This window comes from Eleginops maclovinus, chromosome 24 (genome assembly GCF_036324505.1).
Source record: "Eleginops maclovinus isolate JMC-PN-2008 ecotype Puerto Natales chromosome 24, JC_Emac_rtc_rv5, whole genome shotgun sequence".
NCBI lineage: Eukaryota > Metazoa > Chordata > Actinopteri > Perciformes > Eleginopidae > Eleginops > Eleginops maclovinus.
The window spans coordinates 8,345,545-8,633,902 of record NC_086372.1 but is presented as its reverse complement, the minus strand read 5'-3'; the positions used below and the strand labels follow the sequence as shown (position 1 = coordinate 8,633,902).

Sequence of the window (288,358 nt, the reverse complement as noted above, 5' to 3'; positions counted from 1 at the left end):
CCGCAGGTAATGGCTCATTTGCATATTTAAACATATCAGAAAACTGTAATATAAATTATGATAGTCTTGAGAAACCTTCTATTATTTAAAATCTCACTTATTTAACTGTAGTATCAAAATGTACGGAATTACAAATGTTTTATGTCTGTTGGATTCACCAGACGTTCCAGTGCATTTATAACCTGATTTGTTATTTAGCTGTCGGCAATATTTTCCTTATCATGGAGTGATTCAAAGAGGTATCGAACCTTCAGATTTCTGCACCTGGCTTCATCAGAACTAGGTGATATCTATTAGTCATATCTTTTCTCCAATTCATCTGTTGTGTTTGGTTTTTGAACAAGATTCTGGACATGTGTGATCTTCTCTGAGCTGAGCTACTTTACTCTTTGCTCCCTTTCCCTCTCCCTGACTTTCTTTTCGTCTCATCTATTTGCGTAGCAGAGTCGCTTTGAACCTCGAACGCGTCGGTAGGCTCTGCGGCTGTCACCTGCTAGTGTCACCGGCGAAGATGTGAAGCTGCTTTTCCTTGAAACGCCGTCACAGGGCCAGGACTCAATCATTGCATTTAAGCAAAACAAAGTGCGACAGCAGCAACTGCGAACGAGCCCAGAGAGAGAGAGGAGCGCCGGCGCTTTCGTCTGCAAATCATTTCACTAACACCTTTGAAGTGGTGACACGGCTCTGGAAAATGTAAAGAGGAGCTCCCGATTCACGGGATGAAAGTGGAGTCGGCTTTTTGTCAACTTTTGACCTCACACGGGCGGGATCACTCGGGGTTTGGGCCAGCTGCTGCTCCAGACGCTGCTGTTTGATAAACGACAGTGAGAGTTTTTTCCAGCGTTTATTGAGTTGAGCTGAGAAAAGGAATCTGAAATGAACTGAACTGAAAGAGAACTGAATCAGAAAAAATCCATTTACCCGAGAATGAGTTGTTCGTCTCTACTGGGTCGCAGGGGTTAGCAACCAGGCAAGGTTTGTCTTGCTTAAGGACACTTCAGTAAAGAGGATTATGGGTATATAGACCCATCTCATGCATGAAAGAGACTGTTATCCTCAGTGTGACCTTACTATCCATCCCAATAATTAAAAAGACGTAAATATGTGTTCCTTAAAAACACTTGACCTTGCCTGAGTGACCTCAACCTGGTTGACCCCTCCCAGCTGCCAGTCCTGGTCAGTATAGACTGCAGCTCATGTGAAGTAGGCTTTTATTGAATTGAGAGAGGTTAAGACATGCAAAAGGGCTCAGCTTCAGATCTTTGGCAGATGTTATCAACAAATCACAGCATCCTTCTACAAAGACAACCCCCGGTCCTTTTTTTGAATAACGCTAATGCAGGCTCCTGGTCTTAGCAACTTAACCACTCCTTAGCAGGAAAGAATCCATATTGCGTGACCTAACATCTGCTGTGTACTCAGCGTTGTTAAATGCGCGATGCCCTGTCTCATTTGTACGATCACTATGTCCGATTTAGAAACAGTGAGGCCCAAAAGTCCCATAATTTACAAACATTTAGCAGCAAATAAATCTGTATTTTTGCATCTTTTTCCATTTGTACTCTTTTTCTAGACGAGCGTGGGTGATGTAGGATATACAATTATTTGATTCTCTTTTTGGAGACTCATTTGGAGAGTTTTAAATGTACAATTAGCCTTTATTAGTAGTAGTAGTAGTCGAAGTATCACATTTTGTTGAAGATTTATGCTAACTTTGGTTGCATGTTGGCACACTCGACTGTTCTGGATCACAGTTGGCTGCACAATAAGGTATTTGGGTGGAATTTTGGGATGCATTTGGCTTAAAATCAACTCTATTTAGCAGCACTCGGTTCAGCTTAGGGCTATTGGCAGGACCTGGATGCACACTACTGTGCTTGGGCTGATTCCGGGGCGTTGGACACAAATAAGCTTGCATAGTCGTACTCTTTTATCTCTGTATTGCATTTAGGTCATTTTCTAGCTATCTACATTTCAGAATGTAGCTTTGCTAACATGCAAATAGGCCTTAAACTCGAAAAACACCATGCATTACCAGCAGCAGGATAGGGACTTCACATAAATCATCACTCCTCACCGACAAGAGTACATTTAGCATTTGCATTGATTCCCCGTGAGCATTGTTTTCCAACACACCAGCCTCCTCATTGAATTCAGCTTCCGAACCTGTGAATCTAGTGCTCGCTAAGCCCTTACACTGATCGCTGATGCGGTGGGCGTGCTGTCAATATTGGCCCATTCGCTGTGAGTGAGCAAATCTCCCCTTGACATGGCCAGCCATGCGAGTAATAGCTAGGATTAAGATAGGAAGGTACACACATGAATATACAAAACGCAGCATGGCGCGGGTGGATCTGAGGTGGCAGCCAGGGGAAATTACAAAGGCCTCAGATGTGCGGCGTGCATAGAAACAAGATTGACTGGGAGCTCGGACATGAAAAGACTCATTCATCGCCGGTGACCCTGATGACGAATGACGCTTTCACATTCAGAGCCATTATAAATCTATCAAGGTAATTTGGAGCGTTGTACAGATCGCTGTGAACAAAGGATAGAAAATCATGCTTGATTATATGTTTCTGTGACTCCATCAGAGTGCACCTGCACCTGCTTGATTCAGATAATGCAAATGTCAGCTTTTGCTGCAAACAAGGTCAGACGCCTCGCTATAACTAGCGTTGCCATAGCTCCCTGTAGTAGAAGTGTGTTATTCTTGAACTCACAGCTCCTGTTTATGCCAAGTCACCCCTTGATTCATACATTCTTCCATAGACATGCACAGATATGCAGACACCAACAGATGACCTAAATCCTGATTAGCACATTTAGCTTGTCCGAATCAGACTGGGTTTCACAGTGCGATAATTAAAGCAGGCTAATAGAAAAGTTAATTTGCTAAGGGGCGTGTTCTAAGGGGCTTTCCTTTCAACACTAGGAATCGCTGACTTTGAAGTATTACTTTTGAAGTTGTTTCACTTTGATACCACGCTGATCTACCGTGTGCACAAATCTCCTCTCCTCAAGTTTATCCCAACAGACTTTTTAAAACGTCACTAGTCTCTTCTACTTCACTTTCTCTTTGGCCAAAAAGCGAATATCAGACTCCTGCAGAAGAATAGCTCATCCACGTCCATACATTCCAAAAGGTCCTGCACTGAAAGCCATTCATTGGGAATTTTGGGTAACTTTTGTGTGATTGGGTCGGATGACGTTGCAATCAAGTGTGATTACTGCCAAACCCAGCCACATCAGGGGTTGAACCGCCCCAGAGTTTGGTTAAAACACCCTAAAAGTCGTCTTGTAAAAGCGCCATTAGTGGCTCCATTTCGCTCATCCTACCTTATCATTTTGTCCGTCATGGACTTAAAAACGTGAGTGAATCCGCTCACTAATTGGTAGCCTGACACTAGGCATTGTCCTTTGCCATAATGTGACAAGCTCTTACTAAACGTCCTTTCATTGGCCTTCAAGAGCGGGCCGAGGCCAGACAGATACGGAACTAAATGGAACAGCGGATCATCGTGCACATTTTCAGCCGACACTGATGTGACGTTACCTAACAGGCAGGAGGGGAGACAGAGGGGGGTAGGTGGGGGTTGGGGGAGACTCTGGAAACTGACAGGGATTAGGCCCTATTTGTTTCACTTTTTGCCTGCTCCTCCCTGCCTTCTTGCAGGAAAGAGTGTGTGCAAATGGGTATTTCCGTCTCCCACTCATCGCCGCCTAATTGGCACTTAACAGCTGCCCCTCATGGCCTCCTTGCTGGCTGTGTTTCCGCTCGTTCTTCCCAGCGTAGGAAGCAGCAGCGCCGCATCAAACATCACCCAGCTGAGAGGGCACTTTCTCCTGCACCCTTTACTCTCTCTCTCTCTCCCCCCCCCCCTTCCACATTCCCTTCCCTTGCAGCTATCTCGCACGGGAAGCAGTTTGCACCCCAGACAGCCCTAAGCGCTCATTATCGCTTTTTCTCAGTCGGCCTGTCGCTCTGAAATCCACCCCTCCTCGCCCCTTTTCGTCGCCCACCTCCACCTCAACCTCCATCTTCTCCCCCGGCGTTCACCCCCCCTATGGAAGAGCAGCGTGAGGCATAAAGACGTCAGGATATTGAAGATGTTCAGCATCCGGGCTCCGAGCCAAAAGACCCGGTGCATACGGCAGACATATGGCCACGTTTTTCTAAATCTTATCTTTATTTAACCAGGCCCATCAATCACCAGGAAATTCCCTTTTCCTCGCTGATGGCCGGGCAAAAGCCAGGCTCGAGGACAGATGTCGGAGGAACATTTGAGTATCCGTATTTCCTTTAAACATAAAGGTTATCATAATATTCCGCCGGGGGCATTTGAACTGGAAGTAAGTGCACCACATTTGCGTAACTGTTATGTTGAAACACATCCGAGCATGTGGATGTCATATTATGCCAAATGAGGCAAAATGAAGCAAAGCAAAGCCCTGACACTCAAGGCCCCTGTGTTGCAGAAATGTAATGGATAGAGAGGCGAGCTGGGGATTGTGTCGCTGCGAACATCAGGTGCTCCTTCCAATGCTTATTGACTTTTGCTAGCTTGATTATGTTATGTTAGAATCACACAGACTCGGAAACATGTTTTTGGGTATTTTTCAGCCCCAAAGCTGACATCACTTCCAGCTAACGTTCCAAAAAAAGCTGAGCAAAGTTACTTTAAAGTGAAAAAAAAAAATCCAATAAAATGCCGTTATGAAGTTTTAACCCTGCCAATGTCAGCTAGCCATATTAGCATTCCCACATGGGGGACGGCTGTGCGTTGGAATAGAAATGGGCTGGTTCAGTAAGCAGGGGGTGTGGAGGTCCCATTCGTCTTGTCCTGTTTAAATACACTGGTTAACTCCTGCCAACAGGGAAGCCATTCAGCAAAAGGCCAAGGGCATCTGTCATGTGTTCAGCACATTGATATTGTCCCCTTCCATCTCCCTCTCTCGTCCCCTCTTTCTCCCTATCATTTTCCCCTCTCTTTGTTTATCTCCCCACCACTACTCCTCTCTGTCTCCCTCTGCCTCTCTCCCCTACTACCTCCCCTCCTCTTCTGATGAAGGGAGTGAATATGCAGGGAACTGACATGATTAGCAGCCTCATATCCCCATGATGGATGGCGCCTGCTCCATTATTAATATAGTAAAAGCACCAACTGCCAGGTAAGAGCAATGTCAGCATCCACAATATAACGCTGTGTGCCCATGGATAATGGTGAGCACTTATTTTTTATCTATGATATGCATGGGCTTAGGCCGAGGAAGACGGAAAAGGGAGGAGGAGGAGGAGGAGGAGGAGGAGGAGGAGGAGGAGGAAGAGGAGGCGGGGGTACATAGCTGAAAACAAGGCTTTCAGTTTGGCTAATTCCCAGTGATGGCTGCAGGGGTGGTACACAGCAAAACAAACAATCCAATAAATTCTTTCAATGCAGGTCTGTGCTTTAAACAAGTGCAGTCCTGAACATCAGATCAAATAAAAAGGAAGATTAATTTCAACGGAAAGATTACAGAAGTACCCATAACTTTGCTACATATAAATCAAGTCCGAAATCAAGTTCCTAGAGGCCGTAATAATATTTACAATGGTATAGGTATACTTTACAGTCGATTCTTTATCTCTTACCGGAGTTTTCGGCTACATGGTGTGTAATTTATAGTTTTAGTTTGACATGTTTAACCCTGCCACAGCCATAAAAACTGCCAGTTACAATTGTAGGCTCTTCAGTTTTATTATACGCATGAAAGAGATATTACAGCCTCATATGGAGAGGATTTTACCACTTGGCGGGACTTTTTAAATGGCTAGACAAAAATTCCAGGGATTGTACTGGGGGTATTTGGAGTGTTTATCTTGATATTGCTCAAATCTGGATACTGTTTTCCCACCATGTATGCCTTACTTTAGGTACTGCTTCTGACGTAAAGTCGGCCAGCAGTGCCTTACAGACAGCATATCTCACCCTCATAGGTTTTCAGGTGTACTCGAGGTGGTGGTGTGCAAATCACAGCAACTCTGCATTTAACCCATCCTAGTACTAGGAGCAATGGGGAGGGACCTTGCTCAAGGGCACCACAGCAGGGCCTAGGAGGTGAACTGGGACCTCTCCAAGTAGCAGTCCACTTTCCATATTTCAAGTCTGTTCGGGGACTTGAACCGGCGACCCTACCATTCCCAGTCCAAGCCCCTACTGACTGACTGCTGGACAACTGTAATGTAAACAGGAATAATGAATAGAACATTAATAGATCTTTGTTTTGTTTTTTAGAGTTTTCGATGTTATCCCAAAACTCAGGACTTTTACCCAAGAGACCGAGGTTGCTCTCAGTTTGAAGCCAACAATGTCTGTGTGTTTACAACACTATTCTTCACTTCGACTTCATAACGTTAGTGAAGTTTTCCAGATGTTTCCATAACCTCTTATCTGTCTGCCTTCTTCTGTGGATTTCTCTGACGCCCGGCGCTCTATTTTTTGACCCCTTTTCTTCTTTCCCTTGATTGTCCTTAGCAACGGTCATTACTTTTGCTTTGCAGTACGTTATCGAGTATTAACAAACTCTGAAATGTCCAAATTGACCAATCAGAATCGAGTATTCAACTAAGCTGTGTAATTTCTATTGGTAATGCACATTCACTCATCGAATAACATCCAAAGAAGTGTGCCCTGTTGTTTCGTAGTGATGTTAACCAGTTCAGACACAATTTCATTGTTAGATCTATTTGTTTTAAGGGTTTTCTGTGGCACGACTAGTCCAAAGAGCCACATAAAGTATGCATTCAAATAACAGGATTTATCTGTTTAATATTTTACACTCCAGTCAGCCGTGTGGGAATCGACTAAACAGGACAAAGAAGTGCCAGACAGTTGTTTGCTTTTTGTTGATTTATAGTCAGCTGACCGACCTCAACCATTTCTCTGTCATGTGTCGTCCTTCTGTCGTTCTGTATCCTTCCATTCATGAGTATAGTACAGCAACATGGGGATGGATGGAGCACTAGAAAGAGGGACGACTTTAAGAGCAAAGGAAAAGGGGGGAAAAGGGTCAAAGAGAGGGAGAAGAAGGAAAGAGAGACGGAGTGAGTTGTGTCAAATGGATAAATGTCCGCGAGAGCTCCATCGTACGTCTGAGCTCGGCTCCCCCTCCCAAAATGCCATGTGTAAATCGCGTAGCCGGCGCCCTCGGCCAGCCTTCCCCTAGCACTGTAATGAGATTACAGACCTCTACAACACTCTGTGTGTGTGCGAGTGTGTGTGTGAGACAGAGAGAATACTATTGAGCCTGCGTGGAAGTGAACAATGTACTAAAGGCTTACACGGCGGCAGGCGAATAAGCGGCATTACTCACACCACCAAACAAGACGTATCGAGGAAGATTTTGCTACTTATCTATCATTCCACACACACACACACACACACACACACACACACACACACACACACACACACACACACACACACACACACACACACACACACACACACACTCAGGGGGTCTTTTCTTTACCTCTTCCTTAACTTGCTCTGCGCTCCTGAGGCACATTTTTATTATAAATGTGTGTGAGTATAATACCCTGTGCCACATGATAAGACATGTTATTTGACCTTTAACCTCTATGTTGAGGTTTATTTTGTAGTATAGTGCTAATACGATATAACAAATATAAAATAAACACCAATAATCTTTAGTATAGGTACAAACAATATTAAATAATACACTCAAAACACATCCCCATCAGAAACACTGCAGCTGCATATTATAGGAGATCAAAACATTGTTAAGTTTACTCATTATTTAAACGTTTCGCCCCTATACAACGGAATGTCATCTACAGTCTAAAGCATCTAATTTTAATAACTGTTTTCACCAGAAAGCACCCTATTAACACTGCTTCCAGCTCCTGTTAGTGAGCACATGATGTTTACTCCACGGCTTCTCCTCTCAGACTAGCCTTTCAGACCTTCTTCCAAATCTAATATACCCATCCATAAATAGCTCACCTATCGAGCACATATTTGGCTTGAGTGACGTGGCAACGTAGCCAATCCTGCACGCTAAATCTGCCTAACCCCGCCTCTCCGTGCTCCACCACGACTCAAACAACTCCTCCACCTCCCATTTGCCTTACATGGACACGCAGGGGAGTTGATTGACAAACTAAACGACGCCCCTTCGTTTACCAAGCCCCTCCCCTTGCTCTGGCTCCCTATCAGTGTCTAGTTTGGCAACACGGATACGCATGGAGCCTCCATCACCCCCCCTGTCTCTTTTACGCACCGAGTCCGATGATGCGCGCAGGTACATGGACCCTAACCGCCACGTTTCCAGCGACACTCACCGATTAATCTCCTCTTACATGGACTAATATGAAAGAAGTGGATGCAGAGGTCTGACACATCCGAGAAAGGAGGCACGTTTCTTGTGGAGCATTCTGGTTTTCCATCCCCGAGCATCAGCATGGATGTCTTAGCGAACCACAGTATCTTTCAGGAACTTCAGATCGTGCACGACACCGGCTACTTCTCCGCCATGCCTTCGCTGGAGGAGAACTGGCAGCAGGTACGTGTCAACTTTCGATCCTCTAGCCGGTGTTCACATCCTCTATCACCGGGCTCGCTGACATGCGCTCGATATGCAACTTTTCCCCTAAAAGCAGCGTGCATGTGTGAGATGAAATGTCCCCATCACTCATATACAGTATGTGATAATTCTCCCAGAGATGGAAAAGTGGATAAGATGCGAACGCACCCCGGCGCGTAATAAAGCTGTCAAATGCGATTTGGGAAGATGAAGACCCGAATCCCATAATAGGGACTGAATTGTTCGTGAATAATACATCTGCATCCCTCAGATTACTGAGTTGTGAACCCCCTCTTTGCATGGAGAGAGTAGTCCCCTCACTTATTCATTATAGATACCCTAACATGTCTGGCTTTGAAGCATCTTTAAATGCAGTGGTGGCGAAAACGTGTGAAGGCAGTGCAGGAAAAAGAGTAACTGTCCCTTGCATGTACGTGTGCACATTTTTTTTTCAAACCCCATCTCCACAAACACTTTCTCCTTCCAAGTTCAGAGGGCTGAATTTGGAGAGATAAGCATGCGGCCACATGGTGATGGATGCGTGGGGAGGCGTACCAGCACTTTACAAGGCCATTTTTGCCCTTAAACCCCCCCACTTTTGTGTTAAAAACAGCCCAAAATTCCATGATGGGAAGTTTATTATCATACCTATGTGTGTATTCAGACAGTATAAGTGTTAAAAATGTCATTTATACTTATAGATAGGCTTTCTTTTTGCATTTCCTGCGTAAAAATCCTAAAATCTGCACTTTTTCAAAAGTATTCTACATTTCTCAGCTTTTTCTTCAACCTTATACAATATTAATTAATTACATGCTTAAATATGAGCAGCAAATTTGCTTATATAACAATAAATGTCACATCTAAGTTATAATAATGGCCATGCAGCAGCAGTGCCCACCTGCATTGCTGCTGCTGCTGCTGCTGCTGCTGCTGCTGCTGCTGCTGCTGCTGCTGCTGCTGCTGCTGCTGCTGCTGCTGCTGGTGATGATGCTTTCCATGCTGCACTTGACTGACCGAGCAAAATGAAAAAAAAAAAATCATTGCATGGAAATTTGATGCCGGTATTGTTCATGCAATAGGAGCTGGAGCTTTTCCCCACTTCTCTGCTGCACGCCTATAAGGAAGGAAGGGAGGGGGAAGTGACAGGGGGTGGGGGGGAAGAAGGAGAGGGAGAGAGAGAAACCGGTGCGTGACCGCGGATCCATTCGTTGTGGCCAAGCAGCCTAATTGGCATCCTACTGTTAGCATCTTTTTATAACAAGTCTCCAACTCCCAGCTTCACTGTCAGTGGATTCTGAATTGTATGGGGCCATGTGTGCAGTCCTCTCCCTTTTTCTCACCCACAGCCTGCATATCAAAAAATCGATCGCTAATGCAAATGGAAGAGAGACAGCTGCGTGTGTAGGCAGGGGAAACTGTGAGGAGTGGAAATGTCTCTCCCTGGCCATGTCTGCAGCTTATTCTCCACTCAGACAACGTCCATTTTGGAATTCGGCAAGTTTCACAGTCATTATCTGTAGGAAATTGAATTTATTTTATTTAAACTAAGCATTCATCTACTCCTTTTTAGAAGCTGTGGTCTGCTTTCAGCATGGTTGGTCAAAAATGTCACTTTTTCATGTGATTTCGGAGATAAACTCTTCTCTTGAAAATGGCTTTAGTGTGGGATTGACTTTAAAATGTCACAGCTAGATAGCAGCTATAATCCTGCATCACACCTACCTAAATGTGCAGCATAAATATGTTTCCTCATCATGATCCTGATTTCAAAGTAGTACTACAATTAAAGAAAAACACAAAAAAGGGGAGGGGTTGTATCTGTCCTCGAGTTTAAGTAACAGTTTTTCTCCAATTTGCAGGCTTTCACTCGAACCCCTTGTGCCTCAATATGAATAATTGGAGTAAATATCAGAGTTTTTGGGAAGACAGCCCATATTTGGGCTAAGAAGATTGCACGGTGTCCTTGTGAGCACGAGGATTACGACTCGCCCCACACTTTGAAACCCCCTCTCCCCCCGCGCAGCAGAGAGATGTTCTTGGCAGAGCAGTCCCTGCGTTCATTGTCGCCACACCAAGATGCCAGCGAGCCCTCCTGAATACATGAATTATGAGTTGTGGCTAGCCTTAAAAGCTCCATGCGGCTCGAGCAATCCCCCTCTGTATTCCAGGCACAATTTAGAATTTGATGCTTTTATGGCGCCTGATGCTGAGATAGGAGGCCGTTGTAGTCAGACCCTAAATGGCTCCCTGAGATGCGATGGCAAGAATGATGACTGTGTCCCCTGTTGGTGTCTGTGAGGCAGGATTCAGGCGCTTATAGGGGGATGGGGAGCAGAAAAAAACAAGGAAAGTGTTTTGGAGGTCTGCAGATGGTACATTTGAGGCTGCTTTTTGTTCCATTATTGAACCAAATAGAGCCAATCTCAACTGTGCTGTGTCGCTTCCAAATCCCAGTACAGTTGGTTGTTCAGAGTTGGAACAAACAGCAGGGCTGAGCTGGATTTGGAACAAGCAGAACTTTATACGTGGCACCAAAGAAAAGTGTTATAGCCGTTTATCTCGGCTTCCAGTAACGTCCTTTGTGATATATTGAGAATTCAGGTGTTGAAATATGAATAGCAAAACATCTGGATTGAAATTCATTTCTTCCAACCTGCTTGACATCTCATCTGAAGCACTTGACCCTGATGGATAGGACGTAACGGGACACTGCAAATGGCTGTCTGTCATTGACCTCAGGACACACTCCATACTCTCCCAACACATATATTATCCCTGAGGTGCTCGACACACACATGTACACTGAGTGCCTGATGCCTACCCAAGCGGAAACTCTGTCTGTACGTCGCCACGGTGCATTATGGGCCTCCTTACCGACTGCACGTGACTTTCTGAATGTGGAAAGGAGCGGGACCTGACATGCATCCACTCATAACACGCACATTTCCCAGGCAAGGCCGCACCAGCCTCAGCGTCTGGGGGTGGCGAAAAAACGTAGAGGTGGAGGAAGTTGCAGAGCACGCACATTCTCCCCGCTGCAGGGTTTCGCATTTCACAGACCGGTGGGCTCGAAAACCTCCCCAGGAGCGCACTTGGGAAGACAGTCAGAGAAGAAGAGAGGAGTCCTTAGGAACTGGGGGTGAAGAAGTAGGGTTGGGGGGAAAATGTAGTAAAGAAGGCCAGGGAGATGACCCCTGTCTCGGCCTCCAGAGAGATCACAAAGGAGATGTGCAACCAAACATTAAATATCCATACGCTGTCGTGTGCACATCTGCGTACATGCACGCCGGCGCGTATGTGTCTCAGCAGTTATGTAATCCTCAGTAGACCACAGCTGCTTTCTCACACACAGCAAGCATGCTGGGGAGTGCAGCCAAGCGGCCCCCTCCTTCCTGTCTGCGTCTTCCTCCATTCTCTTTACCCCCCTCCTATAGAATAAGCAGTGTATGGATTTTTGGAATCTGCCTCTGCAGGGCTGTTGTGTAAACACCCCCCCCCCCCACACACACACACGCACACACACACACACACACACACACACACACACACACACACACACACTCCATGTAACAATTATCCCTAAGTCACTTTCTTTGCTTCAAAGAGCATTAATAATTAGCCAGTTCAGAATCAGGTATTTCCTGTCCATATAGGAAGCTAAAATGAACCAAACACACCCTCCATCTTCTCTGTGACCTTTTACTCGCTGCTGTTTGATGTAATTTTATGCAAATTCAAATTAAATCAATCCTGTAACGGGCACAGTTCAGTATTCTGCGGGGCAGGAGGAGGAAGGACAAACTGGGATTTAATCAGATTTGTCTCAAAAGAGCTCCTGGTGGTGTCTTCAGTCTGTGCCTCTGGCTTTATTAAAAATGTCAACTGGAAGTAGGAGACTCCTGAAATCAAGTTTGGACGCTCTCCAAAGAAGAAACGTAGTTAATTCCCTTTTAGTTTAACTGACGTGTGGTCTAGTTTGTGTTTTTCGGCTTGTGTTTCTGCAGTTAATTCCTCCCAGTATTCCAGCCAACCCCGTGACGCTCAGATGTCCAATTTGAAATTGATTTTGCATTTGCAGCGTTGTTTTGCTCACATCCCAGTCAGAAGATCTCGACCGTGGACACCGCGTACTGTACAATCTATTTCACACGGCTAAGCATGAAAGGGCTCCTTTGTAGCATCTCTGCTGGACGCTTCTGAGTGTTCTCAGGCACAAGGTTATTACTTTAGGCACCGATTCAGAGAGAAGATAGTCGGCCTGTTGGAGTACAGGCTGTAATAAAAGGAGCTATGAGTTCATCTAATTGGTATAAACAAATAAATGAGGTGGAACGCCAAAAAAACAATTTGGCTCTTGAGCAGCAGCCGTTATGCTAACAAGACAGGGCTGGCTGTTTTCTAGGAAGTGTAGACACTGCTTGTATTTATTCAGAACATCCTCTTATCTGAGTTAAATGCATGCAGCCTAAGAATTCTTTTGCAGGATTCTCCGCCATGCACCCGTGGCCTCACACAGGTTTGTTGTGTAATGGGATGTGCGAGCGACCCCCTGACCCAGTAACATCCATCCTGCAATAAAGCGCTTACTGAACTCTGCCACCCCTGTCTCATCACTCAGGCGTCTGAGAGGCGATCGCCATTGATGGGTGCCTTCCATTGCTTTATGGGCGTTGATGAAAAGGTTGGAAGCGCTGATGAAAGAGAGGACGCGTCCATTTGTCTGATGCTCCGGTGACTGGCATCAGAGGGAGAGGAGGTGGTGGAGAAGGAAAAAAAAAAAGGCAGTGAGAGAGGGAGCGTGGTGTTGAACAAGCACATCTTTATGTATGGCTTCCGTCTGCAAAACGCTCTGCCACCCCAGGTTTGATTAACAGTGAGAAGAGGAGCCAGTCATTTTTTTCCGCCTCACACCAGCACACATGGCTTGGCAATGACTTTCACATCATTTGAGGCGAAATCGGGAAGCCGTTACAGCACCTTACAGTGATCCGACATGCTTCGCTGCTGCCATCCGGCTTGCCATCCGCAGGCAGAGAAGAGAAAGGAAGAGAAGTCTCGGGTGCTCGTTTTATGCCAGGAACCACCAGCAACTCTTTCTCTCTCTCTTTTTTTTTCTTCTTAAATCTCATGACACTCTCTGTTCTGTGTCTCTTCCTTCAATTCTGAGAAGTCACAGCTGCCTTGTTTGATTTGCCCTGCTCTAACCCCCTATTTAAAGTCGGCTTCTTCTGCAAAAAAGTTGGAGAGTTATGCAATCCATATTTGGCACAATGCTGAATAAAGGCTCATTCAAACAGAGCCTGTCATAAATAAATGGCACCAAGGCATCAACTCATGAAAAATATTCTAAGAAGAGCCATACTGATATCAGCTCTGCGTGATACTCATCTCAGAACATGCTAAGTGTAAGACTTTCGATCACGTAAAAAATAGTATTAAAGGGGCCCTTTAATGCTTTGATGGGTTTTCCATTTCCTGCAGTGTGTTCTACGTTGATGGATGAATACTTTTCTCCAAGTGTGATGATTTTACAAAGTGCCAATTCAGTAATTCAATGTGTTATTATTGGCTTTCTCAAAGAGCGAGCGTCGGCCACTTAGCCGTAGTGTCCATTTAGCCGGTGGCACCATTGACACTGCTTGTTGTAATGGCTGATCAGAGTGACACTTTGATGATATGTATTGAACATAGGTTAATATCCATGAATCACTACAAGTATGATAAGGCTTCAGATGATAGCTGGTTGCCGTGGTTACCTCCTATCTTGTGTTTAATCTTCCATACTGCTCACATATTTGGAAACCATTGGCTTTGAAACTTCCACACCATGTCCAGGCATTTTATTGCCATCGCTGGCTGTGACATACCAAGCGGCACATCTTAGTGCCTACCTGTTGCTAGGCAGCCTTGGCAAAGAGGAAGACCAGCTTTGGCCTATTTGTTTGTTTAGCTGTCATTCTGGGAGGCTAATCCCACCCCGAGGGACTCATATCCATCCAGAAACCAGAGATCCAGCCATGTGGACCATCCCTCTCCAAAGATTGAGCTAGGGGAAAGGGGGGAGAAAGAGATGGAAGGTGGGGAGAGAGACAAGGGCAATTTGCCCTGAGTAAACACCGCTGCTTGTTGTTGTCAACCGAAGCCAGTCATCAATCACGGCCCTAAGCTCTTGGTAGTGACAGCCGCAAGGACGCGCCACGCTCTGAAACCGGTCGGATAGTTTATAAAGCAAGTCAGTCATTGGTCAAGATCACAGCTCCCCAATGCAGGCCTTGGTCTTCTGGGAGCGCGTGCTTTTGTAAAAGTATTTTAGGACAATGTTATCTTTGCTTGAGATTCCATTCAGGGTGTCTACAACATTGTCAGTTGGCTCAGAGCGAGGGGTATGAGTTCAAACTGTATTATGTGAGCGACACCAAGTTTGTGTGGTTTTGGAAGTGGCCATGCAGTCACATGGGCACGTGCTTTGCATGCCAGATGCAACACTCAGCTGCAGTTGTCCAACATGCAAATCAAGTGGTGTTTTTCCACCTGCTATTGCTCGCTGCCTCAAAGGAGTCTGACCAAACGGACAATGTGTCAGGACCTTTTTCCCCTTTCAGTGTCTCCTCCCTATCTCTAAAAATGACTTCATTACCCTTTCCTACCTGAACCCTAATCCATTCACTCTTTGAGTTTCTGACTACTTCTTCTTTAGGTCTCTGTGCCTGCAACAGCCACTGCCATAGGATTTATGTTTCAGGTAATGTCATATTAGAAAAACGCCTGGAGCAGGAAGGAGATTTGGTAGGTATGTCCAGTTTGACCCAATGATGAATGGATTTGGCTAAACATAAAACTGGACTTGACTGGTTAGCAGAGGGGCTCATAAAAGTTGTACATAAAAATAAAAAAAGCTTGATTTCATAGTACATGTATTAGAGGTCAGGGGTGAGGACATTGAAGGGCGGTTGAAAGTGGGTGAAGGGTGTGTTCCATTGTCAGCAGTGGATGTTAAATGTACTGGAAGATTAAACTAGGCCCCAAATTACCCTAAAGACACTGGTGTCTCCGGCCAACTGGGCACGTCATGTAGTTTCAGTCATTCCAAGGTCCTGCGGGGGCTGAGTTGTCTGAATAAGATACGGCTTGTATCTTCAAAACCAGGGGGATTCAGCTTGAATTGGTATTAGCCTATATGTCAAAAGCCTGAAAGCGCAATTTTTCACGAAGAAAAATATTATTTTGACGTGCAGCCTTGGTAAGATAAAGGGCTATACAAGTGTCAAAGTAGACAGAAGAAGAGAGAGGGTTGGATGATTTTGCACCCTGCTTAACTCTCGGAACAACCTGGGAAGTGCCCTTCTGTGATTTAATGAGACCTATGGGAAGAGCCATTCATCAGCGTGACAGCGTACCTCTGTTTCCCATTGTTCTGTTCTGGTATGTGAGGGCAGCAGTGTGTGTTTTACCCTTAATGATGGGCTGGCAACCCTTTGATTAGATGGATCTCCCCCGGTGCTAATTAAGATTTGGGCTGCCAAACGACATTGGCGTTTATGCCTTCCTCCCTCTATCGCTCTCCTTGTATGGGCAGTACTTGCATGTGAGTAAGTGTGTGTGAGATGTTTACAGTGTTGGTGTTCTTTCGAGGCCTAAGTGGGAGGTTTGGTGTAATTTTGTGGGCTAACATAATTGCAGGCCCTAAGCAAAAACATCAGGCCATTTCAAGGAACCAGCGATGCAAAAATAGTTTGTTTTGGTTCCTGAAAAGTGTTTTTTCTGGAGGTAAACATTGGTCTTTGGGCATAAAGTGTCCTGAACAAGCTTTTTTTTAATCCAGGAAATAGCTCATAAACAAGTGCAGAATCAAGCACATATACTTATTTCCATATAAATCTGTTCAACCAAACCTGATTCTTGGAAGATACCTCAAACATGTGCTTAGTATTGGAAACGCTATTACTAAAATAGACACTTGTATTCGTCTTTAGATACCAACGTCGTCTCTATTTTTGCATGTTTCTGCTCATTCTTAGCCAAATGTGTGTAAATGTGGATAGATAGAAGATAGAATCGGAGGATGAAACCCCTTTTTATTAGTCACATACATGCACACAGCAGAGCACATACAGTGAAATTAGTCCTCTGCATTTAACGAATCCTAGTACTAGGAGCAGTGGGCAGCTATTGTGCAGCGCCCGGGGAGCAATGGGGATGTCCAGTGCCTTGCTCAAACAGAGCAGGGCATAGGAGGTGAACTGGGACCTCTCTAAGTAGCAGTCCACTTTCCATTTTTCAAGTCTGTTCGGGGACTTGAACCGGCGACCCTACGATTCCCAGTCCAAGCCCCTACTTACTGAGCCACTGCTGAACGTATGTGGTGGATTCCTTGCAATAAATGATCTTATTCAATGCTAAATCAATAAACATCATACCATCCATATGGGAATATGTGCTACAAATACCAGTTTGTGACTTAAAACATCTAAGAACCCCCGCTGTAGATGTTTTCCCCATCTTTTAACTAAACTGATGGTGTCACATAAATGTTTCACTACCCAATTCCCCCTTGTGTATTTTCAGAGAATTTGATAACTTATGCTAACAAGAACGCAGGCATCCCAGACCCTCCCTTCCTTTTTAATCACCCCCTCCTCTCCTCTCTGCGAGTATCTGCGTGGCTAGACAGCACATCCTCCTGCTCTCCAGTTTATTGCTATGTGTTATCCCGTCTTTTTGCCCCAGATATTATTTCATTGTAAAATGCGTCCAATTAGTAAAGCCAGTCGCCGGTGGCTGTGGTCTGGCTCTGTCTTTCGTTCCGGCGGGGAAAGTTATTTGGGTCGGCTGCTATTTTCAGCCTGTGATGTTGCCAGGAATACTTCAGGGAACAGCCACTGTTTTATAAGAGAGCACATCAATAATTTTCATTGGTGTATGTGTGTGTGTGTGTGTGTAAGCAAAAGAAGAGACGGAGAGAGCCTCACAGACGGAGTGTATTGGGTTTATGTGTTTGTACCTGCATCAGAAAGTAAAGTGGCTGTTGTCTCTTGAACCCTCAGCTGATGTTCACTCGTTCTCACGCTGGACATGTTCCATTGAAACTGTCACGACCCACCCGTTCATTTGAAATTAATTTGCCAGGCGTTGACCTTTAACCCCGCAGTCTTAACACAGCTTTTATTCGGGGCTTTACATTTGAATGGTCGGCTTGTGAGCCACACACACACACTCTCACACACACGCGCCGTCAGGCTAAAGGCCAAAGTCAATGAGTTCCTAACACCTTTCCCCGTGCGTCTAACTGCTCTCTCCCCTCTCCGCTGGGCAGAGGCACATTGTCAGGATGAAATTGGGATGAAAAGTCCTGCGCTGACGCTTCCCGCGCAGAGGGGTGAACAGGTTCAGCCTGCCGCGCTGCCCCCGCCCATCCCCATCAACACTCTCTCTCTCTCTCTCCTCAATCTCTGGGAGGAGAGCCCACAGCAGCGAGAGGAGACGTCTTTCAATATTTTAAGCGGCTCGGGCTAATCTTGGTCGCTCAGGTTTGTTTTGAAAGCGCTGCCGTGGAAATAAAGACACACCGACAGTTCCCCCACCTCTTGTTTTCCGCACGGCCTTGGGTGCACATAGACCTATACACGTTCTTGCGTAACCACGCAAACAATCCCTAGCTAATCCAACTTGGCCTTGCGTGGATGTGCCACTGACCTGCTTTTTTTTTTTTGCTGCTTGTTCCCGAACAAACAGCCGTAACTAACCCTGTGGTTTGATGCTGGAATAAAGAGCCTGAAACTGTGGCCCTGACAAACACTCAACACCTGCATGGCTAAAGCAGAGGGTGGCTTGCTTTCTAGTTGTACAGAAGCTTGTAAGAAAGAACCATTTTGGCTCTTATCAGTGCACACACGGCGCCACAGTTGCACTTAACGCTTTGCGGACGTGATCGGGGTGCCGAGCGGGCCCTCTCCGACTGCCACTGTATGAGGAGGAAGCAGAGTTTTACCGCTTCACTGTCCCCTTTATCTCCCCTCTCCCCTCTGTTATTTTCGGCCCGCCTCCCCTCTCTCTTTCTCCTCTCGCCACTCTTTTGTTTCTCCATGCCTTTTCCAGCCAAGGCCCCCATTCTCTCGCCCCGTCATTGTGTGCGGTAATGAAGATTAGCCAGCCTGCCGCACACAATGGGGTCCCCACATCCGGAGCGCAGACTCCCCAAACCCTGCTGCAAGCTGCTAACGTCGGGCGTAAAACCACTGTTGTTGCCGAACCCCCGCACCCCTCCCTCTATATCACTCATATACACACACTGGCTCCTTCACACACACACACACACGTGCAAACATGTCCGATATGCACTCGTGCACTCTGCCGTGTTGAAAGCAAATGGCTGAAATGTCTTCTGATTAGATTAGGGTGCTTTTGACAGCTGAGTGGGAGCGCTTGGCGACTCATTCACCGATAAACAGCAGCTCACCCAAATCCAGTTAAAGAGAGACAGAGTTCCCCTCCCTGGCGAGTGCAACACGGCTACACTCGTTGGGATTATACCCCCCCCCCCCACCCCCAATCCTCCATACCCCTGCTATTCTGCTCTCCGCTCTGATTTCATCCTCCTCTCCATCTTCTCCAGTCTCAAGATGCTTCTTCTCTTCTGTTCCCTTTCTATCCTATTTCACCCTCACCTCTCCGATCCCCGACTTAATACCAGAACAAAGACGTGTTCCACACTTTGTCACAAGCTATTTAGATGGAACCGCAGAGGTCTTTATATGCCGTGCACTTGTTGTACCCTGAGCCTAAGACCTCTTAATAATGTCTGTATCGCGCTCAAGGTCGGCAGATCTTCAGTCTGTTTGCTTGTCAGGCTACTTTCAGCACTTAGAGGATACATGTGTGGCTTTGTCAGCGTGGAAGGATGGATTATTATTCAGTGTGGCACCAAAAAAGAAGAAAAGCTGAAGGAGAAAGAAGCAGTATTTCCACTCATTTGAGAAGCCAGAATTAGTGATTTTGGGCTCTTCATTTTTGGTCAATTAATATATCTTTATACCCGTTTGTTCGTTTTGTAGTATTTGGTCTTATTTACAGTACCATGTTTAATAAAGCTTCTCTTGATTGACCGATGGAGACCCTAACCCTAACTAGATTGTACTTTTAATTCCTTTAGGTTATTTGAAACATTTGACTGGCATTGTCACTTCTGATTACCCAACACATACAGTCAATAACAATTTTGTCAGTCAGTTTGTTTACACAGCACCTGGTCTCCAACACTCTCTTTAAATGTCATTTGACATAGGCCTCTCCATATTAAGGTCCATGTTGCGCAATGGGAAGACAGGGGCGAGGTCCCTGGTGTCGGGGATGATGCGGATGTGTGGTTTCTGTTGCGTCTGCTCGGAGAAAGCAATGGGAAATGTCTTTCTGCTCCATTAAGCAGGGGTCACAGGTTTGTGCGCTCTGAGTGCTCCATCACTGTTGCTTTCCTGCTAGATGAAAGGTGCTTTGAAGATCCCCCATCACGCACAAACACACATACACGTGTCGCGTAAATCGCCAGATGCAGAGGGCTTAGCGGGAGATGTCTTACCTCAGAAAGAGCAAAAATGATACTCGTAGGAAAATCAGGTGCATGTCCGAGCGAGCGTTACTCTGAAGACAGAACCTTAAATTAAAGTGTCAGGTTAAGTGCGTGAATTGAAATCTAGCCAATTGAAATTGCTGCCTGAAAACCCTTTAAATTGTCTTTTAGCGCATCCATCCACACCAAAATTGACTGTGTGCAAAGGAGGTGTCAGGTTTACAACCATATGTGCATTATTCCCTCAAACTCCGTCAGCAAATTGTGATTTAACAACTGGCGGTGTCTGTTATCAGCCCGCAGCCCGCACTGTGTAAAAGCGCCTCAAGGTGCTGCGTTGCCAAGCTTTGACGAAGAGGCTGACGGCGGCCCTGATTATTACTGTGAGGCTAATGTCGCCTGATAAGGCCGTGTGTGTAATTAAGCTGTTTCCGCGCTGCGTTATCTGCAGCTAGGTGAGGCTCGGCTGCCTCGAGAGATGGAGCTGTTAGTCAGTGAGGGGAAGGAGGAGGTTTCCTGTCTCCTGTCTGTGGTGTTTCAATCTTCCACTATCTATAAAGTACATGTTTTGCTTATGCACCTGTAAGTGTGGAAGATGCTTCTACTTTAGCCCCTTTCGAAACGTCTAGTCCTTATATTTTGCATATAGAGACCTGTTTCTCCATCCCTCACCTGTCCCTCTATCTTAGATAAATTAGCACCCCTCTAGCTCTATCTCTTTGTGTCTCCGCTCCCTCCATGTCTCCTTTTCTTCGTTGTTCCGGAGCCCCGTTGGGGAATCAGGAGCTCTAAGATCCCTCTAGCCAAATACCGCACCCCCTGCCGATTTTTCCGTTGAGAATAAGGGTGAAGCGAGAGCACTCTGCTATTCAGATCAGCGTCGAGAAGAATGAAGCGTTATTACCCCACCCTTCCCTTCCGACTGGCCCCGAAGGCAAGTTCCCCGCGCAACTGGGATCCACCGGTGAAGCCATGCTGCTCTCCAAGGAGTCTGGGGTCGGAGCTCTTAGTGAGTTTGAGTAAAAACCCTTAAGGGCAGCTTAGAGGAGAGGGGTGCTTTCTGAGAGGGGGGCTGTTGTATAAGTATTGCTCAGTGAAGCTATAGATTACCGTCCCTGTCAGCTGCGACGGCCACCGCTGATGAGCTCCTGCGCGGTATCATTTCGTATCGATTAGGCACTGCGACGCAAACACACAAAGGCTGCTGGCGAGATGGCCACTGCCTCGGGCTACTGGTCATTTAGCTGTCACCTCAAAGTGATGGCTCGGCCTGGCTCACCAAATCAATGGGAGACATAGGCCCTATAACACCCCATGGCAGGAAAAGACACACACATGTGCATAGACACACTCGCGTGTAGGCACATGCACACTCGGTGACAGCGAATTAAGTGCCTGCCCAAACTTTTCCTTCGATAAAAGTGCCAAGGGAGGAGCTGAATTACAAATAGTGATGGCCGTAAGCAAAGTCAGTACAGGCAAAGAGTGAGTTCTAAAACTGGAATCAAAAGAGTGAGATGAGAGGTGATGAGACAATTTGGTGACCTGGTTCAATGAAGGTTAGATTCCCCATTGATCGCATTCTTTAAAGCAGTCAGCATGAGACTGGATATGGTTATACATATCTTTTCCAGTTCTCTCCCTCCCACTTTAGAAGCATATACAGCTCCGGAAAAAAATCAAGACACCACTCCAAATGTTACTTAAATCTTTATCTCTACAGTACCAGAGAAATGGTGTCAGTAGTTTATAGAATACTCAAAGACATACCTATAAATAGTAAAAACAGAGAACTAATAATCCTGCAGTGGTCTCTTAACTTTTTCCAGAGCTGTATGTGCATATGACATGTGTGTGTTTTATATAGAGAAAAGCAGGAAACAAGGAAAGGGAAAAACAAGTGCATGACGATATGTCTTGATTTCCGAAATGCTAATAGAAAAAGTCGGTCAAAATAAAAGTTACAGAGTACTGACTTCAAAATAAAAGTTACAGAGTACTGACTTCAAAATAAAAGGTACAGAGTACTGACTTCAAAATAAAAGTTACAGAGTACTGACTTCAAAATAAAAGTTACAGAGTACTGACTTCAAAATAAAAGTGGCCTTATGCAAAATCAAGTTCCTTCAATGACTCAGTCAGTAAAAACATGTTTAAATATTAAGTAATAATTCAAATGCACGACCCGTGAAATAAAAACTACCACCTGCAAATTTTGTTTGGAAGAAAAATAGAAATGTTTAAGTCAAACTTAATAAAAAAAGAATACATTTTCAAAGAACACCCCGGAGTGCTCCGAATACTTTACTAGAATGAACATGCTGATGTGGAAATGCATTAGAGGGTTTAATCAAACAGTTTGGTTATGTTAGAGAATATATGATTGGCATAGCCTAAAAGCATTCTGATATTACTTATGAGCCATGTCACCGAGCGCTAGGTGCAGCCTTATGTTAAAGATAAAGCTCTGATTCATTTCTCAGAAGGATTTTAATCAAAGCAGCGATATTGCATTCACACCCAGTGAATCACACAAAGGCCTTCTCATTTTCTGTGACCAATGACATTGTGCGGTTTAAATGAAATCATGCAGCGAGCAATAAACAGTTGAATGTGAAACAACAGAAGGAGAGAAGCGAAGCTGCGGAGAAGCCGCTGTTAATTTATCCGTGAGGTGACTGTTGCTTACTTTTCAAAATGAATAATCAAACCCCTGCTAGATATAGACATGGCCGAACCAAGCAATCAAAATGTCATGTTGTTGCTGAAAACAAATCTTTTTGCAATTTGTGCAAAGTGATGACGGCAATCAAAAGCTCATTCTGTAAAAACACTGTTTTGTGGCCAAAGCATCAAGTCAACAACAAACTATCACCAGGAAATACAATATTAGGAAGGTGCAGAGACATAGTCTCTGTAACCCCCGCGACCCTGACGGAAAAGCGGGAGAAGATGGATGGATGGATGGATGGATGGATGGATGGACATTGTCTAGTCTGCAAAAGAAATATGAATCTGCAGCCAGTTAGCTTAGCTTAGCACGAAGAATGAAAACGTTGCATGGCACTATAATGAATAAAATCTCAATTCCCTGCAAAGAAGGTGCTGGAGGGAATCATTGGTCATCTTTGAGAAGATTTGAGAGCATCCCCCCGCCTTCCAAACAATAGTGCTGCATCACCCCCTCCAGCTCAGGCCCCCCCCCCCCCACACACACACACACACACCCCCACACACACACACTCCTGCCCTTTTCAACCCTGCTAGCATCAGCGCTGGATATTATTCATAGCACCTTGTCTCTATCACGGCATCTAAAAACTAAACACGATTATCCTAAAATTAATGAGCCGTATCCACCCCATTACATCTATCTGTTAAGTGGTGTTTTGGGCCTTCCTTTAGGGCATTATGCATGCTCTTCTGTTCATATTTATAACCCAGGCTTTTTATTAGCGACGTAGCGGGGTGCTAACAGTTGGGAGGCATCCTCCGCTTTGATGCTGATGGCAGGCGGTTCTGCGTAGGCCAAATGTGAAGGGGAAGAGAGGGGATCAGCTGCCAGGCCAAGGGCCCTGTGGAAGAGGGGAGGAGAGGGTGAGGAGGAGAGAGAAATTAGAAGTTAGTGAATCAGGACTTGCCTCTGCGAGAAGTGCGTCTCGTGATCAGCGTATTTTTGTCACACCTGCTGTATTTTAAGCCTTGCTAACCTGAGGTGTTTTATGCATGTGTTATTCAGAGTTTGTGTGTGTGACAAACATAATTGAGTGACTTTTACTTCCTTCTTATTGGCTTTTGTTTCAGCATGTTTTGTTGAATTATTTATAGAACAATTGAAGCGTAAAGAGGACAATGTGTACTGTTAGGGACATGACTTTAACCCGTAACCCTAACATGTGTTTTTCCTATCTGTGTGAATACACTAGTGCGTCTGTGTGCTCACATAGACTTTTTTCACAAATAGGATTTATGTTTATTTATGAGGTCAAACAGTAGGTAGAGAGAACCCCAAACTGTGCCAAACAACGCTGAATTTTTGCCCTTTTCCAAATGTTTTAGTGACAAAGAGGTCATTTTCATCATTAACCTATCCGTTCTGACTGACAGCTCCATGTCCTTGTTGCAAAGCTTCTAACAGCATGTCTTTTTAACATCCTTGAAGGCTAACAGTCACTGAAGCCACAGCTGAAAATCGTCGTGCTAATTAGCAGTGCAATTAAGTGCTGCTGTGCTCAACTCATTATCCTTTCCTGGAAATGACATTGGTAATGGCAAGAAAAAAGGAACAAATGCTAAAGTAAGTTAAGACTTACCTCAACCATATTGAAAATTGACACATTGAGATTTAGTCATTTGTTAATTTTGGTCAAATAAATCTGGCAATTTGAAGATGAGTAAATGTACTATTTTGGTGCAAGCTAAAAGGTACAGAACATCTAGCAGGCTCTCACTTATCTTAATCTTAGTGACAACATCACCTTGCAGCAGCGTCGCTGTTTTGGATTTAATGCCTGAACGCTCCAACTTCAATCAGTGTCAACATTGACCTTAGTTAGGCGCCGTCTTTCCCCGCGCAGCCAGTCAGAAGAGACACTACCTGAACGTGATTTGTGATGAAATAGCCCGTTGTGATGGATCTTGATTGGTCTTTTCATGGAAAACATTTTGACAAAGGCACGGGTGTAAATAACATTATAATGATATGTGCTTTTAGTGTAAGGATCCTAGTTCAGTGAAAACAAATGAAGGAAGGAATTGTCTTTATTTATATAGCACAGAAAATGAGTCTCTTATCTATTATCTCAAGATGATATAAAAGCATTAAGAACAGACAGCTTGACAATACACTTAATATCATATTGAATAGAACACAATGTCAAAAATATGTGCTTTTTAAGAGCAGCCGGAGGATCTAAGGGTTCGTGAAGGATCATGAAATAATAGGAGGTCTTGAGTAGGAAATCATTTAGAACACATTCTTAAAAATGAAGAGCCAGTCAAGGTTGTGTTAAACGTGACCTATATCATCTTATTTTAGTTGTTGTTAAAACCCTGAAGCGTTTAACAACCTTTTTTTTTTTCTTGGTCAAGGCCTCACCTTTCCTTGAGCAAGTGGTAAAAGGAAGTTTTGATTAAAACTAGGTCAGAAGCTAAAATAATGTTTGGAACTCACTCATGTCATGGTCCTTAGTCAGTGGTCATTAAATTGCAGTGAGGTAACCTGTTTGAGAACAGTCTGGAAGTTGCTGATGAGGAAATACTTAACAAGACGTGAATTAGTCACCCCACTTCTTCGCACCACCTACCCGATTCCTCCTGTTTAAGCTAGAGGTGGGGCCGCTGGATCAGCCTTTGGATTGTCTCAGCTTATCCTGGCTCGCATGAGGGAATCATCCCCAAAGCCCTTTAGGAAACCAACCTTGGCTTTATGCAGCGCCAATTGATGTTGGCCGTCCAGATCGGCGTTTGTCCAAACCGAGCCATGAGCGCTCTTCTATCTTGGCCATGCTTTTGGCTCCTGATTCCTTATGCCTACACACACACACACACTCAGCAAATAGACGCTGCTGCAGTCGGTGTGTAGGTGTTCCGCCAAACATGCGAACACAAGAGCAGCATAATTACGCACGGGGTAGCATAATTATGCTTCTCACACAGCAAACTAGCATAAATTACAGACAGTACATACACCCACACCGTTCCACACACAAGAGCGCTGATCAACTGCATGACCTTCTCTCTTACAATGTTAATGTCACCACCTGGGGGAGGAGGGAGAAGGGGAAGAAGGGCTTTGATGGAATGATGGGTGGAAAGAAGGATTGGAAGAATTGGCGATCCGCTTAAGCCTGCCGTACCTGCACCCCCTCCCACCTGCAGCCTCTTTATCCCTCTTACCTTGTCAGACATCATGTATGCGTATAAGTACAGTATGCACACTCCCCCTTACGCTGTCACAGCCGTCAGCCCAGCACATCCTCGGGTCGTAACCCATGATTCATTGCGCATGAACCTCTTTTCTGCGTGGCCTGTGGCTTGCCCGCTGACAGGATCCTGTTATGCCAAATGTCACACTTCCAAAAAGGGATTCGCCCCCCACGGAGAAAATGAAGTCAACACATTCCTCGCCTACTTCGCCTCGTCCCTCTATCACTCTCCTCCTCCTCCCCACTCTCACTTATCCGTTTCTATCCTCTTTTCCGCTCTCTTGAACTATCTGTACCTCGCACTCACCTTGGTTTGCAGTCCTCAGCGTTTTGCTGAATAAAGTCCCCTCTAACGGGCTGGTTTTAGCGGATAATTAGCCCTCACCTTGGGAAAAGAGGGACGACAAAGAGAAGAAAAGGAAGGAGAAAAAGGAAGATTTGGGGGAATCGATAGGGGGGGAGGCCGAGGTAGAAGTGTGATGGAAAGACTGAGTGAGAAGGGGGGTTGAAAGATAGTGCTGCCCTATACATTTACCCCTAGCAGCCGCATGCTATCCCCCTTCATCATGTCTCAATGCCTTCAATCTTTAATTGAAAAGAAGAATAAAGGAAAGAGAACATCCCATTTCATTCACGACTCACCGGCCTCAGCCATCAGGGCCTCACACAGTGCATGAAAATAAGTTTAAAGCCATCACAGGAAAAGAATAAATAGGAACATGTTAGCGTGCAGTGGAGGAAGGAAGCATTATCTCCACTAGATGTTGAATCAAGCAGCTTTTTAATTTGATGTCAGTATATGCAAATACTGCACACAGTCAGAAAACAACTCCAGATCCCTTTTTGTTCCTGGAAGAAGACGACTCAGAGGAGAAATTAAACTCCCTTAGCAACAGACACCCACCCCCTCTCCCCTCCTAAAAAGAAAAAACGTGAAGTTTTATTTTTAGAAGGTGCAAACAAGGAAGCGAAGGGGGGGTGTAAGATTGTAAATGTCTCTGATGTGTTCAGTCTGCACAGCCTTATTCCTGATAATGGAACTAGCTACTCGGTCTGTCAGTGCCTATTTACACACAAATGAAGTGGCAAGTAACACGCGCCCAGTGGAGCTGCTAGCCTCCATCTCGGCTGTCAAAATGTGTTAGTGGCTACAAGCGCAACACAACGATCCCGGGATCAAACTGGTGGCGTCCATTCAAACATAATGACTTCATCGTTGGACACGAGGCGTCTCTTCCCCCTCGCCGGCTCTCCTCTCAGAGCCTTGCCAGCTTGTTGTGAAGTAATAGACTTCTCGGGATGCCAGTTCGCACAAATCGGGGATGTAGCCTTTTATTTGCCCTCCGAGGGGAGAGGTGTTTGGAGTAATAGGGATGAAGCAGACCATAACTACAGCTGAATAAATCTTCCTATCTTGGCTCAGTGGAAGCCGCTGCACACATGGCTTGTCAAAGCTCTATAAAATGTTGTTTGATAGGAGTTCTGTTCAGTTTAGGACTTCTCCGCCTGCTATCCACTCGGCTCGCTTTCGTTCCGCGCTACAGCGGTTGCAATCAATCAGTGTGTAATCAGCCGTCGAGCTGTGGCTGCCAGGTAATCCTGGCTGTCTTGGTGGCTATCTGTGCGTGTGCGCATGTGACAGCTGGCAGAGCTGCTAAGTTGCCTGTCTGGGTGAGTGGATGGCACCATGCAGATTTCCTCTCCGTGCTGTGTGAAAGCCGTATCGGACGATCTCATGGCTGTTGAAATTGTCAAGTGGGATTTGAGAGTGGGCAATTTCAGTGCAGATGCAGGAGCTTACCTGAATTGGGTCTAATTGGAGTCTTTTTTCTGTCTTGTAGACCTGCCTAGAATTGGAGCGTTATCTTCAGACGGAGCCCAAACGTCTGTCAGAACTCTTCGACCAAGACCTGGACGGCCTACTTACTCCTGCCTACCTGAAGGAGGACGGCGAGGAAGAGCTGACGGAAGCTCTGCTACCAAACCTGCCCAGCCTTCCAGAGCCCCCGAGCCCCCCTCCGGTCATCCTCTGCCCAACGCGGAAGAATCTCCCCTCCACCGGTGCAATGAAAAGAGACCCCAAACCTAAGGGCCAAGGCCTGGAAAACGTAGAAGCGATGGAAGGGGTCCACCAGGCGCAGCTGAGCGCGGTCACCTCCCTGACGCCCCCGTCGTCACCAGAACTGGGCCGACACCTCTTCAAACCCAACCAGACTCTGACAGCCTCCGCCGACGGGACGCTGACCCTTAAGCTAGTTGCCAGGAAGGTGGGGCTCAGCGCGGCTCGGCTGGTGGCGGCGCACTCGCTCCCGGTTCGGATGAAGGACGAAGAGGAGGGGGCGGCGTGCGTTATCGGGGTGGGGGAGCTACCAGAGAACAAGAAGAGGATCCATCGCTGTCAGTTCAACGGCTGCAGGAAGGTGTACACCAAGAGCTCCCACCTAAAGGCCCACCAGAGGACACACACAGGTGAGTCTTTTTTCAGACTCTGCACTATTCAATTTCACGCTGTTAGAGATGGAATATTAAGCAGCTTTTTAGGGTTTTGTCCACACAATTGTTTGATCATTAAATTAATAAAAATGTTTCAGCTTGCTTGCTCAGCACAAGGGAGCAAAATGCACTTTTCAGCACGGACTCTTTAATGTGAATTTAGATTCAGGACTGCTGCGATATAATTATTCGCAATTGCCCACACAGCTCACATTAATACACAACATTATGTGTGTGCTTATAGGAGTCGTTCACACACACAAGGTTTCCTAATCTCGTGCGTATGAACATATTCGTGCTTTTTTTCAGCTATATTATCAGTAAGTGGCCCTGTGAGACTTTCAGCCAGGCCGCTCTGAGGACACCTCTCCTACCAGAGCTGGCCACTTGATACACCTGCAGGTGATAAAATTGATTGACACTCATTGTTGGTGACAGGCTAAAAAGGCTCAATCCTGAAGCTAAATGACTGCTGCACACTGGAGGAGACACGGCCGGAGAGTGTGCACTGAAAATAGAAACTGAAAGAGCAGTCTATCAGTTTAAATGTGCCGTGGTGTTTCCATTAAATCAGAAATGCATGTATATTATGTTGGGAAAAGGCATTTTATTTTGATGACACATTTAAACACATTTTATGGATAATTGTTTTGGTTTCTGAAGGGAAACACACTTTAGGAATTGTTTTAATACGGTTTCTAAGGACTATGTGAGCACAATTGAGGAAAATCCCCCTGCTTCACATTCTTGGAACAAGTACAAAACCACATAAAGTGATAAAAATGTAAAGAAAAAAACAGCAAAGTAATCACAGCGAAGGCTTAAGGCTTAGTCCCCTTGTTGCCCTATGAAAATATCACCATGTACGATAAAAATGTGATGATTTAAGAAAACCCATATCTCTTATCCCGCTGTTTCTACCTAAAACCAGGACGGGTCCTTCCTGTCAAGGTTCTTCTCGAGACGGAAGGGGGGGAGGGTTCAGTAGCTATAACTCCTTGGCTCTTCCATCTCAATCCCAAACCACTCAGACCCCTGTCGAGGAGCTGTCCTCCGTCTGAGTAACTGCGCAGTGATGGATGGATTGACCTGGATAGGCTTCCATTTCCCCGGTTTATTTCAGGCGCTCCCGTCCTCTGTGCGTTCTGTACTGTAAGTCTAGGTCAGTGGTTCTCCTTCTGAGGTTGAGTATAATGGTGTCTTCTGAGGCAGGTCACGAGGGGGGCCATCTGTGTCCTTACTCCAACAATTAGAGGAAAAGGGAAAACAGTTATAGCTGTTTGGCGTGTGTTTGCCATATTCATTTGCAGGGTTAGGTTCAGCAGCCTTTGGGTTTCATCACACCTAACACATGGGAAGTGTTTGTTTGCATTCCAGAGTGATTGTGTGGAAAGGTTAGCAGATCCAAATCTGTTGGAAATAATTGGGCTACCAATGATACTCAGGTATTCTAGCTTGAGTGCGAATAGATCATTTTTAAAAGAAATTAGAATCATTTTTTATTCCTTTTTTTGTGTTTTAAATAAAAGTACTTATTTATTTTATATTTTTATTTGGTTGATTAAATGATCTTACGTTTTAAGTATCATTAAATGCAAGACTTTGTAACAGAGTAGTTCTACCCTTTAACTTAAGTGAAGGTTCTGAATACTTCCTCCGACTCTGGTACCTACCTCGTTGAGTATGACAGCTGATTTGTTTGGTTGTCAATCGCTCAAGCCCGGAGAAGCAAATTAAATGCATGGTGGCCTGCAGTCTTTGCTAATATATAGCTGTGTCTTTATGTGTTTTAACCCGTGGAGGTACAGCAAACAGCGTCCATCAGGCGAAATGAAATTACAAGGACTCTAATTAAATTTCCTCGCTACCCTCCATGTAAATCCCTACACTTAATGGTTGACGGATCACCAAGGCTGTCCAATTCAGAAGCCACACACAGACACACACACACACGACTCGTTTACAAGCTCTGGCTCCCAGCCAACTTGTCAACAACTATATGTTGAGAAGGAAGCAAACACGCTGTATGTGTGATCTCACCCGCGGTGATGCACACTACAGGTTTAGGCGTGAGTCCGACCGGAACAAAGGGCACAGACACGCGATCATTGATTTCCCCGGTGGTGCTCGTCTACAACGCCCCAGCGGAAACTCCATGCCAACTGGGCAAACCCTGGGAGACAGGAGCTACTGATGCTGTCCATTGGCAATGTCAATACAAGCCAAGGGATAAGGGATCAAACAAGTTAATCAGTTATTCTGACCTCTCAATATTTGAATTGCACATTTACCCCACCAACAGGGTTTGTAGAAAAGGGTCATTAGAGAGGTTTTCGGGGGTTTCCCTTTCCTGTAGTGTATTCAATAGGTGTTTGTGCGTGTGTTACGCAGACGCAAAGTCTAAAATCCTGGGGCAGGACATCTCTAAGCGGTTGACAAATCACAACAGAGCCGACCAGCTAACACATCAAAGCAGGCTGGGCTCTGGTTTCAGACAGAGGGTGGAAAGAGGTGCTGCAGCACAGGCAGAATGAGAAAAATGAAGAGCTTTTTGAACCTTAAAGCATGGAGACAGGTCCCAGTAGAGGCACCACATACAAGTGATACCCTGAAAATGAGATTAATATGTCATCTTTAAGCCATTGAGTTGAGATTCCCTTTCACACATGTAGCACACAACAGGAGATGGTCCGTGTCAAACGGGTTCTCACTTGGTTTTCGGCGCCTGGGGGGAGCGTGCAGGGGGCGGGACATGATGTGGATTACACCAACCTTGTCGGAGTGGCGGTGTCTTTTGTTTTGTTCATTTGCTTTCCTTTTTCTTTTGTTGCAGGTCTGGAGGTTGTGACTCCTGCTGTTTGTAGGGTTTGTTAATATAGTTTGACATCTACGAAAACAGTGGTTGTGTTCATATTGGAAAACAGGAAGTACATTTATTTAATTCCAAAGTTTAGATTTGAAAATATTAACAATTTCTGCTTGTACATTTAATTCATTGTCTCTGATTTATAAACTAATAAACCTCTGCACTTTAATTCCACTGGCCATTCAGAACACATTGAACCTTTTTGGATCAAAATATCACCTTTACTGTAAGTTAATGTGACATCTTTCTTCCTCTATTCAGTAAATTGTTTAAAAATGTATATGATTACGATTTAATGACACACACTGTTTCATATAGTACCCAAAGGGCTCAGTTACTAGAGGAACCCCTCCCCCCCCCCCGATTGATCTTTCAGGTGCTTTGGATAAAAGCAACCACGCAAAGAACATCTGTCTTGTTATTCACACCAGGAAAGTGGAATGATAAAAGGGGGGGGGGGGGGGGGGGAAATGTCGACACGAGATGTCACAAAGAAAAACACAAAGGCAAAGAAAAGGCAGTAGAAGAGGAGATAGTGAGTGAAACAAAGAGTAGATGATGACAGGAAGGGGGGAGGTACAGTAGCGCGACCCTCTCCAGCAGAAAGACAGCGGAGCCACAGGCTCCCCCATTCTCTGAGCCATTATCCTGACAAGTTTAAAGATGTCATTACTCAAATCCTCTTTTTCTTAGTTGTTATTTCCATAAATTACCCACGGAGAAAAGGCTACGATTTAATCTGGAATTAGACGGGCTGAGTTGAAATGACAGTGCCCTGTAGAGCTTTTTGTGAATAGGCTTATGGCAGATAAGGAATGGTACAATTAGATTTTGGGCAGAGTGAGGAAAGGAGTAAAACTGTTCTCTCTATCCCTCTGTTCCTCTCTTTCGCACTTTCTAATCTTCCGCACTCTGTGTATCAGTCTTCTCGGAACATGTCTGTCTCTGTATACGCTTCTGCCTCCCACTCTTATTTCGCTGCTTCGCCCTTTTGCCACTTTCTGCTTCTCTTTTTTTGCAGCCAGGCCAGCCATTTGAGGAAGACATTTGACTAAAGATGCAGCAAAAAGGCAGAAATTGATGTAAAAGAAAAAAGGCCAGATATGTTCATAGCAAACAACCTTTCATCCAACCATGGAAGGACATGCAGTTTGTAGCCTCTTAAATCTGAAGATTTCCTGCATCTGTTTTATATCTTGGTCTCTGAGAACTTAATTAAAGACTTCATTTGATTTTTAAGAACATGACTCATTCTTAATAACAAAAATCATTAGCTCTATATCTTACTGCAATATGATATCCAGGTGTCTATGCACTTAAGGTGAAGAATTTTCGATGATTCTACAAAATTAAAGGTAGAAAAAATGACAACCTTTGCCCGTGTAATACAAAAAGGTTACCAATTCAACCCACATCTAAATATTCTGTGTTCTGTTGATGGCTCTGCTTATTACTGGGTCTTATTCACCTTTAAATAAAATCCATGCCTCGCTCCAAAATGTCTCCATCCATCCCATCTCTTTTACGTTTTTCTGTATCCCACCCCGCCCCCCTTAGTTTTGGGCAGGAGCCTGTAAAGCTTTCTCCGGGAGCCCCCGCTAATGACCTCTGAGGCCCCGCTGCCCTGCTACAGCTCCGGCTAATGGAGGGAATGCAATTAACTTCAACACTGGCACCTGAGAGGCTGGACTGAGGGTGTGTGCGCGTGTGTGTGTGAGAGCATTCGGAAGTAACAGATTACACATAATGGGATTACAGTGACTCAGGAAACACCCAGTTATCAGATTACGGAAGAGAAATATTGCTTATTTGATTAGTTGAAGAAAAAAGCCCTAAAAGGAAAAAGGATGTTTGCTTTGAATGAGATGATTGGGATTTTATGAAATAATAAACAAAGCTTTTTCACAACAGCATCCAACCACAATCCTGATGCTTTATATGAGGAGACATAATCCCCTTAGCTCCATAATCTACATCGTATGTTTTACTGGCAAAGTAATCCAAAAGTAACAGAGCATAATCAGATTATGTTGCAGAGTTGGGGCTAATCCAGTGGATTAGCATACTGATTGGCATTTTGACCTGCCAATCAAAGTCTATGTCACATTTAAAGTCCATTTCCAGCGAGTGTGTAAATGTGTGTTTGAGAACACCTGCTCATTGCCTGTTTGTACGAGGGCATCTTAAGGGAAAGGAGCGATGAGGAGGAGGAGGAGGAGGAGGAGGAGGAAGAGAGGGGGGGCTCTGTTGCTAAGCAACGTGGGCAGCGTATCGTTGGAGGAGTCGGTAGCTGAGTGGTTATGTACTGCTGCAGGCTCTGGTCTCTTAGTGCCCCCCCCCCCTTCCCTCTCCTCCTCCTGCACCTCCACCACCACTACTACCACCACCACCACCACCATCACCCCGCTCCTCCCTCCCCCATCTTGCCCTGTACAGCTCCACGGTTGTCGTCGCTAGGCAACTGCCTCCGTGCTCTGCCAGCGTGCTTGGTAATTGGCCGGTGGCATGGCGGCGTGCCGTTGCCAGATCCAGCCAGCTGCACTGACTACTGCCTCCTCATGTTTCAGCACTCCCCCCCCCCCCCCCCCCCACCACCACCTTCTCTCACACACACACATGCATACACCCAGCCCCCCTCGCTCCCGTTGCCAGGCAACACATTCAGGCATCCCTGCCTCTCGGGAATTTCATTGGCCGGAGCGGGATGGCCCAGGCCTGCTGCTTCGGGTGCTTCTGGGAAGTGAGGCAGTGTGGAGGTGGCCACAATGGGGACATGCGTGGATGGATACGGCTAATTCCTGGGTCTCTAAACCTAAACGTGCTTACATTCAGCATTCAGTGCTTAACAAATGAGTTTAGTGACAACATTTTTGTCTCTTTTTGTTTCAAATTGACATAGCATGTGTTAGGTAAGGGGGAAAAAAGTCATAATGTTCACAATGGATTGAGTGTTATCAATCTGTATTCATCGGGGCGGTTTTTTTGGCATTTCATAACTGCTAATGGAGGCTATCCCTTTCACACTTGTTCATTTATCACCTCGGCACGGCCTTAACCTATGCACCTCTGTTTCTCACCATCGAACTGTACATGATTCCTGTTAATAGCCCGCTCTCTGGCTCTGATACAAAGTGCTTGAGTGGGTCATAGTTCAGCATTTTAGTACAGCACACAAAGAATGTACCTTTAATTGGAACAAAGGCATACAGTGCACATCATGGATTTTCTCCCTTCTGCCCTGTGAACAGACCGGTGAGTTTCCTGAACAGCTGGTGCAGATAATGACACTAAACAAACACCTGTCCCTCAATCTTGGATCCATTGATCGTATCCCTTTTTGATAATCACATTCAACAAATCAAGCCTTCGTTTTTGTGCCGAGGCCGCTCAAGCGAATCTGGTCAGTGTGTCAGTGTGTTCGCAGCCACCGGTCCAGATGGGATGTGACTGATGCAGGTGACATCTTTTGGACACAGCTGGCAGGATTGTGGCTTCCTTGCCATTACGCAGTGTGACTGGCCTAATTATCACCCCCCCCCCCCCCCTCCATCCACCTCCTCTTCCTATCTGCAGCCTCTTCTGCCTTAATCCACTTCTGCAGCACTTCTCTTCGACTCCTTCTCAATCTCACCCACCTTGCCTCTAATCCCCCCTCCTCCTTCATCCCCTCCATCTCTCCACTTCTTCTCTCGCTCCACTTGTCTCTAGCCTCTCCCTCTTCTGCGTGTTCAGCAAGATTGAAGACCAGTGGGAGCTTCTCCATCTCGTTTCTAAACGGCTCTCTTTCCAGCCTCTAAAAAAAGTAAAAGGGGTATCAGTGAAGCAGAATACAAACCCTAAAATATATTTTAAATACAATCTCTGGAAATGTATCACGTTGGAGGCATATTTGGAGGTGACCACAGCAGACAAACAGGCGTGTGATTGGTGGACCGGCGATGAAACAGGTGCTTATGCGTGTTTTTTCATCCCCCAGGTGAGAAGCCGTACAAGTGCTCGTGGGAGGGCTGCGAGTGGCGATTCGCCCGGAGCGACGAGCTGACGAGGCACTACCGCAAACACACCGGCGCCAAGCCTTTTAAGTGCAACCACTGTGACAGGTCTGTCAAAACACACCTCTCCCTCTTTTCCTCTCCCTTGTATGTTTTTCTTCCATTTCCCAACGCTTATTTTGAAGTACTTCCACTTGCACAGCAGGCTCCCATTGTGTTCTGTTCGGTTTAGCAGAGAGGCGCTACAAGAGGCCAATAACACACCCAAATGTGTTTGGTACTGACCCAGTTTAAAAGTGTGCTGGCAGGATTACTAATGTGTGCTCCTCAGCAACATACGCAAAACACAACCTGCTCAGTGTTTCAATGGGGAGGTTGCTTATTCTGCTCTATACCCACACTAGGCCCTGTGCAGCATATTAATAGTGCACCTACTCACATGATGCTACATGGCCTTGATTTGGAGGCTGCTTTCACACTGGGTCTGAGGTGTAAAATGGCTGTAGAACCCATTATCACACATCACCGGAATAGAATATTAATTTAATACCACTTTAAAATTGACCATAGTAGCATTTTAAATCAGCCACTATGACAGAGTTTTAGTTTTGGGTTGAAAATCACTGCAATGGACCATCATTAACCATTAACACCGCTTATAAAACATTGAGGTATTCCTTTTTTGAAAAGGCAACAGCAATGTGTTGGACATTTATTTTGGGGAATTAACAAAGCCACCCTTAGCCAATATCCATGTGTGTGTGTGTTGCTGTAAATAAAAACCCAAGGTTGGCAAAGTGATTGGAGAGACTATCCTGTAAGCCGGATGATTCCTGGTCTGATCCGCCAGATCAAGATGATATCAGACCATTTAATAGCCCTTATCAGTGGTGATCAGCGTCCTAGATGAGGGTTGGAAAGTGCCCGCTACACCTTGAGTAAGCTCAGAATGCAGCTATCTATCCACACGGTTTCTGAGGAAGAAGTAGTTATGATGGACGCTAAGTAGGAAGTCCATTGACGAAGTATGACTGACAAGGTCCTCTTAGGTTAGTTGAGATAAGTAAATGGATGAACAGGAGGCGGTAGTTGTTTCCCGTGTCCCAGGGTTTAGTTATTTAGCTAGCTTAGCCTGAGCAAAGTGTCCCGGTATACATTATATAGTTACGGTACGGTATGTTTTTCCTTGACCTCACCACGCAGTTATGGCGCTTAAACCACTATGTTAAGTAACATTGGCCGACTATTATGAACCAAAAACATGCTAACCGTGATGTTTTTGCGGCTGAACTTTAACTAAACTAAGACAAGATGCACCATTACGCCTGCAGCTGGGTGCAGTGGGCCTTTTCTGAGGCATTAAAGTGGTAGTCAAAGACTGCCAACGGACAATTAGCCCTATAACCGGAAATGTTTGCACTCTCTGCTTGGAAGTCTTTTTTTTTTTTTAAAGTCATTGTTAGACGGGGTGATGGACGCCACGTCTTGTTCCAACACTCCCAAAAGGATCACATTTCCTCCCCTAATCTTTAACTGGGGTGCAAAGGTGCACAGCTTTGTCACTTCGAAGAGTGGTTTGCGATTGCAATTTGCCCGAGACGTTGCATCTTAATTAGTCGCCCCGGCTCCTGTTTAATTATGAACCACAGCAAAATGTTAATTTGCCGAGCTCCGGTGGCAAAATCATCAAACATTCAGTGGCCATTATGAAAAGATCAGCCTGACTCAGACACAAAAATCTTTACTCCTATTTTAATTACAAACCCTTCTGTCTGTGATCGGGCCCACGCTGACACCTCTGGGGTCTCTGAGCAATATAGTCTGCGGGAGACACCGTAGTGTAAAAATGTGCAAGAGACTCCGGGGGTAAACAGGTCATTTTAAGCTAATACTTTGCTTAAATCTATAGTTTAATTATATAGAGTTTACATTAATACTTGACTTAATAAAACCAAAGTAGCTTTATTCACATGAAAACATGTTCTATATTCTTTAGAGACTCCTAATTTGGGGGAATGCCTCCTAACCCGAACACCACATAGTATTTTAATGTCTACGTGTGTGTGTGTGTGTGTGTGTGGAATATGTGACCTCTTGAATCATATATATAGCTTCATTCTTGAAGAACAAAAATAAATCACCTGAGGTACTTTGACTTAATCCGAATGGAAAAGTGTGTGTGTTGGACATCTGTGCATGTGTGTGTGTGTGTGTGTGTGTGTGTGTGTGTGTGTGTGTGTGTGTGTGTGTGTGTGTGTGTGTGTGTGTGTGTGTGTGTGTGTGTGTGTGTGTGTCCGTGAACAGAGGGCCAGGCAGTGTCAACTTAATCAGGTCTCAGCTGGACAGACTGTAAATACAGTATCCCTCCCTCCTTATCCCTTATTTCCCAACTCCTCCCCCTAACACAGCCCCCCCCCCCCCCCCCCCCTTGCAGGCTCATCCCTAATTTGAGCCCACCTCTGTCATGTGTGACATGCAGCCAACCCCTCCAGCCCTCTCTCACACACACACACACACACACACGCACCCTGCTGAGATGAAGAAAGAGGGGAAACAGGGGAGACAGGGAGAAGACGGGGTGGAAGATTGAGCACGGGGGGGTGAGTCGGGGGAGGAGGAGGAGACAGACCCACGGTGTGCCAGCTGGTGTCGTGCCCCCGAGTCGTGACTCATACTTTACCATCTGTCTCCGCCGAGCACACACACACACTCACACACACAAACACCCTGCATGTCTCCGGAGCCGTTCATTCATCTCTCATGTGTGTGTTAGCGTGCACACACACTCGGATACACTCGCAGGTGTGACAGAAAGACAGATGACTGGTGGCTCATCACAGTGTAACTCCCCCTCTTGGCCAAACACTGATTCATCTAGACATCTCAGACACTTGCCCCTGTCTCAGTGGGGAGAAACTGAAACTGGAGGACAAAAAAATCAACAGTTGCAGGAATGGGAACGAGAGCCCGACTCCCAAGCTGCCTATTTAAATGCTTTATTCTTCACTCATTAAAAATGTTATTTTATTTGAGGAGTCATTACCAAATTCCTAGCTTGAACATATTAACACATTTCCATGCAAAAAAAGCCTCAATTTTTTTTCATTTTGGCAACCAGGCACAATCCAGTTCCAAAGCATTTCCTGGCGTTCTCTCTGAAAATCCAGGAGAACATTAATACAAATGTGTCAAATTAGCAGCATTTCTGTACCGTCTTGTTTTTCTCCCAAACATTATTAAATGTAACCACTTTAATAAGCTCTAAAACAAGTCTCCATCTCAAATATGTCCTAACACACTAATCACCAGAACATTCGGCTCCCAATTACCAAACAGAAAGCAACACTTGCCTTCTGAATATCGCTCCTCTGGGGAATGGAGCTGTAGTTAGTTCAGCGAGCAGGCAGGAGGAATACCGTTGAGCAAGTTCCAGTTTAAAGCATGCATGGAATAGACTGAGCTTAAAGCAGGTATTATGTCAATGTGTGGCAACAGGTTGGAAAATAGTCAAAGAAAATGCCTAATGCAATTCCATTTACACTATTGCTATGCCCTAAAATTGTGCAAGCACATGAGTGCCTTTGATTCATGTAATTTAGCGAATGTTTGAGAGCACATGTTTAGTTTTTTCCTCCCCACCCCCCCCTCATCGCTGTTTCAACAGATCCATCTGCGGGCTCTCTACTTATTCATGGCACAGCTGAAGTCATTAGGAGTGCTGCTGAAAATGCTGATTATGAATTAGTTACACATATACTAATTGCGTGTGCATTAGTGGCTCGGCGCTCACTAGCTAACAGCAACATTTAGCTCCATCAACAAAACAAACTTCTTTGCCCCCGCGTCGGTAACAAGCTAACAAGCTGTTCTCTGTTTCCCCCCTCCCCCCTCTCTCTTTGGTTCGCAGGTGTTTCTCCCGGTCGGATCACTTGGCGCTACACATGAAGAGGCACATCTGAAGAATCCGAGAGAGGTCAGCGGGAGTGGAAGAGAAGGGAAGGGGGATGGAGTCGGAGTGGTAGAAGGAGAGGGAGCTTCATCTGCAGAGAAATAACACCATGGATGTAAGAGAGAGACAGCTCGAAAAACTCTAAATTTGGCCGGTCTGGACTGGATTGAAAAAGCACCGCGCGAGGACGCTAGCTACGGAAACACAGACAGGAAGCCGGACGCATCCCAAGTGTCAATCTGTGCTCTACCAGTTGGTCCATGATTCCACGGTGACACGCCGTAACCTCACAAATGTCTCCCGGTGTTGTCGCATGGACGATACAGACACTCCATCCCACCCTTCATATGTGTCTCAGAGGGGATGAATGGTGGACCGCGTGCCTGCAGTTGGCAGCTCTTTCGTCGTCCTTCGCAACCGTCCCTCGGCTTCCAAAATGTCAGCCCTGTTCACGCAGCAGAGCGCCACGTACCAGCGAGCTCACCAACGCCAAACTGGACCAGTTGTACAGTGATTTCAGCAGAACTGCTCTTTGTATATTCAAGATTTCCTTTTTCTTCAAAAGTACCTTGAGTTGAGAACAGTTGATTTCTGACAGTAAGCAAGCCGGATTCTGTCTTCAAACCTGCCACAGCCTTTACAAATCACCAAAGGGTTTATCATCCAATATAAAGTATAGATACTTTATCAATCTTCCAACTGGACCCATGTATAAACCCTTCTGGTTCTTTGGCATCAGAGTTTGAACGGAGTGTTCCATTGGATTGTTGCACTGAGGTGCTGTTAAGACTGATGGAGGTCATCCCGAGGACTGGCTTGCTCCACGAACATCGTCCGTTGAGGGTTAACACTGGATGAGGCTAACTAATCCACTCTGGGAAAGACTGTTCATCTCCTAGAATGTCATCAGGAACAGATCGTCTCAAGTGATGATAGACGCATCCATCAAAAGTGTTTTCCCTCTCCGTTATCTGACGAGTTGTGGTCAGGATCGGTTGCACAATTGACAAACTTTTTGTAAAAATGCCCCCACCAAACGCTGGCTGGCTTCCACATGCCGTGCAAGTGCGGACAGCCACATGCACAAGTCGAAGCAGCTAGCTGACTGCGATAGCACACTGAACAAGATGACCATGTATAATGAACGCTACACTGAAGAAAAGAGTATCCTATTTGTTCAAAAATGACATTAAAAAGACCATTTTGAAGGAAACATCGGAAAAGGAATCAGCCAAAACAGTGTCTACAGTAATGCCTGAAATGATCTCTTTGGCCTTTAAGAGTGATTGGCAGCTATAGTCACTGGGCTGAGGATTTTGTCCTGTTCACACCATCCATTCAGAACTCCTACAATTTCAGAGAAAGGCAGCATTCAACAGCTCTCCTAATCGGGCCCTATGCATTTCAAAGAACATTCCTGCAGACTTCCCGACCTCACATGCATGTCTGAACGCAGATTGCTGGACACGGAAGGACTGGTGGGACAAATTCAATCAATTGGGTGTCTCTTCTCGGAGCGAATCAATGTGAATGTATCTGTTGTAAGTCTGTACATGTTGCTAGGCCCATGAAAACACACGTGTGAGTTTGTAGTTTCACTGTAGAACTGAATGGCCTTGGAACAACTAGCTTGTCATTGCTGTTAGCTTTTTACTGGTCGTACTGGACCGGCGGGGAGTGTGGATTTCCAGTGGGTGGCAGGAATGGGTTAGGGGAGGAACACATCTGCTCCGTCAGCACATGATAACAGCCCCATCAGCTCATGAAGCTGCAGAGGAGTGGAACACACACACGAGACACATGCATACACTCCGAGCAAACCGGACTTACCATTTGGTGATCTGATTCTTGTCGAACAGAACAACAGAAAGAAAAAGCATTAAATCTTGCTTTTTGCTCTTGCCATCTTTAATCCACTAAGAGAAATACATTTTCAATGAGCATCGATTCAACTCAAGCGCACATAAAACAACCAGGCAGCTTGGACAAAAAGTAGATTGTCAGGATTCCTACGAACAGGATTTGGAACTACTATGTCAATGTGTTTATTCTTTATTTTACAAGACTTGTAATACTTTGAGGCAATGTGAGGCACACAGCAGCCTGCTTTTTTTGGCAGGGGAAGCAGTAAATTGATTTCACTCTGTATACCAGCGGCGCATTTCAATTTCGGGTATGAATGCAGCCCCGCTCAATCATATCTGCACATGATCTGTCCGCGGCTCTGGAAGTAGAAGCTGTGTGCTGCTTCTCAGAAATATTGAACTCCTTCTGTCTAAACGTGCAAATACACCAGGCTCACTTTTTATATTGAACATCTCGGTGACAGGCGTTTATTTGCAAAAATAACAACAACAGGGAGGGACCACAATAGGAACGCGTTTTTCTGCTGGTTTGTTTTCAAAAAACCACCCAAAAACTCTCAACCACCATTCAGGATGCAACACTTCCAACGCTACCATCCTTTGGTGGAATACAATCGTAGCAACGGACTGACATTTGGTTTGTAGAAAATGTAAAAATGTTCAGATGGGGAAAGTCGGATTTGTGGTTTTCCTGCTCTCACGATTAAATGAAGAAGAGCAGTTAACCTCGTGGGTTAAAATGGTCTCATCAATGGCAGCTCTACTTGTGTGTTTCAGTATTTCAATGGGGCACCCTGTTGTTGCGAATGTGTGGGAATGTGCAGATCTCAAGGGTTTTGTTTTTGTGTCGGTTCACGTCCTGTACCAATCACAGAAAGTAGAGACACTGAATGTGTTTCACATGGGAATATGTATAAAATACCGGACAATTTTACCCAATTTCAAAGACTGGAGGATTTCAAATGTGAATGTGTTTTCCGGAAAGGTTGTTTCATGTTGTCAGAGGAAGCGGTTCAGTTCTGTGTCATCTTAATGAATGATTGTCGATTCTGCCGTGCCTGTGTGTTCTTCGTCTGTTTGTATTTGCACTCTGAATTTTTTTTGGGGGGAAAAATCACTTTGCATATCTGATGTTTTCTGTCCGCTTGACACTTCACAAGATGACCCCCCCCCCCCACCCCACCCCCACCCCAAAGTCTGTATAGTAGCTGTTTTTTTAGCACAAATGTACACACTCACACACACATGCATGCAAACACTCCCTCAACAGGCAAAAACACACACACACACACACACACACACACACACACTCCGTTCTCCTTGTGTGTTTTCACAGTTTTTCCATGCCACCTTGTGGGAGTCAGAGATCCAACTGCAGCTTTTGCTCTCAGCAGAAGGGGGGAGGGTGGGGGGGGGGCACACATTACTATGTGTGACACCACCTCTGTTTCCACTAGGTCTGAATTTCAAATCAAACGCACCCCCTTTTTCTACCAGCATTCCCTCATCGCCCCCACTTCTCCCTCTTCCATTTTCTCAGATATGATCCCTTTCAACTCCTCTCCACTGTCCGACTCCCCCCTCCCGCTCCCTCCCTCTCCTCGCCCTCTCCTCCACCTTTTTCCTCCGTTGTCTTTCTCCTTTTCGTTCTTCGCTGTACAAAGTGTTTCAAATTTATCATTTGTATATTATGATGTATGGGTACGATAATGTTCTTTATTATGGAAAAATGAGAAAGATTTATTTTTGTTACTGGTTTGTTTCATAATTCCTTTTTTAAATTGGTATTGTAATATCTCTATGCAAGGAACTGTTCGGTGAATCGTTTTTATTTAAGAATGTAATTATGTGTAATAAATGGTAGAAGCAGTTGGAGTATTCACAGTCTGTTCTTCCAGCAACAATATGCACCTAATCGTCCATCTTCTCAGAGTGTGTTTCTTATCCACTCTCAATCACAGGGCTATTCAGTTTGCTAACAATGAGCGCCCGGAGTACATTCACTTTTTTTATACCCACTGACCAGACAACTTCACAAGCTTGGCTGCTTCAGGTTTGCTGCATTTTTCAGAGCTAAATCAGCAAGTGGGTTAAAGTGGGCAGGAAAATTAATTTATACACTCCTTTTTTCTGCAATTTGCAGCAACGCACCCCCGGATGGATAGAAAAAGCTTCTGATTTATCGTTCCTTTTGATCAGACGCAGGAAATGGGCCAGAATGCCTTCCTTTAGCCTGAATGCGCTCCCTCCGAGGGAGCTACCGCATGTTAATTACATCTGTTACCAACCAAGGTGATGACTTATCCGCTATTCCTGCCTTTTTGACCATGACTAGCTGATAAAAGGGTAATCGAATAACTAATGGCTAATTAGGGAGTAATTACTCCTTGGTAAATGGCCCTATGCAGTGTATTAATTCTCCTTGGGTCTGGCAGTGAGAAACTCCCATAAGGTTTTTTGTTTCATTTAATGCTCCCTAATTGAAATGGGCACCCTCATCAAGAAGCGTACGCGTATCTGTCGAACCTAATGTTCCTTTATCGGTAATTACAGACAGCCCCATATTATCTACCTAACTACACCTACTACGTCAATCCCACAGACGCGTTATGAAATTAGAAGCGATGGAGTCATTTTTCAATAAAGGTCGCACGTCCCATGAGCGCTTTCCGATCGTCATTTCCCTTTCCACGTGATGGAAATGAGGTTGTATGTGAGCTCACAGCAGCACCAAATGGTTTATTAATGTGTTTCAGCAGAGAAAGGACCACATTTTCCTCAACACACATTCAAAAAGGTTAATGCACTTATTCGAAAAGTATGTCTGCAGGCAATCCTTTTCTCTTTGGTTTGTATGAAACAGTTCCAGTACCAATAAGTCTAGTCTGAAGCCATCTCAGCATGGGGGAAATTAGCAATTTCATACGTTTGCAAAACAAAGAAGCTAGATGAGGAAAGAAACAGGATATGAAGGATTTAAATATAATAAATCTTAGAGCTCATTACAAAACATTGCGAGGTGAACCATCAGGCATGTCTCGTTTACAGCAATTCGGCGGGAAAAATACCATACAAAGAGCGGGAATAGCAGCAGGTTGTAAGAACGTTTTGTAAGTGTAAATGCAGTTTGATATAGATATAGATATATTGCAATGTTTTAAACAAAGGGCTGAATATTCTTCAATATTTCAGCAAAACTCTGAGTGGAATAAGTAGCTTGCCAAAAAAAATTGCATTATCCGAGTGAAGGATACATTACACTATAAAAATAGTGGCTTCTAATTCTAATTCAAAATGTGAATTTGTAGCAATTATGCCAATGTATTTTGATATTTGATGGCAAACTAAACAAATACGAGTCTTGCAGCTTAGAGTTGATCACTTTGAGGAAAGGAGAGACATGCTAATGCTAATGTTAATGCTAGCATGGCAACATATTGTCAATGTAACACATGCCTGAAACAACTTGAAATCCCCGGTGACAGTGTGAAAAATATCATGAAAACATGCAACCCTTCCACACACTTTCTTGTTTTCCACATCTGGTGAACATGATCATCGCACGGACAAACTGAGGGAAGAGGTGGATTTGTTACCCGGCTAATTACACCGGGGGAACCCAAGCAGAATAATCTGAATAACAGAAAAAACCGAGTTGATAAACACGACTGTTGCATGCTTGGTTACACGTGCTCAGTCACCCTGTCCTCCTCTCCGTTTATCTGCATCAAGCGATAGCATCAACGTAAATCGTGTAGGAAAAAAGGATTAAAACATCTCCTGAGGTTATCTTGTGTTATTCTAAACATGCATTGCCTTCAGCTCGAGCTGTTTATTCGAAGTACTTGACCTTAAAATATCTATACACTTTTTATTCCATGCATGGCCGCATCTCTCTTTATATGCACAGAAGTGGAAATAGAAATGGAAATGGGGAAGAATGGAACCTTGAAGATTATTTTGGCGCCTGAAATGCGTCAAATGAAGGCCCGGACAGCTGTCTATTGCTTTAATGGAAATCAAACATTTGAAAGCAAAATGTAAGAACTAAAATTAAGAACAAAGGACAGTTTTTTTTATCCCCAGAGTTTTCAAACACCTACTCTTATTGTTCAGCATCCTGCAGGCTGATCAGCTTGCCCTTGAAGCCCTACTGTCTCGGCTCAGCTATTCACCGTCGCAACACCTGAGCACATTTCAGAAATGTTGTCTTTGTTTCATACACAATGATTCTGACGCCATAGAAGGAAGGCATAAAAGGTATGACGGCGCTGAATCGAAGGGACTGTAATGAAAGAAAAAAGTCATTCTTCCTGCGGCGACGAAGTGATTCACTTAACCAGCGCAAACATAAGGCTCCTTTTTTCTTGTGGTTGTGCAACACAAGATTTAACCAAGGAGGCTGCCAATGCCTGTGGGTGTCTTGTAGGCATTTGGCAGCCATTTAGGGATGTTATTGTCACATCTGGCACTGTGGAGATGCCAGCATACTGGGATGCAGAGCTACAAGTCTCCCAATATCTTCCTACCAGGCTTATCTTCAGTGGAAGTCTCAAAATCTCCTGTTGCAGGAGAATAAAGCTTGTCCTACGAAAGGTCGCGAACCGTGGATTCTCTGGTTTCGTGCCACGAGCAGCCAAGTGCTTAGGTATTTCCAATTATAGGGAATATGTCGAGGTGGCCCTCGGTAATTAAAGCCTAATCATGCTACTGGATTCAGAGAAGCATCCTCATCAAGCTTTCATTAGTCTGCCTCCTTGTGATGCCCATCATCAACCCAGCCCCCTTTAGGATTGCTTAGATATGTTCCCAAACAGAAATCCTGTAATTCAGTGGTGTGTTCCATGAAGATACTTTTCATATTCAACACCAAAAAATAATTTAAAAAGACCTGTTTATTGTTGAGCTACTTCATTTCTAAAAAGAAGTCTTTTGAAAAGCCTATAAAAAAGGATTGTGGTAAATTAACAAATATTGTGCTTTATTTCTGGGTCTCTCTGGCCAAGCCTGTAATAAGAAAATGGGACTAAAACTAACCTCTGTCTGTTATTTTACAAAAGAAAGATGTAATTGTGGCTACTTCATTGTTTTAATCTCCTAAAGAAGCCTACTCTAGTAGCTGCATGTGAGCTCGATCCAGGAGTTGCCACTGATTTTAGCTCAAGAACAAAAAGTAGTTCCCCGTTCCAACTGGGGCGATGAATCTGTTCTTGTCTCCCTGCAGCTCCTGGATGCTCTTACTCTTTCGGAGCTGGGTTTGAGTGAGAGTACAGGCGGGGATCTTTGTGTTAGGGGGGCAGGCGAGCAGCTGGATAGGCTGGTGGTCTTGTGCTCTGACAAAGATCAACAGGAGCGCCGTGTGCGAGCACCTGGCTCTCCTATATTCTGCCTGTTTGACAGACAGCGCAGACACCTGGAAGCCCGGTGAGAGATGGCAGTGTAAAAGCCACTGCTGCTCTACAGGGCCATGCATTATGCAGGAAGCTTTCTCTCTCGCTCTCCCTCCCTCTGCCCCCTGCTCTGCAGTAAAAATAGATCAACAGACCTGAGCTCTTTTTTTTTTTATGCTTCTCACTTTCACTTGCATCTCACCAGGTGCAGCCGCTGTTGGCTCCTCGCTTGTGTTTGTGTACCTGATTTACACACAAGTGCGTTTGCATACACGCACACACTTTAGAGAGCATGTGCTGAAGCATGTGTGCGTGTCAACCAGGGTTAGAGTGTTTGCTGCTGTACTTGGATTTCTAATAAAAGGGGCACATTGTTGTTGCAGTCCTCTTATATCTGGGAAGGAGGGTATGATTTAATCACAGTGGGTCATTTTTGGCCTGAAGTTCATTTCAAAACCTGGAAATGAACTACACCAAAAGGCCAAATGATTGTGGACACAAGCATATCGCCATAACAATTAAAAAACTGCACAATTTGGTCAGAAATAGTGAAATAAATCGCACTAAATGTTATCGCAAATTGTTTAAATTTGCCAAAATATCGATGTGGCGTTAGTATCTCAATCATATTGTACTTTTCTGGTGAAACCCCTCTTTTAAGCAGCCATTTCGAAGTGTAAGTGTTCAGGCTTCAACATGGGGGTGTCATCTTTTCAAATATTTGTTCAGAGTTTGACCTGCGTTCACGGTGTCTACACATATCCGTCCACATTGACGAAACAACCACAAGAAAATCTGCCGAATACAGAATGTTTAGTACACTGTGTATAATGACACGTGTATGCCTAAAGGTCCCCTGTTGCGCAGTGAGAAGGCTCCCTGAAGACCATTGATCCGTGTGTGTGTGACCACCGAGGGCTCCGGCCCCTCCCTGATTGCCATTCCTCTGCTAATTAAACAGTCCTGCTTAACGAGTTCACGTCGGTAACAAGGTTGCAGGGAAAGGTCAACCTATCACGCTCGCTTTAAGTGGACACCGTCAATAACTGCGTTAGGGGGACAGGTACACACACACACACACACACACACACACACACACACACACACACACACACACACACACACACACACACACACACACACACACACACATTCATTTTGTCGTAAATGTCCAAGTTTTCTGTCTTTCATCTTGCCTTTTAGCAGCACTTCAAGGGTACTGGTGGTTTTGCATGTTTCAGCCCATTAAGTATAAATTTACATTACCCATAACCAAGCACATTTTTAGAATCCACTTGAATCATTAAACTACTTGCAAGGACCTGCTAGTGATGGACATAAATGTGAATATGTCCTTACTGAAAGTTAGTAGCAGGCATGAACGCTTTTGAAGTTAGCTGTCTAAATGCTTTTTGAATAGCACCTTTCAACAACATTTCCAACTCTAAGAAACCCAAGGAAAGAGAAACAAAATAAAAAGAGCAGAGAGGATTTCTCCCAAGGTCTCGTAGCTGACAGGATCAAACAGTGTCATGCTAATCGAATTGGTTTTAAATGGACACATACAGACCCTGTGCCTGATATGGAAGCACTGGCAGCTCTGGTGTGTGTTAATGGGCTGCTGACACAGGGGGGGGGGTTTGTCAGCCTGTCAACGGCAGCAAATAAGAGCGTGCTTTATTATTCTATCTGGCAATGATGACAGAAAGAAAGGACCGCCTACCTGATGTTTAACACAGGGAAATGTTGTGAGTTGGAGGCATTCGGTTCTAATTTGAGTTTTATCGTAGATGAACCAGATCTGTTGATTAAGGTTTTTCTTTCCAAATTGGTTAAAGAGTTTGAATGTTCGACTGAGGGATTGACCAATATTTTGAAAAAGCAAAAACAAAAGGCATACTCCTCTTTTGTCATTGGGAGAGGAGTTTAAACACGTGCTAATTTGAGTGGAGAAGGGTATGTGTGATCATCTGTTTGGCAGAATTGATATAGCACAGTCCAGAAATAAATCCTATGAATGTGGCTCATGTTTGCTCCTTCTTTCATATGAACCCTGCGTCCATAGGAGGAAAGTGCCTGTGCAGTAGTTTTCCAGGCGGCCTATAAATGTCCACAGACAAACCCCGAGCCAGACACACACACTCACGACCTATATATACTATCTGGCCTCCTCATCATTTATCTTACAGCGGCAGAATCAGGATAGATTGGTTCAATTAGACTGGCCTTTAATGTAATCTGTTTAATCCATTTCTATCATCAAAGCCAATACCTACCTCTCCCCTTGGAGAGCGGGATTAGAGTGTATCTCAGAGAGTGCATCTCGGCTATAAAAACCAGCCTCCGAGTCACTCACATCTCCTCCATATTTGTTCTTTACAACTGGCTATGGAGCAAAAAGCAGAGGGTCTCAAGTGAAGTTTTAATGGGTAAAGATTTAAGATCTTCATAACCTAGCAGAGATTGCAAAAGCTGTTTGGCACAATGCACAGTGCCACAATAAAAAAAAGGAGAGTGGATTTTTCCTTTCCCCTTTTCTACAAAGATTGCAGTATTGGACGGACAAACCCCAGGATTAGGCTGCATTAGCTATTTGTAATTCCCTCACTAAGTTTGTACAGTAATTACTGATTCCAAACCATCCATATACACGGTCTCCCCAGCTGCCTCCTTTTCTTTTTGCCCCCTGTTTCTGTGCATTGCATCCAACAGCTGCAATCTGCTTCTTACCTGCTGAGATTTTCGCAGGGAAGTGGGATTTTATTCTCAAATACCCATCTCTCCATCCCCTCTACCCAGCATGTGACTGCACACACTGCAATAGGAAGAAAGCACCTATTTACTACTGCAGGTGTATTTCAGGCTTCATCCCCTATTCCCCAATCCCAGGCTCAGTTCCATACAAATTCAACCACTTTGGAAAGTATTAAGATTCCCCTGCACCAGTTCAGATTTCCTCTCCTACAGTGTGGATTGCCTGTGTGATTGCTTTTCAGGAGATAACCCCACGCCGCATTAGGCTCGTCACAGCATTTTTGACTGTGTCAGAAAGTCCTGCAGATACCATGAGGCTGCTTTTCTGAACCCTTTGTTTTTTTTGGATGGCTTCTTTAGAACCATATTTGTTTTATCATGCTAGCAGTGGACCTTGTTGGAGTGCAGCTGCCAGTTTTGATTAAAGCAGATTGATTGGACGACACCAGGCAGGGCGGCACATAGCAACACGCTGGGGTTCATGGTTGGGGCTCTTGAGGTGTCCAAAAAAAAACCAAACCTGCCCCCTCTCCCCCGTTTGTTAACACAAACAATGCAAACCATATCTGACAATAGCTATTGATCAGGTTAGCGGGAAGGATCAATACTTGTTGATTGGGCAGAAAATACAAGCAGGCTATGTTTAGGTTATTCCAACTTCAATCATCTGTAAATATACTAATATATGATTTTACTTCAAAATGCTAGTTCCTCATACAAACAGACAGGTTTCTGGTTCATATAAACTGAACATTTACTCATTTAAAGCCTTTTTTGTCAGATTCTCAGCCACACATTTCTTTAGATACTTAATATTTTAGCCTCAAATATATAAATTATTAGTATGCTACAGCTCCAAGGCTGTGGGGGATGAGATAAAGGAATTAATTGTTATTATTGATGCAAATATGTACTGAGGAATCACAAGAGCTCAAGCACTCAGCAGCTCGTTCTTTATAGCATCATTTATGTGCATCTCCTGCCATCTGCTGCTTTTTGCAAGCACGTGCATGTGCAAAAAATTAGGAAGATCAGAATAAATGCAGGTCTTATAGCAATATATGGAAGAACTTGCAAGTTTTCAAGGGGTTGCACGTATCTCCTACACTTATTGTGCTATTTTTTAAATTCAATATAGCGAAATACTTTGTGTTTGCAGCACTTCGTTTATGCAGCGCTTTTAGTCGACGCTGCTCATGTTTCTAAATGCTACACATGTGTTGTCAAGTTGCTTTTATACATGTTTTGGCACATTTGGGGTTTTTATTTGCATCGTTTCTGAAGCTGCAGGTGCGTTTCTCCTAATGGAAGAGTTTTGGGCCGTTGTAGCGCCTTTGCACCTGTCAGCCACCGTACACCTCCATACCAGAACATGCTGCAGAATTGTTTCCAAGTATATAAAAGGTAGTGAAATATTAACCTCCAACTCGTGCTTCAGTGTAATCTTTAACGTCTAGCCTCGACCTCTCACCTTCTCTCCCCTGCAGCTGAATTTCGATCCCTTAATTCCCACCTAAATGAATATATCATTATCAGAAACTGCTGAAATGTGTCTTTGAATTGCTGTCAGAGTCCTGGGCATTAATCAGAAAAGCCAAACATTGCTTGACTAAGCTTTACCGTTGAAAGGTTTCACTGCTTTGATAATATAGCCACCATTAATTCCCCTGCCACTGACAGGCAAGAATAGCACAGCAAGCAAAATATATGGAGGGGAAGTGCTGAGCCATAACTTTTACATGGATAAAAAAAAGTATGACATTGTGTTTAATTACTATCACACTTTGGGAAGATTTAAACACAGTTCTGCTCTCTGTCCACAGAAAAAAATGGACCTGCGATTTGTCTTGTAGGGAGGACTGAGGTTTAACTCAAATAAACGTAGTGTTTCTAAAGTCCTGATTCATCCATTAATTCATCTGAAATCCTAGAAACAATCATTTATCCAAGTCATCATGAGTGTCCTTACCTTTACGGGGTTTTTTTTTATGTGTTCTTGGATTGTTTAGAGCTGTGAGAACAGATGGTAATTAACATGCATGGCCTCCAATTACCCTGAATCTGAAAGACCTTTATTATTTTCCCCTGCCAAACCTTGACACTACCATATTGCCGATGTGACCTCCAGATAAATTCTATTTTAATACCATTTTATTACGTATTAAAGTCAGCCTGCTGCTCTTTATGAGCAACCATCTACACACTCATGGGAATAATACAATTGCAAGATAAAAATGAAGTGCATCAGATTAATCTAGGCATAAAAAAATCACCTACAAAATCTGTTATCACATGCTACGCCTCACATCAGAGGTCCATATGTATTTACAAGCTTTAGACCCTATAAAACCCCCTCTGTGCGTTTACTCCTCCACACCACCAGCGCAGTCATAAGCAGGGTGATCAGCACCGGCACGGCGATGAACGGGGCGAGGATGCTGGTCGGAGGGTCGTGGAGGAGCCGGCCTGTCAGAGCGCAGTCATGGAAGTAGATCTGGTGAATCTGTATGAAGAAGCGGTCCACTATCTGATTGGGCCAGAAGCAGTCCATCTTCAAGGCCAACTGGTAGGTGCAGTTTGTAGTCCCCTCGTAGATCCTGCAGAGGGCGACCACATACAGTCACATCAATGATTATATCAAACATTTTATAACATCTCAAGGTTAGAAGCCACATTTCATGATGAACTTAGAAATAAACCTGAGGAAATCTTCACGTTGACACTGTCTTTCAAACGTCCTGCCAGAGTGTAACCAAAGTCAGGACCCCAGTTGGTAGGAAAAAAGGCAAAGGAGTGTATAGAATTACCAGTGGGCTCAACAAAGCTAAATATAACTGCCCGGTGGTCGCAGGCGGGGGAAATGGAGACGCATACCAACAGAGTAGCACCCTCTGTCCAGCATTGCACCATTCCAAGAGACATTCACTGTGATGGTCGCTGTGTTTAACTGCATAGATAGAGGCAGAGTTAACTGGAAAATAAAGTCAACTCAACTTTATTGTTTAAAAGGGCTTTTTCTATTAGAGGCAACGTGTTATTACATATCTGACTTCCCTGTATTAGTATTTGATGTATTTTCTGTACGGACACAACTCCATATTTCCATGCCTGTGGACCCCTAATTATTGGATTATAAATTCATCATTCAGTTAATGTGATTATTAAAGGTATTACATCTACATTTAGACACAAATAAAGAAGCTATTTTATTACAGTCTACATAATACTACAATTAAGACAATTTGGAAGGTCTTTGCTTGTTTACTTAACCCGACTTTATGCAAGTACTCTCTTAGTATCTCTCTGAGCAAAACAGTGCATGCAAAGTTCTATTTTGTGCCTATTTGAAATGTATTTGCTTTATAAAGAAAAGTATTGGAGTGAAGCTGCACATTCAGTATTTACACGCCCCATAGAGCTTCACTTGTAAGTGTGTGTTGAGAAGGGTCACTCGAGCCCTAGTAAAGAAAAGCTGTGATCACTTTAACAAAGCAAACATGAAATAACCCCCGTCTTGGAGTTGTTCCTCTCCACGGGGATCGTTTATTTTCTCTTGGAGAAAGAAGAACATGATCAGCAAAACAAGAGGAGTGTTCTGACTAAGAGGACATCTATAGATGACTGCGGCAGAGAATCTGAGGGTGTTTCCACTTGAAGATGGATCTCAGTAATAATAATAGTTTGAATTTATATAGCGCCTTTCTCGGTAGCCAAGGCCGCTTTCCATGTTGTGAGGACAGACAGAAAACAAACACACAAAGAAGAAAGTAGGGCACATAAAATAATAGAAAAATAAAGTAAATAAAATAGAAAACAGAAATGGCAGGTGTGGTCGAAGAACGGGGGACTAAGATGAGTTAGTGGTCAGAGGCTACGGTGAAGAGGAGAGTTTTTAATGAGGATTTGAAGATGTCCAGGGGGGCAGCATTGCGGATATCTGCAGGAAAGAGCGTTCCAGAGGGCGGGGGGCCGTAGCACTGAACGCCCTGTCACCAACGGTTCGGAGGCGAGTGCGGGGAATAGAGAGAAGGCCCGTGTCATGACCGCAGACTCCGTGAAGGGGTGTAGGGATGGAGGAGGTCTGATAGGTACTGTGGAGCGAGGCCGTGGAGAGACTTGTAGGCGAGGAGGAGGGTTTTGAAAGTGATCCGGGACTTGATTGGGAGCCAGTGAAGGTGGATGAGGGTGGGGGGTGATGTGCTGCCATGGCTTGGTGCGGATGAGAACTCTGGCGGCAGAGTTCTGGACATGCTGGAGCCTCTCCTGGGTTTTGCTGGGAACCCCGGAGAAGACCTCATTGCAGTTGTCCAATCGGGACGTGATGAATATAAACATGGCTGCATTAACACATTTGCAGATACATGGACTGATTACGCAAAGTATTGAGAAAAACAAAGCATCCCATGATAAGCGGGTATTTTAGCTTCACAAATGAGTGGTTCTTTTTAGAATAATTGTCATTAACCTTGACATAATATGCTGGAATGAACATGTCATGGCTTAAAATAAACACATTTAGCTACCATTAGCTAAAGAGGCTAGCTGGTGATAAAAGACGTTGAATTGACAAGGGGTGCATTTTATTGCTTATGAATTCATTTGACATTTATGTGTCTCTAAATTGGTCTGCATTCACACAAAGGCCACATTTTTGTGTTGCTAATTGATGTCCTTTATTTATTCGTTGCACAGGCAGCTCTCCAAAGGACCTCGACGATGGCGTCAAACATTGCTGCGAGGAGGCGCCGTTGCCAACTCTCTAGGTTCATGTGCAAGTCTTTTATGATGAGTTAGAACAGCGCACACGCACACGCACACACACACGCACACGCACACGCACACACACACACACACACACACACACACACACACACACACACACACACACACACACACACACACACACACACACACACACACACACACACACACACACACAGCACTATTACTAATTATGTGCTGGACCAAGAGAGGACAGCGAGCCAGGAGGGAAATCAAAGTTATGACAGTAGCTTCTCCTGTGGGCCTCGCAGCTAGCTTCACCCTCTCGTCTGACTCACCCTCTGACTGTCAGTGTTTGGAAAGAGACACGCAGACAATATCAGGTGCGACAGATAGAGTAAAAGGCCGAGAACCTATCGATGTGATGATGGTTGTAAACACAGGCTGGAGTATAGGACATAAAATGCACGTTTTCTCGTTCATATCAGTATGTAGTGTCTCTACTGGAACATGTCTCCATGCTTTAATGTTCAAAAAGCTCTTTACTGTTTCTCATACTGCCTGTGCTGCAAGCACCTCTTTTCACCCTCTGTCTGAAACCAGAGCCCAGTCTGCTCTGATTGGTTAGCTGGCTGGCTCTGTTGTGTTTGGTCAAAGGCTCTGAGATGTCCCGCCCTTTACCCAGTAACGTATTATGTGTCGGAGCGCTAGCCAATAGAATGCTTGCATATTGAGGAAATGTGTTCAGTATGCAGGCTCACTGGCTTTTAATGCAAGTATCACAAATCCAGCCATAGTATATTATATATATATATATATATATATATATATATTGTATGTGAAGCTAGTTTGCCTCAGTAACCCAGCCTACACCTTATGTATAGTTTTTGGTATTCATTGTTGATCTTATTGAAAGAGCTGTTTTTCTATCAAAATCCTCATTATTTTAGAGCGCCCTCAAGGAACAGAGGCGTTCGCACCAAATATTACTTATCCTCTTGTCATAATTAATTCCGTGGAGCAGGCATATCTGACTGAATTGTTTTTTTCCCTTTTTGTACTGAGGTGAACTCACTCCATGGTGTCCTTCCAGCTGCACCACAGCCCTCGGTCCAGCCCCACCATGTCCATTTCGAACTTAGTCAGGCAGAATTCGTTGATCACCATCTCGTAATGACGTATGCTGCACCCGGACACTGATGGCAGGACTAAAGCTAAAGCATAAAAGAGGAGGAGAGAGAAAAACCAAAATAAATGCATTAATAAATGAGATTGAATTTGGTACATGATGGATGATCATTTGTTTGGGCAACAACAAAGTCGTTTCCTGGCAATGGTTATTCCTATTGGACCATTTCTTCCCTATTAAGCAGTTGCTTCCACGAAGAAAATATTTTAATTTGTCGGCTGAGTCCCAGTCCAATTTGTTTATTTCAGAGATTTGTGTAAACTGGAGGCAGGCTGCTGCCTCCCGCAGGACTCGGGCCTGAATGTAACACTGAGCGGTACAGTAGGAGAGGGAACTTAAGCTGCCGAAAGAGACCCGTGCGGAACGAACAGGTTGTTGTCACGATGGGGAAACATGGTGGATCTCAGTCTGCGGCGGCCTGATAAGGACCGACTGTCTGCCCATTAGGTTTGTTCTTTCTCAGCTGGCTCTGGAGGCTTTGAAACACTCAAAGCGAGCCTGAATGTATTGACACGGGGATTTTGAAAGAGATGCTACTGAAAGAAGATTGTGGAAATTGGTCAGGATGCTAGTGCTCTGCACATTTTCACAGGGACAGAGGCAAAAACACAACATCTAAATGGTCATTTTGCAAAAATGAAGCGTCTGTTAAGTCTCTTTCGCACAAGCAATCCCTTAAATGTGCAGAACACAATCCTGCATGGTGTCATGTGTGATGGGAGAACGGATCCACCTTATTTCCTAGACTTAGTCACATTTCAGGTAATAGAAAGCAGTACTAATGTTAGCACGTAGATGGCTCCATACATCCATCCACCAAGAGACGCTTTCACAAGCCTTCAATGATGACACATTGTTTTATTTTTATACTCAAGGTGCCAAATGCTTATTAATTAAATGTTGAACAGTAACTACATTACAAGAAAATGGGCACTTCACCAACAAAAAGTGTGTGAGTTTTATCCTAGTAATTTGCCATGAGCTATGTGTGAGAGGATTTAGTTATGCCTGTCTGTTTGTTGGCAAGTGCTCATGAAAAAATCTGACAATCAAGTGTTCAAAGATGCCTCCTCACTTGGCATCTGCATTCATATTCCATTTCCCTGAACAATCAAGGCCAACCGATGCTGAGGCTGCTAACTGGAGCATTGCACTATATCGACCCACTGCCTACGGGTTTGTCCATATTTTAGGTGAAGGAACCACCCATCAGTGCAGAAGGATTTATGAATTCTGCCCGCCATTCTATGACTCAATATTTATGGATTTTTGGAAAATGATGCTCATGAATATGATGATCATCCATCCAGCTCAGATGTCACTCATGTGTGGCCAGCTGCTGCTCAGTGTGAGGAGAGAAACGACATACTACAGCACTCATTAGACACATTAGCAGGAGCTAAACTAGATTTTGAATCATTAAAATATTAATATTAGTGAATAAGCCTATATAGCAAACGCCAATAGACCAAAAGTGCAAGGGGCTCCCCTGGCCCCCTTAACGAAGGCAATGGCACCCAAAATGACACATACCAACAAAGAAGAGACTCAAAATGAACACAGAGAAAAATAAGAACGGCTACAAAGAGATACAAAACCACAATACAAACAGGCTAAACAACTTTAGAGAAAGACCAATATATACTTTATTCATCCCAAATAGGGAAAATTGCTTTGTCACAGCAGCAGTTTGACAGTCAATCGTTATATATATATATATATATATATATATATATTCTCATAAAAAAATATATCCAGAGGAGTATCTAACCACTACAAAATGTACAGAATAAATTTAAATCCTCCCTTATATATGAATCTACTTACATATAAACATAGTGTACTATATACATTAAACAAGGGTGTACAGTAGCTTGAGGTAGTGTAAGTAGGCTGCAATATGTAGGTGCAGGTAGGCAGTCTATGTTGTTCTCGCTTGCTGACCCCAGATCTGCTGTGGTGAGTCATTTCAACCTACATTTTACCCTTTGTTTGTAAGTTCACCTGCTGCTGTATTGCCTTGTGATGTTTGCTTATGTTTTGCATAAAAAGTTTTGCTTAGCTTTAGCATTTCCGTTTTGGTTAGCTTTAGCATTTAACGTTTTGGTTAGCTTTGAGCTCAAGCTTTTCTGTTTTGTTAGCTTTGAACTCTAGCTTTTCTGATGTGGTTAGCGTTTAGCTTTAGCTTTTCCGTTTTGGTTAGCTTTTAGCTTTAGCTTTTCTGTTTTGGTTAGCTTTTCTGTTTTGGTTAGCTTTTAGCTTTAGCTTTTCTGTTTTGGTTAGCTTTGAACTCTAGCTTTTCTGTTTTGGTTAGCTTTTAGCTTTTATGTTTTGCTTAGCTTTTAGCTTTAGCTTTTATGTTTTGGTTAGCTTTTAGCTTTAGCTTTTCTGTTTTGGTTAGCTTTTCTGTTTTGGTTAGCTTTTAGCTTTAGCTTTTCTGTTTTGGTTAGCTTTGAACTCTAGCTTTTCTGTTTTGGTTAGCTTTTAGCTTTAGCTTTTCTGTTTTGGTTCGCTTTTAGCTTTAGCTTTTCCGTTTTGGTTAGCTTTTCTGTTTTGGTTAGCTTTTAGCTTTAGCTTTTGTGTTTGGGTTCGCTTTTAGCTTTAGCTTTTCCGTTTTGGTTAGCTTTTCTGTTTTGGTTCGCTTTTAGCTTTAGCATTTCTGTTTTGGTTAGCTTTGAACTCTAGCTTTTCTGTTTTGGCTAGCTTTGAACTCTAGCTTTTCTGTTTTGGTTAGCTTGGAGCTATAGCTTTTCTGTTTTGGTTTGCTTTTATCTTTTCTGTTTTGGTTAGCTTTTAGCTTTAGCTTTTCTTTTGTGGTTAGCTTTTGCGATGCTGTTTTGCTTTGTTTAGTCTTTGCAGTACCTTTGATTTTGCTTTGTATTTTGCCCGATTCCTCATCACTGATTGGCTCTTTTTTCCACCCTAATTAACCAGATTAAGTTCACCTGAACACTCCCGATGTAAAGTCTGCACTCCATGGCTGCAGTTCTGGTAAGTTCTCACTCTTTAGTGTATATAGCCTTTACCCATATTGGGTTAATTGAGAATGTTAGGTATCTTTGTTTCTTTAATATAGACATATTTAATTAATTTGACATATTTGTGAGTTTCTAATCTAGAGGAAAAAAAAACCTTTACTATAACGATATGAAAGTCAAAGAGACTGGTCTAGGTTAAAGTTCTTTCTTTGGATCCCTATTGGATTCCACAAAGTAGTCATAGTTTTCCAATTTTAATCGATGTCAATAAAACAAAAGACATAACCGGCGAAACGTAAAGATGAGTAAATAAGAAATCACAGCACAAATAAATCAAAATAGCCTGTTTTAAAAAAAATACATTTTCATTTAAGTAATTAAAGAAAAAACATTCTTATTAAATGTTATAATTACTGCAGTAAAAATGATAATTAAACATTAATGCAGAATTCATTTTACATATTATATAAATATGTTAAATATATATATATATACATTATGATTAAGCAGCCAGTCATGCAAACATTAATTACACTAATCTGAGTTTTTCAATTTGAACTGTTTTAAATGATTTTAACTGTACTCTTTTATTGACTTGTTTGGTCCTTGTTCAAATAAATACATAAATTATGAATATAATTAAGGTAATATCAGTCAAACACATCTATGAAGAATTGTCATCATACCAGTAGTTAGAGGTGTGCACTGTGGCAACACCAGATGACCAGGTGAAGATTAGTGGTATGAATAAATGAAGAAGCTTTCCTTATACAATAACCAGAAAGTATTCCCCAGTTGGAATCAGATCAAACCAGTTTAATGTAACCCCCTTAAAAGTATGTTTTGGACCAAGAAAAGCTCACCTGCCATTAGCAACACAAGCCCCGCTCTCAGCAGTGACGCACTCTCCAGAGCCATGGCAAACCCAACACGTTTTACGCACACTGCTCACTCCCTGGAGGTCAAATGCACATATTGTTCCTCCTGTTTAGAGCCGAAAGCCACTGATTCGGGAACCACACAATGAAGTTACAGATAAATGACCCGCAGCCCCCTGTGCGCAGTCAACAAGAAGGCACCAACTGTGCGTAAAAGCCCCTTGACCTTCCCCGCTTCCCTCACCGCAGTCCTAATCATAGCAGCCCGGCGTGACATCTGATCCTTCTGTCCTGTTGCGTGGAGCTGCTCACAGGGGACAAAACAAAGTCAGACACTAAAACCAGAGCCATCTTTACATTTCAAATGTAGCCCTGATTTATGATCTGGTGTGTTAATATGAAAGCATGTGGGATCAGTAAGCAACATGAAATAAAGTTGAATGTGTTTTGTATGGAATGGTGTAGCCCCCCCAAAAAACAATCTTAAGAGTTTAAAGTGTGAAAGACACTATTAAGATAAGTAGTACTGTATTATAATATATTTAATGTTTCATGTGTATGTAGTTCACTGTTTATGTGTTGAGCAGGTAAGAGTATTGTAATGCATGCTGTACATTTTATCGTGTTAAGATACTGAAAATATATTGTTTTAAATTGTTTTATTTCCTAATGTTTATCTTGATTTTGTTTGTATCTTATTCTATTTTTAAGTTATTTTGGAGTACTTGTAGTTTGATGGTCAAAATACTGCTGTGACGAAACAATTCCCTAACTTTTATCTACTGATAGATTGAAGCTAATATTTATGTTGTTTTTATTAAATATATATTTTTAATGGGCTGCATAAACTATGGAGACACGGACGCCACGGACTCCTATGGACACACTTATTCTACTAATTCAATTTAATATATAAATACAGACAATTGATGAAACACAAAACAAATGGCATTAAGTGTTTGCTTTTTTGAAGTGTTGTATTCATTTCTGACCACCAGAGGGAGCCATTACTCAATGTTCTCAATGTATTGTGTATGTCAGTCTGAATCTGCAAAGTAACTACAGTTATTACATACAAAAACAGTACGATATAAAGTGCAATATTGGCTTTTAAAAGGTTTTTGGGTAGAAGTAAAACGTGGCAGGAAAGCGAAATACACATATCTTTGTATTAAGTACAGCATTTTTGTAAATATACTTAGTTGCATTCCACCTGGTTGAGATGAAAATGATTCAGTTTTTTTCAATCCGCCTCAAAAGCAGGCCTATAAATGTACATAAACTCCATTTATTATACAGAATAGCCCTTTAAATACACTATTACAATTTATAGCCTAATATGTGATTACTATTTTCTCTAAATTGCACTATTAGACGCCTGCTGTGAGCCAGTCATTAGACTCATTATCCGTTTTACTTAAATGCCCATGAGTACATTTTTCCCACTTGCTTTTTTTTTATATGTAATGGATTACTGTGTAGGAATCCACCATTGTCCTGCAGCCCTGTATTCACACAGGGCCCCATTACTGCGCACAGAGAGAGAATTCCCATTTCCTTGTCACTCGTATCAGTGTGGATCTCACGCCGCACAGTAATGTCCCTAATTGAATGTTTTATCTGCAGAGTTTTGTACAGGAACAGAGCGAATTGCATTAGTATTCTCCAGGCGGCTCGGCGCTGTGCTGCCACCCAGTGTGTGTCTGTGTGTGAGAGACTAATCCCATAGCTCAAATAAATACTTCCACTCATAATACACTGCAGACGGTTCATCTGTTATGTGTGTGTGTTTCTTTACTCAAGCGTAAGAAACCCAAGACTGTCTAATAGTGTTTCATATGTATTCTGTCTTATTATATGATCTCTATTTCTCCCAGCTCTATGGTGTTTCAATATGTATACTACTGTTCATGGTCTTTATACCCATGAATACATGTTTGCTTCTTTCAGTCATTTTTAAGTATACTTATATTAAACTACACTGCCATTTACTGTGTCTCTTGCTCTTTTGGTTGGATGCTAACTCCTTTTTCTTTTCCTAGGATTTGTACATGTGCAAAGACAATACATTCATTCTAATCCTACTCATTTTCTGTTGACACATTTCTGCTTCAAGTGTTTGCAAAAGGCATATTTCAATCAATTCTGTCAGTGCTGATTTTAAAACCTTCCAGTGTCTTGTATAGTGTACAAGAATGATTAGTAGGCGTAAAGGGGCAGTGCCTCCCCAGAATTAGTTTGACTTATTAGCTTGAATACACATGTTCGTTTAGAATGCCTTAAGTTAAATTTGCAGTCCAAAATTACATATTTGTTCACAAATGCTGCTTAAAACATTTAAACAGTGCCTAACAAAGCTAATGTTAACTTCAAAAACACACCTTTGATATTGTTTGAGTTAATCATCATGGACAACAAGTACAGTTTCAATATAACCAGGTTCAACCCTCATTTTTGCAATATGCCTTTGCCGTTTGTGCATCCTTAACATACTAAAAAAAAAGTGCATATCACAGTATGAGTTGTAGTCTTTTCTCCAAAGATGAATTTGCTAGGGATCAAACTCTTCACGCCGATGCTTCAGCTTTCGTTCTTTACCAAAAACCAATAAAGTATTTCACCCAAACTCAGCATATAAAGTTGACATCCTTTATCCATGGACACAGTCTGATTGTGGTGGAGATCAACTGGCGTTCTGGTCAATTTTCCATGTTTTGAGCACAGTATTTGTGAAAAATACAAGTCCATAAAGTGCAATGTCCAGAAACAGTCGAGCAATTCTCCATAGACTTCGCTAGATGGCAGCAGAGGACACTAAATGAAGCCTCTGTGGCACTTTGGGGATTTATGATGGATCATTTCCATCCTTGCTGCCTAAACTGTGGAGTAGTATGGTAATTGAGCCCGTTTAAGCCTGAGTTCTCCCTTTACATGGATCACAAATCAATATCTATTGGTCCTCGCTGATTTTTCCAGCAGTTTTCATACTTCCACACGAGCCCACTGGGTACACTGGCTTGTGAAATGAGCGTCCCTGAACATGGTATAGTGCCTGTTCTCTGCAGCATCAAACTTTATAGTCTGTGCCTTTCAGTGTGGTGGAGGCTTGAACTTTCTGTAAACTTACGTTCAATATATATCCACACAAATGAAGCAAAAGTAGTAGTACATAATCTGGAAAATCACTCTGTCATGGCAGGAAACAGGCTATAAAGCAACTATTTTATTAGATATTTAAATTATGGTCATTATATGGTAATAAAAAATCAATTTCCGCGTTTTGTCTACCCACAGGTTGCAATTTGGACATCAAACCTCCCCAGGGAAAACGGGAAAAGAGAAGCTGCTCCTGACAGGTGTATTGACAGCAACGATGGAGCCAAATAACCAATCAGGAGAGGTGATAAGTGAAGTGGGCGTATTTCCAAAAAAGAAAGACAAAACGCTCCTAATCTTTTAGATATCTGCTTTAATTGGCTGAAGAAGTTGTCGATCTCAATAAGGAGGCGTGTTTAGACCAACCACCCCCCCCACCCCACATCCCAGCAAACACTCCACCCTCCTCTCCCCCCCCACCCCACCCCCAGCCACCGGCGCTATGGCAGCGTGAGGAGTAAATGGCTCAGAGTATCCGCGGTGGAAAGCGACCTAAACACTGGACAGGGAACTGATAAACAAACAACAACAAATAACGCGGTGCGTAAAAGCTCTCCACGGCGGTGCTTCTGGGTGGAAACTGTGCCAAGAGCAGAGAAGACTGACGTGATTTTTTATTTTATTTTTTCTCTCTGTGTGAGCAAACAAACGAGGATATCTTAATTGGACATGTGAGTTACGGGAGTTAACAAGACAAGCAGCCCCCTTTTCGAAGATGAAGTTCCCCGCTTGCGTCCTCGTCACTTTGCTGGTGATCGGATCCGGTGCAGCACAGTCAGGTGAGTGCTTGGATGTGCGTCCCTGTACCTGGGTCTCCCAGGGAGGTCAGATCCCCCCCAAAACCCCTTGTTTTTCTTTCATACACCTGCACATTTTGGCTTGGTATGATGGCGGGATCACAGTTTGGTGAATGATAACGAGCGGACGTGTCGCCTCTGTTGATGCGAGCTTTGCATCACTGTCAAAAACTTACACAACTTCCTATCCTACAATGCTCATGTTGCTTTTGGGTGCTCGCGCTGAGACTCACCTGCAGTAAACTGACATTCAGCAGCCTGTGGGAGCGCGCCAAGCTCTGCGTAAAAATCTCTCCAAACTCCCTTCCTTTTAACACCCCTTATCTGATCAAAAAATAGTAATTTGAAGCAGAGTGCGTGGTGCTTTGAATGCTAACATATCGTTGTGTGGGATAATCTGATGTTTATGAATGAATGCGCCATCGTTTTAATCTAATTCCCATAAACGGACATTGATGCACCGCGGCTATTTGCGCTGATTTATATGAATTGAGCTCGTGGTAGCCCTGTCTGCCTTTGAATAATTTAGATGTAGCAGATACACTAAGGGCTATAGTGGGAAAACATCTCGCTTTCATCATAAGGACCCCCGTGGTGTCAATCCCCCGGACCAAAATCTCTTTAACGATCCTGCGATATTCTCATAAAGCCTCGTGTAATGCATCCATGGCATGCTTAAGTCAATTCATAGTGAGGTTAATGATATCTGTGTGGTGTTGTAATCCCTTCGGCACCCCTGTGGGATATTTGCTGAGAGCCTTCTGCTATATTTGCTGTGTGCAACACTATTTATCTGAGCAAATAATGAAACTTTTTTCCAGCATCAATAAGGGCTCTAATGTGCTCCAGTATTCTGTTTGAATTCGCAGAATCATGTCAGGCTGAGTTATATGTGGTGTTTGGTTTTTTTTGGGGGCAAGAATCTGCTTATTAAACTGATGAAAACAACTTTTGGAAAGGGGGGAAAAACACCCCAAGCAAACAGGAAGTGGAAACATAAGAGTGTTTTGATTTTAAAAGAGTGAATTTGGCTTTACTCCAACATCTCAAATGGGATGCTTTTCTTCCCCGTCCTCCAAGGACAGGTCGAGTTTTGGCTTGTGGTTCTCAACAAACACACACTCTGCTGTGGTGTGTGGGTGTGTGTGTGTGTGTGTGTGTGTGTGTGTGTGTGCTGTTTATTATTAACAACAGTGGATGGATGGGTGTCAGGCAAGGAAGAGAAGTGGCACCCTTTGCCTGGATTATTTATTCACTACGCATACACTCCCATCCCAGATATTTGTGATGCAAATTCAGCCTCGAGAATCTCAGCTATGCCTCTTGGGAAGTTCATTGTGTGTGTGTGGGTGTTTACTGAGCAGATATGTGTGTGCTATCTGTCCACTCTTTCACTTAATCTCCAGCTCCTTATTGTGGCTTTTAAAAATGCGTCCCCGGCTCCATACGTCAAGTCATATCAGGTTGTAGTAAGTCAAGGCTGGAGATGTTCACTTCAGCGGTGTTTAACATGGTGATTGAATCTGTCTGCTGCGAGACAAATGTCTGCAGCATTCCTGCCAGTCAGCCGGTCCGTGGAGCAGTAGAACCGTGCCTGTGTGCGTGTGTGTGTTTGCATGATGTACAGTGTGCGTGGAGGTGTTCACACCACAAGGAACTTGATTGATGTCTTGTCTGTTGCAGTGTGAGAGAATGGCCCTCTGTAAACTCACGGTTCAGCTTTTGTCACAAGTATGCCTCAATTCTTGAATGGGATTTTTTTTTTTCAAGGCAATTTGTTGAAGCCTCGGAACAATTGGCTTGTTGTTCACAACAGATTTGATTCTCATTTATCCAAGGAAGGGGTTTTGGCATGTGCGTGCAAATGAGTCATTGTCTACGGTTTGCACAAACAACTTCTGAAACGCTTCAGCAATCACATGGTACATCTGTCAGAGATGCATCTGACTATATCTCATACATTTCTGGGACGTAGAATAGTTTTGATGTGTGTTATCACAAGATGGAAAACATCGGATGTAATGTTGAACGAAAAATTGTGGCAGGAAGACAAACAAGAGGATGCAAATGTGTAGTTTTACCTAAACATTTTCTTGTTTAGTTTAGTTGTTGATTATTTGCGTAGCCGTCATATTGTGGCACGGATGTTGTGAACACTGCCCTTCTCCTAGTGACCTCTGACCTAGTGTTGAAAAGGGAATTTAAAAAGCTCAGTGTTATACTCAATAGCATTTAGTGTTGACATAAGAGTCGAACAAAACAAGGATTTATGGAACACTTCCAGGGTTAAGTGCTATGATGAAACTGACAAAATAAGCATGATAGATTTAGGATGTCCCCCGAAAGACTTCCTGTTTAAAATGAGCCAAAGCAATTGAGAAAAAAGCTTGTGTTTTATTCAGAATAAACACTGATCCAGAGTTCAGGATTGACCCAGCGATGCGTTCAAGGGTTCGATAATAGTTTCTCTGGAAGACTGATCAACTTTCTTCTCAATTTCGAGCTGGCTGTGCCGGTTTTGTTCAGCAAAATCTCATTAAAACTCTTAACAATGAAGCCAAATTGCTAATCATGACTTATTTGTTGTAATGACTTCTGTAGGACAGTGGATGTAGGGTTGCAACTAACTGATGTCCTCTCTTTTTCATCCAAATATTGTGGGTAAATGGTGAAACATGCTTTTCAAGGGAGAATGGGTCTAGTGAATGTTTGTCTTGAAGAAAATATCTATTTAATATCTGTTCACGGACAAATTGAGCAATAAACTCCTCTTTGAAGTGGTATTGGTTACAACTGTACATCCAATATTTGAGTTATCTATCGACTGCAAATGGCAGTTTTCAAAGGGCCCATTCCTCAGTCTTACATTCTTCAATTCTATGCTGTGAGATTCGTTTTGAAAGCTCTGAAACATTTCTCTGTCAAATTACTGCTGCCGAGGTCAAGAATACACTTTCTAGTCATTTCCCCTTCTTTGTGCTAGTGAAGGACTTTATCCATGTTTGATTAAATTCCAGCTTTTTCTTTGTGCAGCGTGTTTGGGAGTCCGCTGATATTGCTCCTGGGTCAAGGTGTGGAAGAACTCGGCAAAATGCCACGTCTAAACTGATTTCTTTGCCCAGCTTATACGGAGAGTCTTTAAATTGACCGGAGTTTTGAGTGGTGCTTTTCTGAAATACCAGACACCAGTTTTCACGCTGTCTTCTCCCTCAAACAAATGGCTGAAACATTTTAATCGCCCTGGCTCTCGCGTGTGTGTGTGACAAATGCTGCATTCACACGTGTGCCGTGTGTGTGTTTGGGTGACATTTAAAGACGTGCTCTCCTGCGAAATGGCTGGGGGGAGAAATGAGGGAAGGGGGGAATCTCGTGGAAGGGATCCCGCTGAATGCCAGTATCAAATTACCGGGCGTCCGTCAGCTGGCACGAGGAGCTGGCCGGTGCTTTGTAGAAGACTGGGACGGAAATGGGAATTTATTACAAGCTAATTAAGCTTTTTTTTTGATAGCATCAGTCTAGACCACAAGGCCTTTATTTGACAGCATGAGAGATGAGGGAGGTGAAGGAATTCAATCTAGCTGTAAATTAGTCAACAGTGCTATCATAACTCGATATCTGCCAGGCTTAACCCGTGCCAAGCTTTAGCTGTTAGTTAAACTCGCTGTCATTACGACGAGCGGAGACATGGATGCTTTGGTGTCTCCCATGAAACAGGGGGAATAGAATAGGCCTTTTGCACCAAAGTGTAATTTGTGCAAGGGAAGCCTTTCAAATGGGGGGGGCCTGAGACAGCAACCTCTCGTGGTAGCCTACTGAAGCAGCGTTCCGATTATGATCAGCCAGACAAAGATGATGCTGTTCCCTCGCGGATAAAAAAAGTCGTTCTCTTCCCAGGCATTCCGAAGCGTGTTTGCTGACATTTTGTTTCCCCGCCCGGCTGCACAGAGGGGCTTCTGTTCCTCCCGTTTGTGAACCACCCAAATATTGACATGCGGCATCACAACTGCACAGCATGGGAAGGAAAACATCCAAGGCGCGGGTGCAACATAGGCGGCTTTATTGGCCTCTGTAATCATCCCTTCGAAGTCGGTCTCTGTGTGTTTGGCAGGGAGGACTTTTTGAACCGCCCGTGCCTTTGCTTTCTAATGATGAGCAGGGTTGGCTTTGGTTGCATTCAGGCCGGTGCCAACTCCTGGTGCGAGTTAGATTGGCTCGTCGGACGCTGGAAGCCTGGCACGGATGCCCCCTTTTCAGGAGGTCTCACTCCCACGCAGAAAACTCCACCGCGCACAGGGGCGTACTGTAAACACCAAATCTACATGCTAGCTTCTTTTCTTTATTTCTTTCACACACTGGTGCAAGTTCAGGGTTGAAAAGCAGCGGAAGCTTTGAAGTGTGAGGCAGCTTCCTTATTGTTAGCTTAAAAGACTACTTTTAGTGGTTTCTCACACACAAAGGACAGGAAAGACAGAGGATTTCTTTCTCCTTCCTCCCTCTTCTGTTTCTTCTAGACCACTGGAGGGTTTGTTTGGCCCGCCACTTGTAATTCCACTCAGAGACAAATGCCTCCATCCTGCGTCTGAGGGGGCTTCCTTCACACACACACACACACACACACACACACACACACACACACACACACACACACACACACACACACACACACACACACACACACACACACACACACACACACACACACACACACACGGATCTGGCTGGTCAGCTCACACCACTTCAGAGTTTCTCTTTTGTTTAACTTGTGTTTCATTGCCTCCCTCATCACACATTCATCAAATCTCCTTCTCGCCACACCTTCTCCCTCCGGTTCTCCAACATTAACATCTCCATCATGTTTTCCCCCCCTCTTTTACCAGCTTTTTATTTCCTCCTCCTCTTTCCCTCACACACACTTTCCCCTCTGTCTTTCATTAGCCCTGTGTGCGCGGCTGTCACTGAGCACACAGGGACAATGGAAAACAGCTCATTTCCCCCCTTTTTAATCACGACACCCAATTTGTTTCATGGACAGAATGCTTTCTGCAGCTCCTTCGTAACCCAACTGTCATTTACATGCATACCCATACGTATATGTTTCCACGTGTGTGTGTGTGTGTGTTGCTGAGCTTTAAACCCTTTGGAAGGAGGTTTAGATGCTGAAGGTGTTTCAAGACTTTAGTTGTTTTTGCATTTTAGAGTAAGTGTTAAACTACATATATCTATATGGTCAATTTACAGACATATTTCAGTGATAACTCGATTGACTCGGCCTAATTGGGTAGTTTTATATCAACTAAAAGTTCAAATTTGTTGCACATCTGATGCAAAAATACTTAGATTAAATTACAAGATCTGGCAGTTTCAAGTCATAGATATTTCCAGCTGCACCTAAATACACCTGAAGTAAATTCAAGTTTAAATAATTAGCCAAAAAATGATGAAACAATCCATTATTTAGATTATGTAAATGAAAGGGACATTTGTAAAGGTGTATCTTTTTCTTATAAGTCAGATTCTTCATAAATCCCAGAAAAATGTTTGGTGGAAAACAGATACTATTTTGTTAGCGTTAGCTTATTTATGCACTAGTTGAAGCTTCACTCTAACTGTCATCACCTAAAGTGAATTGAATACCCCTAAATATAAATCATGGCTATTTCATTTTGGTTTTTATCGTCCAGAACGCTAGATCTAATGTTATTTGAATAAAACATATTACATTTTTGTGGTGTCATACTGGACAACGTGCTAGCGCTTACAGTAAGGAGCATGCTCGTTCTAGACATTTTGAATATCATACAACTTGAACCATTGAAATCCGCTCTTGTGACATGTAGCCATGCCAATGCTCCCAGCCACCTGAAACAGCATGATCCAACCATGGAATACATCACATAGGAAGTGGTTCTCCATGTGAGCTGATTCCAATCCCCAGTGATGTTGGACCATCCTGTCTTCTGTGGAGTCCTTGCATTGCACATGGTTATTTGATCCATTTTTAATAAGGGCTATGGTTTTGAGTCCAGCCTTGATCTGCCTTGTAAGACACAACTGCATGTGTGCACATTCCTCCATTTGTGTGTCTCTTCTCGTGTACACAAGGCTTTGAATTCACATTTGCAGTGCTGTGCTCGGGCACCAGGCCAACACAGGAAGTGGGACAGTGTTCAGCTTCCTTTGATTGGCAGCACTTCCTTGGCGAAGCAGGATCAAGTGCCATCGACTCCCGTCTTGCACAACCTTTTTTCTTCTTTAGTTCCTTTGCCTTCTTTCACTCGCTTCCCTTTGCTTTCTGTTCTGGCTCTCAGCGCAGCACTATGGAGGGAATTAGAATAACAATAGAATTTATTCCCCCCCCCTGTAACCTTGACAAAGTCTTAATGAAAGGAGAAATGATCACTGGTCTGTAATCCCTCATATGTGCGCGTTTTGATGCTGCACGTCACCCCCGACCTGTAGTCAACCTGCATACAGACACACACGTCTTCTCATTTTTGCACTTTAGCGTGGATAAAAACCTATTTTGGATCTTCATTAGTTTTCCCCTATGTGTGTGTGTGTGTGCCAATGTGTGTGTTTGTGTGTGCAGTCAAGCCCGCCCGGTGTATTGTGTGTCAGCTAATCCCTGTTAAGATATTCACGGCAGCTAATCTGTTTAATTACACTACAAATTAAGGATATTTACTGTTCCAAGACTTTTATGCGACACCCGCCTTAATCAGGGCCTTAATCTGTCTGGCACTGTGCGAGTGTGTGTTTCTCCCTGTGTGTGCATGACTGCGTGTGTGATTGATACTCTGTATGCTTAGGCATGTGCGCCTTTTGTGTATATCAGGCTATTTCTGCCAGTCTGTCGGTATTTCTTTGCTTTGATCCTCTTCTGAATATTTGCCCACGATAAAAAAAATAGGACATAATTGTATTTTTTCGGTTGTCAGAGATCGCTCTCAAGGATTTAATATCAGTGAGACGTTGCTACAGTATTTAAAGGAGGCAAACCCAGAGCATCACTCTGCCCGACTCAGACTCATGTTCGACTAATTCTACAAGATTAAAGCTGTGTTCCGACGCTGTGTTCTCCGCCAAGGCCAAAATAATGAGAGCAGACTGCAGCCAAGTGTGAAAGTTAAACATACAGTACAGCATGTATGTGGATCTAAATGAAATGCCAAACCTTGTAGAGGGAATCTTAAAACCAACAAAATAATAATTGTCTGTCTTTTTGCTAGCAGTGGTTTTCCTGCTGAATAATCTTAAAGATGACTCCTGATTATTCATAGTGCAAATGTGCAGTTTCACATAGTCTGAAAAGCTTTTAGATGGAATCGGAGGATGAAACCCTCTATTAGTCACATACATGCACACAGCAGAGCACACACAGTGAAATTAGTCCTCTGCATTTAACCCATCCTAGCACTAGGAGCAGTGGGCAGCTACCGTGCAGCGCCCGGGGAGCAATGGGGAGGGGGGATTGGAGGTGTCCGGTGCCTTGCTCAAGGACACCACAGCAGGGCCTAGGAGCTGAACTGGGACCTCTCCAAGTAGCAGTCGCTGCACTACTGGTTGTAGTGCTGGTTGTAGTGCAGCGACTGCTCCATATTTCAAGTCTGTTCGGGGACTTGAACCGGCGACCCTACGGTTCCCAGTCCAAGCCCCTACTGACTGAGCCACTTTTCAGAAGCATATTATTGGTTGACTTGGAGCAAGTTTTTTATACTGTTGTCCAACAAAAACATCAGGTTTTATTTAGTTAAATTCACACTTCCTGATTGTTTAAACTGGCCCTTTGTATGCTTTTTGGGGGTTTCCCTTTCCTGTAGTGTGTTTATATAGGTTTGTGTGCATGTAAATGGTCTGCAAAGGCTAAACATGTCACAGTAAAGGCACAAAATACAAAATCTGAACCTGAAAATGAGAACATGTCCTCTTTAAGTACATCCTGGAGTTTTACGTGTTTGTTCTGGCCCAAGATGACCAAACTTAAAATGCAAAGGCCAACTTTTTTGTTACTTTTTGATAAAACGTAAGTACGATTTAGGGTCAGAATGAGTTCAGGTCATGATTGGTGTTTTTTTATTTAGGTTGTCTTTTATTCTGACAGTTTTTGCCTCCCTATCTCCCATTCTCCTGTTTGCATTATCTTAGGAGAATGAATTTCTCAAAATTTGGCACAAACATCCACTTAGTGAACCTATAAGCAGTCAGTGGTAAAAGATCACTTTACAAATTACAAAAATGTTAAAGTAGTTCCCTTAGCCTGAAGCGCTTGTTTAGCACCATATCCTGGGGCAAACATAGCCTTAGAAGACAAGTCCTGGGGCGCTAATTCCTGTCACATGTTTGCATCCCTTTATATAAAGTATTTGCACATCCATGTATACTGTATGAGTTGTGTGTGTGTGTGTGTGTGTGTGTGTGTGTGTGTCCAGGGGGCACGTTGTCCTTTTTAAACGGCCCCTCCTGCGGCGGTGACCTGTAATAAATGAGTGGGCGAGAGAAAGTGGCAGCCGTGACAGCTGACTGGGGAGGGAGGGAATAGCGAGAGAGAGGAGGAGGAGGTAAAGGTGGAGGTGTGTGTATGTGTCGGGGAGACTGTGTGAGACAAAGCGGAGGTAAAAGAGATGGAAAGTCTCTAAGGGGAGATAAGGAGGGAGCATGAGAGGATGAGGGGAAGACAATGGAAATGGAGAGAAGGGCGATAGTAAAGGATTGTGGGTCAAACAATACCCCGACCAAAGGTGGAGACATCTCCCTTTCTCCACTTATTCTCCTTATCCTAATTACTCCCCCTTTTTTTCTGAAGTCACCTTGCAGCCCTGCAGAAATATGGCCGCTCCTTCGGCGGGTTTTAAAGGTACATAAAACTCAGGGAGGACAAAACCTTGGCAAGGCTTTGCAATAATTGTGTGAGAGTGTGAAGGTGAGTCACCTTCAGCGCCAAGAAAGATGAGAGAGCGCTGCAAAGAGTGCACTTATAGGGAATCTGTTTGTGCATTTCTGAGGGTTCCTGAGCCGGTTCATTAATTTGTCTGCAGCTGAGAGGCAAGAACACACACTCTGGGGCTCACACACACCTGAGTGTTCCCCCTGCGTCGTACCCTTTTTTTACCGGTTGCTCGCCGGCAAAATGGCTTTTGGCAAGGTGAGAGCGGGCTGATGGCGGGTCATTTGCAAGATGGGAGACAGTGTGACAGAGATGGAGAGAGAAAGCAAGAGAGGTGGTCTAATTTCAGAGGTGTGTGTGTGTGTGTGTGTGTGTGTGTGTGTGTGTGTGTGTGTGTGTGTGTGTGTGTGTGTGTGTGTGTGTGTGTGTGTGTGTGTGTGTGTGTGTGTGTGTGTGTGTGTGTGTGTGTGTGTGTGTGTGTGTGTGTGTGTGTGTGTGTGTGTGTGTGTGTGTGTGTGTGTGTGTGTGTGTGTGTGTGTGTGTGTGTGTGTGTCCAGCAGAGGTTAAGGTGGAGTGAAAAAGACAGCGTGTTGTCTCGGAGGAGCACAGCTATCACAGCCACTGAACGCTCCAATTAATCAGCCCGGGCCACACAGGCACTCACTGACTGTGTGTGTGTGTGTGTGTGTGTGTTTCAAGTATCTATTGTGTGATAGTGAAGTGTGGCAAAATCTATATTTGCATCAGTGGGACGCATCATCATCATCACACACAAACACACAGCCTTGTTTTGTGTTGTCTCCATGGATAATGCTAATGGAAAAACCTGAAGACAAGGTGGAGAACCAATACTGTATGTGGGTTTGTTTATTCTCAGCCATCATATATGACTCATTTGCATTGGCATTGCTATTTTGGCTTGCATCGCCAACTACATTATGCACATATCTATCTATTCACTGCCAAAACAAAACGTCCATTCATCAACATAATTCATTCATGTTCCTTAACTGAATGAATAACTTTCCATTATAGTTGATGATAGGGAGTTCAAAGGTCTTCAATTAATCAAGGGCTATGGTTAAGTTAGTACAACACCATCTGATTTAACATAATGGAATAATGTGATGCATGTTAACATCACAATGACCATCATGGTTACTGTGATTACCCATTGGTTAGCTAACATCAACGGAAAGTAGGAAAAAAAACGGTTTCATTGCAAAGAGGCCATGCATGTATTTGAAAATACTTTTCAGAGGTAAAAGATCAAGTAAGAGGGCATGTCATTTTCTCATAGACTTCTATACAAACTGAATTCTTTTACATATGACTTGTATAAATGGAGACCTTGCATGTGATAGACACAATTTGGTATCGGCACCAGGGCAAGAGGGAAATAATGATATCAAATTGTTTTAAAGGCAACACGTATCTCATAGACTTCTATACAATCAGAATTATTTGTACTGATTAAGATGGAAAAGGCAAGACTGTGATGGACAAGGCAACTTCCATTCAAATAAAACCAAATTGATACTTGAAATGTCTCAATGTTCCTCCCAGGTTCATTCCAAGTCCATTAAATTCCAGAGCGGCTGCATGCATTCACGTGTTTTCCTGCAGATAAGAGCTGTGAGAAAATCCTGAGCGGAGGCAGAGTATGAAAGGCGGACAGAGAGACATCTAGAAAGCCCGAGATAAATACAGAGACAGATAGAGTCGAAACACACCGTGTTCCAGGCGGCGCTTCACACGGTCACGCCGCTGCCCTCTGCGAGCCTGCGTGTTCCCTTTCAAAATGGAATTCTCAAAAGGCTTTCGCTCCCTTGAAATCATGTTTCAACCACGGGGCAGCGGGGCATACACACAGGTTCCCTCACAAAACTCATTGTTGTGGTCTATCATAGCTTTCTATGCCGGATTATAAACTGCTTTTAGAGGTTTTCCAGTCCAGGAAGCACCAAAAATCCAATTAAGTCAAACGTATCAGTCGATGATTGTGAAGCAGAGAGGTGTGTGTTTGTTTTTGAACATTTTGATCATTCCTACTTTAACTTAATATCATTTCCCTCTCTTTAGATGATGAGCGGCAGCAGTGTATATCAAAGCCAGTTCACTCATATTAAATGTCATGGTTTGACCGAGCTAGCGAGGAAGAGGAGGTGCAGAAACATTTCTTTTCAAGTGAAGATGAGAGTGAGGGAGAGTTGTTATGGTCCCTGACAGAGGATATGCAACATCGGGTTAAGCATCAGAGAAACTACACTGACATAGAACAGGGGAAGCGGACAGATATGGAGTTTGTCGTACATGGGAACATATTAGATTCACAGTCATATTTCATTTCCCTGCATAGAGCGAGGTTTCATTTCCTTCCCGGGACGCAGGTATATAGCTCCAGGGCATGTGACACGGAGGTACAGTAAGCGTGCGCACACACAAAGTGGGTGTCAAGATAACAAAAGAGGAGATCTCTACAACAAGAGAGCAAGCAATGCGTCTCCAGAGTGAATTACAAGAGAAAGGCAAGCAAACAAATGTAGAGAAAAGAAAGTCAGAGGTGAGATGAAGGGAAACAGTTGCAGCCCCGTGGGCTTCCCATATAGAAAAGAGGAGGAAGTGTGGCTATTTGCCTTTTCTTTTTCTCCTCTCACCATCTGCCCATCCAATTCTCTCATTTACTTAATTAGATCACCGCGTCTCAAGGCCGATGCTCCCAAATGGCATCAGCTGCTTATTAGCATGTGTGCAAATACCTCAGGCATTGGTGAATGCATCTGCAGGTGTGTACGTGCCCTAGAAAGGCTTCTGTTTGTTTTTGTGTGTGTGTGTGTGTGTGTGTGTGTGTGTGTGTGTGTGTGTTTGGAGGGCTCACCTAAGGCACGGCTGGTTCAGAGCACATGGAGCAGGTGATTGTAGCACCCTCTTCCATAAACAAAATCTGGCGTTGTAGTGAATGAAAATGAGCGGTGACCTGTGTTTTGCCTCAAAAGCACGCGATTAAAGCTTTTCCCTAAGTCTCCTCTTACAATTGACTGCTGTAATAGACTTTAAGCTCCCCTAATCTTTTGTTATTAATTAGCCAGAGCTACTCTAATCTCCACTGATTTAAAGTAAGAGTTGACTTTATGAACATGGAAATGCTTATGTTGACTTTTAATCCTCTTAGGGGACCAAAGGCTGCTGACAAAAGGGTACGTTTTGGTAGAGAAGTGCAGAAGTAAGGAAAATCATGTATGCCTCATATAGTAGAAGTCTCTAAAATATTCAGTCTTAGTTGAGCTCGTAACAGCCAATAGAAACACAACAAAAGTTACAGTCCACCAACTATTGTTTCATCACTTTTGCATAGTTGTTTACCGTCTATGAGTCTTGCTTTTATCAAAGGGAACTTCAGTAGTGTTGATGGAGTTAACTTTTAAAATGAGTTTCTTTCTCGTACTCGGAACCAGAAATCTCTACTTAACTTTAAGTTTATTTCCTCTCTAAATCCTGAAGGTTTTTACCAAGGGGGTTGCTTCATATATCATTCATAGCCTGATTTTTTTTATGACTTTGTATTTCAAAATAACATTCCTGTCTACAATATTTTGCGGTTTACTTCAGGATGGTAAAAAAAAAAGCTGTCCTAAATTCCGTCAGTAAAAACCTTTGACTGTAATACGTCTCAGCTTGATCCAGTGTTTGTTCTGGAAAAGTATGCAAATTGGCCTTCATTTAAAAGGATAATGCCTTGTTTGCATATTTAAACACATATTTTTAGAAAACATTGAATATGAAAAGGAATGACCTTAATGTAAGCTATCAACTGGGGGAGTTTCGTGTTGATATCCATTAGTCAAAGAGTTTAACCTATTGACCTCGGTGTCGCCCCCATTAGCTTTTTAAGTCTAAATTCCCATAATCACACATATTTAGCCTTTTATCGTCCCAAACTGTGTACAAGCGGTATCTTTAGACAGTACCACAGATGCTGATGTTGTACAATGACAGCGGGTGCAGAAGCCTTTACCGCTCGTTCTTTATTTCAGTCTGCTCTAATGCATTGAAGCTGTGCACTCAAGGTGACCCCCAATACCTACCTTTCAACCACAATGAACAAAAGCTACGACAGTTAAACTGAAATAGAATGGCAATGAAAATAAACCCGCATTGCAGGTTTTACAGACGTCTTTTTAATGCCGCTGTGGTTATGGAAGACCATCCATCATATCTGAGGCAGAGGACACGGACGGGCTGATATATGGTATTTATTAAAAGGCCAAATGCTGGCCAGATAAAATGCTCAACCCGACTGTTTGGGCTTTTATAGAAATGTGTTAGTGGGAGGAAAAAGGTAACGTTCTCATTACATTCGATGTAGTGATCAGTAATAAATGCTTCCAAGCCTAATTATTTAAATAATAAGGCCATGATTATTCGCATTGTGTGGCTCAAATAGCTTATTGTGCGCTGATTGCTGGTCACAGTTGGGATATTGTTCAATCAAAAATGAGGTTTAGATTGGGTTACATTCTACAGTTTCTCTAGTGCTGGGGCGGAAATCGCACAAATGGGCATCCACCAATCAAAGGGTTAGTGGTTCGATTCCCAATATCGATTGTTCATCAGCATCAGCTAAATGACGTGTAATGAATAATCAATTGTCGTTTTTTTGGGTGCATCTTTTGGTGTTTTATTGTCATGCTTTGGCACTTGAGGATGGACATACTGTGAGCTGTCACTCACTCTTCCTCTCCTTCCACCTGAATCCCGTTTCCTGACGGATTTTTATCTCCCGCATCCCGCCGTCTCATTTTCTCTCCCTGGGAGTTTTGACTGGCACGAGAGCGAGAGGAGAGGCGGAGGGAAAGTCAGCGATGCCGAAAGCTGACACGGCATTCTAAGTTTGTAACTGTGCTGTGTTGCTGTTTCGCACCCGGGCGCTTCCAGGCTGAACGCTCTTTGTTGTGTGACATCAAACATAAAAGAAACCACATTCACGCTCCTTCTTTCCCCCTCGTGAACAAGTTCAGCAGCTCCTTTAACCGTACTCGTGCCACAGGAGACCACGTACACACAAATGATAAAAAGGGATATAAAGTTTTCTGGGAAACCATTATGAGGGTGTTAAATTTGTCACCTAGGTCCGTTGTGACCTAACATTTGAACTTAATGAAGTTCTTTTATCCCCCGAGAGTTGCCAATGCTTAGTTTTCGACCTGCTGATTTAAATCCTTTAAAACAAAGGAGTTTTTCATCTGGAACAATGCGCTATCACCGTCCCGAAAGTAGATCTATAGAACTAAAGGAGGAGAGGAAGCGCTAACCAAGCTAGAAGGAGAGGGTGATGCAACGACCCGGTTTGATCAGTGGGAGGGCTGCGGTAATCGGCTATCTAGGGGCGGGGGGGGGCGGCGGGGGGTCCCTAGTTATCAAGACAGCTTTGGAGCCTCGCTGAGAATCTGGAGAATAAAGCGGGAGGATTGCACATGTGTGAGCGTGGAAACACACAGACACAGCGAAACTTTTCTTTCTTGTTCAAAAAGTAATAAATAATTTGACATGCTCACAGTTTTTTAACAATGGAAGCAAAGTACGTTTTTCATTGCTAAGATATAGTCTTCTGCTTCAACACTCACTGGAGTGTAAGCATGAGAGCAAACTTTATTAGTTTCCTTTAGAGCATCTGGCGACATAGAAGTGTTGAAGCATAAGGGCTCTTGTTCACTTTGTGTCGTATAAAGAGTGTTATTTATTAGGTGGATTAAACAATGTGAAAGGAGCAGAACACAACACTGTTGAGAGGATACTCTTGCAAATTCAGAGCAGTTCTATTGGATTGCTATGGTGACTGATAGTAGGAGCAAAACAACAACTTATATAAACAAAATATTCAATTTATTTCTGTAAAACTGGAAAGAAATGCAACAAACTAACTTTGCATTTTTACTCGAGAGATGTTTGCAGCCGGCTCGCCTTCCATCGATCAATTCAATCAACTTATTAACTTTAAATCAATACGATTTATTTTCTTTTGAGTCCATTCTCAACGGCCGTACATTAGCAGGCTTCAAGCTTTTCAGAGCTATCTTTGAAGAACTTTAGGAAGACTTTGAAAAGCGAAGACATTATATTGGATTAACTTTTCTTTAAATAATTAGCTTCTGATTATACGTTAGGCATGTGTGGGTGCATGTATCACAGAATGTCCGACATAGAGGAACAAATCAAAACTAATCATGGCATTAACTGTGTATAAACGCCATTGAGTGACGTGCCGCAGCTGAATTCATACCATCACAGAAAGTCCCGTTCAGTTGCTTCCGAGAGTACAACACCGATAAAAAGCTATACAGGCGCATAAAACACTTACTGCTCATTTGCCTGTGCTTGTATAATGAGCATCTGTGTTTTTATTTTAATCTGACGTTATTACCTTTAACAGCACACCTGTCTGTTCTGCGCCTCCGATGAAGTTTTTTTTTTTTTGGAAGCCCTTTTAAATACCAGCCGGCAACGGGCTCGGTGGGTAGTTAGCAAAGGGAGAGCCGACAAACACACACACACTAGAAAAGAAGCAAACATTCTGTTGGGAAAATAGTGCTGCTAATTAGTGGAATTAGCCACAGATCAAAAGGTTCAATTAAAAAGTGTTGTTGTAGCGTGGAGGCAGCGGGCCTCATTTGCATCACAGAACATGCTCAGTGAGGCCGATGCGGGCTGCTGGATGGATGGACAGACAGATGGGCTACACAATATGGCCTGCACCTCGAAGGAGTGCGATAAATACCTGAAATAGACATCAACATACAGCAACTTCCTGTTTACCACTGGGAAAATGGCAGTTTACCATAATTACTGAAGCAAACCATTGAAGTTTTTCTGAGAACTGCACCACCTTAGTAAGACTTCCTGCATGGTTGGATAACGCCAGGGTTAAGAGAAAGCTAAAGACTGTGTAGAAGAAATTTACATAGTAACTGTGATATAACCCATTGGATTCTGGACTACACATTTGAAGCTGAAACGGGTATACTGGTATAATTGCACTTGAAGAAGAAACTACAGAATCGTACAGCGCTGTGGTAGCAACATCTGTTAGGAACCATTTGTTTGAGGGCCAAGAGTTGGTCTTAAATAGACCAAGAAGCTTCTCTGTAAAGTATAACAATATTTATTTACATGACGTCACAGCAAGTCCACCAGGGAAACACAGCTGTGGTCCCGCCCCCCCCACGCCACTGATCCACAGACCACGATCAAGCAATTAGCTGTCTACCAGCAGCGTGGAGGAAAGGCCTCGATCTTCTGTTTACACCACGCATTTCTACTCTGGTGTTCCTTCCGGTCCCGTCTTCTCTCATTGGTTGGCAGCGGGGGCCGGATCCTGTTGGCCCCTTTTCGTCGCATGGGCATATCCCCGTCTCTTCTATTGGCTGACGTCGACGGAAGCGGGTCCATGGCACGTTCTGCTCGGCCCTGTTATGAAGTCACCGTCGCCATCTGTTGACGTAGTCATGACGCTTCCACCTATGATATTCTATTATACTATTCTTCTGAGGTTGATTGGTTATTAAACACGTAACAGTATTATGCAGCGTCAATGAATGAGAGGTAGAGGCGGAGTGTTTAGTATGTAACTCCACGCATCATTCTCCCTCTACTCTAATATTTCGTTGGACCGCCTTTAGCTTTGATTACGGCACGCATTCGCTGTGGCATCGTTCGCCAAGATCTTGTATTGTGGTCCTTTCGGGATCCCACCCCGGCTCTCTCTCCCACTTTCCTATCCGATTAAAGGCAAAAAGCCCCCAAAAAATATTTTAAAAAAGATCTCGTATTGATGACGGGAGATTCGGACCACTGCGCAAAGTCTTCTCCTGCACATCCCAAAGATTCTCAATCGGGTTCAGGTCTGGACTCCGTGGGGGCCAATCCATGTGTGAAAATGATGTCTCATGCTCCCTGAACCGCTACTTCAGAATTTGAGCCCGATGGATCCTGGCCTTGTCCTCTTGGAACATGCCCGCTCCATCATGGAAGAAGAAATCCATTGATGGAATAACTTGGTCTTTCAGTATATTCAGGGAGTCAGCTGACCTCATTCTTTGCTGAACCTAGACCAGACCAACTGCAGCAACCCCAGATCATAGCTCTGCCCCCACAGGCTGGGGACCTTTTTTTTTGCCGGGCAGTGTATATACAATATAATTTGCTACATGTTAATTGAGGCTAAAAACAATAACATCCGGTACTACCAGAAGTACAAATATCTGGTCCGTCGAGAAACAGTGAATTATATAATTTAATGTTCCATCACAATATATTGATTATTGTTAATCATAAGGGATCCTCAGCCCTAAGTATACCCAGATTGTTGTCTATTTTACTATAAATGCAACCATAAATAACAAAATGAACGAAGAAGACTTGAATCAAGCGATTGAGATCATAAAGTCCTCAGGAAAACGTTTATGGAAGCGATAAATGAAGTGATAAGTAGGCCCATTTTTTTCATAGACTTCTACAGAATTGGATTGGAAAAAAGAATTGTGTTGGAGTCGAGTTAAAGCCATTGCTGTTGTAATGTGGAAGACCTGGCGCTTTAAATTTACTCTGAACATACACGAGCATGCCAAGGATTCATGTGTGCACACACACGTCAGCTCACACACACACGTACCAGGAGATGAGAAATGACATTCATTTACCGGGCGTTGAGAAATTACATTAATTTGCACAAAGACTCCCAAATGGACACGCATACTCCCTTCCACAAATGGAACACGGGCATTTATTTGCTCTGATTCAGACACTCACACACACACACACCAGCTAATCAGAAGCATGTCATTCATTTGCACACAGACAGACTCTTTATTTGCCGTGCGGTTGTCCACAAAGTGCATGTCGCTGGCCTTTTGAGTTCTAGGCTTAATTAAGAGTATAATGAAGTGTGCGCCGTTATGGCTTTGCTCAGTGAGGTATGTCGTTGTGTGTGTGAATTTCTGTGTGTTTGCATGTGTGTACATCCCCGGAGCTGCTCTCTGCCACAGCTTGGACAAACACGGCCAATTCACAGCATTGCTAATTTACCATTTAAATACCACATGTTTGGCTCCTAATTAAATACAGCGCCGGCACAGGCAGCACCCACGCTTCCCCCCCCCTCTCTTTCTGCGTTTGTTCCAGGGAAAGGAATCGCATAGTCTAAATGTCATGCCATGTAAAATGAGATTTCCTGCTTTGTTTTTTATATTATTGTTTCCTTTTTTTTTAGCCTCTGGCTTAAAGTGGACTTTCTATTTCTGGTTCTCTTTCGGAAGTCACTTTCGTTGCTTTCTCTGACACCGTTTTATCAGTGAAGTGTGACTGTGTCTCTGACTAAGTCCCATATCTCCTCTATTTGTGTGAATATTATATGTTTGTTTTATAGTCTGTGCCTTGGAAACCCAGTCCTCCGTATAACCGTTTTTATGGTTCACTTAAATATTAGGGAAATAGTTAACTAAACCAAAATAAGCCATGTCGATGTCACAATTTATGTTGAATAAAAGTATCTTTATGTCTTCATGCATTAAGGGGCCCCACACTGCTCATTTTCAGGTTCATATTAATACGATTATCCCTACTGGGACATGTCTCCATGCTTTAATGTTCAAAAAGGTCTTTATGTTTCTCCTACTGCCTGTGCTGCAGCACCTCTTTTCACCCTCTGTCTGAAACCAGAGCCCAGTTTGCTCTGATTGGTTAGCTAAAAATGTGTGTAATTCTGGTGCCTGCACTCCTTTTCAAGCATTTACAGAATCAACCACTGCAGTAGTGTTTCTCTCCAGAGCTGTCTTCTTTTGTCAGTTTGAGGGTCCAGCCATGCTGTCCTCTGAGTGTGTGCAATTGAGTGTGTGTATTCCCATGCTGCCACTGTCTGCTACAGTGGCACTTTGCAGCTCCATGCTGTGTTAAATGGGAGTGTCCAGGCTGCTACCAGGCCTCATTCATCAGCCTCACACAGGAACAGACCTGGCTGCTGGGGAAACCACCTGGGACACACACTCGAGTACCTACAAACATTTAGCAAACAGTCACACCTTTTGACATAAAACACGTTGTCATTTTAGGATGTGCACTCATTGGGAGTTTAATAATGTCTTGACCTCCCATTGGCCGTTGTTGACCTGGACACCCTCCTCCTGAACCCTTCGCCCTCCTCTATGTCCCTATGGCCCTTTTTTCCGCCACTCCCAACCCCTCTTTGCTATTTTGCAATGAGTCTTTCACGCCTGACTCCATCTGCCGCTTGGCTGCCACTGTTGTACCCGTTCACACTGCGACTCCGGCTTGAGCCAAGCTCGCGTCGGGCCAACATTGGGCCGCGTCCAGCAGATTTCCTCCAGGAGTGACAGAAGACGGAAAAACGACTTTCTCTCTAAAGAAGTTCAGGGTTCCTAAGAGGCGAGTCAATGCCATCTGGGTGCTAAATGGTTTTAGCAGCACTCCTTTTGGTTCAGTTTTATTGTTTTAAGGCTAAGATCTTTGCTTTTGCATGTTCAAGGACCTGCCTTCAAAATGTTTCGTTGCCTTCTCGTAAAGCCACTTTTGCCATTTGGTGGAGCCTTTTATTCAAACCTTTCTAGTGCTGTGAGTGCATTCCTTGTTCCCTAAGTACCGCTGAATATCCTTTTTTTCTTCATTGCATTATTTAAATCAAGCACGTTGAGAGAACTGCGCATTTTGACAGGTTTTTTCATTCACAAGAAGTTCCTTTTAGAGTGTGATAATGTTTTTAGTTTCGACCTGCTTTGAAAGCACCAGTGGGAATACAGCATTTAACAATGTCATATTAAAACAACCTTAATTCTTTGGACTTTATTTCAAGTCATAAATTATAGGGAAAACAACAGCCTCAGAAACTGTGCCCAGTTTGTTCAGCTGTGGAAATGGGGTGCAGTTCTTGTTTGGTTAAGGTACGTTGATATGTCACTGTTCCCTTCAGTTTAACCACATCAGGTACTGTGGTCATTTCTTCCTGTTTGTTCATTACCTCCAGAGTTTGGTCTCCTTTTTTTTTTTACAAAATGGCTCCTTGACCCACACCAAGTCCTGGAAGGTCCTGAGAAAGAGTTTTATTTCCGCTCTCATCACTGCATCGAGTCTCTTCGCTCCCATGAACTGAGGGGAAGATTTACACAGCTCCTCTTGACCTTGAATTTCCTCTTTTATCCCAGTTTTATATTTCACACCGTGAGTGTTCTGTTCCTCTGAAGACCTACGCCTTTGTAGTCTGCAACTGCTTTTCCCTGAGAAGTAAAGGAAACACGGTTCAGAAGAGAAGTAGTCTTCCCAAATGAAATTCTACGGGACTTTTATCAAGGAGTTGAAAATGGCGGCGTGTGTCATCAATCCTGTGCGTTTTCACTGAGAGATAGGCAACGGATGAAGCAGTTCCACGGCAGCATGTTTTTCCCATCTCCCGGGTCTTTTCATGAAAGGAAGGGATCATGTCGGCGTGGTTAACTCGGTCACAGTTTGCTCTTTGTGTTAACCGCTGGATGCGCTGGTGTCATCCGTGTCATTTCTCTGTACAGAGCCCATACTGTTTTTCTAACGAGGTTAACCCCAATCTTGTGGGCTGCCGCGTCCGTATTGTACAGCAAATCAAAGCCTGCGTTGCCTTTGTAAAGCGTGTTTACTGTTACCATGTGACCTTTCACTCCTGCAAAGTAATACGTGCCGCCTGGCTCCCCTCGCTTCATTTTCACCCCGTGTGTACAGTGTGAATTAGTGAGAAAATACATGTTTGCTTCTTTTATGGTCAGGACAAAAAGACTTTGGATCTCTCTCCTGGGTTATCTTCTTTTCCTTTCGGCCCCTTCGCTAATCGGCCGACCATGCATCCCCCTTGAGGGGGCGGAGCAAGTGATTGACAGGGGTGATAATCAGTGTAATGGCAGCTTGTGTAGTCGTGGAGAGGTCAGCCGCCTGCCAAGGTGTTGAAAAGCCTGGAGGAAAAGGACGGAGATGGTGGGAGGCTATCAACACCGCCGCTGGTGTTTCTGTGTGTGTGCCGGATGGTTGAAAAGACACTGCTCAGCCTACTGTGTAACTGTGATCTTATTGTGTCCATTCAGCCTCCTCCGTAGTTGCGTCTGTCCCTCCTGTATTTCTCTCATTTCCGCTTCCCTCCCTCGTTTGTCTCACTTCTTATCCCCTGCTTTTCGCCCCTCGCATGCAGCCGTGGAGGTGTCATTAGCACCGTGTCCTAATTAGTCCAGTGCCAGCTAATTGTGCTACTGACGCCGTGTCTCTGGGGAGGCAGGCCTTGCTAATTTCAATAAGAGTAAACAAGCAAACAGCTCCCCACTGACGGCTATGGATTAATTAGAGACCATCCGCTGCATGTGCCCAACTGAAAGAAAAAGGAAGGAGTTCGGAAACGGCAGGATGAGCTGCAGACGTAGAACGTGAGGTGAAAGAAAGTTCGCTTTTCATTGTCGTCACTCCGAAGCTGGCGCTCATTTTGGGAAATTACCATCACTTTCATTTTGCACTGCCTTCTTTCCAAAGCGGGATCCTCTCAAGCGGCAGCTCCCCGTCGAGAAAAAACGCCCCGAATGTGTTGTTTTTCTCAAGTTTCATTTTAAAAGGTTGAAATGAAGCAAACAAGTCTGAATTTGTTTCCTTGAGAGAGACTTGATTTGTGTTTCCTCAGGGCCCAGATCACTTCTATGAAGGCAGTCGCTTCTGTACAGCCTATTTTTACGGCTTACAGAGCTGCCGTGTTTTGTGTTTTTGTATCATTTCGAGATGACTGAGCATGCTCACTTGTTCTCAGCATCAGTTTGCCTCATGTTCATGCAGTTACAGATTCACCTGGGAGCTCCTCCAGTACAAGTACAACTTTTTCTGCCTCTAGTCACTGAGCAGCTCTGCTCCAGTGGTTCTAGTACTGACAGTATCGGACAGTTTACTCCAGGACTTGGGTACAATACTGAAATACTTCTGCTACTTTTTCCTATTACCTCCAATACATTTCATAGGGAAATACTGCACTTTTCACCCAAAATATATTGGATAGTCACGAAGAACTATCTACTTTATTCATCCCTTGGTGAAATTCACAAGCTACAAAGCAGTACTTATGCCAATAAATACAAAATAAACCCTGTAATTCATGAGGTTGGCTTCAGATATGTGGACTCCAGTCACATGACAGGATTCATTTCACTGCATGGACTTTGAAACTTCTCACTTTCTCCTGCTTTTCGGACAGCCGATAAGCTAAAGCTAACGGCTAGCAGGTGCTGCGTTCACTTCCAGCCCCATGAGAAGCTCACGGCAGTCGTCGGTGAACAGATAAACTGTGATGTGTCGGCCTATCTGATTCTGGCTTCATTTTTGCTATCTGTGGAGCCTTCACATCACTGCTGCGGGCCGTATCGCACTCCTCCCTTCTCACCTAATTAATCACACTATTGAACTTAATGCCAGTCAACAAAAAACTGTCGGCAGAGAGAGTGAGGTGCCATCCTCTCTTTCTTCACCCTCTCCACTCCCCCCTTTCATTCCAGCTGGATTGTGACATGGAGACAGGTTAGTTTTTCATGCTCCAGATATTTCACCCAGTGTTTAATCGGGTTCACAGAGGGCCCCCTCTTTATCACCGCAAGCCTGTGTGTGTGCCATTAGGTCAGGCATTAACTATCGAGCACCACATCCGCTGGTGACGGAGCACGCTTGTAAATCTGGGGCTGCTGAAGGGTGTATCTCCTCCCTCAAGAGATGAATGGAGTAATGGGCCTTCATTACGGGCTTCATTGTCGACACTTAAGCGCACCCACTCGCACACGTACACTATTAAAATGTAAATATAGGCGCTCTTTTGGAAAAAAACAAATACAGATAAACTGTGAAAATGGCAAAAACACCATCCAACCCAGGTACAATCCCCCCCACACACACACATGGCACATATCATCTCACACTCTTTAATGACAGCACTTAGATATGCCTCACGGGAGTGGAGGAGTTTGCCGCTGACGTCGTGATAGATGGTTATTTTTCCGCAAAGACGTTAAATGTAACACTCTCACCTGGGCGTGTGTTTCAAGTTTTGTCATCTGAGCACGGGGATGGCAAGAGACAGAAAGAGAAAAGGGAGGGAGGGGGAGAGATGGGGATATGAGAAGGATTTATGGCTGTAATAATGGAATCTCAGTGGCTGGGGCCATTGACACTGAAGCATTTTCTCTCATCTTCTTCCCATTATTAGATAGAACAGGAGGGAGTAAGCACAGCGACATATGGGCGGGAAGGAATGGCAGGCTGTCGCGTTGGAGCGCATATCACATGGGGCGTTGATCGTTCTTCCTTTAAACCACAGGCATCCATGCACATCAGGCTTTATTAAGTGATATTGTGTCATACAATTTGATGGTTTGGCTTCAAAATCTTTTTATTTTGCTGTGTGTTCAGATGTCTAAGAGTCTACAGCCATGCTAGTACCTCAGTGAGCATGTAGTTAGTCGGTCAAGGTGCATACACATAACCCACAGTACCAGGCCATGGGACGTTTGCTTCATGTTCAAAAGCAGTATGAATCCAGTGTGGTCAAATTGTTTAGAAGTCTATGAAAAATGTCTAACTTTTGTTCATTATCTCAGTAAACATTTTCCTTATTGGATTATGTTCTTAATCCCTAGATTCACGACATCTTCAAAACCGTGTGGTGCCATTTATAGTCAGATTGTTGAGAAAGCAGAGACTTAATGCTAACCATAGCTCAAGTTATTTCTCCTACAACCTTGGTTCAGGTCGAGAACAGTCAGGTTTTGGAGGGCTGGTCAAGATGAACACATATCTTTATTTTTTACTAAAATAGATGCAGCCGCCATTGTGTGCTTGATATAAATGATCCCTTTCTCCACTCTTAGTGTCTGGATTTGACCCAATTAGTTAACCAGTTAGAGGCTTTTCTTTATCCCCTAAGGCCATTAAGTTACCCCATTTTGATTATCTGTGCTGTGGTAAACATTGGCAGAAACGTGCATCTTTTGAGTTCTTCTTATTATTCGTCCTTAAGGTCATCCATGCATTGAAGCTGCCTGCGAATGAATTCCAGCTTTAAATCCAGCGCGTCATGGTTCAGTCCTATACTATGAATGAAGTATGTCACGGTCTGCTCAATTAGGGGCAATATATTTGCTTTATTTAGAGGATGTCTTCTTTGACGCCAGAGCACTTGTGTAAAAAGTTAGCTTGTCCTTTATAAACCACTTTCAACTTGTTTATCTGAAACTTTCCTTGTGCTGTTTTATTGCTGCTTATCAGTTCCAAATAAGCTGGTTGAACAAAGGTTAATGTCTCCATTCATCCATCCATTCATCCATCCAATTCCAATAAACCCACATCTTCATTATGTCCCAGAAACCTCCTTCCAGCATGGCAGCGTGCCACCAACGCTGCTCATTGGCCGTCACCGGGAAAACAAACACCTGCCATTTTGTAATTAACACCTGCTGTGTGATAACAGACACCTGCTTTTGCCTGCATTGATTATTTCATGGTGACAGAATTGGATGTAATGAATGGCTAAACGCTTTCCTTCATTTTAATAATTTACATTGAAGCAGCGTCCTCCTCTTATTCGTGCTGCGGCTAAAGAAGAGCGCCATTAGCATACGCACAATTAGGTCTGTTATTGGAAAGGTAAAGGTCAGCTAACGAACTATCACTCACTTTGTGTTGTCTCGTTCAGCCAGAAATCCTGAATTATTAGTATTTTACTGAACTTCTACTATTATTCTTCCTTTTTTTCTTTCATATCACGCATTTTCTCATCATTTCCTCATTTCTAAAGTGCTTTGTATCACAGTGTAGTTGGAAGGCATGAACATATCAACAAAACGTTGACAAAGGGGGCACAAAAACCAATATCTGCCATTTAGGGTGCTTTTTCTTCCAATGTTGGCGAAATCCAATGACGTGTAGTTATAGGTTTTTGCCTCAGAACTATCAGCTGTTCTCAAGCTTTCAAATCATGTCTAACACCTAGTAATAGATGGTCAATTTCTTCTGAGCACTTTTAGGTCTTTTCCTTATTTTGGCGTTAAGTTGAGACGAGAGTTAGTTGATTTAAAGATGACATAAAGCTGAGGTTGACTGGGAAACCAGACATGTATATGGTCTGCCAAGCTTCAGTCTCATTTACATAAAATGTCAGCATTTATTATATCATTTTACAGCTTTTTTTAAGCTCCCTGCTGTGCTGTGATTCTTAGCTCCAAAACTGCAATGGTTTCCCCTGAATTGCCTTTGAAATGCTTTAGCGAGTTAACACCACACAGTGCATGAATAGAGTGTCACCATTTGCTACCACGCTATTCAACAAAGTGACAAAAAGGAGCAGGTTTTAGCTGAGTTACTCCAACTCAAAGGAGGCATTGAAAGTAAATGAATTCATCCACTCCTCGCCTGCTAATCTCTTCCCTCATTGGACTCTTATTTGCTTGAGAAGGACAGAATACAATTGAGAAAGACTTGGTGGAAATTTCTCAATGTGTAGTGATGCTAAAGGCCGCACAGCTCAGGGGAAATAACACGCATACCGTGGAGTGGAGGAGAAATGTAAGACTTTGGATTAAGTACGATTACATTTATGCTGTTGAAATTCAGGTCTACCAGTTATTGACCTCCACACTCAAGATCATAGCCGCGTTTCTCAAGCAAGGTTAAGCTGGAGTGATGCGGCGTTGACCTCATGTTCACCCGCGGTTGTTTTTCAAATAACAGACCAATTGAAATATATGCTAATCCTCGGCTGGTTTTTCGCTGCTATCCCAAAGCGCAGTGACACAATATTTCCATAGCCATTTGGACATGTTGAGGGATTAAGGAGGAGGGGTTAGGAGGGGGTCGGGGAACCCCAGGCAGCTCTACGCACACTATACATCAGCTGACAGTGAGCACGGTGAAGGGCATGTGTTTAAGCGTGATTGATGCTCTGTCAGTAATATGGAAGACAGTGGGAATCTAGATTAGGAAGAAAAGACCCATGGGACGGAAATGAGAGATGGGTGGGGGAGATGGATTGCTAGGGAAAGTGAAACAGAGGGGAGATGGTGTCTGTGAACGTCTGATAACCCATTTTCTCACTGAGACACTTTGAAGTCCAGTCCATCACCACGCCGGCCCGGAAACCAAGATATGCACGAGTTTTCCTTTGGCTCCCTGCCGTTTCCTCTTTAATCTCGGTGTCTTGTTTTGTAAAGAAGGCTTAATTTAAATCGGACACAGCAAAGGCGATACCCAAAGCCCCCTCTTTAATATCCACCAAGTGACTTTAGCAGAACATAATTCACGCTGTGTATGAAATTAAAGTGACACGGGGGCAAGCTGGCATGTTATCTTAATTTAAGATCTTTTGCTGCTAGGCTCATAAGATATCTCAAGCTAGGTGCTAATTATGGTAGCCAGGGCCTTCATCAAAGATCTCAAAAACAGGTGAGGCGTTAAGTGCCCCATCAACAAAGCCCCCAGCTGCAGTTCTCCCATGCTCTACTGAAAAGATGGCGAATGAAATGACTGCCAATGAATGTTTCCCTTCCATGCTACTGCAGTCGTTGGGTCACCCCACAAAAATGGTTCCTTATATTACTCAAAGTAGCAAAACTGTTAAGAAGAGTGGCAGAAAATGACATACTGAGCGTTAAATCACAATTTTCCCAGCATGCATCTGCTGATATAAAAGGCTCCTGGGATAAAAGTGGCCACCCCCCCCGTGCTGTTTGATTTCAGTGTAAAACACAGATTGTTTCCAGGAAGGACGGACAAAATAGACTATTTTTATGGAATGTGGTGAGCTGTGTTACCCAAAGACAGCGAGTGGCGTTTGGTGCTTTTGTGTGTGTTCGCCGTGTCTTATTCAGGCTGTCAGGGGCCAGGGGGATCGAGCTGAAAGCTGTCAGAGGGCTACAGGGGCCCCGAACGTGTAGACCATAGGGAAAAGTGACAGGGAAAGTGTTAAGATCGAAAGAAGTATTAAGGAAAGAAATAGTGCTTTGATAGATAGTGCTAGTGTTTGAATGACTGTTGTGTATTTGTCTGCGGAGACAGAGAGAAAGGTACCCAGGCAGCCCATCCATTGAGGGTCTAAGCACAGCCCTGACGGAGGGTAATGGCCCTTATTTTAATCCTCTAAAAGATGAGGGGTACAAGAGGTTCAAATGCACAGAGACGAGAGGGAGGACGAGACAAACAAAAAAAAGAGGCAGGGGAGGGATGGAGAGGCCACATCCCACGCCTCATTGAGTCCTCATTCGAAACGGCCGGCACTTCATTAAAAAACCAAGGAGCCTTCTACGGAAACACAAAAAAAGGAACGCCTGTTGTTCATACTCCATCAGGACACACAGAAGAACCCAGAGTGTGTGTTTGTTTTATCACAACCAAAGCGCGCCAGAGCGTAGCTTCGAGGGCTGCACATTTGTAATTTATGATAATTGTTTTCTCCAAAAGTGTAAATATATTACGGCGATTATTTCCGGGAGAGCACACACAAGTCGATATGACGTTTCATCAGATGAGGGCGGGAAAAAATGATCAAGCAAAATGCTTCTGACGCCCGGGGAGAAGGGCGGAATATGGTGTCAAAACACTTGTACTTTCACACATGAATGCGTGGAGATACTTGTGATAATAATTCAACAGAAAGTTTTTCTATTTTCTTTTAACTTCAACCTTTATTCATTCCAACCTTTCATCAAGTGCATTTACTCCAGTCATTAACATTCCCACCACGTCACATTCAAAGCAAGGGGCATGAATAAAAATGCCGTTAAAGAAAATGACCTTTTTAGGTTGTTTTTTTTTTTTGCAAGTATTGTCTTTTGGGTTCAACATTTGAAATCATTTATCATGAAGATGAGTTTCTGTTGTGGAAAGTCAAGCAGAAAACACATTCATACTGTCATTAACACTAGCCAATTTATAAGATGTCTTGTATCAAAAAGTAGTGCCAGCTCAGAAAACAAAACCCATTTTCTTAAGCTTAGCAACATAGTTTTCACAACCGGACTCGACTTTGAGTTGGGGAAGAACACATGATAAAAATGTAGAGTTTTTTTGTGGAGCGCTAGCAATCTGCTGCGTCACGTTTGATCATCAGCAGCGGCTTGATGAATTGTTTTATCATGGAGAAGAGCTTTGAAGCCAGCAGGTCAATGCTGTGGGGTTTTTTTTTTACACTGATAATTACTGCAGTAAATTACTTTGTTGGAGGAGTTCTGATTTATTAAGAAGCTGATTGGCTTTCAGACTGTTTTATAAGTGGGCAGAGTTTGGATAATTAGTCTACAGAAAGGTTTGGGATGCTGGCTAGTTGATGCTGAGTGCTAGCAGTTGGTCTTACAGTTCTGTCAATCAGCTGTCAGGTTATATACCTATGATGAATAAGGCTCAGATACATTTGCTCAACTGAATGAAGTTTCAATGTGCTTTGAAATAGATTTGAGAGATAAAATGGAGCATTTTCCTGATAACTAATATCGTCCAGATATATCAGCGCTTATTAAACCTTTGAATCACGTTATCATGCTGTCAGATAACTGCTAATACGGTGTGTTGGTAATGTGTTATGCCAAAAAGTGGACCATTTTGTAGGCTACGTGTGGAATTTGTTTGTATTTCTACGATTGCACAAGTAAAACCGCCCGTAGACATTGGATTGTTGTGGCTGTAATGCACCATAAAGGTTGCAAAGTGCCAATAAAAGAGGAGATAAAGAAGACAAGCTTACCGTATGTCAACAATGCACTTTTTAAAACATACAAAACCCCTTTTCTCCAGTGCCACTAGCTCCTTTACAATATCACATGGGAATGAATCCAAACGAACTACAACAGCTGACAAAGAAACACTTGCAAAATGAAAATGACTTTTACATCTTGACAAATCAATCACATCATTCTCCGATAGAGCTTATGTCATGTTGCCTTTCACCTATGTCCTTGTTCAGCTGCCAGCAACCTGAATAATGAACTTCCACTACCAGGCGTTTCTAAAACTGACCCCTCACTCCCGTGGGGTCAAGGTACGTTTGTTTTTCTCTCCAACACCCCTCTTTGTGGGGCCACAGTGGGCTCTTTTTTCTCAAACTCTCTATCTCTACGTCTCCATCCTCCACATATTGATCGCTGCATGACCCTTAACCCTGACTGTGAGTAATGGAATCCTCCCGTCTTGGACATAGGCCTCGGTAAAGGTCCTTGTAAGCGTACGGCACATGTTTGCGCGAACTCGCCGATCGATGCCTCGCTTGCTCCTGTGTCAGGGTGAGAAGACCCTTCATGTGATTTCTGTCAGAACGTTATCTCGATTTGTGAAATGTCCTCGAAATTCAGCAGAAACCAAACAATCCGGACTGCAGAACTTCTATATTTTTACCTTGCTTTTGAATATATACATCTCCTATTTTTATTCCCGGTGAAACATTTCAAGTTCTGTCTTGAATCGCCAAACTTTGTTCAAACAGGTATAGTACAAGGTGTAATCGCCTTGTAAAAATGATTTTTTAAATGTATTTTTAATGACTTTATTTCTAAATAACGAGCACTTGAGCAAGGTGGACACCTGCTCTTACAAAATGATTGCTGCCATGAAAGGAAAGCAGGAATCTTGATGTTGTGATTCATCTTAGATCTAGTCTTGCGCAACACTTCTTCAAGGAGTGACTCATATGTGCTTTGGAGATTCTGACAGATACATTTCGGGTTTCTTTCAAAAACGTTATTTCTCCCACAAAATCAGACTCTCACCATGGCGTATATTTCAGACATTGAGTGAGGGGGGGGGAAAGAATTAGGGTTGTTCCTGCAGAATCGCTGGACCGAAATGATATGACACACCACTCAAGAGTCTATCAAATTTCATTTTGACAGATGGGACCAGTGCGGCGAGGCACCGCCTGGTGATGGGAAAAGATTGTGGTAGAAAATAGGGCAGCGTGGTGTACGGAAAGTGTGCCGTGACCGTCTTCACAGCAATGTTTGTGGGGGTTACCAGAGGGACTGAGAGTGTGTTTGTGCGCTACAACTACAAGGTTACTGATATTTTTGGAAATAAGTAGGAGGGTGATGCCCTGGATAGATCACCCTGAACTGTACGCTTCAAAAAATGAACACTTTCTACATCTCTACTTTGGCAACAATACTATACATGACATAAATAAGGCAGGATCTTTTTTAGGTGTGTTTTTTTTGCAGTGTGGCTTCTGTTTAGGTTTTAATGTATGTGACCTTAACCGTCACACATGGAAAACATTCTTACACACACACACATAGCACTAATGCCAGGAATCCGGACTCCCCTAGAGATAGCTGAACCCCCTTTGCTATGTTGATGACACACACGCACACACACACACACACTGGGAGGAAGCACCCAGAATAGCTGCACTGCCACATGCATTGCATTCCATTATACCCAGCTTGGCTACCCAGTGGTCGCACACACATTGCTGCAGTCTTACACACGGACCCAGACATTACATGCTTATCTTTAAGCGCACACGCACAGATTATCACTCCCCCCTCTGCCAGAAACTCACTGCTGCCTCTTCTCCCCACTACACACTTCAGACTTTTCTCCCCCATTAGTCTGATTTGGAGCGTGTGCGCCTCGCCCCATCAATGAACAATATACGTTCAGCCTCAGAGAGCTCGTAGCTAATCCCTCAGCTGTTCGGAGTTGGCAGTGGACAGCCGAAACACTGGAATAGTCTGCGCCCCCGCCAATTGCAGCACAGATCAGATATCAATTTGTCAACAGAGCTGGCTGGTCAGCTGGCTGGTACAGAGCCTGGAGGCAGAGGTGAGTCAGCAACTAAGACAGCCAAGAGTAGAGAGCCAGACACCCAGGCAGAGTATTCAGCTGCGGAGTATAAACTTTGACTTTAGGAGAAAAGTTGAGAAAATGTCTGTTTCGAAGAAGAAGAAAACAAAGCCTTTCCCCTGTGAGATACGTTACATTATTTTCACTCTTTCCCGAATTCCTCTTACATACAAGTGGTGGTTTGATAAAGAGTTTAACTGCAATGATGTGGGTGTACTGTGTTGCTAAATTTTCTCTCCGCGTGTGATCCATTCAAGCCCCACGGGTGCAGTTCCACACAAATTCAGAATATCCCACGACAAAAAAACCATAATAATGCACTGCCATTGTTCTTCTTGTTTCCAGTATTTACTCTCACCTTCTTCTCCGAGCACATTGATCTTGAGAATTTGAGTGGGATGGCAGCTTTGGCGCATGCAGGGGGAACTTGGAGTGTTTTACCAGCTCAACTCTCGGCCCAAGTTTGTGAATGTTGCAATCCTTTGCAAGTCCTCTTGTTTTGAGGAACAGTCACGACCATGCCCAGAGACCCACTGGGCACTTTGTATTGCTGCGTCTCAATATTTCACTTCATGGTGAATTCATTTCCCCAAGGCAATGACGTAGGAGCTGATTGTTCAAGATGATGAAGCTAGTTCTAAGAATATTTGACCTCTACATTCTTACCTGGTGAGCAAATCTTGAAATTAGAGTGTTCCAGACACAACTTAAGCTAAATTACTGAGTAAGACACACCTTTTGACACCGTTAAAAAAAAGGTAATAGAGTTCATTTGCACTATTTTGCTGATTACCTAAGCATGGTTAGTGTTACATTCATATTTCTTCTTTGTGGTACTGGTTGAGTCCAGAGATGCAAAGTAATGTTTGAATATGTTATACACATTTTTGCATCAGATATCGTTTTTAGTTTTTTCTATATGTGCTTCTGGAAGCGTAATGCCTAAGTAGGGCCTTTACTTTTTGTGATGAAATACGATGGTTTTGCCATAAGCTAACATTCAAAATAAAAGATAAAGTAACAAACATTACAGCATGAAAGGCTGACCATATATTACATTTTAAAACGTTGCTTTTGGCTGTAAAGTTGCTAGCCAAGCAAATACACTGAGGTAGGTACTGTTAGTGTACAGGACTGTAAAATATGAGGCATGCTGTTCATACATTACCTAAAACCATTTTGGAACTTTAATGTATTTACACATTTCAATCATTGATTTGACATTAATTGCACTGGGTTAATCTACTGACATTTTAAATACGTCCAGCAGTGGCTCAGTAAGTACGGGCTTGGACTGGGAATCGTAGGGTCGCCGGTTCAAGTCCCCGAACAGACATGGAATATGGAAAGTGGACTGCTACTTGGAGAGGTCCTAGTTCACCTCCTAGGCCCTGCTGTGGTGCCCTTGAGCAAGGCACCGGACACTTCCAATCCCCCCTCTCCATTGCTCCCCGGGCGCTGCACGATAGCTGCCCACTGCTCCTAGTACTAGGATGGGTTAAATGCAGAGGACCAATTTCACTGTGTGTGCTCTGCTGTGTGCATGCATGTGACTAATAAAGAGGGTTTCATCCTCCGATTCTAACTAAATACATGCTATTACTTCGTTTAACCTGTAGGTGTTTTTTTTGTTGCTCATAGTGGCTTGGGGTCATTCGTTATTATTTCCCGAACAGTATAAGTACAATTGAGGAGATTCCAATGACTTTGAATTGCGTTAAAAAGTGTTACTTGTAAGACCTAGCAACTCGTTTTAGCATGCTAATATGTAGCCTACCTAGCAGGTTAGCAAGCTGGTGTTATCAGGCTCTGCTTTGATACGTTTAGTTGTAATTTTATTGGTGTTATGCGTTATCAACATTTGAGGTGCTGAAGTGAATGAAGAGGGACTACGCATTAGTGCAAAATGAAGTCATTACAGAAATTGGTCAAGACATACGAGTGGTATACAGTGTCACTAGCATTAGCATGGCTTATCTACTGTAATATGTAAGAGTGGATGAGCAAGCTGCTAATGCTAATTGTAAACCTTCATAAAGCTACAGGGAACTGTTATTGCACTGTAGTATTAATGGAGTTGTGTTATGGTTAGAATTGAAATTGGGATGATATAACAGGTTTAAAATACAGTAATTGGGGCATGATTGATGTGTAAAAGTATATATAACTCATGGTAATACTGACGTGATGTTTTGGGATTTTTAGTAATGTGTTTTGAGCCATTATGCCAAATGAAAATTAAGAAATGTGCTATTGTTCTCAGTTGTCCTCTGGTTGCCATTGCTTTCAGTTATCAAGCTAACACTGCTTTGTTCTTGCCCACAATCAGACACAAGATGCAGACTTTTGTGGGTGTGTGTCCACCCTTGTGTGTCCCTGAGAGTGGAGCGGCTGAGACTAACAGACAGACAGGTGAAGTGAACAGAACATTGTCAGTATTGTCCGAGTATTGTCAGTACTGGTTACATACTGGCTCGGTGCTGAATGTGACGCGAGTTGAATTTTGTGGGGTTTTTTTTTTAGCTGAGCTAGACCAGAGCATATTCTGTGAAGATGCAGCCCACATGTTCCCTGCAGCGACAGACCACAGTGAAGACCTCTGACCTGCTGAGTTTGGGGTAATAAGACTTAGTTCTATTCTAACTAGCCTTTTGTTGATAAGTTATGGCCCATTCTGTATAGTTTACAGTGATAGATGTGGTTATTTCTATGGGGGCTGTTTGCTTCTCAAGATGCTCGTAGCTCCGGCTACTTTCTTGTGGTGAGACATTTGTAACGACTCGAGCCAATCTGTCCTTACTCAAATCACATTTACTTTGACTTTTTATGCAGGGCATTTTCTGAGTTGGGAAGACATTTCTTTCATTTATTGCCGAAACAATAATCCAGGGCAAATGTCATATCCCACAAAGTTAAAGAAAAGTAGTTTTAGTATCTCCTAACGTTTTGGATTTGCTCCAATCAAGTTCCCTTGGTTTGGGCCAGTTGTCCTTCAGTAATCCTGCTGACAGATCAATCAGTATATTTAGCGATTTTCTCTGGCAAAATAGGACAAGGATTTAAATGAGTTGAATCTGAACCCCTCCAAATGCTGATAAACACAAAGCTGCATGCTAGTGGAACACTGGCTCATGTGAACATCTCTCCTCTGAGCCCCTGTTTCTGGACCCCGGCCACATCCTGCTGTTCTGGCCGCCGTCGGATCGTAAAGGCCTCGTTTTCCCCTCTCAGGGCACATAGCTGAATTAAAATCTATTATGAATTGTGACAGGGCCATTAAGAAGACGGATGGTCAGAGCCCTCCGTGGGTTTGGCTCGCTCTTTGTTCACCTCGGGGCCCTCCTTCACAACAAAAGCTTGGCCCCTGGCAGCCCCCGCTGGGCATGTGGCTCTGACCTGAGGCCATGTTTTAGGTTTTTTTTCGCGAGTGTGATGTGCATGCATACATAGTGAAATAGATTAATGGTAGACACATTCAAGCTTGAGCTAATTGAGTTTGCGGGCGGTGGAAAGCGATAGGATGGTGACCAGGTTAGGACTCCAACCGTCACAAGTCACCGCACCTTCACACACACACAAACACACTCTTGGGATCATGTTAGAGGACAAGAGGTGAGGGACAAAAGGAGGGTGGAGGCATGATGGATGACATGCAAGAGCATCAGGCAGCAGCTCACAGCTCAGTGGGAGGAATTTATAGATTGAACAGAACAGTAAGTACTCGTCTGTGTCATCTCCCGGAGTGTGTGAGTGTGTGTGTGTGTGTGTGTGTGCGTGTTTTTGCTCGCTGTAGACAGTTTCCCACTGAGAGGTCTGGTCGCCATGGATATGCATGAATGTTTGTTCTCGTTATTCAGCCGTGTGGAATACTTCTTTTCTTATGACATGTGACATACACTTCTCCAGTCGCTCTATTTGTAGCTGCTTGTTATTCCTCCCGGACTCAGGTGTGTTTTCGAGGAAACATGCTGTTCAAGGTTTCCTCATTGATTTCTGCTGCAGCCATGTTGACAACATTTGTATTATTATTTTGTGCAGTATCATCGGCCCTGGAACGACATAAGGGACTGAAAAATGCGAAAGGAAAGATCTTTGATTTCCCGGTGTCGAATAAAATTCCCATACAATGAGACCATGGTAATTCCATCCCAAATCATACATGGATTTGATATCAGTCCCATCATACTTATATCGACCAATTTAGCCAACCCCTGACACAATAAATATATTTACAGACGCTAGACAAAGGAATAGTGTTGGGATAAATCCCCCCCAAGCGCTCCTGCATAATGAAGAGGGGGAAAAGAAGGAGCTATTCTCATTCTCTCACGCACTAGGGTTTCAAGGAGCTCATGTGTGGCGGTCATCTATCACCCCTATTGACCAATTACTGTGCCAAGCCGGCCAGTTTCTAATGAGCTGCGAAAAACACAAAGGAATAAGAGTCGATATCAGGGAAATAAATTATTAATAGCTGTCTGCGATTTTTATTTGCAGTTGCACTTGGCAGGGGTTTAAAAGAGCCGGGGAAGTGATGCTCTGGCTTTTTCAATTATCTGATTTTTATGAACTCCAGTGTGTTCTGTTGCCACTTCTGGACGGGATGGATTATCCTCTATGCTTAACACTGTATATTTGATGGGGAGGTTTTTCTCTGCTTTTCTGTGTTTTGGCTTGTGTTTGTCCCAGAAGTGCTCATTCTGCAGAATGGCCTTCGGATAAAATATTTGATCATTCATCCAGTTCTTCTTCTCGAATGTAGAATCTTAACGCAAGATATAGTTACAACGTCTATAAGAGGATTTCAACTAATATGCTTTTCTATTATGGAATTATGTGCTGATAGTTTTCAGATATTTGTTTGTTCTATTGGATGAGTGAAAATAGCTTTCAAAGTTGTGGTAGAGAAACTCCCTCTAGAGGGAACACAGGGATTTTAGCCTTTGCAGACCATTTGCATGCACACTACAGCCACGGAAAAAAAATAAGAGACCACTTCAGCATTTTAAGTTTCTCTTGTTTTACACTGCCCGGCGATAAAAAAGGTCACAAGCCTGTGGGGGCAGTGCTATGATCTGGTGTTGCTGCAGTTGGTCTGGTCTAGGTTCAGCAATGTGCCCAAAGAATGAGGTCAGCTGACTCCCTGAATATACTGAAGGACCAGGTTATTCCATCAATGGATTTTTTCTTACCTGATGGCACGGGCATGTGTGTTCAGGGAGCATGAGATATAATTTTCACACATGGATTGGCCCCCACAGAGTCCAGACCTGAACCCGATTGAGAATCTTTGGGATGTGCTGGAGAAGACTTTGCACAGTGGTCCGAATCTCCCGTCATCAATACGAGATCTTGGCGAAGAATGAATGCAACTCTGGACAGAAACAAATGTTGTGACATTGCAGAAGCTCGTGGAAACGATTGCCACAGCGAATGCGTGCCGTAATCAAAGCTAAAGGCGGTCCAACGAAATATTAGTGTGTGATTTTAAAAAAACAAAGTGTATTCTAACTAGTAGCAATGTTTCTCTGTGTTGGAATTCAACACACACTGGAATGGCTGCCGTACATGTAGAGATAAAGATTTAAGAAAAAATTGGAGTGGTCTCTTCATTTTTTCCGCAGCTGTATATAAAACTAATAGGAAACCCCAAAAAGCATAATAGGGCCCCTTCAAAGTGTACTCATGTTGCCATAAATCAGTCAGAAGTTAAATCTGAATTATCTAAAGGACTTAAAATTCTTTAAGTATATTGACAATCCTACGTTGGGAAGTCTATTCAAACATCAACGATTCTATTAGCCACATTTGACTCCTGTTATCTTGCCATTTTCTCTCTGCAGCTTGTTTTTATTCCAGTGAACCTGTGCAATAATAAGTATGGCTCAGCAGAAAAAAAATAATGCAGCAACAACTATAACATTTAGATAAAAGAATGGCAAACAATATCCCCAAATGATCCTTATCGGATTGCTCACGCACACCGCAGGGATCGCTGCTGACGACCGCAACTCTTCTTTCTTCAATTGTTCCCCCGGGTTCAATTTGTACATTTCATTTTCTCTTTTTCTCTATCTTGAAGCACTTATCATCTTTACAGCATCGCGTTCTGCTGCTCAGTGGACTCTCCGTGGAATACACAGGCAATCACAGGCATGTATTCCTCTAATCGGGGATGTTTGAGGTGGTTTTCTCTAAGCTCTTGTATCTCCGTAAGTTCGCTTCCTAAAAGTGGATTACAGAACTCTTTCTGTGGTTTATTAATGCTTGAGCAGCGAGCCCTCCTGTAATAACATCTGCAGAAATTTAGCAGTGTTTATTATGCTGAAACTCAGAAGGGCCAGTGGAAATGGAAACGTGAGCTCCAATCTAGTGTCCGATGTCACAAATCATCGTCAAAACAATATTTTTCTTCCACCGGGCCCGCAGGCAGTCTGGTATAAATAACCCGTCCGTGAGCTATCTCCATTTAAGGTGGCTGGTTGAAAACTGTGGAAAAAGTAAGAGACAGATTATCATCCAAAGCGATGTGACCTCTGGCAGAGTGCCTCTCTCACTATCTAACTGCCTTTAACTTTATTTGGCTGTCGACTTGAAAGAGTCTTGCTGGGCTGGCTGCGACTGTGAACACACACAGACACACACAGACACACACACACACACACACACACACACACACACACACAGAGATATCCTCCCATATGGCATCATTTAAAACTCCTGGCAACTAATGCTTCTGTTTATCTGCACAACAAAGGACCGCCATGGACAAAAAAAACAACAAGGTTCCCGTTCAATGTAGCAAACATGCTAACAATTAATTCCATGGCTATTATTGCAGCGGTACGGGTCACTATAGGTCGCGTTAGGACTGGGCACTGGCTTATATTTAGCCCACATTGTGAACACTTGTCTCTGTCCAAAGCCTTGATAGAGAACCAACCGGCGCTCCCATTTGATGCGTGCATCGTGTTAGGTGCGTCAAGCTAATCCTCTGATAAGATATTACCGCTCCTGTTGTGAATTGTTGGGTTGGGTCTTGTGGATTGGTCTTGTAAAAAAGCCAACAAATAGTCTAGCTGCCGTTTTATATTGGCACAATCCTTGATCCCTGTCATTGAAAATACTTTGAATGGGGGCATCATATTCATATCGGCAGGGAGATATCACCTGAAGTTAAGTACAATTCATTTAAAATGTCAGGCAGAGGATCTTAAGATCTTAAATTGTGTACAATTATTTAAAGGGAGTCATTTCTGCTGCGGACCAAGGTACGATTCCGACATGCAGACCTTATTCCCCTCCCCGTTTCCAATGTATCTGTCATCTATCTACAATTAAGTACATTGTTTAAGTCATTTTGGAAGAGAGAAGTGTCATTATGTTAGGTTTGGAGTTTTGTTTTTTACCCATGCTGCCTCGCAGGTCTCTTATTAGCATGGTATGTGAAACAGCAGAGTAAAGACCTCGGCCTCGTTCTATGTATAGTGCGAGAGTGCATAACACCGTCCCTTTTTGGACTAAGTATTCCCTGCAATTCCTGTTATTCACGCTGCCTGCCAATGAGTCCACACTTCTGGGACGCGGCTCTGACCTGCCGAACAACAAACTGTGTTTGTGCGAGTGTGTGGGTGTGTGTGAGATTCTTGGGTGGTGAGGAGTCGAAGGCAGTCGTGGAGGAGGTAATGTTGACCGTGATGGTAATGACTGTGAGCAGAAAATAGCTCCATTCTTCGGGGCGGACGGATGAGTTATTGCACAAACTCCGAGGCACGTGTAGTGCTCCCAAACAAAACGATCAAACTCTAACACACACACACGCATGCTTGTTCCCTCTGTAATGGTGACCCGCTTTAGAGGTCAGCGGTGTTTGCACTCAGCTCTCCGGGCCCGGTCATAATAACGATGAAAAATGGCCTTTGCGGCACATGGCCTCTTCCCTTGGTGTGTGTGTGAGGGCAGTCCAGTATGTGTTCCATTTAACCGTCATCGTTTCCCTCTCCTCCCACTCCTCCCGTTTCCCGTTCTCCGCTTGCGTCCGAGCTCGAACTCTCTGAGGGAAAATGGGAAACAATCAACGGCAAATTGCCACGCTGCCTCTGCCCGCCGCACACAAGTGGAAGGGGAATGTGGCGCGCTCTCTCAGGGCGCTCGCTGGCGGTTAGCGAACACCTGATGGATGCCAGGCAGAAATGATACACGCTGATAGCACCGTGTCTGTTTCAGTCCCCGGAAAGATAGATGGAGATTGTATCACGAGTCGGAGGGCGGCGCCTTTTTGCATCTGTCAGCAATATGTATTCACGGAACCACTCACGATTGACTGTAACGCAGTTTAAAGTACTCCTGGAAATAGCCCGGGAAGACAAGCATTCACAACAATGCATGACTGCTGCCAACTCGCTTGAAGCAGCGGTGCAATGTGCAAAGCAGACACACTGTTGTTTTTCTATTTGCAACGTAATGGAGTGAGAAAATAACTCTGGCAAACCGGCTCCCCAGGTTAAGAGTGGTCCAGCATCAAATCTGTTAGCAGCAATGATGAGAATCAACATTGTTTGCAGGGCCAGGAGTTGCCACGTCAGCACCCACCTAATGGAGAGGTGCAGCACAAATTGACAGACTGACGGAGCAAAGGTTGACAAAGTCAGCTTACAGGTGTGTGTGTGTGTGTGTGTGAGCCGCAAAGAGCGATTGGGTTTTTCCTGCTGATTGGCAATTTAATGTCCAGTTTTGTCGAGCTCTGCTGTTCCACACCAGGTAGTTTTTTTCTGGAGTTCCAGGGCTAACGACTCTCACCGTCTGCCTGTTTCCCCATATTGCGTCCGATAAATCTGCTTGCCTGACAGGGCCATTGTAATGAGGTGATATGTGTGTGTGTGCTCATGCGTATTGGCTGTATTCACAGGTAAAGGCATGGCAGATTGTGTTTGACTTTCACGAGGGTATAAAACATGATCACATGTGACAGATTACAAACCTTTTCATTATTTCGCCTTCTGAGGAATTCAGCCTGCTTCTTTCCTTCTTAATTATACATCAATGAACTCTGTCCTTCTTCCTCTCTAACCGCTGACAGGTAGCACCTGTCCCGCTCACTATGGCCAGATGGACAATGCCCCAGTGCACCTGCCCCTCTTGGTGGCACTAAACCTGCTTTGAGCCAAGCCTCAGTGCTGGCACCTGAACATGCACACACAGTTGGAGCCCTTAGATACCCCTTCTCTCAACTTGGCATGACTTAGTCTGGCATATAGAGTATAGCATTTGCATTCATAAACACTAAATCAAGGGAAATGGCAACGGCTCGTCTTGTTCAACCAGAGGGGCAGACATATTAGCCGGAAACGTTGTATGATTGGTTTTCAATTTTCTTGCCTGAACATAGCATTTACAGATCAATAGAAGTCGGGAAACATTAACAATGTTGGCTTTGCAGTTTAAACCACAACAATTTCAGAAGATGTCGGAAATATAGCTTCACAAAAAAACATGTAATTCAATCGCCTCTTATAAAATGTGGTAAATTACGACATGGGAAATATGCTTATTTGCTCTAGAGTTATTGTGAAGTGTATTTACTCTGTCATTTGTGTAGAGGAAGGTGGCTGTAGCAATGCGTTTCAGACAGTATGCAGCCTGGGAGTCGAAATCCAGGGCAACAAAACCCTCCGCCACTGCTCTATATGTTAACAGCTGAAGGCCTCTCTCCCCTACATCGTGACAGCTGGACAGTAAAAGACAGTTAAGTAAGTCACTCAAACTGTGGAACAGTAAAAGTGTGTGTTGCGAGGGGGGTAGGGTACACTCAGAAATTGTCCCCACACAGACAGGTGGTGAGCAAAAACAGCAGCAGTAAAACAGAAATAAGAACTTTGCAGGAGTCGTTCCAATATCCCGGCGAGAGCAGGGGGCCCCTGGAGTAAAGGCAGTAACACCTGTGTTTACTGCGGCTTCAAATGGAGCCTGGGATAAAAAGAGAGAACAATATTAACAGAGAGGCAAACCTGGCACCAACCGGGCGGAAAGCTGGTCACACAAACTCCCCTGTTCCAGTGGGAGTGCGTTTGATTCGCCTCTCCCATCACCCCTCTGTAGACCAAGCCTTTGATACCCCTTCCCTGTTCCCTCTTGGGGGCTCCTGGGGGATCTGGCAGGGTCTATATGTGATGTGATGTGATGTGAGCTGCCTATCTATGGCCAAACTGCACCGACGGGGCCCTGACGCACATTGTAAAAGAAGGCTATAGGGAATTCATCTCGCAGCTCCATGTCAGTCAACTGAAGTTTTTTTCTCGAGAAAATTGGCATTTATTGAGATAAATATAACGCTTAATATCTTAACTATCGCCGCTCTGCACCTGCTGTCCCTTCACTTGTGACTCACACGACACTCAAAAATAGCCTCGATTAAACCAAGAAAATAAATCTTCAGTGCAGGCCCTTGAAAATATTTCAAATTAAAATGATGTTGCAAGTCCGAGTGAGTCACCCCCCCCCCCCTCCTCCTGTCCTCCCCTCATTCTCAGAAAGAGGTCATCAAGGTGTTGTGTATTCCAAAGCAGAAGAGGTGGGAAGCCTTGCACCTGCTCTCACATATTCTCAGTCCCGTTCCCGGTGTTATTTATTTGCTTTATTTATTATTCAGTATTATGTGAAAGCCCCCGCATTGCAACATCCGTGCCTGTTGTATCGCTGTATTAGTGGTGTTATTAAAGCATGGAGGTCACTTGATCAGGTTGTCCCAGACATGATCTAAATTTGCATTGTTCCAATATATCATTTCCTATTACTGTCTCTCAGGGAAACACACCTACACTCTTTGATGCTTCTATCCTTTTCTGCTCCCACTCTTAACCCCTTAACGCCTATTGTCGCGAATTCGCCTCAAACCGCTTCTATTAAAAATGCAGCCGAGATCGTGCATGTGTTCCCCCAATGCCGGTTCATGTCTCTTCGATACGGACCTAGGAACGTTTTGCAAGCACTAGTTTCTCGTAGGACCGGTCAAAGAGTGGGAACTTACACCCGGTCGACGAAGGCGGGCATATCCGGTTAGACGCTAACGAGTGGAGAAAGCAATACGAAATATACGGTCCTATTTGAGGTAAGTTATTGAAAAAAAAAATATTTTGCTGTTTATTGTTTGTTTGTGCAGCTAACGAAGCAGAATAGAATAGTTTTGACAGATATTTCTGAAGTTATTTGAAGTGATTCTGTGTGTCGCGAATTCGCTACATTCGGCCATATTGTCTACATTGGTTACAATGAGTACATGTTTTGTATTATGTAAATACAGATGTCTGCATTCAATAGTGACCTTTTATTTCTTTCATTTAGCTTGACCTCGAAGTATGGAAAGCTGTTTTCAAAGAACTTTTCTGTCTTACAACTGTACTCATAAATCATAAATAAAAATGTCTGCTCTTTTCAATAGTGACTTTTTTTTTTTACACCAGGTGATGAAAGCAGCAGCAGCAGCAGCAGTGATGACAGTGGCAGCACTGATGGAGACTCTGATGCGGTCCCTAGCACCAGTTCTGCAGCTACTGCTGCGAGAGCACCTACTACAACCTTAGCTGTTTTGTTCTTGTTATTGTTATTGTTTTCATTGTTATAATGAATGGTTAATGATGTCATGAGTTTTTGACAGCTGAGTTCATGAGTAAGACAGCTCGGCACATCCTTTGTTCTCTCTAAGTGTTTTCTCTTTCTCGTTCTCTCTCTCACACACACACACACACACACACACACACACACACACACACACACACACTCTCTCTCTATTACACACAGTTCTACATGCTGTTTTTTTATTGTTGTTTTGTTGTCATTGTCATGAGTTTTGCATGTCTGTTGACATATTGTCATGAAATTAATACTATTTTAATTTAAATTATATGTTGGCATCAATAAAATGAATTACATGCCTGAGATGGGAAATGTGTTTTAATTACTATTTGATCCATTAATGCCTGTTGTCGCTAATTTGCATCATACCCCAAATTACTATTTTATCCATTAATGCCTGTTGTCGCTAATTTGCATCATACCCAAAATTATATCTATTCTATGTGCTAAATTGAAATTAATAATCTCCACTTAATTTAGCATCTGCTTGAAAGCAAAAACACATAAAATAAATTTTTTAACATAATTGCATTTAAATTCAGGCGTCAAGGGGTTAACAAAGAGAGTAGCAAAGAAGCTGGGAATGAAAGGAAAGAGCAAGAGAGCACTTGTTATGTCATGTGTGCGGAGGAAGGAGGCAGCTTCCCCTGATCGCAGCCCTCCTCGCCGCGTTGACAAGGAGGCGAAAAGTGCCTCCATATTGGGGCGGATGGCTCCACCGATTGCCTTTTTGTCCTCTGACAGATACACTCTACATGTGTCACAGCCGCGGACCCGTCACCTTGCGACGGCAGAGCAGAGAAGATGAAATACGGAGAAAGAACAGCGGAGAGGAAGGCGACAAGGGCGCTACCTCCGACAACGCTGTCAGCGTGTTTATCACCGTGCATTAAAATAGACGTCGGACGCCCTGCTTGTTGTCTCTTCCCGCAAAGCTCCATTGTTTCTGGAGGAGGGAGATGTCTAAGACCTGCCTTGCTAAGTGCTTACAGAGCACCACTCACTGTCACCGCAAAGTGCCACAGCTGCAGCAGGAACCAGGCTCTAACATAGTGATTTATGTGGCTGCAGCGGGCCCTCACGTCGTAGAAAGATGTACTATTATATTTCCCATACAAACCTGCAATCCTTGAGCTTCAATTGCGTCTGGTACTCCTTGTCATTCCCCAGAAAGCTGCAAGTAACGGGCTCTTTAAAGCTCTTATTTTACAGAGAAAAATAAGAGCTTTAAAGAGACAAAGCGTGACATGTCGAAACATATGTGCTTTGGCTTTAATGGAGAGAGAACTGAGAGTTAGAAGGCTAATTAGCTTAGCATAACTACTCGAAACAGGCACAGAGCAAGTCAAGTCAAAAGGTAAAAAAATTGATTTGCACATCCCCATAATTTCCACTACGATTAACAAGTTACATATATTTTGATGCTGTATACTTATGCTCTGTGCCTTCGCATATTTCTTATCATCTAAAGACAGCTACATGTTTTAAAAATCTCAAAAAGAAGAAGAAGGCTAGATGCCAAATGTGTAGCGTAGAGCAGTCTGTAACATCAGTTATCACATGCGGTTTGTTAAGTTGTGTGGAGAGCCTGCAGTATATTTTTGGCAGTACCTTCTTACCACTCTCCCAACTGTTGAATGAAACATTTAAAAAGCTCTTGATGTCTGGGATGGTTCGAACTTCCTCTCTGACCTGCTTAGACTTAACATGCCGCGGTCACCGGCGTTCACCCAGTCGGCCCTGAGGGGATTTCGTTTGGGATGTTCAACTTGTGTGGAATGCTAAAACGGGCCCAAAGTCTTATGCTGTGTGTCCAAATTTGAGATAGACTGCTCTCTGTGCTCTCGGGTGTTGCACTAAGACGATCTAAGCTTCTTTGCCTTTGAGTTGGCATCTGTCTAGCCACATAAATTCCCCCTCTTAATAAATGAAATGTTTACTTCCAAGTCTTTTACAGTTGGCCGACCCAGTCTTAAAAGGTGTTCTGTGTGGTCTGGTTCATTCTGGCAGATCAGGCGTCTCTTTTTAATACAGATAAAGGGCTTTATTCCAAAACGCAGCTGATTACACTTGATTAAATATTCAACACTTGTAGGAATGTATTATCTGAACAAAGGAAAGGTTCAGTCACTCAGAGTAGGTGTCAGTCCTAATAAACTATTAAATGTGGCTTGTGTTTTAACATTTTAACCCATTCCTTAATAATGCACAGGGATCATGTAACAGGTCCACTTTCAAACACATGCTAGCGATCGAATCTTATCATAGCCTTCCCTCTTGTCAGCCATTTCGCCGTTTTATAAAGTGTTAGAATCAGGCGTAACAGCATGTTAACAAAACCTTTCTAAACGTCAGAATTAAAGGCAGAGGAAGCAGGGTTAGGGGGTTGCATACCAGTCAATGTCCACCACTCTGCCCTGCGTTCTCTCCGATAATACCCCTACCTGCCATAGAATGCTTATGTTATTGAATACATTGGACTGCAGGTTAATTGGACTTTAAGCTACTGGAAGTGTTTCCTTACAACATCAGAAATAACCTCTCTAACAGTCCAAGCACGTGTGAATGTTGTGTACAAACCCGGCATTCGCTATAATAGAGCAGGCGCAGTCGGGGGCACCCGGTAGACTATCTCTGCTATGCGAGGAGCCTTCGGGCTAGTGTCAGGGTCAAGGTATTTTTAACCACGCATGCATACACTCAACACGCACCGCCATGTGCCACCTGCTGGACCCTGTCAGCTGTTGAATAACTGAAGGGGAGAGGGGGAGTAGGCACCAAGGAATGAGTATTTTATGTGATAGTGTCTCTTTTATACTGCCACTAAATCTCTAAGGTATTGCATAAAAACAACATTTTACACATTTAACTAGGGGGAAAAAAAAGAGTTTACAGAGAAGGAGACGCTTGTTTATCTCATCCGAGAGAGCCAGAGGTGGTGCTAGATCAATACGTGGCAGATATTGATGGTGTTGTTGTGGTTATTTTTTCCTTGATCCCTTTGGCTGTAGACATTCCTCCAATAGGTGAAGGCGTGGTGGGAGTCTCTCAATATTCTCTCCCCGATTCTGGCCACAGCTGCTCTCATAAACCAAGGTTCATATTGCAGCAGCTGGGCCCACCTCTACACAAGACTAATTGTAACACGATTTCACCCACTGCTCCGGAGCCAATTTGTGGAGCCACAGGAAGGCCAAGTAATCAATTTCCAAATATTTAAGGGAAGTTTTTGAAATGTTGATTTGATTTGGGGCTGCATCGATTCAGTTCAAGGTTATTGTTTTTTTTAAATGTTTCTTCACAACTCTCCTTTCAAGGTGGAGTGGAGGTTTAAGGCACCTCGCTGCACAGAACAGTATTTCCACCCTTCTCCTCAGCGATAGAAAGAATAAAATCTGAGCTGCTCTTGTCCTTGCGTCCTTTTTATGACAATTGCTCTGCCGGAGCACCAAGGACTGAGCGCAGACAAGTTTTGTAGCAACAACACGGGCTAAATCACACTGAGGTCACAGCAAGGTTACATGCACTGAGGACACAAAACACTACAGCGAGTGAGTGTTGCTGCACATGCGATCACCAGCTCCTAACGACCAACAGCAACTTTGCCCATTGTGAAGAAGAAGGCAGGCCCGCCCTTGAAAGTTTCTTTCGTTGCCCGGTAACTGCACAGAATCTACAAACAACGGCAAAGGGGATTTGGGCGTCCGTGTGTGCCAGTCCAATTTTAACTTTCCACTGACGCTCACGAACTGGACATGACAGGCCATTTTGAAATCCACTCTACACTCTAATTTTGGATGAGGTGTGGACTTGAGCCTAATCCATTGGTCTGCTGATAAACAGCATGTGCCCGATAAGGACTCTCTTTAAAGGAATAGTCCAACCTTAGTTTAGTTTTGAATAACAGACTGTGGGGTGTAAAAAAAAGAAGTAAATTCCTCCAAGAGGTTAGGTTTTATTTGAGCGTTTGACGTTTTGATTGATTTCCTGCTAAGGAAACCACAAAATGCAGGCAGCAGGTGGAATTTCACAATCCAAAGGGTCATTTTAAATGTTGTAAGGTAGAGGAGAAGAATAGTATCAACATTCATAGGAACTTTTCAATACTGTTGCTCACTTTTACAAACAGTCATATATTTGCAAAAGTAGGACCTGTTTGCTGGCTCTATTTCGCCTTGAAGCCAAACATAGTGGTTATAGTTTGACATGAAATGACAGCTGTAATCAGCACAGCTAAATTAATCCCCATTGAAAAGGCTGTATTAGCAAAACCTTGATAGAGGGATTACACACATACTTTGATGATGTGCCAGCCAAGCTCACATAAGAAAAGACGCTCTTCTCTAGTCAGCACCATCCAGACTGATGTGATGTGACAAGGACAAACCTAATGCGGCTGTTTCATTGACTCGGCGCGTCTATTGTTTCAGTCTATTACAGATATCTCGTCTGGCAGGGATCGGATTGCGTTGCCGGCACCTGCGTCCCCATCAGAATCAAACAGCGGCTGGTTTGAATTGCTGGATGATTTCCAATCCAGCTGTTAGTTTGGAGGCTTGTGGGAGGGAGGGTTAGACAGCTAGAACCACGGCTTGTGCAGCTCTCGTCTTTCTGCCGATTCTGCGCATGAAATTATTTGGAAAACTGCATTTCTGACCTTTTAACAGGCTATTTTACCAAAACATAAAATAATACAGTTTCGTTTTTACCCCTAATAAGGTTGAACTTGTTTTCAGCTGTTGAGAATGCTGCTGTTTTTTCAATCTTCCATCCCTCAATGAAATTCCCTTTTTATGATATTGTTTGTTGATGGAGCTCTTTGTGTGGGGTTGGCATTTTTTCCCCTGCCGCTGGCTTTATGGAACCAACATTTTCTACTGCTCCAGGCTGTTTACTTGGCTGTTTTTGATCAAAAGCCCCTCCATTTTACCCATTCAAAACACTCTTGTAAGATTTCCAGCAGCAAACTCCCACTTATTATAGGCAAATATAAAATCACGGACTATCAGCTGTTGTGCTTGGAAAATATGATGAGTGTGTTAAAGCAAACTGTTGTATTTTCCAGGTATTTTGTACCTTTTTTATAGAAAAGCATCCTAGTTTTGTTTTTCAAACGAGTGGGAAGGTTTTTTTTATACTTAGTGAAGTGACCTCCCGCGATGTGATATGACCACAATACAAAAGTCACGGCACGATTTCAAACAATCTGCTATATGTTGAAGTCTTGTGATAACCGGTATTGCGGTATATTTTCTGCTAATAGTGCCGTTTGTCTTCATCCTTGTTCGGAACTAATTCCTGCCATCCGCTGACTTTACCCATGTCCTAGCCACAACAACACTTAGCACCATCTAGTGGACTTTTCTTATTATATATATAATTAATGATCAATACTTAGAGTCCAACTATATATTGACTTGCAACACTTTGTCATAGCCAGTGCTGTATCAAATATATCCTACACCCCTAGCAATGTAGCATGTTTCCAAATGCAAGGGGCTCTGAAAAGTTACATATTTGATGCTGCTAAAAACATGGAAGGTAGACTGCGCCGTAGAGCTCATTGTTAAACGGCGTATTTGCTGTGCTAGAAGAGCAATCCAAAGGGACGTCGCTAAGCAGTTGGTCAGCTTCTGATGCAACTAACAATGAATATAAGTATATTTATATTCATGGAACTACCTTGACCTCAGTGTTTGCAACCACTTTCATTATTACCTTTACATTATAATATCCTTCAGAGGGGACCTTCCTAATTTAAATCACAAATTCCGGGTCAACTGGTCCACGGCTATCATTGTAGAGGCCTTATCCTCTGTGAGCAAAGCACTGACCCTCCAAACAACTTCAAATATGTGTTGCTTTTCCCTCCCTATGCATGTATATATTCCACCATGTCAGCAAAGCATAGATGCACTCTGTGGCTGTTATCATCATGACTTCCCATAGTTGTATTTCCTGTGTTTTATGCAAAGTAGATTGTCATTGAAAGTTGCCGGAAGCTCTAGAGTGTATTCTTACTCATCATTAGTTCTCCTTAAAAGCACATCTTGGTCATTATGTTTATCTTTTGCAGCCTTATTCAAACCCTCCCCCTCCCCATACAGTACACGTTGAGGACACCATGCTTTTGCTCTCTACAGTAATCCAATTATTTTCCTTTTTGCGGTCAAAGCAGCAGACTCATCGCCTCTTTTTTTATCCCCAGAGGGAAATGACGGGACATCACTCATGTCTGTCGCTATTGTCTTTGTCTGCTACGCTGTGAGTGAGATCAGGTGAGGACAGTGATCCATCGAGGGGGTTATGCTTCTGCCTACTTACCTGTTGTTAGGGCGGTGGTGGCAAAGTCCATAGGGGCTTGGCCTGGGAACTGGAAGGTCACCAGTTCAAGTCCTCGAAAGACTAAGTGCTACCGTGGTGTCCCTGAGCAAGGCACCGTTCCCTACACTGCTCCCCGGGCGCTCCTAGCACTAGGATGGGTCAAATGCAGAATGTAAAATGTCCCCACTGTGGACCATTAAGGGTATCCTCCTTCTTCTTATGAAGACCTGGTATGATAGAGATACCCTATAGCAGGGATATCATGTCCAGAACAGATACCTCGGTACAATTTTGATGCCAATTTCTGATAATGTAACAGTACTCTTATTTATACTGTACCACAGTTACTGTAAGCACTCTGTAGCTCAAGTGTTAGGATGTTCCGTTGTCCCTGGGACCCTAGAAAGTGTGTTTGGGATAATCGGAGATCCTTCCCGTGACAAAAGGGATTCATGACCAACTAACCTGGGCGACAATGTGTTGAATCAGGAAAAACAACAGTAACCCTGATTGTAAAATGCCTCATTTTATCATCCAAATTAGTGTGGATATTGCCCCAAAGAAATCATCAAAGTCGTACTTTGAACGAACAGCTGCGTGAGGAGGTTCCATTGAGTTACACTATGATGCGTTTAAGATCTATTTAGTGAAAATAAAAAGATTTGCTGATGGTGAATTATGACATTATCAGGCTGTGTTCCAACTACACTTCAAACTATTTCTAATAAGCGACATAATTGTTCATAAAAATGTCACGGTTTTATTTGAACCACAGCATATATCATTTCGTTGGTACCAAACATCGTGTCGGTATTGATTTGATCTACTAAGCATGTGAAATATTGACACACCTTTCAATGGTGTCAGTTTGCTCTATTGCAAACACCTTAATCCTGTCAGAGCGCTCTGCTTCTGATCAAAGACGGCAAAAGCAAGAGGCACAGGTTGGGAGGTATAAGCTTTTTATAGGCACGTAGGTGTTCATGCTTTGTGCATTTGTCTGAGTAAAGTCATCGGGGCATGCTGCTATTCGTGTTATTTGTTTTCCAGCTCTCGTGCGTGTGTTTGCGCACAATGCCAGCCGAGGTTGGGTCACACTGGGGGGACAGGCGCCGGCTCATTTTTTATCCCTCGGCTGCGCGCCTCAGTCAGGGGAGGCTTTGTCACCAGCTATCTGCCTGCCAGCGCAGGGTATTGTTATTCCAAAGTACAGGCGAGTTAACATTTCTCTTGTCACTGCTGCATCTCCCCCACATCAAAACAGGAAGAAGACACAAAACAGGAGAGAGGCTCCTTTGCCCTTTACTGCTTTTCTCTGCCTTTGTCCTCAGCTGACTCTATTCCTTTCCTTATCTTATTCTGCATGTTATCTTCTTAATATACACCAGTGCTCCTGTAATAAGAGCTGATGCGCTTGTTAAACATTGATGCTCCTTGGTTAAAAAATAGAGCCATGTTTCATCGTTTGGTTGAGGGCCACAGCAGATTTGACAGGCAGGTGTTTTTTAGCCGGACATGTTGTTTTCCCGCTCGTCTTGTACGGTTTAGCCTCCTGCTGTGAATCTCCTGTCAGCAAAGTCGAACACAAAAAAGCTCCTATCAGCCCGGCTCAGCTCACTCTCATAATTAATACCTGTATTCAAAATGGAATGATGAATGCCGTTGATGAGCTGGATTTTGCAGTGAGCAATTGCGCCATTACCTCGGTGCGATTAGCTTAAGCACGAGTGTCCTCCTAGGAACTATTTTTTGACTTGACGACATGGCTTTCCGTGCCCATATTGCCGAGATTTATTTTCCCGGAGAGAGGCTGCCAGGCTCAATCGCCCTGCAGTAAAGTCTTTTATGCGCTACGCTGTTCGATTGGGAGCAGCTCGTAACTCAGGCGGTCTATCAAAATCAATGGGTAGCGTGTTGAGCGCTGATTTAGGATGGTAATTAGAGATGTTAATTGTTTTCATTACTCAGGGCCCAGGGTGGGCGGCTCCAAATAGAAAGGTGGGGATGGGCTCTCTGGGCCTGATTGGGGGGTTTTATCACTCAGAGGCGTTCAATGACCTCCCTGTGACACATACAGATGGTATCTCCAATCCTATGTCCACCTTAGAAGAAGAATCTTCGACCCGTGAACAACCTTTGGCACAAGAAGGTTACGTTTCAATAATTAGCTCTATAGCAGACATTATCATAGCCTCTGACACTTACCTCCACCTATTTAAACATGAATTATCACAGCACATCCAAACAAAATGATATAAGCAAGCCGAAACTGCGACGTTTTCACTGCTGCAAAAGGTAGAATATTCTGTCCGTGCCATTAAAATGTTTAGGCGATGAATAAATGGAATAAACTGCAGTGAATAGGTATCGATTTGCGCTAGGCCGGGGTTGCAGCGTCAATAGAATGGGAGCACTTTGAATATTTTCTATGGTCTATTCATTTTGGAATGAGCTAAAAACCCTGAGCACTACACATGAATGTCACCACAACATGGATATCAATTATTTTACCTTGTGCCATGATGCTGAATAGCAATCGCCCTTGGATGATTGAATTGAAGGGCTTGAATCGACGGGGAGTTTTGTTTTTGTCATACAGTTTGGAAACAGAATAAAAAATAGACCAATTTGTTTATTTTAAAAGGTTATTTGGAATAATTAACACTCGGGGAAGATTTGCCGGTGAAGGCCGCCACTGGCAACTCATTTTCCATCAAAAGTTGATGATCCTTGATCTATTATTCATCATTTCAGAAGAATCGGTTCATTTTATGTTTAAAAGAAGCGTGTCGCTGTATAAGCAGCGCAAAAAAGAGAGAAGCAAAGGTCTTTATATGTAATATTCCTAAAAGAAAATAATAATTAAAAAGTAAAATTATCAACTTAAACTCAAGTCAATTTTTCCGAGCTCATAACAGCACAAGACAAAGTCATTTCTGCACATTAAACAAAATGACTGATGAAAAGGAAAGGATTTAATTTAATTTACCATTCATTCTTTTTAGATCATTAATAAAAAAATTCAAAAGGCACCTATTCTATTTAAGGCATTCCCCAAATTAAGAAATGAGTATAAATGAATGTAGAATACACCCCGATTCTGGAACATGTTCTCTGTTGTTCTTGTGTTATCACAGATATCAGTAACACCTTATTTGCAAGTACAGCCCCGAGGTACCCTCTTCTCTCGCCAAATTTCACACTCTGCTGCCCATTCTTATCCTCTCCAAATAATGAGCTCAATACTTATCTGTAAGTGACACTTTTAGTGGCCGAATTAGTCTCAGATGTTACTATCTTCGGACTTTGGAGAACGATTTCAGTGAGGATTTATGCGGAGAAAGCCCTCCTCGCTCCCTTTGAGATGTTTTTCCCTTTTCCTGCTTCTCCACTCGTCATTCCTCCATGGCCCTCCAAAGGAAAATAATCAGCAACCTGTCCATTCTAAATGAGCTTCTTGAAACTGAATGGCGTTGGATGTTTTCTTTTTGGTCCAAAGTTTTTCCTTGTGCTCTGTGAAGTTTTCCTGTGACATCACTCGCCCTCTGCTCCTCGCATTATCAAACATTTGTGTTTTACGCTTGGACTAAAGGGAGTACGGAAAGCGTTTATCTGTGTGTTCTTCTTTCCTTAGGGGCACTCGCAGACCTTCCCCATGCATACGATAAAGCAAATCTCGCAGAACATCATACAGCAGTTAGCTGATCCGTTTGAAGCGTTCGATAACCCCCCGCATAATGGCGTAATGCCTGTAATTACGACAGCTGAGGATGGACATGAAGTACGCGTAGCCAACACATCAAAACACACAAACACTGGCGCCCGCTGTGCCATCTCATCTAAGTCGAGGCAGTCTCCAGAAATAGCCCTGATTGGGGCCCTGAATAATTCAATGTCATTTTTTCCCCTCCTTCCAAAAGGACTGTGGGAGCAATTGATGAGAGCGGATGAATATTTAATGGCTCCGAGTCTCTTGGACAAGCCGGGGCCCGGGATGACAAGCTCTGAGAAATCAAACAGAGGAGAGGAGAATGAGAAAAAGGAGGTTGAGTGGTGAGGGGTCGCGCAAACACTGAGGGGAAGATAGGAGTTCAGATGCGGTTAGAACTACATCTAAAAGCATCCACTTCGTCTCGCGCCTTTAACCGACCATATTGCAGCGCCTGCTTAAAAGTCAAACTGAAGTGTTTGATTGCCCTTGTGAAAAACTTGGATACCCCTCTGTGTTGCATTAATTATTAACTGATGGATGTTCTAGAAATGCATTAAATGTTTTCCAGTCAAGGCTTCTTTGCGGAGATTCGAGAAAACAGTTTCCATTTCAAACATGTAGGGTTAATTTCCCGGGAGATGCAAAACTATGCATTATAGAGAGCAGCAATTTTGCACTGATAGAAGGTGGACCATCACGGTTCCCAGAGCGATATGACCCCAATTGGTCAGTGTGGCACTACTACTGAGGTCAAATCCAATTTTCTCGTATACAGCTCCAGGTGTGAAAAACAAACATACCTATTTTAGACCGCTTTGACTCGGTTTAGTAGGAATCCATGAAAACATTTACAATTAACTTTTTAATATCAGTTGTATTTGTTTGCTCAACGAACTTTAACAGCAGGTCGTGTTTTCCTAAATGCCAAATTCCAAAACATGGTCGAACCGTGAATCAATGCCTTTTATTTAGCATTTCTTTACCGTCTAATCTCAAGCTGAAGTTTGATAATTATTGTGTTCCATTAACTTTACACCTGTTATAACTGCACACTTAATGAGAGGATAGATTTGTTATTTTTAAAGGAGCAGAATGTCAGCAATACAATCAAAGCAACGATTGGCTGCTGTGACCCGTTTAGGTTACTTACTCATGCGGCTTTACTTTAAAAAAAAAACACAGATTCTAAATGCCAAGTATAGCGTACTGCACATTTCTCAATTGTAGTAATTGCTGTTGCATTATGGGAAGTGTAGGATCAAGCAATATTGTTCCAAAACTTTGGATATCTCAGTCTCTGTTCCTTCAAACTATTTTGAGACATCATCAAGGACCTTGAGGAACTAAGACAGACATTTTTCAATACTTTCAGCAAAGGATTATCTAGAAAATAATCCCATGTCACAACCCTATTGGCCATTTAAGAACGTTATCCAATGTCAGATTTGCAAAAAAACAATCCTACTTATAAACTCTGAACATGCTGCCTTAAACAGCTGTCACTATGATTGATTGATGTTCAATAGGTCTGGAGCATGCATTGTGTTTTGATGTGAGAAACTTAAATTAGTTTCCCCCCAGTACGACAAAAAAAGGAGCGAGAGGTGATATTAAATATCCTGTCCTCAGAGTGTTGATATTCATGTATATTCACTGCCGAGAACACTTTTTGAAAATGAACAATCACAGATGGAAAAGGTCACCGTTGTGCTGAAGTAGTGCATTATGGGAGTGGAATAATTGCTTTTTCTCACATTAGTTCCTATTGTAATGAAATCTTGGCAGAGCACGACACTGAATGACAGATTACGCCGCGGTTCAATCACGTAAGTGTGGGTGTTTGGGGGGCCGGGGGTCAATTGGCTTTTGTTGGAAAAAAGTGTGGCTCCCGTAAGTCTGCGCATAAATCATTTGTCTCATTTTCCGTCCTTTTAACTAGCGGCGCTCTCATCAAGGGTTTGTGTCATTGCACTCTAATTGTTTTGAAGTGAGAGCCATTGTCTCAAAAGAGAGACTGAATAGACCATAATGATTTGTAGAGCGGCATGTTTAAAGACACGTGGTGCGGGGCTATGGAGCGGCCTTTTTTTTTCATCTCCCATCTCTGAACATTCATGTGTTCTTGCATCAGTGCATTCAAACAGCATTTCTCGAAACCTAACTGTGTTAATCATGGTTTATATGTGGGAGACATCAAAAACCTCCCTGTACTTCCATGTCTCACCCGCTGGGTTGTACACAAACATCTCTCAAGGGCACCTTCACCATAACCCCTTAATTTACAAGGCTGACCATGGCACTTATCCACCGCCGTTTCTCTATGGGAAGATGAATCACTGCGTTCGACATGGACATTTCTACAGGAAGTAGACAACTCCTCATGCATGCATGTTGACTAAGGCACTATATCCTCCTGTTGTCTGCTCCTTGCATGTTTAAAACATCACATCAGGGAGACCTAATACTTCATTTGAGCCCAGAGGCTTTCATTGCAAGAAACTATCTGTATGCCCCCTGCCTGCAAGTGGATTTTCCAAAAACCTCCACTTTTTAAGGGCAAAGCTCCGTGCCGTCACGTTTCAATCCCGGATTACAAAGAGCAGTCAAGTCGAGAGAGGTCCGCCTGTTGATCTCCAGACAGGAAAAAGGTGAGCACGGAGGTGAGGTGAATAGATAATTACTTTTCTTCCTGTACCTGCTGGAAACCATACAACCCTCTTGTGGGTTTCATTTTGAGGAGAGTTCCGGTTTGTTTTTTCTGAATTTTGGGAGATTTAATTATGAGGTAAGGGGATGTGACACGTCCTTTTTCGGGAGTTGAGAAGTTTAGTTGAAGCTGACGTTTACCCTTTACGGTGTTCGATGGAAGGTGTGAAAGGGTGTCAAGTGCTGGCCATGAGGTGTGAAGGTGCCGTTGAATCCCTGGTGTTTTTTTGGGAATGGGAAATATTGCTGCAGTACTAAACGGTGACTTGAAGTGTTGTTTCTTATAAAGCAAGGTTACCTAGGGCTGTTTGTGAAATCAAATATGTTGGCCTGATGGTTACATGTTTACTTTGAAAGACTTTGTGTGCATTGTCTTGTTTACATGCCCTCTTTTTCATTGACATTCTGTGTCTGTCACGCTTGCGTCCGCACACCAGTGGCAGCGTCTTACACATTAGTTGGGCTTGTGTAGAGATGTGGCCTCATCCATGTGGAACCTCACCCCAGCCCACTTTCCTGTGTTTATACAAATCTGACCTTTATGCTAATTGCTTTTATGATGATAAAGAGACAAAGATGTTGGGGATTGGGGGAGGGGGACAGTTCTGCACACCACGGCAAACAAACACACACACACACACAAGCTATCACACACAGGCTCACCCTTTCTTTATGCTGATCACAGCTTTCACAATTAGACAAACTGTGATAACGCCGTTTATGCGGCGGGGAGATCCGTAGCAATTATGCTTGGAGGGCATTTCTCCGGCGCCGGGTGGCGTATGTTACGTCTTCTGACTGAACACTAAGTCCCACACACTGTTTCAAAACATCCTCTTGGGAGGTTTGTAGCGCGATTAATTTGGGAAGAAAGAGTGAGACATGGGAATTAATCCCAATGAGAGAAACAAAAGTCCCCAAACTACTCTAAATGTTCACATGAGGTTGTGTATACACCATATGAGCAATATTTGCTTTCATGGGGAAATATGTATGCTGAATGAAAGTAAAGTGGGATTTTTTCAAGACTTTTTTCATTAAAGGACTTAAAGATTCTATTGAGATTGGAAATACATGTATTTTGGATATTATTCTACATTAGTATAGCCTCGTCTTTATGCAACACATACTGGGTTTAACACAATAAGTAGACATGCAAACGGAAAGGCTATGAGCTCCAAATCTGCAAATGATTTGGTACAGCCCAGCGTCAGTTACCTATACTCATAGAAAAGCCAATCAGCGTTAGGGAAATGCGGAATGGTTACGTCGTGTTGACACATCAAGTCGATGCTAGAAGCTATCGTCGAGCAACAAATGAACAACAATATTTGGGAGGAAAACTGCTGAAATAGCGAGCTGAACATCTGCCGTCAGGAGCCAAAGCTTATTTTCCAGTTGCGAGCTATAGGCAAGTGGATTACTGATGAAGGAATGATAGCTGCTGTATTATTTCCTTCAGCTCCTCCAGTCTGGGCTTACACATTACCTTCTTATTCATACCAGAGCTGCTTCACAATTTCAAGTAAACAAACACTGTGGGTTCTGAAGACAACATCATTTCTATTTTATGACTGTGCCTTGCCAGCTATTCCCTGACTGAGGTAAACTTTCAGCTGCGTGACACTTGGTGAGGTGAAGCTCAATCTTTGCCCCCTCCCCCATGTGTGTGTGAGTCAGTATTCTGTGGAAAAATCAATCCAGAAAAAGGGCAAATTTGTTTCTGGATGTTGTTAGGCTGAAATAACTGATTGCAGCCTGTCAATAAAAACAGAATTTCTGATTAATAATGGACTTTACCGCGGCATAAATAACCCATAGTGTTTATCCATCAGGATGCTAGTTAGTGCTTACGCCCTCTAATCCCCCGTCCCTAAGGGCGGCGGTTGATGAAGATCGACACATCACACCGCCCTCGCCTCTTCATCCACTGCCTTGGTGCGCAGTCACGCCCGCTGCAGCGTGAGCTCCGTGTGTGTCGGAGGGAAGGAGATAAGATGGACTCTTTTGATCATCAACAGCTGAGGCAGTTGTTGTCGAAGAGACACAAGATTAGAAGTTTTTCATTGGAGTAATGCGGTGGAAAGTTGCCTGGAGGTTAATGGATTGGCAAATGATGTATTTGCAAATGATCAGGATTAAAATCTTTGCTATAGAGTTGTCTTCTGTCAATCAGGTCTTAATATTCTGCAAAGAAAAGTCTGGTAATACTATTTTTGTAAAAGGTGGAACCACTGATTTCTTAATCGCTTATGAATTATTAATTATGGTCTTTTTTTTACTAGTTATCTTCAGTTCAGTTAATGCAGTACATGTCAATACGTCATTATTTAATATTAACCTCTACCGGAGGATATACTGAGGTCATTCGATTTTTCACAGCCTGGCATCTTAAAGGTTGTTCTTTATATCTGCTCTGAAAATCAAATAAAGATACTACGTTTAAATATATATTTGACAAACAATGGAACCTGCATCCCAGGCTTACTTTTAGCAAAATATGTCAACACACAATGTGCTGACATTCAGGAATTGTTTTTTTTACCAACACCCAAACTTTAAAGGTACCTTTAAAACTCGTACTCTTTTTCAGAGGCCGCATGAATGTAGCGCAATGACCTTTCTCGCAATGCTAACACAAATGAAACGTAATTGGTTAATCTACGCTTTAATAAGGATCTTCCCTCAAATTAAATAGGTTCTGCCTTGGCGAAGGCTACAGCCTTCCACAAAGTTTCATAATAATCCCCATTTATTGGTAACTATCCATGAACCGTAGATATAAGGACATTGTCGGTCCAGTTTGTGTTGCTAGCAGAACTTTTTTTCCAGATGAAGATGCAGTGTTTGTGTCTACCATTCATAATCCGCAGTGTCAGGAATGTCTCATGTTTGCCGCTCCTTACTCTCCGAGGTGGCGTTTGGCAGCTGCTCTGTCGCCCATTCCCCGCGGCGCCCCCCCCCCCCCCCCCCCCCCCCCCCCCCCCTCCATAATTCCCAGGGCCGGCTGTCTCAGATTGATGCCGAGTGCACGACTCCCAGATGTGGCTATTCGTGCCGCCGCAGTTATTTAGTTTGGGAAACGGGAGTTAATTAGAGGCAGTAGTGTGCTTGATTGTATGCATGCTCCATCTGTACACTACCTAATAAATGCTAAGAGCGTAGAGGGAGTGTATCCCGGGCTGCGTTTGCATCTATTAAAATAAGACCAGATATGGACTCCATATTTTGATAAGATCAATAGCGACCTCTTTTATCTCCCCTCACTAATCTAGCTGGTAAAAAACACACACACACACACACACACACACACACACACACACACACACACACACTCGCACTCGCCTTTGCTTTCACTCTCACACTCTCTTTCATCGCCGTCCAGCACATTGATGTTACAGATATGAAAACCTTTCCAGCAACGATCCGCCTGATCTACCGGCTTGATATTTCCAAAGCAACGCCTTGTCTGATTCCAGCAGCAATAAAACGCAATATCCTTTTAACATGTCCAGATACTGCTGGGTTTTTTCTCTCCCTTCAAATGATATTTGACAGATAAAAAACAATCTTTAGTCTCATAAAGTCAACACTAAGAAAAGGAGGAGTCCTTCCCAGCAACTCTCATCTCTGCAGAGTACACAGTGCCATCTAATGAGGGTTCTGTATATTTCCTGAAATGAAATAAGCGTACACACTTAAATAAATGTGTCCAATATGCTGGAAAACATGCACCTAACCAGCTCTGCTGTGTGCATTACCACCGTGTGCATGGATGCATGCTTTGCAGTCATTGACAGCACAATGAAAACCACCCTCCGACCGGATAAATAGGATATGTCTAATACCCGGTGTGTCTGTAAGTCCTTTAAGCTGGCTTCCGTTGCTTTTAGTTGCAGGAACAATGCTCAATAGCTTGATCTAATGAAGCATCATTCTCCAGATATGTTTTTTTTTCTGGGACTGACTAATTGGGCTTGCCGGTCAAAAGCTGTGCAGTCCCAGTGCAAAAGGCTCCATGGCTGAGTCCAGATCCCCCCCCTGTTCTTCTAATCACCAGCTAAAGGAGAGTGGAAATTTGCCCTCTGGCGGGAAATAAGACCAAAGTACCTGCCATGCCTTCGTTAGCTGTCTTTCTTCGCCCGGGACTGATGAAATTGAGGTCTGAATTTACTAATGAGAAATCAATGAGTTCACGGCAGGAACCCCGAGGCTCTGTGCTCCCATGGTGTCATTATTTTATTCCCCACACACACACACACACACACACACACACACACACACACACACACACACTCCCTGTGTTCCTGTCTCGCTCATTTTATCATCCTTTCCTTCTCACTTTCGGCTTCACTTTTTGACGTATTTCTCAGATTTGACTTTATTGCGATAAACATCGTATGTCTTCCTTTGAAATAAAGATCAGAGTGGCTTATTTACTTTCCTGGCCTATTTTTTGCTACAGAGCTTTGAGGAAGTGTATATGTGTGTGAGTGTTTGTGTGTGTCTGTGTGTGTGTGTCCGTCTGTGTGTGTGTGTGTGTGTGTGTATGCGCGCGATGAAAGTAGTGTTTCTTTCAACCATGCGTAAATGCACCAAGTGATGGTGATCCTGCTATCTTGCACCCTGCACTGTATCTGTAAACTAACAGATATATATATTTTTCCCAGGGAAATTGCTTTTACCGAAACAAATCACCCGACTGACAGGAGAGGACTGTCAAAAGAAAACTTCTTTTGAAACGCTGTTATTGAGCGCGGGAGGCCTGAATCTCTTTTACTCCATCACAAACCACAGCCAGTTTCAACTTTTGCACCCCTTTTAGTTATCACAATGTCCAAAAAACACTCAAAAACATAGGCATTTGAGGGATTTCTGCTCTGAAAAGGAGCAAAATAGCTGCCGGGTTTGCAAACAAAAGTGATACTGTGTTTACACCTTATGCTACTGTGAGTTCAACCCTTGAGGGATATTAATTATGAATACTATGACACTGACATGACGATCACTCTTTTTCTCTCTCTTCCCTCCTCTAGGTAAGCCATGCATCCCTCCTTTCCTCCCAGTGTGGTTGCAGAAGGTGCCCCTTCAATAGTCATGAGTAATGTATGGCTTATTTATCGTGATTCATCCTAATTATGTATGAGTGTCATATGGTAAATCTGGTTTATGGCATAATTCATGAAACGTTATGGGTTATTCATTGTGGTTATGGTCTCGCGCAGTTGATTGGAATGCAAATTCAATCATTATTTGCTGAGTGAGAGATGAAAGAGGGAAGGGGGAAGGGGGGGGGGTAATAGTGGCTGATTTGTTGACCATACACAGTCTTGCATGCCTAAATATGGTTTGCACGCAGTTTTTGGAGCATTAGCATGGATGTGATGTTTAGTACTTTCTAAAAAGAGGAGCGATCATCACTGCTCGAGGTTTTCAGCAGAATACGCCTTCAAAATCAACTGACTCAAGACCCCATAAACAAGTATTCTCCAGTAGTGGAAATGTACTCCATAAAAACTCTTGAGCATTCCTTCCTGCAAACACTTCTCTAACACTCATTCCCACGATGCAACGCCAGTCTGAAACATAACATGACAATAGAAAGTGTTTTCCTGTACCGGGCTGATAAAAGCGAGGAAATGAACGGAGCCCCATCCTTCCTGTGTTTTCATTAGCATTTAATGAATACCTGGCAAACATTTAAACCTCGCTACTGCTTTCCATTTTGGGCTAATTACTAGGCGTTTTTGACTCGATAGATGTTTGCACACACACACACAGCCGCTCTGTGGTCGATTTTGAGGTGATTAGCCACGGGGCATTAAGTGCTAGCCTTGGCTGGCCTTCCTGATGTCGCCGTCAAAGTGGGGTCACCATGGCCCGGGTAACTCAGAGAGCTGCCATCAATACATTATTAAACCCATTGGCTCCTCTTCGATCTATTTTCAGGGGAGCTTCATTGGACTTGGCCTGTTCTCTATAACGGTAAAGATCATACCCAGGAGCGAGTCCTCGGTGGCGGCAGTCGTTTACATATTTCCTTTGAAAGGTGGATGTTCCCCGCACCATTTGTGGAGTTAATGAGGCTTTAAGTTGCTGTCAAAGTCACATTTTCAGTCACATTCTCTGCTCCCACATGGAGCCTTTGAAATGTGTAAGATCCCCAAATTAAGGCTTAAGGAGGGATTCAATTCCAACATTGAGAGTAACTCTTTCCCATTTACCTGCTGTTCACTACTTAATATTTCACTTTTCGAGAAAGGATTAAACCAGGGCTGAATCTGTTAACACCAGCCTGCTGTGTAGTTATAACTGAAAGAATAACCGGGAAGAATATTTCATTCACATGATGACTTTACCTCTACTCCTTGAAAATGTTGCTCTCCGGTATATGGATGGAAAAAGCAACGGCCTCTAGTTTGTGGCAGGTGAGTATTCCTCACGCTTGAGCGACTTCTGCTGTATTGCCTTCTGTATTGATGTGCACATTGTACTTTATTATCACCTCTGGGCTTTTAGGGCTCTTTACAGAGTATACCGTCACTCACTCAAGCTGTGCGGAATACAAAAGGTGTTCATATTACACGTTTTTTTATAGTCGTTCTTCAGGGATGGCAATGGCAGTCTCTATGTTGGTCAGTGTGTCCACCATTTTGATGTAGCTTATAGTATCTGTGCAATCTTTAAATGGTTTCTCGTGAACAGTTTTTCAAACTTTTATGCTCCCAAGAGAAAAATCCTTATAGATTGCTCCTCTAGCGAGGTAGTGAGGTTTTTTTATTTACTCAAACTGTTGGATATCAATGGCTGACTTCCTGTTCGGCATCCAGAAATCAAAATCCCTGAAGCACTCTATCAATATTTCATGTCATGGGAAGATACATTTCCCATTGGCTGATTCCAATAACCTCAATTAGCACTGTCTATCTCTTTTATCTGTTCACCTGAGGTGTCTTCCTGAAACACAAGGGAGGTTCATAGTAGTTGCATTGTTAAAGATAACCAAACCATATTTTAATTCTAACGGGAACACGACTGTTATCTGACAGCCTTTTGTAGAGTTATGTTCGAACGCAAACGTGTTTAGTATTTTAAATTCCAGACTACAAGTGACACTTTTGCTGTGTGACAATGAAATGAACTAATTTGCTAGCAGAATTGTTTCTATTTGATATACTTGGAATTATATATCTGTCTCTCTTCTTCTTTGTGGCTGTTAGGGACAGTCTGATAGCGTTCAGTAGTACAGACAGAGCAGCAAAAGTCATTGGATTCGTTTCTTCCAATCCAATAGTAAACCCCCTTTTTTTAAATGTTACCAGACAGCTTCCCCTCCAAACTTCGAATCCCAGAGTGAACTTTGTGAACAAACAGAGGATGCAGCCGAGGAGAAAGGATATAAAAAAAGGGCCAAGAGGGAGAAAATTGATTTCAAGTCCATCTTTTAGGTGTTGCTCTGGATGGTGAGATTCTCATTTGCTGCCGCTCTTGTCAGTGATGCTGAAGATGGACTTGAGTTTTGAAAGTAGATTCTACATCCTCTAAAAAGCTGCTTTCATGGGACATTTTTCCAAGCATGTCCATTAGATACTTTGATTATAAAACAGTAGAGAGTTGTACCAACACTTACATATTCTGCAATTGATTTTTTTATCACAAGAACTATCAAATGATCTTTACCATTTATGGATTCCTTTGACTCCTTACCAAGTTGATGTTGTGACTGGTTTTGTTGACTGACACCTGATGTTTTCTGTTTCTGGTGTTCATTCAGTGTGTCAGATGTTCTTGTGGTAAGATCTGACTTCCTCTTGTTCTGACAGCCTCGCCCAAGGGAGTTCCACGACGCATGGTCCCTGTTGAGTTTGAGTGTCCGTCTTGGTCTTTGCTTGGAATTTTTATCATCCGTTCCTTGTACCGGTTGGCCCTGAGTGCTCCTCTGACATGTTGCAACTCCCCTTTTGTCACAGCGGTCTTCATGCTCCCCATCAATCCTAACATGAACACAGGAATCTCGGAATATCCGCTTTCCATTCTGTAATGATGCCCTAGGACGAAGATACGAGTACTTGAGTGTTGCAGTTTTTTAGAACCTTGGTCCAAGTACCTGTGAAAGATGTCAGGTTGGGTACACATTTGAGCGGAAATCTGCTCAAATTGATGTAGTCGCACTCTAGCAACACATCCCTGGTGTTTGATTTGCTTGACATGAATTCCTTATCAGAAGAATATAGATGTAAAAATCCTGTTTGCTTTGGCAAGAGCACATTTGGCAAAAACATCTTAAACTTAACAGTATCAAATGAAGGAATTGCAAGTCAACAGTTTTCTTCTGAGAGGCTGTTTGCAGATTCTCTTTGAGCCCAGATTGACCCTTCATGAAGTTTCAAAAAGCAGGAACATAAGTGGTGTTTTCACGCTACGTTACCCCCTAGCTACCATGTAAAATATAAAAGATTTCCCCCGTGACTCCTCAACTTCAAGCCATGTCTAAAAATCAAACACATCGAGGAGCGAGCTCACATGTTCTGCCACCCGGCAGTCGCACGAAAATCAAGAGAGGCAGGGTTCAAAGCAGGGGAAATATACTTCCCGTCTTTTCCAGTTTCAGCCTGGTGTACATTAATTCAAAGTCAAAGAGGGGAAGCGGTAGAATTAAGGCTCGGGCCCCCCCAAGGACGATAAAGAGTTGAGGTGTGATTGAGAGAGATGGTGGAAAGAGAACAAGGGAGATGGAGTAAAAAGAATGTAAAAGTAATACCGAGGTATAAAATCTTTTACTATGCTCATTCTCTCCTAATGTAAGGCTCCCATGGAAGAGAGACAGAGAGAGCATGTGTGGAATGCCTGATGAGGGCCCCGCTGCTGTCGCCCAGGCAGACCATGATTCCTCCATATTGCCCGGAAAGGTTGTAAAAACGTTAGCCATCAGTTCAGAGCTGACGCCGGTGAACTTTTGGCCCTGCCTTGACCAATGGAGTGGGAACATATGCAGCTTAGATGGACCCCTAAATCAACTTTTCTAGGGGAACAAGACAGCAGAATAGTGCCTATGGCAAAGATTGTATATAGATGGTGGTAGATGGGGGGGTTTGGAGTATATTGCTGAGCTCAAACACACGTTCTTTTGTGAATGATGTGTGTTCAACATGGAATTTTGCTAAAAGTAATATATCGCCGTTGTCATATCAATAGTTCACTTCCAGAAGTCATTCTGAAATGTTCCACTTGAAAGGTTCCGCTTGTCATTTCAGTGCTATATCGAATGTTACCACATCGATGTGTGCTCATTCGACACTGCGACTACGTTATACAAGGAAACTAAATTGTAAAATAGATTGCCGTTGCTTTCCTGCTACCTCCTGTATTTTCTTAGGGACTTGTTCATAGCATTGACCAATGCAGTATTCCACAGCGTTCATAGTTCAAGGTAGTTTGCATTGCTCGTCCCTAGGGCTTTTTACAAACACATTTTAATGGCACTTGCATAAATGTCCAGGCCAAATATTTTGACAGCCTGTTTCTGTGTCATGATGGGTCATTTGCTATGCTGATGACTCACTGTTGGGATATTCGGTTGTCTTTCAAGAGTCCTTGGAGGGATATAGAGGTAAAACTGGCTTTTCTTGCAACATTTTAGAAGGTAAAGTGAAATTTGCACACCAGTCAGAGCGAGATAAAGGCAATGTCAGTCTTGGAGTGGACTTGGTAATGGCTACCTTACTTCTCCTCTCCTCTCCTCTACCTCTCTGCTTTTGACACGGCATCCCAGCGGAGCTCCACCTGGTCCACTCATAAAAGAACAAGTGTGCCTGTCCATATCTTTGACAGCCACACACGACGAACGAAGTCACACAAGCACACACTCCAGCACACACTTGTCACAGTAGTCTCACTTGATGCGATCCCTTGATATTACCCCGCAGATACCCGTGAAAAATGTTTTACCCAACCTCCTAAAATACACACTCCCTCGACTCTCTAGAGTTAAATCCACTTGAGGATATCCGAATGAAAGTCCCCAAATTGTAATACGCCAAGAAGCCTCTTCATATGTGGGCCTGCGTATTCCTCGTTAAAATGCTTGGCTGTGTACCAATGACGACGAGTGACCGTGGAGTGGCTTTTGTTTGTGGAATAAATTCACAACCACCGTCCTAAGAGAATGGTGGAGGAGGGAAGGGAGGAATCTCTGTCCTCCCTCCCCCCCCCCTATCCCTTCTTCCATCTCACCCTGCGTCTCCACAGGCAAACTGCAGAGTGATCTCCCTCTTTTCCTTTTTTTCTCCCCTCTGTCTTAGCCTCCTCCGCTCCCCAACAGCCGAGGCATTCACGCGCTACATAATTGCTGCCTTTCTCTCCAGGCCCCCCGCCCCCCCCGCTCCCCCACCCCTGTTCCCTTGCAAGGTCACTTCTATCCCATTGTGCTACCTCCCAAGTCACTCTCAAAAGGCTCATTCAGATCAGTTATGGGGCTTTTGTAAATATTTAGTGCGGCCATTTGCCACGCTCCACATCATTTCCACTCGCTGTATAATTCACTGGAGGATTACCATGCAGCGCGTCCTTGATGCCGAGTCGCAGCAGGACAGCGCCTCCGTCCTGATATATGCATTGAGAGTCTAGTTTTTTGTGTAGAGAAGAATGACATTCTTCAGTTTATTTGTTTGAGTCCGGATTACATAAAAAAGACTACACCGAAATAGAGGAGGGGAACGGAAATAAGCATTTAGGCTTTATTGTAAGGCTGGCACATTATCAATATCGTGATGGTATTACAAGATGGACAATATTAAAATGAACAATCCTGTAGTTTCAGAAAATGACACCAACCAGCCTTGAAAACCAACCCACATTTAAGAGGATATCTAGAGAACTATTGCTATAAGGATCAATTATCAATATATTATAATGCCTTAATTGATGTGTTTTTACTGTGTTATTGTTTGAACCCGTTCCTCAGTGAAACAAAGAGTAATGGTAGTGACTTGGCTTTAAATTGGCGCATTGCTGGTACCAGCTTCTGCTCCGCCTCTGTTATCACTGCACATTGAATATGTCCTTCTTGTTTCTTTATTGCCATTCATCAAACAGCATTTTTTAAACATGTTCTAGTTCCACCTCTTCAGGTTATTGAGGATGTAAAGCAATAATGAATCACATTCACTGTTTGCTTCCCTGTTTGGATCTTGGCCAATTGTTTGTCACAAACAGTGTTGGTTATTATTATTATCGTCTTCTGCAAGCATGATTAAGCAACTCATGAACGTGTAGAATTGTTAGCTTTGACTGTAATTATGATGTGTTTCTCTATCGACACATTTGGAACGCCATTTACCGCGGATAACAAATGAGAGTGTTTTGTCTCAATGTGTCCGTCCAAGCGGAGTATTTTGATGTGTGTACGCCTGCTTTGCCATCGGCGGGATCCAAATTCTCAGAGGCTCAACAAATGGTGTGGCAAACTGTGTCAAGTGGAGCGCTGGCAGAGACTGCGCGAGATTGGTTGATAGATAGATTTCACACTCTGCTGACTCACTCTTCGTGTTCGCTTTACACCAGCTTTGATGTTTTGTCAGGGAGCATAACAGGTGATTATTCCACTCCGCTTACACGGGGAGAGGAAGGGAGGTGGGGAGGAGGGTGGAGGGTACATTAAGGGTCGAGGAGAAGAAGAGGATGGAGGGCCTCACAAGATGCACGTTAAGAGAAAGATAATGATGTATGCTGTTTTTGTCCAAATCTGTTCCTGCTTTTGAAGGCAATGCATTTCTTTTCCATTGCACAAGAATGGATGACCAGCTTAAAGTGGGGAAAGTGAACAACGTCCCCGGGGGCAAGACTCTTAATGCTCAGGTCCACCGCATTTCAATTAGTTTATCCTAATTTTTATGCAAATTTCCCAAGTAATTGCACTCAGCAGTTCCTTTTTTATTAGCATTATGAGGATTATAGGGATGTCTTGTAGAGAAACCTTAAGTCAAAATGTGTTTTTATGTATATTTTTCACAGTATATTGTCCTCACACGGTGTGTAATTCAAACAACAGCGGATTTAATCAATAAAATAACCACATTTAGAAGTATTGAATCAGTAATGTTTGCACTGGACTTGGAGACAGCTCAGAAGTAGGGGCCCAATTAATTATTTTGGCAATTTAAATAGTAAGTTGGTGGTGGATTGATTGTTATTAAGGATTTTCCTCTGTTTTTGTACATTTGAAAGACTTTGTAGGATGAACTAATTGAAAAGCAAACTGGAAATTGCAACTTGGTGTCCAAAGTTGTACTCTTTCAGTTCCATAATGACTAAATGGTCATTCTCCTATATTTTCCTCACTGCTTATTTTGGTTTTGTAGCCTTTATTGATAGACAGTTGGGACGGACGGGCAACATGGGATTAGAGAGGGTCCTGACATTAAAAGCCCCTGTTCAGAATGGAACCCTTATCAAAGCATTGCCACAACCTGACTTCCTGCTAAGCCTTTAGTCTCCTCACCTTGCCTCTGACCTTTCTAACCTCGTGCTCCTGCTCGGGCTACAGTCCTTCTGGGGCGAGCTTTAGCCTCCGAGCAATTAGCCAAAGAACTGCGACCGGCCCCTCGGACCCTATTTGGGCTTAACAGATTAAAAAGAAGGGGGGGTTACATGCAGACTTATGAGAGCCTGGCTCTTTGAGTGACAGGTGTCCTCCCACAGGAAGAACGTATGTTAGAGGAAGTGGCAGAAAGACCTCTTTTAATTGGCAGCACACACTACTAGAAGAAAAGGTTGACCACAAGTGTATAAAGTGCCGCCATGCACACGGTAATATTTCTTTTAAAATCCACTACATTGTTTTAGTCAAGGGGACCCTCCGTTTGATTGACAGGGTCGGGCAGCTTGTGATGTGGGAATGTTCTTTCTTCCAGCTCAGCTCCTCCATATAAGGCCGGACGAATCTCTCTGCTCCCTCTGGACTCCGTCTTTCTTTATCTCCCTCTCTACTGCAGTGTCCCAATCTTTCTCATGCTCATATTTATATATAAACATCCCTTATATGCTCAACATTAGGTGTGTGCAATGATTCCGGATCCAGTAAGGCAGTGAGGTGAATTGTGCCGTAAAAGCAGAAGAAGGTGGGAACAGGGTTATTGAGTTTTCATATTGGATAAAGTTATATGAACTGATTGCAATAGTATACACACACAAAGGCAAATACAAGAGTGAACATCTATTCAAGCTGAGCATGCACAAATTAAGACTTTTTACCAGATATTCTTCAGTATGTCTCTGTCTCTAACTGTCCATTTGTTTTACAATTGATTGCTTTTGCAGTTGTGAATTGATTTAGTATCTCAGGAGATAAGAATCTCGAATCATGCATGAATCCATTTTTCTTCCCATGCCCTTACTCAACATACATGCACTCCTCTTCCCTCTCTGTAGCCTCTACACACACACACACACACACACACACACACACGCACACACAAGCAGTACATACGAGGTGATTTCATATGCTCGAGTGGTGTTCACATCGATTTCGCTCAATGCTTGACTAATGCTAGTGTGCAGAACCAATCGAGTGTGCTAACCCAAGAGAGGAGATGCTCAAAGGTGGGAGATAGCGTGAACCTTTTTCATTGATAGTTATGTCAAATGTGCATAAACTAAATGCAGCAAGAAATACAGGATGTCCCGGCACGTAGCCATGAAATGTGCATGATACAACCATGGTAAAGGTCCAGCATAGAACAATAAAAGAGCACACTCTAATGAAAATGCTGAGACTGTACTACTTAAGGGAAGTTCTATTGGTATTGCTTCAAATTTGGCAGAGCGGGATTACATTCAAGAAGTGGTCCAATATTTTGGACTCTCTCTATTCCCTATAAGGCCAAATTATTTTTGAAATTGCTCTGTGTCAAACAACTATGCATAAAAATCCATTGACTTTCTTCTCCAATGCTAATGCAGGCCGTGGGGCGCACAATAACATAGTCTCTATGATACGCTCTTATGCATGTCCCTAAAGAGGGAACGCAGGGATTTTACATGCTCAAAATCCCATGTGATACACTACAGGAAAGGGAAAACCCAATACGACACATAGGGCCCCTTTAGCTGTGTGTAAATTACAATGAAATGCCATCCCACTTTATGACGCTACTGTCATTTTCCCATAAGTCTTTGTGGTTGCTTGATGCTCATCCCAAATCCCCTCCCAGACTTCGACCTGCAAAGTGAGAAGAAGTCTGCCCACTGCTGTTGGTGCCACTTAGTTGTGTAAGCAGTCTGACTGACTGTGTTAGGGCTGATATGTTCAATTCTCCCCAGTTTATTAAATAGAATTACATTCTGTGCAGCCAACAGACACACCTACTCTCAATGTAGACTTTTTCCATATCAGCCCCGAGCTGTTTTCCCCGCGTAGATGGCTGCTGCAGTGTGTGTGAGCCCCAACACGTATCAGCCTTAGCGCGCCCCCAGTGACATGTACAGTGCACACACACAAATACTTGCAAACAGAGATGTACACACTTTCAAACACCGGCGGGGAAACCCTTGTTTATCCGTTTGTCAATGATTGCTTCGCGTTGTAATTCTGTGTCACAAACACACTGCTATTGTGTGAAATCCATTGCAAAGGAAACCCTTGGTGAGAAAACTGACAGCAGGCATAAACTGCAACTCACTGTAACTAATGACTTGTGTTTGCTTGCCACAATTCTGTGACGTGAATATCAAAAATGACGTTCTTATGGAATTTATTTGGGGTCGTGTTTTGAGTTTGATCCCACTTGCAGTGACGTCGACTTTCTGCTCTCCTCAGCTGACTCGCACCTCGGGGGCGCTCTCACAAAGAGAGTGCCTAATGAATGTGGAAAATGAGAATACCAGTTTGATGAACTCTGTTACTCAATTAGCGCAATTAATTTTCCTGTGGCGCCGCTGAGCAAAATGGAGTCACGGATGATCGAGCCAACGTTTCGCTATCTTACTTTATTTTTAGGCAGCTGCCCCACGCCCTATGTGTGAGAGACGAGGGAGACATGTTTTTTATGGGGGAGTCTCATTTTGTTTGTGAATGGAAAGATAAATTGTGTTCTTTCTTGTTCACTAGGTCTAGTCTTATCTCTTAAAAGCTAATACTGTTTACGACTGATTTAGTGCATTGAATTACAAATACGTATGCAGTGGAGCGATGTGGAGAGGTGGATTTACCCTTAAAATGAAGAGATATGAGGAAACGGAATAAGACTTTATTGATATGATCCAAGAAGAATTTGCATTGCAGTTCTGCTATTAGAAATCAGGTAAAACATTTACATAACCATCATGAATAATGTACACTTAACTCTGATGATGGTGTTATCCTAAAGACCTTATTGTGGGATGAAGATGTCTAAAGGTTGCCAAATGACAATATGCAAAAGAGCGCAGACCATTATTTCAAGGGGCACAGAGAGGGTAGCGAGGACCTGCTTTTAAACACACATTATTTGATTTAATGCAAATGTAAACCGCCACTTAATCTGAGTGCTTAATATATGCATCATTTATCTAACCATGCAGTAGCCTACAAAAGGTTAAATAGGAACAACACTATAAGGCTTCTGTGAAATCAAATGATACACTTATTCAGCAGAACAGTAGAAGAATGTAGCACTAGCTGAGGTCAAATTGAACAGCTGTTAGCAGCACTTAGTTAGCAGGGCGTAGTTAGCGACGCTTAGTTAGCAGGGCTTAGTTAGCAGGGCTTAGTTAGCAGGGCGTAGTTAGCAGTGCGTAGTTAGCGACGCTTAGTTAGCAGGGCTTAGTTAGCAGGGCGTAGTTAGCAATAGGTAGCTTAGCTCGTGGAACAGGATTTGTGATGCATAGAAACAGCTGTTTGTGGTACATGTAAACAGTTGTTAATGGCCCGCTAAAGACTCTTAGCGTCCTTGCCTTTTCTCTTCATAGCATAAAAAGCAGTCTTAGTAGCCACGTTCTGTCAATCGATTTCCCCGCTCCGTTTCAGGATTATGAACAGCACCGCAACTACACCACTTGGATCCCCTCAAAAGAAAATGTGCTGTGATGCTAGTGAAGGGGGAAATGTCAAAAAGCATTGAAATATACTGATAGAGTAAGGGGTATTGACCAATATTGAGAGTTTTCCCCCCCCCAACAATTGAATTTTGAATGTTTTGTAGCACAACAATACTCCAAAATGTTACTATGTACATGCTGCTAGGCTCTTGCAAGAATGTGATTGGTCAGGGCTATGCGTGCTTATTTCATATGCATTTGCATCATAGAAGCCAGAGATGATGCACTGCTGCTAACGGTGAGAGAGGTTCATAAACTACCTGACATGCCTGATACATCATTTTTAGTTTTATTGGTTCCATTGGTCCCACGTCAAATGTAACATTCAAAGCATGAATATGAATATATATTTTACTACCCCCAGTCTGCGGCTGAAATCTGTGTTTTACTGAAGCCATTTGGCCCGAGCAGCTTCTAGCCGCTCTCGCAGACCTGTTACCATGCAACCACGTCAAAGTGCCTGGCATAGGAGGACCAACAGGCGGGCACCCGGCATGCCCGCAGATGGTAGGGCGGTCAGAACAGGCTGCGAGGAATGGTACCCCTCGCTGTTCACACACATTCACACACGCACAGAGCTGTCGACTGTTGCTTTGTGTGCTAACAGCCAACCAGGCTCCACTCCCACTCCGCTCTCCGACGGGCTAATTATTGGGCCTTGCGTTGAAGTGGTTGGAAGATGGTTTCAGCGAGTCGTTCCGCAGGTGCAACATTGGATGTGAGTTTTGCAAAAAGAAACATCCAAGCCAACACAAGCGATGCAATCCCACCAAAGTGTTCGGCAAAAGATGAATGGTTGTGTAATTACACATGAAGGCAAATTTAACAGCCTTGTTTATATCTCGTTTATGAGTGGGGAGATCTTCATCCTCTCTCCAAAGCGATGATAACAATGAGCCTGGAAGGGGATTAAAACAAACACTCCCGCTTTTGAGTGGCAGGTGGACGGCTCGCGGCACCAGCGTGTCCGCTGTTGGCAAGCAGCGGTGACAGTCGTCCTGCTGCCACACAAGCTGCTCCTACTGCTGAAAACTACAGGCGAGTCCAGGCCGGTCACTCCTCCCAGATTCTCTCCATCCATTCATCTATCCATCTCCCAGCTTCCCATGGCCTCCCATAGCTCCCTGATTCTTATTTATTCTGTTTGATGTGATATCCAACCTTTCAATTCACTCAAATCTCATCTCACAATATAAAACACAAGTGGAGAAATGTACCTTTTTTTAAAGTTAGTCTCAAACATCCCAGTTATTCTCTTTCATTTCCAGTCGTTCTCTGATTTCCTGGCTTTTTTTCCCGTTCCTTTTTTCAAATTGAAAAGCCTGAGAAAAAAGACTCCAACTAAATACACGTCTTAGCAGCTTTAGTGTCTGGTCACACCACAGTTTAGGATTTTGTATTCAATTCATTTGAATGGAATTGCTGCCGCTTTCAAGTTCCGTTCGACTGGATTGGAACAGTCTTCTTTGCTAGCAAGTAAACGGCTTCTCACTTTTCAAATATAGACTGCATAAGAATGTCCAGGGTAAGAGAGGTTTTATGGTCAGATCTGAGGAAAAACAAACAGTAAACGTCTTCCAGTCTTTTTTTCAGTCCGTCTCATTAAAGGATGCGTATCTTTTGCCTAAATTCTATTAATTCTGGCAAAAAAAAAGTACCTTTTTTGTGCAAATCTACCTACAGCTGCATTAATTTACAGCATCTCTCTAGCCATCGCAAAGACAATAAATGCATAGTTTTCTTAGAAAGTGTCTGCAATGTTGTTATCTTTCCAATTGTTGTATATTCCCCCGTTATTGGTGCTTTACGCTCATTATGTCATGTTAGGAGGTTGCATCCGGTGTCATTTTTGCAGTGTTGATCCCCAGTATTTAGATTAATGCCGCAGGTGACAATTTTTTCCTCTGTTGCTCCTTCAGTGCTCCTTTTGGCAAGCCATCCATCCTGCGAGTGTGTGTATGTGTGTGTGTGCGCTCGAGAGGCCTTCAGGTCATGTAGTTTATAGGTCTTGGCTTATCTATGTGATTTACAGTCCGGCACTGTGAGCAAGAGAGTGGCAGACAAGGCCCGGCATCGATCGAGAGCCACCACATCGGGGAGGTGTGTGTGTAAGTGTGTGTATGTGTGAGACAGAATATTGCATTAGGGCAAAATTGGCTTCTGCTGCTCAGACTGTGTCCTAATTACCAGGCTACAAAACAGATGGCATTGAATGCTACGTCCCCTCTTGGTTCCCAGGGTGTCCCCGACACACTAAACAAACTTTCATACCACAACTCACCATAAGATCTGATTTATGAGAGTTATTGCATTTCCTTGCATTTTGAGCGACACTCCATACCTGATTTTTGTTTGTGCGATTGCACGTCCAAGCATGTGTGTGACTCTGAAGGTCTGTTGAGGGACGGGGCACCTGTGGGGGGTCCTTTAGCTCAGTGTGAGCGCCGTATCGCTACACCTCCACAGGACTGCAACTCCACGGGGTTGCAGCTTAACGCAGCAACCGCTACATACAGTATGTGTCTCTCCCTCACACACACACAGAAATGAGCAGTCGTGGTTGCAGACCTTAAACCGCTATTTAACGAATAGATTTCAGCATGAAAATGTCTTCAAACTATTACAACTAAACACAATTATATATTTTCTTGCTTATTGTACTTGGAAGAGAAATCCGTCATTTTATTTAAAATAAATGGCCTTTAATTGTGATTATGTCCTTTCCCCTTTCTCTAGATTGTGTGTGCTGCAGTTGTTGGAGCTCTTTTAAAGTAGTAGTAATAGTATAGGTGCCAAAACTAATGTTTACGTAAAAGCCCTTTTTTTGTAACCAGGCCAGTGATTGGTTCATATGTTCTTCCAGCATTTAATGTGTAGGTGAAAACTGAAATGATTTTTGTACGCTGGGGTAAAAGCACAGTGTATGTTTAGCTCTGGGCAAATAAACACACACTATAGTAGGTGTGTGTGTGTGTGTGTGCTGTTTTTTTACTGTTTATGTGGTGTTTGTTAAGGGTGTCTCATGTGCAATTTAATATAAGTTCTAACGATGCGTGTTATCTGACTGTCTGTATGCATTTGTACTCTTAGCTACGACTGAGTGTGTGTGTGTGTGTGTGTGTGTGTGTGTTGGCAGCCTACTACTGCCTTTAGTTTCAAAAGTGTTTCATTCAGAGCCAGATGAAATCCCTCCTGCCTCTACGGCAGCGATCATGCAGTCGGCGCCCCAGGCTAATACGCTCACACACACACAGAAACACACATATACACACACACACACACACACACACACACACACAGGTGGCTTTTACTCAGCGTGTGTGTAGTCAGTAATATGGCTGAGGAGCTCATTACACACACCCGGCTCCTTTTGCTTTGTAGAGCTTCGTCTTAGAGGAAAAGCAGGTGGGAAGGACAGAAATACTACAGATAAGGAGACAGAAAAACACACGTGCAGAGGAGAGAAATAATGAGATTTGATGAAGTGTGCACTTTTCAGGATATTAAAGACTAAAATCTATTTCACAAATGTGTCTTTTTAGATGCACATATTGCAAAAAGGGTTCCTGTTCACACATGTGCATCTTGCCATAAACTCTCTTACCATTTCATCCAACCTTCTGTTCAAAGAGATGATTTTGAAATGGAACTGAACGTTCTATTTCCAGGAGTTTTCAGAACACAGTACATTTAAGAACCGTAAGTCTGTTGGGTGGAGTGTGTGCTCCCATATGTTTGCTTAACGGGAATCTTAGCCTCTATGACAAACTGCTGAAGGCGTTAGTATGTGCTGATGTGCATGTGTGTAATTAAAGTGCTTATGAGCATATGTCTGAGGGCACGTGTCAAGGGTTTGACCTTGATGTGCAAAGACCAAAAGTGGGATTTTTTTTTTGCTAATTAGTTTGTTTATCGTCAGCTTTCAGGACTTGAAAATATACACTCTAGCAGTGCGTGTGTGTGTGTGTGTGTGTGTGTGTGTGTGTGTACATGTGCGTGAGTGGCTCCCGAGTAATGGCCAGTGGCAGGTAGAGAGGTGATGGATTGCCTGATTAGTGGTCTGGCAGGGCTCTCCTCACAGATGGGCTGTTAGATATGGGCATCTGGCCCTGACACACACACACACACACACACACACACACACACACACACACACACACACACACACACACACACACACACACACACACACACACACACGTACACGTACACACACTCGATAGACGGATATAGGCCTCCATACCTTCACATGTTTACTCCACAGAGACGAAGATGCTCAAAAAAAAAAACTTTTCTCCCCTTACACCATCTGTCCCTTGACTTCACCTACTCTCCATTTCTCCTTGTCCTCCTCCCGTCCTCCACCCCCACTCTCTGTTTGTGTCCCATGCTTTGCTCGTTAGTCAGTGTAATTACCAAGGAAGGGGAACAGATTAGGGCGTTTACGCGCCAGGATGTTTACATGCGCGGACACACATGCTGCCCGTATCACCATGCAAGAGATTAAACGCTCACACACACACACACACACACACACACACACACACACACACACACACACACACACAGTCAGAGGCATATAACACACTAATGCAGTGCTTGAATGTGCATACATATCGATGGATTACGGAGAGCATCGCAAAAACAAACACATGGGGAGCAACAGAGATGTACACACGCTTGTGCAAATACATGTGCTGCAGGTCTGCTGAGAAAAAATCATGTCGCAACAAACGGGTTTATGGTAATCCATGTTTGCATGAGGAGCACACTCGCATGTCTGTTTCATATCATACTACTGCATTTTAATACAGACGTGTTACTTTTTATACTTTTTCCCCCACTCAAGCCTCACAGTAACAGTAACGCACACAATATAACAAACTTGTCAGTTTAAATTTACTCCATTGTATCAAATCACTTTGGTCTCCTGACTGATTTCTGACATATGCCTAGGAATATGGACTTCTTATATGTGCCTATGAACACAGACTATTGTATGAAAAGTGAAGTTTTAAAGGAATACATTTTGGGAGATACTGTTAATAACCAAAAGTTCAAGTTGTGTTTGTCATTGTTTTGGGGAGATATTACAATTAAATTAACTTGAAGTTGAGAGAGTTTTCTGATCCATTTTTCCCCACAAATATTGCACTTTCTCCTTTTATGCCTTTTTGGGTTTTCCCTTTCCTGTTGTGTGGTTTTTTTGTGCAAGTTAATGGTCTTCAAAGGCGAAAATTGCTTCCAGTTTAGTTTAGCATAGGGTACCAGGATGTATGTAGAACTGGAAACTGCACTTTGAAGACGTTTTGAACAAAAAGTGGTCAATTAGAATGATCAATGGTACTCAGTTGTTTTTGTTTGTTGGACAAAATCCATCAATTGAAAGAATGCTTGATGAGAATAGCCAGAATATACACAGGACCTGGACATTTATCCCCTGAATTGATACGTTGAAGGTCATATCTAGGTATTAATTGCCTCTGGCTCTCTGTTCTGTTCAGTGAGTAGCATCCACACCTCACAGATCTCCAGCGCGCACGATCGCCGCTCCGCCAACATGTAATTTAATCTCACATGTGACAAACCTGCAGGTGCTCGCCCGGTGAACTGAACTGCTGACGTGACACTAAGGGAGCCCCACCACTGTGTACCCACTATCAGTAAATATCCCACCAGGGCTCTAGGGGGTGGAGGGCTTATCCAATCACACGGAGGGGGGTTTTGCAATGCGGACCCCGGCGTTTGATAGGCTCCCTGGAGTCTCCGTCGAGCGTGATGATAATGTCATGAGTCGTATGCTTATTCAGGCTCAAAGTAATATCATCTGTAGCGTTTTCCTCTCTGCCTTCAGCCCTTCGCTCCATAAAGCTAATCACAGTGCTCGGATTCGGAATCGGGAAGGGCGAAGAGGGGAGACAAGGGGGAGGAAGAGGGGGAGTAAAGCAAGGGCTAATGGCATTTTAAGGGTTGGGAACCACTCCCATTACTTATGATAATGAAAAGCTAATGCACACACCTTCAGGGTAAAGGTACATGTGTGTGCTTCAGCTGTTTGTATGCGTATTTCCACAGATAGGTGGACAGACGGACAGAGAGATATTTCCCAACTGTATGCAGTAACAGAGACATTCGGAGTCTATAATTGTGACATTTTTCCTCCGGGTGACATCATCCAGAGGACACGGAGCCCTCATCGAGTTAATTAAACCTCAGTGAAAAGATGTAAAAGAATGAGACTCATTTACCGTCTTTCAAATTATGAAGTTGTTTCACGCACGGAGAGGAGTTTCACAGGACTTCCAATAAAAAATACCTAACTGGAGAGACATCTAATAAAGTGAAGAGCCTCTCAAAATCCAGTCATTACACCCAAGGTAGGGACAAATCCATCATAAATGGAAATGTGGTTTAAAGACACTTGACCTTGGAAGTGTTTTTTCTCGTCCTTTTTTTGAGAGGTTGGCATTTAAATTCACCGAGATGTTTGTAAGTATTTGCGTCTGATATCCTAAACTGAGGACACCAGACAGTCTAACACATACAAAACATATGCAACGACAGCCTTACAAGCTCATGAAAGCTTGTTTAATCCCCCCCCCCCCCCCCACCCCGCCCCTTACTGATTTGACGGGCAGGTTTCGTGTAAACAATGATTAAAAAGTGTCCAGAGAGATGAAGGAGGGAAAGGACCTCTCTTCATCTGCCTGTCTGGTCTCCCCTCTTTGCTAAATTCTGCATTTGTGTCACACATACTATGAATAAAATCAGAGTGGTGTGTGTGTGTGTGTGTGTGTGTGTGTGTGAGGGTCGACCTGTCTGCAGTGTAAAGAGAGAAAGAAAATATATAATTTCAAAATGCTCAATATTTATGTTAATTTAGAAGACTAAGACACGCAAAAAAAAAAGCAGTTTAGAAAACCACAACCTGTATGTGAAGGCCTCAATGCTAAATGGTTTTTACCTTAGAATAAAAAAACTGATCCCAAGTCGTGTCCGTGGTTGGTATTTCTTCAATTGAAAACCCAGCGCCACCTCAAAATGCTGCAGATGTCATGCCTTTCATGCTGTTGTATGCGCTGTAAATAATCTGTGTGTGTGTGTGTTGAGGGGATTATGTCATGCTCTGAAGATATACTGTCGCCGCCCCCCAACCCCCTTGTCCTCTCAAGGTCAGGGACTACTCCGCGGTGAAGGGTAAGGGAAGGGTGGTCCTTACACACTCCGCAGAACACACTTACTCTCCGTTGTCCCTCTTATTCGCCCTCCAGCCCATCTTTGTAATCCGGCTTCTCTTTTTACTTTCACTCCTCGTCTGCCTCAGCTGCTCCACCTCTGTTCATTTTTAAAGGCGCATGTTCACGACTTGATTGGCCCCAAGGACAAGAGCATTTGGTTGCTTGTAGTACAGAGATCTAGCTGACAACCGTGATGCATTTTAAATTTAAAGCTGCTGTGTTCCGAATGAAAAAATGGTTGTTTAGTGGAATGGAGGTTCAAGGCTGATACATCGCCTCATTGAATTTCAAAAGCCTGTGTAGGTTTTGTTTGATAAATGTACAAAAGGGAATCTCGAAGAGTTCCGTAACCATCTATAACAACGCATATGTATCGGTGTGTCTACTACCAATTCTATTTTTCCAATTCAGCCAGGTGATGGAGGTTAGGGAGAGATTCAACCTTTCTTGGTGATGGCACGGTATCTCTCTGTAAAGGACAGATTTGTGTTTTTTGGATAGATAATTAACAAATACGGGAAAGCAATGGTCAAGCAAAACTGGACTGATCACAGAAAGAGGAAGTTGGCAGGCACAGAGGAAAGCATGGCACAACAAGGAGCAGACGGTTGGAAGGTAAAGGTAGCAAAATAAATGATCCACAAAACGGGTGAGGGGATCTGTGCAGCCATGGATTGATCTGTCCACTAATCCCCAACTGTGTTGAAAGGTGGATCCAGTCAACCCTACATTGTGGCTTTGCCAAGCGAAGCCCAAAGCAAACCAGCCATGCCAGGCTTCAACTGCAGGCATGGGGGACCTGCAAGTCTGCCCACTCAACAGACAGAGAACAAGGTTTACCTGTCAGGCCCCCTGGTGAAATGTTATTGTCTGGACATGACTCTCGAGCCTTAAGTGTGATTTTGAAGAAGTGGCTAATAAGATGAAGTACGTACTTTGTGCACATTTCTTCAGTTTACTACACATTTAGACACATGAAGCTTAAACTCGAATGTGTTGAAGTTGATGGTCATGTGCACTCAGCTCCTGCAATCACCATTCCACAAGACTTTGGAACTTTGCAGCCAGGATTCTTTTTCCATTTCTCCATTCGTTAGGGTTGGTAACTGAAGTTAGGAGATAAACTTTGGCTAACAATTAGCATTCCAGAAACCCATATCTGTGTGGATCCGTCCTTTTTCGCAAGGAAGCATTGTACTACTGAAATAGGAAAATGGAACCAAGAATGTACTTGTCAGGAAGACAAGGCAGAAGGCAAACAAACAGGCGGGGGGAAAAAGGAGTAGTGAAAAGATAAGGGGGGCTACCTCAACCCCCTTTGAAACCTGGTCACTGTGCTCGACATTGGGAAGAACTTCCACCCTCTGGTAACTTTTCAAAGGTCTTGGTCTTTGAAGCAGCCATCAAAAATAAGTGTTTTTTTATCCTACTTTTTTTGTCAGGCTCAATGCTCGGAGGGGTTCAACGACTTTTTGTCTGCCAGTTGTATGTATGAGAGGAATAGAGACAGACGGAAACATAAAGAGGCAGGGGGGTTTCACAGCCCAGGAAGTGTGTCTTTTTTCTTACTTCTGCACCTTTAGCCCTTTTATTTTGTGCTCAATCTGACTTTCCCTTCAAACCAACATGAATTCAGAGAGGGAGAGATACAGGCGTTATTGTTTTTTGTGGCTTTTTGTTCCTTTTTCTCAATTTGTGTAGCTTTCTCTCCAAAACTAGCTCGAGCTAGATGCAATTTATAACCTTTCTTTGCTTGCAGAATCACTTACAAGTCTGTCACACTGTTTATTGTGTAATCAGCTGCTGCCTTAGTAAATCACGCTCTAATTTGCATCACTTTTCAATCTGCATCGGGGTGCATGTCACTGAATGTCTCTTGGCATTCAATATCAGGCCTTTTTTCGGGGTGATATTCTCTGGTTTGGTTGACAGATAAGACTTTTTAGAAGACTTCATCCGGAGAGAGTTCCTTTGGAAAGAGCTGTACGGAAAACCTCACAAACTCGTCCAAAGATCTCTGCAAAATCAAACATGCATTTGACAGTTGGAAGAAAACATTGCTCCTCTCACTGTCTCTCCTTTCCCTCCAAAGGTCATTGAGTGATAGAGCAAGTATCTGTCTCGGATTTGTTTCACGTATCAGTTTCAGTGCATCCTCAGCTCACCTCGTTGCGCATCGCGGAGTGGGAGTGCATAGCAGGGCCGGATGATGCTTCACTTGGTGGGTGACTTCTAATATAATTGCCTGCGTGTTTGACTGAGTGCTTGGATGTGTGTGTTTCTTCCTTTGCGTGTGTGCGCGCAGGTGATTTCTGCTGAATAAGGCACTTTGTTACACCACTTGAATGGATATTTCCTGCTTCTTTGCTCTTCTTTTACAGTTCTCTGCTCATATTCTCAATGAAAACTTGTAGGAAAGCGGCTTTTTTTCGGATTCAACTGCAATTACCTTTCCCTGACTCCAGCTGAACAAGCGCTAATGAATATCCAACACCAGAAAAACGTCATTTTGCGTTGTGTTTGCAACATGTGTAAACTTTTCATTCTCCGATGTATTTGATATTACACACACTACGCCGCCAGGGACTTAAATCCTGCAGTTCCAGACGTGTCCCCCTGCTTAAGCCAGTACATGTCCAGGCCCGTCTGAAGTTTGCTAGAGGGCATTTGGATGATCCAGAAGAGGATTGGGAGGATCTCATATGGTCAGATGAAACCAAAATAGAACTTTTTGGTAAAAACTCAACTCGTCGTGTTTGGAGGAGAAAGAATGCAGGGTTGCATCCAAAGAACACCATACCTACTGTGAAGCATGGGGGTGGAGACATCATGCTTTGGGGCTGTTTTTCTGCAAAGGGACCAGGACGACTGATCCGTGTAAAGGAAAGAATGAATGGGGCCATGTATCGTGAGATTTTGAGTGAAAACCTCCTTCCATCAGCAAGGGCACTGAAGATGAAGCGTGGCTGGGTCTTTCAGCATGACAATGATCCCAAACACACCGCCAGGGCAACGAAGGAGTGGCTCCGTAAGAAGCATTTCAAGGTCCTGGAGTGGCCTAGCCAGTCTCCAGATCTCAACCCCATAGAAAATCTTTGGAGGGAGTTGAAAGTCCGTGTTGCCCAGCGACAGCCCCAAAACATCACTGCTTTAGAGGAGATCTGCATGGAGGAATGGGCCAAAATACCAGCAACAGTGTGTGGAAACCTTGTGAAGACTTACAGAAAACGTTTGACCTCTGTCATTGCCAACAAAGGGTGTATAACAAAGTATTGAGATGAACTTTTGCTATTGATTGAGTTTTTTTTTCTCATTCTGTCTCTCATAGTTGAGGTATACCTATGATAAAAATGACAGGCCTCTCATCTTTTTAAATGGGAGAACTTGCACAATTGGTGGCTGACTAAATACTTGTTTGCCCCGCTGTAAGTGTATATTTTTTACTTCTTTTAATAACTTTGCAGCTCTGCATCACTGCTTTGTTTAATTACCTTTTCATACAGTCACCATACTTATCTGGGGGGTTATTTTCCCAGGCAGAGAGATATACCCTATAGCTGCCCATTATTCCTTTTTCAAACTGTTGTTAACCGGGGAATGTTGTGCTCCCTCGATGCATCTATGCTGATTTATATCTTACAAGGGAGGGATGATGAGAAAGTAGATTTCCACACATGTAAGACTCCATCTACCACTGCCCTCCCAGCCTTGCACCGGTGCCCCCTCCCCCCCAAGATACCTAGGGAAGAGGCGGAAATGAGCGTAGGAGATGCTACACATTTCTCTTTTGAACTTCACAGGAGTGAGGTGCTTTTGAAAACACTCCCAGGTGCAGATTTTTCTTAGATTTCAGGAGGAAGGGCAGGTAGTTCAGAGAGAGAGAGGGCCAGCATGAGTGAAGAAAGGAGAAAAGTGATATAGAAGTGTGAAAAAAAGAAACCGGCGAAAGACAAAGAAAGGGAGGGCGAGTGCTGAAGAGAGCTCAACAGAAAAAGTTGGAATGGATTTGTGTATCCCGCTGGGGGTGAAACGGTAAGCCACTTTCTATGTTTTGGAGGAAGTGGATTGATTTCCCCTTCTGCGACCTCTGTCTCACTCGCTGCCGCTGTTACGAAGTGTGATAGAAAAGTATTTTAACTGGAGGTGGAAATACACCGGCTGCTGAATTGGGAGACGCTGTATCGTGTCCAAATGTTCTCAGGCATCGTGCACAGCAGAGTCAGAGAGGTAGGCCTTCAGGTTTAGCCTCTGTAGAAGCACAAAGTTGTTATTGTATAACTGCTGAGCTCTACCATAACACAAGGAGGTGTTGGGGAAAATCAAGTCGGAAAAACCAAGGGGTTAAGAATTCATATAGCTTCTCTCTGCTATAAAAAATATAGAGTTCATCTGATCCATGAAGAAGTGTGCAAAAACATTCCATTCCAAGGTTTTTATCAAGTCAGTACCCATAGGTTTTCATTTTATAAGGAATCTTTAATAGAAGCCAGATTCTATAGAAAAAAGAACAAGTTTTTATTCAATGTATTACCACAGTTAGAAACATTTTGGGAACTTTATGGTTTCATTTTATGGTTTCACTTCTTCTTCAATACTTTATAACGTTCATTTATGTCATATGTCATTTAGAGTGAAGCAGGCTTTGTTTTAGGGTGGGTCTGCCTTGCGATTGACAGGTCACTTTCACGTCTTTTCAGTTCAAGGTAGTCATTTTGTTACATTTTATTCCCCTTAAAATATGTTGTTCAACATGTGGTTGTATTTATCTGGTTCCAAAAAGAAAAAGACATTTACGTCCATTGGGAAAATGACAGTAGCTGGAACTGAATCTCCATTATGTCCATTAATGGTCTTGGTTTCTGCTGCTAAATATCTTCATCTTTTGCTATCATGCCTCAAGGGAAAATCAATTTTCTAGATGTGAGCTTAGTATGCTGTATACTGTGTCAAGGAGTATTTTTCGAGGCACATTATGTATCCTTTGTCCTTTGTTCAAAGATTCAGCTACCAATTTGAATCACTTTTTATTCACCTTTCTTGTTCCCATGGTGCTAAAAACCTGTACGTTTTCGATGCTCCTTCAACAGGTCATGTCGGCACTTCAGATCAGTGAAACATAAAATTAAAAAGACTCTTAGCCTTTTGACATCCCTTAACAGGGCTTTCAAAAGTTAATCTGTCCTCTGTTGAATTCAAATTAACATGACCTTCCCCTTTACACTGAACCCTTTAAATGGCACACCGAGCGCTGTTTGCCTGAACGAAACAACCCAAGCCCCCCAAGGCTCGCATGCAAACACAAATTACCTTTAAGGAGAAGAGGTGGGAGACGGAGGGTGTCACAGGTGAAGGTCGAAGCAGCTGTAAGCCACCGAGCGGCCCCAGCCACCGCTCCGAAAAAAAGAAGAAGAAAAAAAGGTGCCACTGAGCGGGCTCCGTATAAATCTCAGAGCTGTAAAACTGGTTCTGTCTACACAGCCCACCCTCGTAAATTGGCATCTCCCTGCCACCCGCGTCCCACCGCTGGCTTCACACATGCTTTATGACAAGAAGATCAGGCCACTAAATGAACGGAGGTGAAGGGGTCGTAAATCGTCCAGGTGAAGACGGCGATACAGTGAGGGAGGTTGCTTCAGTTGACTCCACCAAAGGCGAAAAGTGAAGTAAGGCCATCGCGATGAAACGAACCAAAGTTGGAATTCAGGGGATAGAACTTTTTACTTTTATTTATCCCTTGGTTGAGGGGGCATTACGTCATCATACTAGACATTTAGTTCACCTCGTGAGCTCTTTGTAGTCCAAAGACTTTGCCGTCTAACCAAACCCTGTAGTAAAGCCTTCATTCTAAGATTCAAATGAATGCGTCCATGTGTTATCTGAAGATAAGTATGTTGACATAAATGCATTCATTCATTTACTTAAGTAATGGCACCATTAGCACAAATGGTTGTTTTTCTATGCTGTGCCATGTGCATGAATACAGACTACATTTCCGAGTCGCGTTAATTAGGACTCCTCTACTTATCGAAATCATATTGACGGCTGTAATTTTCCGATTATAAGAGGATGTAGTGGAAGACAAGGCTTCACAACAAAGTAGTTTTGCAACGGTGGGCTGGTGTGCAAATGAAACGCCACTATTATGAGATACACTTTAATTTAATTCAGCTCCCAAAGGACTCAGTGCTCTGTGCTATTGATTTATGTCGCCATCTGTATTCCAGTGTTGTTCGCGCAGATCAATACAGCTTGGTTTCTCATGCATGTGTTAAATGACACATCTACTGTAGTATTGCTCTGTGTCTGGGATATTTAGAGCTGGAAATTGGTGTTTTTCCAAGCAGTTTCCCTTCCTTGTTTTGGAATGCCGTGTTCCTCTCTGTGCAGGGGAGGAAATGAATTCACCCACGGCGGGCAATTGTGCTCACGCAAACTGTTTTAGAGGAGCCATTTTTCATTCTTTATGGGGCCATTTCTTCAGAATCCCTGTTTGAAAATAGACAAACTCTCACATTCATTTTAGACTTATGACACTGTGGCGTGCAGCAAAGCCGTTCTTTTTAGTTCTCCAGCCTTGTGTTCAGGGTCAGCTCTGCAGAGGCGGAGGCCGTTTTGAGGGCAGTTTGTGCTCACGCTGGTGAGATGGAAGAGCAGTCACGGCAACCCATCTCGTGGACCATGTCAGGGTTTTCCAGATGCCTTTTTAAAATCCTTGATAAAGTTTTGGGCTAAATGGTTGCGTGGCATTGGAATAACTTTGTATTTTGAAATTGCAAGGAGTTTCTTCAGTGTGTGGGTTAGCAATGAACATGGGCATTATCCCTCAATGGCTAACCCTTTCACAGATATTATTCGTTGAGGCTACGGAGCAAAGGCAACACAACTGGCAGTTTTTGGTGTTATCAGTTATTATATTAATCCAACCAATAATCTAACTGAACTAGTGGAATTTCACCCAGCAAGGCCTTTAAAGTCTATAAGAAAATCCTTGTTTTTTTTAAAAAGTGTGATGAGCATTAGAGCAGCTATACAGATTCCAAAGTGGGGAACAAGTAGATTGAACATAAGGCTAATTAAAACCGGATTACTTTTTATGTTAATTTTCCTTCTCATGCTGTGAAAAGACTATCAAACCGATGGACAATTCTATAAAAGAGGCATTTGGTTCTCTTTCTCTGTCTTTGAAACGGAAAATATTCTTAAAATATTTGTTTGCCAACATTCTACGGCTGTCTCCTCTTTTTGCCTTTCTATTGATGCCTTTTTTTTCCCTGATGATTTACCAATCTCAAAGAAACTGAAGAGCACTTCTCCGGTAAACACCACATTTCAAGGCTTTAAGATTTGATGAGGTGCTTTGCATGATTCTTTGATGAAAAACTGAGCGTTAGTTGACTAAGCATTTCTTTCTCACACATCTTAGCATTTATTTAGCAGTTTTTCAAAATCATCTTTCTGTTCTTGTGAGAGGAGCAACAAACACCCGTTCAAATGCCCTCACTTGATCTCGATGAATGGAACAGTGCGAGATTTGCCTGAGGAAGGAGCAATACACAATTATAATGTGCTTGGTAAAACATGCACTGAATGGAAATCATATTTTCTTCCCTCAATATTCCAAACTGTGTTCCCCCTGGTAAATGTGCGAAGAGACGCTTTCCACATGTCTCCTGGGTTCTCGTAATTAAATCGTCTCCCGTCTTAATTTCCCTCCACACACCAGCGTCTCAGACTTGTCAAACTTGGGTGCAACTGCTGTAGTTTGACACAGTTTGAGTGCCTGTTCGCCTCTTGTGTAATCTCGCAGACATTAGCTCGCTGAGACCATCCCTCCCACAAAGAGATTTCATGATTACAGGCCTAACCCAGATACTTGAAGATGCATGAATAAAAATGGCCGCCTCGAATATCAACCACCCCATTTGACATTCTTTCGTTCCAATCTCCAAAAGCTGACATTTTCTTGAACTTTGTAACTCGCTGATTCATGCCAAAGTCGGGCTCTCAGTCTTGTGAAGTTTCCCGATGCTGCATTGGAACGTGTTGCCTCTCAATGGCGACCCCATTAAAGGTGGCTGCGTCGAGTGCCATCATTAGCGTTTGTGTGGATGTAGCCGTGTCATTAGCACCATGTTCTCACTCGTCCATCAGCGCTCCTTTATGGCGCATTTCACTCCCAACTAGGTCATTCAGGTTTGCTTGGCAGATGGAATAGCCTGAGAAGCGTGGAGACATAAAGCGGGCGCACGCAATGATGCGCACACAAGCTTTTGTCCTCACTTTCCCCCTGAAAAGGGACACACACACACTATGCTATCCCTCGTTCTTTAGCTTCATCCTTGCTGGCGCCCCTGTCCTGCTCTCAAACTAACTCTGACAGGCAGCCACGTGGACGGTTGATTATTATTTCCCCCCTCGCTCTCCCTCCATTCTCTCTGCTGTCAAACTCCCTTCCCCGCACACAGGCTGTGAAACGCAAACACACACCCGTTGAGACAGGCAGTCTCCCGGGGCGGAGCAGAGTAATCATACCGCAGCACCTCTGGCAAGGCTAATTAAACCGGCACATCTGTGCCTTATCCCACATCTGGAGCAGGTGGCGGCGTCGCCTGCAGAGTCTCCCCTCCCCTCTCGTCGCCGCTTCCTCGTTACCGCACCGCTAAACAATGACGACTGCGAGGCCCGTGCAAACCTTTTCCTTCTTCTTTAGCGAAAGTGGATGGCACATTGAGGTTGTGGGAAAGAGGGACTGCACTCTCCTGTGCACGTCTTTGTTTTCTCGCCCCCCAAAAAAGAAAATGTTAGTTAATTTAACTCACAAGAGAATTCATTATCTCCGTGCCCTTAGAAAATGCTGTACTTGATCAACAGCTTTTTTTTTTTGTCAGTCCCCGAGACAGAATTTTTTTCAAAAACTGCAGCCGCTCCGTTCCCCGCCTCTGCTGAATTCAGACACAAAAGTGAACCTCTTAAACTGAAATCTCTTTCAAGATGGATTCAAAGTCTCAATCGGGCCGCTGGGGATAGTTGAAGGTTTATCCAAGCGAAATCATCTCAGACAGCCAGACGGGTTGGTAGGAACTGACAGTGCTTAGTGTTGAATCAAAGCCAGCACAATTACACAGTTCTCTTGTGCAAACACAAAGAAAGACTGTATTTGCATGCCTCATAATTCTGATTCTGTAACTGAAAATGCTTCCAATAATGTATAGTAAAGTGGTTCCTCCGCATCACACTTTATTATCTCCTTTCCGGGCTAAATATTTTTGAAACATACTTCTTATTTTGGTAATTCTTTGTGCCCCTTCAGTCCGTCCCTTGAGGCTTCATGACATGCCCGTAACAAGGAGCTTATTGCAGCCTTATTTCCCATGCATCGAGAAGGTTCCAGGGGCCTGAGGGGGCATCTGACGGAGCTGACAGGTCCTGGGGACTCGACTGTCACTGTCAGCGAGCCAGCGGGTTGGCTCGCTGCAGTTGTCAAAGGCGAGGAATCGCAGGCTGCGCAAACATTCCCACGTTTGTTAATAGATGCATATCGTTCCCATGCTCGTGCATGTGCAAACATGTGGTGCGCGCAGCAGCGTGGCGGCGCGTGCTTCGTGCACATGTGAAAATGAAAACATAACATTATTCCTGCGATGTGACAGGAGCACACACATTCGGAACGCACACACAAACTGGCGAGTCCTCCGGGAGACCCTGACAGCTCTGCCCTGAGCTTCCAATCCGTCTCAGGGAGCTCCAAACACCCAGTGCAATTACTCTTTCTTGCTGACTGCACCTGCACAACATAATTGAGAGGGCTACTGGGGCTTTGTCACTTAAGGTAAAGATGTAAAAGAAAAAAGTGTGCTCCGGCTAAGCTGCAGAACTGCAGCACGGGGATATTGCACCTCAAACAGCGCGTGTGTTTGAGCCCACACACGCCCACCTGTGCTTGTTTGTGTGCATGTTTACTCAGGGAAACCATGTTAAGCCTGCGAGGAAAAGTGAGTACGGATCACTTTCATATTGAATATCCTGTGATGAATTTTAAAGATTTAAACTTGGACTATTCTGTTGAGATGGCGCGTCGGCCAGACTGAGAATCAAATATTCATGCAACGTCCGTCGTTTCAGTTTGGCAATAATGATTTGAGGGCTAGTTCTAATGATCAGAGATTTAATTAAGCACCGGTGGTGAGAGTATGACTGACTTCCTGAGACAAGGGGATCCTGAGCATCCGCCACTCTTACTTTAATGAAACCAGCAGCAGGTCATTCTCCGAAATCACGAAATTGACTTGGTTCTTTTTCTCATTCTATATCCTGTGTGAGAAAGTTCCCTCTGAATCAAGGGACTGAAAACAAATGTAATCTCTTTCATTTAAAATGCTCTGAAATGTATTTCTTTAAACGGTTCACACGTCAACTCTTTCCCGCACACTCCACCCTCACTGATGAATAGTCAAGGAAACAAATTGCCATTTAACTTATCTGGCAAGCAATTATAAAGCTTGAGCTTTGAAATGAAGCTGACTTGTTGAAATGTCATATCTCTGTGACAGCACTTTCAGTAATCTGGCAACCACCGTCGCTTAGATTCCAGCTACCTGGAGTTGCATCCAAATCTGTCTGTCCCGTTTTTACATCAGGGAGACAAAGCGAAGAGGGTGGCGATACATTTGGCCAATGTGGATAGGAGATCTGTCAAATTCAAATTCAAGGTAAAGGGTAAAAAAGAAAAGCCAAGCTGAAACTGTAGAGTAAATATGAATCCACTGGTTTGAACCTACTTTGTTGATTTATTAGCTCAGAAATCAGTTTTTCTAACACGTTTATGGTTTTGAATTTATAATTTGAGTCTTCAACACAGCATTAACATACTTTTTGGGAATTATTAACATAGTATATCACTTCTGGTTCCAGATAAAACAACGTAGCCCAAATAACAAGATGGCGACAAGACTTCAAAATCAAACACGGTGTATTTCCACTTGTCTCACACATCCTAGACGTGCTTTGTATTTACTTTACAGACATAGGATAGCATTTGTTTTGGATCTTCACATCCAACTTTTAGGAAGATGTCAAACTATAACTCACTATATAGTAATATATATGTTGGTCTCACTATGCCCTCCAGCTCCAAGTCTCCATACCCATGGTTATTGGTTTGAAATGTGACTTTCATCTTGATCTGTCCGTTTTTTCCACCCCTTAATCTTTTGTCACTGTCTCTCTGTCCTTACGTGCTCCGGAGCCATGGATTTACACACAGACCTTGATGCATACATAGAAGTCTTTTGAATAGACCACTTTATGAGTCTACTTATGCAACTTCACAAATGGCGTTCCCTCTATTCTGCTGCCTTTTTCTACCCAACCTCGCTTTTTAAACCTCACTGTTTCGTCCAAAACTCCTTTCGCCCTCTGTTTCCTCTTCATACCTTTACTTTTCCCCCTCCAGCGAAAAAATCTACCTTTCAACCCCTTCTCACGTCTTCCACCCAAAGGCAGACTAAGCTCTTTTTCCTATCTCCTTGCGCTCTGTTTTAGGCCTCTCTCATTCCCTCGTCTCTTTTATTCTCTCTATCACTCGTGTGCGCAGAAAAGACACCCGCTGAGACACACACTCCCCTGTCAACACTGTCAGCTCGGATGGAAAGAAACGTCCCTACCTACCAACCTGACGCCTACTCGCGCTTCTTCATGTCAAATCCCACCGAAGCGGAGTAGGCAGTGCCTGAGCCCTCAGTATCACATCTGATATCAAGACTGAGGCACACAAGGAAGTGATGGAAAACTTTCACATCACGGTAAAAAAAATCTAATTTAGCAGAAAACCTTCTTTGAATATCGATCTAAATCACCAGAACAGATCACAAACTATCAAACCTGACTATTTAAATGATCTGAAGAATTATACACAGAAGAAACTCAAGATTTTGACATAAAATGAATTGGACTCATCCCTGAAAAGACAACAATAACGGGGAACTTTGTTTGGGTTTCGTTGGCCCGGCCTCCAAAAGCTACACGACTAGAATGACTTCTGGACATTGAGTGCAAATGCAGCAACCCATTTAGGAATTCATTTGGAGAAGAAGAAAGTTATTGGAGACGCATTAAGTGCTCTAGGTCCACCTTCGCGTTCACACCCTCTAAGTTCTGCTAATTTAAACACAGTGAGACATCCTTAAGCAACGTCTTTGTATCTCTCTTTGCTTTCTATTCAAATGAATTTGATTTATATTTCGCTGCTGCAGCGAGCAGGATATTCTTTTTAAAATGCTCTCATCTGAGTGCAAACCTGAAATGCTCGCAGTCAAATAAGTTCAGTGGCCTTCTGAGGAAAGTTACATCAATTCCCTTTGACAAGGACAATATTTGTGAAAATATGGGAGAACTTTCTAGCTCTGAAGCTCCACTTCATTTAACACCCTATAAGAAGTTGAACAGTGATGACTTTAGCTAAATTATTTCTTCCACACAGCATAACCGCTCCTCCTCACACTGCGATGTTTCCGATTCTGACTCTGATTGCTTTAACATTGTCTCTTGCCTAAAGAAAGGTTTCGCTTCGTTTCTGAACTCAGCCACTGAAGCGTCAGAAGCAATTAAGACATAGCTGTTTGAGATCCTGCTTTCAAGTCAAGTGAGAGGCACGGAGGGATAAAGGGGCATTTTTTTTTTTTGGACTCTTCTCACACAGCAAAATCAACCTGGGAAGCTAATTACCATAACATGTATAACTGCTGCTTCAGTACGATCTTTAGTAACACGAGGATTTACTCAAGCTTGTAATCATATGCTGTTTTATAGATCTCAATGTTAGTTTTGCTCGGCTTCTTCCATCTAACTGATGGACACGACCATATATGGACATGACCGTGATCATTTTCAGACATGCAGTGCAATATGTGGCCTCAACAACCTTATCATGTAATATGTGGACGCAACCTTGATGGTACGATGTACGGACATGACCTTGATATTTTGACGACATTGACATAGATGGACAATTTTGCGTGATCGATCAGTTGTCTGATACGTGGACATGACTTCAATAGCTCTTGTTTTATCAACTTGATGTCGTATTTGGACATGACCTTGATACATTTTTAGGTTAATGTTCACAGAGTTTATTTTCTCGATTATCGCCTATATGTTGTAAAGCACGCATTGCATTTCTAAATGTATAAGTCTAGGGACACTTGTCGACCATGTGATTTTTCACGATGGATCAGACCGGATCAACGTATACTTGACCAACTCAAACAGTGCGATAAATGATGTGCCTTTGTCTGTGACTGAGCCCCGGTGAGGTGGACGGAATTATTATTCACGAGCTCCTTCATTCATAACCACCCCAATGAGCAATAACCTCAGTTAACACAGAGAGCTATAACCCGTTTAATTTTGTAATTATCGATCGCTCTTGCCGCGCTGAAAGGTCAAGACAAGTTTTCTCTTCTCTCAGTTGGCAAATGTAAAAGAAGGGTGAGTTTAAAGAACGGGCAGGGAAGGAAAGACTGACTCACACAGACAGAGTCTCCCACTGAGCGTCTGACAACTGGAAGGCTGATTGGTGAAGGAGACACACAAACACACACATTTTCAACATGAGGAATCTGTCACACACTCAGCCAACAGAACATGTATGCTTTGCCTCAGAACTAGATGACAGTTTATTTTGCGAGAAAACAATCCACAAAACACACACACACACACACACTTATTCAGCCACATACACACTTCTGAATAAACCAAGGAGAGCCTACCTTCATGTTCGTACATGAGGATTGTGTTATGTTATATATTTTCATCTCTGTGTCAGTGACTGCTCCTTCGCAGCTAGCTTTGCATGCCTCTTTACTCATCATACTCTTTTTTTACTCACTTCTTGCCGTCCATTTGTGTTCTTTCTTCTGTCTATGAATGGAAGATGGAAGCTTTTACTCCAATGTATAATGAAAAAAGGTTTTAAAAAAGATAGCAAATTCATTTTGTCGACTTGTATCACTGACACCTGTTCTCTGGGTGGATTTGTGAATATCAAAAGGCAAAATGACACATACCAGGTCAGGGTAATTAAAATGTCGTATTTCAAATCCCTAAAATGGTCTTTTAAATATGAAATCAAATAGCAAAAAGCAGGATGTCTCCATTTTCTTTAGGATAAAAAAATGCTTTTTATGCAAAGACATTTTTTTGGAGCCCCGTAAATAATTAGGAACCTTTTTCACCATTAATTATTTTTCAACGTTAGAGTAAACTCCCTTCAGAAAACTAGACTCGAGCAGCAGAGCCTGTTTGAATGAATCCGAAACAAAACAACAAATATGTAAAACCCCCAAAAAATAATTACACACCTAATTATACCGCACTGTAAAATTGAATACAAACGAGGCCATGCTCTGTCCTCACCCTCAATCATTCCCTCCCATCCTTCCTCACCCTGTCATACACACAGCCCCTGACTCATCAGACACTATTGTCATGCACCCACTATCGGCGGTGTACAGGGCTAAATTATTGGCCCCTTTTTAATAAGGCTATGGATTGTTTGAGCAATGGCACCGGCACCGCTCTTGATTATATTGAAAGCCTGTTGTTTTATATCCTGCGAATGTCAGATTTCTGCTATTTACATCCCTCAACTCCCGCACGCCAGAGAATGGTTATTGATTTTACCAAAGATGAATGGCAGTGGCCGCGCGTTGGAATTAAAAACAAAAAGACAAAAAAGGGGCGAGAACTGGGAGGGAGGATCTGAGAATTGCTTTAAAGAAAGGGCAAGAGTTAAAGGACGAGGGAAGAAGAAGGCTTTGGGTGCGTCCATTTTGGTCAACCTTATCAAAATTGTTCCGTATTTTTCTCCTGTCACCTTTTTTTGGGTGTAATTTAAAAACGTAAAGGCTGGGAAGAGAGAAATGGAGGCAAACATTGAGGGTTGGTTCCAAGACAAGGGCAACAAGAAAAAATAAGGGATGTGATGTTTTATCAAACTAGCATTTTCACTTTCTGTTTCTTTGAATTCACTCTACTCCATGAAACAACATCGAGCAGTGTCCCTAAACAGCAATCACTGCAGCGTGCCACCATTGGGCGTCCATCTTTGGCGACTTTGTGAACAAAACAGTTCCATATTTCGCTCCTGGCTCCGGTATTTCAAGCGCTTTTCCACGGACTGGGATTCAGTTCAAGATGTGTCGGTCTGTTTGATGCCGTTGCCATGTTTTTCGGCCCGTTGTCTCCATTGAATTCTTTCGCCTACAGCTACAATCCATGGTCAACAGCCAGACTGCAGCTCTGTCTGTTCCAAGCCTTCATCTTATTCTCTTAAAGGAGAGAAATGCACCCCCTCGTACACTCCGACAGAAACAAACAATCTGTGATGTGAAAAGAATCCCAAGAGTCATTTTTCGACTAAATGATGTGATGAACCCGCTGTTTTTTCTCAGTTTCTCTCGAGGTTTTAGTTGTTCTAGTGTCTCCAAACAACAAACTCCTTTTTCCCAACAAAACCTGTCTTGTGCCTGCTTTACAGATATGCTTTTGCCACGAATAGTGAAGACGCATTGAGAGAATGAAAAGACCTCGGAAACACTTGTTGGCAAAGAAGCTCACCAAGGATCTCTAGCGTTTGTTTCCATTGTCATTTGCCATGAGGCAATTTCCATTTTCTGAGCACTGTCTCCCTCTAAAAACATGTTTGTCTTTATAATGTCTCTCTATATTAATGTACCCAATGAGGAAACACTTTGGTTTTATACATTTTGAGTATAACGAAGGTCCACGTTAAGCATTAATCAATGAAAACACTGAAGACATACCAGCATGAGCTTATCTGCTTAAAAATATCCCTTTTGGCTCTGTGAAACTGAAATAGGCATGTTTTACCACACTGTGTTCTGACTAATAGTGGAGTTAATTCCCTTTAATGTAACGCCAAATTAGGAATTATCAAAATATATTGGGAGCGTTCGGGCTCACACCTGGGTTCCCAATGACGGAAGGACCACTGGTACTTTGAAACAAAATATATTCATTTCCGCACAGCCCGTTAACAACGTTCTTGCTGGCTCGTCGCTCTCGTCCGGCGTGGGAGGTGGAGACAGTTCTCAGGACCCAGTCTACTGCAACAGCCCAGAACCAGGTTACGACCAGGACTTGAATCAGTGCCTGATTACCTGATCCCGATCAGCTGTCTGGCCTCCGGCTGAGCCACTCCTACCACTCCAGCAGCCGGCGCCCTAACCACACCCCGCTGCCACATATACAGTGGGGCAAAAAAGTATTTAGTCAGCCACCAATTGTGCAAGTTCTCTTCTTTTACCAAAAAGTTCTATTTTGGTTTCATCTGACCATATGACATTCTCCCAATCCTCTTCTGGATCATACAAATGCCCTCTAGCAAACTTCAGTCGGGCCTGGACATGTACTGGCTTAAGCAGGGGGACACGTCTGGAACTGCAGGATTTAAGTCCCTGGCGGCGTAGTGTGTTACTGATGGTAGCCTCTGTTACTTTGGTCCCAGCTCTCTGCAGGTCATTCACTAGGTCCCCCCGTGTGGTTCTGGGATTTTTGCTCACCGTTCTTGTGATCATTTTGACCCCACGGGGTGAGATCTTGTGTGGAGCCCCAGATGGAGGGAGATTAGCAGTGGTCTTGTATGTCTTCCATTTTCTAATAATTGCTCCCACAGTTGATTTCTTCACACCAAGCTGCTTACCTACCTATTGCAGATTCAGTTTTCCCAGCCTGGTGCAGGTCTACAATTTAGTCTCTGGTCTCCTTTGACAGCTCTTTGGTCTTGGCCATAGTGGAGTTTGGAGTATGACTGTTTGAGGTTGTGGACAGGTGTCTTTTATACTGATAACGAGTTCAAAAAGGTGCCATTAATACAGGTAACCAGTGGAGGACAGAGGAGCCTCTTAAAGAAGAAGTTACAGGTCTGTGAGAGCCAGAAATCTTGCTTGTTTGTAGGTGACCAAATACTTATTTTACCGAGGAATTTACCAATTAATTCATTAAAAATCAGACAATGTGATTTCCTGGATTGTTTCCCCCATTCTGTCTCTCATAGTTGAGGTATACCTATGATAAAAATTACAGGCCTCTCTCATCTTTTTAAATGGGAGAACTTGCACAATTGGTGGCTGACTAAATACTTTTTTGCCCCACTGTATGTATTGTGTTAGCCATTTATTAAGCAACAATGCAGGCAAATAGTTCTCATTTCCTACACATAGTGCTCATCTTATGTAGGGATGTGTAAAATGACTCTTTTTTACTCAGATGGTATTTATAGGATGATGTGTTCTTGAATTAGTACTTAACAAACGCTAAACATCACCTGTTGCCAATTTACTGTGTTCAATACTTCTTGGTTGAGTATTGATTTTTGTAGGGCTTTTTTTCTGTAGATCCTGTATACATTGGGATCCTGAAAGTTGCCATTTGTCTGTGGTACCTGTCCGGTGATGCCGCGACGCACACTGGGAATAGACATGCAACCAAACTGCAGATCTGAAAGAAAGTGAGAGCAGAGAAGTGTTGAGAGGACCGGACTGAAGAGTCAGGAGAGAAATGATAGGGAAAGGGATGTTTGGGAAAGAAAGTGGGAAAAAAAAGATGACAGGAGTGGAATGAGGTGGTGGTGGGGGGGGGACGGGTGCGAAGGGGGGAACAGCTAGATGAATGACATTTTGGATTCTCTCAGCAATAAAGCGTCTCCCTAGACACGGGCTGTCTGGGTTTAGATAGAGGCCGTCATACTGAAGGGCTCATTTGCCTTTCAGTTGCTCATTACATCCAACCCAAACGTATTTCCTCCTCTGAGAGCCCCCCCCCACCCCCCAACCCCCTGCTCCCACTGTGCGTCTGTGTGTGTGTGTTTACATGTGCAGCCGTGCATACGCGCTTGCATTCAGGATGTTTGGTTATGTTTTCGTGGGTGTTTTCGAAGCGAATCACACTACGGACAGCGTGTGTGTGTGTGTGTGTGTGTGTGTGTGTGTGTGTGTGTGTGTGTGTGTGTGTGTGTGTGTGTGTGTGTGTGTGTGTGTGTGTGTGTGTGTGTGTGTGTGTGTGTGTGTGTGTGTGTGTGTGTGTGTGTGTGTGTGTGTGTGTGTGTGTGTGTGTGTGTGTGTGTGTGTGTGTGTGTGTGTTCCGTCGTGTCTCGGGCATGTTTGTTTTATTCCGTACACAATTTTGAATCAACTTTCCTGTTTGGAATAACTCAAGTTGGAACAGTGTGCAACACACGGACACACCTCACACACCGTAATGTGATTTTTAAAAGGGAAGTCAAGCTAAACACACTTGAATAAGCATACACACACACACACACACACACACACACACACACACACACACACACCGAAGGCATATCCTTCCCTATAGCTCCGATATTGAAACACACGGGCCTGAATGTTCTGGAACCTTCCGTCATAATGATCTCTCCCATATGGTTCATACTAATATTCAGCTCGGAGCCAACTCACTGGAGCTGACACACACACACACACACACACACACACACACACACACACACACACACACACACACACACACACATGACATACACATCACAAGCAGCCCTTCTGTGCTACATTAACTACAAACCTCATTTCCCCACAAAGAGAAGCCACCGGCTGAAAATTGGCTAGGACGGGTCATTAAACTTGTGTCAGATGCACACACACACTAACACACACACACACACACATCTGTTATACAAATGACCCCCCCCCCCTCCCCCCAGCACCCCCACCCACCTGTGTCAGTGTAGCAGGTGATATCCCAGCGCCCGCTGAGAAATGATTGCCCTTCTGATGGAAGAGGGTTTGTGTGTGTGTGTTGTACACGTGAGTGTGCATGTGTCTTGACAGTCTTGCCTTCAAGTGAATCTCATGGTGTGTGTGTGTGTTTGTGTGTGTGTATGTGTGTGTGTATGTGTGTGTGTGTTGCAGACATATGGAATTATAATCAATGGTGAATGTGACGTAGGGCGGCACTTATAATGAGCTTCTTCTTCTCCTGAATTCAGTGCACTTTGTTTCCCCCCTCTGCTTTCTGCAGTCAAACATGTTGATTTAGTTGTGATTAATATCTCAGAAATTGTGCATTCCCATGGGAGAGAGAAGAGAGCAAAAGTAGTTTGAAGATGAAGACAGAGGGAGAGGAGGAAAATGACAGAAAGGAGGAAAAGACACTCAAAGCTACTAAAAATCAGAGAAGGACAAAATGCTATAGGGGGGGAGGGCGGTGGGTGAGTATGAAGGGGACGAAACCCTGCTGAGATATGATTGTTGGCTCCGGACCCCGCTTGCCTCCGATCAACCGGACAGGACATTTTGGAGTAAAAATCGCAGGGAAGTGGGGACGCCGTAATAAGCAAAAAGAGAAAAATAGCTTTCATATTTTTGCCGTGTTTCTGTCTGAATGGGCTCTGTAGAACATGTTGAGTTCCTCCTACCAATGTCCATTGTATATATAATTATCTTAAAGCAATACTCTTTTTTTCTCAATTCTCAGGCAACATTCAGCCTTGCCTCGACCCTCTGATTAATGCATAAAAGGAACTTTGATGACTTTTATTCTAACTCAAAAACACACGCAAAAAAAGGACTGGAGTCAAGTTGAACTCAACTGCAATGAGTAGGAAAAGTAAGTAAAAGTTTGCCGGGATTACCATAGTGTCTCATCAGGCAGAACCTTCGGAGATAAGGAAGTGGAGAGGAGCGCTGATTAGGAATAGATGAGCCCAGTTCCTCAAAAAGTCACGGGGACTTCAGAAATTCCCCATTTTCAAACTCAGTCTGTACTTTTTCCATTTACAATCATCCCAAATTGTTTCACAAGGGGTCATTCTGGATCTTTAAATGTACCGAGAAGGACTTCTATCGCACCAATGCATTAAAATGGGCTGAAACACATCAAACATCTGAGACTGAATGTAAAGGTATTTCCATTCTTTTAACCACTCTAAAAAAAGTTTCATTTGTACTATCAGAAAAGTTTTAGTAGTAGGGGATTCCTTTCTTTTTAATGGTTGGGATGAAACTTAATTTCACATCCAGTAAGTCGATGTTCACGCTGAGCCTTTAAGCTCCGTAGCTGCTTCGTCAGCCCCACCTCCGGACCGTGATGATGGTGGAGCAGAATGAAGGTCCGGTAATAACCGTTCGTCATTGATGTGGTCCAGGCTCCAGGGCTGTTTGAAGCCATGCCAGGTTGTGTGTGTTTGTGTGTGTGTGTGTGTGTGTGTGTGTGTGTGTGTGTGTAAACATCTTTAATTATTATACTGATATTGTTTCTGTCGTGCGTTCATTCACTTGAGTCTTCACGCTCTAGACAGCAACACATTTTAAGTTCCAACAACAGCACATTTGACCCATTTGTACCAATTATTAAATATGAGTCTCCTGGTTAAAACCTCTTTCAAAATGAACAGAACCGGCATGAAAGAAGCAAACCAAACTCCCATGATCCTGATTGAGTGACCCCCAGTGGTCACACATGGCGTAGTGTTCTCTAAATTAACAGTACAGTCTTTATACGAACGTGAACGATGAGTCCAATATAATAGCAAAGGCGACTGCCAAACTGAATTTTCTAAGCAGATTTTCTTCGAGGCTGAGCTCGGAGTGTCCTCATGCTTTCAATCATTGGCTTTTTTACCTTGGTTGAAGTGCTTTATATTGAACTCTATCGATCCGACCGTCCTGAAGCAGTAAGAAACAGATTCATAAAGGATCACGCTTTTAAGTGTTCTCTCTCGTGCAGCGTTTGACCTGGTTTCTTCCATTAATCGCCATTACTGTGCCTCTGTAAAACTGCAAAAAAGCTGTTGTTTTCTCCATCTTGAATGAAAACTCGTACTTCCACAACACTTCCACAATGAGCTCCGTTTGGAATTGTTCCATTGTGCGTCTAAAATGGATAGCTTCAGACTTCAGCAACAGGTGGCCACCCTTGCAGTTTATGTATTAAATAGGATTGAAATGTTTGACTAACTGAACTAAATGCAGTTTTTATTAAACAGCCTCTGTAATGGGAGTGGAAATAACCTCTCTCCGCTGAATAGAGCCGTGACCTTGCGGCAGAGCTTTGAACCCGCTCTCTTTTACTCATGTCATGTTCATCTCTTTATGCTGACCCCTGCAGTTAACGCGCCACCTACTCAGTCAGCCATTACGGCTTAAAACCCAAAGGTTACAGCCTTTCTCTTTCTTTCTCTAAATATATATCCTCTTTGCCCCGGCTAGCTACCGGTCTCCGCTTTCTAACAGAAATGTCTTTTTTTGCACAGGATTGTATCGGAGGTTATATAAATCTGAGCACAAATTGACATCAACGTACATCAAATTGTTGAAGAAGTTACTGTTTGTATCTTAACATTTCCATTAGAGTAGTGTAAATGGTATATTTGCTTGTTTTCACAGCATTTTTGTGGTTTCTATTTCTTGTGCCTGCCATTCCTTGATACGTAATTCACCAAGGAAGCAGGGATTCAAAGGCACGTATGCGTTACATAATTTCGACTGCAAAATGGGGGACAAAAATGTCATAAGACAGGACCAGACAAGCAAACTGATGGAGAAATGAGACAGTTTGGAAGTCATGATGAGAGTTAGGATGCCGAGAGAATGAAATTGGAAGAAGAGGCAGCAAGAGAGATGAGATGAAGTGAGAAATAAGACCGAGCACGGCTCAATATGTCAGCGGGAAAACGAGGGGAGGGAACGGTCAGCCTTCGTCTCTCACACCACGGATGGATCGGGCTCTGTGGATACATGCCCACACACTCGCACATCTCTCTGCAAGTGTAGACAGAGGATGCTCTCTCATTGTTACTCAACTCTGTTCCAGGAAGAATGGTGTGGGACAGGATTAAGTTGTAATTCAATTTAGGGAGATTAAATTCAGTCAGTTTGGGGCGAGGAAAGGAACTTGAAGGGATGCGCCGGCAGCAAAACAGGGTTATGCAGCTGTGACTTCTTCCTCAATGCACTCACACACAGATGTACTCAAAAGCACACACTCGGTCTGTTTTTGAACTGGGCCGAGACTAAAACAGGGAGAAAAATCATCCCCGTCTACAGAGACTCCAAGTCTTTCCCGTCCTTATTGCTCATTATGTGTTGGTTATAAAGACATGGCTGTCATCGAATTGGATCAGGAAACCCAACCTCTAGTGAAGGCACTGAGGCATTAGAGCCTGCTATCTGCACTGCTGCGCTGCTGAGAGCATTGACTGCCCCCCCCAAGAATTGTACAATGCGATAATATAGCCAAGAGCTTCGCTTGTTCCTTTCTTTTTTTCCCCGATTGTTCTCCTTTTGTCTGTTGGCTGCTCTGTTCCTCCCTCCTGTTCATCTCCCTGCCTCTACGATGATTTGTCCTTTCTCTTTGCACTTTTGACCACCTTCCTCTTACATAAGCCAACGTTGTCACTTGTAACGGAGGATTCAAAACCAAAATCGATGCAGCAGATATGTTTATGAGCCACATGGATGAGGTCAGGGAAGCATAACTGTCAAGAAACCACGCTTGGATTCTGGTAAAAGGAGCTCCTTTGTTGAACAGACAGTCTTTATTCTTTTGTAATGCCCCTTTAATGTAACCAAAGGTTAGAGGCCAAGCTTCCTTTCCTATCTCCTCAAAGACACAACTGTAAAGATAGTGCCTTTTGTCCTGATTGGCAGATATCTGCTCCCCACACACACACTGGAGCTGTCAAGTGGACATGGCCTTGTGTCACCCGATGCATTAACGGGGGGAAAAAAGCAGCGGCTCAATACTTACATTGTCCGGGAGAGAGGAGAATGGAGGGGAGGGAGGGCTGAGACGGAGAAATAAATGGCTGAGGGCAGAGAAAAAGAAATTAAGAAAGGGAGAAAGAGAAAGAGATAGAGCAGATGGATCCAGACACTTTCAAAATGAGCCCAGAGAAAAGAGCATTTACAGTAGAGCGTGTCGATATGAATGCTAATGCTCCTGGACGTCGCTCCCACTCTGCCAAATACAAGATTGTGTCTCTCTTTCTATCTCTCCCTCAATTCTATTTTACCTTGCTTACTCACCCTGAATGAGTGCCTCTTTGCCTGCGTGTGTGTGTGTGTGTGTGTGTGTGTGTGGCTGATATTGGCTTTTGAGAGTTGTTCTCTCCTTATTTTTCCCCTCTGATCTTTTATCACCACTCACAGGCATTAACTCGCACACACACACACACACACGCATGGAGGTTTCAATAACAGATTATTACAGATGCCTGCTGACCTTTCACACACACACACGCAGACACACACAGTAGAACTAACTCCACACACACACTTGCATTGATCGGACCAATTTTAGCTCCTCGTAGACTTCCTTTGAGTTTGTAGCCGCCCTTAAATCATTTCATCTAATAACTCATCTGTGTGTGCGGTCAGCAAATCTCATTTATCACCGTAGCTCAGGTTCTCCTCACCGCCATTTTGTCCCTCACAGCAATATGGTGGATCACAGAGGAGAGGATAGAGCACTCGTATTTGCAGAGCCCACGATCTATAAAGCAATATAGGACTTTATGAGCCCTCAATGTTGTTCAATAAATGGGCCGGTTCAACTATGCAATAGTGTTTTTGTTCTCTCTTTTTTATTAATTCTTTACTTGGATGTGGGAATTGTAAACTGTAGGCTTCTAAAATGCAGATGGATAATGCTACAGTGTGAAATTCTCATGACTAATATCTTCTATATCACTTTTAAACATGAAGCTATTCATTTAAAGAGAAAACACTACGAAAAAACAAATACCCACATGCTACAAGTTTCAAAGTAGTGTATTTTGGGTACTCTAGTCTACAAGTTTTCAAAAATGTGAAAAGGATCGATAATATAAAATGATAGATAGAGTTTTAGGTTTACTTAAAATGCTATTTTGTGTTTTCCCTCTCCTGCAGTGTGTTCTATAGGTTTTTGTGCATGTTAAAGGTCCCCTATTATGCAAAATGCACTTTTTGCTGTCTTGTATACATAAATATGTGTCCCCGGTGTGTAAGGAGACTCACAAAGTGTCAGAAAATACAACCCTCTCTCTTTTCCTCCTTACCCACATCTATAAAAACGGGGGTACTAACGAGCGGATCCAGATTTGCTGTCCTTATGATGTCATATCGGAATGTGGGCTGGCTTTACATTGAACTCCTGGCAACGTCCCGCCCACGTCTCAACCGATCCGCAATGTACAGTCGTGAGCTGAATCCCATCCGCAGCACCTCTGTGTCTCTGTGCAGGATGTCTGCAGGGGGGACTTGGAGCTGTTGTATACATAATGTCTCTGTGCTAGAGGTGAACCCTAAGAGGTGTTTCAGAAATAATGCTGGATGTGGTTTGGAACATAATGTGGCGTTTAATCACGGCAGCGTTTAGCTGAGTCTCTCCGTTAGAAACTGCTCTCTTCAGACAGAGGGATCGTGACGCTCCAAAGGGGCGTGGCCAGCTTCAGGTCTGTTAAGATTAAAAGCGACAGTCCCAGAATCAGCACTTTCGAAAACGGGGCTGAAACAGAGGGATAGCGGAGAGGCTAAAATCAATGATCTGTTTGGTATTTTGAGTATTTTAATATGTTTGAGACCTATAGTATATGCCATAAAAATGCAGATTGGGAGACCTTTAATGGTCTGCAAAGGTTAAAATCCCTTTGTACATCCCTGCTCCTATTTTATGTTAAATATCTTGAAAGCTGAATGGAATCCATAATGATCAGAGTTCATTTCAAGCACACGCAGCTGCACAGAGGGTACAAACAAGTGCAGCGAGCCTTGAGGGTGGAGTAGTTTAACACTGGCGGGGTGAAATGAAGAATTATAGGAACTGCCAAAGGATACCCTGAGAAAGAAAGACCTGCCCATGAGCAGCAAATTGGCAAAGTACATCTCTTTAATGTAACACTACAACAGAAGAAAGCTTCTTCTCTACTCTAGCTTGAAAACAGACTCAAACGTGTTACAGAGTTTATACAAAGGTGTCCTCATTCAAAGAAAGACCTTCCTTCTGGCACCCATCGGCAAGAAAGTACAGTATGTTCTGGACTAGGGGTGTGATCATGTATTCATCAAGTAGTACCCAAAAAAAGCAGTTCAAATAATCCTGAACCTTGTAATTCATTTCATTTTTGCACATTCCTCTTCAGTTTTCACTCATATTTTAAACACTCTGCAGGAATATTCTAATTGTATTTTTCTTGTACGTTATCTTCGCTTTCTAAACTTCGAATAAGCTTTGGCTCAAGCCCGAAGGAATTTGGATATTCCCTGTCCTGAAATTTCAAAAAAACGTGCGGTCTAGTCAAAGTTGAACCGCTGACAAACTTTAATGAGCAGTTTAATTACATTGAGCCAAACTCCATTCCGGTGCACAAAAACCTGCCGGTCGTGCCCGCGGTAACGTGGCGACGTTGCCAGCTGAATGGAGCAGATGGTAGCAGGACGGAGGCAAGGGAGCTGACTGACTGACTGACTGGTGGAGAGCCTGGCAGCGACGGAGAGAGCGCTTGATGGGTGGGAATACCGGGAACTAATTACAGTGGTAGCTGCTGCATTAGTCCGCTGCCATGCATTTATTACTAGCGCTGCACAAACATTTACAGGATGTGTTGTGGGCTCACGTTATTTGGCAAAGATGTTTGGATGCGTGTTCAAAGGTGTTGGTCCTCACTAGCGTTTATTTTTTGGACTACTTTTGTTCAGCCATTCAGAACATCCATTGGCTTTTGTGTATTCCTCAAGTTAAACAGTCGCTTTTAAAGGAGGATAACATGTTTTTCTCCAACACTTTTCCCAGCCAAAAGGTGGTAGTGTTAGCTCACAGGTGTCTACTCACTGCACCTGTACTACAATCACAAGTTCCTCGGTTCGGTTTGTCCGTTTGTGCGCTGAATTACAAAAAGAACAACGGCTGGTTTCTCATTAAACTTGGTGGAGAATAAAGCAGGATCAATAAAGTAACTCGTTACATTTTGGGCCCAAATGCAATCAAGGGCTGATAAATTTTCACATTGTGAGAAGTGCATTTATGCCATTGATTTGTCTTTAAAAAAAGCATGTTTACAAATGGATGAAGTACCTTCCTTTCTAATTGGCTGAAATACAATTGCAGGTCCGTATACATGTGCTGTAATTGTAATTCTCATGCCGTTAGCATGGATTGGTAAACTCGTGTTAGCCTGATGGTGTTGGAAGCAACATTTGTGTTCCTGCGCTTGCATAGTTGTTGTGGTTGGCTGAAAATCTGCAACGTTCTAATTGCCCTTCCTTCCCACACACCAGTCGAGCAGTTTCTACTCTCCATAAAATCTTCAAAGTCGTGTAACGTTGTCAGCCGAGTATAAAGTCTCCGAGTGAAACCCCTCTGTAAAGGTCATCCAATGCAATTTGAATATCTTTGATTAAACGGTGTGCCGGTGCCAGACCCAGACTGTAGGTCAGTGCCTTGGTGAAATGATATCCGCCCCTCTCGCCCCCCCCCCCACTTGTTCCTCCCTAAGTCTCCTCTGTCGGAGCTTCCTTCATTGTCAAGGGTCACGTCTGCCCTCCTATTAGCAATTTACGTAATCTCCCGACCTATTGTTCCTCTACAACCCCTCCCTCTGTCCTTCATCTCTTCCCTTTCTGTTTGTATCTCATGCATGGTTTTAATCCTGGAATCCCCCCTCCCCCCCTGCCGCAATGTCTCTCCTTTTGTCTTATTCTGCCCATTATTCTCCATTCTTTATCAGACTGATTGTAACATTTCTTCAAGACTCTGCTCTACAGCAGTCATTGAAGCATGCATCTACAGTCTGGTGTTTTATCTCTGTAAGTGGAGTCAAAGAAAATGAGTTTTCCAGGGAAAAGTCATGTATTTCTGTCAAATCTACCACTTAGAAATAATAAGTTAAAAGACAAAGGCAGAAAAACATACTTTTATTAATCCCTGAGGGGAAAGGCTTCACATAGCACACATAGGCTGAATTAAAGACATGAACACATGCACAAATGGATCCTACCAATCCACTAGGAGAGCGAAGTAAATATAAGGTCTATGGTGGTCATACATTTCCAACACATTTGAATTATACCGCCATCTTTACCTTTTTTAATTCCCTTTTCTGACATTGCTTACTACTTTATTACTTCACTTTTTGTCTGCATCGTCGAATGTTAGCATGCTAAATTGACATCCTTTTATTTCTGTCTTCTATTCCAGTTTGTCCGGGCACTGAGAACAAGCTGAGTACTCTGTCGGACCTGGACCAGCAGTACCGCACCCTCAAGAAGCTCTACGAGAACTGCGAGGTGGTCATGGGCAACTTAGAGATCACCAGCATCGATCGGAACCGCAACCTCTCCTTCCTCAAGGTAAGAACAGCAGACCCACGACAGCATTCTGTAACTTTATGGGAGACAAAGAGAAAACGCTTCGACACCGTGGAGAGGGCTGATACTTGATTTCAGGACCATGGACAGAGACAGACCGAAAGACTGAGTGGGAAACGGGGTGATTTCAGCACCATGGAGAGAGACACAGGGAGAAGAAGGGTGCTGTTACTGGTGGAAACGATTAGATCAGGGGTGTCCAAACTACGGCCTGGGGGCCAAATGCGGCCCGCAGGCCATTTTGAATGTCTAAAAGTATAATGGAATATGGACCACAAATGAAACCTGTGCTTGTACTTATATATATTATATTAATATTCATGTCGCTTGGAATAGACCCTTCATATTTCCCCTTTTTATGAGAAATCTGAGGGTCCTGTTTCAATGAATGAGCTGCCAACAAAATAATTGAAAGGCTGTTTCAAGCATTTTCAAGTATCAAGAATAATGTACCTACATTTGATTGATTTTGCTGACTTGTAACTCAACTTTCGATTTCAATGCACCTCTCCTCTAGTTAGGGGCCCAGACCTTCGTATGTTTTATTGTATGTGGCCCGGATGGAGTAGATGGAGCTGTGTACTGTTGGTCAAACATCAATAGCACACAAAGTTAATATAGATTCTTAAAAGACACTGAATTTATGTATCTTACAATAAGGGCTTAATTGTGATTACCATATCTTTTTAAAAAGCCTTTACCAAAAACATTTTCCTATTTTAGTGAAAATATTTGATGTTTTTTTCTCATTCATTTGAATTTGAAGTCTACTTTTTTTAATCCATTTATTTATTCGAAAGAATTAAGCAACTCTCACCAATTTGATTTCCCCCCGGGATGAATTATTAAGTATTCCAATTTGGATAATTGTGATAACTGACCAAAAAGTTGGATGAGTCTTTGAAGGGTCAAAAGCCGGCCGCTTCTACATCCACGGCACGTTAGATATTTTCAGCCTGTGATCTGCTCAGAATCTCAATTCAGATCGCTCTTGAATATTAATTGAAGCTGTTTGCCCGCACATTGCAACACTATACAGCACAATGGAGCTAATGAAAAGAGGTGTATAGGATTCACCGTGGGAGGAAATGTGTGTCAGGCAAAGGAGCAGCACTCTGAATGTAAAGTACCATCAGCAGTCCTCTGGAACACACTGCTCTCCCAGGTCTGTGTGTGTGTGTGTGTGTCATCAGGACAGAATTCACTTGTGCCGTGTGTATACTGTATGTTCCACCAGGCACCCCACCCCACTTCCCCCCCCCCCCTTTTTTTTTGTGCTGTTTAATGAAGTGAGGTGCAGTCTAATTACTGGGCCAGTGCTATCAAATGAATACCATAAACAGTCCCATTAGGCCTAGCATCATTAGGGAAACAATTAGGCATCTGGGGGATTGGTAAGTGGATGAGGGGGGGGGGGTCAGGATTCAGGAGCTATTAGGTAACCACGGAAGCTCTGAAGCAATCTAGCTATTGGTTGCAAGAAATCAGAGCGACTCCGCCCTAATTCTAAAGACGTGGGAACACGGATTTATGGAAAGTTCAAAACAAACTTTAAATTACAAAAATATCAGTCGGTAAAAAAAACGTCAACCTGGGAAATATGCGCCGTTCGGACACTCGGATGGACAGAGTGAGGGAATGAGGGAAGAGGGAGCATAGCGCTAGAGGGGTTGTTGCTTTTAGGGCCTGCAAAAACAGCTGCTGCGCTAAAATGACAATGTTTAGCCACTCAGCCGCGGGGGTGTGTCGGCATCCGCATATATTTGTGTGTGCGTGTGTGTAAGGGGAGAGGGGTTGAGGGCAGGGACAGGCTTGGTGTTTTTGTGCCCGCTGAGATGCTGACAGTGAGATGAATGAGATAGATCTGCAGCCTCCAGATTTCTTCCAAAGCCGATCTCTGTGATTTCCCCTTCATCCTCCACTAGTAGAGAGAGCGCGATAGAAGAAAAGTTAGTTTTAGATCCCGGTCCGTATCACATCTGGGTCGATTTATATTCTGGTTTTTATCTGGCATTAGGTCAGTATTAATCATAGTGCACTTTAAAATGCAGTGTCTAAGGCTTGCATTATTTATACTGACCTGGGTTGAACTCTCACAGTGTTTTCATCGAGCAAAATAAAAAGAGTGTGTCATGCTGTTTGACCCCCGTTCACACACATTCTTATGAGTTTGGTTTCTGTGTGGCTTTAGTCCAGTTTAATGCATCTGTGGAGTTACAGTGCACATATGTCAGAGGCGGGAATCGTAAGGATTAGTTTCTTTACGGGAACGTTCATTAACTTACGGAGGACTCTTTTTCAATCTCCATGCGACCCAGGGATTGAAAAGCATCGCAAATGAGTTTTTTTCCCGGGCTCTTTAGAAGTGCTTTCGTTTCAGACAGATTATTTTGTGAACACAGGTGTGTGAAGGGCATCACCCTCTCCGTGTACTCTGCTGGCCGCCGTCTCTCTGTCTGTCACTCACACTGACCCATTTTCCCAGAAGTGAAGCGGGGACCCGCGCCAAGCGGCCTTGCAGTGGCCCACAAGCAGCTAATGATGTCACCTAGGCCGAAGGTCTCTTCATTAAAGCCGGATCAATCTACCCAGGATAGGGCGCCGTGCCAGGGCGGCAGCTGAGAGGGGACGGGAGGTCTCCGGAAACGCATGCTTGTTTTATACAAAGTTTGTGAGAAGCCATAAAGAGAGATGAGTGACACTCAGTTGTATGCTCCGTGTTGACATGTAGACAGAGACACTCTTTGCAGAGCTTATCTCTGGCAAACACCAGCGGAAAGTGATTTAGTTTTCAATTTCTTCCTCCAAAAACCATTGGAAATTCAAGCACAGCCAAGGCAACAGAGGGGAAAATCAAAACGGATGAGAGAGGGGAGAGAAGAGACTCCTCACACCGAAGGATTCCCGTTTCTTCTCAGGCTGTTTTTCAGCTGCAAAATGAAAGTGTTTCTGCAGCTCAGCGATTTTCAAAGCGTGCGACCTCAGAAACGTATTGTGGAAGCGCACGTTTTTCTGCTCCGCTGCCTCATATGCTTAGCGAGCCACCGGTGTGTGTGCTCTGTGCAGTCACTTGTAGCATGCTGCTGTGTGGATGAAGAGCAATGGGGAGAAAAACTCTCTTTAAATGCCTTTTTTTTTGTCAGTGCAAACTGAATATTTATTTGATGGAAAAGTGTTAACTGATGCATCGAGTTTTGAAGGAATTACATTTAATTATCTTAAAATACGGACTCAATTGGTATTAAAAAATCTTAAATGAATCTTTCAAAAGCCTTAAAAATGCAAAAATGTGAAATAATAATCTGTAATTATAACATAGACAATTCATCAAAGTACAACATTTTCTTTTGATCATTTATTCACGTTTAAATCACGACCAAAACCAGTTTACAGGAAACACTTGCAGAGGAAGATGGTCACTTATCTCAGGTTGGTTGTGTTCATTTATCATGATAACCTCCCCCTCCTTTTCACCTATTTTACTCAATTACACATCGCTGTTTTTTTCTTCCTTGTATGTCCTTGAGATCAGTGTGTTAGTCAGAGATTAGGGCTCCTCTGTGTGTCATTTCTCAGCTCTCATCTCATCGCTCCTCTAACCGACTGAGAGCGACTCGGTGCCATTAATTCACTGTGAGGCAGTCATTCAGACTCCACCCTGTCACCCTCCTTTCACCGCGTATGTCCTTCAGCTGTGTTTGCCATTCACTCGTTCATGATATGGCCCCCATGCTTTGTGTTTAGGAATGCTTTTCCAAGTTTGGCGAGGAAGAAGATTAAGGCCAATATTATTGTCTGGAGTAATGGACTAGGGCATGGTCGGCTAACCTGCGGCTCATAGCCAGCTCATATCGACTTTTAATTGTGTGTGTGTTTTGTTAGCGCATATACAGCCCTGGAAAGAATTAAGAGTTCAAAGAAGCAACATGCATTAATAAAAACAGTTTTCACAATGTTTGAACTGAGAGTTCGTGAGAAGAGCGAAGGCGAGAGAGAAGTGGGGGGACATGCACCCAGCATGTGTGTATGATGTGGCTCTTTGCAGTAACACAGTCAAATGATTGGCTCTTGTCTCTCACTGGTTGGCCCCCGCTGGACTAGGGGAACTACAGACGGCCTTAACCCACAGTGGCGAGCCATTCAACAGCCCAATGGCCATATTTGTTTTGGCAGGGATGGTTTTAAACTGTCATCATTTGAGATCCTTTCTTTTATGATTCTTATTTTTCGATGAATTTTCTCCTATTTCATTCAATATAAAAATCTGAATCCATCTCTCCTACTAACATGTATAATAATACCATAAATGATAATACTTATGTTACTAATTATACGACTTCTAATAATAATACTAATTGTAATTAAAAATAAATACATTTGCAGCAGCTCAACCATTAAACGTGTTGTGTTGCCCGGTGTTGGAGCCAGTTGGCAGGATACAGTTTCTACAGTTGATGTATTTCGCACGGGGCCGTCAGATCCTTAAAAATACATCAAACCTGTTTTCGTTGAATTTTCTCTGAGGGCAAAGAGTAAGTTATTTCTGATGCGGTATCCATTCTGGTAAGGAGGGGAAGAATCCAACTTCCAAATTAGTGCAATGCATCCGTCTCTGTACTGCTGCCGGCCTTTTAGGGTGAGGAGAGAGCTGTCCCCTCGCAGTGAGAGATGGTATTTACCGAAAGAGACGAAAAGGACAAGGCCAGCGAGGAGGTCAAGTGCTCCTCTGCCGCTCTCTTTGTCGCTGCTCTTTATAAATGTTTCACACCATTCTGCCGCGATGGCTTTCAGCAAAAAAACAACAGCATGATCCTGACCGACGGCTGGAGAGGGGCCGGGCCAATCGTACAGTTTCACTAGCCTCTGAACCAGCTGAGGAGCTCATAAAAGGTTGGGACCGTCGCCTGTTAGCGCCTAACCGTGCGCCTGCCAGCGTCTGTCTGCATAATTACAGCTTTTAATGGAGGGAAATTAGCACCCTGATCGCTCCAGCCAAGCACCCTGCCAGATCGCTGTGGCACCACCCTGACATATCGCATATCCTGTTAATTACGGGGTAATGGAGGCCTCTAAATCCGAGAGAAGACAAATACAGCATTTTAACTTTTGTTCTGCCTGCCTTTCCAGCGTTTTTTGAGCAGGAGGAGAGATGGAAAACTATTTCTTATTATGTACTGCCGAAAACAACTTGTTTTTTCCTATAGATAATAATATAGACATTAGTCTGGATATTGTTGCACCTCACTTTATTTGGAAACTTTGGAAATTATTTTGTAGAAAATTGACATCAAAATCCTTGATGCAGAGATTTGAGAATTTCTTCAGACGTGTGTGCGTGTGTGCGTGTGTGTGCGTGTGTGTGCATGCATGCACTGATTTCCCCCTCAAGTCTTACAGAGGAGACGAAAACAAACAACCGAAAAACATCTTGATTTGTGACGGATGAACATGGACAGCTCTGTCATTCCCCCTCTTTCTGTCATTTTGATTGCCCATCATTGGCCAGGCCAAACGGATAAATACGAGCTATAACGGCGGGAAAAGGGGCTGTGTTTCATCTGTGAGATGCTGCTCACACTGCATGAATTCATTATTCTGCTCTGTGGCTGCATCGCTTGTTCAGTAGGAAAACAAGCATACTTTTACTATCCCAAACATTTCCAACCGTATTAATAAAGAGATATCAGTCATTTCAATCAGAGGACCCATCTGTCCATTAATATCACCTTTATACATGTGGTGGTGGTCAAACACCTTTATGAATTGACTTTTTAATATCAAAGTTAATGTTAGCAGCTGCCAAACTGCATTGGAAACACTCTGATTTTTCCCTTGAATCAGCTTTTTCTGGTTCCATACTGGCTTTATTTAAAGTATTGCTTTGGTTTTGAAGAACAGTAAACCCCTGTGTTTAATCCGGGTCCTGGTAAAGTCTTCCTGAACATCCGAGTCTTTAGCTTTTAGAGAAACAAGCTTGGTAAACATTAGCAGTTAGCGCAAAGCCCCTCCAATCTGACCAGCAGGGACACTGATTCTAACTTTTACTCGCTGGTTCTCTTTATTTGGGAGTAAAGGGGGACGTCTGTGGTTTATTCGTCTCCTGGTAATAGTATTCTAAACATCTGGGTCATAAGCTATTTTAGTGACCACTTGGCTAGCCGGCCCTCTGGGACCTCCATTTTCTGCCTAACAGTGTCCAACAAACCCTTTTTTTAAAACAGCAAACTGCTTTTTGCAATGTTTTTATCCAAGTTTACAGAGTTGACAACTTTCAGGAAAGTGTTGAACCTGGCTCCTTAGGGAGTTGCAGCCTCACAGTGATGTCGGGGTGTCTTCTGCCCCCAGGGGGTCTTGGTGGGTGGTATGACTGCTCATTACCAGGCTCCTGGGTGTCAAGCCTGCAGCTGTGGAGAGATGTTGTTTGGATGCAGAACGAGGTCCATAAGGGCCAGTATAAATACACACTCGCATATTCCAAAGCAAATGTTATGCATGTACACTGAAACACTGCACACAACCTGCTTGTGTTCAGCATCCGAGTGTGTGTGTGCCGGTGTGCGCCTCCAGTTTTTGTCCGCCTGATCAAAGCCGACACGGTGCGGAGCATAGGTCTCGGAGGTGAAATTAAAATCTTGCTGCTTCCGCTGCGCGAAGGGAGAAAGTGATTACCGTTTAAATTAAAAGGTACGACCATAAAAGCGCGCCGCGACCGTACCCTCGCAATTCATCAAAATGATCCCACGGCGCGTCTTTTGCTTATCAAATTGTAAAATATTGTCCATGACACCGGCGTAACAGGGGCGTAATTAATGTGCTAAATCAATTCGGAATCACTCCGCGCAGAGTGGCCCTGCTGGGATGCCGTCATTATCACAAATTATGCAGACGCACGGGGCCGAGAGGAATGTATAAAGCTCCGGCGGCATCTTCCCCCTCCTCTACAAGCCATTCAGTTAATGTCCCCCTCTCTCTGACTCACTGACTGTTAAACACTGTGGCAGCTCTCCTCACTCACACCTGTGCGATCTCATTACCAGGTGAAAATGTTTTATTAGACAGCACTGCTCAAAACCTAGAATCACCCCTTGGCTGCCGCTACTGTTAATGACTACATGCATGTTTTCGTCTCAAAAAATTGAATCATATGTTTCATATTTCATGTACAGAGGATGGGTAATAAGACATAAAAGCACACAATTCCCATTCGGTAGTTATTATATATACATGGATATAAAAAACCTTTACAGCCCTGTAATATAGTTTAGCTTGAGTGTAGTTTTTTAATATCGATTCCTAATTGTTAGTCAAATCCAAAATGACACCTGTAGGCCAATACTTTTTTTTTTTACCCCGTCTGAAATCCACAAAATGTGACATAAAAGTGTTTAATTTTGAGCAGTTTTCCAATCTGAATTCTGAAAGCAACACATATTACAAAATTTAGGGAGAATTTAAATCATTCTTGGGGAAAATGATGTGATTTGTGGTTTATAGTTTGGTTGTGTTTAAAGTCGAGTGCCCAGCCGGCTCTGATTGGTTGTATCGGCTCTGTTGTGATTGGTCAACCGCTTAGAGAGGTCCCGCCCCTTAGCAAATCACATGCAATGTGTTCTCCCTCTGTCGTGTATGCCTATTTATGACTCTTTACAGAAGCTGTCATATATTTCATCGACATGTCGGAACCATGTCGGCCTCTTTGAAGGCTGTGCATCATAGCCGCGGGCTCTACTATGTGAACGTTGAATTATTCAACCTTTCGCATGTTCTAAGCATTGCAATCAATAATAGTTGTTCTGTATAGAGTTCTAATGCTGATTAAGGAGGCATGTTTGTGTATAACTGCAAGTAATGGTTGATAGTTTTACATTTGCTTGCGTTATTGTTCCAGGGCGACTCACAAGACGCAAAGAGACCAATAAAACCAAGAGGAGAATATTGTGTTTGCAGAGAAAGTTAGAGAGCTGTTTTTCCTCGGTGATAGCAGAAATAAACGGTGAATCATTAGTAGCTTGGTGGAGTACCCTGGAGTTACTCTGGTGATAAACATTTCACAGAATGCACACGCTGCAAAACCCTTACTTTCTTTTCTCTTTCCTTAAAACAAATGCCAATGCTGATAGATAATGAAATGGATAAAACCAACCTAAATCAGCTGAAATATAAACTGTAAGACTTGTTTTGTCTTAGTTGTAGTGGTAACGTCCACATACCATGTCCTCTCGCCTTATTCAGCTTCAGTGTTGGGCAGCTACTTGGATTTGAAGTTTTCCCGCCCTCTTGCCATTTAGCGCTCCGAAACCGTCCCTTCGACCCCCTTTCAGTTATTAAAAATGCATCTCAGTGGCAGATTAATTTATGTGTAAATTGTTTTCTCCCAGTGCCATTTTAATATCTGCCCCTCGCAGCTGGCTTTGGGAGAACGCAGCTCCGCCTATACCGAGTGGAAGGAGCAGATTGCGTTCCTCGGTGACATTTACACTGAGCGAGTGTGAGTGAGAGCACGTGTGTGTCTGCGTGTGTGTGCTATGTTTGCATTAGGTCACTCATAATGGCTAAATTAAATAAATGTCGTTTTTTTTTTCTAGGATTACAAAGATTCTCCAGTCTTTTCCTTTTTGGTCACGCTTAAACTGAGTGTTAATCCACATTTTGAGCCGATATTTAAGTCATTTCCCAATACTTTGCACCCAAGTTGTGTCTAAAGTGCAATACTATGTTTATTTGGCAGATATTGGGCTTCATTTATCACCATGACGATCTAATATTGTTCATAAGAATGCTGTTATTGTGCACTGAATAATTCAGTTATTCAAATTGAGTAAAACTCTTCTTTTAGCCAGCTTTGTTTTTTCTTTTAGAGGTATTAGAAAGGTCCTCAATGCCGAGATGTCAAATAGGATACATTCTTTTGACAAATTGCTTTAATAAATGTCTTTAAATCCTTTTTTTTAAAGGGATGTTCTTTCCCAGATTGGCTCTTTGTTGATCGGTACACTGCTCCCAATCAGAAGTATTGGCATCGTACAGAGGCTCCCGGGCCCTTGATGATGAATTCTTAGATCTTTGGCGATCCTACGATTTCCCCATTTGCATGTAATCCTTGTCATTGTGCATTCTGGGAATATGAATGCAGATACATACTCTCATGTCCTATGCTCCTCGACAACATGACCCAGGAGTTGGTAACATACTGTCAGGAAACGTATTCCTTGCGTATGTATCACGCGCAGTAATCCACTGTGATGGTGGATGCTTACCAACGGTCTGAAAAACATGCTTCTTTGTCTCAGCAACAGAATTTGAAACATTGTGCAGATGACAGTTTAGTGCTGTTCTCCTTTTTTGCAAGTCAGGTTTTCCTTTCTGTAGGGGCTCCTGATCCAGCTTGGATTGCAACCATAAATCCCTAAAGCCGGAAAGAACAGAAACCTGCAGGTATATATATTTCACATCTTAAAATACTTTATCTAAAGAGAAGCCAAAACAAGCCAAGAAAACGTGTCAGGTCAGCCAACTAAAGCAATGTGAACGTGAGGTACATTTGGTACATTTTTCTCAATATTTTATACATTTAAAGAACGGCTCTTTAACAGTGAGAAGAACACAGAAATCACATCCTCAAATGTGTCCTTCAATCAGCCTTCAAAGGTCAGAGGATATAGCAGTTTGCTAAACATCTAACAGATACTTCAATCCTATTGGAGGGGTCTCTTTGTTGGAGTTCAGCTTTTGGTGTTCAAAGCGCCAACAAATGAATCCCCTCGGGTGTTAAGCCCTACAACATAACAGATTCCAAACAGTGTCCAAACACATGTCTGATATCAACATCTATCAGGGAGTGGAACATCCTATTTGAAAATTTTTGAGGAAGTAAAAAGCCTTAGGCTGCCTATTGACAATCCCAACTTCCCTACAGCAAAGGGAAAGTATTCTTGCTATTGCAGATGCAGTGAGATACCATCCTTTATGGGCGGCCTGGGAAGCATAAGCTAATGCACTTGCGGCTCTTCCCCTCTATAAAAGCAAATCCTGTCTTTTCACGTTGCAGGGTAGAATATAAAGCCTGGACCCCGCTACATGTTGTATGTTATAATATTCAGAATAGAGTTATCTAGTGTTGTGACTGTCATTTTTGCTTTATCAGGTTTCATTATGTCGTCAAATTGATTTATATTGCCAACCCACCCACTCTAAACACACATGCGTGTCGGCTGTGCATGCATGGATGCACCTGTGGCACACGTGTATCCACAAACACACACTCAGGTGCGTACAGAACATCCATCTCCGATTAGGGCAATTTGATTCCGGAGTAATGAAGTAGTTGAGCGCTGAGACGTGTTGTGCTTCATAACCGCTGATGATGCCACTGCCATCATTTTCCACTAAGGCGAAATGGCAGAAAAATACCCTCCATGCACACATAAATGCGCCAACACTTTACAGAGAGGCGAGACAGATCAAATCTGACATGGCTGTAATCAGTCCCGCAGCTGCCCGGCTACCTGGCCTGAATACATTGTGAGGTGTTGCTGTATGCAAAGAAACATTTTGAGGAAATACTCTGAAATGCAATATAATGGTTAGTGGGATCGCTCATGGAGAATGTAGTGGCATTTTGTAAGGAAGTTGGTGAGGCCGGGCATGATTTATGTCCTCGATGACCTCTTGTAACACAATCATTACCTGTTACTTCTATTTTCTATACATTCACAACCCTCCGAAATGGGAATTCATATGTTTTTGTCTTCTTTCCCATTGCCACAAATTGATTATCCAAGCAAAGTCTTGCATTGTCTCCCGTCGGCTGCATCCTGCCGCTGCACCGGGCCCAATCATCAATCACTTGGAAGGGCCGTTAAGCACCTTTTCTCTCCCGGAGGAGTGAACTGACATTGGGCCTTGGAGGCTACCCAGCCAGCCCTTCTTTCCCCTCTCCCTGGAGTCCGCGGGGCCCCCCCCATGTATCTGATTGGACCCTCCCCTGTGGGATCCTGCCAGCTCTCAAAACCTCTGTCCTAAGCTCGGATGACCATGAATAATGAGGGACTTAAATATGAGATACAGGAGATAACATGCTTCTCACTCCCTCCCTCCTCCATAGCTTACTGTCAAGCGAGCAGAAGCCTGCCTGTGGGTGACGTGCACTGGCTTTGTCACATAACTGCATTATGTAGGGTCCCCAAAGGCTACAGCATAATGCGAAACGCCATGCGACTGTTGCCGGATTGCTACAACAGCCTCTCCTCATGAGTTATGTATTAGTGTTTTCACTGCAGCTTAAGGATCAGATACTGTACCGCACTGTCACTGTTTTAGTTCTGCCTGCTAATGCGCGGCAAAATCCTCCCCTTTGGTAATTTTAATTTCCGAGTCAGGGTCTTTACTGTAAATGCGTCTTGACAACACAGACGCCTCACGGACGGCGCTCATGAAGCAGGCTCATATGAGATTGTCAGGCTGTCTGAGACAATAAATATCAGCGCCGAAAGCCAGAAGCACAGCTGCTGCTGGAGGCACACCCCTGGATACACACACACACACACACACACACACACACACACACACACACACACACACACACACACACACACACACACACATACCATCGTGTCATCCCAAAGTCATTGTCAACACTAGCTGGCGGTTGAAACTGAAACACGTCACTGTTTGATTCTAAAAACATATCCAGTGGCGACCTGAGTAATTGTGATCCAACATGGAAACAGAACATCGACTCCATTGCCTGTATACGTCAATATTTTAGTTACTTCAGGAAATTGGGCTTATACGGGCTCATTTCCCACCTCTTGCACCACTTGCTCACTCTAAATTAAGAAAAAGGAAGATTTCTTGAAGTGAACTTTTTTATAATTCAATCAATTATAAAAAAAAAGACCTTTTCTGATTTAAATGTAACTTCGATCGGACTTCACCGTGTTTGATCACTACTGTAACTCGATTCAGGAGCTTCTCCTCCACAAAAAGCTCCCCCGGTGTAAGTCTTTTGATTGCAAGAAACTTTCCTTTTCCCTAATGTGCTGGTGGAGAAGCTAAAACACCTTAAAGGGGGAATGGATTTCAAACCACCGAGCGCCACTGAGATGAAAAGCGGTGTGTGGGTTCAAAACGCTCGCTCGTCCGCATTTGATGTGCCTTACATTTGAAGTGAGGGGGGGAAAAAAGCCCCACCTTCCCCCCACCTGCACACTTCTCACCGTGTTGATGCATCTCACAGGAGTACCTCAGGGCTCTATCAACAAACTGGAGATGTTTCGCACAAAATCTCTACAAATACCTGCAGTGAATGACTCAGGCGTTTTCCACCGTGACATTTCATGCAACGGGATTTTCACTTCTTTCAAAGTCAATGGCCCTCCTCTCAAAGGCCTTGATTCCTGGAAAATCTTGAATGTCACACCCGAGTGCTCTCAGCATACTTAGCAGCCAAACAGTTGCATGAGGTGACGGAGTGCATCCCTCTCTTCCAGGGCTCATTGGACAAAAATGGTAAACAGGTCCCTGCCCGCCCATTGACTTTGCCGCCGTTGTGGAGGAGTCAGATTGCACCGGAGCTCCAATCGGATCAAACTGTTGAGTCGGCCGCTGACATGCGCCGCTGCACTCTCCTTGACTCGCTGGCAAAGTGCTCTATATGTATGGAAATGAGCCATAATCACCATAATATGTGTCCCATCTCTTGTATTTTATAATGGTGTCATTATACTTTTCCCCCCTTTTACGATGCCTTTTTTCACCATTCCTCCTTTCCTTTTCGTCCTTCCCTTCACCAGAACCTTCCTCCCCTGTACAGCTTCTCCTTCTCATCTCGTTTACACTCTCACTCATCCAGATGACAGGAACAGGTGCACTATTAATTATGCTTAGAAATATATCTCCTCTGTGCTCCACTTCCCTTCCCCTTATCAGAGTGCACTTCCTGCGAATGCTCCACCGCGCTGCAACTTCTCTCTCCTTCTCTGGCGCCATTTCTCACCCAACACTTGTATTCTTGCCGTCAGAAACATGCATTTTCCTAAATCCTTCCATCCTTTACGCCTGCTATATTGAGATTACAACGTAATTGTGTTGTTATCTCCAGATATCAGACTGCTGTTGCATGATCATGTCCTAACTATCTCATTATCTCCACGCAGCAACTTACCAGTTTGTGGTGCTTATGTTTGCTATCCCGATAACAATTGAATTACATCGTTATCTCAAGGTATCAAGCGTTGTTTTCTCACGAGCGCGACTTAAATATCTCATTATTTTGTGATAACAAAGGCATGTTGTATTTTTTCCTTCTTCCCGTCCTGGAGATCCAGCTGCTTCACCCCACTGATGTTGTTTAAGACTCTATCCAAATCGGCTTAGCCAGATGAAAGCGACACTGTCAGAGGTAGAGACCAGAGTGGATTACATTTTACAAAATAAATAGGAGAGAATTAAGTCCACGGTGGAAATAAAACCCACTCGGATCAAAAACACTCTTGTGTGACTGCAAACTCTCAACAGAATGACTTATTAAGGTTATGATAGTGAGACATGTGTAGATTGATGAGCAATCAAGCCAATCTAAGGGTTTGATCTTCAGTTACTATAGAATCCCCAATTCAATTAGTAATTGTTTCCACTTCTTTCTTCTGGATTTCTCTTATTTGGTCATCATTGTAGAAGAATACAAATGGGACAAAAAGTACATTTCATAAGTCCATTATTTACAGGAAAGGGAAAACTCCAAGAAGCATAATAGGGCCTCTTTCAGAGGTTCTCGTGAAGACAACGTGTCATTTAATTTAAAAAATAACAGCGGCCGTCGTGTGGCTCGGTGGGTGGAGCAGGCGGCCGCGTACTGGGGTTTGGTTCCCATGCGGTCGACCTGGGTTCGGGTTCCGGCCTTTGCTGCGCGTCTTCCCCTCTGTCTCCCCGTTTCTGAGCTGCACTATATTGAAGGCACTGGTTGCCCATGAAATTCTTTCAAAAATAAATAAATAACTGTTGAATCTAAATAAGTCATTTTCAACCTTTTGGCTTGTGACCATTCACTACAAAGTGTGTAGGAAAGTAAGTCTAGAGGCCCCTCATCATACATCCACTCCCTACAGTCAACCAAAGCCCCAATCCAGAGTGGAATAACTGTTCAGTTATTCTTCCTGTTGTCGGGGGGCAATTTTTCTGGTTTTTCGGCTATAGTTACTCTGGAAAGTTCCCATGTTTGACCCGACCTCCAGGTGGGGGACTCACCATGCCTGCTCTTTGCTTCCATTCTGTTCATCTTTTAAAAGTTTCTTGCTCTCAACGATGATTGTTGTCTCACACTCTCATTCATTAACTTTTTCTTCCAATGTGCTGACTTTGAGCTCTTTAATGCTGACCAATGGACCGCGGAAAGGAAAACGATCCTTTTCGTGTTATCTTGGAGCCATAAAAAAAAAATAGTAATATATGTTACATACTTAAACCCAGATGGAGAGCGTAGAGCACTTAATTATTCCCCTAAACTCTTGAATGCATAATTTTTCCGCTGAATCTGGGATGAAGCCCAAAGGCCATTCTTAAGAAACTGGAGAAATTTGTATGCAAATCTACTGGCTGTGTTGGCAAGGTTTCCTGAGTAGCTGCAAAGTAAGATGAATAAAAAAATGATAGTAGACATAAACGCTATTAGCCTACCGTTTTGGTAAATGAGCATGCATAAGTGTCTGTTAAAGCCTGTTTGAGTTGTAATTTGAGATTCTTGAATGCTTGTGAGCCATTAGTCACTTTGTTTTCCATCTTTAATCCAGCTTAGTATTCACCTCTAATACCTCATTTCACCAACCGTGGCTGAAGTATGACGCTACACAGCAGTCTAATGTATGCGCCAGGTCTCGATTCATTAACTGATAAACATTTGCAAAGACAATTCTTGGTAAAATACTGGCCTGAATACAGATATCATTTCCCAATACTGCGAGGAAGCGTTTCAACATATTTGGAAAGGTTACAGGTGCCTGAGCTCAGGCTCCCATCCCGCAGTTTGTGTTTCCAAGACAGCACAGCCGCCTTTCATCATGATTATGTTGTTCGGAGTAGATAAAACACTCCTGGCTCCCCTGCCTTGGCCTCGATGCAATGCATCCCAGGGATGCAAAGAGCAATTTACCAACATGTGAAATTCACATTTTGCCCAGAGGTAAAACGGAAGAAGAAAGAAAACGAGCCTGCCGGGACCGCAGAGGATTCGGTTTGACTGAACACTCCACGCTAGGCCGCTAATTGCCTGCGATTGATGGCGAAAAGCGCTGGAAGAAACGTTGAACTTGCAATGCATCACGGGTAGTTGACCTGCGTTGACTAAGTCTTGTCTGTGCCTCGTGGCAGTGTTTTTCGTTCTGCGTAGGCGGGGGGTTATCGGAATATCTGAGGCCTGGTGTTTGTAAATGTGCGAGTGAAAATTCCTACACAAAGCCTTCGTGGCTCACACAACAGAGTCAACACTCAAATCCATCAGAGTCAAGCTGGAATCAAAAGACTCACTCTGAATGGTATGTAAAATAATGGCCTGGACTGGTGCCAGACTGTGTAAAGATATTGATGCGTTTTTCCTTTTATGAGCCACTTTAATGTCACAGGCTAAGGGTCATTTTAGATGAGGGTGAAGGGAATGAGGTGAGGAATGGAGGGTTCATGCACCTTGTTGCTACAAATTAGCCCTCCCACTCGCCTTGTTAAGTGTGTGTTTTTTGAGGAAATACAAGGGAGAGAACACGGTCCAGCTTGTTAAGTCAGAGCACATCTACCACCAGGCAGCGGTGGGCAGCCCCTCCGATATACATCCTTCAGCTTCTGTGTTTGTGATTCTGAAACTGAGCGCGGTGGAAGCGTCGGGAGGGGAAATGCAGGTGCTTGTGTTTACTTCCCTCCGGACCTCCCTCCTCCGTGTCTCCCCCAGTACAGAGCAGTGCAGATAAATATTGATCTATGAAAAACTAGACTATTCAGGGCAGGTGAAGGAAATTAAAAACACTGAGAAAGAGCAGAGTAATCCTTTTATTTAATTAGGTGAATAACAACCAAAGAAAACCTTTCTAAGGCTTTTTTTTTGGTATTTCTTCTGCCTGCTCTCGCCCTTGCTCCCGCTGGAAGGCTTTCCTGCGGTTGCTAAGCAACAGGGAAACAGTTTTTCTTTGCTTTCGCCAGCAGGTCCCGGAGGCTGGCAGGGAGATTGGGGCACAGTGGAAGCTCTATGGAGCCTGCCAGCAGCCCAGTGCATGCCTACAGCTGGGTCGGGTTGCTGAGAAGCCTCCCCCACCCGTTTTTGCAATCGTCATAGCGCCCCTGGCAGGCGCCTCGAGGGGTTACAGCGCAGCTATTGATAGCAGGGCAAGCTCACAAGGCACCCCAGCCCCAAGCAGTAAACAAGAGGGTCACAGTTGGGTCAAAACGGCATGACTTCCAACCACAGGCTGGATAAAAAAGCCCTGCTGAATATAGCCTTCTCCGCTTGCTTTATTTTTAGAGTTTCACGGAGTTGCATAAAGTTGCACAACTTGCTCTCTAACATTCAACAGAGGAGGATTTCACTGAGGGGTTTTTGACAGGCACTGGAGTACCCCACAATAGAAATCCTTTTCATGCAATAAGTATGCTAATCAAAGCCTCCGCTGAAATGGATTCTACTGCTCTTTTATTATGTTGTTCTCTCCCTCTTCAGGTGATTGACACGTTGTAATCTTGCTAATAAGCACCTCCACTGTCTCTTTTCTTCCTATTGTGTTTGCGCCACAATAAAGCCAAGTTGGCAGGTGCGCGTGTTTGCCGGGCGCTCGATATAGAAGCGATCTCGCTTACCTGCTATTATCCTGAAACGCAGACCCTCCTCACGCTGCGTCCCGACCGCCAGTCTCTATACACGTCCCCCAGGGGTCAGCAGCCAATCAAACCATGCATTACTCATTCCCTCCCTCCCTCCTAACTAATCATCTGGCCTGTCTTTAGCCATTAGGATGTCTCTGGAGCTTCAGAACCCTTGTTCTTCATCCCCTGTTGCTGGATCTACACATTTGAATACATTATTGGTGAGCAGGGCTGCCTAATTCACCGAGACTGTATGCATGTTGCAATATGAATTAGTGCAATACCCAAATGGCAGGAGGTACAAAATGTGGTAAAGGCTTAATATCTGTTTGGTTTTTTAAATCCAAATAAGCACCATTGGGCAAACCTGAAATATTGTTAGACTCGACATATATCTCGGTGTTAAACAATACTGTGATTTAAAATGTGTTCCACTTCTTTCAACGCCATTTCAGTTATTTTCCGCTCGTGGAAAAGTCAGTGAGGGATTATATTGGGCATTAGTGAGCCATACTGTTTGATACCTGGAAGAAAGATTCCGTAAACTACAGAGGGTATTATATGATTATCTACAGGTTTCACACTTTCTTGGTGTTGCGTCTGGCCCCCACATTAAAACTAGACACTGTTACAACTCTGTATACTACGTAAATATGAAGAAAAAGGAGCCTATTTTGAAAGAAAAAGCTATAAAAAGCCACAGAAATAAAACAAATCTGTGTCTGCCGACTGCTGTAAATGCGCCTCCATTGTAGAAGCCATTTGAAACCTTGAAAACAGATCTGTCCCCCCCCCCCCCCTTGCTCACACACTTTTATATGTAGAGTTCTAATTAAGCTTGTCAGTGGTGGTTGGTAAAATGTGTTAGTGTGGCATTTAACAGCTGCTGTATGTGTGTTCTCCAGTTTCTGTGTGTGTATAAGTAAGCTGCGGCTGCTGTTGGAGCGACTCAGATGAATATTGCATGGCCACAGAGATGGAGTTGTTGCAACAAGGGAATAAGTTGTGCTTTAGAAGACACACACATGCATGCACACACACACACTAAGCAACAATGATCCCGCTTTCTTCTGTTTTTGCTATTTTCTGTGGATTTGAACACACTGCTGCGGATAGTTGACCTTTTAAGTGCTTTTTTTGTTTTTGTAATTTCTTCAGAGATGACCCCAGGAGGAGGACAAACACTACTCTCATGAAAATATTAAAAAATTCAAAGCGCTCGCCCCGATCCGTCCTTCATCCTGAATTTTCAGTTGAATTAAATTGCCTCACCAAGTGCGTAACACAGAGGTAATCAGTGATTTTAGTGACTTTTGAGAAGGTCAACTGATGCACGGTGAGGCAGGTAGTTGAGGTCTGCCATGTTTTCCAGCAAGACACAGTGGGGCTCTCTATTTCTGACTCCAAGGCCTTTCAGCTTGAGCTTATTATATTTATTTTTGACTTCTAGGGTCTCGAAGGGGTATAAAAGCAAATACAGTTACAAATATACCCTTTTTTGATTTGAAAATACTGTCCTTAAAGGTGTGATGTATTACTGGCTCTACAAATGTCATATTTACCGGTATCATGCCCTTAAAGAACAGCTGTGAGTCTGTAATCAGAGAAGTGTAATCAGTCTGCAATTGAGCTGACATTTTAATCCTTTTGGACCGTTTGTCCAAATCTTTCATGAGCTTGACATTTAAAAAATGCAAATGATATGCTCCGTGCACAGAAAATGAGGGGAATGCATTACCGGTGTGTTTCATGAGGTCGACATGGCAACAAAAAAAAGTTGGAGTTGGAAGCAAACACTTCAAACCCTCGCCGGTAACTCTTCAGATCACTGACTGAAGTTGTACGATCAAGAAAAGGACAGAATTATGGATTTTGGCAACCATAGAACATTGGTTAATTTGGGGGGATATAGCAATTCAGTTCTTGATAGGGTTTAGCAACTAAAACAATGGTTGCCTTTGATTAAAAAAAAGCTGGCGTTGAAGGTCAAACCATAAAAAAGTGTTTCAAAATGATGGAATTCTTGAGATACTGGACTGCTTTTTGTACCGTTACACTTTCACATAAGATAGATAGAATGGGAGGATGAAACATACATGCACACAGCAGAGCACACACAGTGAAATTGGTCCTCTGCATTTAACCCATCCTAGTACTAGGAGCAGTGGGCAGCTATCGTGCAGCGCCCGGGGAGCAATGGGGAGGGGGGATTGAAGGTGTCCGGTGCCTTGCTCAAGCAGGGCCAGGAGGTGAACTGGGACCTCTCCAAGTAGCAGTCCACTTTCCATATTTCAAGTCTGTTCGGGGACTTGAACCGGCGACCCTACGATTCCCAGTCCAAGCCCCTACTGACTGAGCCACTGCTGGAGAGAGTGCTTCAATCATGGGACCCTGTATCTCTTATTAACAAATTAAATATCCTTTTCTTTTTCTTCTGTGCAGTCAATCAGAGAAGTGACCGGCTACGTGTTGGTGGCTCTCAACCAGTTCGACTACCTGCCACTGGAGAACCTGCGGATCATCCGAGGCACCAAGCTGTACGAGGGTCGCTACTCGTTGGCCATCTTCCTCAACTACAGGCGGGAGGGATACTACGGCCTGAGACAGCTGGGCCTGCGCAACCTCACAGGTAAGAATGCCCCTAAATCACATATATGTAGCCATTTTGATGAATTATGCTTAAAGACTCCCTTTAGTAGATGAAAAATAGCATCATTCTGTGAATTAGGGATCCATTTTTTAGCACCAAGCTGAAATCATTGCCATTCCTGCTCTGAAAAAGCTTGGTTTTTACACCCACACGTAAAGCTTTTCTAATTAATTCTCAAAATTGGAACCCAACTTTTGAATCTCGTATCTGCAACCCTGGCATATTAAACTTATTTGCCACTATAGGGGGGGGGATCAAATGTCTATCAAAAGTCCCATTAATTACATTTTTGTTGACGTGCTGCTCAGAATAGGTTTGTTTCATGGAGTATGTTTCATGGAAGTGGTTGTGATGTATTTCACCTGAGAGGGGAAAAGCTAAAGTGGGTTACATTTGTAAAGGGTAGCATTTGTTTTGATAACAGACCTTTGAGTAGTGACATCAGCATCAGGTAATCTTTGCCATTTTGGTGTTACCCAGTGACTCAAACACTGTCTTCTGTTTCAGCCTTTCAAATTGTTTTTTACAGCACCTGCTGAACTGTAAATCATATCCCCTCTCACTGCTATCTCCTAATGGCCAATTTCCTCACTAGCTGGATAAATTATACATGTAATTCTCACATTTTGAGCTGCTAAAAAGTTCACTACGGGTGTTGCCTTTGTCGTTCCAATCTTGGCCGCAGAATTGCCATCGTTTCTGGGGAGAAACTCAAGCCGTCTTTGGAAAAACTCAGGCTGAGGGATAAGTGTAACATACGATCTGAGCACAAACAGCTCACTCAGGGTCACTCTTTCCCTTTACCAGCTTTTTTTTAGTTATCTATTTGATGCAGTTCTGTCTATATAGTGATAGGAACGATGGTAAACAGAGAGAAGCTGTGATGTGAGATAGAGGTCAGGGTCTTTCTTAGAGTTCTAAGGAAAGATGATGGTCTCCAAGGCTGATCTGTACACACTGTTTGATCATTCAGTGAGTGAAGAGAAAGGTATTGGACTCGCAGGAGTCATATCCCTCCACTCTTCCCTTTGAAAAACTTGTCTTGTTTGTTGACTACTTGTAGACAAGACCATGAAGCACGAGTGGGAGGCCTTTTCATGTCCATACTCCATTTTATTCTGTCGGATTTTGGTGAAAAAATTGCTGGATTTGCTGTCATTATGGCAGAAAAAGCGGGAAAATAGCACTGTTCTTCCAGCAGGAATTGAGCTAAATCTTTTCAAGCATCTCCCAATGGCCAATGGGAAAATAAATCACATCCAACACGTATGTCCTCTAAAGTACAGCCAAAGAACAAACGTGCGATAGTATGCCAATCCTCCTGACAATTAGCTCTTACCAAGGTGCCGGAAGTCATTTGTTAGCTTATGATTGTTTAAAAATGTGCAAAGTACAACATGTAGCACCTTCATGATTAGTTTTGATTTGGCAGACAGGAGTGCCAGTGTATGAGACCAGGAAAGGGCTCCCATCATGCACTGGTCATGTGCCCAGCACTGCTGCACCCCCCCTTTGTTCTGTTTTGCCTGAGGCTTCTTCTCTGGCATCGATCAGCCGACTTTACACAGCTCTCCTATGGGCATTGCGATTTATCCTACATCCATCCTGCATTCCTCCTGCGGGGCAATTCCGTGTCAAATATTTCACAGAGGAACCAGATTAATCTTGGTGTACAACACAAGTCATGTGTCTTGCAGTCCTTGACCACCCTTTGTAACTTGTTCAGGGCAAAGTAGCATAAACACGGCGACACGCATGATAAAATCCCGGGCACGGACACCTTGATGACTTAAAACCATCAGTGTTGAGAAAGTTGGACAGCAGAGATTCATCCTGGCCTCTTATGCCATTGACTTTGCCGGAGTGTTTTCCAGATTGATGGTAGGGGATCAAACTGTGATCCATATTAAAGCACATGACAGATTTAGTGTAATAAGCAGCATTTTATGGAGTCTGAACACGGTGATAAAGGACTCCTGAGAGTTTTAAGGGCATGCTGCGCCCTAAGCTGGAAAAGCAGTAGGACGCTTTCTCTTTTGACCACCCCTATGACAAACGGAGGCCTAAGTGGACCTTTATCCCTCTCTGACTCATGCTTTTGCCCATCTAGCTTTCAGTTTTTCCCCTTCTACACCGATTTCCTTTGTCATTCTTCAAACTGCATAGCTGAAAGATCATGAGCTGAGTATACCGGCCCACAGGTGCAACCTCTGAGTCTGAAAAGTGAAACCAATGCAAGAGAAATTGTATAGAAGTCTATGAGAAAAGACAAGACGAATAGCAACTCTTACAATTCCTCTCCACTAAGATTCCATTACTTGCAAGTAAAATAAGTCTGATTGCATAGAAGTCTATGAGAAATTGATTCCTAGCCCAAGTAAATAATGACTTTATGGTCTCAATTGCTAGTTTTAAGCTTCTTCAATACAGTACAATGTTTATTTTGTGAATTACGTTGCCATTACGCATTTAATAGACCGTTAAAAAGGATATACTGCGTGTCAACCTCGACTGGTAGCCACCAGAACATTGTCTGGTGTGAGTGTTTCACAGGTTTACATCGTAGAACGTGTTGTGCATTCTGTTGTTTAAAAGGTTACCAGTAATATTTGGTAGCTTTACAATGTATTTTTCCCCTTTTGGTTGTACTTAGCTCAACCCTCTTATGTCAACTTAGATGGTGAAATCAAAACAAAGCAAACTCAATGCTTCAGAACTCTGTGTCCTTATAAAGAATACAGCAGACGAGTTATATGTCTTTAGCTCTTTCTCCTTCCTTTGATTTCATGATAAACAGCTTGAACGTTTTCATCAATACTGCAAGATGTTTGAGTCGTCTCTGGGGTGAAAATGGTGCATCATCAGTGGCCTTCATAAGCCTCCAGGTGTGACGCAGTCAGAGGAAAGCAGTTGTTGTACTGTTTTCTGCTTTGCAAATAAAATAACCGAGTCCAGCCAACAGACAGCAACATTTAGCAGACATATCATGATGCTTTTTACTTTATGCAACTGCAAAAGCACAGTGATGTAATCTTCCAATGATTCTATCTGGGTGCAGTAAGGTTTCCTTGAATAATTTATTTCCGAAAAACAAAATCTAAATTTCCGAAATGCCTTTTCTTTTCCTGGAACTTTATGAGGCAGTGATGCACCTCTTTGGCTGAATTGACCTCTGATTCACCACTGTGACTCTCCACAAGCTCCCCTGCCTGTCTGAACCTCACATCCTCTGCTCCAGCACATCTTAAGAATGGGTGCTTCACCTTTCCATCCATACCATCTGATCCATTTGAACCCCTGCGCTGCAATTAAGCCAGATCCGGCCATGCATACGAATCAGTGCTGTTCCTCTTGAATCCCTCCTCTCCTCTGCCTGGGACACAAACTGAAAAAAAGTGAATTCTCTCTTTTAAATTAGCTCGCAATCAAACCGGCAGATTATTCTCAATGATTTTAAGGAAGCACATTTTTCTTCGATTCAGCGTATGATGAAATGCTCTTATTTGCATTTCCTACCACCGAGTCCACCCTATCTAAAGGGCTTGTACGTGCGCAAATATATTCCGCCTTCCTCGCTGCACACAATACATTAAACAACAGTTTCACTGCTGCTTTATCCCTCAGTGAATATTCTACACAGCGGGAGTCCACAGCAAAACATGGAATTCAATAGGCTGTGGAGTCAGTATGCACACAGCTGTGCAGTATAGAATGGTATCACGGATAAAAAGTAATCTATGCTAACGAAACTCCCCTGCTATTGACTTGTTCGGCTCCCCCCTCATGGTGGTCCTGCAGCTTTTTGTAAGCCTTAATAACCTCGCTTTAACACACACATACGACACATGAACTCTGCAGTGCTAATTACCCCATGCTGCGCTGCCGTGGTGATATTACCCCGCATAATCCTTTCAGAGCAGATGAAGCGACATCTACAGTATGAGTTGTTCTCCCCCCCCCCCTCTTTCTTTGCTTGACTTTTGTTTGTGAGTTTTTTTGTTCTATCATGTGAAATTGCCCATTTGGAATGGGGCCAAATGGCTCAGCGGGCCCCAAAGAGAGCGCCGACTCCAACTTCCCATCTGGCGGCAATGCCCCCCTATGCTTGTGTGCGGATAGCAAAGCAGCAGCTCTGCCAACCCCCCCTTTTTCTTCCATTTTCACCTGTTTTACTCGCCTTAATTCTCACTTGGACCGTAGTGTAAGGCCATTATATCACAACCTGGCAGCATCCCAAGCCCGCCTCAATTTAAAGCAAATAATTTACTGCCGCTGTGTCGCTAATTGCAACATTTTGGTGAGTGTTATGAATGCAATGGAGCCAAATTACCGACAGTGGTTGCTGCTGAGATGAATTGATTAATAGATCTGGTTTTAATTAACCACATGTGCATCGTCATTTTTAGAGCATAGCTATTGATTTACTGCTCGAAGTCGCTGTGCTCAGCTGAAACAGCAGAACAATTGGAGATTTTTCGTCATAATTAAGGAGATTTGATGGAAGAAAATCTAAAAAGCATGGACTACAACACGCGTGAAACTTCAACAGACATAAATGCATTAGGGATTTATTTAGTTGCACCAATTTCCTTAAGTTAATATTACATTCTTTTTTTATTCCCTAAGTTTGAGGTTCTTTTTCAGCCACTTTTCAGTTGTTTTTTATATTTCAGAAGTGTCATAAAGCCCGCATTTGATCTGTACAGTAAATCCCCTCAGTGGAGAGTATAAAAATCCAGCACATCAAAGATATTATACCCTCCGCTTATTTGAAAACCCACCTAGAAGAAGAATCAAACAGCACTGCAACTCGTATGAAGACAGCTGACTGATGTTGCCTTTTCATGCATCCTTGTGTGCCTCCATTTTCTTTTCCAACCTCTAATTCAACTCAAGTCGACACTTAGAAGGCAATACATATATATATATATATATATATATATATATATATACATATATATATATATATATATATATATATATATGTATATATATGTCCCGCTGAGGGAACGTGGGGAAAAAGTAATTGTGTGTGGAGTTTGAATGGTGAAAAACTACTTCCAAGGCCTCTTTATTTAACATAAAGCTGCTGGTGTGATCTGCAAAAAGTGGTGTAGTTACAGAAAGATCAAATAGAGCAAAAGCGGCTAATGCTAATACCCACTCTCACTCCGGACTGTTATCGGGAAGAAGTAGAGTGGAGGGATGGGGCCCATTAATAATGAATCCAGTGTCATCATTAAGGCTCCAAATGATTAAAACATATCTCCCAGCTTCAAACACTGCTTTTCCACACCAGAAAATGCTGCAGTCATGGATGAGCGGAGCGAGCGGGCCCTTCAGTCTACTTGTGAAATAAAGTTTAGCTTTCTTAGCTTTCATCTTTAGCACCCCTCCAACCCTTACCCTTTTTGTGTTGAAACACCAAAGCACCAGCATTCCTTTTTGAAACAAAAACGTGTTATGTAATGCAGTGCAACCCATTGATCTGTGGAGACATTCTTTAGATATTAGCTTTCATGCTAAGCTAGGTTGGAAAACATATTTTTAAGTACTTCCTGTTGTTGTCATCTCAAGAACAGACGAGGCACATCCAGTTATGAAAAGGTGACATTCATTGACATGCAAATGCCATGTCTGACTCCACGGCTTATTTTCTCATCTCTTTATTTCCCTTTTTTTTTTTCCTTTCACCCAGAAGTCATTGTAATGCCGAGCCCGTGCTCGGTGTTGTGCTGTCAGTTCTGTTCTGCCGTTGGTGTTTTTTGTTCAAACCTTTGACGAGAAGACCCTGGGGGCTTCGAGTTTGTCTCCATTAGCGGCTGTGGCATGTCTGGAAGGAGGGCAAAATGATCTCTAATGGAATGGTAATAGTCCCCCAGGGCAGTGCGCCGTTCTCTGATGCTAGGGTTCGCTTCCACCCGCTGACGCAAGCTGACCCCGGCTAACTGAGCTACCTGCACGCTTGACAAGACCCCCAGTGAACAATAATGTCTGTTTCTCTCTAATACTGTGTAACACAGTGGATGAAAGGCGTCCTCGTGACTCGCCCAGCCTCCCGATCCAGTGTGAAATGTCCAATCAGTCTTTAGGGAGTTTGCTATGGGGTAGCTAGAAAGTGAGTGACTAATAATGTCAACAGCTAACAGGATCTGCCAAGATAAGTTCAGTCAATACAGCGGGTGGTGGGAGAGATTGGAGACTGAGTCACGATAATAAGGACAACCCCTCCCCAGCATGGATTTCTGTTGCGGCAAAGTGGGCCACTCAAACTGTTTAACTGAAAGCTAAGATTTCATTATGTTCTGCTCCAAGCCAAATACAACGTTCATGATGAGGGCCACGAGGTCAGGGAGTGGAAGTTGTAGGAAGCAGTTCTGCCTGAAAGGTTAATTTCAGGACAACAGTTCTGAACGGCCTTGCACCACAAGGACTCCAGTATTTCTAAAAGGTTTCTGAAAAAAATATCCATTTTGAAGGACTTGAATGACGATTATGAAACACATCGAAGAAGCATAAAATACCGTGGATAAAAGTCACCAAAAATGTAACGCATTGCACGTAACTGATTTAATTAAACAATTACGCTGAGACTTACTCAGACGCCCAACAAGAACTGTCCTTCAGAAACAACCTGCCTCATCTAGCTCAATGTATTAAAGACAACGTGGGTGCTGGTGAGACTGTGTGACTCAGCGTTTCTACTTAGCAGCCCTTGGAAATCCAACCTAATTAAGCCAAATATCCGTGACTTCATCAAACTTTCTCATTAGCGCTGAATTCATTTTTTGGGACATTATAATTACTGTGTTCTCCTTTCTTAAATGACACAAGCAACAAGTGCCATTTTGGTTCCGGAGAGTGCAAAAGAAACCAGCATGTGATGTGCGTTAGGACATTAGGGAATTAGAACCCATTTCACAACCCCAAAAATGCTGGGATCAAGCACAAAAAAAAAGACCATTAGCGATGAGGTGAGGTTTTCATTTGACTGCATTTATATTCAAAGCGTCTGATGTTTGTCTTGCCAGGAGGCACATGCTATCCTCCTGACATTGCAACATATTTGTATGCTTAGCTGGCCTCTGGAGAAATGAGTGTGTGTGCAATTTTTGTCTTCTTCTGCCCCCCATGCGCCTGCGAGCGAGCTGCTTGACTTTGGCGAGTATTAATGACGCTTTTGTAGGTGCATTCTTTTTTTAAGTGCCCCGCTTCAGTCCAAGCCCCTCTTGAGGCCTGTTGCGTAACATCCACTTGAAAACTGCGAGTGCATTAGAGTGTGAAGCAGAGCTAATCATTGTCACTGATTCTGTCCGATGCATCTGTGGAAAAACTCACAAGGTAGAGTTGTGGCAAAGGGAGGATTGGATCGCAAAACCTCAAACTAAATATACAGTAGAACCAGATGGAGGCAATTTACTGGTCATAGTTGATTTGCTGGTGTGTGTGTGTGTGTTAACTTCGGTGTGTCCCAAATTATAAGTGGAGGGATGAGTGCTGCAGCTCTGTGCCAGAAAATGACAAATTGCCCATTTAGCCCATTGTAGGTGTCAATTTTAATGTAGAGGGTTAGCTCTGTTTCCGACACTTCTTAAGCATTTTGCTCCATGAAAAATGTGTAATGACTCTGATTTGAATTACAAAATACATGTCAGACGACGTTTGTGTGAGTGTGCCTTTGCCCCCACATTAAGGCTCCGAAGGAACCTTTTTCTGTGTTCTCTGATTCAAGAGTGCACATTTAATAATAGCCTCTCATCTCAAGTTATGTGCTCGGCTCCCTCAGCAATTTTACAGTCTTGATGGCTCCCCTATGATCCATTCATAGTGCTCTCACATTTTAAGTTCCATGTTCTTAGCTCAGGCAATTTTACCAAAACACTCTTTCCAGCACAATAACAGAGTAGACTGTCAGGGCAAGTCCGCTGGAAAACAACCTATCACTGCTGTCATGGAAAAATAACACCGGACAGCATTTCTGGAGAAGTTTGCACTTTGAGACTTTACCTGGCAATTTATCTGATGAGTGAGTTGCTTGACCTCTGTGTCACTGAGACCTATTAAGAGCTCGGTATGAAACACATGAGTTTGTAGGAGTACTTTTTCTCCAGATTTTGTAGCTTGTCGTTTCAATAGATTTATGAAGCTGTCCACATTGTAAACCAAAACAAAGTGCTTGCAAACTAAATGTTGATTGTTTAAAATAGCTTCTCCATTAATCCCCTAATCAACTCATACACACATGGATGGATTACTGCACAGACTTACCAGCCACAAGACCAGGGGCCCAAAGTGTCCAATTAGCCTTCAGAGACACATACCAACGAGGAAAAGACTACACATTGACCAAAAAAACAACCAAGAGATGCAAAAACAGCTGCTACGAGACTTTAAAATAATCAAAACAACTCTAAAAAGTGGCACAGCAACCACAAAGAGACACAGCATGACTACATAGGGAACAGAAAGAGTTCAGAGAAACACAAAACGACTACAATGAGAGAGCAACTGAGCTCCAAAATTATTACAAATAACCACTACGAAAGGGAGCAAAACAACCACACATAGACTTAAAATACATACAAAAAGACACAAAACCACAACCAAAAAGAAGCTAAACAACTACATGTGTCTTGTTTTATGTTTGCGAGGTGATGGGGCCTTTTGCTGCTCTGTGCCCAGTTGCCAATTCGTCTCACAATCCCACGGTGCCACACACACACACACCAGCGTTGGTCGTTGACGTCCACTGGCGTTCGTTACCGTGATTAGTATTCCGCGGCGCTCTCATCTCTTTGGCTGGCTCTTTTGTTTGCCCGCGCTGATTGGAGGGCCTCTGGTTAATTTAGATGCAGGGAAGCGGTGACAGAAGAGGGCTTATTAGGGCCGTGAGCCCATCCCGCCTTAAGTGCAGAGACTCCAGTTCCATTTTCATTTGCCTCCATTATTGAATTTGCTAGCTTCTCATTCGCCGTGATTGCATTTTGTGTCACCTCTAAAAAATATATATATATATAAAATCGGCCTCCCCAGAGGTACTGTGGCCGACATTATGACGGGGGAATTATGAGTTAAAACTTTAGATTGACAGTTGAATACTTTTGATACTTTCTCAGAGCCAAATGTCATGAGCGTTTTCCTAAGCATGATAGCTTTTTTCACTCTGTGTATAAAAGATGGAAAGTGTTTATGTCTGTGTGTGTTTGTTAAGACAGAGAGGGAGTGTGACAGATGGGTGGAGCAGGAGTGGGTGGAGGGGAAGCAGAAGAATGATGGCAGGGATTCATTTAGCATCCATCGAAGCTTTAGAAGCATACAAAAAATATCGAAAATTAACGTCATCTCCGCCTCCACCTTTTAGCTGCCTCCTTCTGCACCTCCACAGCTTCCATAATCTCCTAACGCGGCGCATTTTTCATAAGGATTCATCGCAAAACAATATCATTCGAGACTGCGAAATTTAATCAGGGGCTTTAAAACACAATTATGGTTATCGGGGAGGACACGGCGACAGCGCTCCAGATCGTGGGAAGGACGGAGGAGCGGCGGTGGGGAAGATGGAGGGGACCTCCCCCGCACTGTCTGCGCCCTAGCGCTCCTCTCCCATTTGTCACCGAGCACAATATCTCTTTGGCTGGCAGAGCTAATAATGGAGAAGTGGGGAAACGGGACTCTGGAGACCCACCTCCGCTTTGCCGTGAAGATCAGATAAGTTCTCTCTAAGTCAGAGGCCCCGAGCCACTGAGGATCGCTTGTGAGGATTGTATCATTTTTTAAAACCCAGCACAGCCATTTGACAGCTTTTTAGGTCTGTGAATAATACAGCTCTTTATAAAACTGCAGAAGCAGGATGTTTTCCCCTGGCTGGTCACATCTGAAAAGTTCATTTCATTTGTGGTCACTCGTGCGGCCATACCTCCCTTTTGCTGATGCTTCTTCTCGTGCCCAGAGGCAAACTAGCCACCGTTTTTCCGTCTGTATTATCTTTGGGATCAGCAGCCATTTATCTAACCTGCGGCTTGTTTGCAGGCAGGAAATGTAACAGTTATTCATGGGATTTGAGAAGTCGTTTTCACTTAAGCAGCTACTTTCTCAACACCCTTTGTTTTTCTTTTTTCCTCTTCAGAGTAAACATGCTCCGAGGCACTGTACAGTGGAGTGCTTCACAATTACACACAGAGGGTTTCCTGAGGGGCCCACTGCTTGTTTTCCAGTCGAGTCATGTGTTTACTGCAAACCGTGGGCTCCCTTCGTCTTACTGTAAATTGGACAGAAATCCACAACTCTATTTTAATTACGAGGCTGATTTTGTTGTGATGCACAACCAAGTTCTGACGCATCCATAGCACCAATTAAACATCCCATTGGAACACAAGTGTTTTTTCTCTTTGTTAAGAAATCCCAGAAATGGCACTTCTTTTCTTTGTTCTCTTGCTGCTGTTTTCCCGGTGTAATGTGGGCATTTCAGCCAAAAGATGAGAGAGACTTTGACAGGAGTATGAGGAACCGAAAGCTTTATTGTTCCCCCAGTTTGACTGATCCCGTTTGCAGCGTTCTCTTGTTACCAACCATGTGTTTGTGCAGTTCAAAGTGCCGGTTGAGGCAAGGTTGTGCTATTATATTTTGAGTCTTCTTTTTGTTTACGTCCACCATTTTTGTCCGCTCACTCTGTCTCATTTAGTCTGTAATTTCTACAGATGTTTTTTGCCTGGACACATTATTATCTGGGGGGAAATTGAAAATGTTGCAAAGGACAGCAGAAAGAACTGGAACACAATATCTCTAACTTTACTTCATTTGCTCTCAGGCGAGTCATTCTTTTTCCCGGAGTCGCAGATTTGTTGCGGTTGTGTAGCGTTCATCGGTGTTCCCTGAAGAGGTTGCACTCTAAGAAAATGAAGGCAATTTGTTTCATTCCCCAGTTCGCCACCTTCTGTCATGCCAGCTGTCTGCGCTGTGTCACAGGCTACGCAGAGCACCAGGAACTGATGCATGGAAATGACTGCGAAGAGTTTACACACATCCCGTAAATACTCAAATAAAAGCTCTTCAAATAATGCCCCGTCCTTCCAGAGCCCCCATTAAAGGCCGTGTAAAAAAACAAATATTTGTGGGGGGTGAAATGACTTGGCTCATACGGTGAACTCAATTCATTTTACATTTTCACAGCATTTTTTGTAAAGTAGTCAGACCATAGAAATGCTGTTCTGTTCCTCTGAGGGGCCCTTTTTATCAAAAACCCACTTCCACTCATAAAGTGTGTTTTATTCTAGGTTTCATTGTGAAATATTTGTCAGGTCGAAGTGTTTTATAGGCCGATATCACAAAACATGCCTTATGGGGTTCTTTATTTGTTTAAAAAGTAATGAGCATCGTTAGCGAAATACACTAAAACACATATAAATGAAAGACAGCATTACAAACTGAAGTTTAGACACCTACAACATACTCATATATGATCAGCGAGTTCTGCTTATATACATATCCCTGAATTGATGTGTGTTTTGTGAAGACTGCAGGACTGTTTACATGTGACTTACCCTGCAGGTCCTTCAACACACTTAGGTTGTTTGTTCCTGCCCGTATTTAGATGGTCAGCATTTCAAACGTTACTGTCAGGGCTTTTTCAACATGTGGTTAACGTTGTGAAACCTGGATTCATGCGACACAAGTACTCTGTTTGGATTGGGAGAATATTCAGTTTTTGGGGTGGATAAATATGTCCGTCAGCTTATGGCAGAGTCTCACTCCAGTGGAAGTGAATATCACACCGCGATCTAGAAACGTGTGGCCATCATAGGGCCCTATGATGCTTGTTTTTGATTTAAATGATGTGCATCCTATTTAGTCTTTTAGAGGTCTTGGCGGTTGAGTGAATGAATAAGTAAATACAAAATGTTCAAACATAACGGTGCTTCCATTCGGGCTTAATTTCTCTCCAGACACTGAGTCATTAATTGGCATTTAGGAGGTAAAGCCCAGGCTTAACGCTGAAGCTCTGCCTACAAATGCGAGGCTTTGTCGACCTCATGCAGCAAGGCTTCAAGATGCTGCTGGACAGGAGGTATTCATCATAGGGATTCTGTGTGTCTTCGCATTTTCACCTAAGAATTCTAGATGACCGAATGTGCAATTTATCTTTGCATCCAAGGGCTCTCCTGTGCTTGTATGTGTGTGTGGTTGAAGAAAAAGAGGCTTCCGGAGAGAAAGAGTGATCATCTGGATTTCTCTGTTCCCCGTACTCAGCAAGTCGACCCATCACCCAAGTGAGAAAGCACATTTTGCGCGGGGAGGGGATGGGTGGGTCTGAGAGGTGGAGGACGACAAGGATGGAGAGATGATCCTAATAAAAAAAAGAGCAGCGCTGATGGCCCAAACGCACTCCACTTGAGTTGTCTGATACGTGACACGCCCGCCCCCAAGACAAGACAATAACGGCAAAAGCATGGACTCATCAGCCGAGGACGGATCACGATTACGGCCTTATTCATCAGCATAATTAGGGCGAGAAAGAGATGTGGGACAAGTGGCTAGCAGCACTGATGGAGGCTCATCAGCGGGCTCCCTATAGTGCTATGGACACTGATTGGTGCCGGGGTCATCATTGCCTGGAAACTACTTCAAACTAGGGGCTGTTCGCTCTGCTGAAAGACAGTAAAATTAACTTAATTGGCTCACAAAGGCAACTTGGCAGAGGGATCATTTTTACTTCCTTAACAATCTGTGCACTGATTGGCCTGTTCCCAATGCTAAATGTGTGTTTTGCACAATACAAATAAAATGGATGAACTCTTATACCATGTTGCCGACCTTGGGTTTTTTTAAAACAACTACAGCCAAAGTCTCCACGTAATTTTCCAAGTGTCACAGGAGTGTTGGTGTTCCTACGTCAATGATAACAGATAAATCCTTATTTTGCCCTACTGTTTGTTTCTGTCGAGTGAATAATATAATATATGAATACAAAGGATGTGAAAAGGTTACTTCCTAATGCTTTTTTATCAAGTACATAATACTTTTCAGACAAACGGTTTGTCCTTTAAATTCATCATCAAAAAGATCATTTGTCTTACAGAAAGGATTAATAGCAAACCATAAGAATAACTACTAAATATAAAACATTGTTTGATGAACGACACACTTTAGGTGACCACAATACCATCCATCCATCCATCCATCCATCTTCTCCCGCTTCTCCGTCAGGGTCGCGGAGGTAATAGCTCCAGCAGAGAGCCCCAAACTTCTCTTTCCCTGGCCACATCAACCAGCTCCGACTGGGGGATTCCAAGACGCTCCCAGGCCAGCGAAAAGATATAATCCCTCCACCTGGTCCTAGGTCTACCCCTCGGTCTCTTCCCAGCCTGGAACACCTCCCTAGTGAGGCGCCCAGGTGGCATCCTCACTAGGCGCCCGAACCACCTCAACTGGCTCCTTTCAACGCGAAGGAGCAGCGGTTCTACTCCGAGTCCCTCCCGGATGACTGAACTTCTCACCTTATCCCTAAGGGAGATGCCAGCCACCCTGCGGAGAAATCCCATTTCGGCCGCCTTGTATCCGCGATCTCGTTCGCTACCACAATGTCACATTCATTTAATAAACAAAGAAACGTTAAAGATAAAAGACACAGGCCAAACTGAACAACGTTGTGGTAGCGATCTGTCAATCATCTCAGCCCCTTCTTTATTGTCTATTTTATTCTAAATGGGTCCATCATTTCGAAAATGAACATCATGCTGTATTAACGAAGACTTGGAATGAACAATCGAGACAATAAACTAAATGTTTATTGAGGTGTTAAATCAATTGAGATATTGAAATGAAACGACTTGCTGTTAGTCATGGGTTAGTTTTAAATTGAATAAATTGATTTTCTTACTGTAAATTAGTTTCAGCATTAAAGCCAACCATATAGCTGAATGCCTTGTTGCATCATTTAATATCCCTTTAAAGGTTTCACAATGCAAAGTCACATGCACCATGGGGCACATCAGGAGCTGGGCCGAGTCCAAAGTGGTGGCAATGATTGGACTAGATGACGTGGAAGAAAGATATTAAATGAAGTCATTCATTCTTGGATGTGTTCCGTTTTTTAAGATCGCCCAATCACATTCTCCTCCGGTGATCACCTCACTGCACAGTTCCACATCAAACCTAATCTCTGATTCAACTTGACACTCCAACTTTCCCCCAGTGAGACTTTTTTTCCTCCGACCCAGCGAGACACTTTGAGTCACAGCCAAAGAGAGATGTAGCAAAACGCTCTACCGGAAAGTCTTGATCCAAACATGACCTGAGCATATGGTGGCGGCGCCCTCAGAAGCCACGTGCAAGCAATAAACGGACTCGCTGGGAACTGTGTCGCCCAGCAGTAGACTCAGCGGAAATTACCATCAAAAGAGAGGGTAGGATCTTTCTTTCGTGTCATATCAGTCCAGTTCAAAGGCTACAGAGTTCATTGAAGCATATTCTCTATTTTAAGTGCAGGAATTAAAATGAGCAAGGATACAAAAAGTGGTTCTTCGGCTCTTTTGTCAACAGGGATTACAATAACAAAGACTGTGACTCTAAAGGCCCTTGCGGCAATTTAGAGTCACAAATTATCTCAAACGCTATTAGAGCTAGAATACTGCTAATGCGGCTAAGGCAAAGACACCAACAAACATGCTTTTACAAACACAAAGAGTTGACTAAAAGCCTGTGTTCAGAGCTGCGACTCAAAAGGCTTCTATCATCGATTTGCTTCGCCGCTCGGTACTGTACCTCTAAAGTCTTATCCTTCTATAGAAACAGATTGCTGTAATCATTTTTTCTAATCCTAATTAATAGCCTCAGCAATAACTTCGTCTCCCTCCACCTCATGTTGGTCTCATAATGCCCTTTCTTAGTGCCCTTTATGTCCCACCTCCCCCCTTTGTGATGCAGGACAATAGCTTTTATGACTACCTTGTAATTCACAGCCGTGTCGAGGTGAGGGAATTGGGCGTAGGTGGGGGGTGTAGTGTCGGACGGTCAGGTTGTAGATCTCCCGACCTGATGGAAAGATCGAAACATGGAGGTGGGGGTACTGGAGAGAAGCGGGTAGGAGGGGTAGGGCGGTGGCCCGGGACTGTCGCGCGTTAAAGGATGACCGCACGATGCCGCCAGAAGAGTTAGCGCCCTTCCCCGGATGGACGGCAGGGGTGGCAATTTGTCTCTCAGCGAGCAGACGGGATCTGGACACAAGCACTTAAAAGAACATTTGGGACAGCGCTGGGCGGCCTGGACAGAAAGATGGCTCCCTGTAAAATGGCAGAATGGATTTAAACTGTCATACCTTCAAATGTAGAAATGATTACTTCAGAAAAAAGTAAAGGAAATGTTCGACCCAGAAGTGGCAGCCATGGTAAGAGCTGGTAGAATGGCGTCAGCAACATTAGAAGCTACGAACCGCTTTAGATTAAGTGGGAGATTCATTATTAGGAGGTCATCTTTTGAACAGGAATCTTGACGTGTCGAATCCTTTCCGAATAATTTTCCTTTACATCTTTCTTTGACCCGTTGATGTTTTCCATCAAGGTAAAGGAAAGTGTAGGGCATCATTTTCTTTAACCATTTGACCCTATCCCTGATCTGAACCTTGAACAGATTACATTGAATTCAATTGAAATGGCTGTCTTTGTGAGACTTGTGTACCCCTGTTGACCTTTTGTTTTGCTGGGAAAACCTAGTTGTGCACGTGTCTGCTGTGGGAAGGAAGTGGCCCTTTATGCTACATAAACCATGTTGTCTAATGGTGACTACCTTATAATCTGTAAATAATGGAAATCCACCTGTGGACGCATCTTTCGTACGTCATTCTTTCTGTATATACGTGGGGAAATCATTAGTACTTCAAAATGACATCAAAGCGTGCTGACAGTGCGGTCCACATGTTATGTGACTTAATCATAGCCTGTCTCTGTCTTCACCCTGCCATCCATGAATGTAAAACAGCCCCTGATAAATCGTCCATTGTGACGGGAACATGATTACATGAAGCCGCTGCTGTAGGCCATTCAGCGGGCAGACAGAGCGCCATGTCACCTCTAAGAGGGCTTTGAATAAATGTCCCCGTCTCCACCAAGGCCCACTTCCTTAATCAGGGTGTCGGATGGTAATGATTAGCTTCCTGCGTGTGCGTCTCCGCTACTGAATCGTCCGCATAACTCACACGCGGTTAATAATCTGCCCTGGGAGATAATACCCTTCTTTACTTTCAGCTAATCCAGGCCCTGATCTGAACCACGGTGTTAGTTTTTTTTTTCATTTACAATTTCATTTATTACAACAAGTTCTTTCTTGGAATCCGGCCTCATATTCAAGGAGAAGGGGAAGGCAAGGTGATTGTATCTAAATCCCTCAAGTAGGTTACAGTCAGCTGGTGTCCCTGATGGGGGGGCTGTTGTTTCCATTCTGCCACGGGTCACAGCTTGGGGAGGAGGGGGGATTATTGCAGCATCATTTCATTTTGTTTCCATATCCAAAATCTGGATTAGCACAAGGAGAGGGATTAGAGTTTATTATCATACTCCATGCACACGCATCTGTTAAGGGCACTGGTCCTTGAAAAGAAACATATTTCTGCTATTAAGTCAACGCCGGATGAGGAGTCAGCCTTTGTCTCTCGTGTGGTGGCTCTTCATTTCAGAGGAATGCATAGTAGGTCAATTTGATCCGAGTTTGTTCGATGATATCGGCCTGTTTTGAGCCAAGAAAGAGCTCTTGAAGGCTATAGTGGAACAATACAACGTAATATCTACCCTACAACCACACATACATCGACTCTCTACCTATAGCACGATTCCCCTACACCAGTTTTCAATTACCGTACACACAATGCGGTTTAGAGGAATGCTCCAGTTTACCATTACCCTTTTTCAATTAACACAACAAGTATCCAGTGTCTTCCAGCGACAGTCATGAAGAAAAAAGTGTACTCAATGCGTAATTATGAATTTACACCAGCGTACGGTTTGAAGTTATTTTCCGAGCTGCTTTTGTTTACATCTTGAAACCCATTTACTTGTTTTCCGCACCGTACTTCTTTATGAAAAATCATTGTCTTTGGACATGGCATTGAATTACTCTGTGCATTTGTCAATAGCATTTATCTTCATGCTCAGATGCACTCCAGGGAGCACTATGCGGCGCGGTACTTTGAGACAAAGGAACGATGGGAGTTAACCTTGAAGCATTGATTTCCTGCCATCTTGTACATGTGCTATAAATCCATGGCTGTATGCTCATTTCTCTGTCTTTTTCCCTTCGCAGAGGTACTGAACGGGGGAGTTTATGTTGACCAGAACAAATTCCTGTGCCACGCGGACACCATCCATTGGCGTGACATTATCAAGAACCCCCAGGCGGAGCTGCTGGTGGTGCCATCCAACAACAGCAACCTTGGCTGTGAGTACCGCACGTGGGTGGAAACCAGTGCAACCAGTAACTTTGGATGAAAATCGAATTATAGTTTCTTCTGAAAGCAGACCACATGCCAACAGGCTGTACAAACACACACTCCCCCCACCAGCAGCAGCAGTCGGGCCCTATCTCTTTTTTTTTATTCATTCCGTTTGCCTCGCGGCCATTTGGAAGCAAAATCACATAGTGTTAGATCAGCGTGTGAACCTTTCCATTGTAGTGCTGTGGTAGGGGCTCCGCAGCGAGGCCCATGGAGCCGCTGTCTGCTGGGCTCTTCTTTGAATCTCAGTGAATCTGACAGCTGGTTTGAAGCTGCCCTCTTCCCCCCGGTGCCCCGCTCATCGGGGTCCCCGCGGACCCTCAGCTCCACGGCTTTTGGACACAACAGGCCATCCGGCGGACATTCTGTGTCAGAAGAGCTGGCTGTTAAAGACGGACCCTCTCAAACTTTTCGACACACTTATGTCTAATGCTCTTTTTAAGTGGTGGGCTTAAAGAAGTTTCTTCGTGTTTCAAAACATGTCAGGGTGAACAAAGGAGACAGCTGAGGCCAAAACACATGCAAGGGAATAACCTTTTAGTTTTTGCAACAAAACAGCAGAATTTGAATGTATTCTTATCTGGAAGTGGCTTTTTGACATAGTTCCAATGCTAACTTTCCAACTCTTAAACAGAAGTAGTGTTTACAAGTGACTTTAGCAAGTAGTTGATGTCTTGCAAAGCTGGTGAATCTGAAATAAAGGACACTTTTAAGTACACAATGTCCAAACATTGCTATTTTCTCAATAAGAAGACACTGATGGAGGAGGAGGGGGATGAAAAGCAACAAAGAACGGAGGAGTTGGGCAAATAAAATGACAGGAGATGGAGTGGGAGTGGAGGTTGCCAAATTGGGGCCCTTTGCCAAGCCGCAGTCAGTATTTAACATTAACAACCCCGCAGTGGGAGTGGTTGAAGGGGCCGGGTGACAATCTGCCGTACTATTCCACTTACTCTGTAATTAACCCGTAGTCAATTAAGCCTTGATGATGGCCCACTGGCAGATGAAGGCTGTTATTCTCTGTCAGGTCCCACTTTGGCTGTGCGCACGCCTGATGGAAGGGAATGGAAGCTTGTCTTGTGTTTTCAACAGGTCGCCACAATGGCTCTGGCTCTATTGTCAGATGAGCGTAGGAGATGTAAGATCTGTCGCTAGATGTGTTTTTTTAGTTTTTGGGCTGTGCGCGACTTGTCTTTAAGTGTGGTTGTGTCAAAACTGCGTCTTGAGTTTGCCCTGTGTGTTCTGCAGGCAGACGCTGTCATCGCTCATGTAACGGACGCTGCTGGGGCCATCAGGAGGACCAGTGTCAGACCTGTGAGTATGCAAACACACCTACAGTTACCCTGGAACTACAGGCCTGCTAACAGTTCTTCCTACAGACACTGATACCTATCTTTTTCTTCTTTCGTTGGAGCAGTTACTCGGTACCTAAAAACCTCATTTATTCATGGTTCCTTAAATAATCCAACAGTAATAACTTTGTCATTTAATTTGAAGTAGTCTTTACTTCCATTGCCGTTGTTACCTGATGTAAGAGTCAACTGTTGCTGGAAAAACAATCATGATCACGATAACAATTCAACATTGATTTCCATTTGCAAGTCCCGGAATAAGTGTATTTCCCTTCCCTTAGAATACCCCTACTACCACTAGTACTCCACATTGAAATCCAGGCTAATGGAAACACTTAAATCAGTCAGAAGTGTAAGTCGTTGAGCGACTGTATTTACTGAATTATGGGGGATATTGTACAATCTGTTTAAAATAATCCATAATCCGCTATAATCTACTTTGAACCAGAAGGCGGGGGTATTTTTATCTTCTTATTCTAACCCAAATCGTGTGAAAAATAAACCTCATCCAGCTGAGTTGAATGAACATAAGAAATAAAAGCAGGACAAAAGAGGGTAGTTAGAGAAATATCAGTCCTCTGTATAATTGCAGTTCTTTTTAAACCAGCTGTCAGATTTTTTCTCACACTAAGGCAGACTAATAGACTACAGAGCCTTGTTGTATTCGCTCACTGCTGCATCATTATGTTCCCAACACAGCAGAGAGTGAGCGCAGCACTTTTTAATGCCTCGGCTTCAAGCTCCTGCTGACTCGCTGGCTGATATTTGTCCTACTGTACCGATAATGTGTGGGCGGATGTTCTCTAGCACAAGTATCGGAGATCATGCGATAGGTACGCACCACATCCAAGAATTTGTTCTGTGCTAAAAATACAGCTTTCTCCAGTAGTTTTGCAATAAGAAACCCAGGAATAGGCGTTAATATTTCTCCGGTTTGCACGAGAGTTGGCATAGCAACAAATGATAGCTTGCTGGGAACAGTCGGATGTTTTTTGTTGCCCGTTTGGCAGGAAACGATAAACACATATGGTTTTTCAATGTTTATGTATCATGTGGAAACCAACTGATTTCACTTTACCTGGGGGCGGCCAAGCTCAATTTGAATTTGAAGCTAAAGAATAAGAGGCTCGCTCAAGGGCACCCCCAGAGCAGCTGTTGGAAGAGGGGACGGTGCTCCGTGTTTTTTAAACTGCGCCTGGGCATTCAAGCCTGTGACCTCGCGATCACGAACCCACTGACCTTTAGTTTGCTCAAGGCCCTCAGTCTGGAATTCCACCTCAGACGACAATGCTCACAGAGGGAAGCGTGGTGGTATTGTCTGTTCTTTTCTGTGTGTGATTGTATGTGTCAGACCTTTAAAATATCCACTTCCTGTGCAGTGACAAAGACGGTGTGTGCAGAGCAGTGTGACGGTCGATGCTTCGGGCCTTACGTCAGCGACTGCTGCCACCGGGAGTGCGCCGGCGGCTGCTCCGGCCCCAAGGACACGGATTGCTTCGTACGTCACAAAAACACAAGCACACTTTCTCTCCTTTCTTAACTTTCCCAACTCTCTTCCCTTCTTGATCTTTCACTTTTCCTCTCTGAGATAAGTTTCTAATATCATCCCTCATCCCCTCCTCTTCTTGCGTGCAACATCTGTTTGTCATCTTTCGCCCCGACGGCAAATGATCCACTTTGTTTGCCGGCTGATAAATTGTTTGTCATTTTACGGCGGGGCTATAAAAGTCTCCTCTTCGAAGAACAAATTGGTGATTCAGTGTTTCCAATTAGTATCCCCTTTATCACCTCCACTTCTCTCCCATTTCACCAAACTTGACCGCTCGGACGCATGGGATGATATTGTCGCTGTAATTCACAGAAAAGCCTCATCCAATTCAATTACAGCCTGTGGACACAGACAACTAAACACTTAAGGGGGTTTATGGGAAAACATTTCACCATTTACATCATGGCGCACGATCAATGGCTCCAATTCTTCTCCCATTTGCCGTTCAGAGAGACGAGGGAATGCTGGACGATGACGATTCGACGTAAAAATGAAATGCTGCCGTAATACTCTTTCACTCAGGGTGACTTATTGAGAAAATCCTCCTTTCTCATAACCCCCTCTGTTTCTTACCCCCACGGGAAGTCAAGCTAGTGCCTTTTAGCTAACTGCTTCTGTGCGCTTTCCACAGGCTTGCACCAATTTCAACGACAGCGGAGCGTGTGTGACCCAATGCCCTCAGCCGTTCGTCTACAACCCCACCTCCTTCCAGTTGGAGCACAACCCCAGAGCCAAGTACACTTATGGAGCCTTCTGTGTCAAGAAATGCCCACGTAAGTCTGCTTCAAGTTCAATTTGACTGCAAGAGCGCTCATAATGGTGCTCATAATTTATAATCTGCGAACCGGTGAAGAAGCATTTATCCTGAAACAATAATTTGAAGAAAAGATAAATGACTCAAACACAAATAAATCGCGTGTCTCAATCAACCAGTCGCCATCTGTGTTGTGCCTCTGGCAGCTGAAAAATTAAATTGTGGATCTTTATTTCACTGTGACGGAGTCAGAGTGCAGCGGTATTTCAGAGAACATGCATTAAAAGTCAACAGATTGCATATTCAAGTCCCAGTGATCATCAAATGAGCACACACCAGTCGCACTTTTTCCCACCACCACTCCCAAGTACTAATTTGATTCATTACTTTTCCTGGGCAATATAGCCCTAGACCATTAGTTTTGATCATTATACAAACGTGATTAAAATACAATCAATTGCTCGCCATTAGAGGGCTCTTTCTAGGAAATTGTGCTTCGGCACACTTTGATTTCTAACACCCAGCATCTCCACTGAGAAGAACACCAACACTCTGCCTCTGTCTCCATCAGATAATTTCGTGGTGGACCACAGCTCCTGCGTCAGAGCGTGCCCTAGCAACAAGATGGAAGTGGAGGAGAACCGCATCAAAATGTGCATCCCCTGCACCGACATCTGTCCCAAAGGTAATTCCACTCCCAAAATTGCCGATGCAGAGTGACGCAAATGAACATAGAGTACATTCAATCAGGCTGTAGTAAGATTTCAAGGACAAACTGTCTTAGTATTGGTTGAATTTAACATTCTTTGCACACACATTCTCAGTTTAGAGTTAACTTATCAAAGTATCCAAATTCTAAAGTATGTGTAGTTCAAAACGTGGTGTTCTTTTATAACGTCCCTTTTTAAAAGCAGTGATACGTTACAATAATTGTGATAACGACCATTTAATGATGTATCAGGACTCGGGTTGGAAAGGGGCGGAACATTCCCGGTAAATTTGCATGGGAAGTTAAGCTGGGGAATTTGGGAAATATTCCATATTGGAAACTTTCCATGGGAATAATGGGAGTTATGGGAATGAACTGGGAATTGATGCAATGTCATGAACAGATATATAAATAGTTACGCTAGCTAAACAACTGGAAGGATCTACAAAACGTCTTGCAGGAGGCAGATTAAGACAGCATTTGAGGTAGCTAGCAGCTTCATAAGAGCGCCTCATAGATGGTAAATGAAGTGATGCTAGCTATGGCTTATTTACCATCTAAGTTATCAGCTAGATGTCTACTAGAGGAAAACATCTGTATGAGATATTTGCAATTTAAACATACAATAAATATATTACCCCATAATACCATCAAACCTAATTCACGTTGTGTAGTCCACAGGCTCAAATGTGTGGCTTCAATAGTCTTGTGCTTTGGGCTCAAAAGTGTGGTCCAGTCTTCTAGAAGTCATATGTGCATGTGATGGAGGAATGCACATTGCCTGTAGGGGGTGTCTGTCAGGATTGGGTAAAGGACCCAGGCGCAGAAGCAATAGAGGAGGCAGGGGTTCAAAGGTATAACAAAGAGCGAGCGGAACCGGTGGAAAACGGAGGGCTGAAAAAGGGCGATCCAATACATCATGGGGGAAACAGCAAGAAAGGACGAACAACGACGACACAACAAAGAGCACAAAGGAAAACACAGAGTAAATACAGAGGAGGGTAATCACAAGACAAGAAACAGCTGGAGGGAGGAGACACACAGGGGCAACAGGTGAGCACGATCAGACAATCAGACAGGGGGGAAACTAAAGACCGGCAGTAAATTACACAAGACAAGAAGTGAACAAGACAAGACAGGAAGTGAACAAGAGAAGACAGGAAGTGAGCAAGAGAAGACAGGAAGTGACAAAAAAAGATACATTTCAAAAATAAAATCATAAACTATAAATACCAAAACTGAGATCCTAACAGTGTGGTCTCAATAGCCATGCAGTAAGCAGTGTGCTATGTGCATGTGATGGAGGAATGGCATGGATATACTTGAATGGCATCTGTTTGTGTTAGTCAAGATTATGCTAGAATATACTTTCCCCAACTCAATGTAAGTTCCTTATGAAGAGCCAACCTTCAATTTTGAAAATTCCCGTTCCTTCCCTTAAAATCCTGTTCATTCCCTTAAAATCCTGTTAATTCCCTTAATTCCTGTTAATTCCCTTAAATTCCAGTTAATTCCCTTAAGTTCCTGTTCATTCCCTTAAAATCCTGTTAATTCCCTTAAATTCCTGTTAATTCCCTTAAAATCCTGTTAATTCCCTTAAATTCCTGTTCATTCCCTTAAGTTCCTGTTAATTCCCTTAAATTCCTGTTCATTCCCTTAAATTCCCGTTCATTCCCTTAAATTCTCGTTCATTCCCTTAAATTCCTGTTAATTCCCTTAAATTCCCGTCCATTCCCTTAAATTCCCGTTCATTCCCTTAAATTCCGTTCATTCCCTTAAATTCCCGTTCATTCCCTTAAGTTCCTGTTAATTCCCTTAAATTCCTGTTAATTCCCTTAAAATCCTGTTAATTCCCTTAAATTCCTGTTAATTCCCTTAAATTCCAGTTAATTCCCTTAAAATCCTGTTAATTCCCTTAAATTCCTGTTCATTCCCTTAAATTCCTGTTCATTCCCTTAAATTCCGTTCATTCCCTTAAATTCCCGTTCATTCCCTTAAATTCTCGTTCATTCCCTTAAATTCCTGTTAATTCCCTTAAATTCCCGTCCATTCCCTTAAATTCCCGTTCATTCCCTTAAATTCCCGTTCATTCCCTTAAATTCCCGTTCATTCCCTTAAGTTCCTGTTAATTCCCTTAAATTCCTGTTAATTCCCTTAAATTCCTGTTCATTCCCTTAAGTTCCCGTTCATTCCCTTAAGTTCCTGTTAATTCCCTTAAATTCCTGTTAATTCCCTTAAATTCCTGTTCATTCCCTTAAGTTCCTGTTCATTCCCTTAAATTCCTGTTAATTCCCTTAAATTCCTGTTTATTCCCTTAAATTCCTGTTCATTCCCTTAAGTTCCTGTTAATTCCCTTAAATTCCTGTTCATTCCCTTAAATTCCCGTTCATTCCCTTAAATTCCCGTTCATTCCCTTAAATTCCTGTTAATTCCCTTAAATTCCTGTTCATTCCCTTAAATTCCCGTTCATTCCCTTAAATTCCCGTTCATTCCCTTAAGTTCCTGTTAATTCCCTTAAATTCTCGTTAATTCCCTTAAATTCCTGTTAATTCCCTTAAATTCCTGTTCATTCCCTTAAATTCCCGTTTATTCCCTTAAATTCCCGTTCATTCCCTTAAATTCCTGTTAATTCCCTTAAATTCCTGTTCATTCCCTTAAATTCCTGTTCATTCCCTTAAATTCCCGTTCATTCCCTTAAATTCCCGTTCATTCCCTTAAATTCCCGTTCATTCCCTTAAGTTCCCGTTTATTCCCTTAAATTCCCGTTCATTCCCTTAAATTCCTGTTAATTCCCTTAAATTCCCGTTAATTCCCTTAAATTCCTGTTCATTCCCTTAAATTCCTGTTCATTCCCTTAAATTCCTGTTAATTCCCTTAAATTCCCGTCCATTCCCTTAAATTCCCGTTCATTCCCTTAAATTCCCGTTCATTCCCTTAAATTCCCGTTCATTCCCTTAAGTTCCTGTTAATTCCCTTAAATTCCTGTTAATTCCCTTAAATTCCTGTTAATTCCCTTAAAATCCTGTTAATTCCCTTAAATTCCTGTTCATTCCCTTAAGTTCCTGTTAATTCCCTTAAATTCCTGTTCATTCCCTTAAATTCCCGTTTATTCCCTTAAATTCCCGTTCATTCCCTTAAATTCCTGTTAATTCCCTTAAATTCCTGTTCATTCCCTTAAATTCCTGTTCATTCCCTTAAATTCCCGTTCATTCCCTTAAATTCCCGTTCATTCCCTTAAATTCCCGTTCATTCCCTTAAGTTCCCGTTTATTCCCTTAAATTCCCGTTCATTCCCTTAAATTCCTGTTAATTCCCTTAAATTCCCGTTAATTCCCCTGGAAAGTTTCGATCTTTGAAAATTCCTGTAATTTTGCAACCCTCATCAGGACAACATGATACATTTACAAGTGGGCATTGTTTGGGATACTTGAATGACGCATATTAAGCTAGTTTGTAGAAGGGTTTTTTAATAATTATTTCAAGTTCAATACAGTTATTTTAAGTAGATATTTTCATAGCAATATTTTATACTTACAAAACTCACCATAAAGGAAACGTTTTGGGGATGTCTGCAAGCGAAGGAGTTGTGGAGTTTCACTGGTATTCATATTGATTATTACATTTCCTGGATATTGACATGCTGGTTGTCTGTATATCAAACACTGCCGTTGGATTTTGTTCAAACTTGTGAAAGTCAAGCGTCGCTGTAGTATGTTCGTCTATCATAAAGTTGAACACTTTGAGGAGTCTTAACTGCCCTCAATCTTTCAATTACGATGACACAAGGGATCAGGATGTACTTGGATCCCCAGTAAGTGTCGGAGATTGTCACGTTTATCTTAGTGCACAGACACACTGACGACAGACGCATTTTTGGCCAGGTTTCCAGTACAAGATGTATAAAATATAGTCAATGTGAACACAAAAAAAAAAACTCTATTTTATAATTAATTTAGCGTAATTAGATTTTTAACAAACAGTATTTAAATGTACTTCACCTACATTTACCTCCCTTCCTTTACTGTTCAGTGTGGTAAACAGCTTATGCAGTTAAACCTTTTTAATCTAATAGCTTAATGCTAACTGTGATGTTACTGGATCAGACTGGAAGCTTTATACACAATGTAATCATTTTCTGTAGCTGATTTATTTACTTTTTTTAAATAACAGCTGGTATAATTGGAGGAAAAGCCAGTCTATCATAAAATACATCTACTTGTTTGGCACGCCTCGTACTGCTGCTTTGAGTAAGCACTGCATTACATATCGCATAAATCAGGGTCACATGTCCCACCCGAAAACAGTCGGTGTGTTAATTAACATGGCGGGGGAACATCCTGAGGAGCTGCTGCTACCTGCTCAGTAATTACAACTCATTTTGTGCGAGTGTCAGCTAAATGGCTAAAAAATGAGAAATTTAAAAAGCAGTTCAATACAGAGAATTAGCCTCTTCATCATATTGTTCTCACAAAGGTAAGCGATCTGCCCTTTCTCGTTCACTCCTGTTTTCCTCCGGGCTCCACGCACGGGGCTGAGGCATCCATTGATTGGCTAATCTCTTGATTACATCGTCACGCAGCAGGAAGGGGTTAATGAAGGATAGCCCAAGGAACTGTGGGAAATGATAACAAATTAACATTTCAGATATGGAATTGGCTGGTATAAATCACTATCAAAAACTGGTTACACCACTTAATGCGAGCCTTATTCATCATCCCGGCCGCCTCTGTCAGAAATACTTGGCTCACACCAGACCGCAAGTGTAATTAATGCAGATGTAATGAATTCATTATGGAGAGGAATTGGCTGTGGATTGGCCTGTGCTTTCATCAAAAGAATCCCAATGCATGGAGAAGGGTCCGCGGCCTTGCCTGCGCACCAAAGGAGGGTGTATTTCCATTAAAGAGTGTAAAGAATTAACGTGACAAATAGCTAATAGCACTTTTTCTCCGCACGAGGTCTCTGCGGTGCAAGGGCACTTTGGGTTATACTCTAAAGAAGGTCATTCACGCCTAAAGCAACTTCAACATTTGAATAATGTGTGCTTGTGTGTTTGTGTCGCCAGTGTGCGACGGCATAGGGACGGGCAGCCTGCAGACGGCGCAAACAGTGGACGCCAGCAACATTGATAAGTTTGTCAACTGCACCAAAATCAACGGGAACTTAATCTTCCTCATTACAGGGATTAAAGGGTAAGTGCAGGGGATTTTTTGAGTAACACTTTGTGTGAAGCTCATGTCCTTAATGTCCATTTTGATTGAATTATTATTCAATATGTAACATACATATAACACATCTAGCTCTGCATAATTATATGAATTATAATGCTGTTTAACACATATTAAAGCATTATGTAATGACTAAAATGGTCAAGAATCATCATATTTCATAATTGCTGGTCACTCAATTTGAAAGGATAATAGTGTATGATTATTCCCATAGTTGTATTGTATAGTATAATATGTATTTCTTTATTAATTATGCATTAAAACAATTATTATAACTTACTCTGAGTGGTCATTGTTTGATTCAAGCAAAGTGATTAATCATTAAATCCATGCTGAAACCACACAGAGCCATTGTAAAGGTAGAATTGTCTTATTCTATTCCATTATAATGATATGTAATCAAGCCTTTAAAAATAATACACAGTGCTACGATCAAATCATTAAACATTAATATGTTTGTTTATGTTGCATTATAGACATGGTCGTCATAGAAAGTGTCGCATTTAAGCTTATTTCTTATTCTTTCACACACCTTACTTAATAAAAGGACTTACAGCAGCACACAAGGAAGACCGGTAGACTTGTAAGCAAGCAGCTCTTCATTCATATCCCATAATGTCTGGTAAATTCTGACTTGGGAAGGTCAATAAGCAGATATTCAATCAAACGCTACCGTCGAAGTGTCCTGAAGCTCTATCTGGAGGATGGAATAATGTGTAATGTCACACAGCACATTAGAGAGAACAAATAATACTGTCTTCACTAATCATTTCTTCTCAATGCTGCCTTCAGGACTGTTTTATAAATAAGGTCATACTAAAAGCAATGCGTGACAAAAAAGGAGTGACTTTCCCCTGTGTTTTTTCAGTGACATGTATCATGGTATCGGACCTATGGACCCCGAACACCTCAACGCGTTCCGCACTGTGAAGGAGATCACAGGTGAGACGGGGGGGGGGGGGGGGTCACCTTGGAAAAGTTGCCTGAATAAAGTTATTATGTTGTTTGTGTCGCAGTAAAAAAAAAAAAGCAGCAAAGAGGGGTTTTTTTTTTGTCGTTGAACTCTAAAGGTGTGTATTATGTTATTGTGTGCCTAATAGCGATACGTACTTCCAGAAAGGCGCTGTGTGTGTGTGTGCATGCTCGAGTGTGTATTTATTCATTAACTATTAGTGGCCTTAAGGGATGAGTAATACCTGGTACACAAACCCTTTTGTCATATTAAACTGCGTCTTGCGTTTGAGCCAAACAGCTAATGGAGTGAAACTGCATTTTCATAATGAAAATCCGAGCAATAAGAAAGAGCAATGGCCGTCCTATCCCAGCCATTTCCTGCTCTATCCCTTTAATGTCATTTCCACACATTCTCATCGCTTGTAATCTGTCATTAAAGGCAAGTGCAGCGGGACTGATTGTGCAGAATATTAAATCCATTCTTTTAATTAGAGTATATTGTCTTCCCTTTTTTTTCCTGTGCGAACTTCTCCGAGGCAGAGCATGAAGGCAAAGGAGACCCTTTTTATAAACTAGCTCATTACGTGACTACATGTACAGCCTGGAACTCTTTTTCCTCTTTCTCTATTTCATTTTCACCATTATTACTGAGAAAAAAGGCTTGATTACTTACTAAGTGTACTAATTAGTAGCGTCGTACCACTTGAGATTGGACTATTTGAAAGCCTCGTACTCAAATGCGTTCTTACTCGATCTTGTCCCCGTCTTAGAGAAAGAAGATTTCATTTCGAGACCTGGCGGTCCTTTTCATTTTGTTAACCTCCTAATTCTGATAGAACATGGCTAAGCAGTGTTGGGTAAACTTTATTTCAGATCCATAGTTTTAGTAGTGCTTTGCTTATGCTTGCTCAGTCAGTATTGATTGAGAGTTGCTGTCTTGGTCTTGACTTGGTGTTGGTCCTGGTCCTGACTAGGTCTTGTACTGTCTTGATTTAACATCTCCCTTGCTAGGTACTGACTGATTTTCGACATGTTTTGGCCTTGATCTAAGTATTGACCGAATCACACCCAGCTTAGGGACTTGGTTAAACTCTGCTGCCTGGGTCTGGGTCTTGACTCAGCCTGGGCCAGCCTTAGTCCTGGTTTTGACATGTTCTTTTTTCAACCCCTAAAAGTCTCAACACAGTCTGATATTGAACATGGTTTTTCGCTTTTGACTGCTTCACTGCTAACTACCACATGTTTTTCTTTAGGATACCTCAACATCCAGTCTTGGCCTGAGAACATGACAGATCTGAGTGTTTTCTCCAGCCTTTCAACCATTGGAGGTAGATCCTTATACAGGTATGTTTTATTTTACCACTCTGTTTACATTACAGTTAGTCTGAACTACCACGTAAAAGCAGAGAAGTTCTATGACAAATTCTCCTTGTTCCATCTTAAACTACATTACATGTATGTTTTGACCTAAATATGAAATGCGTGTATGATATATGCTGTCTTTGCTGGGAAAGCTCCTCATGTTTCCCTCTTTTCTTGCTGTGTTGGATGGCTACTGTTGGGCCTAATGAGCCGCCAGGCCGCGATGTACTGCACAGAGGCTCTTTGAAGCGTCACGCAGCTTTGATTAGCCCCGTTTTGATAACAGGCTCTGTGTTCGCTCACAAGTGGCAGATCCAAGAGATAGTGCTGGCAGAGTCAAAGGAGATCCCGCCTCGTAAACACCACTGATGACCCTGTAACTCAGCGATGTGTCATTTAGAGCAGAAGCAACCTCCTTCTCAGTCTCACTCCTTCTTTGTGCTATATTTCTCTTCTTTCTCCTCAATTTGAAAACTTTCTATCACCCGGTTCTTCTTCTGCTTTTGACCTCCCTATCTATCTTCACCCCTACTTCTTTCAACTTTGTCATCATTTCCTTTTTCTCTGTCTCCTGCAGTGGAAGTGGTATTTCCCTGTTGATCTTGAAGCAGCGTTGGATCTCCTCGCTTCAGTTCCAGTCGCTGGACGAGATCAGCGCCGGGAACGTGTACATCTTCAACAACAGCCGCCTGTGCTTCTACAACACCGTCAACTGGACGTCGCTCTTCAGGACGTCGAGCCAGAAAGTCCTCATCCGCAACAACAGAGAGCCCAAGGAATGCTGTATGTAGTCCGTTTGAGGAAATATGCACGCTTTATTGCAATATTGGGATTGGAGTAAGGCACTGTAGAGGTGACTTTTAACTTAATAGGTGTAAAGTTGCTTTTTTGGGTTAAAAATAAACAGTTTGGTTGGAACAAAACAGCTTTACTGTTCCTCCGTTCTCTTTTCTTCTTTCCTATTAGTCCTCTAATTAATTCCAGATTCCCCGTGTATCTCTGCAAATCCATCTCGCCCCCCCCAGCCTTACACTACCCCATGCCCGTTTCCAAGGCGACTGTGTCACGGGCGTCTCTTAGCTGCTCGGCCATTTAAGCCCTTTTTCAGCACCCTGTGAGGAAAGTGCTTAATGCGTCATGCACAGAGGTGGATTAAGCTCACTGCTAGCCACAGGGAAGCGGACACCTGATGGAAACCATGAATAGGGTACATGTGGATTGAGCTGCAGATGGTGGAAACTGTGGAGTGGAGGGAGGGAGGGAGTTGTAATACAAACAGGGAATTGTCTCCATGGTTTTAGAATTAATTGAAAATGGTATTTTTATCTCCTAGTAACCATTTCTTTGGTCGTGTAATGTGCCAGTAAAGAGCGGGAAAGCCGGCACACTAGTTTTTTCTTGGCTGTGTTTAATATCATTAGCCAGTTAATTAGTGTGGTGTGTGTTAGGAAATCGATGCAGCCTCACACAGGCCTCTTCATTAGGCTCTACCCCCCTGTCTAACATTGACTGTTCGGCTGTTGACAAAGGGTTCAGGCCCCCACCGGGCGACACACCCGGGGACGTGGGCTGCCAATCACCGGATGGCGGACACGCAGAGTGCAATGAACAGCATCGATTGTTGTGGTTGGACTGAGAAATAGAAAAGGCATTAGGGTTGTGTTAGGGGCGGTCTTTAAATGTGGAAGTGTTGGGAATACCAATGCGTCACTCACACAGCTGGACCTCCCTCGGCTAGACCACACACAATCGCCTTACATTGGGAAACATTTGTTCAAAGTAATTCACGAGCGAACACTTTTATAGCCCTCTCAAATTTCGACGTAAAGCAAAATCCGAGTTATTTTCCCTCTCTATTCATTTGACGGAGCCGAGATGGGCAGATAGAAGCCGGGGCTTATCGTGGATAACGGGGTCAACACTGTATCCAGTTCTCTTTATCCACCCTTGGCTAAAACACACTTCCAGTCTCTAGATTAATTTGTACATAATAAACCACTATAAGATACTTTAACTTCTGAGCTATTCATGTATCATATCAAGTTTCCAGTACGCTTGAACTGAATTATACGTGTGGATGTCAGAGGTGGACAAAGCACAGTGATAGAAGCAATACTGCAAGGTCAGAATTGTACTTTAAGTACCAAAAGTTAAAATAGTCATTATGCAGAAGGGCCCATTTAAGCACCATATATGTGAAACAATATCCTACTGTCAATGCATTAATGTGTTTGTCACATCCTGGTAAAAGTGTGGTTTGTTTAAACTGCTGTACATGCTACTGGACGGCTAACCCCATAATAATATATGATCGTTTGCAGTAGCTGAAGTATAAGTACCTCAATAAATTGCTTGAGTACTAAGTTACTTTCAGGCTGGAGTACTATGTGTCTATTCTTTTCTTTCTTCCTCTCCACAGCTCAGCAGCGCATGGTGTGTGATGGCATGTGTTCGGACGACGGGTGCTGGGGCCCGGGGCCCGACCAGTGTCTCTCCTGCAGGTACTTCCGGCGAGGCCGCACCTGCGTGGAGTCCTGCAACCTTTTTGACGGGTGAGTGATCCATTCACAAACACTTCTTTTATTCATATCGATGCATGCCGGGTAAATGTTTGATCTGATATGACACGAAGCTGACCCGAAAATGAAGCGTTTTCCTGAATGTCAGATCATTATAGTTTCAGGAGACTGCATTAATTCCCCTTGCAAACAGCCGCACATGACAAGCAGAGGAAATAAAATCAATTCAAGCAGCTTTGATGCATGAGAATGAAGTCAAAACATTCTCAAGAGCTTTGGAGGAGGGGAGTCTAATTGCATTGGCATGAATGTAATGAGATGAACCAATAAGGAATTTGACTCTGAACAGTTACCGTGAGCAGTAAAAGGAGCATTTGGCTGCCTGTTACAGCCATAGTCCATAATCAATTTTAATATACCATTGAAGTATTATATTTTATTACAAATTGCCCATTCAGACTGGCAGAAAAAGAGAGTTTACTGCTCTGAGCTGTGAGATAACTGACATTTTCGACAAAGGCTCTTTGCGCGTCCTCACAATCCACTGATGTTCTGTTTTCAGTGTGAATAATTGCATTCAGGTCATTGCTTTATGTACATCAAAAAAGAGCACTGCCAGCTCATCTGGGGACCGGAGGAACACGTCTTTGTAGATGTAGTCTTTTGTGCTCTTCTTGAATGTACTAGGAGATGTGGTGAATGACAACACTTGAAAGCAGCGTGTGCCACAAGATAAATATGACTTTCTCGCGAGCAGTGATGTCAAGCTCGTGTTCTCCCAAGGGGGAAGTGGAGAGGGTGCGCGTACGTGTGAGGGAGAGGGTGTACGAACCCTCGGTCATGTTGACTTGTTCTGGTCATTTTCCCGGCACCGTTTGCGGGAGGGAGGCTTTGAAGTTGCCGGGAGAAACAGCTCATAGCGGAGGCTTTGAAGAAGACTGGTGAGGAAGAGGCTCGTGGCAGGGAGCTGCTGAGGCACACTTGTCTCCTATACTGTAAATATAGTCGCTGTGATGCATTGACAGTAACATTCGACAGGCACACTCCCTGCTTTGTGTTACCGCCCTGAACTTTTGAACTAGAATGTCCATAAATCAAAGCCCTGGGAAAGAAGTCACCACCTGCCAAGCACCGTGTATCTCTCTATCTCTGACGGATAAAGGGTAGCTTACATAAGATGGAAATCTTAGAAAACCTGTATTTTCCCCCCTGGTGGTTGCATGCTTTCTGTCTCAAGCCAAATACAAAACTTCTTCCGTACTTCACAACTTGTATTTTGAGAAATTAAACCCTTATAATATAACCACCACAGTACACACAGAAAAAGAAGTTGGTTACAAAAGGCTTTATTTTTTAAATGCCCATAGAGAGAGGTACGTTTCAGCCTGAGTACTAAAGGGTTCATTTTATGCTGCTTTTCAGGTTCATATTAGTATTTTATGTCTCTCCTGGGACATGTCTCCATGCTTTAATGTTCAAAAAGCTCTTTATTTGTCTCATTCTGCCTGTGTTGCAGCACCTCTTATCACCCTCTGTCTGAAACCAGAGCCCAGTCTGCTCTGATTGGATAGCGGGCCGGCTCTGTTGTGATTAGTCAACAGCTTAAAGATGTCCCGCCCCTTATCCTATCACGTACGATGTGTTGGAACGCTAGCCAATAGAGATGTCACCATGCTACTGAAGTAATCAAAGGAGGCTAATGGCGGCGTTTCAGGCGGGGGGGTGGGGGGCGGGTGTGGGAGAGAAACTTCCTCTGCAGACCATGCAGAGAAACCTATACAACACACTACAGGAAGGGGGAAACCCCAAAAAGAACATAGGGCCTGGTTCAATGCATTTCAAGTTAGGTAGGTACCTTGCTGTAACAGGAATAAATTGGTGGCTGTGTGCAGCATAGATTGACCTGCTCTCTTCCTCGGCTCTCACTCTGTTGTATTAGACCGTAACTCTCTACAGAATTAAGCGCTGGTTCATTAAATATGTTTCCAGGTTGGTGATTTTAAAGCTTAAGATTCTTCAGCTCGCCCTCTTTATACGTCTCCATTCTTAATGAGTAGAGGCACTAATTCCCTTTAGTTTATACGTCTACTGAATAAAACAAAGGAGGAGCAAAGGCGTGCGAGAGGGGAAAAGGAAAACGGCTGAGATGGTGTCCACTGGGGTTGGGGGGGGGGGGGGGGGGAGGGAGGGGAGTGTGGAAGCGGATTAGGCAGGCGTTGAAAGTGTTTAATTAAAAAAGTTGCTCTGCTGGGTTGACCATGCTCTGGTTTGCTGGAGGTTTGGGGGTCTGAATAGTAGCTACAGTCTTGGTTAAATTCCTGCTAAAACAGGGCTAATCCCCCATCAGGCCTTCCCCCGATGGGGCCCTTGCTGCACACTTCCAGCCGTGAAGGGGGCCAATCAGGAGGAACGGCTTTGACGGAATGGAAATGACCCTGGAGAGCACCGTTGCCGAGGTCATTGTCTCTCACCCATTCTCTTCCATGTATTTTTCCTCCCCCTCCAACAACAAAAGAGATATCTCTGCATGTCCTGGACTCTTTTTCTAAAGGACTCCCCTGGACAGTGCTTCCAGGGGAGAAATCTCATTTATTTTTGGAACAAGGGAAAGAAAGACGAGGGAGAAATGTAAAAAGAGCAATGGGAGTTTCCTTTGAGTCCCACTGAAAAACATTAATAAAAGGACACCTTGATACCGTATGTCTGGAGGTTTCAGACGAGCGGGGTTGGGAGGGTAACTTTAAAGAATGTATTCTGTTGCATGTAAAGGTTATCAGTAACCTAATCTAAGTATCACAATATAAAAGAAAGAAACCAACATGTTTCATCAACACATTTGCTATCTTTAATTATAGACTAGGCCTACAGCAAAGTATAGTATAGCAAAGGCTGTTTAGGTTTACCCCATCAACCTACCAACCAATCAATGGGGGTAATTATGTTTCTGCACCATATTAGAATAAAACACATATTTCTCCAAACTAAAAAACTGTATAGAAATTGAGAAAAATGTGCAATGTAAGCTTTAAAGTCTGTGCAGCCACTGGGGCAAAGTGCTTATACATTATTAAATGCAAAACAGTAGTAGTAAACCGGCAGTGGATTTATTGATTACATATCTGTCGTTATTTCAGTAGCTTTGTAATTAATCTGAATATCTGAACTGTTAGAAACCTTTTTTTATGCATCCTGATTTCCTAATACATGTAACCTCTCGAATGCTGCAAACACGACGTACCGCTACCCCTTTACCATGTTATAAATGCCCTGACATTATGCTCGACTAAAGGGAAATGTAGTGTTTTATCTTCCCTTTGACTGACCCGTAATGCGATACAGTGGAATTCTGCAGTGTCTCTCTTTTTTTGTGGCTATTAGAACCAGCACGTCTAAGATGTTTCTAAAATTCACCCGATGAAAATGCATAAAACACACATACCCGGAGGCCATCCAAATGTGCAAAATCGGAAGAAAAAAAACAGCTCTCAAGGAGGAATCTGTTGAATCTATATTCCACCCGAGTAGCATCACATGCAAACACAAACAAAGCGCGCACCCAGAATCCCCCTCCTTACCCCAGCACTGTGAGAAAGGGTACTTGTTTGTAACCGGCTGGATCCTCCTCTGAGAGCTGTCTGTCCTCAGCATCGACTGATCGATCCCTCTGATGTCAAAAGTGCTTTTGATCGGCCGCGGTTCATATCGACGGCCGCAATCCTCCGCTCGCCGGAGAGTTCAAAAACAGAGATAACGTGCTGAATCCGACACAAACAACGGGAGAAATGTATGGATTTGTTGCATGCAAACACACACATATGGACGTATGGGGATGCAACCGTACGGCCGGAGGCACTCTGCAGCTCCTGTCTGTGTAATTGCACAGTATAAGCCCAATATTGAGCTCTATTGTTCGCCTCCAGAAGACTAAAAACAACAACAACACAGACTTCATGCAGTGCTCGAAATGGCTAAAAAAGGAGTCTCCTCCAAGATGCTCGACCAGCAATGATTCTTGGATTTGATTAGACGATGAAAAATAAATGTATCTGACTTTTTTCCATGCCCTCTCCCTGGCCTCCTTCCCTTTTCCCATTCCCTTCCAGCAGCTCTCCTCCCTCCTCGAATCCCCTCGTGTTTGCCCATGATTTAAACAGGCTGTTAATTATTCATAAGCCTTCCCCTGTTTGCATATTGACCACACTAAGCCTTTAACTTGATCAAATACTCTTAGGCAGCGATCTGCCCTGTGTGCCCCTCTACCGGAGGGCACTCCTGCAGGCAGTGCAATTAGGAATCAGGGAGGTGGGCACCAGAAAATGAGGCTTTAACCTTTCTTTCTTGATACTGTATCGCATGTTGGTTTGAAATCAAAAGGATGCTATGTACAGCTGGCACACATACACATAGCGGACTTCAAAATCCTCCCTCAGCATGCTCTCAATCAATATTTCAACTGGGTACGCTCTCAAATCTATAATACATGCACCTCTATCTTGATTTCCCTATCTCTATCAGGGAGATGCGGGAATTTGCCAATGGATCTGTGTGCCTGGAGTGTGATAGCCAGTGTGAGAAGATGGATGGGAATACCATGACATGTCTTGGACAGGTAAGACTCTCCTGGATCCGCTTCTGACACCATCAACTCATTTTCCCTGAATGAAACTTTCTGAAGGTGGACTGTAGATCAAAACTGCTGCTCTCATTTTTTCTCCTCAAGATAGTCCCGTATCTCTTGCGTGCTGAGCTGGATTTCCAACTTGGTTTTTTTTTGTTTCGCGCACGGGATTTGAAGACATGTGCTGTGTTTGCAAAGGTGAATGCTAGGTTAATGGGAGGAATGATAAACTACTGTGGCGACTTTTGGCAAGCACACCCTCATAAGAGCAAAATGAGATAAGTTTATGACCTTCCCCTAAAGTCAATTTTACGGACCCAGATTTGATCCCTCACAACTTTCCACGTTTTTAGAAGCTCAGTAGGGATAGACACTAAAAACTACATAAAACCAAAGCGCAAACGAGCCACCTGTCGCACCACTTGTTTCAAATCAGGATGAAATCAAGAGCACTACAAAAGCCCTGGAGCCACACATACTGACATTAAATGTGTATTCATCCGCAGGTTAAAATAGATCCTAAAATAATGAATCACTCCCGTTTGGGTTAAGAGAGTTTGACAGAAAAAGCAGGGTCTAATGTTGCTGTTAAGTTAGCCGTATGCTAACCTTAGCCACAACTTTTCACTACATCTTTAAAAAACTTCACCAATATTATACGTCTCTCATTATAGGCAGCCGCTTGTAATGCTGGAGTAACACAGGATAGTAACACGCATCCAAATATTTAAATCGCTCCCTTAAATTATCTTTACTACGCACAATTGGTAGATCGATCAGGTGTGTAAATGTAAGATGTAACTGGTTATGTAAACTTTCTCAAGTTAGACTTCTCGGTAGGTGAGTTATGGCGCATAGTGAGAGGAATATCTATTATTTTATCCACCTATGCCTACAAATCAAGGTGACACAACTTCCAAAGAGTGTTTCTGCATCCATGCGTTACACAGAAAAAGGCTATAAATGTATGTTTGTTTGTAATAGGCTTATGCTGAATGCTGCTGATGGGAAGGGGTGTTGGAAAGCAAAAACCCAACAGCTTTATCCTTCAGGGGTCGTCGGCCACACCGCCTTTCAGTAAACCATTTTACATTTGCAGTGTCACATACAGAAAGTTGTATCGAATGCGCCGCGTGACTTATTTTGTGGAATTTAGTGGTTGTGTGAGTAACCTTTCATGACTGTCCCTGGAGAAGGAGACAGAGAGAGAATAAGAGATGAAGAGGCGGAGAGACGCTCCTGAAGGATGCAGAGAGGCGGCCCGTCTTTGCGATGCCGGTCACAGCCGAGTAGTAAATAACACCGGAGTCAATCATCCGCAGGCGCTCTTACACACAGATACACATGCATGCGGCATACGCCGACACACTCGGATGCATCCGGACATCTGTATGCGTCCACACTGGCGCATGCGTACGCACAAAGAAGCAAAGTGAGAATAATGTTTATTGATGGCGTGTGGATCGGCGTGTCAGGCTGTGAGGAGCTGTCCGTCAGGTCACTGCGTTCGTCATTAGCAACAGAGCGTGGCGCCAAAACTCACAACTCCAAATCTCTGCACTATTTGATGTCAACACGCTGGTTTGAATAAAGCATAAACACACACACACACACTGTTGTTCCCCTAGTGCTTTCACATGTATGCACACACACACTGTTCCCGGTCTTACTTATTCATGACTGTGCTGCAGCTCAGCTCAGTTACCACTTGTCATCTCCTCCATGACATTCGATGTGCCGCGCTTTGACACGACCTGATTCCTTATGCGTTTTGCCAATTTGAACAGGGCCGCGGTGGAATACACTCTTGGCAATTTTGCTCAACGCATTATAAATCACCGAATGGCATTCATGTGCCGGCCGCATTAAACGTGGAGGGAAGTGAGCAAATTTGACATGATTCGCCAGGTTTGAATTTGATTCCGTTCTCTCCCCCTTTTATGTTTCCTGACACCTCCATTCTTTCCTCCCGCTTTATCCCATTTAATTTCCCCTAACTTTGTTTCCTCCGCCCATTATTTTTTCCAACATTTCTCTCTCTGTTGATTCCCCGTCGTTCCATCTCACTAATCCCATTACCGCACCCTCTTTTTCTTTATTCATCGCTTGTCCGCCACCTCCTCCTACCCCGTCCTCTCATCTCCCTCGTCCTCCTCCTCCTTTTCCTCAGGGCCCGGACCAATGTGTGAAATGCCTCCACTTCAAAGATGGACCCAACTGTGTGGAGAAGTGCCCCGATGGGGTGCAGGGGGCCAACGGTTTCATCTTCAAGTACGCCAAGGCCAACAACGAGTGTCATCCCTGCCATGCCAACTGCACCCAGGGGTAAGAGAGGAATCCTACATAAAAATGTGAAATTGATCAAGCGTAGGTGCTAGTATGCCATTTAAAGTCGTGTAAAGACATTCTGCTCTGGACATTGGGTGCCTCCATTCCAGGGAGGGGGAGAAGATGACTTAATCTAAGGGCTGCTACATTCCCCGACCTGTAGCTGGCTTATGGTGGCTCTCCAGTCAGGGACAGAATGCATTGACCCTAAAGGCCACGAGGAGTATAGAGCAGATGAACTGTGAATGAAAGCACGGGCGCAGGGAGACAGTTGCTAGAGGGGAGGTATAAAGCCGAGGGGGAGGGTGGTTGGGGGATGTACAGCGTGAAAATATAAGATAAGAGAGACAGCGGAAAGGTTGTACATGTAGGTGGAAGAAGTGCCTGAGAAAAGGGAAAAGTACATGTTGAGCTGTTGGGAACAAAAACCAACACAGGAAGAAGACAATTCGATTCAACAGGGCAAGATGTTTTGTAACTAATCTAAAGCACTAGATATAAGATTGACCTCATTATAGAGTGCTGTTGTTGCTACAAGACAGACTTATTGCAAACAACATCAGGTATTTAATGTTGTATGTCTTGTTAGGAACTTTACACCAACAAGAACGGTTGTTAGGGAGAGAGGTAAGATGGGACTGCGAAGGCTAGTATGGAAACTAATCAATGAATCATTTCATCTGCCAACAGAAAGCGGACGATTTGAAATATGCTCATTATAGAACGGAAAATGCGATTCCATTATTGATATTCGTTCATTGTGGCTGTGTCTTTTTCTCTAACCCTGGAAGCACCATATCCATGAAAACACAGGGGGGGGTTGGTTCATATACAGAGTATGTGGAGCTTGTCAACAAACAAAGTTAGAGTGCTGAAACCTAGCAACAGGGCTGCAGATGTGATCCAGGGTGGAGAGATATTTACTGTACTCTCTCGCATAGCAGGAGGTTATTTCTGCTGTTGCCCCTTTAAGTGTCCATGGTATAGATGCACACTGAGCGAATAGGCGCATCAGATGTGAGCGAAGCAGGGAGAACAGGTACATGTGAAGCTGTTATTCTTCCCGTGACAGCTTTCGCTCGCAGTCACAGCCACTCCCGACCGCGCAGACATTAATCTGTCGTCGGCATGACAACACCTCCATCACGCCTTCTCATCTTATCCTGCGCTGCGGCCGCGGGGCGCCGCGGATTAACATCCAGACAGAAGCTGTGTCTGGGTATTAGAGGCCGTGAGCTGCAGTGACACATTGGGGAGGTCAGACGTCAGTGTCAGGGACACAGCGGCGCCCTTGAGACGGGTAAAGAGTTTGTAGTTCGCTAAAGGACACTTCAACAGGGCAGACGATTGAACCAGACGCCGCCTTCAAAGGGTCCTCGAGGGCCGTGGACGGGGATGCGCGGAGGGGAAAGAGACAGCATTAGTTGAAAGGGATTGGTGCATGCCGGTGTTATAAAGGCATGAGGTTAGTCATTGTACTTTGGTAATGAAGGTCCTTTCCAGATCGCTGCAATTTGAGTAGAGTTCTTACCTTAATCTTCACATTATCAACTTCTCGTGAGAGTTTAAACACAGCACCATTTGTGTTTACCTGTATGTGATTTAATTGCAATGTCAAACCAAATCCACTAAATCATGATGGCGTTTGGGGAAAGGTCTGCCTTTATGTTTGTCAAGTCTGTCTGCCAGTCAACAGACAAACAACTTGTTCAAATGCTTGTTTTCTGAACGGAGTTTTGATTGATAATGGCTATGCTAGCATTGTAGCTTCTCCATCAACACTCAAAACAAGTCAATCTTGGTCTTGGAATTGTTACGTTTTTGAGTTTACTTTCATGTCAAAGTTATCCAAAGAAAGTTCTATGTACATGTGTGGGTAAATAGCAAACAGGAACCTCTAATAACTACTTCGCCAAGGTAAGAAAAGAAAGGCAACGGCTGAAGTAGTAGCCAACCGCGCACATTACACCCCCTGTTTGAAGCATGAGCACTTAAGGGAAGAATAGGTTCCGTACCTGCCTGAGGATGTTTATTGTCCAACCAGTCTTTTGTTCTCCTGGGAGGAAACTAACTAACACACACACACACATACACACACACACACACACACACACACACACACTTTACAGACAATGATTAATCGCTAATTGGCTATTTGGTGCTCTGTCTAATTGACAACCGAGCGACTTTGGAGGAGTCACAGTTGTCACCGATTTAATTCTAAAGTTAGCACGCTCTCCTAATTTGCCATGTAATTTGTTGTGTCTTGTGTGAAACGCACGCATGCACACACACACACACACACACACACAGAAGCATTCAGAACCCGTTCTTCTGTATCCTTTTGTTCAAAGTTCTCTACTCAAGGAGGTAGAATTAATGAGCAGCCAACTGTCTGCTGTAATCATTTCCTACTTACCTAAATGCAGCAACAAAAAAAACGTGTCATTGAAGGCGTGTTAACGTGACAGATGTATTTCATTTCTTGTGTTCGGAGAGAAGTTAAAGATTTTCCAGTGTCAGATAGAAAACACCCTAAAAGCAGAATAGGGCCCCTTTAAACATGTTGTCCTTGTTGAACTTAGGGACAAATTCTCCTTGGAGTAAAAAAATAAACTGTGAATTGGATTTTAAATAGAAAGGGAGTTTTTGGTTGATTTCCCCAAAGGCTTAAAACAGTGTTTTGTTCAGAGCTCCCAGATGATGCTCCTCAATCCAAATATGTAACATGAAAGGAACAAGAACAATGCCTTTTCCCTGGAAACGCTTCCTCATGTGCTGTTGACTCGTGTTGGTCCGTGCTGGTGGATTCATTTCGCGCAGGTGCCTGTCCGGTGACAGCTGAGTGACGCGGGAGAACGACACGCCGAGGTTTACTCATAACCTGTCCCCGGTTTAATGGATGATCTCTCTTGGTTTGTTTGCCCTGCAGGTGCGTCGGGCCGAGGCTCCAAGATTGTGTCGGGATGATGGACAGGTAAGGGATGTCATTATGTACTTGTAATCTGGGGCAAGGAGGCCACCATCCAAACCTGCCACTTCTCAATTAAGCTTCCCCTGATGCTCAGAGTCACTTTGGTATTTTCTGATTGTTTTGTTCGTGTCTTATTGGAAAAACGTATGTTAGCATGTAATGTGTCAGGTTATGATGTTTGTCATTCTAATTATGGAAAAGGTAAAAAGCTGAACTCCATAAGGGACTGTACACCCCTTACCTTCAGTGCTATTTCTATCAATCTGGGTTGCGTCCGATATCTCCAAATTCGACATGGAAACTCGAAATCTTCTGACATTACACGGCATTCCTCCAAAAAACCTATACTGTGCTACGTCTAGACACAAATCTACAAAAGCTATTACGATACAACAGCCAAGAAGGATTAATAAAAATGTGTAAATCCCATAACCTAAATAGCCTGAAGGCACCACAACAACTCCATTAAAAAAGGCCCATAAAAGCAAGTGATCTTTTACAGTAGGAGCACATTCAAAGGAGTGACAAACTCATTAGAATTTAACCAAACCAGCAAAGCCATAAAAAGCAGAGTCTTGAGCTGCTTTTAAACCGAGGGAACAGAAATGAGACCTTTTTTTGTTTCCCGCTGGCAGACTTCTGCTGAGTCTCTTTTCCCACAGTTGTTCGTTTTGCTCTTACAGCGGCACTGCTCCCCCGTCTCGTTCGGTGACCTCGTGTCTCTTGTTCCGCTGTAAACCCTTTCTTCCTAATTGGAGAAGTCCTTTCTCTTGTCTACTCTTCTTTTTCCTTCCTCTTTTCCCTCCATGTCTTCTAATCTCCCCTACGTGTCCCCTTGTTGTTGTTTCTCCTTGTCCCCCTGTTTGTTAAATCCATGCCAAACTGCTGCATTACTATTCACCACATGGCTGTATATCTCATTATGTCCAACCCCCCACCCTTCTTTGGGGTCTTCACAATCAATATCAAAAGCAGGCGGCACCTTGCTATGCGTAGCGCCATGGTACATGAGACTTCCATTAGCCGCTAATGGCCTTTACAGCTAATAGAGTTTGGACTTCAGGTGTTATTTTATGCTATGTTTTTTAAAAGAATAACAGCGCAGGGATGATTCTGGCGAGAAGGTGAAAATGGAATACAAAGGGGGAAGGCTAAATGAAAAGAAAGGGATAGTAGCACAGTTTCTAGCGGTGGCGTAAGAGGTATGCAAATGGCAAAAGCATTAGCGGCGTTATTATCGAAGAGGAAGTGCTTTTAACTCCCAACCTTTAGACCTGACTTAAGCACATACCCCCCTAGAAGATTCAGAAGCCATTTGGGAAGGATTGGCCCTTTTCATTTTGTTATAGTCAAGGAGGACTTATTCTGGGAAGCGTGTTCGATGGCACTAAAGCAAACACTTCCATTTCCATGCTGTGTTAAAGAAAGAACTTCCTCCATCAAGCTTCGTTGTTTGCCGTACTGCTCAAAAGATATCAGATATCACCATGAATTCTTTCCAGGTGATTATGAATTATCCTTTGCTTAAACACATACAGTATCTGACCCTTGGATAAAGCATATTGACATATAAGGCCAAATGTTGTCTCTCTCTCTCTGTAGTACATCCTAAATCCCAAAATATTGTCGACAGGCAAACAAAATACATACCGTGTCATGTTTTTAGTACAAAAACCTAATGAATATATGAATGAAACTTCAAAATTTGGTGCTCAAAAAGGAAAACAAATGACAATACGGCCTTACCTGTAAAAATATCTAGCCTGGAAATAGCTAGGTGAGAGAAGAAAATGTGCAAAGTGAGGAGAGAAGAAATGTGGAGGAGGATAAATACTGTAGGAAATTGTAAAAGCAGTTTTGGTATGTTTGAGAAATAGTCAGCATTGCCTGAGCCTTGCACTTCCTCTCAAATTGCTTTTTTAAAACATTTCTGCAATGTTAATGCTTCTCCTCTTCCTCCGCCTCCACAGGACACCGCTAATAGCAGCTGGCATCATCGGCGGACTATTTATCATCGTCATTCTGGCGCTCAGCGTGGCCGTCTCTGTCCGGCGCAAGAGCATCAAGAAGAAGAGGGCCCTGCGGCGCTTCTTGGAGACAGAGGTGAGAGTTTTCTGCCAAATTCATTTTTGTCCAATGGTACCGAATTTGTAGAATTAATTGCAGCCACAGAATAAATTAGTAATAGCTCGAGGGTTAGTGGTAGCTTTAGACAAATTACCGCTGTATAATGAATTGTATTGATCCCAAGGAGGAAATTGGGAATAGCTTCCTCGAAAGATGCCTACCTTACTGGTAATGGGACAAAAAATGAACAAGGCAAAGTTTGTATGCTTAAAGGGCCAATTTCAAAGTGTGTTTTCTTTCTTAAATAAATGTCTGTGGAATCATTTTCTCTCACCTGAGGACGTCACACGAAGGGGATTGAGTCCATGGCCGACTGATTGGTGTCTATGGTGGCATTTTGAAGAAGAAAATAGACACTTCTGTATGTTTTTCTACTCTAAAAGCCTTTTCCTTTTATCTTCTTCAGTTTGCTGTTGGTGTCTGCTTGCCACATGCTTTGAGTTTGTAAGGAACCCTTTGCCTCAAAGTGGCACTGCACTTTTCCAGACGGATGCTAGACTAATAAGCAAACCTTGAAACATTAAACCTTGGCTATGGTACTTAGCCAAACCACGCATTGCGCAGACAATTATGCACGGCCGCCATCGCCCCATCGATCTAGCCTTGAAGGAAGTTCATTTCTGGGAAGCATCAGACAGCCGAGCAGACTTTGTATTCGGAGGAGAAAGTCAGAGATTGAGGTGTAGGTGAGTGCAGGGTTGATGCCGCAGCTGATCACCCTACAACACACTCTCTGTTTCCTGTGTGCGGCCCAGCGCTTGTGTCACACTGCAGGTCTGCGGAGTGGCCTTGCCTATAGGAGTGGGGCAGGCTACCTGTCGCTCTGCATTAGTATAATTTACAGGTAGAGGCAGCAGTGTTATAGACAGCTGTCAGGCTGGAGACGGGAATCGGAGGAGGGCGGCCATGGGCACTTTCTGCCTCGTCCCAGCCGCACATATCCATCTTAATCAGGCGGGCCCTTTTCCGACAGCGTCTTGACTGGAAGGGAAGTCTTCAGTCCAAGAAGATTCACTAATGTACTGTCACAGGGAAGGAAAGGGGGGGGGGGGGGAGAGTCTGCAGGGGGATCTTCTTGACCCCTTTTGCATCTCCCTTTATAAAGTTGCTGATTGTATGACGGGGACGCAATCAGACTGCAGATCCTGTCAAGTTCTTAACATTTTTTAAAAGGACACCTATCCTGCTTATTCCAGGCTACTTGTTTTTATTTTATTTATACTGAAACATGCTTCATTGTTTAAAAAACGCTTTGTTTTTCTCAAATTGTCTGAGTACACACACTCCGTCTGAAACGCTCAACAGGTCTCTTTAAGAACCACTCCTAAAACAGCTTTCTGTTTGGTCTCTGTTTCTTGGTCTCTCGGCCAGAAGTAATTTCTCAATATTTTTCGCCAATGCAACGGTATTGTTAAAGTAATATAAAAGGTCATCAATGTAACCTAGACTCAATATTCCACCAGGAAATCAGGAAATATTACCAGCCGAGTTATGTTCCCGTCCTCGGGGAGACCTAATAGGGTATAAAAGTAATTAGACATAATCAAATCTGTGTCAGGTTGGCCTACAGATTACAGACAGACCACTTATTAAGAGTAGGTCAGGTGTTCCATTCCCCTCGACACATTAGCTGCTGTGTTTTAGTGTCCCGAGTATCACATTAGCTGAATGCTGAGGATCAATGTTTAATAGTTGTGAAGCTGTGATTTGTGCCAGCAGGGATGTAGATATTTCATCTGTAGTCATCACGTCAGTTAAAAAAGTTGTTGAGGGCGCTCGTTCTACTGAGAAAGGCAGAGCGAGTTCATTCATTTCAAGCACTATAGATACAACGTCAAAAGGGAAAAGGGGAAAAACAAAAGGTTCTCTGTGAGAGCGGAGAGAGTAGAAACAAGAAAATCAAGTAGAATTAAAGAGGTTTAAAATACAACAATAAAAGTTAGGCTTGTGCGAAGAATTATAAAATAATCAGTCATCTACTAATACAGATGCTGTGGTATTCTTTGTCTAATCATGCGTTATAAAAGCTACTAGATTATTTACCATTAATGTCATTCAGATTCAGGTATTACATTCCATTCAAAAGCACATTTGACAAAAGTGTAAAAAATGTGTTCTCAATGTTTAAATTTGACTCTGAGGGCAGAAAGCAGCAGCAGTATTTCAAAACAGGTCTTTTAAGGAGGGGTTGGTTTCCTCACATCTGTCTGGAATTTGAATTCTTCCCTTTTAACATACAGTATAAATATATGCACTCACGCTGCGTGCATACTTTGTGCACACTCTGTTTACTTTCCATCTGAATGCCTCTCTCTGCTCTCGCATACCCGGCATACTAACAAACCTGCTCTCCCGCACCCTGTATCACACTTTCTACAGGCTTCTTTTTGGCTGATGAAACAGCGCGATAGGCTTTAGACGGCTGGAGAATGTGAATCCTGTATTCAAACGAAATAATAGAGCCTTGGCTGCGAATGGAGATCAAGCTTGTCTGGGTGAGGGGATTTGGGGACAGCCATGGCTCAGGGACTCCCCCTCTCCTTCCCTATCTGCCATTTTATTCTCCTTCTTTAAAACAGAGAGCTCACCTCTTGTGTCAGACAGGGGAAAAAAGCCTTGAGTCATGCTGTCAAAACATGATCCGAGCACACGGCCGACATTTACATATCAAGGACATGTTTGAAGGCTGCTGCAAAGCACACCACTTTTTCATTTTGTTAGGTTTCAATATCATTTTCTCGCGCCCCCCGTTTAGTTGTTCTCCTTCATTTTGATCTCCATTTATCTGTCTGTCTCCCTTGCATGCAAACAGTTTATTCCCCTATCTCTTACACTCCTGCATTTGTTGTTTCCCACACCTCACTTTGGAAGATAAAAAGCCAGTCTCACACTGTGGTGCCTCTTAAAGGAAGCCATTGAAAACAAATTGCTTTGCTCGCAGGGAGAGACCGCACAAACAGCAGAGTCCCCTCACTGTTGCAGCGCGACCCCGGGCCTTGAACTCCGACCCCGGTGCATTGAAGCAGGGCTAATGCACTTGGAGTCGCCCACCCTTTATCCCTCCCCCCAAGGTCCGCTCCTCTTCCAGCAGCGTTGTACAGACACGAGCCATGTGAGTGTTTCAGCACCGCGGGCTGTGGACAGCTCCCATGCTGCTTACATTCTCTCCTCTGTTCTCTTAGAAGAAGGATTTCAGCATTCAGAGGAGTTGGACAGCTCCCGTTGTTCACGCCAGGGCAGGCTGGCCGAGCAGGGGCACGCCATGTCGTTACAAAAGCACATAGTTCAGCCAGCTATTGTTCAAATATAGGAGAACTCGTGTTCAATTTAGTCTACAAAATGACACGTTTTCATGTAGGCCAGGGTATCTGCACATTTGAATTGCAAATTGCACACCTTTTTAAAATAAACATTTTAAAATTCCAAATTGAAAGATTAGATTTAATTTGTTTAATTTCCGCCCATATTTAGAAACCATCCCTTTAAACCCTTTTGGACTTGCCTAAATAGACCAATCAGAAAGGAGTAGCGTTTTTTAGTTTTCTTAAAGAGACAGGCGCTAAAACTGAGCGTTTCAGACTGACGCTGAATACAGCGTTTTTCAGAGAGGCAGAAAGAGAAGAGTCAAAGATTTAATAAACATGTTATTACATAAACATGTTGGAGTCAAAACCGAAAACCCAAGCATGAACATTCAAATGAGCATTTAAAATACTGTAGAGTTCTCTTTTAAGTCGTGATCCCATCTTTGAAATGTACCAGATATGTCATGTATGATGTTCAGCAAACATCATGTATGTGTGTGTATCAAATGCAGTTATTATGGAACTTCATTAACTCTTAACTTAATATCTGATTCCATGCAAATTGTAGGAACTGTCCCGGTGGACCCTGAATTCAACATCTGATCTTATGCCGCTTTTCCACCAACCCGGAGCCGGATTTGGAGCCGGAGCTGGAGCCGATAAAGATCTGGTTTTTTGTGTTTCCACCGCAGCGGCGCCGGCTTTAAGCGCCGAAAAACCAGATCTTTCTGGCCCCACTCGGCTGCCCGGCAAGATCCAATACGAACCAATACATCACGCTTACTTCGGAGAAGGGAGATTAAACTGAGCAATAGCAGTTCGAGTACAGCGAGTACAAGTTGTAACAGCAGTATCGCTGAGCAAAGTGACTAGAACGCGACTACACACTTTATAAAGTCAGGCAACACTAACCAGGCTCAGTGTGGTTCTGTTTATTTTTACCGTACTTTAATCCCCATCCGTTCTCTGATATTGATCATTGCAAAGAGCAGGCAGACGTTCTCCTGTTGTTTTGTATTATTGCAGCTATCGGATGGAATCAATATATGGGTTACAGGTTGCCATCAGAAGTAAAATCATAACGAAAACTACGCCGGTAAAATATGGCCTGTAGAAAACGGCTTATGCCACAATAGGATAGCAAAGTAGTCTAGATAGTCAGAGTAGCCTCGCTTGCTATGCTAACATCACCTGTCTAATGCCAGAGACACTTTCATAACAGCGTTGAGATGCCAGACAGCGTCAGTTCAGACTGAAACACATTCACTCATGAGGAGGAGGGGTATACATCAGCTGCTTGTGTGACAGTCAGACTGTGAATATGAATCAGTCATAAGAGGGCACGTCATGACGCAGACGATGACGCAATGATGCAGCTCCACTTGAGCTCCACTCGGCCTCTGAACGGTGGAAACACAAGGGGTGCTACAGACTAGAACCAGAAAAGCGCCAGAAAAGCAAAAGATCGGATCTTGAACCGGATCCGGTTTGGTGGAAATGGGGCATTACAGGAACATTAAACGATATATATGTATTCACTTTTACAACATTGCTTTTATTTGAGTAAGTTCACAGTGTTGTGTATCGTAAATGGTAACAGCACAATTTCATTTCATTTTTATTTGTTCCGCTCATGATGGTGCACAACATAAGAAAAAACAAGGAAAGAAAATCAATTCACATTCAAAAACACAACTCTTTACACCTTCCATGAGCGAAAAGGAGCAGGGAGAAGAATACATCTTATTGTGCCTGCCCCTTACTCAAAACATAAGTAAACAATCAGAATAGATGGTCTGTCAATTATAGCTACTTACAACAAATACTTACAGTAACGTGAGAAAGGAAACAAGCGACATGCACACTAATTCACAATCAACTAAGGAAACAGATTACCTGCCACTTCATGAAGTGAACAATATTTACACAACCCTTTAAATCATTCTGTAGACAATTCCACAGTTTGACTCCAACCACTGAAACACACATCTGCTTTAAAGCAGTCCGTGCACACTGATGCTTCAAATGAAATGTCCTTCTTCGCTCCTCATCCTCTGGACTAAAAACAAACAGGTTGTGTAAATGTTCTGGTAATACTTTGCTTTTGGCCCTGAAAATAACTAGTAGTGTCTGGAACTCCACTAAATCCTTAAGTGTTCTCTGAAGTCCACTGTATGAATAAGTCTTTGCTCTTTTCTGTAACATAAACAATGGATTTATATTTCTCATGTACGTGTTGCCCCACACTTCCACACAATAGCTCCAATATGGCAAAACCAGTGAGCAGTATAGAATTCTCATTGACAATTCAAACTGTGCACATGATGGATTATCACAGATTGTTTACAGGTCTGATTTATCTGTAGTAATTAGGCAGTACAGTGAAAAGACTGCTCTTTAAATGTAGACCGTGGAGGACAGGTGAGATCACTGCTGCTGGGATGGACTTGCTCATACCAAGAACGCATGTCCTTGCATACTGATGAGCCTGCTCTCCTGCTATCATGTGCTAATGGTGCTAATGAGCTCGCTATGTGTCATTGGGGTTTAGCACAAGACGATTGTACAAGGCCATCATGACACCCGAATTAGAGAGGAAAATGTGCTGCTTTATTGTTTTATGAAACAATGTTAGGGAGCAAATGGTCATGCCTTCAGCTAGTTCTTTTAGCCTATTATTTAAATTAAGATTGGAAATGACTCTCGTGCATGGTGCTGTATTGTGTCTTTTGATCCTTCTACAGTAATACCACATTTCATGACCCCCTTTAACTTCCCTTAAGCTATTATGACTACAGAGTTAATACTAATTATTTCCCTCAACAGTTAACTATTCTGTACTTAAATATGTTCTGTTCTTGTACAATAAATGGTAGACAAAGTGTTGAAGAAAAACACTGAAATGTTCTGATACGAGAGCTAAGTTCCAAACGAAGGCCAACAAGTCATTTTTGGGCAGAATTCTAAGCGAAACGCACCTAATTACAATAACAAAGTGCTAGTGACTCGTCAATCACAAGGTAGCCATGGCCTAAATTGCCCTTCGTAGTCCGTTTAGCTTTACATATTTGACTGCATAAGAAAATGTTCACTGAGGTAATGAATCAAGTTAGAAAATAGGGAATATGTATCATAGACTTCTATACCATACTATGAATAACCGTGTAGTCCCCCCCTGCTGGCAATTAGAAACGTGTACAGGCTCAAGGCACTTCAGTATTGGCTTTATTATTCAAACCAGGAGCCTGCCTGAGCTGGGTTCACCTGCAAAGCACAGCAAATGTAGCATTGTATTGGTAATATTGACATTAAAGCGTACACCCGAGGGTTTTCCAGTGCAACTTTCTGTTTTAGGACACTGTTAACTTCCTCAATACGCAATAATTCCTTGAATGTATTCCTGCTCAAGGCTTGAACACACTTCTTATTTGTCCAATGAAGCATCCGAATCCTCCACACCGAGCCACCAGCGAGGCTCATTTGGCAAAGGCGAGGTGCATTATTATTAGCCGGTAAATAAAGTGGCGTGATGAGTGTGTGTGTGCGTGAGAACGAGCTCAAGAGAGCCTTTCAGGCCATGGGTGTGCGGCGTCTTATTTAATAGACCTCTCCACTCCTCATCAGTGCAGTCCAGCTTCGTCTTAATGAAACAATAACAGCTACAGCCTTTCACCATCTGCTCATACTCCCGCTCTGTCTCCTCCTCCCTGCGCCTCGTCTACGCTCTTTCTCTCTCTGAATCTCTTCATTTCGCTCTACCTGCAGCACCTCTTGTTTTCTTGTTATTCAGGCAGTGTATGCACCAACAAATCTGCGGTTATAGCTTGTATGTAATTTAGTTCTTTTGAAGGCTGAAAAAATCTCAACAGATCACTTTGGTAAATCTGGGTCACCTTGGTCCAAAGGATGTTTTGAAGTGAGTGTATGAGGTGCTTCCATCCATAGGCAGGAGCCACGCAGAGTCTGTAGGTAAACAAAGTACGGCTGGGGAAGGGGACATTTTAGTCACCTAAAAGAAAAGACCACACAAAGAAACTTCACTTTGGGTAACAAGTAGTGTCAGCTCCAAATGTAAAACCTTAGTGCTGTTTTGTTGGACTGAATTGTTCGGCTGTAGGTTATTATACACTATTAAACGATCCCTGTGTCACGCTCCCTCCTGCCACATCACTGCTCTGCCTCAATCCCTCATCCTCCATCCAGTCAGCTCAGTCACTTCCTGCGGTGACATGTCAGCAGGCCAACACCGCGCCTCCAGGCCCGGACCATAACAGCGGCCATTAAACGGCGTGTCATTGCCGAGCTGCGGGCAATGTCGTCCATTCTGTTGCCCTGCCCGGTGTTTGGATGGCCGCTTCTATTCTGCTGATGGTTTTATATCACATTAAGTAAGTGCTTGTATGGCTGAGCGACTGATATATGGTCTCATTATATTGTTTGATGGCCGTGGTTGAGGTTGGTGATTATACCGCTGATAAACCGCGGCGAATGAGGCGCCCGATAGGCTCATTAAGACTCGTATCGATCGGAGGCATTGACTTCCTGTGGAGCTAATATATGCTCTGTGTCAATATTTGTGCTTATGTGGAATATACATGTGTTCTGAGATACATGTATGCTGATTCCTTCTGGCTCAGATTTCCGCCGCTCGGGTACAGGTGCCAGTTCTTTTATATTTAGTAGCCGGGGCTTTGTTGAGCGGCTACTGGTGAGGCGGGTGGGTGGCCGGCCAGCTGCTGGGATGCTGTTCAGTGTCAGCTGTTACTGGCAGCCAGGCAGTGCGGAGGAGGCTTGTCATAACCTCGAAATTGGAATTGTTTTGTATGTGCACAGCTGGTGAGCTGCTACTCTTTGTCGGCTGTGATAGCAGCTGACACCAGCCTGTGATTTGTTCACGCCGCGGCCCACATAGGTAACTGCCAGTTTCGACAGAACTCCACACACCTGAATTATTTGTATTTCATAAATCCCTCCGTGTGCAAGCCAAATTCATGACTATCAGGACAAGGCAGGCTGGCTGCTTTTTTAACAACCTCCTTGTCTTTCCAAGACTTGTTTTTTGTTGATAAGAATAAAAGGATGCTCTTAAGAAATGTTTATGCATGCAGAGTGCCAAGAGCAAGAGGTTAGTGCTCAGGTTTTACATTAAAAAAAGCAAAGAAGAATGCTTGTTTTTTTCAGCCATGAGGAGAGTTGGCGAGTATAAATTGTCTTAAAATGTGTTTTGTCAGCTGGTGGAGCCCCTGACCCCCAGCGGAACTGCCCCCAACCAGGCTCAGCTGCGGATCCTGAAGGAGACGGAGCTGAAGAGGGTCAAGATTCTAGGTTCAGGAGCTTTTGGAACCGTGTACAAGGTCAGTGGGTTGAGCTGTCGCCTCCTCATTACTCATCAAACATCAGCTCGATGGCAAGGAAGACACTCAAGTAAAAAGCTTCTCCGTTTGCAGTTATAATCGACAACCTAAACAATAAGCATCAACATTTCCCTTTGTGTCAGTGTTTCCTGACGGACATGGCACCTGGAACAGGAACTGGAGTTTGCTCGCCAACTTCACTGCCCTTGGCGAAAAGACCCTGAGACACATTGAATACATATTTCTTGCTTTTTGCTTTTACTACCAAGGCCTTTGGTAAAGTGTTGCATCATTTCCAGCCATATAGGAATCAGGGCTATTTGTTTGTAGCGGGTGGTAACATTGAGGCATCATACAGTGAGTTAAAATGTACTCTCAGGAAAGCTTTGATTTATTTTCTTCAAATGTGGCTAACACAACCAGTTAGAACCAAGGGTGTATTGACAGTGACTTCATGTTGGTCCCATTATCATAAACGCGATATCTCTAGCCCATGAGCACATTTCTTGACTTTTGGCTTGTGTTTTCGTAGTGTCTTCAATTGAATTTGAAACACAAGGACTCCCCTGTCTTGAATTGAGAAACCAAAAGCCTTAAAGTCTTAATGAGAGGCAGGAGCATTACCTCACAACTCATACGCTAGTTCACATGCTTATCATGCTAATAGGATGCAATGATGCACTTTGGTGGTGAAATGTTGCACAGTCATGAATGTTAACCGATACTTCTGCCGTTAGTTTACACCCACAAGGCGTACATACTAGTTTTATATGTATTTGAGGAACGTTAGTGGGGCAGTAGACACTGTTAAACACAGGAAGTCCCCATCAAAATCATCATAGCTGGGGGCGTGTTTATGGAAACTGCGTTTATGGTGATTACTTGTACATTTCAGGGCATTTGGGTGCCAGAAGGTGAGACGGTGAAGATCCCTGTTGCCATTAAAATCCTCAACGAGACAACCGGCCCCAAAGCCAACGTGGAGTTCATGGACGTGAGTATTTATACCGCCGCAATTTGTGTCCATTTTTCGCCCCGTGTGTTCGTGTTTGTGTGCCCGAGCCGTGAAGCCTCAGCGTTGTTGAAAGAAATGGCCGAGCCTGTCACTTTGTGGGATTGTGCATTCGGCAGTAAATTCTTACGAGAGTACCATCTCAGTCAGAGCCGGTAATAAAGTGAACTTCACAGCGCTGTACAGCCAGGCATGTATCGAACCAGAGTCTATTAAAAAACAGCACTTGTTTATGAGATATGGCTTTATTGGAATCCAGGAGTGATAGAGGGGAGTAGGAGAGGAATAAGCTGGGGACTTTCCAATTCTTCCTCCCTTATCTTCGTCACCTTTCTTCCAAACTTCCACCTATCTTTCCTTTCGCACACTTCTTCTGTAATTTATTTATAACCAAGTTTCGCAAGTGGATAATAGTTTTGGAGGTTTGCTGAACTGTTAATCTCAATAACCCTTTCTTCAAACTCTTTGCATCAAAAATCTGGAAACAGCTGCTGAATAACTTCCAATGATTACTTTATTTCATTGAAGATGTATCAGACAGGTTGTTTGTTTGTCGGGGTGCAAGCGCACTTCAACTGCTCGAACCAATTCCGTTTGGAGAGACGCAATACAGTTTTAAGAAACGATGCAAATCTAAAAACAAAAATGTGCCCAAACACATGCAAACAGGGACACTAACAAGCGATGCACACAGCTGTGAACACTTGTTGACCTTCAAGGATGACAAACTCGTATTTGAAAGTGCAGCGTGTTTGTCTTTATGGAAATGGTTTGGGGCGTGGTAGAGCGTTTGCGCCTGTAGGCCACCGTAGTTTACTGAGCAAACGGGTAGAATTGAAAAAAACATGGTTTGTTTTTTGAACAGCAGAGGAATATTACATTTCAAGATGTCATCAGTGCTTTTTGGTTGCCAAGGAATACAGACTTGCTAAACACTAGAATGCATCTCCGACCTCATTCCCTGCACAATCCGGCTTGGCTAAATAATATAGCGAATCTGTTCAGCTAAATTATGATGCTCTCAAGCTGTATTCTGTAAAAATGAGCAATGGGCAAAGATAAGCTATAAAGTTATCAAGAAATCTTCAATTTTCATGTATTTTTGCGAGAAACTCAAGTTAAAACCAACAAACATCTGATCCAATGTTCTCCTTCTATTCTGCCCCTGCGTCTTCCTCCCTCTTCTCCCTCTCCTCCTTCCCCTGTTCCTCCCAGCGGGGATCTCCGTCCACCCAGAGCCAATATGCTCTGTCTGCCGACTTGTTAAACAGCAATCTAAAGGCAGGCTCACGCTTCACAACTGGGAAACCGGCCACTGGAGTGCCGGCTCCAAACACACTCGGAAAATCCACACACATAAACACGCATAAGCAAACAGATCGCACTTTACAACAAAACACCCCCCCAGGTGGCGGTGGCCTTGCATGTAGGTGATTTTTTTTTCTTCTTGTGTTGGCATATATGTAGTGTGAGAGTGCGGGGGTTGATAGTTTCTCGTGAAATGCAAAAGCCTTAAACCACAGCGACACACAGCTTCACACACAGCTTCACACACGCTGCGGCGTACACTTCTTCCGTGCCAGTCTATCACCGAGCGTGTGTGTGTGTGTGAGCTAGATGTGAAGGCAGGTTCAGCCGGCAGTAATGGAGGTCAGCGCTCAGGGAGATGAGAGAGAAACACAGACACACACACACACGCCAGGAAGAGTTTAGCTGGACGTAGTTTACGAGTCGCGGGTCTTTTGGGATCACCGGCGCAGAATAAAAGCTCCTTCTTCTTTCCGTTACACACCCTCTCCCTCCCTTTTTTCTCTTGATCCCGAAGTGTTGGCTGGAGTTGTATAATGTCACACAGTTGCAGAGGAGCAATGGTGGGGGCAGGTGGTTTTATGAAGTGGAGATGTAGTGGCACTACCTTGGGCCGCGAGGCTCTGTTTAAATCAGAGCACTGATGGTGCCAAAAGCCTCTCTATGGCCTATTGCCCCCCCCCCCCTCCCCTGTTTAGAATTAATCCACACGGCCACCACTCTCCCTTTTAAACTTATTCTTTAGCACCTAAATTTAAAAAGGCACCTCATTTATCTATCAGCTGGCCCCGGGGCCAAGCCTGGATATACACCTCCTCGACCGTGTGCAGAGAGTGTGTCCTTGAGTGTGTGAGTGTTTTAGAGAGCTGCCAAGAGAGTGTGTCCGCATGTGAGAGCGCGTGACTGAGAGGCTGCAAGTGAATGTTCTTTAAGCTCCGAGGGCTGCTTCTGCTCATGCACACGCCGGACCCGAGTAGCAGCCCTCGCCATCATGACACTTCATCACCGCCGCACATCCTTCTGCTCGCAGCGCCACAATAACAATTACCCGACGTGGAGTCCCAACTGCTCCAACCTCTACGTCCATCTGCCACGGGAAGACACGCAGGAACAATTGAAATCAACATTCCACATTTCATAACCTCTGTGTTTTTATACACCATAAAAAAAATGGATGAAAGAATAGCTGCAGCTTTGAAGAGGGTTTCTGCAGGATTTTCTCGCACTGTGGGAATACTCTGTGGACAGAAGCTGTGCATGCAGATACAGTTATCATCCCACAAGTCCTAATTTATGCATCTTACTCCACCTACAGTAGGAATACAGTGCGGTGTTATACCATGGATTATAGATGCAAGGAAAGACACGTTTCTACTACTCCTGGATGAGTAAAATATCAACAGCAGGTGTTCCTAGTCTTGGTGACAGGATTCTGAAGGGTCCAACAACCATGATTGTCACTTTACTATCCTACATTTGACACCAAGACACACAAGCTTATTGGGGAAATAAAGGCAGCTCTGTCTTCCCATTTCCACTCTGTATCTTTAATAAAGGCACTGGCAGTTCAACAAATATCTTTGAAAAGAAGAAAATCTACTCACCCGGAGACAGTTTTACTCTACTATAGAAATGGTTTTATTTATTAGTTAACAAAGAAGTAAAGGCATTAAGTAATTCATCTTAATTCCACCAAATAAACCTGATGTTCACCCACTTCCTCTCACACCACCTAACTTAGCTCCTGCTTCCAGTACAATTGAAATTAGCTTAGGATAGCTTAGCTTAGTTCTCCTGAACAATCCCCTGCGACACTTAACAAAAAATGACCTGCTTCCTGGTGAAATGTCTGTAAAATCCTCGAATTAGAAGTAAGCTACGACTCCCAATGTGCATTTCGGCTGGACCTCCTAATTATCAGATCTCCATACAGTCACGATCCTATTTTCCACAATAAATAGATCAGGTTTATTCAAAATAGGGGGGAAATGAGGGTGCTTCTGTACTTGCAACAGCCTTCTTAGTCCCTCTTTGTCCCCCTTTCCCCCCCTCTCACCCAGGAGGCCCTGATCATGGCCAGCATGGAGCACCCCCACCTGGTGCGTCTGCTGGGCGTGTGCCTGAGCCCCACCATCCAGCTGGTCACGCAGCTCATGCCCCATGGCTGCCTCCTCGACTACGTGCACGAGCACAAGGACAACATCGGCTCGCAGCTGCTGCTCAACTGGTGTGTCCAAATCGCCAAGGTAAGAGACTCGGTCACGAGTGGACGGCATCTGGTGCTTGGCAGGTGTGACGCTTGTACTAGATATTATGGGTTTGTGTTAATGTCATCATACTTTTTTTCCAAAGCCAGCATGTGGCGGATGCTGACATGTCGCCAAATTCAGTGTCGCCCCGAACAAGGTCCAAATTCGTATTCAAACAGCTTTGAACTGCTTTCACGATGTCCATGATCTCTGTGACCTTTCAGTGACTTGCCCCAGGCGCTGTGGCATTGTAAGATCTATGCAAAATGTGCGCCGGTCTGCTGTTGTTGACTTCCTTTTGTTTTTATCTCTTTCCAGTTCGCCCCTTATTATCATCACTATTTGACACGCTGATCATTTCCACAACCCTTCACAGTGATAGGCCGCTGACATTGTAAAGTCGCTGACAAGCCTTGAACCCTGTCTTAGAAGCACATCAACTCGCATTATTCCTTCAGGGAATGAGTGACAGGGCAAGAAATTGACAAATTAAAAGCCCATTCTCCGAGGCAGCAGTAAGGCTTGAAATACTGTGTGTACTTTCGCTTAGCTTCAGAGCATTTGTTTGCAAATGGAGTCGATGCAGCTTGGTAGTGTGGCTGCTGGGTGAGATTTGAAGTTATAACTCTGGGATGGCAGTCGGGTGCTAGGCTGCTATTACATGCTGGGCAGGCAGACATCTGCTGTGATACAGAAGCATCCCCCAACATCAGCTCTGGAAGCAGTAGCTCACAAAATATGATCAGCCTGTGAGGATTTTAGACAAGACAAACAACTGTTTTTGTTCTGCGAGGGTTGATTTTGTGCTCTCCAAATGTGCCAGTTGTATATTGAAGATGTGTGGTTCGTTCCACTTAGGTTTCCTGCTTGTATAGTAAAACCAGCAGTCAGTTATTTCACTGGTCAAGCCAAATGCTTTTTGTCCACTGGCAGATCTATGTTGCTTAACGGCAGGCAAGATGAAATGAGCCATTGCAATTAGAAATGATTGGTTATCATAATTACCATTCAGGGATATTGCCACTGTTTGAGTAGCTGAACATACAGATATGATGCAGCATGACTTATCTTTTTGACGCATAGCTACCTGAAATTAAAGAGTAGTCCGTGAAGTGACTCTAAAATCAAATGGAAATTAGCCATTGTTTCACTCAAGTGACTAGGAACATATACATGGATCATTTTGCTGTGGATTAGGGCATTGTTAAATATAAATAGGGTTTTTTTTCATCAGAATAAACCCATTGTTATATATTTGTATTCATAAGGGGCATTTATCTTAGGTCGATGCCATAAACAAACTGTAAAATCATAAGCTGCATGTTCATAAGTGACACACTCTTCGGATAATTTCCTCTTTCCAAAGGACTTCCCTGGCTGTCCGGCCGGGGCAGCTGATTCACATTGGTCATCGTTAAAGGCAATATTCTCTTCACTCCACACTCTTGTTTCATCTATCTGAGTTAGGGATGAGAGCTTTGGTCTCACAGGGTTGGGGGTTAGTGTGGGAGGTCCTAACCCTTAATTCCCCCGTGATGGATGATTCCCAAGAGCTCGAGCAGCAGGTTACTTAAGCAGGTACTTATTGCCGTAATTGGATTCGATTTCACCTGTAGTGGGGGGGGGGGAGTGTCTTAGTGTTAGATGTGAGGAAGATCCAGAGAGGAGATCATTCACAACTCTCCTCACACTACATGCAGTTGTGTATTATTTCATTGCAATAACGTTAAATTATTGTGTGCAGGACGGTGCTTGACTGGTTTATTGGAAATCATAGTCCGATAATTGTATTTTATCGAGGGAAATCGTGAATCAATTTGGTCCAATCAATATGGTTTGACTCTCAATGACTTGTCCTTTCCATTATTGCTTCCATTTTTGTCAATAATGCTTTGCAGATCGAGACACATCGCTTAGTCTCTAGCTTTTTCGATATCCAAAGAGAATTCTACATTTATAGAAATCTGACACGCTTATTGTTTCAAGTCTTCTTCAAAACAGCATGATGTTTATTTGGAAATGATGGTGCAATTGAGAGTCAAATGGGCTTGTGATTGACAGGTTGCTGCCACTCAAGTTTTATTCACCAATATTATATTAAAAGGTCAACTTTAAATACCTATTCCAGACAATGGTTTGCTCAAGACAGAACCGGGCCGCAGGGTTGGAGTTGAACCAAAGGGTTAATGTTGGCTATTCCAGACAAATGTAATCAGGGGGAAAGAGGAGACTAGACATTGAATTGATTCACACAATTCCATAGAAATCCATTCAAAGGTTGTGTGAATCTCACCAAAGTGCTTTCCCTTAAGACATGACTAAAGCTAATCAACATCTAAAATGCATGTGATTCCACTCCTTGCTGATACAGGTGTGTGTTCCCAGGTACAGTAGCTTGTTTGCCCTTTGTTTCATTAGCATCTTGGTCACTCCAGCCTCACAAAGCCCTGAGATGTTTTCCCAGGCAGATACAGACAGACATTCCTTCCGTTCATTTGCGTGTCTCTGAGCACATGCCGATGTGTGTTCGGGCATGTGAGGAGAATAAGTAACTCAAAGGCCTCTTCCCTGAGTGATCTTTGCACTCTCAAGGTAATGATGGGGAAGCTGTCCTCCAGGTGAAACAGCATCCTTTGGAAGACGCACAATTCTCTAGAAAAGGGTAGAACAATTTTGAAAAGGCTGTCATTAAAATAGAGTACAGTATACAGGAAGGGAGGAAGAGGAGACAATAACATAGAGAGGGGAAAAATACCTCTACAGCATTTTTTTGGGCCACAGGATACATGTGATACATTAATCAAAAGCACCTCATTGTATTCTTTATGTTAAGAGTATCAGCAGTGGAATTATTAGGTCATTTACTTAATGGAAAAGTTGGTAAAGTATCAAGTGCAATATCATCAAATCATATCCGCCTGTGCAATATGAAGCTTGAGCCAGAACCCAGTTAGCTTAGCTTAGCAGAGAAATGGAAACAATGAGGAGAAGCATTCATCATAGCGAGGATCTCAGCTTTTGTTTCTGCAGATATGTTTTCAGGGCCTGTGAAAACAAAACAAGGAGAGAATGGCTCAGCAATGTCAGACAGTGAAACCGTGTCTTTGGCCTGATCTTTGCTCTCCATTATATTTGGAATGAAAGAATGTCAACATCATTACTTTGCTGCTAATAATTGCACTATTCAGCAGCGAGACATGCTAAACCTTCCCATCGCGACTCCACAGTATATCCCGAAGTGAATTAAAGAATGTCAACACAATTACTTCAGGGTATATAATTGAAGTGGGGCCTGATGATGTTTGACACAAAAATGGAAATACTTACCTCTGAAGTGTCTCCTATAACTAAGGAATATTGCACCAGTGAATACCCCCGGACAGCGCCTAAATAGATTCAATTTACTGTTTCACCATAATGTGGTGGCAATTTGCCATTACCCCCCCCACCATCGCCACAACAACAGCACGAACAGCGCCCGTATGTGGGCTCTGACCCGGGCAGGTGACCGCTGCGCCGCAAATTGATTGGCCGAGGCCTGTCGCCAGGCAGTGACTCTTCATCACTGAGTGTTTTGGGCATTGAGATAATGGCCCCCATTAATCTCCAGCCTCACACAGGGCTGCCCCACTCCCACCGCCACACACACAATGACTGACGCTCACACAACGGCGCACACATGCTCTAACACACATTATACAGGACACACACCGAGGTCTCTTTAGATCTGTGTGAATGGCCTCTAATTTATTAGTCTTGATCATTCTTTCCCTTTTTTTCTACGTCCCTTTATTCTTCTTCCTGTTGTGTCCTTTCCTTTATTTTGTTTCCTCATTGGTACTTTCTTTACCTCTCCTACAAGTTTACATCTTCCTTTCCTATCCTTTCCTTTCCTCTCTTTTTTATGTCCTTTCCTTTTATTCATCTACTATCTACCCCTCCTGCTGTATCTTTCCTCTACTCGATTTTTTTTCAAATCAGCCTATTCTCCGTTTCCATGGTGGCCATGTGCTTGAACTCACAAAGAGCAAAGTTAGCCCTAAATCTTCTCCTACATTACCCACTCCAGGCCACATACTGTACCCTGAAGTGACCCTGTATGTGTTTGTGTGCAAATGTTTGTTCAGTTGTAGAACACCAGCTATTCTTTTTTTTTAATGACCTCGTTCTCGTATTTATGTCTCTGTCTGCATCTCCCTCTCGTCTCCATCTCCTCTTCATCACTCACTAAATGATTCTCTCGTTTCCCACCCTCTCTTTCTCGCACTTGTCCTCTCCCACACACATATACAGCATCTTTTTTTCATTAGGTTTTGGATTATTAATGGTATAATTAGGTTTGGGATGTGTTTTAATGAACAAATCAATCACTGAATTAAATATGGGATCGGAACTGAGTGTATGCGAGGCTACGGGAGTCTTTTAATTTGGCTCCCCTCTCACTTTCTCTCTCCCTCACTTCTCCTCTCACAGTCTCTCCTCAGGCTCAGTATAATGAAAGTAGAATAGATTCTGCAAGTCGCTGTCCTGCCGGTGAGATGATTGTCTTTGGCAGTGAAGCCCCGGCCTGAACATGGGTCTTGATTGGTTTGTGGGGGGATGGCAGCTTGATGGAGTCTTGAATCTAGGCCACATACTAACATTTTGTTGGTGAGCAGTGAAGGGGTTAGTATAAACTCATGGACTGACATTAGGGCTACAGGGAATCCCTTAAAGTAGCAGTCTTTAGTCGTGGCACGGTTTTACAAATTCTCCTCAAATCATTTCTCCAGTCCTGCGCTAGTTTGAAACATGTTTGGAAGCATGTGTGCGTGATGTCACCTATCAGTTTGTGAACTGCAGTTACATCTTGGACGTCGCCATCTTTGGTCATGTCACAGAGCCACAATGAAAACTGAAAACGCTGAAGTGAGAAACACAATTTGACGAACGCACAAAAAACACTTGTCCATCACACATTTGCATTATGGTCTACTTTACTTGAAACACCGTACTTTAACAGGCTGTATTGTAGATATGATTGCATCAAGCTACTGTTAGCATTAACCCAATAAAAAGAAATGCTTACTGGGTCAATAAATAAAGTGAGAAGTAGGGTATTTCTTTCATAGACTTCTTCACAATTGGACTTCTTTTTTCAAACAGTGGAGATTAACCCATTAGAAAATTGCTTCCTTAGGGCAATAAATAAAGTGAAGACTGGGTAATTGTCTTATAAACCTCTAAACAAATTGGCAGCTTCATTAAAAATGGACAGTACTTGCTTCCAGCTATGTGTACGGAGTCAAGAAAACACACTCTCATAAACACACACACACACTTCTTCTTTTAATTGCTTAGTCAGGGAAAGTATAAGAGAATCTGGGCACCTTTTTAAATGTGTGTCCCAATCTTTGGCCCCGTGTGTGTCTTCATCCATGTGTTTATATTCTTGTGGGGACACACCAACGTGCACACTTCCACATCAGTGTGTGTGTGTGTGTGTGCCGAGATTTGCATCGCACGGTGGCTCCCCGGAGATGCCACCCGATGGCTGGAGATCCAATCTGGTCAAGCTTAGCGTGAAGCCCTCTGTGTCATTGGCTTCCCTGCATACGCTGCTCTGTGCTGAGCAAACACATCTCGCCTGTTCTCATTAGCCAAGCCTTAACACTTCTTTCCCTCCCTCACTCCCTCCCTCCCTGCCTCCCTCAGCACATATCCTTCATCTTTTCCTCCCTCATTGCAGGATAGATTCCAGTCTTTTCCTTGAATCAAATCACCTCCCTCTCATTGTGCTCTCATGTTATCCAATCTCAATAAGAGTGACGTCTCTATGGACTGCATGCAGGCTTGAACATGTGTATTTAGACATTCACACCCATGTTGAGATACCTTCTGGTATTGTACGCTTGAGGCATAGATGTATTGTGTGCTAGGGCAATACATTTATGTTTATACATTGAGCAACTGGATCAACTATACATGTCTGATGCTAGATGAGACATAGATTGTGGCACAAAAGAGAAAAGCAGAAAGGCATGCTCGTCTACTGGAAAAGGGCTTCTTTTTAGCCGGTTTTTCTATGTTTAAAACAACATTCTGCTTCAATTCTCCTTTTTCTATCCCAAGGAATTAGTCGGACATATCTTTGTTTTGTTTACATAGCCCTTACGTGTCTATACCTCGTTGAAAACCACTTAGCCAACTGCCTGCGAGTTTCCTCCCTTGGAAAACCCCAAGAGATACTCATAAAGCATATCTAAAGAGTCAAACATACTTGTATCTTTCTTGTGAGAAGACTAGTGAACATGTATTCTATACTAAGACAACATATGAGAGTTCAGAGATGGGTGCTTGTCGCCATCATGTCAATGTGAGTGGAAGGTGTTTCAACAGGATTGTCTATGGAGTGATGAGAACGCTGTGTTATGCGCTGAAAGGCAATTATGACCTGATACAAGGATATATATCCATTTTAGATGGCTTGTCATGCTTACATAATTCGAGCTTGTAGTTTACTTACTTAAGCTATCTTAGTTTAAGTCCATTTTTGGTTTGTGAAAACTATTTTGTTGCAGAAATACAAATAAGCTATAGCTGTTGGAAGTTCCTACTCAAACTCTTCTTACTCTCTGCTTCCAGAGCTTTTATCTGTCTTCTTCAGTAAATGCAGTTTCAGATGGAACAGTTCAATGGATTGAAAGTGGTCCACGTTGGGTTAGAATTAAACCACAAAAGTTACCGCGAGCCATTCCGGTTAGTAATGATTCCTCGTGCTTTGGCTGTAAAATAAGACCTTGTGTACTCTCTGCCTTGGTTGTTGTCTTTTGTAACCTTTTCTTCTAGTCTTTTCCTGTGTTTCAAACAGTCAACATGCACACATTCATGCACAAGATGCAATGAGAGTCAGTGCCAAACAATCAAAGGTGACTGAATGAAGCCTTGGTCGTGCCGCCATTGTCGGTTAAGATCATTGTAGTCAATAATCACACACAATGATGCCTCCATGTTTTCTACTGTTACAATTTATCCTGAGGTACGGTGAATTTAATACAGCCGCCTGCATGCCGTGATCCATGTTCAACGATTCCTTTCCCAGGGGCTTCATTAATATTGCAGTCCCACAATTCTGTGCATCTCAAGGCTTGTCGGGGGAACACATCACGCCGTGGTTACCAAACAGTGTCGTGTTATCAGATACAAAACCAACTAATGTGCATCTTGAGCAGATTTTCCCCTTCCTCCACTGCACACACACGGACCCGTCCCCGAACATGTCCTTGCTGATGCACGAAAATGAGGAGTGGCGGTAGACTAGGGAGAGTTGGCGGTGGAGGGATAAGCCCCCCGGGTCTTTCTAATTATCTGTAAGGATCAGCAGTGCTCAAGGATGCATAAGGGGAGGGATTTGTCTGCCAGATCCACGGGGTAGGGAGGCCTGATTGCATCGGTCACCTCTCTCCGCACACACCTATTACTCATGACGCCCGGAGCTGAGTCTCATTAGACACAGGCATATGCACGCTTCCAGATGAGAGGCGGCGGCGGGACATTTCTGTGGATTCTCCTTCAGCTCTGCATACATTTCTGAAACCTGTTCAGAAAACATATCGTCAAAACCTAAATAATAATACCTACCTTTATATCATGGATTTTAAAGGATTTACTTGTATTATGTAATAGATTTTCATTGATCAAGTACATTTAGATTTGTTTTATTATCGTGGTTTATTGTCTAAAACTATCAAATTGCTGATTTTTAAAAATATGTTCTTATATGTTGTACTCAGCCATCTGTATACCACTTTTAACTGCACTTGCATTTCAGTAGCTGTACAAATGAAACTCTAAAAGTAATTGATTGATTCATTTGATCAAGTCCTACACATGACATTTTGATAAAACTCATTCAGACGGATTTACTAAAGTAGTCATTATCCGGAAGTTAACGGCAGTATATAAGAGAACAGGATGTAGAATCATCTTTTTTGTGCTTGCGCATATGCAACCATGTTTAAATTCATAGGATTTGTATTAGCACCACTCATCAAAACAGCTTTGTTTACTCACGACTTAGTGTCCACGGAACAATTTCCAATTATAAATAGCCAATGGGAAGGTTGATTCAACGCCAACGGCTTCTTGCTGAATAATTATCCGCTGTGATTAAAAACACAACTTCTCATCAAGCATATCGGTCAATTTATAGACGTGTGTGTGACGGCTGAGAATATAGCCTTGTGCTCGGCGGGATGAAATAAGGATCAGATGTCCTCCTAGGTCCTTTTTCTTCTCTCAATTACTCTCTGTTTGCTTCACCTGCCGAACGCAGAGACCGCTGTGCTGTCACCGTATCCCATCATTACCGCTGCCCATAGGCTAATTTAAACGTCACTTTTACCGCCATTAATTGATGCTTCTATACCGCCGCCACCCAGCATGGAGATTTAGCCCCTTCGCTGCACATGTCATCTTTGTCTTCAGATGAGATAACTTAAACTTGCTCCTCAAACTTTACTGATCCAAAAGTTTCCCCTTCGCTAATTCCACTGCTGCAGCCCCAACAAATTATTGACATTTGCTCATGTAAATGTGCCAGCGGCGGTCTTTTACTGCCTGCACAGTGACATTTTGGAGGATTCACTTTGTCCCACAGGGGAGTTGTGATCATGGCGACAGGGCTCAGATAGTTTTACATTGGCTTTCCTCTTTGGAGGTGTAGGTAATTAAGAACTGAAGCAAAAAGAGGAAGACATCAAGCGGCAACAAGTTCCAAAATTGGGCCTTATCCCCCAAGCATTCCTCAGAAGAGATGTCTTGTTAAACCTCTATGCGCTCTCAGAAAAACACTTAATGCTGACATGGTTTGAAATAATTGCTTTCAGTTCAGTTCTATTAATTTGTCCATTAGTATTCAATCCATTAAGGCGTTCACGTCAGTAGTCCGTCCAATTCTCGTAGACGTGATTTTGATCAAAGTTACATTTGGAGTTTATTACTCAACCCTTTTTCGGGATTTCTTTTCTCAATTCTATCAACTTTTTTCTTTTCTGTTTGAGATCAACTTCAATTAAACATACTGTTAAATGAGGCCCATTGTTCTAAGACGTCCCCCTCTCGCTCTGTACACACCCCACACTCACAGGTGCACACAGATGCTCACACACTCCTAAACACACTCGGCTCAGGTTGATAAATCGGTGCGTTTTCTCCTGCACTGTGCTTCCAGAACGGCTGAATGCGGAGTAAATGGGCCTTCCCCCAAACTGCTGCGCCACCGCTGAGCCGTCGTTATAGGTATATGTCACATTATGTCACATTCACCTGGATCGTTCATTAACCATCCAAACCATCTGCACTTTAGAGTTTATAGGTTTCCGTGGAGATAATTCTCAACTGTACACCGCCTTGGCATAGCTTCTTACTTTTTCCCTCGCCTTTTTTTCTTTTGCAAATTGCTACGTGCTGATCCGTGATGTAAATTGATTTCCAAGCTTCAGAAGTAATTTTGTGTGGATGCAAACATGATTAAAGAGAGGCTCATCTGGACATTGACTTGTGGATTCTTCTATTTTTCCTTTTCTCTTTAACACACACGTGCTCTTGAGACTGCCAGCTCGGTGGGAACAGCTTCCATTCTATCTCCCGTGCAGCACACGGCGCGTGACAGACGACCACCTGCGCCACCTGAGCGGAGCCATTGTGCGCGCTCCTTATCGCTCCGGGCCCAGTCCTCCACGTTCGGACACCCTTATTGCTCACATTGTTGCTGCCTATTCGCCCGATGGGTGGGGTTTGCAGTGGGGGGATTTGCCAGGAGATGGAGGAAAGGGTTGGTGGTTTAGGTGCACCACATGTGGCGCTCTTATCACTCCCTCTGGAAACAGCCACCTCACCTTCTGTAGGAAACTCAGCATGCCATCGTTCCCTGACATGAATTCCCCCCGATAAATTAGCTCATGGATGTTTGTGTCATTCCAGCAATTTACCATTGATGCTTCCTCAAATAGCATGTTGCCTGGCAACAAACGCAGACATGCTTAATAATGATTTCCCGTCAGTGTAAAGGTAATGCTGTCGATACCACAGGCAAACATTGAAACTGCTGAAGAGACAAGTTGAATTTCTAACCTGCTTTACTCCATCATGTCCGTCCTCCTGTTTCTCCACTTACCTTCCAACTGCTCCCCTTTACACCCAGCATCTTTTATTCCACAGCATCTCCCCCCCCCCCCCACTGAGGTGTACTGCTCCGTGCAGTTCCACACCACTCTACTCTTTTTTTATTTATGCCTGGCTTCATCCTCTTGTTTTCCTCCATTCCTGAAGACTCAGATCTTTAGTCCCTCTTTTTTTCCCTGCTTGAGAGGAGGTACTAATGGGTCACAGACCAGCCGTGACCTGGTCTGTTGCGTGCTTTAGAACACTTTTAATCCCTGTAAACAATCCAGGGCTCCACTGAGGTGAAAAAAAGACCTTCAGTGTTTATAAAAAATGAGATATTATCCTGCCTGGTAGCCTGTGTCGGTTCAGATGAGGATGAACTATACAGAGCAAAAAAACAAACCACATCCTCTCGATTTATGTGACTGAACTCGAAACTCGCCCTGATCCATTTTTCTCTGAGTCAACAGCACAACAGCAGAGAGGGGATGAATATGAAGAATGTGAACAGATGTTAAGATGGCTATCACATGAAGAAATGCGCTAGTTAAACATTTGGCCACACAACTATTTTTTGCTCATGGGTGTCAGTGCTGCTGACTTGTCCTAAAGCATACTGTGACTCTTGCAAAGGTCTCAGCTGAACAGCTGTTGAAAAGTTCCATGAAGTGCAATGTTATATACCAAAGTTTTATATTTCACACTAGCATGGTAGCACTTCATGCTCTGAGGGCTTAAAACATACCCTGCCGTCATTTTGGATGGGCTGCTGGGTCCTGAACCTTAATGCTCCAGTGTAGCATGTGGCTCAAAAAGCTCTCAGTGTGAAGCTCCCACGGGACCTTTCATGTGGGGTTCAAGTACGTGTTATGCAGGCCCTGAACCAAATAAATGTACTTAAAGCTGCTGCTCTTGCTCATCTGGCTCTGACATAATGTCAACATTAACATCGGAGTTTTGTTCCAGAGTGCTAACGTGTTATACAAATTAATGACGCAGGGTTTTCTAAGGGTTGCCAAAATGAGCACACCTGCTGCTATTCCAACTGTCATATGTCAATGTCATATGTTGGTGCTGTGAACCTTTCCAGGTCCACGGAGTAAGACACGTGGTTTACCTTGTCAAACAGTTGCAATTAGGGTTAGGCAACAAAAGTAGTTTGTTTAGAAGTTTGTTTGTTATGTAACTTAAGCTAGGGAAGTAGGGTGACTCTTTTACCCCTTTCCCACCAAACCAGTTCCCGTTTAGGCTCAGTACTTGTGCTTTTCGTGGGGTATTTGGTTCTTGACGGGCAGTCGAGTGGGGCCAGATAAGAAACTGTTTTTTGGGTCAAGAGCTGCCTCGGCTGTGGTGGAAACAGGAAGAACCGCTGCTTAATCAGACACTAGCTCCCAACTGGCCTTGGATCTGCTTTGGTGGGAAAGGGGTAATTGATGTGTCGTTACATGACATGATGTCGTCAGTATAAAAAACAGAACATTTGGTTTCACATGGGAGATGAACACCGGATCAACACGATGCAGGCCTTCTCAGGTCTTTTCCCATGACATGCTAAGCTTTCATACAAAAATCAAAGGTTAGCTCTCAATAACTTAAGAAATTGGGACTTATTCTGAGAGAATGTTACCAGATGCCCTTGAAATCTTCTCTCCGATCTCACGATGTCACAGGTTTTTAGGTGCACTTCTGTTAAGTCCAAAGGGGCTTTGGTCTGCCTTGCTTCAAATTCAGCTAGTGCTTAAGGGCTCTGATGTGAACTTTGGGAGCCTTGGTGCGGATTGTTCCTGTCTGCAAACCTGCCAAAGAAATTGAGCATATGTAACATCTTTAGTTACATCAATGAACCACATTACCCGTATGGATATTTGTATATATTTTTCCATGAAATGTTTAGTATAGGAGTTAAAAGTGTTTGATTATACTTGGTAGGCAACTAGAAGTGACAGACAGGATGCATTTTCCCTCCATTTGTGTACACAAACCCATGCATCATCTTGCTTTTTAAAGGTCAGCCATAAACATATTGTATACTTTGAACTCTGAGTGCTGCAGCTGAGTGGAAAGTTTGGAGTGCCACAAGTGCTTTCTCCTGAGAAAAATGATGCCTGAGAGAAAGCACAAAATTCTACCTTTCGAGGATGCCACTGTTTTCTTATTCAATCACTATTCATTCGGGTTGATCAAATGTACCAGCAGTCATCCACAACTCATAACCAATATGCATTAGTACATGTAGGAAAACGGGATCTTGCAACCAATCAGTGAGGCTCCTCCTTCCTGTCGGTCGAACAAAAGTAATACAATGTGCGGGCTCCAATAAGTAGGATTTCTAATGGAACAGGTTGCAGGTTTAATTACTGACCCTTCAACTTCCTGTGCGATCGACAATAAACAAAGTTATGTAACCACAACTGATCCAGTTCCATTTAGAAGGACCTCAGGACTTTGGGGATTGCCGCACTTTAGCAGTGTGAAAGCATTGAATCAGCGGGACCCTCTGAAACCGGGGCTGCCCCCACATCCTCCGCCAGGACGCTGGTGTTTACCGCCTGGAGTGGCTGAAAATTAATTGGCTTGTTGATCCGCTGTACATTCACCCTGTCAGTGCGATGGCCTCCCCTCATTGCCCTGTCACTTTAAGTCGAAGTGTATTAATGGACTGTGTGGCCCATTGATTCCTAATTCCTCCCGACGTTGACATCGGGGATAAATATTGCGTGGCGCTGGCGTCTTCGGGCTTATTGTAATCAGCATTGTTATTGATCGCGTGCCCGAACACCCTAGAAGTAATCTATTTTAAATACACTTTCAGCAAACTGCGAGGTGTTTGGGGCCTTTGCTCTGACATTTTGTCTTGGCGAGGAAAGAAATGGAAGAAGTTGAGCCAGAGTGCCTGAGTGAAAGACAACGCAAAAGGAATGACAGATAAAGATATTGCGAGACTACGCTCTGTGAAATATGTCTTTCTTTGGAGTAGGGGGTGGTCTCTCGGTGGTCTCTGTCTCCGTGTGTGTCTACTCATCTGTCTCCAAGAGGCCAGCGGATGATGGATGATGGCGCCAAACGTCGGCGCTATCGATTTATTCTCACATTTGTCTGAGAGGAGGAGGAGGAGGTGGAGCATTTCAACACAATGTGCTTGGATATGGGCCCACACACATTATATATATATATATATATATATACATATATATAAAAGCAATTTCACCGTGTGGTAAATGGACAATGAGCCTCTTGATGAACGCCTCCGCCCTCTCGGTGTGTTTTCATTGATCGGCATCCACCCTTTCAACATCCACTCTCATACTCTTCAGTTGGTCCAACCTTGCCTGCTCATCTGGCAGTTGTGTAAAGCTATGAGCACAAAGGACAGAGATGAGTGTGTGTCAATGCCCATGAAGCCATGATGAAACGCCACGTGTGTTTGCAGCTAAACCTCTGTCTCGCATGGCTGCAACTGGGTTTTTGTGCGACTGTCAAACGGCCCTGGCTCCATCCAGCCCATTGAGCAACAAATTAAGGCTGCAGAGCGAAGTCGCCATTCTCTCCGCTCAAGGCTTTGTTGTTTTTCTCCCGTCGCTTACCTTGCTCACTGGGTGTTCGTAATCAACATTAACAAATTGGAAGGACATCTATTGTTCCACCTGCCCAGCCGTCTTGAAAGGCCCCCCCCCCTCCCGTTATCGAGGACACGGAGGCGGCATGTCAGAGACACAATCTCTGCTATGACGGAACAAGATTACACTGCAGTTGGACATGTTACGAGGAGTAGAGATTGATGTTACACACTGAAAGACACACTGAGACACGGCCAGTGTCTGTTTGATCTTGTAGTTGTACAAGCTGCTCCGTCCAGTAACTGCGGGGAGAAAGATGTCCTTTCACCTGCATTAATATTTAACTATATCACTTTAATATCTGGTGTTGGCAGCTTTTCGAATATATATATTTCAGCATGCAGGAATCGGGAGGCATTGAAAGGCTGTGGAACACTATAATCTACTTAAATCACCGCATGATGTTAGTTTTAAATACTCCTCGTGCTTTTCACGATGATCCTTGTAAAGCATTTCAGAATGATTTACAAGCTGAGATGTCACACGACTTGATAATTGCATAATTCTTTGCAAAGATCATTTATGATTGCTATTATTGAAATGCATTCATTCATAATAATTGCAGTTATAATGCATTATAAAACAAAGGTACGTAAACAAATGCAATAAGAGCACACACAAAATAGGTTTCCATTTCCAATTAGTCATTTCTAACCACACTATAATGGAAAAGAGTGATTATAATGCAGTATAAAGAGATGAAAACTATGGGAAATATAATACAGTAAGTTCCTTTCAAAATAAAAGCCTTTGAAGTATTAGGATTGGACCTAATAATGTTCACGTGTTGATGGTTATGAAGCATTATGGATGTTGCTGTGTGCCTATAACTACAGTTATGCAGAGCTATAGCAGATCTAAACTCACAAGCATTTGATGTGTCATAGAAAGTGTTATCAAATATCTAATAAGGACTTGTCTGTCACTGATCCTCTGCCTGTTGACGTTTTATCGGCTTTCTGCATCTCAAAAACCTTGGAGTGTTTTTCTGTCATCTTCTTGAGAGTGGCGACTCAAGAGTTTCACATGTCAAAAGTTAGAATTTGTGACTTTCTGACGTCTCTGCCGTGCCATGAAAGCTGCCTAACATCCTCTGTATCATTTATGGGGTTTGATAACGATGAAAGATGGGATCTAAATGTCCGCGTGGGCGTGCGGTTAATGATGATGACAGTTATGACAATAATTTGACGTTAGGGCTGACATTTAGCGCATCGACGATCTCAGACCGAAATATGAAATGATAGACGGCTTCATGGGAACATTTATATTCCCCTCAACTTTTCTCCTTCTCTCTCTCAGGGGATGATGTACCTGGAGGAGAGGAGGCTGGTCCACAGAGACCTGGCGGCTCGCAATGTGCTGGTGAAGTCGCCCAATCACATCAAGATCACCGACTTCGGCCTGGCGCGGCTGCTGGACGCCGACGAGAAGGAGTACAACGCAGACGGGGGCAAGGTTGGTGTAAGTGGAGGCGTGAGCATGCTCTACTTGTGTGCGTGTACAGTACTGTTCATACAGCGAACAAAAGGTTATAAAACAAAAGGTCTTTACTAGTCACCAGGGAGGGCTTTTTTAAGTGCTCAGTATATAAAAGTATTTTAAAAAGTGATGCTCCAAATCTGAGGCCATGGTTCTCAGCAGGAAACCGATGGACTGTCCACTCCAGGTAGGGAATGAAGCCTTACCCCAAGTGAAGGAGTTCAAGTATCTCGGGGTCTTGTTCTCGAGTGAGGGAACAATGAGCGTGAGATGGGCCGGAGAATCGGAGCAGCGGGAGCAGTACTGCAGTCGCTTTACCGCACCGTTGTGACGAAAAGAGAGCTGAGCCAGAAGGCAAAGCTCTCTGTCTACTGGCCATCTTCGTTCCTACCATCACCTATGGTCATGAAGGATGGGTCATGACCAAAAGAACGAGATCGCAGATACAAGCGGCCGAAATGGGATTTCTCCACAGGGTGGCTGGCATCTCCCTTAGGGATAAGGTGAGAAGTTCAGTCATCCGGGAGGGACTTGGAGTAGAACCGCTGCTCCTTCGCGTTGAAAGGAGCCAGTTGAGGTGGTTCGGGCACCTAGTGAGAATGCCACCTGGGCGGCTCCCTAGGGAGTTGTTCCAGGCACGTCCAGCTGGGAAGAGACCGAGGGGTAGACCTAGGACCAGGTGGAGGGATTATATCTCTTCGCTGGCCTGGGAGCGCCTTGGAATCCCCCAGTCAGAGCTGGTTGATGTGGCCAGGGAAAGAGAAGTTTGGGGCTCTCTGCTGGGGCTGTTACCTCCGCGACCCTGACGGAAAAGCGGGAGAAGATGGATGGATGGATGGATTGCTGTGCAAAGGTGCAACTTCTGAAATGTATTTGTTTGCATCAGCAGTTGAATAGAATTTGTAATACCAAGAGGCAAAGAAATTTGAATATTTACATTTGAATAAAATGTAAGGGTACACAGGCACACATTTAAAAAACAACATCTTTTTATTTATTTTTAGATGCTACTCAAATAATCATTTTAGCACAAGCAGAACAATTTATTCTTTATATTTATTTTCTTATTTCCATTCTTATTCTCATGTTAATTTGTCGCTCGGAGCTTTAAGAGCATGTCTACCCTGGGCCACTGAAATAGATAAACATAAGAAATATTTCTCTCATGGCAGGCTATTTCGCACCTGACCTCAAACAGAGGACAAAACACTGCTCAGAAAACAGTCCCCTCTATCTCTGTAATGCAAGCATTCACATAGTATAATTGTCCTTTTATTAACCTTTATTTACGTCTAATGCAAAAACTAAGTATTACTTGGTTGTCGTCCAGGCATGAATGGAGAAATAAAAACAAATATATGTATTTTCCTATTTCCCATCAGGCGACTTGGATATCTAAATAACCAAAATAGAACAAGTGCGTTTTCCGTGTCGCTAAGCAACATTTTTACCACTCTCCGAGCAGTGGAACTCTTTTGGTCGGGCAAAGTCTGGTGAACTTTCCCTAATAAAGCTCTTAGAACACTCCATCCAAACAAATAACACCGCCACACTTTCCAATCAGTTTGTTTTGTTTGGGGAGCGAGGCGACATTAATCAGAAGCCCCTTCTTGTACCCTCGCTTGAGGCTTACTATGCAAATTGTCCTGATCAACTCCCTTTATTAAATTGGCTTGTTCATTTGCTGCATCTATTGAGCCGGCGGTATTTGAGTTTGAAGCTGTGGGCGAATGAAACCTATTTAATAAATAGAAAGCTGGGAGATGTTGCAACGAGAAGCATTTCCTTCCCCCTCTGCCTGACCGTTTCCCTGAAGAGAAGACACGTCGAAGGTGGGGCTTTATTCTAAATGACTCATCGTGAACATGTGTGCAAAAGCCCAGATAATTGCCTTGTTCAGTGGGCTCTACAGCTGGACACCCCCTCCCTTCAGTCAATACGGAGATCATTTGTTGGTTAGGATATGGCGCTGCGTGCCGCTGCCCTTGTGAGGAATGTCAAAGGGCGCGTTTTATTACTAGCTCACACACCGTGGAGATAATGTGAGGCCAATCCTCAGTTAGGGCCTTTAAAAAAAGGACGCTCACTGTTGATGATCCCCACGTTGGACTCGAGCAAATCAATCACAGTACTTGAGTATTATCGAGCAAAGCTAAATATGGCTGTCGATTTCCTGATACCTCACAAACGCCGGATTGAAAGATAGAGCAGCTGTTCAGCGGAATATTGGAAATAACGGAAGAAAGTCTGTCTTTTCCATATTAAAATCCCCTCTGTGTGTATGTATTCCTCTCTCCTCAGATGCCCATTAAATGGATGGCTCTGGAATGCATCCACTACAGGAAGTTCACCCATCAGAGTGACGTGTGGAGTTATGGTGGGTCCTTATTGTATCATCCCTGTCTTTATTTACATGTTGCCCCTTTTTCTTTCTTCTGATATCGTTCCTCCATCTCTTTGTGTCTTTCTTGTTTCCTTTCCCCGACGCCCTCCAGGAGTGACCATCTGGGAGCTGATGACATTCGGAGGCAAACCGTACGACGGCATCCCCACGCGAGAAATCCCCGACATCCTGGAGAAAGGGGAGCGTCTGCCGCAGCCGCCAATTTGCACCATAGATGTCTACATGGTCATGGTGAAATGTGAGGACACGCACACTGCATAATACCACATACAGACAAAACAGGGTTTCCGAACAACACTCGATGACTTTTGTGGCGCACGTAATCTTATTTTTAAATCATGTTTACACACCGCTCCAACTCAGCTTTGAGGTGTCACCGATGAGTTGTAGTTTAATAAAAAGGGTTCATATTTTTTAATATGCATCTGGTTATCTGAGCTCAGGGGCTCCCATTGGAAGAGAAGCGTGTATGTAAAGAGGAGAGAGGAGGAAACAATTCGGAAAACTGTCTGCTTTATGGTCTGCAACATCTTTGTCGGTGTCATCCTCCATCTGGACACCTCCCTCCCAGCCGTTGCACACAAACTCATCCGAAAACCCACTTTTTATTCACGCGCCGCAAATTCTCCCATCTTCCCCTGTCTGGATTCTGGTTCTGGTGAACATGGCTGTAGAGGGAGGAGGAAATTCACTTTTTTGCCCACCGGCCACTGTGGCTGGTGGATTCTAAAATGTACCAGCCACTCAACTTTTTTACCAGCCACTTTTTATACGTTATATATTAATGTTTACAATATAATAGGGTATATTATTCTTTTTCTAATCAGTAGGCCTACCAACTAGTTTTTCATCAGAATTGATTATACGATAGGTAGGTGCTACCAAGGAACTGAGTTGCAAATGTTACAGTCTTCCTGCATATGATATGACAAACAACACACAAGTATCTGCCATGTTAAGTAATGTTTACTCTGGGAAACATTGTGCCATCAAACTTCATAAATGTTCCTATATCCTCAGGAAAAGGTTAACACTTTCAGTCACAGACAACACAAGCGACCTGCAACCATTACAAATACAAACCATAGGCATAGACAGTGCATCAAACTATCCAAGATCCAAGATGCTTCATAGAAAAGGATGATCTCAAAAAATCAGCGATAAAACTTTTAGAGAAGTCCCCACAGTTCAGCATGTTAAACCCTGAGTCCACACAACAGTACAGAACAATTCCGTCAACCTCAATGTCCCAGTTTCAAATGTTACATAACTAGCTATTTTCAGGACGTGAACATGACATTTAGATGACTCGTGGTCCTTCACGGCTTCCAATTTCAGGTTTCTTGTCCCCACGATGAAGTTGTTTGACCTGTGAGCGTCCGATGCGTACCGACGACAGGCTGAGCAGTACATGGTCTGGCTCGTTTCCTCGTACACCAGCCTGTCGATCTGTTGTTCGCCATCTCTCGTTAAAAAAGCGCTTAGCCTTTTTTTCGGTGGTAGGTCTACTATCCCCACCCCCCTCCTGTACACTCTCCTCGGCGGGTCTTTTCACCCCGGTGATGTAACGCCACATTTTTGGTTTAAACTAGCAGCTATCCTGTGATGGCCGCAGGTTTAGGTAGCCCCCTGCAACATCCTTTATCTCTCCGCAACAAATAGTTCCACTTTGATGAGCCTACTTTGATTTAAGCGCGGAGTAATAATTGTGGATAAGGAGTCGGAGTGTCATTCTCACGCCGCTTCGGCCCAATCAGAAGCACATCATTTGACCGGATCCGACTGCATGTATTACCCGCCACAGTGGCTGGTAAAGTGACACAATATACCCGCCAGCATACAAGTCCACCCGCGTGTGGCGTGTGGCGGGTGCTAATTTCCATCCCTGGGATCCACCCTCCCATATTTCCAGGAAACGCTCCAGACGTGCGTGCCAATGCATGCTATTAGATCTGCCAGCTATCGTCTGCTTGGCTCTCCTTTTTACTCCACACTGAACCAAACTATGGTGGAGTAGATATAAAGTCACTTCCTGTCTGCTGGTGGACGTAGATCTCGTAAAAATGGCCGTGCATAAACTGTTATGACTTGTTTTTCCCTTGTCTTTGAAGTTCTTTTTTATTGGTTAATTGTCGTATCTGCTCAACCTAACATTGGAATCAAACTTTCAAATTCTGTGTACTAGAAAATGCCAAATGTGTTGAAAGATATTGATGCGATCCAGCTTGGAGATCCATATCAAAACGTATTCCCCCTGACGATTCTTTTTTTAATCCGATCCGAAATGTCATAATATCCAATTTTTCTTTTTCCAAATGAAACAGTCATGCCAATGGCTTCTGACAGCACAGAGGCAGGCCCTGCAGCCATTCACCCTCATAACCACGGCAACTCATTCCTCCTGGAAGAGGAGGACAAATTGTATGTGCTATGCTAAATGTGAACAATAATGATATAAATGCTGAGGTTAAAGGGGTCCCCTTAACTTAACACGCTTGAGGGCTCCCAAATGATCCAGATTTATTTCTAATATTCAAGCTGGATAACTGATATCAATCATGTCCCTTTAGCTGTCATTTTCATCCACAGGTAACATTTTTTTTAGGTAGAATTTTCATTTTCTGCTACTTAAGTTATACTCCACTACATTTTAACCTCTTTAGGGACAAGTTACTTTATAGAATAAAACAAAACAACAACAATCTAACTAATACACATTGGCATTTGTCCAGCAGTGGCTCAGTCAGTAGGGGCTTGGACTGGGAATCGTAGGTTCGCCGGTTCAAGTCCCCATACAGACTTGAAATATGGAAAGTGGACTGCTACTTGGAGAGGTCCCAGTTCACCTCCTAGGCCCTGCTGTGGTGCCCTTGAGCAAGGCTCCGGACCCCTCCAATCTCCCCCTCCCCATTGCTCCCCGGGCGCTGCACGATAGCTGCCCACTGCTCCCAGTACTAGGATGGGTTAAATGCAGAGGACCAATTTCACTGTGTGCTCTGCTGTGTGCATGTATGTGACAAATGAAGAGGGTTTCATCCTCCGATTCTAATATAACTTCTATCTATCATTCAGTAAATGACTACAAAATAATAATAATACAATTAAGATTCAATTCAGCGTTACTTCTTTCAGCTATCATTGACACATAAATGCACCAATAACAATCACCATGATTCTGAAACAGACCTATCCGCCAAACATCACTTTTAGTCCGTAACTTTTCCTGTTCCCAATGATGCTGGACTTTTACTTGGGTAACAGTTTGAATGCTGGGTTTAATTGTAACATAGTATATCTTTGTTGGGCCTTTATGAGAGATACAGAGGTGAAAGGGTCGGTCAGCTTGACCACTTAGCTATCCAGCAGCCCTATTTTTACTAAATTCTTCCACCAAAACAGAAGTTATATTTACACAAGTATGAAAAGGCCACCCCCCACCCCCCCCCGCAGAGCCAAACGGAAGCCCAGCAATTGACCGCATTAATTCTGATTACATGTTGACTGAGAGCCGTTGTTTGTGATTTGTTGCGCTGCCACACTGCGTGCCCTGCCGCCTCAGCGCCACCGCAATAAAGATGAAATAGAGTTTGATTGCCGGAGTAATTGCACCTCATTTAAGGTAATGTGCCTGCGTGGGGGGCAGATGAACCGAGCGCAGACGGGCAGGTGGAATGACAACAGTGAAGGTCTAGCTAGTTTGAGATCCAAACATACTTCTCACCACGTAAATATTTGCTTGGGATGAGTTATTATATCCTCTCACCGTGGTTACCAGTAAAATAAAGAAAAATGAAGCAGTTATATTCTGCTGGTGAGATATGATACCTCCCTGTAGGGTTGCTGGAGGCAGCCAGACCCCACTTTAGCCATCACTGTTGTGCAATATGTAAATCAGAACTTCAGGTTGCTTTACTGCCCAATCTGAGCCCAGACGCCACCTGGCCTCTCTTCACCTGCAGCGTTTTGCTGTGTTTACTGCGGCTGTGGGAGACAAAGTAGACTGGAGATCAAAATGAGAAACACTTTACTCCAGCTTAATAACTACCTCCAAGTTGCCCTTAAGCAAGGCACTTTATAAAAGTTTGTTTAAGTGAGCACCATCCTGCGCCTCATTTTTTGTATTTCTACATGACAATTAACCAAATACTGTTCTGTACTAAATGATGATGAAAGGCAGAAAACGGCACGCTGCATTTCTACCTAAAAGTAACATTCTTGCATTAAAGTGTCAAAAAATTACCAAAACTAAAGTAAGCTATCGCATTATTTTCATTCAACCATTAAGGGCGACCTTTCCCGTTCGTGCATTTGTAGGCATTGTGGTTCTTTTATGAAAAAATATCACATATTGACTATCCAATTTGAAACCACATTTTGATGATACCCTTTTTGGAATCTGGTCTTTTCTAATTATATATTATAACCATATAAACGTCTATCTGTCAAACACGCACATGCAAGTCCATTTGCAAATTGTCTTCCACTGCTCAATCTGTCTCCTTCTCTCCCTCAGGCTGGATGATTGACGCAGACAGCAGACCCAAGTTCAAAGAGCTGGCTGCTGAGTTCTGCAGAATGGCCCGGGACCCCCAGCGGTACCTAGTCATCCAGGTGGGGCACCCTCAACATGCTAACTGTCAGAGCACACAATGCACAGAGGTTATATCAGAATGAAAATGTTTCCATTTTCTGAGACATTTTGTGTCAGTGTAGAATCTGAAGTGAATCATCTACATGGTTTTTCTACTTTTCAGGGGGATGACCGCATGAAGCTTCCCAGCCCCAATGACAGCAAGTTCTTCCAGAGCCTTCTGGACGAGGAGGACCTGAATGACCTGATGGATGCGGACGAGTATCTGGTGCCTCGAGGCTTCAACATGCCTCCTCCGTCATACACAACCAGGCCTCGTGTCGACTCAAACAGAGTAAGCACACCAACATATACATATATTTGTTTTTATTCAGCCAGTGTAAAATAGATTATAAAGCAATTTGGGTCTTTCCCTGTTTTTGTCTTGCAACTTTAACCTTTGACAGGCTTTTTTCAGTCCTTAACTGACCACACTTTCATCAATATCCAACAAAACCCCTTCAAGTGTTCTGATTGAACATCAAAGCATAACTTCTCTCTCTGTCCTCTTTAAGGGGCCAAGGTGGTTAAGAACTTTCAATACACTGATGATTTTCCTCTGCTAATGGCCCCCCTCCATCATTTCCAACCCAGCTTGTTTGGCTTAAACCTGGGCTCTTCACACGTTAGCTCCCCAGGCCCCCAGGTTTCATCACTCAAAGCTGTAGTAGCAAATAACAGAAGCTCTCTTAAAATGCCACCGCCGTTTACTAATAGATAATCAGCGCAGGCTCCGATGTTTGCTCTCCAGCGTGCACCGTGTGCCGCCAGCCCAAGGCTCTGCATCATATGCACTTTTACCCCGGTGACCTACCAGTTTGCCAGCGGCAACACACCCGAAAGAAACACGCAAAGTAATCCTTCCAAGGTCTTGCAAATCAAGGTCAACATCCCTATCTTGAATTGGAACTCTTTTGATTATGCAGTCAAAAGCCCCTACATGCCCACACAGGGAATGTAAGCCATTGTTAAAATCCATCGGCTAGCTGACTTTGCCACAGGAAGTTAGTTATTCATGTTGCGCCGCCGCCGTCCGATACAGACGCTTATCTAATCTGGGCTGATTTGATCTCACGCTCATACTTGAAAAGAGGAGCGGATAATGACTGGCTTTGAAGAAGGGATGAACAGAGAAGTTTGGAGGTGGGGGAAGTTGATTGCAATGGAGGGCAGACAGTGGGAGTAGGTGCACGGATATAACCTCGGGACGTCTCTTTGTTTTTCCTCTGTTGTGTTTTGTAGCGCTGCTTCCTGTAATTGCTGCTGTAGCGCTAGCAGTTGGCAAGAGTGGCGAGGAGAAGGCCTGGGTTGAATAGCCTGCGGCAAGCCAGCGCGGCAACACGAGAAGCCCTTTGCTTCACATGTCATGTTTTGTATTTTCTTGTGGGGTTTTTTGTTCTTTTTTGAGGTTCAGGTGTTTGTATGGAAGCTCTGCCTGGCTGCCCTTGCAGTCCCTTAAGGCTGATGACTACATTTTCAGAACTTTGTTGTAGAATTTTCCCTTCAACAGGCAGCTGCACGGGTTAAAAGTCTCACTTCCTTTCCCGTAGGTGGCATTCAACTGGCTTAAACTCACTCCAACTTTTAATTTTTTATTTGTAGTGATTCAATTGAACCATAGACATCTTTATTTGAGTTTGTTAAACTGCTCTTTTATCACCAATAAGCTTCCAAGCAGAACAAAGATGACAGTACTTCTCTTTACTCTATCTGCCACAGAACCAGTTTGGCTATCGAGATGGGGGTCCAATCCCTGCAGAGGCCTCTGTGGCAGGGGCCCAAGCCGGCGTAAACCAGGAAGCAACAGGTGGACCGGGCCCGGCCCTGGAGGACCAACGCTGTAACGGAAGCCTGCATAAGAAGAGCCTGAGCCAGGCTGCGAGAGAGGACAGTGGGGGCCAGAGGTACAGCGCCGACCCCACAATCTTCTTGGGGGAGAGGGCGCCAAGAGGGGACACTGATGAGGACGGATACATGACACCCATGAAGGACAAGAGCTCCTCAGGTAGGTCAAACGCAACACACAGGAAAGTCATTTTCCAGAGCACCGTATAAAACTCAGTGGCAGTGACATCAAACATCAAATATGCCACACACTTATGTAGAGTTCCACAAATACAATTTAAACATCCTGTTTCTACTAGGATTTCTTCAGCTGTTCTGTCATCCCTTTGTTCATTCACATAGTAAATACACTCTCGTTGTAGTATATTGTGCCTGTTCATTCCATTTCACCCCATTGATTAAAAATCATACCCAGTTAACTTCCAAGCTCTACGTCAGCTACTACAGCCATGTCCTGCCTTGCATCATAATTCAGTCCATCGCTCTCGCGCTTCCATCTTTGATTCTCGAGCAGCTCAAATGATAACAAAGCCCGCAGCCGAATGCATCTGATGCAATGTCAAGGAGCGGAAGAGTGCGCAAAATCAATAAGTTTCGCACCCCACTATTATGGCGCTTGGGAGCAGTGAAGAGGGGTCATTTGGCATTTTCACCCCCAGCAGATGGAGTTTCCAGTGCCAACGAACTGCTGGCATTTTGCCCGTCTGTGTGGCTGCCATTATCATCTCCATCTTCCACCCTCATTAGCGAGTGATCTCTTTCTCGTGCTCTCTTTCAATTTCCATTTCTGATGTTTCCTTTTTCTTTTGATTTGATTTCTGTTGATCTTGTTGTCTTATTCTATCCTAAACTCCTTTTTCTTTCCTACCCTCCCCTCTCCTCCATTGATCTGTGCTACAGAGTATCTGAATCCCATTGAGGAAAACCCGTTCGTCACACGACGTAAGAACGGGGAGATCCACGCCTTGGACAACCCGGGCTACCACAGCACACCCAACAGCCAGCTGAAAGGAGAGGACGAGTACATCAACGAGCCGCTGTACCTGAACACCTTCCACAGCCCCGCTGATCTGGGCCTGGAAGTTCTGAGGAGAAATGGTCTGCCCCTACCTTCCCAACCTACTTGCTCTGTTGCTTCTTCAGGCTCCCACCTCCCGCTTACAATCCAAACCAGCCTGCCCCACTACCCCCTCGCCACGGCCCAGCCCTCACCATCTGGCCTGCCTTGTCACCACGGCCCAGCGACCCATATCCTCCACACCCACCACGCCATCAAACCGGCAGGACAACCTGGAAATCCAGGTGGCGGTGTCGCCAGCCAAACAGGGACTTCTGCCCAGGCCCAGGTCTGCCAATCTGGGGCCCTGTCCAATTCGGCCACCATGGGGCACGGCAGCCTGCCAGCCTACCAGATCCACGCCACCTCGCACCCCGCCAGCTTGCTGAAGCACGGACAGACAACAGGTAAAGTCAGCGGGAAGAAGCTGAAGGTGACCTTTGACAATCCGGAATACTGGCAGCACAGCTTGCCTCCAAAATCGTCCAACCAGGTGATCCCGGACGGTGCACAGGGCGGTTCCACCAACGCCAAGCTCTTCTACAAGCAGAACGGACATATACGGCCGGCAGTAGCTGAAAACCCTGAATACATGTCGGAGTTTTCCCTGAAGTCCGGCACCGTCTTGCCTCCTCCACCCTACCGGCAGCGGAACACTGTGGTCTAAATCGTTCTACTTGACAAACGTTCCTCAATCTGACTCTAGCCTCCAGCAAACCCAGACATCCTCTCCGGTTCCACTGTCCCATACAAAGGGGAGCGGCAACAACCAGAGCCCCCAATTATTTTCAAACAATGTGCCATCTGCTGTAGATTGTAGCGACATCCAGAGGAGGTGGACCGAACCGAGCCAAGCAGACCCACGCACCTTCACTTTATCCAATCCAGTCCATTTCTGTCCTGTAGATAGAGACTGCGCTCCATTTCAGTGAGATTGTGAAGGTACTGAGAAGGGACAAAAGACTGTCACAAGGCAGTGGACGTACTGTGTTGTCCCAGCACAATATACCTACAATGGCGTCAAAAAAAGATGGACCTGAACTCACTGCCAGCTACTGTGGACTCAGCTTCGAGAAAGGAACAGGAAGTTTGATTATTTCCCCAGTACGAACAGCTGGGGATGAACAATACGCTTCTATGGGTTTGTGAAATAAGCAAACAGAAAGAGCAAATACAGTCGGTTGGATGTCAAGATGTCTTGTAGAGGGAGGAAAAACCATGGAGGAAAAAGACTGAGAGGGTTTTGTCAGGACTTCCAGCTACATGAAAGCTGATCAATCACATTCAATCGTTTTGCTCATAGGGTTATACCGTAAGGTTCTCATGTTCTCCATCAAATATGTGAAACTCATCTCTTTCTACTGTTACTGTGATACTGTGACGGCCCGAACTACAGCGATCGCTCCTTTCACATGTGTAGTTCGACCATGGACTTTCCTGAAAATACACAGGGCAACTGCTGTTGTGTTGTTTTTGCTGTCTACTTGGAAAAGCTGGTCGAAAACAGCCTTTTTTTTCCGAGCCAAAGGGAATAAGGGAAAAGATACAACATTTTTATAAACACTGGTTGCAGTGTGGAGACAATGGATTTTTATACACTGGGTTTCCTATCCAGACCATGATGCTCACATAGATGTGTAAAGAATGACATGCCATGACAGTATATAGATTCCTGAAGCTGCTGAATAAGACCAACCATAAAGCAGCCGGGCGGAGATTGGTGATTAGAGAGACGGATAGCGAGGGAGGGAGAGAAAGAAATTCTTGAGGGGAGGGAAAGTTCTTACAAGCGGCCTAATGAAGACCTCAAGGAATGAAAGAGACAGCACCAGCAGAGCACAGAAAATCTGGACTACTTTTTGTGTGTGTTTGTGTCAGTGTGAATGGACCTAGTATGTGTGCTCACATATTTGGCCTCATAGGGATATCTGTAGAAAACGAGATGCGGTCGGAGTCGGTGATGACGTGGTTGACAGGTTCAGTGCCGCTGCTAGCAAACCCATCACGGGTCAAACATCGGAGGTTTCCGTCATGTAACAGCAGTCAAGTAGAAAACGTTTAACAGTGGCGATTCTGTCCCGATTGGTCTCGAATTTCTATTTAAGTTCAGAGTCTTTGGATACTGTTGACCCGTTGACTTCCATTAAATACGAGAGTAGTGGCGAACATTAGCTTCCGATTACAAGCAAATCTGCGTCGTGGCTTCTTTTGAGCTCAACTTTGGCCACCTTTATTTTAATACAACATTATTTCCCCTCCATAGACACTCAGTACCTACATACTGCAAATATATATAAATACTCTTCGGTGGGCCATTGGCTCTATAACTATTTTGATATGCATTTCACGATAGATAGGGACTAAACAGACGTTTATTTTTAATGAAAAGAGTCACACGTTGCCCTTTCTATGTCTGGAATCATCGTGAAGATAATTCAGACAACTTTATTGTTTGTTGGTAGTCACCTGACACCTTATCTCGATTACTTACATTATTAAAATGCCAATTTTGGAAGCAATGGTGAAGTCTTCATGGTTTATTTGAACACTGAATTAGTAGTCTGGCAACTGTTGGACAACGATTGAAATTCTTCAAGATAAGCGTCTATTATAAGTCCAGAGTGACATTATAATATGTCTCTACTCGACAATAGAGAACTGATTGCGCCTTTATTCTCCACAGCATTGTTCTAGCCCTCACTGCTGATGCCTCTGCATGCAAACTGCCAGACAATGCTGCTAAAAGCGCTGGAGTCACGGCCATTATTTCTTCCGCCAAGCCATACATATAAGACCTGTGGGTGGGAAAACACCACAAAGCTTGCCAAACTGCAAAGATCAAGAGGAACATTGTGTAATGATGGTTTTCCTCAGAGGGGCCTCTCTTCAAGAATCACATCTTAGCTGAGTCAATACGACAAATCTTTTGCGAGTCATTCTAGCCATCATAGGTTCAATCATTTTAAAGTAAGCTTTTATTTTATTTGCGTAGGATATTTATTTAGTGTATTTCAATGTCTTCTTCTGTGCGAAAGTGTTAGTCTGAGTAAGTTGTACATGTTGTCCTCCCCATGGAGCACTTTGATCAAACTCGCGGGTAGAAAGAAAGGATTTCCAACCCTCGTTACTGAAAGATTCAACTTGTTTATCTGGTTTTTACCACTTCAGAAAGCTTTAGCAAATAGTCAGAGGAAGGTGCCAGGAGTTCAGGATGAGAACGCCTGTAAGGTGGTACTGACCAGCTTCTAGAATGTCCTCGTTTTTTCTTTGCTTCAAACAGTATTTATGATGCTGCTTTGATGAGGTCATGATTATTTGATGAAGGGGTATTTTGTAGTCCCTATTTGGAGCTCTAATTTAAGGAAATAGAGACAGCATTTAATATCAATGTGAAATATTTATGCCGTGTTTGTTTATACGTACTGAGCGATGGAGGCAGAATGTTGGTTTCAAGAAGAAGAAATGGTGGTAAAATGAGAAAACACACACCTTGATTTATGTCTTGTTTGGCCTGAATTACACTGCAGACCCACACTCAAAATACGAGAACAGATTAGACTGAGAAACAGGCCTTGCATGTTCTCGAGAGCACTTGAAACTATTCGAGACCCTTTGCTTTTAATTACATCTTCTCAAGCGTTTTGCCAGCAAAGGAAGACAAATACCTGATCGTATTGTTGCCATCCGAAGGCCTTGGTGATGTTTTGAAAAGTACCACAATTTGTTTTTCTCTTTGTGGAAGCAATCATTTTTCCTCTCTGCCGACTAATATCTCATTTCGCCTTTGGCATTGGACTGTGTTACCTGCTGCTATTTGTCTCGGCCCAGAAACACTCGTGTGGCTCATGGCAGTTCAAGAACACACCACGGCGCTGGTGTTTTATGACTGATCACTTTTTTTATTTAATACTTTCTACCGTTTCTTTCGAGCCAAGGTGCAGAGGCATGTAGCCACGTTGTACTGAAGTGAATCCTTCTATATTTCATCCATAACGGCCGAGTCTAATGTATAGTACAATATCACCTTGCATGGTACCCAAAGTGAGTGTTTTACTGCCTCCACCTTTGTATCTCCCCACTGACGACAGTATTATATTTAAATGGGAGAAAATACCCACATTTTTGTATGAGATTCAGTAGCACAAACTGGGAGTCATTCTTTCTGAAATCTTTCATGGGATTTATTTTGTGTATAGCACCCTTTTCTCAGTGTGTTTCCATATTATTGAGGATTTCTTCAAGGACCTTTTTGTGTTTTTACCTGCGCTTTATTTAACACGTTCATTATTGCGATTCCTTCGGTGGTAATTGCACAACTCATCGATTTCATGTCCCTGTGTTTTAAATTATCAGATCCGTATAAATGTACAGAATCTTTGGGGTTTCCTCCGAACCTTATCTAACACACTTCAACAACAACAAAATGTGAATAGTATTTTTATAAAGCACTGAAACAGGCGACGTTGCGAATTTGTAAATATGGAGGCTTTGGATTTGTATGGTCTTCTCTCCTGCTGTTTTTCTCCCGCTTATAACAAGTTGTACAAAAAGAGGCGTACATATTTGCTTTATGTAATGTAGCTTTTGACTAATGGGGATTTGATTTTAAAAAGTGCTTGTTGACCCTTTTTTTCTCATGTAGAAACTCTTGTGAAGCCCCTTTTTATTCCCGAGCTTTGTGGCCGTCCTCATGTAATGTTTCAGTTGTAGCTGTTTAAAAAGTAAGGTTGGTGGGAGAGGAGGGGGGGTTCACATGCTTTGCTTCCCCGTGCCAGCCACATTTCATTTGTCACTCAGTGATGGGAACATTACATAATCTTCCTCTTTATCTCTCCCCCCTTTTTAATTCCCGTAAACCTGAAACCAGTGCTGCCAACCAACCCAGATAAACTGTGTTACCTTCTCTGCTTACTTTCCACAGGAAATATTAGAGCCACGTCCCCCACCCCCGTTTAAAGGCAGACCACAGCCCACTTCATTTCTGATTTGTTTTGCATGCTTTCAGAGGAGACAAAGTAGAGAGAAAAAGCATTCGGGGGTAACTTGACCGTTAGCTTCCCGTGTCCCTTTATCTCCCCGAGTTATTTGAAACCATACCCAAAGCTTTATATCATAGAAAATACCGTTCCTCATGTTTGTTACATGAATCTGTCAAAAGTATATTTTTAATTTAATATAAATAAAGATTGATTCAGTATATGTTGCTGTGGTCTTTTTTTCTGTGTGTCTTGCAGCTGGAAAACAACATCACACGCTCAGGTTTGCTTGAGGTGAACTCGATGGAACGTTTTTTTAACATACTTTAGGAAATAAAATGATTTTGGATGGTCTACCTATAAATACTTTATTATTTAGAGTATTTGTATCTGTTCAACAGCTTATTAGAGGAGATACAACAATTCAACTGTGCTTGAAAAAGGTAAAGAAAACAATTCTGATCTCTGTGTATTCATGATGTGTCCCATATAGAAAGCCAAACAGTGGACTTGAGGACTTTGTAAGCTTGTGAAAAGTTACAAATCTAACATAAAGTATTTGTCGGCTCATATCTAAATAAAGGGTTACCCTAAAAACTTTCAAAGAACAGTATTCCTACAGTAATTCTTTTTGAGGGTGATCATCAAATATAATGAACAGAAACATAACTTTTTAATTAGTCCTTTCATGCTTTCAATTCATTGAATCCAGTGCTTCAAGGACTGTACCCTGGTAGTGATTCCGTGTGTTGCTCAAAGACACCTCAGCAGGGAAGCTCTGGAGCCATGAACCGATCTGCTCGACAAGGCATCGCTGCTGGAAACAGTGTAAAAAAATGAAAGCCCCGTCCGCTTCTCTAACGCTCCCTCTAACAACTTTACTAATACAATTTAACAGCTGGTGTCTTTAATTAAGGCGAGAAGCTCTCCAGTTCCAGCAAGCTTATTTTGACCCCACTTTTCCTCACATCAACATTACATAAAGTTGCACTGGAGGCGAGAATCTGCAGCGCACCACACTTTCATGGTCAAAAGGACTTGCAGATGAAGACCAGCTGCCTCAGAAAATCTCCGCAGTGTCCTCCTCTGAAACGCTGGCCTCCGATAGGCTAATGTGTGGATATAACATTTTGCTCTCGTTTCTTCGCATGCCCCTTGCTGCGCTTAATCCGCTGTTTACCCAAGAGTTGGTTATGTAAACTGGCATAGGCAACACCGTTTGCTATGCAGCGCTCCTCCATCGCCGCTGCTTTCCCAGGCTTTCATTTCAATCATAAATAATACAAAATGGTCCAATGGCAGAATATGAGCTTTCTGAAGTCACTTCTATTAATACTAATAAGGCGAAGGGATGCTTTACGTAAACACTGTTTATGACCCCTCCTTTCTTTTCCTCCGAGCACTCAATTAGTAAGCACATGGAGTACAGCCACAGTAACTCAGAGTAGCTTCTGCTGCAGAGGAACACTATTTCCACTTGTGTTCACACACTTATTCCGAAACTGCATTAAGAAAATCTATGTGCGCAAAGGGGAATTTAATTGATACTTCCTTCCTATTGTTTAATCCGCATATCATCTCGAACATTAAGCACACTTCTCAACAGCACATTATCGCACACACCAGACTGCGGGGTGGGGGGGTGGGGGGTGAGGGGGTCACTGTTAATTTGGTGACCGCTGTATAACCATTTGTCATAATGTTACGAGTCTCCTGATCTTCCTGCGAAGCCCGGTGTCGCCTCGGGGAGACAGGGTTCAGCTCCATCCCCGAGGCCTGTAGCAATTATACTTACAGCTGGCCTGCACCTGTGACACGGCTCGCTGATGACAGCTCATCACAGCCACACCGCCGCCGCCGTTTAATTGCAGCGTGTCACCTTGACGCTTTTAGCCTCGCACCAAACAGACGAGTCGAGTGTTTGAACCGGCTCCACAAGCTCATTTTATAACACAGCCTTGACATATTTGTTTTTGTTCTCCTTGAAGCCTTAGAAAATAGTCTTTAACTCGACAATAATTCCCCATATGAACTAAAATGTTATGTCTTAAGGCTGTTTACTCCACCTCATATGCAAATGGTAATACAAAACATCATCATTTTGGTGAGCTGATATAACTGCTTGAGCCTTTTCTGGATATAATTCATTTAAATGTCACTTAAAGTCCATGTATTGTTTTTATTTGACAGAATTAAAGAGACCACTGCAGTCCAGTCTGCAGCTCAGGATTACCATGACGAAGAGTAGGTGGAGGAAACTTTTCCACACAGCAGAGAACGACGAGGAGGCAGTGCAGTGAGCAGGAGACAGAAAACAGGCCAAATGGAGTTAAAGGTTGGGAACAAAAGCCTTAGGCAGCCTGTCGAGGGCAGAGCGCTGCACGAAATCACCTCTGAGAACACAAGTGTGGATGATAGCTGAAGCTCCAGTCGCTGAATAACTGGTAGCAGTATCGCTGGATGCTTGAGTTAACCAAATAGCTTCAACACATTTCCTAGGTTCTGTGCAAGATTACATGAGCAGCCGTTTTACAGTAGTTTGTGCTGAGTCACGCCACAAGCTGCTTACTGCAGAGATCCGTGAGGCTGAAATGACATAATGCGCAAATATGTACTGTGCGTCTTATGGTTGTTACACAATCTGCAAAGAATGGCACGGATACAAACGCCAGATTCATGTGTGTACGGAAAACGAACAAAGTAACACGTTATCATTTCATTGTTAAGCAGCTAAATGATCGTTTGTATGTTCTTTTACCCACCTGGCCCTGTATCCATGGTTCCTTTGGAATTAGCTTGACGACCACAGCAGAAGTTGATTACTCTGACCAATCACGGTAAGCCTTCCCTTCTATGTTTTGGGTTGATTGGCAACAAATAAACTGTAGTGAAACAGTTCCAAATAAATTGACTGTTGGTTGAATCAAATGTGGAAGTAACACTCCGGCATTTGCACTAAATTGCAAACCATGGGGGTTCATGTGTTTTCATAAAAATGGGAAAATTGAACATCATACATGCTCTGATTTCTATTTGAATCTTTGGCTTTGTACTGCCCCCCACACACACTGCAAACACTTTCAGGTTAACATGCACCTACAGTATCCGCCTACAAAGCACACACACACACACACACACACACCCTCACTGTTGTGCAGTTTTTGTAGCTTGTGGATTTTCAGTGAGAGGTGTCTGACTTTTTCTCTCTTTATTCCTGCATTGACCCTGAGCAACACATACACACCCACACAACTACACACACACAAACACACACACACTGGCCTGAAGACAGAGATGGAGAGCTCTAATTTCCACAGGGCCCACAAAGTCTCTCCATCCCTCTAAACTCAATCTCCTCTCTTTCTCTGTCACGGAGCTACACACACTTGCGGTATTACCACTTACACAGTATAGACGAGCACCACATTTAAAAATGAAGAATCTCTTTACTCTGCCAAGTTCAAAACGCTGTTATCATTTAACAGAAAGCACAAATCCCTCTTACTGGCAACATGTCACTCCCACACAGCTCCTGAAATCACACCGACTCCTTGTGACTGTCATACGTTCACTGTAGATTCCGCTTCAAAGCTCCCGGACAGAGAGAGATCGATCGGATTTATGTTGGCTAAATCACGTGATGCTCCTTTCCCATGCTCTACTGGGGTTTGGCGGGGGCCTTGAATAAGAGCCTGGAGGTTTCTAAGGAGCTCCATCCATTTGTGCAACAGTGAGGGATGGACATTGAAAAAGATGGAGATGGCTCGACGTGTAAGTGCACAGATTCGTGACCAGGCAAAAAAACGATTCCGTAACCAAATAGTCCAGGGTTTGATTCTTGCATATCCGTCAGTCGCTTCCTGTTCCACTGGGTCTTATTTTTCTTCTGTGAACTCACCGAACCCCTACCTGCCCACTCCATCATATGTCGCTGTGGATAACAGCATCAGCTGGATCCCCATCATGTAAAGAGGCCCGCAGACGTCCAGATGGTCTATGGCAGCTCTTTAATCTGTCAGAGAAAATGATGCTGAACCGTGTGAGAAATTAAGCAAGTACAGGCAGAAAGCATTTTTTCCTTTACTTGATATGGAGTGCTGTTAAAAGATGAGGCTGGCAGTCGATGGTTCTATAGTATAAAACATTACCGTGACAAATTAAGCCAACACCTCGTTTGTCTTAATAACAATTATTGTGTGGACAGCTTGATGTAGCATGTGCTGTGCATCTCCACCATTGTTCAGAAACAAGTCCAATTCACTTTTTGCTAGTTCACTTCCTTGCCAGGAGTTAAACTTCTAAACTGGAAGCGGTCCAGGTGCATGAAACCAAGCGTAACAAAGAACATGGCTGACCATTACATATCTACAGTATGTCTCTTGGCATGTACACACAACTGAGCTCTGTTACTATCAGAGATGTTGCTGTAACCAGCTACCTGACAGCATTGGCAACATATGTTGACATTAACATGCAGAACAGGTTTTACAGTACGATTTTAGGTCATATTTTAATAAAGTACAGGCAAATGCACTTTACATTGCCTTTTAGTGGATAGATGAGTTGTGCTTTTACCACAGGAAGTCGAAAATGTATGATTTCTGACACATTAGTGAACTCGGAGAATGCTAAAGCTTCAGGTGAGCTAGCTACTGGTTTCCAGTCTTTGTGCTAAGCTAAGCTAACTGCCTGCTTGCACTTGCTTCATATTTAGCCTACAGAGTGGCAAACAAACTAAATGGATCAGCTTTTTTATTCCCAGCATAAACAACATTTGGGTAGCATCAGTGTGCGAAATACGGGGGGGGTCCGGGGGGGGCTCGATTAACCCATGAGACCTCCTGAAAGCCTCAAAAGCTAAATTTGAAGGGGGTCTCAAATTTTGTCAAAAAATGAATACAAAATGATTGTCACTAATGATCACTCAAATGTTTTTAAGCTCACCATGTTCAGAATTCAAAACATGTATTCATAAATAAGCGGAGCCAGCCAGTCCTGTGCTCGAATGCAAATGGGCCACGTGCTCCAAACAGAAGAAAGACGTAACGTTGAGAAGTCATACTAAAAATGGCTAGCAAGCGAAAGCTAAACCAGAGTGTATCCCTCACACACTTTGAATGTTATAGGCCTACTGCATATGGAGAAAATTTAGATCGGTATTGCGCAACAATCGGGAGGTTTGGCCCCCCCCCCGAATATTGAGGGGTATTTCGCAGACTGGGTAGCATAGTGTTACTATTTATTTACATATATTGTAACAGGAGTTGTTGAGTTTACTTCTGAAACAGAACCTGTGACTGACTGGTGTGTTTGTCTAGAAACATATCAGTCAAGTGTTCTTTGTCTCCATTTGGCTGAGGCCTCTGAGTGCAGTTTTGCACAACATTAAAGAAGCAGTGAATCCCTTTCAGGAAGCGAAGAAACACCTCAGATGTTCCTGACACAGAAACACAAAGAAAGAGCGCTCTTTGGTGTCTCGCACCTTGACTCCGAACACTTTGATGCAGGGGAACGGAGCAAAGGGGGCATCTATCCGCCGCCTACCTGCATCTGCTTTCATGCTGCAGTGATGTTTACCTGTGGTGGGAGTCCTGCCAGTGGGGGGGAGAGCACTGTAAGCAATAGTTACTTTTAAGTCCTGAAAATCATTTTTTAATTAACGTAACTGAGGGCTACGACTTGGCTACCACTGTGATGAATCAAGATGGGTGTGTGCGCGTGTTTTTGATCCTTTTTTTCTATATGTGGATTTACCCGGTGAGCGCAACAGTGGCCTGTTCTCCCGTATGTATGTGTGTGAGGCTTTGTAAATGTGTCAGTGTGTTTGTCTTACGGGCTCCTGCAGTGACTGAGTGTCTCTAATTGAGTGTGCTGCTCACTCAGACAGGAGGTCTCAGACAGTGTTGACATTCAGGCGGTGGAAGGCCACCATTGGGGATGACAGCTGATCATTCTTCCAGCCAGCACCCTAATTACGGGGAGATGGAAAGAGCGAAGGAGAGAGGCATAAACAGTGAGGAAGAGGGAGGCTTTTTAACAACAAACAGGTTCCGGTTGCTTCCAATCAAGCCTCCCGTCCTGCTGTTTCGTCCATTCATAATGCGTGGCCCTCCTGGTGGGTGGAAAAACAGCCAATACCCCACTGCCTTCCTGCTCTCTGACTGAGCTCCTGTGTCCACACTGCTCCCCCCTCCTCCCAACTCTCAGGAAGCACTTTCCCAATTATACCAAAGTCGGGAGCTCCTGTGTGTGATTTCATTGTCGCCAGAAAGCATAAAGAAACGTCAAGCTCTCTCCGTCTCTGGAAGACACACACACACACACACACACTCTTTGATGTATGGAGTCAATCAGACTTCATTGGACAGTGTAGAGATAGCCTGGAGATATTAGCGAGCTTGCTCTCTGCTCACCCAGATGATAAACTCCATTATGTGTCCACAGGCTTTTCTGGAGCAATAACAGAATCCCTGGCCTTTTTTCACCCTTTGCTCTCCATTTCAGCGTAAGTAGAAATGTGAGCAGTGAGGAAGGTAATGATCAGAGGCAGCAAAGACGAGGAAGGGAACAAGAACAGCGGCTGGACATCATCAGGTGTGCGCACACATTTAAAGTTCCTTAATAAGCGTTACCTACACAACCATACACTGATCATAATTCCATCTTTTTTTTAGGAGGTGGTTTTAAATCCAAGTTCTCGAAGAGGGAAGAAATGCAAAACTGCAACTAATGACATGCCCCTTTCTGCCGTCCTGCAGGTGAGATGATATGGTTCCCGGTACCAAGTGTCAAAAGGGTTTACGACTACCTTTTTAAGAATTGAAAACCCAATGTAAAAGGGTTAAAGTTCCAGCAGCCAATCGCCAACAGCCAAAAGTATAGCCTTCTTTTTCCTTGTTAGAAGATGGGGAAGTTTTTCATAGACTTCTATACGAGCTAACTTTGATACTATTTGCATCGAGTGGAGTCACTTTTGAAACACAGGACAATTATTACAAGTTGTTAATTCAGTTTTAGTTGATGATGACGTTTTAAATGTCCATGTATTAGCATTTAGTTGGGTTTTTTGGAGGATACAATTGAGAGGTTACGTTTAACTTAAGTGAAATTGGACAATGATTTGTGATGTTTTCAGAAATAAGGCCTCATACAAAACAATGATGACATGGACTTCTGGAATTGTTGTTCAGGGTGTGGTTGGTCCAAAATTGTAAGTGTTTCGTCTAAAAAAGTAGTGAAGAACAACAAAACACATACTTTATCTACACATTAAAGTTAACATTCCTTGATATTCTGTACATGGTTGTAAGCCGCTGCTACATAAATCACAAATCTGTTACACATGCTTGCACACACTGACACACGGGAGATGAACACACACATCAGGGCTCCACTTGAGATTCATAAGCGTTTAATGAGTGTCTCGTGGGTGGAAGTGCCTCTGACCTTACTCCCGCTCCTCTCTTATTGTCATACACCACACAGGAAGCTGCTGACTGTAGCATGACAGCGGGGTGACAACTCTGTTTAGTGCGCGCGCGGCTGATCACGCGTTTTTATTCCAGACATTTTCAGCATGCGAGAACAATATGGGTTTTTGAGACGTCGGTGTGTGCCTGTGTGAGCATGTGGGTCTTCAACATGGTTGTCAAGTACTGGAGCGGGCCAATCTCTCATCTGCCATCCGCAGAGATCAACTGACATGCAGGCGAAGCAAACAGACATAAAGACGGAGCGGAAGGCATCACTATGCATCTCAGCAGTGCAGTTTGTCCTGACCCTGTCTGGGGCCCTCTCCTCTCCGCTGATTCTAATGAGCTCCCCAGGGATTAGACTTAGGCGGTCAGCGTCCCAATGAGGCACAGGTGGGGGGGGTAGATGTGGGGGATGTGACATCAATATACCCACACAAACAATGCACTCATCTCCGACACAAACTTGTCCAAACGGGAACTGTATCCAGTGTGAAATAGCCGGAGAAATATACATTTTGCAGCACAGCCGTCCACACACACCTACAGGAAAAAAAAGGGCTCCTTTAGGATTTACATCATGAATCTTTAGGCTTTATCCTAGGCGGTATGGAAACGATATCACAAGAGAAAGAAGGAGGAAGGAAAATCAATGCTATGGATTTGACGATTAAATCCCTTTTTATGTAAGAATTCAATGTTAAACTCACCAATAATCTTTGCATTGGCAATCAATTGTGCTAGTAATAATATATTAGACTCTCATACTCAACGTTCACGAAAATGCTTAGCATGCTGCAGAATAAGACAAGCTATTTACATTCATAATACCACCCCCACCTCTCGACAAATACATTGGATCTTCAGTGCAATTTATTTATTTATTTGCTTACTTGCTGCTCTTGGGGCTCTACAAGCTCCTCATCGAATTATTCATGTATTGTTTCAGTATCTTGTAGCAGTGGTCGGAGGCATTACGTGTCGGGTCGGCCCATCTTCTGTCTGTTTTTCTTTCCGTACTCTCGTGATCGCGGTATCGCTCGCCTGCCATCAGGGAGTTTCTTCAAATTTTGCTCACACATCCATTTGACTCGAGCATTAACTGACCAGAATTTGGTGTACAAAGGTCAGGGTCCTATACCCAATGTTGTCTCTAATGCAAGACGCATACGCTTATTAGATAGAATGATGAGGCTATGTTGGCATTTGGGACAGACAGGCAGGTAAATGGAAACTTGATTGCTTGGCAGAGGATGACAACTTCAAGGCAGGTACTCTTGTTGTATTTGAATTCAGGGAGGGTAGTAATTAAATTGCATCCACTTTCTTAAGAAAGAATGGGAGGAGACACAAGGCAGTTTGCTGAATTTTTAACTTACCCTCTAGACGCCTCTGCTTTGCTTTTACTGGAACTTTAGGAAAGCATATTGTAAGATGGCTCATTTGTTTCAACTGAACCATTGTAAACACAGTCCTACATTCTGTCCCTTTTCTCCCGGGGGAGTATCTGCTGTAACTGAACTGTTGAAGGAGGAACTAATTAAGTCACCTTGGTTGTGTACAATCATGTCCTTCAGCTGGAAATGGGAGGTGAAAAGTAGAAATGTTGACATTGTGTTACAAATGTACAAAGTGTGCTTGGTTAGAATCAAACAGAAAATGAATCATCCTTATTACACAAACAAGAAAGAGGTTTGGCAATTTGAGTCAAGAACTATCCTGATTCCTACTGCTGTCAAATTCCCCTGAACTTCCAGCCATATCAGCTACTAACAAGTACCTAGTCGTTGTTTTTTTAAGTCATGTTCTGTCTTTGCCAGTGACACAAAACCCTTATTTGCGCGCAATTTCCCTCATTGGTATCAAAGGTTAAATGGTAAGAGGGCTGATCAGGTATTGTCTGCGCTAGACAAGCTCATTAATGTGTCACAATTCATTATCAGAGCCTTGTCCTCACCGTGTCAGGTGGCTAATGGGAATATCAATCATAGGCCTCCCCATCACGACCCTTCTCACATCTCTGCCGCGCATCTAGCCTCTGTTGACTCCTCATCCCGAAATACCACCAGGCCCAAACAGATCTGTCTGGAACAAATGTCAAACACATTTCGGCTCAGGAGTAAACACCCACAAACATGGCCGCCATACTGAGTGCCATTCTTCTTTCTGTGGAGCCCAGGAGCCGCCGCTGCTGTCTTACAGATGTTTCCAGCTGTTGGACACATTCATTGTGTTTATTGTGACAAGGTGATGAGCTTCTGCAGACAAAAGAAAATGAAGAGCTTTGCTGCCTGAAGGGAAGAGGGTGTGCTTGCAGAAACAAAGGTGATAGTACTTATTATTCATTTTAGAAATAAATGTATTCAATGTTTATTTTTAATTTGATTGAGTTGAAAATGTAATAATTCTGCACATCTTATTCAACCTTTAATTCAATATAAATACATGAGCTGTGTTTTCCTACATTTCTTACATGTGTTTTTGTTTTTATTCTTCACATATTAATTTTATATTATTAAGTTTACTTTTGAAATTGAATATTTTCAATGAAATTCCTTTAATATAATTTCTTTTGGTCTAAAATGTTGTTTTTTTATGTAATTGGACATCAAATCAAATATTAGAAATTAATTATTTTATTTTGTGTTTGTTATTACATTTGTTATTTACATTGTTTTTTATGACGTTGATTTAACTGTAACCACATTTGAAAGTCTTAATTTAATATTGATATTACATTTTTAATTTGAAACCTTTTTTGGGGGGGGGAATTCGCTTTATCAACAGACCTTCAGATATCCAGTTTATTCCTGATGTCCCTGAACACACCCAGCTGGTGATATCAGTTAATCAATTAACTGATTGCAAACACCTGGTGGATCAGCAGTGAGTGCAGGGGGAACTGCTGCGAAGCTGAGCGCCTTTTTGTGAATAAACCTGCAGGAGTGAGGTAGGACAAATGAGTCTAATATTCTTCTTTCATATCTTACTATGTTTCCTGAGGCTGTAGCAGGAACCTCACTGCAAATGAAAGAGTGTGTTTTGCAACGGAAATTCAGGTTTAGAGGAAAATGAGCGCCCAGCTCTGCCTAGATGCACAAATGAATGTAGATATTAAAGGTGTCATAGTCCTTGAAACAAACAATAAAGAGGGCGGGGCTTTACTCTTTAAGCCCTTCTAATGAGAGCGAAAATGACACGACTCCCAAAGCATCCCCTCTCTTCCCTTTCTCCTCCATCTCCACCCTTTGGTTTCAAGTTGATATCCAGTCAAATGAGAGAGGGAGTTCATTGACTCGGACAGCGCGATAGCGGGCGTTGCCTCCAAAGCTCCTTGCTCTCAAATTGTCTGTAATTTCATTTTCGCATGTAAATATGTGTTTCTTGTCAGGTGCGTGGCGGGCGGGAAGAAAAACAGGCACGGAGACAGCTCTGACAAGCAATTACACCCCGCTGCTTGTTTGGGAGGCAGGTTTGGGATGAGATCTGGTGGGGGCAGAAGATTGAATACTCCAGAGACGGGGAGGAGAAATGGCCAGAGGGAGAACGCTTGTGAGACATCCACAGGCACAGCTCTGGTTCGTTTATTATATTCTAATTCTGTTGATTGAGCACGTCTGAAGTGATGGAAGCAAATCAGGCAAATAAAGCGGCAGCACAGCATCTCATTTGTTTGAGACTTTGTGTTTAGGCAGCACGTCAAAACAAGAGACGTTTCTAATCCTGCTGCAATCATCTTGTTTAGTCTTGGAGATATACGGCGGTCGGAAATGGCATCTCTCGTAGCTTCAAGCTTTAGACTTGGAGTTGTCTTCATACATAGATGTCTGCTTATGAGTGCAGAATCTCCATGCAACAGGTCAGGAGTTTGCAATTGGAATTATTTGTAGTCTGAGTAGTATTGACCAATCACGTTTAAGCGGGCTTTGGTTGAAAAGAGACAGAGCACATTTGCTAAAATACAATATCTCATTGACTCATTAGCAAAATGAAGCTTCTCAATGGCCAAATATCAGCTTGGAAATGTGTGAAAGCACCTACCTTCTCTCTCCGACTTCACTCCAGCGTCTCAACTGGCTGAGAATAAGTTGCGTTGTAAGGAACAAGAACAAAGAAGGACAGAATATTCTTCCTCCAGAGGCTTATGGCCGATCAATATCCAATCCGAGATTGGATCCATCAAAACAATCGCTTTTTATTTATTTAAGGCCATTTTCATGTAAATGTATTATGTCGTTGCACTTTAAACCCTGGCCTTTAATAAAATACACCTCTCGATTGCGGCGTAATTGAAGGAGACCCATTGTATCATTTTTTTGAAACGCTTTTTTATGATCTGCATTCTCAAAATTATGCAAATCTATTTAATTGTTTTAGATAGAATAGAATCGAAGGATGAAACCCTCTTTATTAGTCACATACATGCACACAGCAGAGCACACAGTGAAATTGGTCCTCTGCATTTAACCCATCCTAGTACTAGGAGCAGTGGGCAGCTATCGTGCAGCGCCCGGGGTGCAATGGGGAGGGGGGATTGGAGGTGTCCGGTGCCTTGCTCAAGGATACCACAGGAGGTGAACTGGGACCTCTCCAAGTAGCAGTCCACTTTCCATATTTCAAGTCTGTTTGGGGACTTGAACCGGCGACCCTACGATTCCCAGTCCAAGCCCCTACTGACTGAGCCACTGCTGGACGTTTGATTGAGTTGGCATTAAATGTAAGCTACACTAGCTAATATTGGATTGTTTCAACACACTGTGGCTTTTGCAGTGCTGACGCAGTTTGAACACAACAAATGGAATAAATCCTCCATCAATCCATCTTTTTCTATCCATGACAGCAGTTCTTCCTCGTGTCTGCTCTACGGCATGGCATCATGCCAAGGCCACAACCTTCACAGCCATCCTGCCATCAAAGCTGATGTACCTTCAGTGCAGCAGAGCGTGCTGGCAGCAGTTACATGTGATACGTAACCTTCCCACGGTGCACACATATGTGCGTGTCAGAGGAAGTGGCTCTGACAGATGGGCGGGACAGCCCTGCTCTGCCCGGGCCTGATCCAAGAAGTCTCGCCCCCAGGGGGGAGTCCCAGAGCGATAGTGAGACAGCTCT

The 288,358-nt window shown here is 43.5% G+C and overlaps 3 protein-coding genes and 1 long non-coding RNA gene across 4 annotated transcripts; 3 read left to right on the top strand and 1 right to left on the bottom strand.

Annotated features, from left to right (window-relative positions):
- Nucleotides 1–8,311: 8,311 nt before the first annotated feature.
- klf7a (Kruppel like factor 7a) lies at nt 8,312–42,501 on the top strand. Its single transcript, XM_063877939.1, has 4 exons — nt 8,312–8,565; nt 27,921–28,548; nt 35,415–35,538; nt 39,338–42,501. The coding sequence occupies exons 1-4, from the start codon at nt 8,386–8,388 to the stop codon at nt 39,387–39,389; spliced, it is 984 nt and encodes a 327-aa protein (XP_063734009.1). The 5' UTR covers nt 8,312–8,385; the 3' UTR covers nt 39,390–42,501.
- Nucleotides 42,502–51,521: 9,020 nt separating this feature from the next.
- On the bottom strand, nt 51,522–59,393 carry LOC134860996 (receptor activity-modifying protein 1-like). The gene is made up of 3 exons (XM_063877945.1): nt 59,141–59,393; nt 55,186–55,324; nt 51,522–51,985 (listed from the first exon to the last, which is right to left on the bottom strand). The coding sequence occupies exons 1-3, from the start codon at nt 59,193–59,195 to the stop codon at nt 51,730–51,732; spliced, it is 450 nt and encodes a 149-aa protein (XP_063734015.1). The 5' UTR covers nt 59,196–59,393; the 3' UTR covers nt 51,522–51,729.
- A 3,408-nt stretch (nt 59,394–62,801) lies between these two features.
- On the top strand, nt 62,802–275,950 carry si:ch73-383l1.1 (receptor tyrosine-protein kinase erbB-4). Its single transcript, XM_063878068.1, has 27 exons — nt 62,802–63,090; nt 168,776–168,927; nt 188,230–188,416; nt 205,727–205,861; nt 207,165–207,230; nt 208,648–208,766; nt 209,449–209,590; nt 210,143–210,256; nt 215,345–215,471; nt 216,376–216,449; nt 217,715–217,805; nt 218,401–218,606; nt 220,243–220,375; nt 224,858–224,951; nt 227,131–227,285; nt 230,221–230,265; nt 232,233–232,365; nt 240,926–241,048; nt 241,944–242,042; nt 245,429–245,614; nt 260,683–260,838; nt 263,164–263,239; nt 263,358–263,504; nt 267,780–267,877; nt 268,021–268,191; nt 269,616–269,901; nt 270,642–275,950. Exons 1-27 carry the CDS (start codon nt 63,027–63,029, stop codon nt 271,463–271,465), a joined length of 4,203 nt encoding a protein of 1,400 aa, XP_063734138.1. The 5' UTR covers nt 62,802–63,026; the 3' UTR covers nt 271,466–275,950.
- LOC134861018 (uncharacterized) lies at nt 104,726–105,796 on the top strand. Its single transcript, XR_010165346.1, has 2 exons — nt 104,726–104,969; nt 105,322–105,796. It is a non-coding gene; the product is annotated as an uncharacterized LOC134861018 (long non-coding RNA).
- Nucleotides 275,951–288,358: the final 12,408 nt, after the last annotated feature.

Bases quoted from the DNA above. Each gene is read 5' to 3' on its own strand.
- klf7a (XM_063877939.1), top strand. From the start codon at position 8,386: ATGCAGAGGTCTGACACATCCGAGAAAGGAGGCACGTTTCTTGTGGAG. The intron at 8,566-27,920 runs GTACGTGTCAAC...TCTGTCTTGTAG, and splicing joins TGGAGGAGAACTGGCAGCAG to ACCTGCCTAGAATTGGAGCG. The intron at 35,539-39,337 runs GTCTGTCAAAAC...TTTGGTTCGCAG, and splicing joins AAGTGCAACCACTGTGACAG to GTGTTTCTCCCGGTCGGATC.
- LOC134860996 (XM_063877945.1), bottom strand. From the start codon at position 59,195: ATGGCTCTGGAGAGTGCGTCACTGCTGAGAGCGGGGCTTGTGTTGCTA. The intron at 55,325-59,140 runs GTGAGCTTTTCT...TTTATGCTTTAG, and splicing joins GCTTGTGTTGCTAATGGCAG to CTTTAGTCCTGCCATCAGTG. The intron at 51,986-55,185 runs GTGAGTTCACCT...CGCCCTCTGCAG, and splicing joins AGCTGGAAGGACACCATGGA to GATCTACGAGGGGACTACAA.
- si:ch73-383l1.1 (XM_063878068.1), top strand. From the start codon at position 63,027: ATGAAGTTCCCCGCTTGCGTCCTCGTCACTTTGCTGGTGATCGGATCC. The intron at 205,862-207,164 runs GTGAGTACCGCA...TGTGTTCTGCAG, and splicing joins CAACAACAGCAACCTTGGCT to GCAGACGCTGTCATCGCTCA. The intron at 208,767-209,448 runs GTACGTCACAAA...CGCTTTCCACAG, and splicing joins CCAAGGACACGGATTGCTTC to GCTTGCACCAATTTCAACGA.